This window comes from Pholcus phalangioides, unplaced genomic scaffold (assembly GCF_987345545.1).
Source record: "Pholcus phalangioides strain wild (caught in Gottingen) unplaced genomic scaffold, Ppha-v1.0 ptg000011l_1, whole genome shotgun sequence".
Taxonomy (NCBI): domain Eukaryota; kingdom Metazoa; phylum Arthropoda; class Arachnida; order Araneae; family Pholcidae; genus Pholcus; species Pholcus phalangioides.
The window spans coordinates 46797675-47086032 of NW_028301604.1; the positions used below are offsets into that span (position 1 = coordinate 46797675).

The window sequence follows — 288358 nt, forward strand, 5'->3', positions numbered from 1 at the left end:
GCTTGCTTGGAAACCTATTTTACAGAGCGTTTCTTAGATGTCCTCTACCGGCGTCGTTGGTTCGAGACCTCTGAAAATGATCACGATCTTTTCAGCTTGCTCTTTTCTTGGTGAGGCTATTTCACCTTTCAGCACGTCCTCTGCTGTCTTTAAGTCATCTACTGTGCTGAAGGTGATCTTTATGCGTTGCCCTACGAGCGTTGCTTGGAAGCTGTCGGTGCATCTGTCCGTCAGTCAAGGTTCTACTAGCTGAAGCCATTTCCCTTTTGCTGCTACCTGAAGCGTGAGCTCGTTATTTCCTCTTTGGTCAACAGGTGCTACCATCTCTGGAATTTCTTGGGTACCTGGAAGTAAAAGAGTGGGTCTCCGTTGGCTGGATATCCATCGGAGTTTCCGCCACCATTTCGTTATGGTGTGCGGTTCTCTTCGGGGTATGCGACAAGGTAACATTGTTTTTGGTCGTCATCCGAGTCCCAGGTTTCGGCGATAATAGTCTCCTTCCATATGTAGGGGGATTTTCATTCGATGCGAAATCGGGCTTCTTTTCGGCTCAGCTTGGCTAGGCGATGTTGATGGCTTGTCAATATCATTGCCTTCATCCCTATTTTACAGAGCGTTTCTTAGATGTCCTCTACCGGCGTCGTTGGTTCGAGACCTCTGAAAATGATCACGATCTTTTCAGCTTGCTCTTTTCTTGGTGAGGCTATTTCACCTTTCAGCACGTCCTCTGCTGTCTTTAAGTCATCTACTGTGCTGAAGGTGATCTTTATGCGTTGCCCTACGAGCGTTGCTTGGAAGCTGTCGGTGCATCTGTCCGTCAGTCAAGGTTCTACTAGCTGAAGCCATTTCCCTTTTGCTGCTACCTGAAGCGTGAGCTCGTTATTTCCTCTTTGGTCAACAGGTGCTACCATCTCTGGAATTTCTTGGGTACCTGGAAGTAAAAGAGTGGGTCTCCGTTGGCTGGATATCCATCGGAGTTTCCGCCACCATTTCGTTATGGTGTGCGGTTCTCTTCGGGGTATGCGACAAGGTAACATTGTTTTTGGTCGTCATCCGAGTCCCAGGTTTCGGCGATAATAGTCTCCTTCCATATGTAGGGGGATTTTCATTCGATGCGAAATCGGGCTTCTTTTCGGCTCAGCTTGGCTAGGCGATGTTGATGGCTTGTCAATATCATTGCCTTCATCGCTTCCCCTGCTGGGGGCTTGCTTCGTTATCTCCATGCCTGAGTCAGCTTGCCTGCGTACCTGAAAAGAAATGAAAATTCTCCTACGATGTGCGGAGCTCAGGAGCACACGTCTGTCCCTACGGTGTCTGGGGCTCATCGTCAATTGGCCAAAAAAGAATAAGGTTTTCGCAGCCATCATTTCTTCATTTGAGCTGAGCTGAATGGACAGATTTGTGTTGATCCCATGAATTCGTTCCACTCTACCGACCTTACAGAAATGTCACGTTATGACCTAAAAGCAAATTGTGTCTGTATAATGTGTGTGATGAAAATGTGTGTACAGTGTAAGTGTATAGAACAAACCGGGAAAATATAAGACAGAAATTATGTCATACAGTCATGAGCACACCATGCAATACAAGTCTGCGCAAAAAATTAAGTAGGGACCAGACCCAAATTAAAATTTCAAGTTAAAAACACAGAAGATCCAATCAATTTTCCACAGAATTTCATAAAAATTTACTATTTCTGCCAAGTGAAGGTTTTCCGAATTTTGCATCTTTCCATATTGCGATTCTGATCATTTTCTAACACATTCCAAGTATGTATTCATCTGTAAGTCACTTCTTATTTCTGTATTTCTCATAAACCAACGTGCCCCGGCAATTCTTCTCTCTTATTTTCAAAAATTTGCATTTGCTTAATGTTAACCTTTTTAGAAAAAGTCCAAACAGGAGCCGCATACGTTAGTTTAGGTCTAATGACTGAATTGTATAGGATGATTTTATTTTGCAGGGTCAATCTACTTCCGGGTAAATAAATTCTATTTAAGTAACACAGGGTCTTTGTAGATTGGGCCTTTGCATATTCAACATGAGCCCGAAAGTTTAATTTTTTGTCGATAATTAGTCCCAGATATTTTGTCTGCAATTTTGGCTACAGTTGGGCGTGGTCTATTTTTAATTGATAATTTGGACCCTCAGGGGGGGGGGGTTTCTTCTGTGTATCCATTGACGATAGGACATCACCCACTCTCACCTTGAAGTATCTATCCCTCAAATAACTATTGAAAAATATTAAAATGGGTTTTCATTCAAAATTTATATAAGCTTCTAAATCAGGGTGTCATGCGAACACCTGTCAAACACCTTACAGTAGTCAAGGAACAGCCCACAGACGTATTCCTTATTATTTATGGCCTCCATCATAAAGTCTACCGTTCTCAATAACTAAGTCACACACGAGTGCTCACCTCTAAACCCGTGCTGCTCTGGGCGTATCAGACCGTTGACATCCAAATATGTGGTTAGTCTTTCAACAATAATCCTCTCAAAGAGTTTACTCAAATTACCAAGTATTGAAATAGGTCGATAGCTTTGGGGCAGCGTTGCGTCAGAATTCTGTTTGTGTATTGTCGTGATGACAGATGTCTTCCAGATTTTGGGGAAATAGTTTAACCTTATTAAATAACTAAAAATATTCGCAATTGATTTAATAATATTGGGTGGAAGATTTTTAAGCGACTGATTTGTTATCCTGTCCTCGCCTGGGGTTTTCTTAACCTTCAGCTTCCTTATACAATCATCTATCTCTTCGACATCGGTTAAATTCAGGTCAGTGGTTTCCTTCAAACATGGGGGGGAGGGGGGGGTGTTGTTTCTGAAATAATTCTCTATAACACTTTGTATATATTGCACCAGGCCCCTACTCTGCCTCCCGTTCGGAGAGAATTGCCTCTCATAATTTTCAGAAAAGACCTCCGACATCTCCCCCTGATCAAAAACCAGTTCACCAGTTGGGCCACCAATTGAGGCCAGCCCTCAATTTGGTGGCACCTATACTCCTCGGTTTACAAATATTTAGAGTCTTCCAAATTGTTCCATCACCAATATTTACCTCGCTCATAAAAACCCCGAAACGCTCATTCACGTACGCAGTGGTTTCCTCTCTTATATCCCCTCCAATTTTTTCATGACTCTTCTGCCCTGTGGGTCTCTGAATCGCTGCCATTTTTTACGAATCTTATTTTTTAATCTTATCTTTTTTAAAAGTTGAGCTTACAGCCCATATTGATTGCCACTCATTTTAATTTGAGTAATAGCACCTTCCTTAGGATTTTTTATTTTTTCGGTTATTTCACCAATACTTCTCTCAATATAATCCACCGTAGGACTCAATAATTTCACATTCGGCGAGGGATTCAGTAAATTTTTCCCAATTAGTTCTCTTCACAAAGGGGACTGACATTTACAAGAAAATCCACCACTATCAAAAGAGGATTATGATCCGAATCTATTGCCGGGGGCGTATCCAAGGCAAGTGATGAGTAGAAGTTTTTTGAGACAGCAAAGTCCAACACATCCGGGAGGTACAATGAACTCGCAGGAAAATGCGCTGATTCCGAGGGTGCATGAATATTTAGCCCATTTTCCATACAATATCTATATAGGCGTCTGCCCCCAGACGAGAATTCCATGCTGTATGCTTCAAGTTCCAATCACCCACTACCAGGGTCGGATCAGTATTATCAAATATCGCGTCCATAAGCAGGTAATCCAAGTTATTACGGGGTGGTTTGTATATGGATATCAAATTAATCCTTCTGTTATTGATTTTAATAGCCACTCTCACAACTTCAGTGGTAGTTGAGTGACGCAGTTCCAACTCCACATGTGGCAAATTACTTCTCACGAGGGCCATAACCCCTCCTCCCCTATTGGGACTCCGGTCTCTACGCGTACAACGATACCCATTACATCTTATTTTATCACTCGGGATGAGCCATGTTTCTTGTATTAGTGCAGTCAATATTATAATCATGCAAGTTCTGTTTAAATTCATTTAAACTGGGCTTCAAACTCAGCGTTCCAGGACAATATTCTCAAGGGGCTTAAGAGGCTGTAGTTGTTCACCATGTGGTTACTAATCCTGAGGCTGTATCAAGATCTCCAAAAGCCCCGTCAGCAGGGTGTTTATTTTTATGATGTCACCGGTAGGCTGGATTTTTTCCATTATATTACGGGATGCCTGCCCAAGGGTATTCAGATCATCCTGCACCGTAGATGCCGTCCTTACATTTCCATCGTCAGACTTACCCCTGCCCCGTAAACATTCGTCCCCCCCAGACTCCTCTTCACCAAGCAGGCCTTTTACCGAACAACTGTTTTCCGGGTCATCCTGTCCATCCCTTAACTGTATTTCCTCCTGTAGCTCAGTATCTCCACAAATTTTATCAACCAAGTCTGTTACCACATTTTTTATCTCATTACATTTATCCAGCTCAGCTTCAAAGTTTTCTTCCCTTAGGGATTCCTCCCTGAACAAGGGGTGCCGCCTCTTTCTCAGGCCCTCAGCCTCTAGAAACGGTGTGTACGCAGCCACATTGCTGACGCCTCTATCAGTATTCCTGCCCTCGATCCTTTCCACCGTTACGCAGGGCTCGTCTCCCAAAACTGTTACCTCCTCCGCAAAAGACAGTCCCGGTGAGAACTCACTTCGTACAGCCGCAATCAGCGAGGGAATAAATACTTTTGTATCTTTTGCCTTTCTCCTCTTTTCTAGCCTCACAGGGCAAGCTCCATACGTCCCTGTATGTGTTTTCTCCCCGCACAAAAAACATTTCCTGCAACCATCATTTCCTTTATTTGGACATACACGGGTACTATGCTGTTGAACGCAAAACTCACAATTAGGTCTATCGTAGAACATACGATACATGACCCGTTCTAAGGCAGTTCCTACATTGCAATTCATTTTTGTTACCCCCGTACCCCTCTACTCCCACCAATTCGGTGATATTAAACAACCCCTTGTTCTCCATAGTAAATTCTACCAAAAACAAAGGTAGCGTTTTCCCTGTTCTATAATTTTTCATATTTGAGACTCGCACCACCTCAAAGCCCTGACCCAACAAATCTTCAGCTATCTCATCAGTTTTCACATTGTGTGGCAGACCCCTAATTACCATTTTCAAATGCTTCTCCGTTTTAAGCTGGAATGTATAAAATTTAAATTCCTTGCATTTAGCGGTTATAAATCTATAGTCATTTTCCGAGAATACTTTTACTGAGACCGTTTTTTCCGTAGATTAAACTTCAGGAGTGAATTCACACTTTGTCTTCATAACCCCATAGTTCCTCAGCCAGTTGTCACCCCAGTCAGACAACACTGTTGGGGGCATGTTAAATTTCCTCTTTTTCCTTTGCACTAGTGTAAACTCCTCATTTGCCTCTTCCCCAGCACGCGTCGACTCTCCATCACCAGGCCCATCCACAATGGCCGTACTTGTGCTCGCACCTACATTAACACCCATCTCCGGTTTTTTAATGTTTACGTCAATTTTTATTTTTCCCCCAGTTTCCACTTCACTCTCATTTGAGCTTTCACCCTCCGTATTTATTGCAAAGGCCAGAGTAGCACTACCACTCCCAGCTGCCTTAATTACCTTTTCACTGTTTACATTTTCGCTAACCCTACTTCCTAAGGGGGCGTTTCCCTTGTTTACTCTTTTTCCTTTGACATTTTTACCGCCACTGCCCTCGCTTTTACTATTTTTTCTCTTACGGGGTCTCAACCTTCTTTATATCGCCACCCTTTGCAGCTTCGGCTTTGTTTACCTTTTTAATCGCTCGAAAAGTACCTGCCAGACTATGGCGACACGGATTTTTGTCGACATATTCAAAAAATACACAGGTTGCCGTGAAGACCTCCGGAATGCAATCGCACTAATCCTCCTTCTCTGCAGTAATATACTTGTCATATACCGTTAATAAAACATTAAAATTTTCGGCTATCGGACAATCCGCACCCTCAGCAGATATTTCTCTTAGTTGCTTGTCATAGTATCCCCCCAACCATGACAAAAGCTTAAGCTCAAACTTGTGGGTGTCCGCAGCTGTTTTAAAATCCCTTCCAAAAATTTCATTTGTATTTCCCTTCAAAACAATAAAATCAGAATCTCTCCCCAAACTCGCGTAGAAAATAGGGCAGAAAAACACTCCCTCGACCAGGTCCAGAGATCCGAGGAGCCGCAATGCCGAAAGAATAAAACGCCAGAACCCCAAACCTGAAATAATATATGCGATATTCGGCGGCTGAAAGGCCCGCTCAAGCATGAACCTTCCCGAAGACGACTTCTCCAAGCTCTCGTCCAAGACCGTCCAGCAGCTTGAGATTATTCTAGTAATATACTGCTAGAAAAACGACGGAGTGAACCCTTAGCTCCAGGAGGGGGCAGACGTAAACTTTACTACCGACTCGCTAGCACCAACAGCCCGTAAACAGCAGCCACAAAGCGTTGACCTTCTTCCCCAAATGAATTTCCAGACCAGAATTTCTCCGTATGAGTTAGTTCTCAGACATACACTGTTGTTTTTTGATTGGTCAGTTGATCCTATGGCTGGCAGCGAATTGAAAACAGTTCTTATGCTGGGAGAACCTGATTGGCCGAGAGATGTGGTGTTATCTGATTTTCTGTTGTCGTCATTCTGTTGATGGATCTTGAAGGGGAACGTTCTCGTTCTTCTGAGAGCTCGTCTAGTCAAATTGGAAGCAATATAATCAATTGAAGGAAAATGACATGGACAAGATGAATTCAATGAATGTTGTGGTTCATATGGTTTACCTTGTATCGCATAATATCGCATTGTTCCTGTTAGGCCTAATCCACGTGGTTGCCTTGCGGTTGGTTTTGATGGCGTTTTTGCTGTAGCTGGTGTTGAAGGACTTCTAGCGGACACTCAGGATAAGGGTAAGTCCCTTTTTGCATCCGCCGCAGTTTTTCTAGGGTATTGTGCAATGAACAATAGTTTAAATTCTAGTGGTAGATCGTCTAGCGAGGATAGTAGTGTTGATGATGCTGCTGAAAATGCTGTGTTAGGTGGGAATAGTAAAGTACCGGAAATCACAGGGGGAGCGAGAAATGACATTGATGATTTGAATAGTGATTCGATTGAGAGCGTCAAAGAAATTAAAGATAATGGACTACTGATGGAACAGGTTAAATGTCTATACCATGATTTTTTATGTAAGCAGAGGAAGCAACAGCTTAATGATGGTATTGTGAATTTTTTGAGGGCGCTTCCTGAATCACATGCTAGAGACGCCCCTGGATATTTTGCCCTAACCATTTCGCAAAAATGTGAAAAAAATAGGGGTTCAGATATTTAATGAAATTTTTGAGGGTTTTGATTTGGATGTTCATGGGAAAAAAATGAATGAAATAAAAAAAGGTCTGTATCTGGAACCAGAGGGGCTTGGATGTGTGGCGAGATATTCAAGAGTATAAAACTGAAAGTAACACAATTAAAAGATTGCGGTTTAGTAATTCACTCCACACAAGTTTAAAAAAAGTTTTTTCAGTTGACAACAGGAAGGTGGAGATGCTGCCTCAGACAGGAAGGGACCTCCGCCCTCAGAACTGGAAAATGCTAAAAATAGTGAGGGTAAAGACAAGTGCTCAGCGAGTATAGAGGTAGAGAGTCCTACGGAGAATGACTTTAACATACAGGGTGAAGAAAAAATGTCTAATAAGGATACTACGGAGGCGGAAACGATCAATGAAGCTCCTGTAAGGAGGGGATGGTTCCCGCCGTTGATTATAACCGATTATGGTATATGGAGTGTATTGGCGAGAAAACTAAATGCGATTTGTAAAGAAAAATTTAGGGCAAGAGCTGTGTCGCAGGGGGAGAGCGTGATATGCCGAAACATAGTGGACTTTGTGGCAGTTAAGAATTTTTTGATGAATGAGGGCATCAAATTCAGCACATATCCAGCTAAAAATGAAAGAAATTTGAAAGTGGTTATTAAGAGGCTTGAGAAAAATATCAGAAGGGAAGATTTGGAAGAAGCCTTGGGTGGCCTAGGTTTTGAGATAATCAAATTGTAACAGATGTACACTGCGAGGATAAATGAGGGGGATAAAGTTAAGTCTTCCTTACCCCTATGGCTTGTTGAGCTACCGCGAACCCCTAAGAGTAGGGACATTTTTGATATTAAATGGTTGAATTTCCTTAGTATACGCCCTGGAGAGGGAGAGTTCCCCAATGTTTTCGGTGCCAATCCTGGTTTCACACATAAACTTTTTTCTACCGGGACCCCCGGTGTGTCAAATATGCGGGGCCCCACAACTCATCTGATTTTGATACTCAGAGAGGGGTGGACCTAGCCAAGTGTGCGAACTGTGGTGGACCCCCTTACCGCAAACTTTGGAGAGTGTCCCAGGGCCTCTGGGTCAAACAAGTTACAAGATAGAAAAGTACACGTGAAAAATGATGAGAGGAGAAATGTACCCCACCTGAGCCCTGTGGTTCGGGTTGCGGACCTTGAAGTAGAGAAACTAAATTCTGAGAAGGGATTTGATCGTTTGGTTTTCGAAAATAGTAAATATAAGAAATCAAAGAAAGATAATAGATACTAATTATGCTGAAGCAGTTATAGGAATAAAGAAAAATGACCTGGAGCGAGATATGGGCGTCCTGAGCCGTCGGGGGAAAAGACTCCATACTGAAGTGGGAGTAAGGGAACTTATATAGTAGGGAAGTTCAGAGAAACTTTCCGAAGTAAATGATGATGAAATCCTCTTTCCAATCAGGGAAGTCTTCCAGTTAATGGTTGTCACCCTCATGGAAATTCAAAAGGCTAAGACAAAAATTGAAAAAGAAAAAATTTTCGTTGAATCCTTCCTAACGACAGCACAAGAAATTTTTTATAGAATTTTAAAGGCTGGATAACTTTTTAATTGTAAATAGTATGAAATAGTTGCAATGGACTAAAGTTTTTAACGGTTTTTTTTTTTAATTTATTGGACTAAGGCTTTTGCCGTGATTTTATTGGCCCTGGGGTTCTTTCTTGAGGAGTGAGTTGGTTGAATTGAGATTCTTAGGTATTTTAGACTATATTGGATTTTACATTTTTGAATGAATCAAGTTAAATGCCCATTGCCGTGCTCTGGTGTCAACGGTGGATGCAGTTGGACAATATTATATGATGAAAGCACATACTAATGTGCTAGAAGTGGTCAAAAAGACTCATGCGGATTACCTGAGTGTTCGCAAAAAGTATACCTCCAAAAATTTTTATTTTCGCGCCCAGTATGTGACGAGTTTTTTCCTAACCCAGTCAAAATTTTTCTTTCCTGCCGCAGAAGACATACACTACATGAACACACACACAGGAACAGTCTTGTCTTTTCTTCTTCGTAGGCCCAAAAGGGCAGCCTTTAAGTTGGCTGTTTACCCCGACGGGGCAAGGTACCAACGAAAACTTTAAATTCTGGTCTGGTCTGGACTTGTAGAACTTAAAACTCTTGAAATTGTTAACTATGGGTACTGTAGCTATAATGCAGATTTTATATTTCTGGATGACATTCTGGATTGCTCCTTACTGCTAGAGCACAAACATTGCGCTTTGATCGGGCAGAAAAGCATGGACTACGCTCACATCATTTTTTTTACAAAGCCACATTTTTCCAGGGTTAAAAATTTATGACGGCACATCGAAAACGTCCAATTTTATTTGCTGTATACGTTTTTGAAACGCCGGTACCATGCATTAGCCAAATTTCACAAATTTCATTTTTTTTGCATCTCTGGACCTCGTGGCATTTTTTCTACAGATGTGGTGGTTGTAAAGAGGAAATATTGTTATTGATTTGTTATCCAGTGACGTAAAAAAAGATTTGCATAAAGTAACGCAGTACTACACTACTGTAAAATGGTGGAAAAACGAAAATGTCTTATATATCTCTGTCCTAATTTCTTACTGGAGAGAGAGTACTCACAAAAATATTAAAATATCAAGAACCATTTCTCGGATGTCCATGTAATTTTACTCACAATCGTAAACAGCATGATCAATACATGTACTTAAGTTTCATTATTTTGTGCGTGGAGATATTATATATTTTTCCGTGAATATTCGTGGCGTCTCATAATTATGTCTCGCACTGTATGTATTAAAATCGCTATCGACTGGCTATACATGGCTAAATCATCAATAAAAACCAGCCATATGAACTTTGGATTTAATTTCGTTAAAGATATTATTGTTTATGAAATTATATTGAATTGCATAATGTTAATTCTGTGTGTGTGATGAAATGATTAGTGACGTTTTCATTGAAGCTGTGAATTGTGAAAAGTTATCATGACTGAAAAATTTGTAACTATAATTGTGCATCGATGTGAGATGTTTTTATGTTTTCCTCGCAGAAAGGGAATGTAAGCATTGAGTCTTACGTCGGCATTACAATACAAAAGTTTTATAAAAGTACTTTTATAAAACTTGAAAAATGCAACCAATGAGCGTATCGGTTACATTGGAGCAAATGTAACCAATAGGCTTATTGGTTATTTTCTCAAGTTTTGCAAAAGATCATTTACCAAACTTTTATAGTGTAATCCTGACCTTAAAAACATTTGTTTGTTCGATAAGCCAGATTGGCGATCATTGGTTGTTTTTGATATTGCGTCGGGATATGCAAATTTCTCGCAAGAATGATTATATATATATATATATATATATATATATATATATATACACACACACACACACACACACACACACACACAGGGTGATTCAGAAAAGATAAGATAAACTTTAAGAGGTGATATTACACACCAATACAAACAATTGTAATTAAAGAGTTCATGGCATTCCTGTTGAAATTTATTGAGGGGCGCGGTAGCCCAGGTCGATAAAATACTGGCCTCAAGTACCAAAGGATGTTTAGAGGTGTCGCGAGTTCGATACCCGGTTCATCCTTGTCGGAAACTTTCCTGACACAGCGGTACAACAGAAACGGTGACATGACCACAGAAAAAGATTGCTATCGCAGGGAGTCCCACATCGAGGGGTTAGCGCACACACCTCTCGATTAGTATTAAAAAAAAGCTGCCTTCGGAATTGGAAATAAATTGCAGATCCCGGTCTAATTAGCCTCAGTGTGCAGAAAATGACTGTGGTGCGACAAAAATGGTCAAATGAAATTTATCGGGAGAACAAGAACACCATGTATGCAAATGTAACCGAGGGAAAAAGAAACCGTATGGAAATCTGCGTCACAGTGAATAAAAGGCGCGGACGTCAGCCCTGTGAAGTTATTCCAGCGTGAAATCGTTCTAACAGTTGTAACGTATGGAATAATGGCGCACTTTAGTAATACTGAAAAAGCAGATGTTCACCGTAACGCTCACCGTACATTCGTGCTGTCTCTGTGGCACTTCCGTTTGCAGCTCTGTAAATGAAATGCATGTCTGCTTTTTCAGTAATACTAAAGTGCGCCATTTCCCGTACGTTACAATTGTTAGAACGATTGCACGCTAGAATAACTTCACAGGGCTGGCGTCCGCTCCTTTTATTCACTGTGACGCAGATTTGCATACGGTTTCTTTTCTTCCCTATTGTTACTTCCTGCTTGTTACATTTGCATGCATGGTGTTCTTTTTCTCCCGATAAATTTCAACAGGAATGCCGTTTTAACGTTTGCGGCTTGGCCGTTTCGAAACGCGCTAGCGCGTTTGTTTTTCATGTTAAACCATGCATTCTTTGATAACAATTGTTTATATTGGTGTCTACTATCACCTCTTAAAGTTTTTGCCATCTTTTCTGAATCACCCTGTGTGTATATATATATATATATATTCTCTGTAATTATTGTAGTCCTGTAACTTTGTATATATTTTTCTCATGCTTCTTTGAGCTTATAATCTGAAGCTCTGTATATATTTTTTCAAATATTGTTTTTTTTAACATTTTTTATTGTCTTTTTTCGTTCAACATGTTTTTTGATATGGTAGGCGTTGGGGAACAAGGGTTGGCATTTTTAACGCAATTAGGCATAGCCACCCTTCAGAAACGCCTACACTTTTCGAACCATGCATGGGGTTCCCCCTGATGACGACCCAGTGCATAGGTTCTATTTTACTCTCATATAAAATTCAATTTTTTTTCCTTTTTCTTAAAATAATTCTTTTTTTGTATGTATATATATATATATATATATATATATGCGATGTTTCATCGTTTGTTGTGGGTTTCGCCGGGATCACACTATAAAAGTTTTATGAAAGATCTTTTATAAAACTTGAAGATTAAGTTTTTGAACAAAAATGCAACCAATAAGCGCATTGGTTATATTGGAGCGAATGCAACCAATAAACTTATGACACAACAAGCAACCAATAACCTTATTGGTTGCTTTTTTCAAGGTTTGTGAAATACCTTTTATCAAACTTTTATAGTGTAATCTCAGCCTGAAATGGATGTATATGTTATTCTGTGTGGTGCTCAAACCTGTTTCATTAAATATATTTTTATGTCAAATGACAACCTAAAGTTATTGGCCAGTTCCCCCCCCCCCCCGATCCCAACAAGAATCTAAGTTATATGTTAGAAGAGATATTTGAATTAAAAAATTGGCTACAAATGATGGAAAGAACTTGAAAAGAACAGAAAATGAGGGAATGCGTGCTCATATGAAACATAAGAACACGCTTTTCCCTAATGTATGCAGTTATTACCCTCATTTTTAGTGACTGGAATTCAAAAATACTGTATCTCGGCTGATATTGCACTTAGAAACATGGATTTTTTTCGTTGGAATCAGGATGTTCACCATGTTCCATCGCAATTTTCGTTCCTCTTGATGCCTACTAACAACCCTCTGAGTTTGTCGGTCCATTAACAGAACACCCTGTATGCTATTGGCGTTAAATAATATACTAAATGTGAAGTAATAGAAATGGATAAAAAAAAAGAGAAAGAAATATATTTTCTAGTTCATTTTCATACATCATACAACCTTTTCTTCGACTGTGTTTGGTGCCCACATTGCTGGCATCAGATTGTTTGCTAGCAAATCGTTCTATTTACCCACACACATATCTACGTGGTAGAGTGATGTCTCTGTATCAAGCTGTAATCCTCCGATAAATTTCAGCCCCTGACATGCTCTTTCACAAAAGAAATCGTATCACTGCTTTCTGTTTCTCATTTGCATACCACTAGTGTAGCGGCCATGTTTACAGTGACACAGAAACACGAAAAAATTATGTCATAAACATAACTTTTCGATAACTTGACCACAGTACTATCCACTCTAAGCATGCATGCACAGAAAGCTGTGTAATAATGTTATGACAAAAGAACGAATAAAAAATTTTGACTTTCCTACGAATACTAGACTCAATATTTTGACTCAATAGGAAAGAGAAGTACTGTGAAGATACACTTGATGTGCTAGAAGCAGAAGAAAGCGTATATTTTAATATACATATGTCATATTATCTGAATATAAGTAATATTATCCCGAACGTTGAGAAGAACACTTCATGGTAACCTATAGCTTATTGTTTTGCTATTGGGACTATTAGGAATAACAGCAAATATTGACTTATTTGTTAACTCATACTTACCGGTACTATATCTTGTAAATAAAGCATTGATCTAGATATGGTATGGGTGTTTTCTTCATCTTGCAGGTTTATTTCTGCATATGTAACTCTTACGTGATACAACCCCTGGCATGAAAATATTTGATAATGCGGACGGGGAAACTGAAATTATGAAAATAAACTTTTACCACGAAGTGAAATTATTAGAATAATATTTTTTTAGACCCACGAAAACAATATGCTAAAATTAGACAGATATAAGTGCAATTGAATCCAAAATACGGACAGAAACAGAAATGTCGCGTTTAAAAAACTGATAACCAGTTCGCTTGGAATAAAGAAATCCAATATGCAAACGAAACGATTTGCTGGAAAATTTTTGTGAGTAATAACATACATAAAGAAGATATCTTGCTACTAGTTTATCGTTTTTGCACTGAAAAAATTTAACTAAATACTTGTATGGCTAAACGTTAAAAAATTAGTAATGATGTTAAACAGAGCACTAAAGAAAGTTTAGAAAATTAAGGAAAATAGAAGTGTAGATTGAGAGAGAGATGAATATTCGCCAGGAAAATCGTGCCAAACTTGATACGTGTATATTCAAAGGGTGAATCAAAATGAGGATGATCCATGTGTGTGGGTGTGTGTGTTATACAAATTCCTATGCTTTTTGTGCACTTTTTCATTACAAATATTAATTATAAAATAAAAACCAAAGCCATAACAGGTACATTGCAGTGGCGGATTACCGCACAGGCGCATGAGGCGCGCGCCTGGGGCCTCGGCAGAGCGGGGGGCCTCCAAATAGTTGTGTGCTTCATCCTACATGTGAATTTACATGCGCATCAACAAATCTCTTGAACTAAGTACAGTATCTGCTCTCCCTTTTTTTTTCAACCGCAATTTTTTTTTATTTTTTATTTTTGTTATTTTTTGTATACTGTACGTATGAGTTATGGAAGAAAAACGGGAACTGAAAGAAAAGAACAATTTACAAGACGCAGCTCTCAAGGGCCAGTTCTTCCCCGACAAAGAAAGAAGAGACATTGTAAAGCGATCATTCAGGGAGGGTCATTTTCAAACAGTATTTCCCTAAGGGCACAAGCAGGAGGAGGGATGAGAACAGCAGGTCCTAATGTCTGTCCGAAATGAAAATTGTAGTGAAGGCATAAACAGATGTCTCATTCCACAGTATTAAATGCTTTTATGGGCGCCGATAATACGACAGCTTTGGTGTAAGCTTTTGTATACAGTATAATGGATGGCAAGATGGCTATCGGCAAGCGGCGACATCGACAGGAAGAGACAGTCGTACTAATTAAAATGAATGTAGTAGAGCTCTTATTGTGATTTTGTCTCCCACTTGTTTGAATGAAATACTATAAGCTGGTTCAAACAACATATACATTTGCAATCTATGACTGGAACCATACGACCATATGACAAAAGAAAAGTGGGGTTTGAAATGAATGCTGAATGACATGCATTCTGAATCACGTGATTTTTCTGTTGCTCTTTTAACACTCCCTCCCCGGCTGAAAAAAATCAAGGGGGTTTCTTTTCCTTCTTTCTAAAGAAAAGAGCTACATTTTTGGATTGGTCAAGGAGGCTTGGGTAGACAACATCTTTGTGTCAGACCGAAAAGTGTTTATTGTTAATGTAATTGTAATGTGTGTTATTGTAATGAAAAAAATTTTCATGCCGATCCTCAAGATTTCCTTTAGGATTTAGATTGCAGAATCTCCAAAAATAACGGTAAGCAAAACTAAAAATATATAAATTATCTGATAAATTTTTATTTGAGCATTTCAATTCAACTACAGTAGTCTCTCGAGAATTCGGTCGTGCTCTAATCCAGCACGTCCATTAGTCCAGGATATTTAGGTGGTGTGGTGTCACTTTTCTCCTGATGCCCTAACCCCCTTAACACGTTCTAATATTTCTTAATTGCTGATCAAGTCCTGACTATGTCTTTGCACGAAATTTCATATATTATTTCAATGGGTTTCTTCAAAGTTAATCCAGCAATTTTGGTAAAATCTGGCACAACGTGGTGTAATACGTACCGGATTAGCGAGAGTCTACTGCAGGGGTCTTCAACCTTTGAGGCATAGCAGGCCATATTGAAACATTTTATAAAGTACGCGGGCCACAATGTTATACAGTGGCATTTTTCGTTATTAAACGAAACGGGGGGGGGGCATAATATAGAAGATTTTTATTCACTCTGAATACAAATAATGCAAAGGCAAAGGCCACAACAGGCAGAGTGCCCAACGAGGTGGCTGAAAGAGAAAATAATAATAATCAATATAATAATAGTAAAAATAAAATAGAATAAACAAATAAAAATAATAATTACTAAAAAATTTTTTTTAAATAATTTCTTTCATTGACAATAATTTTAATTCATTCTGAAATAATTTCTTCCATTAAAAATATAATTCTTATATTTACTCCGATATAATTTCTTCCCTCTATTGAAGAAATGTTTTTCTATTAAATATTATCAGTATCTTTATATCAAATCAAATATATTATATTTGAGATATTATCAAATCTTTATTAATCAGTAATATTAAATTACTAAAACTATGACGGATCTCCATTTTTGCCGTGTGGCTGAAGGCACCAGGACGGACATCTTAGATTACTAAAAATATGATGCAGAATTTTACTGTGATTTTTTTTTTTTTAATGGGAGTGTGATTATTTTTCATCTAGTACCAGAGAATATCCTTATATTTCCTTATCTTATTTTTGTGTTTATGGTTTTGGTGATGCAAAAATAAAAAAAAAAGTTATGATTTTTCATAATATTGTTCATTTTAGTGAACCATCTCGTTCTTATTAGGGCCAAAAGGGTGCAGTGGTGGATAAACGCAAATTTGTGGGTGGGGGCGGTGGTTGTGACCATGTGTTCAATTTTTCAGGACGGTTCTGATTTCTTTTGGAAAAAATTCTGAATTTTCCCCTTTTTTTAAGCAAATTTATTTTCTTGGTTTGTTATTCAGTCAAAAACGTAGAAAACATTTTTCTTTCCATTTAATTTTTCTGATCTCGGGGGGGGGGGGGGGTGACAGCCCCTACCTTTAATCCGTCCCTGATAGGGGGGCCTCCAGATCAGGTTGCGCCTGGGGCCTCCCAAAATCATGATCCGCCACTGGTACATTGCAAATCATGGCTGACTGACTGAGGTATGCATTTTCTCAGGGCGTACCGAGTATATTAACTCCCATGAGCTTCCCTGTTTTACTCTACTCTACTCCGTACGAGCTGGATAAAGAAGATTAGAAATTGTTTGTATGTGATAATTGGGTGTGTCAGTGTACGTGTTTAGGATGTGTGTGAATAAAAGATATTAAAAAATATATATACAGCCTGAGCTGTACTCAGAGAGTCAGTATAAATTAAAGCAATTAAGGAAATATGAATTTGATAAGTTGCGGCTTACTTATCATAGAAAAAATTGGAACTTGGGGAGCTCGGCTAGATCCGAAGGAGGTCGAAAAATCTCTACTGGGTGTTATAATCTACAGGAAAACCACAGACGATGTTATTACCCACATAGAAACCTGGGAACTCTATGTATTTAGGTTCTTCGGGATAAAACCCCTTAGACTGACTGTATTGTCTAAGGAAAAACCCGGTTATATATATGGTTATCATATTTATTACCGATGTATCAAATTTTCAAGACCCCAGAGTAAACTCACTGCATTTTATTGGCTAGGCCAATGATTCTCATATTTGATTACAGAAACTAACTATCAATTATCTGAGCTAATAACTGACAAATATATTTTCGGTAAGGTCTCGCAAAATTTTCGGAGAAAGTGGGACTATAAAAGATCGCAAGTAAACCGAAGTTTACCTACGATGAACGCTGGTAAAATCAATGAAGATGCCGGAACGAGCCCGTTAATAATTTTAGTCTCGTTAGTTGGCGAATAAAAGGGAAATAAAAGTCCGTGGGACTTTTGTAGATTGTTTGTCTAAACTACGGATTTTACATTGTAATTTAAAGTTTAAAATTGATCCCCTAAAAAAATTCTCTGTGTCGCAGGCTAATTGTAAATAGTAACTGTAAATCACTTCCTTTAGTCACACGTATAATATCGAAATGATGTAATGATGTTGAATATTCTTGAAAATACACTGCTGGCCACCGTAAATGCAACACCCTGAAGGAAGCATGCAAATAATATGAAATTTACAACATGCATTAGCGGAGGTGAGATATGCAAATGATTAGAATTTCAGCGCAGACGCACATCACGCGCGCCTGTGGCGCCACTTCAAAGCGCTATTTAAGGCTTGGAGATTTCGACGATTTGAAGTACGGCAATTGTGTTTTTCTTGTGGTTTTTTCAAAAAAACGATCAATTATGCCTCGTAGAAAACAGCGATCATCTTTTGATCAAGTATCCGAGTTCGACAGAGGAAGGATAGTGGCCTACCGAGATCGACAGAGGAAGGATAGTGGCCTACCGAGATTGTGGATTATCTTTCAGGGAAATCGGTAGTCGTGTTGGACGAAACCAAACAACTGTAATGCGGATATGTGATCGTTGGATGCAGGAGGGTACGACGGACCGACGTGTTCGATCGCATCCACCTCAGTGCACCACTTCACGTGATGACAGGCGTATTGTGCGTATGGCAGTGACGGATCGCTCAGCCACATCACGAACCATAGCACAGCACATTCAGTCTGTACCGCATCATCCAGTGTCTGCGCGTACCATTCGACGCCGTTTACAGCAGAGTGGTCTGTCCGCAAGACGTCCATTGCTTCGTCTACCCTTGACGCAGAACCACAGACGTCTTCGCCGCCAATGGTGCGATGAAAGAAGGATGTGGACGGCACAATGGAATGAAATTGTCTTTACTGACGAGTTACGCTTCTGTCTGCAACACCACGATGGTCGGATTCGAGTCTGGAGACACCGTGGAGAGAGGATGCTGAACAGCTGCGTTATGCACCGCCACACTGGTGCTGCACCGGGTATTATGGTATGGGGCGGTATTGGATATCACTCTCGCACTCCTCTAGTACGCATTGCCGGTACTTTAAAAAGCCAGCGCTACATCTCCGAGGTGTTGGAGCCAGTTGTCCTTCCTTACCTTCAGGGCTTGCCCACAGCCATATTTCAACAGGATAATGCGCGACCACGCGTGGCACGCATTGTCCAAAGGTTCTTCGTCAATCGCCAGATTGAATTGCTTCCCAGGCCAGCTCGCTCTCCGGATCTTTCGCCGATAGAAAACATGTGGTCCATGGTTGCTCAACGATTGACCCAAATTACATCCCCAGCTGCCACACCAGATCAACTTTGGCAATGCGTGGAAGCTGCTTGGTCTGCTGTACCCCAAGAACACATCCAAAGTCTCTTTGAATCAATGCCGAGGCGTGTGGCAGCAGTGATCTCCAACAATGGCGGCTACTCTGGCTACTGATTTTGGCAGGAACCACACTTCACAGAAGTCTATAAATTTAATCATTTGATGCTTGGTCAACATGTTATCTACAAAATAAATATTGTTGCGATATCTCTTGTCTTTCTTGGTGTTGCAATTTGGGTGGCCAGCAGTGTAATTTCTAATGGAACTAGGGTGCAAAAATTGTACGCCTCAATAGCTTCGTGCCTGTAAAAGGTAGAATCTGTCATTTTTTAGTTCATCACTAGGATTTAGTACTTTTAAGTTATGCAATGTGTTTTAAGGAATACTTATAACCGACTGACATCATGCCAAACGAAAGAACACAGCTTTCTGCCAACTTGACGCCATTCATATCAAAAAATAGCTTCATGAATGAACCCATAATACACTGGTATTATCGATTGTTCATGATCTAAAACTAAAACATTTCTTTCTTTCAGATATATGCCGTATTTTCATGTGTAAAAGGAACCCCTTTTTGCCAAAAATTGGGTACCAAAAATCTGCAGGAGGGCGTGGTTGGCGCCGTATACATGGATATTAAAAAAATCCTTGATTGAAACTTTTTTCCAAATTTTGAGCCCCAAAAATCGGGGGGGGGGGGTTCTTTAAACCCGAGGGTTCCTTATGCACCTTAAAATATGGTATTACTTATCGCATACTGTATTTTTAATTTTAGAAAAAATATATAAATTTGAAATAGGATAACTCTTTCTGAATCACCCTTTACAGGAAAGTAAACCAGTCACTCATCCATGAAAATAATGGAATCGGAAGCAGTCCAAGCGTGAATAATTTTATCATCTAAGGGTATGAACATATTGCGTCCGTTTCCGATTTTGGAAACCTGCGTCGTCTCCGATTGGTTAAAAACTCGAATTTTTTTTCAACTTTTAAAAGCGGACGACTAATATTAACTAGCTTGTGTTAGTTAAAATAGAAATAGCGAATAGAGGAAATATTTAAAATTATTATTTTCAGATATATTTAAAATTGATAGTTTGGAGTATTCAAATTTGTTATTTTTGGATTTAACTATTTAGAACTGTAGGTCAGGCGCCGATAGCAGGCGACAGTAACGGATATACTAGTACAGCAAACAAATAATTGAATAACAGGAACGCAAATAAGAATGGTTGTCTATGGATGGTAGACTGTTTCTTGAGGGTTTAAAGTAAGTGGCGTCATGTCGATGGAAGAAGCTTTGTCCAAGCGGTGGGAACATAGTCCCAATTAAAAAGAAATACAATCACAGACCGATGTAAATAGATGGGGCAATCGCCATTCATTAGGGAATCTTTTAGTTACCGTCACGAAGCATCTGGTCGGTTGTACTTCAGGGGTGCCCTAGGCAATAGGGATCGCCCGAGGAGTGTTTTCTTGGAGAAAGAGCGGGGAATCGAAGAAAATAAAGGGGGACCAACGAATGAATAGACGATTAGGGGTTAAAAGCGGACGAGACATATGCGGACATGTCGGAAATCGGGACATATGCGGACATTTTATGTTTACCAATAATTTAACACTTATTGGCGAATGATTCTGGCGATTTTTCGAGCTACATTTTCTAAATGTGTTTAATGGGGGGGGGGGGGGAATAAGTTCTTGGAAAGTTTGAAGAAGAATCAATATATGTCGGCTGCCGACCCCATGGGAGATTGTACTATGAAGAAGAATAAATTGACTGAGAGCTGGGAGGATTAGAGTCAATTGTCGCCTTGTTTTCTTCTGCGAAACGTCGTTTTCTAACATTGCTGTCCGTAACTCCAAATACGACTCAGCCAGCCCATGGATAAAAAAGTAATTTTAAAACTTTGAGAAGGTTTAAATCAAAGGACTTTTAAGAAGTTTTGCAATAATCTCTGCCTCAGAATTAACAATCGCTGACTTCTGCAAACATAATTTAATACACTAATACACTACATTCCTCATAATTTTTATTCATGAAGCTTGGCAAAAAGTGACTTACACAGGGGCGCCGTTATCAGACACGGGGCCATCTCAAAAATTTCGAGGCATCAAAAATGTTTAGGACACCCTTAGCCCCGATTTTATATATTTTGTGGGGGGGGGGGGGGAGATCATCAGCTATTATTTCAGAATATGTAGGAATGCTGAGAAATATCCTAACAAAAAATTTTAAATACACAATAAAATGTAAATAAAACAAATTAATAATTCAGTACTTAAAGGTAATTTTAAAGTAATGAGAGGAAACAATATTCCAGAAACTGATGAAAATTTTAGAATTGAGGAATTAAAAATAACTGTAAGAAATGGATCCAACAATAATGAAAATTCAGAATTAATTAGAAAAATAATAACAGAATTGATTTTTTTAGAATGAACGGAAGAAAAAATTCTAGAATTGATGAAAATTCGGAATTAATGCGAGAAATAATTTAAGAATTGATGGAAGCCTCCAATAAGTTACCGTGAGTGCGGGGCCCGGTGCAACCGCACCTGCCGCACACCTCTAAGGGCGGCTCTAGACTTACAGAACCATGAATTCCGTTTGGGACGCATTATAACCAGATTGCTTTTCAGGCAGAAATTTCGAGTGCTTTGACACGTAGACTGCTCAACACTAATTTTATTGCCAAAAACTTTTTAGTGATTTCAGGGTAATTTTGAGTGCTGATTCTGTGTGTGAATCTGGCATTATTTTTTTTTCAACCCTCTAACTTTTAACATAAAGTGAAAACTAAATTTCAGTAGTACTGCATAAGCAGCACACAAATCGCATTTAAATCTGCGAGCACAGTTTACATCACTAGAAAGCTTGAATCAATGGAATAAATCAATTTAATCATGAAAAGTAATCAATACATAAATTGCAAGATAAGTCAATACTGATGATACTTAGGGCGGACTTGGACAAGTGTGAAGGTTGGCCGCAACCGGGGCGTTAAATGTTAGGGGGCCGCAAAAACGTGATGAAAGAAAATACTTTGATTGCATTTTAATTTAAAAACTTCGTTTTCAACAAAGCGAATGCATTTAAACCTCGCTACAACGATACTCAATATAACGGTAAATTACTCTACAACGATATTTTTTCAAGCCTTGTTTGAAAATGCCTACACTCTAATGTTAAACTGTTACCTCTCGACATAACGATATATAATCCCTACATAATCTACAACGACATTTTTTCTTGGTCTGCAGAGTCGTTTTATCGAGGTTTCGCTGTAGCTTAAAATTTTGTCTAAAACCTTTGAAATTCAGACATCGAACCCTATTCCTCTTGCCTAGGGTTTTCACAGAACCCCTTCCTCCAAGTCAAGTAAAGGATGGAGGTGGATCTAGTGCTCCGGACGATGGGTTGCTAAATTCTTCTTTTAAAATTTAAAAAATTACACAAGGCATACATAATGCATACTTGCCCGGCCGAAAGAGTATGAAGTTGAGGTCCTGGGTAGGTAATCGGTTCAATTTCCCCGACAGCTCTCCAACCTTTAAATGTCTGGAAGCAGCGGGCAATATCGTTTAAATTTATTGTCGAATAATTTTTTTCTCTGTGACCATGAAATAGTAGTTTGATGTTCATTCTGCCTATGTAAACCTGGCGTGCTCCAGGGTGTTCATAGTTACTCAGGGATTAGGAAACTCCGTTTTCGAGGGCCACAAAATGCTTAAGCCCGTCCTTGATAATAAAATAATGCGTATTTATAAATCAATAAATGCACATCTTTAAAAACACTCCATTCAATTATCAGATTTCAATATGCAAGCAATGCACGTCACACGAAATTTGTGGTACATTTATGTTCAGACTAAAAGTAAAACAATATATGTATGTATAATATACATTATACATATCGTGTATACATTTATATATCGTATAATATATGGAATGAAAATAAGGGAATATATTTAGGATATCAGAATAGATCAATGCAGTAATGATATGCTCTATAATGTTGCATTTTGTCCACTAAAATGAACACAAAATGATATTAAATTAATTCAAGGAGAAGCACTTGCATGATTTTCTGTTATGGGTTTTGAATGTCTTTCATAGGAGGCTTCGGTAGAGTAATCAGCCATCATACGTGAGGCTCGAGCTTGCCTTGATACTTCTGTTCCATTACTTTCATATCTTGATGAAACCGCCTCTCTTGTCATTAAAATGACTCAGATTGTCTGTGAAATTGGACCAAGTAACTAAGAAGAAAATGCGCCTTTGTGCTCATATATTAACAGCCTATTTCTCAAACGTTTGAAAATTTTTAAATTCAAATTACAAATTAATCGTATTTTACTGCAATTCTCCATCGTTCTCTGCTTTGTAATCATTCAAAAAATTCTCAACAACCGATACGAAACATGATCAAACTGAAGATTGACCGGATTGAACGGATATTGATTAATATCCGTCAAAAACGCTGAAAATTTCGAATCTTTAAGAAACTTATGAATTTGAGAACCATCAAAAATCCATGCTCACAGCTGTCTGATGATGTGATATACGTAAATTTTGCGCATAAAATTTCGAAATTTCGCAAAAATAAAATTTTCTAAATCGGAGATTTTGCATTTATTCGCAAAAATGAACAAAACTAACGATACATTTTTCCTTCAGGTTTCATTTTGAAGCGAAGTAATAAAGTACTTAATTAGAAGCTAATATTTCAGTAGGCTCTCCATATCTCCTTCGTTAATAGTACTTCCCTCTGTGAGTAGTAACGGCGTTGTAGGTACATAATACAGTCGACTCTCGGTTTACGAAGTTAATTCGTTCCTGAGGTGGGTTGGCAAACCGAAACACATTTGCCCATAGGAATTAATGTAAAAATAGATTCATTCGTGTGATAACGAGTGAATAACTTGAAACTTATAATAATCATACTGACGCTAAAAACACTTTTTTTCCAGAGAAAATCCAGACTTTACGAGAAAACGGGCATAAATGCTATACATGGGCAGAGCTGTACCCATGTCTAGTCTGATTAATTTCATCTATTAATCTCAATGTCAAAGCTCTCGAAATTTCTGCCTGCAAAGCAATCTGGCTACAATGCGTTCCAAACCGAATTCATGGTTTTATAAGTCACTTGCTGCCAAACTTCATCAATAAGTTCTATGAGCAATGTGGGACATTAAAATGATGTTTCTAGAAATCAGGTAGTAGTAATTATATATGTATCAGAGGTTATTGCAAAACGTGTTTCAAAAATTTCTTTGATGATAACCGTCCCAAAATTTGAAATGACAAGCTGATCTATGAGCTGGATAAAAGGAGTCGAATTCGGAGGAATGCATTTGAAAAAATCGAAATGCGGCCGTAGACACTTCAATTTCTCCATTATCATTTCGAATTGAGTCAAATATTTTCCTGCTTGCGTGTTCGTAAACCGAATCAATTTTTGTTGTTGGTAAACCGAATTTACGCAAACCGAGACGTTCGTAAACCGAAGGTTGACTGTGTCAGCATTCTTGCTATTAGCGGGACTACGAAGACTGAATTACTGCCTTTGCAAAGTAGGTAGTAGAATTTCATTATATTTAACATGCGCATGGCCAACAACAGAAGTATTTTAGATGACTACTGAAAGTAGTATGATTCTATTTATCAATGACTTCATACCATGCCATAACGTTGCAAAAAATATTATCTTGGAGAAGCTTTCCAAAGTACAAAATTTGGGTGCAAAGTTGATGTAAGTGTTGTCACGGCGTCAGATAGGCCCAGCATAAAACCACTGTATATGCTGCAGAGTTTAATTTGTCGCGTCGAATATCGTGTAAAATAAATGTATTTAAACTCTTCTGCTGCTGTCAAACTTTTTTCCGTCTTTTCGAAAAAAATGGCTCTGACTTTTGCGTTCATGAGAAAATTAACTTTATGCGCAAAACGTGCGCGAATGGATATATAGTAGTTTGGTCCTTCTATAAATAGTCAATAACATCCATAATTTTCGGACAGAACTCAGAAACGGAAGGCAACTGAACTCTTAATTCACGAGTTAGAATTCAAAAGCATTTTGCTCTGCAAAATCACGACCTATTTTCGCTTAACATTGTAAATCTTCGAAATTTTGAGGAAAAATTATAAAAATCAAAATTTTCGTATATATTCATCTACATCGGCTAATTTCCCTTTTATCGCATTTATTCCGTAAATATGAAAATTACGCTTCCTTAATGATGCTATGAATGCAATAATATTGAGAATAAGTTACGAAAATAAATGAAAAAACACAAAAGTAAAAATCTGCCGCAAAAAATAGTGATTAAAGACTGCATTGGAATGTTGAGAATATGTACTATCTCAAAACTAGAGTCATTTCGTCAAAACCAACACCAGTTTTGGAATCAGCAGCCCACTAAAACCTAAAACCTTTACCCTAAAACCGTTGAAGTTTCTTTGGTAAACCGATTTTTTTTTGTCTTGAGCAGTGTTATAGAGGATATTTTAACACTTCTAACGAAATTAGACATTCCCTGTCTCTGCCCCAGTCTGACTTTCTCTCTCTCTCTCTGAGGGAATTCGTTTTTAGTTTATTCAAAGTTCTTTATGACTTTTTTTCAAAAACGTTATAAGCGGGATCCGAATTGGACAAAAACCGAGACTGTCATGTAAAACCAACAGATCTATCCACCCTATTTTGTAGGTTAACTATCATTCTCCTTCGACAAAGAAAAAGTTTACCCCCCCCCCCCCGCACTCATGAGAAAATCTTCCGTACACTACTGAATGTAATTCGCTGCACACACAATGTACTTAGAGTTCCCGTTTGAACTAGACTGGGACAGAAGGAGTCTTCTCCTGAACTGGGGTCTTCCGTGTACCTATAATAATTAGCTAAAATTTTTCGCAAGCATCTTATAGTTAATTTACTGTGCCATCAAACAAAAAATATAGCATTCATATATCTGCAAACCATGTCAGTCTCCCTTATAAAGATGTCATGGATCTTCGCAGTCCTAATCTGTAACGAATTAAGTTATTGAATTAATAACAAAGGGGGAGGGGGTTGAATTAATAAAAGGGATTAATAACAGGGGAAATTATGTCTGAATAGGCAGGTCCAAAGAAGAGAAACTAGAAAAATAATTGTTCTAATGTAATTATTATACAGTATGTCATCAAATGGAAGTAAGTTCCTTATCGCCGTTAACTGCTCATGTTTCTAATGCCGCTACACAAGTAGAACGCGGATGGGGCTCCAGCTTTGTGAACCAGGATATAAACGTAGTATTTTCTTAACATTTTTTATTATATTTACCTTTAAATCAATATAGCCCCCCCCCCCCCACTCTCGAAAGTCGTTTTCTATCGTTTTTCGCATAATCCGAGTCGGTGCTGTGGGTTCTGAGCACCCATGGTAATTTTTGGCATGCATCCGACACCTGCAGAATCGATCAGAAAGCAAATTTATTTGTTTAAAACAAAGATGAGTACCTACTGGTTCAAAACACTTCCGAAACTCTTGATCTTAGTCCTTGGTAATTTGAGGTAGTCTCGGTGCCATTCACCCCAGATTTTCGATCAGTGACCCCAGTAATTTTTCTCGAACGATTGAATATAAGCAAAGGGTGTCCGGCCTCCTCCTCCGGTCCACATTCCTCTGGAGCATTTGAAATAAATTTCTTAGTAAATGTAGTTATTCGTGCTCTTTACCCATTTTCAGACAAGTGTAACTAATGATTGTTCATCAATAAGAGCTGCAATGTGGATCAAGTTATCAAGCATAATCAAGAACAATAAAAAATCCTGGACCACAAAACGGGTAAGTTTATTTAAACGTGGGACGTATGGTCACGCTTATTTTTTTCTTCAATAAGGTGGAAGCTAGCATGAATTAGTTCCACTAACTGAAGTTGTACCTAGACCAGATACGTATTGAGCTCCCGAATGAGACAAAGAACATCTAGAGAGGAAAAATAAGAAAATAAGTCGTAAATTTTATGATACATTACTATATAGTTGGGAGTAAATAATGGCTGAGACATTTTCTTGATTAAAGACGTAAAACTGGTAACGAGTGTTGAAAAGGAAATTGATTCCATAAGTAATATTGAAATACAACACATCATCGTTAAATTTGATTGTCATTATCTTGGCAATAAAAAATCTTTCAATATTTATTTAAATAATAAATTGTATAACTAAAATTCAATGTCAATCATTTGAAATTACAAATAATTTTATTTTCAATTAAAAACACCAATTTTATTTATGATTGTGTTGAATTTTAAGAAAATACATATTCGGCCGCCGAGTATTCGGTTATTCGCTCAAATCACTATTCGTCCCATCCTTAATAAGACTAATATAATTTCAATTCTGAATCAATTAAGCATGAAGATCGCATGTATCTAATTGATATCTATCATTTCGATTCATTATGCTCAACTCAAAGATTTTTTAATAGACCACCTATTATATGCAAATGCATAAATATTATATAATACAGTGAATCCCGCTTATAACGTTTTCCAAAAAACTGTCATGGAAAACGTTGTAAGCGAGAACCGCTTTAAATGGGAAATCTTAATGAGAATTACAGTCGATTCTGCTTATATAGTTTTCCTGCTTAGTACGACTTATTCTGGTGTTTCCAACTCACTAATTCGCTCTAAGATTTTCCATTTAAAACATTTCCCCGCTTACAATGTTTTTGTGACAAGTTTTTTGAAAAAAAGGTTATAAGCGAGATCCACTGTACTTTGAGTTGAGACCACAGAAATAAGTCGTACTAAGCGGGAACGTTAAAAACGGGATTGACTGTAATCGGAATAAGTGTGTGTGTGCACAGTTTTAGATCACTTCATTAGAATAAAATCTTTTTTTAATGTTTCTGTCGAACTAGTTCACATGTTTTCTATATTATTATATTTCTATCCACGAGTGACATCTGTGAGTTGCCGTGATTTTTATTGATAAAATTTAGTTCAGTTGATGTAGTTATTTTTCTTTTCCCACAATATATCTTGTATGTACGATCAATCGATATCGTTTATGTATATGATCGTATAAGTGCTCATTAATTTATGTATGATTTTACTAATTTTCCCTCTTATGAAACAATCAACTTCCTTTGATTTGACAATGCCGTAGTCCACGCACTGTGCTGACAATACTCAGGCGAGATTAGTTGTAGAGACCCTTCCTAGGATAGAAATCCCTCGGGATAAGGACTTATGATCACCTCCGCGCCGAGCCCGGTAATAATATTGACAATAGTTCTACTGAAGCTATATATTATTATAGTGTTGGTTATGTCGGCGTTTTTTTTTTACGTGTAGCAATCCATCACTTGTCAGTGGTTCAAAGAGGACGGCTTTTTTTTTAACTTGTTCTGGCGACTGGTAGACGACTAACGTCTTTGATTGTTTAAATTTCATCAAAAGTTTCTCTGCACGTCTTTATAATGTCCATCAAAGAGAAAATCGCCACTTAGCAGCTTGGTGGAAAAATTAGGGATAAACCGCCAACATCGCCGGCTCGGCAAAATTTGTCCGATTTTGACCCGGCTTCTTGTTGTATCCATTTTGTCGCCATTTAACAGGTTGGAGAAACAAATGGGAGATACAGCGCCAACATCGAGGGCGCGGCAAAATTTGTCCGATTTTGACCCTATTTCCATGTTGTCCGCATATGTCCCGTCCGATTTTGACTCGCTACCGAATAGACAAATTTCAAGATTGAGAATAGATGACGGCCATTTAAGTAAAAGTAGAATCCCTTTATTTAGGGGGTGCAATTAAAGTATAACACAGGATCTAAAATGCCGAGTGTAATAGTCATGGAAAGCTTCAATGTAGGTTAAAGGTTAGGCCATGGCCGTTGGGGTTCTCGGGGTCCTGAAGGGAGAGTCGCTTGGACAAAGAAATTAGGGATGGATCGGCAGTGGCCAATCTTATGAATAAACCTTCAAGAAACGAATAGAAACTTAGAGATGATGGGTAAAATATCAAATAAAATTTAATGGGCGGAGTTTTCCAAGTGACGGGGGACGTCCGAAATGAAATCTTAAAGGGATGAGAAAATCTGGATACGGGGAATTGGAGTTAGAGAGAAATGCAGTAACGAACTAGACTGAAAAAGAGATGACTGGTGAAGACGAGAGTTGAAATCTAGGGGAATCGGTTTCCTGGCTGCGATGAGTGCTAAGGGACTAAAGACTGGAGAAGGGTCTCTCTGCAACTTGGTGAGTGATGCATGGAGGATTATATTCTCTCTCCCATATGTGACATATAGTGTAGGTACTTGTAATTAATTGTTTTGGGGGCGAACTGAGGTGTAATGGAAAATCACGGGTCATATAATGTTCAGGGCCAAGAGGTGGCCAACCGAAGATTTTGTTAAGTATTTGTGAATGAAGTTGTATTAATTTCTTTAAATAAGAATGGTAATATGAGAAATACAAATTGCATTAATTCAATTAACTACAGTGTAAATAAACTAATTAACTTCCAGCATCTCGTGTATGACTACTTTGTGTAAACTTTGCCTGGGTTATATTTTTTTTAACACAACGCAATGGACACCTGCGAACGGTATTCGCTTACGTACTTACGAGAACGGTCTCAAACCCGAACGGGCTGACACTAACGGGAAATTTTTTTTGATGTTTCCGATTCCGGCAATTGGTAGCGATAGGGCCAATCGGAATAAGGATACGCTCCGTTCATTTACATAGCTTGTCGGCGATTTACGCAAACCAGCTATGAAAAGCAGAAAATTTCCCGGAAAGAAATTTTCTTTTCAGTTAAAGATTCCGTGCGTATTTGAACTAGATTGTGAGCGATAGAAATACTGATTTATTGATTAAAAATAAAATGATATTTGGCAATCTTCTTTTGAAAACTCAAACTTGGTACTCTGGTAAATTTAAAATTTGTAATTTGGTAAATTTGAAAATATTAAGAGAATCGTTCAACATATCAGTTTGTAGTTAGAAAATTTGACGATTTTCACCACATATGGTTTTTTTTTGTTTAGTTAAAGAGAACAAAATATTTTTAATAGTTATAAAATATTTATACCAGGGCCTATATTTAATTTTTCCAAAGGCGGTGAAACGCCGCCAAAGGTAAATAATATCAAACCCCAACCCTACGGTTGACATGCATCCATTTTGTGATCTGAAGGGATTTTTAATCCTCCAAATCAATCTAACAGATTGATTATTAATTATAAATATTATTTAACGAATAAAAAAAGTGTTTATAATAACTTCATTATTATTTATTTAACTGAACCTCTTCCCGGGGCAAGTTTACTGATCCCACAGTAGATGGGAAAAATAATATAATCAATATATTCGAGATCTCTCTCTCTCCCTCCTTCATACTTTATGGAGGAGTGACTAACAGATGGTCCATGGGCCCCCGACAAGGTAAAATAAATTATCAAATTAAAATTAATAATTTAAAAGGTGTTGAATCAAATTTGTGATCATTATTTGAGCTATTCCCGTTCAACAGCGAAAAACTACTTACATTTATTTATTGTTCGTGACGAAAATAGTTTACTATGTTATCACCAAACCCCGGATGTTGTTGCTCTAAAAAAATCTTGAAAAATGACTAAAAAAATGCCAAAAATATTGAAAAAAAAATGCCATCAAAATAATAAAACAAAGTTCTGTTGAAAATCCGAGTATGTTCGATATGTCGAAAGAAAGTTTTGACAGCATCAAAATCATTTGCAAATTTTTTTCTCGAGTTTTTTTTTCTCTCTCGTTTACATTTCATCATAAATAACATTTTTTTTAATAAACGAGTTATAATTCATGAATTGGTTAGGAACACTGGCACCCTTCCCGCGCGAGTAAACCACGCCCACTACCTGATTCGGAAATACGCGTGCACTATAATTACACCTCAACTCATAAGTGAAACGTGGATTATTCGAATCAAAGTGAGCAGCAACATGCTTGTCAAATTCCAGGTCCAGTGGTGTATATGGTAACGCGCTTGCCCGGTTTGCAAGAGGACCTAGGTTCAAATTCTGGCGGAGACCACATGACTTTTCTTTTCGAGTTCACTTCGGCTAAATATCCAGAAAAATATCCGATTCCTTGATAAGTTGGACTAAGAAAAAGCTGTCGTAATCTCTACCATCCCAACATGGGGGCGATTTCTGAAGATAAGGGGAGGCCACTAATGTCTCTACTTCAATGACAACAGTGCATAAAAAAGGAAGACTATGCCGTGTCTCCAGTGGTGCCTGTGTTAGCGCGCTTTCCTTGTTTGCAGTCTCCTGGCGGAGACCAGAAGATTATCCGAGTTCACCTCGGCGTAATATCCAGAAAAATGTCTATATCAATGTGTTGATTTTGACAGCTTATGAGCTCTATTGGAAGTTTTCCCTTGGGATGCAAACCTCCACAAACTATCGCTGATATACCTTTAAATTCGCATTCCCAAAATATACCTCTGTCATGGCATAATTCATGTCAGTAGTGTTTAAAATAATCGAGTTCACCTAAATTGAATTTCTTCTCATTAGAGAAAACGCCATCATCCCACTAGGCATCAAAATATCCACGCTGTTTGGATAATTCAACACGCTTTTGCCCGTGATGTTTCATAAGGAGAAGTACTCAGGTCATTTTAACATACCGGACATTTGAATTTTTTAACATACTTTTCGCACTTCGACTTACAAGGCAAGTTGTATTACTTATGAATGTATTACTCCCCATATGAGATTTAACTCCAGATTTGTGAATAATCGTTTTTTAAGACAAATATTTAGAGGAAGAGGAGAGGCCTTCCTGTGCAAGCTTTCAGTCCATAATTCTCTATTTCGCCACGAGCAGGCCTGGAAGAGATCTCGGCACGATAAGTCCAGCGGCAGCGTTCTGACGTTCATTCAGTCCGTAATTCTCGAGCTCATTCATGAAACTTTGTAAACAATAATTCTTCTTCAGAATCTATCTTCAATTCTTTTTATTCTTCTCGCAATTCCGTGACTAGAAGTCCCGGTTTCTCCGAAAGCAAGTATTTTGCCATTTCAGTATCTGACAAATATGATGTCCTTGGCATCTTCACGCTCTCGGCCGTTACGCCAACATGAGTAAAATACAAATTCCTTTCCCCAACGTTGAAAAAAAGCGTATCCATAATCCAAGCCAGGGCAATCTTACAAGAAAAAAGTCCCAAGGTGTCATCCTTTAAAATTATGAAAATAATTAAGCACATGCATCTCACCTAGAAACACATAAAAACAAAAAAAATCAGCGGCGGAATGCAATTAAAGCCACAAAAAATTATTAAAATAACAGCTGGCTACTTATCGCCACTCACACTTTTCTTGCGGTATCTATAAAAAAACTTCTTTTCACATTCTTTTTCTTCCTCCCCTCCACAGGTGCTCTCTTCTAGAAACTATTTAACTCTCTTTCTTCCCTCTTTTTTTGTCTGTGCTATACTTGATCATGTGAATGAAGTCATTCTAAGGGTTACGGGATTTTTAAATTCATGCTTGGCCTCTATTGGCGTTCCAAATATGTATTAATTTACAATTTTTTTTGAGTGACCCACACTAATTTCGCCGGTTTTTTTTATATAATTTGTGCATTTTTAAATGAAATACAATCAGTGGTAATTTTTTTTTAATTTTTTGAACACGTCACCCTGGGACCCTTTTTTATAAGCCTCGAAAAAGCGGAAGAATGGGGGGGGGGGCGATATATATAATAACACCAATCAACTCGTAAGTGAAACGGGGGTTGTGCGAACCAAAATGAGTGAACTTGAAATTGCCATCGTTAAAAATTATGCTCCATTCATTATCCCATGCTGCAATCCTTTTCAAGGTGGTCTACAGCAACTCCTATTGCTTTGATTCCCGATTCTCCCCATTATTTTCACATCATCTGTGAATTTACTAACAATCCCATCGATACCCTAATTGAGCTTATCGATAAAATGTGAAAAAAGAGTTGTACCGCTGATACTTCCTTGAGGGACTCCACTTGTGACACCTTCCAATCAGAAAACTCCCCTTTTACCATGACTCGTTGTGCATCTCTCAAACATGATTCTATCCAATTCAACAAGTTTACCCCGATCCCAATCACATGTAAAAACGCTTCACGAGTTTATCATGTTGGACCCGATCAAATGCACAACTTTCTTAACCTGCAGAGAGAGAATGATTCTTTATTTTCTCTTTCTTACAGTGAAACGCATTTTTCCCCCTAGCAAAAATTCACCAAAATTGGAAGATTCGCGATATATCAAGGAAAGAGAGGGAAAGAGATTATTCTAGTTAGATTTTTTTTTTCAAATATATTCTTGGTTTCAGAACAGTTTTTCGAGACGGTTTATTAAATGAAGATGGAGGGAGATACGTATATGAGGTGATATTCGTCATTACAGTATGTAGTGATTTTCGGCTAAAGAACGAGTATTTGTTCTCATTTGTTCCTAGTTCTAAAACAAGCGTCGTGGTTTTATCCCCCTTTTAAACGAGAGGTTTTAAAATTAAAACAAAAGGTCAGTATAATTTAATATATTTATTACGATTCCGGATATACAGAGTGTTCTGTCAATGGACCGACAAACTCAGAGGGTTGTTAGTGGGCATCAAGAGGAACAAAAATTGCAATGGAACATGGTGTCGCAAACCACGTTGATAGGGTGAAAATCGCGAAAAACGCATGCAGGCTCTGAGTCCAGAGGAGACGAAAGGTGAATGCCAGTTGATCGCTGAATGCGTTCGCTCACCATATCTGACGTAAGCAGCGTCAGCGAAGTCGTTTATGCGACGCCTGTACACACACCGTTGGATCTCATAGCGCGGATTGTAATCGCTGCGGCAGACATCAAAAGCATACCTGGTAACTTCAAGCGCGTCCGGGAATTGTTTTTACGTCATTGTAGACTGTGCAATGACATCAGCGGCCGCCACTTCCAACACCTCTTGTGATAATTAATCAAATAAATCTTTTTGTAGTATCATTATATGTTTTGTCGTTCCAGCGTGACGTTGAAACATGCATGATCTGTTTTTCAACCACCTTTTCAACGTGGTTTGCAACACCATGTTTCTTGAGGCCCAAGAGAAAAGGGGCCTCACAAAAATGAAATCTGGTTGAAAATTCCGAGAATTTGCCTGGTAGGGCCTCAGAAAGATCACTTGGCCCGGGGGCCCCATGATGCTCTTAAACGGCGCTGGTTCCATTGCAAATTTTGTTCCTTTTGATGTCTACTAACAACCCTATTAGTTTTTTCGGTCCATTAACAGAACTCCTTGTATAAAAGGGATTATTTATATACCTTTGCAGTTCTAACCAAGGCCGCAACTAAGGGAAAGCCAGAGGGTCTGATGCACCGGACCAGAGGGGGGGGGGCACAAATTTCGCCTAACCTCTTCCTCAACACAAGGGGAACCAAAACGCATGCTTGCCCCGGCTGACTAAGCATCTGATTGCGATCCTGGGTATAACTGACATAGGAGTCGAGGGTGCTATGAATTTGTGAATAACTACCGTATTTTACAGCACCATGCCGAGAATATCTGGAAGGGATTTATAAATTGAATTTTTGCATGAAATATTAAAAGATAAGCACCCCAGTTCTAAAACTGGAATTACACTATAAATTTTTGATACAAGATCTTTCACAAAACTTTAAAAAAGCAACCTATAAGCTTATTGGTTACATTCGCTTGAATGTGGTGTGAGCGACGCGGCTCTTAGGGGCGTCACCAGCATTTGGTATATCAAATAAAAAAAATAGAAATTAATTCTCAAGCGTAATACCTTATCGAAAAAAGAGCTATTGGGTATTATATAATGAACAGATAATATATGATGTCAAATAAACTGCTAGCGAACTATATAATGCCGGATTATCGTACGCGTATACTTGTATCTGGTCTATGAGCTCACTCCATATTTGCCACAATCTAGACCAGTGTTTCTCAACCGCCGGGCCGCGACATCATTCATACCGGGTCGTGACTGATCTGCCGTTTCCTCCCCCCCCCCCCATTCAGGTTCCGTTAATCATGTGTTTGACCGGGCGTTCCACTTGCAAAACAAAATGAAACCGGGCCGCGGACTTCCAAAGGTTGAGAACCACTGATCTAGACAACACATAAAAATATTAGGATTAGCGTATCCCCTCCCCATCCCACAATATTTTTGATCCCTTCCAATAACGTCACGCCTTTGCATATGCATCATTTCAAATTTGATAACGCACTAGTCAGTTTTAAATCCCCTCTCTACGAAATTATTCTAATGTACGACCGCTCAAGCTAAGACACGCATAGAAAAAAAGGAAAAGAAGATTTCGAGTGAAAAAAAAACGCGTTTTTTTATCTACTCTTTGGCAAAAAATTCTCAAAATGGTGTTTGTGTTTCTTCCGACGTAATATTACGTCATTAACACTGAACAAGTTAACGTTTAGCCACATTAAATTTTAGTTATTTTAGTCAAAAAAACCACTTGATGGCTAACAGCTGGTACTAGAATATCCTTTTCATGCATGTCTATCACAAAAATTTTTTACACGGAAAAAAGAAATAAAAAAATAACAAATCATTTATACGAATGCTAATGAAGTTTCTTGATACTAGGAAGAGAAAGGAGGGAGAACTCGAATAAGTATTTCTTCTATCTGCCCGGAGCTAAGATATTTCGTTCCTGTAGGTAAAAAGTAAAAACTTGGAGCCATAACGGCCCTGTTAACTTTTTTCCAGGGGTTGCATGACTGAAGTTCAATGACAATTTTGTTTTCTTTGCTGTTTGTAAAATTGTGTTAATGAGGATATAAGTCTTTATGTGTACTCTTTTAATGGTGTTATACTGATTTCTGGATGACTTCAATAAATATCGACAAAACTCATACAGAAAATCCACTGGTGTGTTACTTGTTTCAAACTTCAGTGATAACAGTTTCTATATTTTGATGCTCATTTATGTGAGTAGATCAAATCTTTCAACATGATTTTAGTGTCATATTTTCCCTCTGCTCGTAACTTTATTTTCGTAGCACATGTTAATTCTGTAGTTTCTGCATTATTTCGGAGCTGATCTGTTTTTCGTGTGTTATAGGCTTAAAAAAAAAGTTTCAAAAAGATCAGATTTATATTTTGCAGCTGTACATTTCGAACATACAGATTCAGACACATTTGCATTGAAAAACCAGAAATTCTTAAAAAAGCTAAGCAGTTATTTTCTATAAATTCCTACTAATTACTAAATACCTTCACAACATCACATCTGGCTAGCAACATGAGACTAACAAATGGCTTTGATAGTATCAAAAATCAGTTCAAAGGATAGAACGGGTAAAGACAGTTTCTTCTACAAGTCTAGATTCACCAACTTTGAACGTAAGGGTGTGAACATACTGTGTCCGTATTTCAGATCCTGGAAACTCGCGTCGTCTCCGATTGGTTACACACCAGAATTTCAAGTTAAAAAAAGGTGAAATTCGGGTACGATGATGATGTCAATTCATATATACATACATGCATTAGATCAGTCGATTCCACCTTTGATGCTGGGGGGGGGGGGGGCCGTATCTCTGCTCATGAAATACGGACGCACTATGTTCACACCCTAAGAAATTATGAGTGATGTTTCAAATTTGAAGAGGCCGAGCATCTTGAATTGATTTCCGCGTTACTGTCAGCGCCACCTTGACGCCTTTACTTCTGTGGCGGTAGAAAGAAGGGGGGTCAATGATGTTGACAAATATATTGAAACTTTGCCCCCGATATTTCGCCTCCGACATTTCGTCCCCGACATCTCGCCCCTGGCACGTTTCGTCCCCAGTACATTTAGCCCCCGGAAATTTCGCCCTGACCTTTCGCCTGCCCTGACCATATCAGTGACCCAGTGAGTGACCATATGAGTGACTCAGTAAGTAATCAAGTAAATCGGAAATTTATCTCTGATATTTCGCCAGCCCTTATCGTACGCGTGACTCTCTGAGTGAACATATGAATGATGGTACAAGTGACCAAGTGAGTGACCACATGAGTGATCAAGTGAGTTGGACATTTACTCGTGACATTTTGCTTCCCCTGATCGCATGAGTGACCAAGTGAATGAATACATGAGTGATCGAGTGAATTGAAAATTTATCCCCGGACATTTCACCTGCCCTAACCATATGAGTGACCCAGTGAGTGATCATATGAGTTACTCAGTGAGTAATCAAGTGAATCGGAAATTGACCCCCCTGTCATTTTGCCTACTTTGACCGTACGCGTGACCGTATGAGTGAATATATGAATGATAGTGTGAGTCGTAAATTTGGGAAAAATATTTTACGCTTAAACTGAAAATTCTAAATTCTTAGAATCCATTAAAGTGTGAGTAACTTGGTCACTCAGTGCTACGTAACCACCTATAAAAAGGGAGGGGATGAGGAGGATCATCTTTGCAGACACTCCACCCTCGCACTTTGCCAATCACTCAATCGCTCACTTTGTCAATCACTCAGTCGCTCACTGAGTCAATCATACGGTCATTCACTTTATCAATCTTTCGGTCACTCATGCAGTCATTCACTTGGTCACACATTCACTTATGCGTTCCATCACTCAGTAACTCCCTTGATCACTCACTTGAACACTCGTACCGTCACTCACCTGGTCACATATACAGTCACTCACTTGGTCACTCATGCAGTTAACCACTCGGTCACTCATGCGGTCAGTCACTCAGTCTCCCTTGATCACTGATATGCTCAATCACTCAGTCACTCGCAAATTTATTCAAGCATTCACTCTGTCTTTCATTCCGTCAGCCACTCGGTCACTCATACGCTCAATCATTCACTGGGAAACTTACACCAGTATTTAATTAGCCCCTCACTTGGTCACTCATTCGGTCAGTCACTTATTCACTCAAACGTTCCATCGCTCAATTCCTCCCTTTGTCACTGACACGGTCAATCCCACTATCACTCACTTCATCACTCAAACAGTTAATCACTTGGTCGCTCATGCGGTCATTCATTTGCTCACTCATACGGCCATTCGGTCAGTCACATGGTCACTCATACGGTCATTCACTCACAAAGTTAGCACACTAGTTGATACGGTCACTCACGTGGTGAGTCATTCTGCCACTCGCTCAGTCATTTGTACGGTCACTAACGCACTCCTACAGTTCATTTCACACTCACTTGGTCACTCATACGGTCACTCGATCATTCACACGGTCACTCATACAGTCAATCACTCATATGGTCACTCATACAGTCAATCACTCATATGGTCACTCATACAGTCAATCACTCATATGGTCACTCATACAGTCAATCACTCATATGGTCACTCATACAGTCAATCACTCATATGGTCACTCATACAGTCAATCACTCATATGGTCACTCATACAGTCAATCACTCATATGGTCACTCATACAGTCAATCACTCATATGGTCACAGTAGGGTGATTTTAGCGGTTTTGGTGCACAATAGGACTGCGCATTTGCTGCGCATCAAACAATAGGGCTCCCCACTTGCTGCGCATCAAACAATAGGGCTCCCCACTTGCTGCGCATCAAACAAATGGGTGCTTCGCACTTGTTGAGGCTCGCTAGATGGCGCTTCCTATGACGTCATTCCTAAATTATCGTTCTTGCCTATGATGTCATTCCCAAATTATCGTTTTTCAGGGGGGTCATTCCTAAATTAAACTTTATTTCCCAAGTGATGATTTTTTTCAGGGAACATTCCTAAATTAAACTTTTGAATTCATTTTCTGACTTAGAAAAAATTTGCTCCTAAATTAAACTTTATTTCCTGACTTGTTTTTTTTTTTTTGGAGGGATGCTCCTAAATTTTTTTTTTCCATCCCAAGTGATGAGATTATTTCAAAGAGGGGTCATTCCTAAATTAAACTTTATTTTCTGACTTTGTTATTTTTTGGAGGGATGCATTTTCTAACTTAATTTTTTTCTATCCCAAGATTTTCCCATAACGTCACTTCGAAGATATCACCAAAGAGAAGGATCTTTCCCAAATTATCGTTTAATTTCAGACTTTTTTTTTTTTTTCTAACTTGGGGATCTTTCCTACATTAAACTTTATTTTCTGATGATTTTTTCATTCCTAAATTAAACTTTATTTTCTAAACTAAACAAAGATGAATCGTTTCATTAATTTTAAAATAAAATTTTTTTCAAGTCACAAATAAACTTTTGTATGTCCAAGCTGAAAAGTAAAAATAAACCAAAGGAGCAATAAAATACAAAGTCATTTTATATGATTTTCATTTATTTCAAATAAATTTCTTCTATCTTAGATTTCAAAACATCAAAATCAATCGCATTAAAACATTTTTCCGCTACATCGTAATTTTCCGCCAGAGTTTTAGCGACTTCGCGAAAGTCAATCAGGGTTAAAGCATGATCAAAATATTTATAAAACATTAAATTATCATTCAACTGCAGACATTCATGACCCAACTGATTAGCATATCCCATGGAACACCCATGGCAGTCAACAATTTTTTCGATGCTAGCAAAAAGTTTTTCACTCACCAATTTAGCCAAAATGTCGGTGATATCCATAGAACTCGTTCCTTTAGTTTGGTTTTCGCGCACACACACTTTCAGATAGTCCAAGCAGAGCGTTTTCTGCACGAGCTCACTGATCACGGTATGAAGTGGTTTATCATCCTCGCTCCAGAAGAGTGCCTCGATTGCCTGGAAAGTCATTTTGAGGGGGTTTTCGGAGCACTTGAAAATTTTGTTGTCCCCGCGATGTAGAGTTTGAATTAGCACATCATCACCGCTGTAGTCCACGATCAGGTTCTCCGACACTAGGAAAGTTCTATCAACGCGTTGCAGCATAGTACGACGAGAGAATTCGGTTCTCAAACATTCCCACACGTACGGCGAAAGAGTCACTCCATTTTTAGCTGGGTGCATGAGTCCATCGCGTTCGAAAAATTCTCGAATATGTACGCGCACTTCACCACTGAAGATCACGACGCTGACGAAAAAGTTCTCCTTCACGTGAAAGATGTTGGGAGGCGGCGCTTCCTTATTGAATCCACTGCTGCGAGATCTCTTAGCCGATGGTGGTTGAGTGTTCGGTGATGGGCGCTTGTTACTCGAAACCATTTTCCGGAACGTCAGGCTGAGTCGGACGTCTTTTACTTTTGGGTCTTTAGGTATCGCGTGACGCCACAGCTGGTTGGTTGGAGGTAGCATCGTCAGCAGGCTGTTGTGTTCCAGGATTCGGTCCACGGATTGGTGCCCCCGTCGAGAGAACACGAGCTTTCTTTCAGCGCCCAGGGAGAGGCAAGCGATGGGGTAATCTTTGACGAGCTGTGATTCGTCATCGGAATGCGGGGAGATGCTCTTGGTTCCATCAGAGTATCGGTTGACGACAACAAAGTTGTAGTCATGGCCTGAGATGCTCTCGACCACGGCTTTCAAATCCAAGAGGAGAGGTGTCCACGGTTGGGCCTGGAGGGTCATTCCGGAAAAGGTGTAGTGTAGGCCAGCGTCACCATACCCAGCATGCTGTCTGGGCATCGGATAAGTCTTGTCGCCAAACTTGAAGACGCATTCCTCTGCTGGACGGTACACGATTTCAGATTCGAGCTGGTGTAGTATCGCAACGGAAGTATCCAGTACGTTCCGAGCGTATTCATAGCGGAGGCTTTCCATCTGTCTAAATGAAAACAACGCATACAGTCTCTCTCCGCAACTCTCAAGATGAAAAAAAAAAAAATTGCGAAATATATATTTTAACAGAAGTTTTTTTTTTTTTTTAAGTTTTTTAAATTTTTATTATTATTATTATTTTACAAAATTAAATTTTTATGCATCTAACCATTCAGCGCATGCTACGACCTTGCTTCTTGCGCAATGCCCTTTTTGCAGAGGGTGAAACCCGCAAGAAGTCAAGGATTTTGGGAAGTTTAAGACTTTCACTGTCTCCAGGTTGAATCGTTGCTCTAGAAATTTTTTTTTTTGCCTGCAGTTCACATAAATGCAACTATATCTGTTATTAACAGTGGTGAGATGAATTTTCATTAAATTATAATCGAAAAGCCCTTCCCCCCATCTAATATTAAGAAGATTTCTGCTAACCCAGAGCATTTGTGGGAAATCTTCTTCGGATAGCTCCTTGCTAGAGAATGGCGGCTTGTAGAGAGAGTGATATACTCTCCCTGTGCTTAAATCAAAGCAAGCCATTTCCTTAACAACATATATCCCACTTTTAAGCAAGAATCCCTCAAAATCTAACGCGCAAGAAGCCATAGAAAAAAAAAATCTTACCAAGTTGCGGAGAGAGAAGTGTATCCAAGCGAGCGAGAGAACTAAGTTAAGGAATTGTGTCTGTCCCGCAGTTTATATACTGCAGTTGCAGTTGATAAGCATAAGTATAGGAATATACTGTGAATCTCAAAGTGCACCCAGTAGCATCACTATCTCATTCACGTGAATCACTAATACAATATATTCATGTGAGCATGCATCACTGATACAGTACCAATATCTAATGATACACTATCCAATGTTACATGAATCACTGATAATGATGTGAGTAGCATCACTATCTCATTCACGTGAATCACTGATACAATATATTCATGTGAGCATGCATCACTGATACAGTACCAATATCTAACGATACACTATCCAATGTTACATAAATCACTGATAATGATATTGACGTGAGTATGCATCACTCGCGTTGCTTCGATTATTCTGCACGCGACACTGATAACTATATGAGTACTGTCTGCCCGAGTAATGACGCATAGCACACGAGACTCGTTATCGCTTCCTAACCCTTTATCTCATTAAAAGTATCATCTTCTTTGCAGATCCTCTCACTTCGTTTTTGAGTTTTGTCCAGACAGCATCAAGTTTTTTAGCTTTCGCTTCGTACGTTCGCGCAATGGCTAGTTTTATCGATTTCGGTATAAGTAAAGAAGAATTAGTTAGATTGTTGGAAAATGACGATAATTTCGTCAATGAATGTCTCAACGAGGATTTAGTTAGTGATCGCGATATAAAATTAATGATTGAGGATGAGGAGAATTTCATCCAGCAATGCCTGAAGCGTCCTGCGCCAGTAGAAGCTGGACCAAGTGGATATGCTCCGTCAGAGAAGAAGAAGAAAGAGGTTAGTTGTTTTTTTAAATTATCGCGCGTTAAATTTTATTCCAAATTAATTTTCAGGAGTAAATTTTATTTCGAGTTGAATTTATTTCATGTAAGGTATTTAAACTCATTTATTTAATGGTAGAGCTGCGAAACATCTGGGAATTTCATTACAAGTTAAATTTTATTTCGAGTTAAATTTAATTTCAAATCAAATTTATTTATGTCGCGAGTTAAATTTTCATTCATCGAAAAAAAAATTATTCAGTTGTATTTCATGTCGCGAAACAATTTCTCAGGCGTAAATTTATTTCAAGTTAAATTTATTTCATGTAAGGTATTTAAACTTTATTTAATGGTAGAGCTGCGAAACATCTGGGAATTTCATTACAAGTTAAATTTTATTCCGAGTTAAATTTAATTTCAAATCAAATTTATTTATGTCGCGAGTTAAATTTTCATTCATCGAAAAAAAAATTATTCAGTTGTATTTCATGTCGCGAAACAATTTCTCAGGCGTAAATTTATTTCAAGTTAAATTTATTTCATGTAAGGTATTTAAACTTTATTTAATGGTAGAGCTGCGAAACATCTGGGAATTTCATGTCGCGAAACAATTTCAAAACGACACAAGAATTCAAATAGAAATTTTTTTATTCAATTGTACATCAGCAGACTCGTGAATCAATTTATACATTTGCGCACTGGTGAGATTAACGGCTTTCGTAGTGGGCGCATTTCCGCTAAAATAGCGTATATCGTAGGTTTTATTACAATACGTGAGAAAAATATTTCCTCCCAGCGGAAGAGAGGAATTACATCTTTCAAAGTCCATTTGATTTTTATATGTTGTTGCTATAAGAGTAAATAATATAACAATCAGTATCGTGAATATGGCGAACATTCTCTTGTGTCTTATCAGTTCTCCATTACTCTCCAATTCGTAGGACCAGCAGCTCGGTAAATCGAATGACGGTACATCCGTTTTCCATGCGATACCCTGCTTTCTATTGTTTTGATCGTAGATCACGGCTTCCACTGTTGTTGGCATTTCAAAGCTCTAACCAAATATGTTTCAAAAATGGGTTTTTTATATAATCTCTCGGAGCTCCGGTTTCTTCTAGCGCTTTCAGGAAAATTTCTTGACCCACCACGGGTGATTTTCTCCGACCGACCACACTTGATATCAAATCGCGAATGTCGCTTCCTTTGACGAGCCTGCTCTTATAAACGATCGAGCCGTTAGAATTAATTTTTAATATGTTCGGATGCTTATTTATATGCGTGATAATTTTTTCTGAGTGCCCTCTTTGCGATTTCGGGACAGAAATCAGAGCTATTGGTAATTCGTCAACTTTCTTCTCTTCTTGAATTTTCGGTGGATTATTCTCGGCTACGTTGATTCTCTTGTTCAGCAGATTCTGATAGAGTTTAATTTTTATAGCTTCGGGCTCCTTGCTTCGCAGTATTTTCAACATCTCGTTGTCCAACTCAGAAAGCTGCTCTTTTGTGGTCACATGACGCGATAACAATTGTTCTGGAACCAGAGCGAATTTCTGTGCGTGCTCCATTATCTCGTGAACAAAGTGGCGAGGGTTTGTATAGCGGCAGGGATTAACTGGAACAAGAAACCTCCTTTCTGAATCAGCACGCGCTTTTTCTCGTATAGCGGCGTCTTTTTGCAGGCGAGTTTGCGAAGTGTATTTCTGTGCCTTTTCAGTTTATTTTTCTGTTTTGAGGATAACGGTATGACACCCTTCAAAATATTGAGTGAGCACTCGCAGACTGTCTTTAATGCTGATTTCGGTAATTTCTTCAACAAATCCTTACGTTTATTCCTCGGACAGGCAGAGAGTAGACGAAGCACTTGTTGCTTCTCCAATGCCATACTTTAAAATAACGATGTTTTTATTCCAACCATATGCTATATGCTATAGCCTTCTTCAGCGCGCAGTGCTTTATCATGTTTTCGTGGAGAAAACAGTTCGCGCTCACTTCTGGCAAGTCCACAATGTTGGGGCAGAGAATCGCATCTAGATTATAAACTTTTAACCCGTACTGCTGCAGTAGCATCCGACACTTGTCGTGGCCTTTCGTATACAATACGACTTTTGATAATCGCTGCAAATGTTGCTCCAGCATTTCAAAAGGTACATCACCCGCCGACCACGATATTTCGTGTATGTTGTTGGTGACGTAGAGACATTGGTGTCTATCTCTAGGAGATAATTCCGAAAACTTTTTGGGCGGTTTATATACATAGTGAAAATTTTCTCTCGAATGCATGAAACACCACGCCAACTCCTTGATTATGAATGTTCTATCCGACAGCTGGAAACCCTCGACCTCTATCACAGCCGTCATGTTCGAAAATGGAAAGTTTCATTTCCTGGGTTTATAGATATATTGCGTCTGCCCAGGTAACACGTTAGTGCGCAGGCGCATTTCCTCCTCCGTCTCGGGTCGTAAATCAACCATTAAATACGAATACGGTTTTTTCGTGCTATCCTCGAACACCTCGTTGAAAAATTTGATTTTATTGGGAAACAGCTGACGTCCCAGGTGGGTCACCTGACTGACATCTCTTCTATTTTTGAATAGAAACATATATTGCGCGTTCAGAGAAACGTTTCTCATTTCCCGCCCCTGGTGAAACACGTTCTGCACTATGAAAATCACGGTCAATTTTCTGTGGTGACTGTACTTTGTGAAAAGGTTTGCTAATTTTTTCTCGCCCGATAGCTCGTTCATGAGGTCATCTAAAATCACCAAGCTGTCTTCTTCCACGCTTTCGAAATTGCTTCCCTCTCGAAATTCCACGTGGTCCTCCATGTCTTCGAACAAAGTCTGATATTCGCCGTAAAACCATATAACTCGTTTCGGACGAGGCTCTCGAAACATTTCGTTTCTGTGTTTTAATAGTTCTCTGAGAAAATATGTTTTTCCCGAACCGGTGGGTCCGGCAATGAGCACGGTGCTCGGATGTGTCAGCTTGAAAGGTTCCATAGTAAATGACAAATGAATGAATTTTTTTTCTCTTTTATTTAACAGAAAAATTTTTCTTTACAAAGCTTGCTACGCGCATATCGTTTTGCATATTAAAACGCGATACAATATTATTCATACTTTTGCCGATACATCGAGAATAGATAAAAAAAATCACATAGTGACCGCACACGGTTGTCTTATCTGATTGTAACATGACGTCATTATAGTCGACGCGCGAGTAGCGTCGTAGAAATCTGTTTATGTGTCCCTTCTTGAAATAGGTGGGCGGGTTCCCGTAAGAGTCAAAGAAATCAGCTCTCGCTTCGTTTTCGATGTAAATAGCCAACCAATGCGTTCCGGGTTCGTTCTCTCTGTCCGTGTTCACAACCAGTGCAGCGGGATAAGCGATCACATTTTCGGGTAAATTGTCACTCGCAAAAACACCTAGGAAAGCCTTTCGAGTGTGGGGGTGTGTCGAGAGGGCGTGCTCTATCTGTTTAGTGTTCATCCCGCAAAGTCACACAAGACGCTTCTGGACTTTGTTATTTCCACCAGCGATTCGAATTCGGCGAATATGATAACCGACACGGTCTTGATCAAGGCTGAGGAGAACTTGAGTTCCACTCGCAGATTGCCCTGCTTTTGTAGGTGCACGTGTCCGCAGTCGCTCATGTCGGGTATCAGGTTGAAGGCGAAGAGGCAGTAACCGCCGGCTTCATATTCTTCTCTGCTCACGTCACATCCTTTATCTTCTCCGGGCCTTCCGGTGCCCACGAAGAGTGTGTTGTAGGCTCTGATGACGTGTCTGTTCCTAAAGTCTGGTTGTAGCGACGTGTGGGGGACGGGTCTTCCATCGATAGAAACAGAAACAAAGTTGACGTTGTTGTGCTTGAAGTCGAAGGGGTTCAAATTGAACGTTCCGTTGAATGCTTCCGTGTCCACCATGCCCATAACCAATCTCTTGGGCATGACCCCGAGAAATACGTTATCTTGCACGAAACTCATGCTTCCCATGGATATCGAATAAACCTTGCATATCACGCGGTTAATGCAATATTTGGCTGTTGTTTTCTCGAGCGCCATGGCATGCGCTACAGCCACAGCAGGATTCATTCTTACTTTACGCACAAAAATACTCGCTTGCTCGATAACCACGTCGCAACCCTGAGCAGCAGTGATCAGAAAGAACTCGGGTTTCGAGCGAACCAGTCTCATCTTCAAGTCCACCAGAGAGAGCATCAGCTTCGGTTGATAGAATATGTCGACGTGAGGCACGCCCATCATTTCAAAAGAATTTTCCGCGAGTTTAGCTCTTTTCTTGGCCCCCTCGTTCTTGGTTAGGTCAGACATGTGACCTGCAGTGTCCTTGTAGTAGCCCTCGGCTGTCAGGGGTCCTTTCTTTGCATCCGATCCGTAGTTAAGCAGCGTTTCCAGGTAAGCTCGATACGGATAAGTGTGTGATGAGTTTGTGAGCGTTCTTCCATTCAACGTGACGTCAATCTGAGAGAAAAGGGTATGCAAGAAATTATTCGCCGTCGATACGGCTTCGGCGGTTTCTGGTTTTGTCACCTTTACTCTGACATACAGCTGAGTGGCAGAAAGGTCTATGTATTCTTCGGCACTACCGGCCACGTGAAATTCGATGGGGGCCCCCGAATCACGCACTTGAGATATCGGATGGTACTGGACCCATTCGGCTGATTCTATAGAGGTTTCCGTGGGTGGCACCGTGAACAGATCGGCTTCGCTTTTCAAACACTCATGAGAATTTTCGTGGATTAAAGCCATCGCTGAATATATCGGATGTCGACAGCTTTCTAGCTCTCTTCTTACTGACGGTTTTCTTGACGAGTCTCTTCCTTTTATTCTTTCCTCCGAGCATGGATTTGATTTTATTGGCCCCCTTATCCGTGAGAGACCTTCCGGCTTCCTTGGCACGATCGCGAGCTGCGATCTTTGCGTCTTTTCCTTGAACGATGTCGTTGGCGAAATCCACACCAGAGCGCAACAGTTGAGAACCGACTGCCTTGGCACCGCGTTTCAACAGGGGCACGGCCGATCTGAAGAGAGAGCTGAATATAGATCCGAGGCCATAACCTCTTTGCAGAGCGCTACCCTGATAATATCCGAGTCCGTTTCCAGCCTGAGCGAGATAATAATCGTTGATGCTGTGGGCACAGCTCCGGTACGGTTTATAATGCATGTCGCAGTCTAAAGTGTAGTTTCACTATCACCTTTCCACGTTGAAATGTGAAAAACTTGCCCATGTGCGTCCTTAAATACATGTGAACGATGTCGAAACTCTTTCTGGCCAGCGGCACGTAATGGGCGCGTTCGAAAGACACGCTGACGATATCCCCGTCCTGACCGCTAGTTTTCACGATTCTCAGTAGCGGGGCGTAGGTGTTACCCACGACCTGAGGTTCGACCAGGTTGCAGTACACGTACAAGAGATGAAAGTCTAATTTAGGATCGGCTGTGAAAGGACCCTCGACTATGGTCGGACCCTCTATCAGGCCGGGTTCGAAACCCAGGTTTTCGGCTATACCGTGTCTGAGACTGAGCTTGGTGTCTTTCTTGAGGTTCACCTTAACTTTTTTCGTGATTTTATTGTACGTCACACCAATCTTGTCTTGAAAATTTTGAGTGGATATGGCTTTGATCAGTTCGGGGGTCGTCTCGTAGAAACCCGGGGCTATGCGACCGGTCTTCATTATCTTGTTTCCGACATCGAATTCGAAAGTGTTTGTCTCTTGAGTGATGTTGTGGAATGAATGGGGATAAATTATCTCCGACAGTGCGACTTCCATCTCGGATTCGAATTCCAGGGTGTTTGGAAGTTTAACCACGAAACTCGAGAGCGTGTTGTCGGGAAAAAAGTCTCTGGAAGCATCGCTGGGTAGAGTGAGATAGAAAGAAGCCATCTCTGAAATGACAGATGCGCGCACTGTTTCCGGGTTTTTATAGGACCACCCACGCGTTGAATTTTTTCGGATACCCCCGAAATTTCACGAGGTATTGAATAATTCCTTTTCTTCTCCTCTTCTTTAAAACTTTTTCAATCGGAAATTTTTCTCCCATCTTTACACCTACCATCTCTTCAGCGTAGAATGTGCCCTTGATTTCTTCCCCCATCAGGTCCTCGAGCTTGTAAACGGGAATTTCCCTTTTCACGCACTCGGTCACCACGAATATCTCTTCGGTGAAATTAGAATCGTACCCCCTCTCGAAGGTGTGTTTTGATCTTGTGATGCGCACGTGATCACCCACTTTAAACTTGCAATCTTGTTTCTTGGGTGTATCCCCATAGAGATTGTTCCACACCTCCGGCTCGTTTCCGGGGTTCACGTCCACGGGCCTCATTTTTATAGACCTGTGATACCTGTGATTGTAACTCCACACGAGGTCTTCGATCATGTCGATGTAGCGATACGTGTTCTTGGCAGTGAAGTACTTGTACATCCAGTTTCTGAGAGACCTGTTCCATCTTTCCACCACGCTGGCCTTTATCTGTTCGTTCTCCGTAGTGAAAAACTTTACACCTTGACGCTTGAGGTAGCGCTGGACTGGTGACGCTATAAATTCGCGCCCCTTATCGCTCTGTAGCGCCACTGGTTGACGTTGTTGAAAGATGCTTTCTAAAGCTTTGGCCACGCTGTCACCGGTTTTCCTTTTGAGAGGCACGACGAAACCGTACTTGGAAAAGACGTCGATGCACGTTAAAAGATAGTTGTAACCATCGTTGTGAATTGCTAGATTACGCATGTCCACCAAGTCGATTTGAAATTGACTGTTTAGACCGGCCACTATTGTTTTGTTGCGGGGAAACACTTTTTTAATGGATCTGTGTAACGTGTACGCTCTCTCGCCAGCCAACCAATCTCTGATTTCTTTTTTCTTTGATGACTTGAGCACGCGCTTGAGGGCGGATACGCCACCGAAACTAGCGGGAAGACGTGGGTTTCTATACCTCTCATCCATTGCTTGTGTTAGACTTACGTGTCCTACATTCCCTTTTTATTTGTTTTTCAGGAGCGACACCTATGCGAGACGTGCGGCAAGGAGTTTTCCTTGCGTAGGAATCTGAATCAGCACAGGCTAACGCATGGCGAGCGTCGCCACAAGTGTTTGGTGTGCGATGCAGCGTTTCACCGCAAGAGCGATTTGATGCGCCACCAGCGTGCCATGGGGCATGGTGCGCCACCCCAGCATGGTGTGCCCCCACAGTGGGCACAAGGAGCACCACCACAGAGGCCATCACCGAGCCATCACCGAGCAGGACCACCCCAGCATGATGCGTCCCCACAGTGGGCGCAAGGAGGAGCACCACCACAGCGGCCATCACCGAGCCATGGGGCACAGCAGCAGCTTGGAGCACCCCAAGGAGGAGCACAGCTAGGAGGAGGAGGGCAAGTCAGGCGCGCACTCGACATGTTGTCGACGCACGAATTGATCCCCACCCCAGACACCGAAATGGATATGACCACCTTCCTCGACAGCGTGAGAGAGGAGTTGACGCGGCTGTTGAGGGAGGACATGACCACCCACAGATCCCTTAAATGGAACATCGTCGCGACTGCTGTTTTTTCCAGGAAAGGAAGTGACGGCGAGGACGAGTTCTGCAACGGGTATCTTCGAAGTAAAATGCTCACCACTTTAACCGCCGACCAGATAGAAGAGCACCTACAAATAGCCTTCGTAAAGGTAAAGCAGGCGACAGAGGATTTTGAAGGCAGCGGAAGTGGTTGGGTGCTCGAGCGCGTGCTCTTGCTTGAGCTAAACACGGCGCAATACCAACCACTAGCGGCCGCCACTTATATTCCGCTGCCAAAGGGGGTAGCCAGCAGAAGAGCAGTGGTAAATGTAAAGAACGATGATGAGAAATGCTTTCTCTGGTGTGTGTTGGCTGCCCTACACCCGGTGAAGCAAAACCCCGAAAGGGTGTTCAACTATATTCAGTATGAGAATGAATTGAATACCAGTGAATTAGTATACCCGGTGACACTTAAACAAATCCCACGGTTCGAAGCTGCGAATTCAGTGCGCATTAACGTCTTTGGGTTGGAGGGGGGAGAAGTCTTTCCTCTCAGGATTAGTGAGGTGGTGTCTGGTACACCAATCAACCTCTTGTTCATCAGCAACGAGACAACGTCGCACTACTGCCTCATCCAAAACATGTCTCGTTTGCTTTCCTACACGACCAAGTATGAAGGTGCATCCCACTTTTGCAATTATTGCTTGCAACGCTTCTCCTCCCTCGAGCAGCTGAATGCGCACGAACCACTTTGCCAGACACACGGTCTGCAACGAGTGACGTATCCCGGTGTAGACGACAACGTGATGTTCTTCAAGAACAACCATTACCAGCTGCACGTTCCATACGTCATATATGCGGACTTTGAGGCGATCTTGGAGAAGGTGGACAGCTGTAAGCCGAACCCGTCTCTCTCTAGCACAACCCAGAAGAGCCTTCACCGCCCCTGTGGATTCGCGTATACGGTCGTGGGGCCCGATGGTGTATACGTGAAAGAGCCCACAGTGTACAGGGGTGAAGATTGCGTGGACGTCTTCTTCCGGTGTCTCGTCGAAGAAGAACGAGTGGTTATGGGCAAGCTCGACAACCCGGTGCCTCTGCAGATGACAGCTGAAGATGAAGAGAGATTCGGGAATGCGACCACTTGTATGGTGTGCGACCGCCCACTCGGTGACGACAGGGTTCGTGACCACTGTCACATCACCGGTGGTTTTAGAGCGGCGCTGCATCAGAAGTGCAATCTCCAGCTCAGGTTAAGACGTCACATCCCGGTTATATTTCACAATTTACAAAACTACGACGCTCATTTCCTGATGCAAGGACTTTCCCGGTACCCCGATCGCAGGATCCAGGTGATCGGGAGGAATATGGAGAAATTTATCTCCTTTTCTCTCGGTCGCCTGCGATTCCTGGATTCCAACCAGTTCTTGGCGGCGTCGTTGGATTCACTCGTGCAAGCGATGAACCCCGGTGACTTCAACAACATGAAGAAATGTTTTGGAGCTACGAGTCATCTTCTTCAACGTAAAGGATGTTATCCGTACGAGTACGTTGACTCGTTTGAGAAGTTCGAAGATCCGGTGCTGCCCCCACGAGAGGCCTTTTACACCTCTCTGGGGGATCAACATATAACCAGTGACGAGTATACATATGCGCATACCGTTTGGAGAGAATTCCGGTGTTCCAACCTCGGTGATTACCACAACCTCTACGTGAAGACTGACGTGCTGCTTCTCGGGGATGTGTTCGAGAGTTTTAGAAAACTCTGCGAAGAAAACTACAAGATCGACCCGGTGCATACGTTCACATCCCCGGGATTGGCCTGGAACGCATGTCTGCGAATGACCGGTGTCAAGCTCGAATTGATCAACGATCCGGACATGCATCTCTTCATGGAGAAAGGTATCCGAGGTGGGGTCTCAGTGATCTCCAAGCGGTATGCGCGAGCCAACAACCCGTTAATACCCGGTTATAACCCCAGTGAACCTACATCATATATCATGTACTATGATGTGAACAACTTATACGGAAAGTGTATGATGGAGCCCCTCCCGGTGAGAGACTTTAGATGGTTGTCCCCCAGTGAACTTGAGAGCATCGATTTTCTCAACATCGATGACAACGCCGTCAAGGGGTATATTTTAGAAGTGGACATGGAATACCCGGTGAAGTTGCACGACGAGCACAATTGTTTCCCCTTGGCGGCAGAAAACATTGAAATTACTGGTGACATGCTCTCTCCATTCATCAGAAGACCCGGTGATAAACCATCCAAAAAGCTCTCACCAAATCTGATGAACAAAACTTCCTACGTCATCCATTACCGGTGCCTGAAGTTATACACGTCGCTGGGGATGAAGCTGACGGGTGTTCGGCGTGCAGTCGAATTCACACAAGAGCCTTGGATACGCCCGTACATAGCGTTCAACACCGAAAAGAGGAAAAATGCCCGGTGCGAATTCGAAAAGGACTTCTATAAGCTCCTCAATAACGCTGTGTACGGGAAATCGCTAGAAAATTTGAGGAAGCACGTCGACATCCGTCTCGCCAACAATCAGAAGAGCTTGAGGAAGCTAATATCATCCCCGGCATTCGAATGCTTCAGGATAATCACCGGTGAGTTAGCCGTCATCAAGATGTTGAAGACGAAAATCCATCTGGACAGGCCCATATATACCGGTGTCACGATTTTGGACCTGTCCAAACACTTGATGGCGGACTTCCATTATAATTTTATGAAGAAAAAGTACGGACCCGGTGTGGAAGTTTTGTTCACAGACACAGATTCATTCCTCTACGAGATAAAAACCGGTGACATTTACAAAGACATGAGGGAGGAGCTCCACAGATTCGACACGTCAAACTATCCCGGTGATCATCCTCTGTTTAGCCTGCAGAATAAAAAAGTGGTGGGCGTCATGAAGGACGAGAACGGCGGCGAACCCGTTGTGGAATTCGTCGGATTAAGATCAAAAATGTACAGCATGGTCACAGCAGTCGCGGAGAAAAAGACCGCCAAAGGGGTCGTTCGTGCGGTTGTTAAAAAACAACTAAAACATCAAGATTATCTGGCTTGCCTCCGCAACAACTCCTCGATCAAAAACACCATGCTAAAAATCTCCTCCAGTAACCACAAACTTCAAACGGTCGCCCTCCGCAAAACGTCGCTGTGCCCTCGCGACGATAAACGCTATATTCTCGGTGATGGCATTAAAACATATGCGTATGGCCACTATGCCATTCGATGAACAGTGCTACATGGACACTGATGTACATATTTTTTCCCATTTATTTTAACATATTTTTCCATTTATTTTGTATATATTTTTTTCCATTTATTTTGTATATATATTTTTTCCATTTATTCTTGTATATATATTTTTTCTCATTTATTTTGTGTATCATTAAAATTTAATTTTCTTTATCATCAATGCTTCTGTCATTAATTGAGTTACGTGTGATTTTTTTTTTTTCAGCTTGAGTATGATGAAAAGTCAATAACATTTCTTTTTGAGGGAATTTTATTTTACAGCTTGATATGTGAAAAAAAAAGTTTAATTTAGGAATGAAAAAAAAAAATCATTAGAAAAATAACTAAGTCAGTAAAAAAACAATAATTTGTGGAAGAAAAGATTAATTTAGGAATGACCCCTCTTTGAAATAATCTCATCACTTGGGATGGAAAAAAAAAATTTAGGAGCATCCCTCCAAAAAAAAAAAAAACAAGTCAGGAAATAAAGTTTAATTTAGGAGCAAATTTTTTCTAAGTCAGAAAATGAATTCAAAAGTTTAATTTAGGAATGTTCCCTGAAAAAAATCATCACTTGGGAAATAAAGTTTAATTTAGGAATGACCCCCCTGAAAAACGATAATTTGGGAATGACGTCATAGGCAAGAACGATAATTTAGGAATGACGTCATAGGAAGCGCCATCTAGCGAGCCTCAACAAGTGCGAAGCACCCATTTGTTTGATGCGCAGCAAGTGGGGAGCCCTATTGTTTGATGCGCAGCAAGTGGGGAGCCCTATTGTTTGATGCGCAGCAAATGCGCAGTCCTATTGTGCACCAAAACCGCTAAAATCACCCTACTGGTCACTCATACAGTCAATCACTCATACGGTCACTCATACGTTCAGGGTAGGTGAAATGTCACGTGTGAATTTTTCGGGGGCCAAACGCACCAGGGGCAAAATGTACCGGGGCGAAATTTCCGGGGGCCAAATGTAACGGGGACGAAACGTTCCAGGGGCGAGATGTCGGGGGCGAAAGTTCCGGATCCCATCGAGAACATACGAGCGAGCTCTGCTGGCCGTGTCAGCCACACGGTTTCATGTATAACTGTCTGGCTCAATTATACAGGACATTCGGCTCTCTGGGCCGAAACATGCTCTTTAGTAATAATACACTGGATCCCCACAGTACTCCCCTCTGAGACCGTAAGCCGGTAGGCTGGAGGAAAAGGAAATCTTACAATTCGACCAGAACGAGTTGTCACAGTTCGTGGAGGATCAGTTTTTGTTGTGTCCGATGTGGAACAGTCTGTCTCTCTTGTAAATTCTTCTGGAGTAGCGAGGACGAAGGCCGGCTTGAGACGGTCGATTGACACGGTTTGAGATTTGCCATTGACGTCCAAGGTGTAGAACTTGTGAGTTCGTGCGAGAATCTTGAAGGGTCCGTTGTATGGTGCCTGAAGCGGTCGTCGAACTCCATCCACTCGGACGAAGACGTGGGTAGCTGTCGGCAAAGTCTTATGGACGAAGATGTCGTGCTGACCATGATGACTCGCCGGAACAGGTTTCAGGTTTTGCATGCGCTCTCGGAGATGAACCAAGAATTGGTCAGCTCGTGGGGAGATCCTGCAAGAGTAAAAATACTCACCTGGCAAACGCAGTGTCTCACCATAGACAAGTTCTGCGGGACTAGCACCAACATCTTCTTTGAGGCTGCAACGGATTCCTAGCAAGACGGATGGCAATGCTTTCGTCCAGCTGTTGGACTGGAGACACATGATGGAAGCTTTTAGTTGTCTATGGAATCTCTCGACCATCCCGTTAGCAGCTGGATGGTATGCCGTGGTTCTTGTTCTCCCTGTACCCAGTAGACGAGTGAAAGAATGGAACAGCGCAGATTCGAATTGTGCACCACGGTCAGTAGTAACAACCTCTGGGACACCAAACCTTGAAATCCATCCTGCAAAGAAAACTTCAGAAACAGATTCAGCAGTTTGATTAACCATAGGAAACACTTCGGGCCACTGAGTAAATCTGTCAACGCATGTGAGACAGTACGTGTAGCCTTGCGAAGGTGGTAGAGGGCCAACGATGTCAATATGGACGTGATTAAAGCGAGATTTGGGTAATGCGAACTGCCCAAGTGGTGACTTGACATGTCTGCTGACCTTGCTCTTTTGGCAGGTAATGCAACATTTAGCAAAATGCGTGCAGTCTTTTTCTAGAGATGGCCATATGAATCTGCTTTTTACCAGCTTTGCTGTAGCACGTCCACTTGGATGTGACAGCGAGTGCATAGAGTCAAAAACTGCTTTTCGTAAGCTTTCAGGTACAAGAGGTCGAATAGCGCCTGTTGAGACGTCACATTGCAGATCGGGACCATCGGAAGAAACAGAAAATGGTTTCAAGTCCAATCCGGAATTGTTAAGCTTACAGGAATGCAAACTTTCATCGTCCTATGCCATGAGTTGATAGTCAATATGGGCTGGCAGTTCTATGCCTCCATACGTGAAAAAGCATCGGCGATAGGATTTTGCCCACCAGGAACATGCTGTATGTTGGTAGAAAACTGCGATATGAATTCGTGTTGTCGTAACTGCCTGGGAGAACACTTGTCTGTCTTCTGGCAGAAGGCATAGGTGAGAGGCTTATGGTCACAAAGAATGGTGAACTGCCTACCCTTCAAGAAATGACGGAAGTGCCGAATAGCAGAATAAATTCCCAGTAACTCGCGGTCGTAGACACTGTAGTTCTTTTCCGTTGCAGTGAGCTTGCGGGAAAAGAAAGCAATGGGCTCAACTGTAGTTAAATGTTTTTGATTCAGAACGGCTCCGAGACTTGTGTCTGAGGCGTCGGTCATGAGAACCAATTCAGCGTCTTGTTTAGGATAAGCCAACATGGCAGCATTAGCGATCATGTCCTTGCAAGTCTGGAAAGCTTTCTCAGTTGCGGGGGTCCAGGCAATAAGGGTTTTGTCTTTCTTCTTTTCACTTTTCACCAGGTCATGGAGTGCAGCTTGGTTTTCGGCTGCTTTGTCCAGGAACCTATGGTAAAAATTTATGAGAGCTAAGAAGCGTCTCAAATCATACACAGTGGTAGGCTTCGGGTACTCGTCGATAGCACTGACCTTTTCGGGTAATGGCGATATACCCCTCGAAGATATGAGGTACCCAAGGAAGGGCAATTCGGTTTGGCCAAATACACATTTCTTGACATTGAGGACAACGCGATATTTATTGAGACGTTCAAAAATTTTACGTAGGTCCTTCAGATGCGTGGTTTCGTCTTCACTAGCCACTAAAATGTCGTCGAGGTATACATAGCAATTGAGACCACGAACGACTTCGTCAATGAATCGCTGGAACGACTGGTCTGCGTTTCTCAAACCGAAAGTCATGCGAGTGTATTCAAAAAGTCCTATCGGAGTTATGACAGCTGTTTTTTGTATATCTTTCTCATTAACTGGAATTTGGTTGTAAGCTCTCACGAGATCTAATTTGGAGAAAAAAATTTTACCATTCAACTCCATGCCAAAATCTTGGATGTGTGGCAGTGGGTATCGGTCGGGATTGTAACGGCGTTGAGCCTACGAAAGTCTCCACAGACACGCCAGGATCCATCTTTCTTCGGAACGAGATGAATGGGACTCGCCCAAGGACTTGAGGACGGGCGAACTATACCCTGAGCCAAGAGCATCTGAAATTCTTGTCGTACCGCGTCCAACTTCTCTGGGCTAAGACGTCTGGCTTTTGAAGCTACGGGTGGACCATCAGTGAGAATACAGTGTGTTGTTGAATGATCAATAGGAACTTGATTGAGAGCAGTCTGCGTAATGTTTGGAAATTCGGACAGTAGCTGATGGTACTGGGAAGCAAGGGCGTAGCGAGAGGGGGGACTTGGGGGTCTGGTCCCCCCCCCCTCCGAAATGTAAGAAAATGACCGAAAAAAGGGAAAAAGATGGCCAAATCCATTGTTCTGTCACTTTGGTCCCCCCCCCCCCCTGAACGAAATTTCTGGCTACGCCCCTGCTGGGAAGTACCAAAAATGGTATTCAAACCAGGAGGCTGACCGGGCAAAACATTACCTCGTTCGTTAAGAGATGTCAATTGATCAATGAGTCGACGGTTCTTGATATCAACCAATAACTCAAATCGCTGCATAAAGTCAGCTCCCAAGATAGGGCCGGAGACATTGGCGATGATAAATGACCAAGGAAAGTCTCTGCGTAAACCCAAGTCGAGCACTAAATGTTTATTGCCATATGTTTTAATAGCGGTTCCATTGGCAGCGTATAAAATGAAGTTTTCGTCCACAACTGGTTTGCGATCACCTATGTGACTCACGGGGAAGACGGAACATGCCGCGCCTGAATCGATCAGAAAACGCAACCCAGTGTTGCGATATGGAATGAATAAGCGGCAGTTGAGTCGGCTAACATCAGATGCCGCTAGTTCTGATGAGCTCGCGCGTTTCCCGAAAAATTACAGGGGCTGATGCATTTGCGAACTTTCTCGGCGAAACGCCTGTGATACCAACAAAGATTTTCGGAGGAAACACGATTTTTAGAATGATTTCTAGTTCTCGAATTCGAACGATTTCGGCTCTGGAAATGTCTTGTCGGGGGAACGCCCTCGCGACAAAAGCTCAATTTGCTCGCTGAGAGCTTCTAATTTTTTTTTCAAAAGTTTGAGTGATCGTGTCAGTAGAGGTAGCCGTGATAACCGGCGAAATGTCGGTAACTTCGGCGATTTTGTCTGCGACCAAGGCCAACTCTGTCAGTTGATCTTTGCTGACTGATAATATTTGTTGCATGTTTACTGGGAGTCGTTGTAAAAACAATGATCTCAACACATCGTCAGAGACATGGTCTTGTGCTAAATCTTTCATCTGTCGCAACAGCTGAGAAGGTTTCTTATCACCTAATAAGGGGGTGCACGAAATGCGACTCTAGCAGTTGAGATTGAGGCGTAATCGCTGTGGTTGAAGTTTCGGTTGGCATGACGAAAAATAAACTTAGCGGCGGCCAACAATAAGAAAAAAGCAACTCACCCCTTAAAACGGTAAGCTTAAGCGTTGAAATCTCCCAGCGAAGTGTCGTTCACCCGGTAAATGTATAGGCGTGAAGAATCAGCATCGGTGATAATCAGGCAGCACCATAGTCAGGAATGAATATCGTCGACCATGCGATGTTGAGTTATCGTGAAGGCAGCGATGTTACAGGATTTTTGGTCACCAATGTGGCGGTAGAAAGAAAGGGGTCGATGATGTTGACAAATATATTGAAATCTCTCCGCGAACATAATAAAATATTTATTTGCACAATTAATACGATGAAGACAAAAAAAGGGTAATGGTAATCGAGAACATACGAGCGAGCTCTGCTGGCCGTGTCAGCCACACGGTTTCATGTATAACACTGTCTGGCTCAATTATACAGGACATTCGGCTCTCTGGGCCGAAACATGCTCTTTAGTAATAATACACTGGATCCCCACACTTCTTTACTCGTTATTATACAGGGTGAACGTGATATGTTCTGCTAAACGGAACGGGGTGATAGACGAGCCCAAGTGGAACATGAAACACCCCACCTATCTGGAACCGTTTTCCAGTTGTGGTGGATAATCCATTATAGGATAAAAAATGCCATTATAGGAGGTCGAGCGACGGAAATTTCGGCAAGCAAAGTGAGTAAAAAATTCTAAACTTTTCCGTATCATTATTATTATTTGGTGCTATTCTTGCATTTACACGTGAAAACAGTTAATCTGCTTCTTCTTAATTTTTTTTATTTTTTTTTGATTGGCTTAAAAAATTTTATTTAACATTATACGTTGCTTTCATAATACTGTTTGGATTTTTTTGTAAATAAATTTCAGCTCAGGGAAGGGAAATATTGCAGAAAAATATTACTACGTTTTTTGAAATTTTTAGTGTCACTTACGGCACATCAATGAAGAGTAAGTGACACGCTGATAGAAAATAATTATTTTTTCTAAATTTTAAAACACTTTCTAATCAAAAAAAAAAAAAAAAAAAATGATTTCAAAAACCTCACTTTAATTTCTGAAAGTATCGGCAGTGGTTTTTTTTAGTTCTATAATTATTACTAATTTAACTGTGCAATTACGTTACACGTAAAAAAAGATTTTTCTCAGTGAGATTGGCGAAAATCGGCCGTACTTTACCAAGGTCGCGCATCGATACATTGGTTAAGAGGCTTTCGTCCCCATAGCAACGAGTGATGCGGTTCCCTCATAGCTTCCCCTTCACTGTAAATTTAACCTGAAACGGACTATAGGTCGGATTCACCCTGTATTACTTGAATTTCATTCGGCTATCTGCCGGATGAATTGAATACTGAAGGGATTCCAAAATTCAACAGTTACATGATTCTTCAAGGAAGAAGGCGGAACAGTCAGTGAATTGGACCATTTTGTTTCCGATATTTCATTAGTTAAATATATACACTTTTTATACCTAAATATTTCATTGTAAAGTGAAAAACATTGGTTCTGTGAAAAAAGATGCTTTAGCTGGCTCCTCTGGAGGGAGCTTTTTCTCCTAAAACACTTCATTTTTCAACTTTTAGTGGAGATACCATAAACCACTTCCCCGACAAAAAAAGACGCTCTTCGTTCTCAAAGAACGAACGCTGAGCCCAGCCTGTGAACCTAAGATGAGTATTGTTTTCAGTGAGTATGTAATGAATGGTGGCATGAGAATTGCTGCAGTTATAAAGGTATGTGCACATTCTTTTCGTTTTATTGTCAAATCTTTATTCACTATTTTTTTTAAATAAAATTTGTAACTCATTTGTACATGATGATATTTTCATATCTTTTACACATATATTCTTAATTCAATAAAATATGTTTTATAAAATTTTCAAGATTTCATATCTTCAAGTTTAGTTTTTACAATTAGTTAAGTCCACATGTGGGGTGCGTACTCTTTTATTCTTGTTTCCCCGAATGTTCTGGCTATTATTTTCCAGAACCATGCACTAGCACTATCTTAATCTATGTATATATAAAATGGCTGCCTTGTGATTGACTCACTGACTGATTCATCATCACCGAGCAGAAACCGCTGAATTTATAAATATAAAATTCGGTCAGTAGTTTTATTTCATGATGTAAAGACTCCCCTAAGAAAGGGTTTTTCGAAATTTGACCCCTTGGTCCTAGAGGGGGGGGGGGGTTCAAAGGTAAAAAAATCAAAGAAATCACGCCACGCCGAAACCGCTGAAGCTAGGAATATAAAATTTGATCAGTAGTTCCATTTCATGATGCAAAGACTAACTAAAAAGGGAGTTTTTGTACATTCCACCCCCTAAAGGGCTCATGGGGGGGGGGGTGTACAGGTAATACAAGCCCCTTTTACAAGAGCAATATTGCGATAGCATTGGGAGTGCTAGTACCCGCTTGACAACTTTTTTCCCTCGTAAGGAAAGAAATGGAGAGCAGAAATTGGGAAAAATTCTTGAATCGAGTTTGAAACCCGCTTTCAATTTCCCATTTAAACGGGGCTATAGAGAAATCCCGCATAGCCGAAACCACTAAAGCTATAAATATGAAATTTGGTCATTATTTTTATTTTGCAATGTTGGAACTCACTAAGAGATTATTCAAAATTGAACCCGCTAAGGGGGGTTCAAAGGTTATATGGTGCAATCATCGCTGAGCCGAAATCACTGAAGCTATAAATATGAAATTTAGTCAGTAGTATTATTTTATGATATAAAGAATCACTAAGGAGAGAATTTTCAAATTTCATCCTGTAAAGAGGTCATAAGGTGGTTCAAAGGTATATGGGACAATCATGACCGATCAGAAACCGCTGAAGCAATAAATATGAATTTGGTCAATATTATATTTTATAATATAGATACACCCCACACTAAGACAGGATTTCTGAAAATTCAACCCCCAAAGCCCATAAGATGTTCAATAGTTATAGGGGGGATCATCGGCGGAATATTTTCAGATTAACAAAACCATGCGAGCGAAGCCGTGCGTAACAGCTAGTCTCATATAATTTGAATTATAATTCAATTTTCAAGGCTGCCTGTGGACGACCTGAAACCAATCCTTTCGGGACATTTCTGGTCTACAGACCGTAGGTTAAGAAACGCTAATTTAATTGGTGATATGCGATAGGCAGCGATGGGACGTCTCAGAGCGAACCTTTAAGTCAACCGTTATATTATTAGTTGCCAGTGAATCACTATCAAAATGCAAAGACACTATCTCGAAGACTCGTGAGAGGAAATCCAAGAGTGACATATATTCGCAATGATCATTACTTGTGTTTTTAAGCGCGACGATCGCACACAGCTTGGTTAGGGACTTCCAGCGCCGACAAAAACAAGCGACATCAAGCTGAGTTATTTCTCGACGATCCCATGAGGTTCACCTGTATGCGAGACAACCAATAGTTGGCATCTCACTGGCGTCCTTACACTATAGAGCAAGCTTGAACTGGTCTTGACAGGGCCACAACTAAATGCTCAGTCAACTGGGCTAAGAAGGCATTTTCGCACCTCTTGTAATGTTAACCGCTTCACGTTTAAGCTTTTGGCGATAAATTTCAATGATCTGTATTAGACGTATAGATGATAAATTTGGTAGCCTTGTTCCACGTCTAAAAAGTTAGAAAGGGAAAGAAGGAAAAAAAATAAATAAGGGTGGGGAGCAACAATATTATTATTACACACAGAGATATATTGGATAAGAGAGTATTAGTACAGTGCCTTGCTGTTTTCCCCATCAACTACAAACTTGTTTTGTAGTATTCTTTCTCACTTCTATGTACATTATATGTATAATAAAAGTTAGTTCTGAGGAAGATACATTATATGTGTGCGTGTGGAGGGGGAATGCCATGAAGAGGTAAAAGCTGAGGAGAACCACCATATCGTTATCCCAGTTGCTCATTATCAGTTTATCATTATCTCGTTGAGAAATCACGATGGTGGTAGGAGAACGGGGGAATTGCACACAACTTTGTTTCATATGGTTACAATAAACCTTCGTTCGTCATGAGGGAAAAAAGAGGTTGAAGAAGGTCAGCTAAATTGAATTTATTCCACTGGCATTTGGACGCAATATTACGTTCCTGGTCGTAAAGGGGTTGAAGGTGAGGTTAACCACTGAACAGTTTTTCGGGAACATCGTTCGGGTGCTGCGAAAGGGTACTGATTTGCCCATACACTTATTTTTCAATTATTAAGGGCAACTTATTTTTCTTCACCAATACACTGATTTCAGCGAGCGGCTTTTTCACATTTTTTAGTTTGCAGTGTTTCTAATACAGGGTGAAAAAAGGCCGCGTAGAAACTTTAAAAATTCATAAAAACCGGAAAAATAACCGAAATAAAAAACGTTTTGCAGGGTTAGCATCGCTAGGTCACAGGAATTTTTTAAGACAGGAAAAAAATAACTCGAAAAACAGCCGATAGGTGGCGCTGACGTACACAAGCCAAAGAAAAGATACGCAAATAACGAACAGAATGCATCCAAATCGTTTATTGCAGCAGTATGTATTCCACATGACCACCACCACAGGGGATAATGCATTGCAGGCGAGACACAAATCCAGCAACGGCAGAGTGCAGCAGGTCCACATACACAGTTGAAAACGGTGAATTGGTTGTGGATTAGGAGCACAAGTTCTTATAACCGTCCCATTTACATATTTCCACCGAAGTCGCGCGTACCAGCGCCACCTATCGGCTGTTTTTTTCCTGTAATAAAAAAATTCTCGTGACCTAGCGATGCTAACCCTGCAAACCGTTTTTTATTTCGGTTATTTTTCCGGTTTTTATGAACTTTTAAATTTTCTACGGACTTTTTTGCCCACCCTGTAGACAGCTCTAGCAGTCCGGTAAAGATTGAAGTGCAAACATATGGTTTTTTATTGCAAACATGGTTTTTATTGCTCTTATTGGGTTGCTTTGATACTGGGTATATTTAGTGGGTATCTTTGATATATAGTTTAGATATGTATTCGATATCAATATATTTTATAAACATTTTTTTTTCAGCCATCTCGTTGGGCGTTTCGTCTGTTGTGGCATTTGTGTTTGTATAAAACAAATGTACGCCGGTTTCACACAATGTCAGGTTTTACTGATTTTCGTTTACGCAGGAAAAAACAAATTTTATTTGCACTTGTTCAGTGTTGCGAATGACATTTCTCTACAATTTTTCAAGAATGAGTGACCAAGGGGCTCATAATAGAATATTATCCGGTGGCGGATCCGCACGGTGCATTTCCGCGTAGGGGAGATTTTGGACATATTTCCTCACAATCAAGCCTCTTCTTATAAATATATATCTTCTTTTTTCCCCCTACTTTCATTTATTGCCTTCCGGAAATGGTTGGATAGGGGCTGTATCCACATTACATTGGTAATTTACTTCAACTATTTTTTTTTATCATTCGAATGTCGAATTTTTTTGGGATATTTCACTCCAAACTATTCTTTACATACAAATGTTACGGGAAAGTTGCAAAAGTTGCGATTATGCATAATCACTGATCGCCTCGGTGAATTCAATGAATTTTAAGTTGTTTATCACTTTCACCAGCGATTATTCATAATTCCTAATTGAAGTCTGTATATTTGATAAATGTAAAAAAAAATTATCATTTCTGTTGTCTTCATTTAATCTGTTTAGTTTGCCATACGTCCACGACACGCCATTTTGCCATAAAAATTAAATTAAAATAAGTGTCGAAAGATTTTTTTCACACACAATTATGTACAAATAAAACCAGCGCATTACCGCTCGAATGCATAATTTTTGGTAAATTCAAGAAATTCATTGACGATTTATTGTATTTACCAATACGACCTTACGAACTGTGGATATACATAATCACCAATAAATGTGATGACGTCTTGGCATACGAACATTATCTGTTACATCTTATCTTACCAAAATGGTTATGCATAATAAATAAAAATTTTCATTTACAAAAAGGTCTCTCCGCGTTCCGTAAAGTTTTGGACACCATACCTACAGAGAGACATGGACTTGGTTGATGGGGGTGCAGAGAAGTGCTACGCGTGCTCTTGTTGGCACACAAGGCTTGAGCTATGAAGAAAGGCATGATTTCATGAATATGTTTACATCGGAGAAACGCAGGTGTCGGGGGTATATAATCGAAGTGTTTATAAAATTTTCATTGGGATGAATAGGATGGACCTTGAGTTATTAATACACCGTCAATCAATTGCTTCGACGAAGGGACACAATATCGTTTAGTAGGGAAAAATTTTAGGTTGTGGTGTTGCAAGGAGTTTTTCTCTAATAAGGTTGTCAATGAAATGGAATTGCTTACATGCGAGAGTTGTGAATTCTAACACAATTTGATACGTTTAAAAAGAAGTACGATAGACATGTAGTGGGATAAATCGAGAAGCTATTCATACTTAGATAAGAGAACCATAATCTTTTTATGGGCAGTGTATTATATGTTATTAAATTTTTTTTGGTGATATGCTTTTATATTGGGTATTTTGGTTATATTTGACATCCCCATATTTATCATGACTATAATTTTTGCAGCCACCTCTTCGGGAAAATTTGCCTGTCGTGGCCTTTGTATATAATTACCGAAATTTCACTTTCACCTTAACCTGTGCAGGAATATTTGATATAATACTTATACGTTTCTACATGTGTGTGTTAAATATTATGCTTTGTTTGATCCAGCCCACACGATGTCCCAGTCGTTGGCAGGAGAGAGGCCACATGAAAAACAAATCTTCCTAAAATAGCTTGTCCAACTGGACATCAGCCATGTTGAATGCACATTTTAGCACATTAGGATTAACTCGTAAAATAAATCCCTTAAATAAAAACACTTTTTTTCCTTCAAATGAACAGTTTTGTCGCTCCATCCATTTAATCTGGAATAAATCGTTTGAAGGTTACGTCCTAAAATTTAACACCCTTATTTATTTAGCGTATAGCATGAATTTGAATCCTCAACATAAATATTATAATTGAAAATAGTGTGAAATGCAAAATTTTTAATTTCTCGCCTGAAAAAACCTTGCTTTAAATTTTTTCGAAAGCACATTTACATGATGCAGGAGAAAAAGCAGAGCTCCAAATAAGAAATAATGATTAAATAATGACCGTAAATTTGCCTGCAAAATATTTCGTTTATTAATTCGAAAATTATTCTGTGCTATAATGAGAAAGCATAAAGAATATTTCGGTTGAAGAGAAACATGATTAATAAAATCTAATTAGCTATGAAGTATTGTAATCATTTTTTCCTTGAATATTTTTTTATTTCCCGGTTATAGATGTTAAAACGCATACTAAAATTCTGTTGTAAAAGTTTACTCCAATTTTTCAATGTAAGCTAGGGACTTTTTTGATATCTTTCGTGCTCGACTCATGTAGAAGTCACTGTATTTAGATTCCTCTTTCATACCTAGTATCAGCATTCTGATCTTTAGATTTGGTTTACTCAATTTGGAATTGAATCTGTTATGCCATCCTTCTAAGGCGTTGTTTGTGTGTTCTGTGTTTTCTTTTATTACAATTCCAAATATTGATTTTCAACACCAAATTTTCGAACCACTCTTTTACAAAGTAGTCATAAAATTCTTGCAATTTTGGGTGTTGAGGAGAGTTTTCCTGGATATAGCCTCACACACCCGTCATCTACATCTTCTAATGGTAGATGTGCTAATGCTGCACACATACGCACATGTAATAACATACTTCAAATAATAACATACTACATGTAATAACACATACTTCATCATTGCTCTTGTTATCATTTACCAACCCTAATTGACGTACGTGCCGCCATAGACATTGGTTGAAATGGAAATTGCATCCGAAAATTTTGGTTAATGGGAAGAGTCTGTCTAGAGCTTTTATTGATGCAATTTCAAATTCTACATCACTGACTGAGGATTTCCCCCCATCTGGCCCCTTTTAAAACAGTAAATAGCTTTGCATAAGTATTTTCTTTTTTTTTTCAAGCAAAGCAAAAACTATAGGCACTATTATGACTTCATCATTCCTACTTATGTCTGCATAAATGTATACAACTGATAACACTGCTTACTACAACTTTTAAAAGTCCCATCTGCGAAAAATTTCTTGAAGATTTTAAGACCATTTCGGCCTTTCTAACTAGCAAATACTATAAATCTACAGCAAACGTGATGGTGACAAGCGTGCAATAATGACTGTACAGCAACCATCTACATTATTTTTCACGCGAGCGTCATGATGCTCGCCGAAGCTCAAGAGTTCTCGATCCTTGGTGCGACATCGTGTTCGACTACCGAACCGTTCAAGTTTCGTTAATGGATGTATTTCAAATTTTTGTAGATATATCCTATATATTGTAGACTGAAATACAGTAGACTCTCGTTAATCCGACATATATCAGACCGGAGCGTTCCGGATTACCGAAATCGCCCGAATACTGGAAGTTAATTGAAGAAGTTAAATAATGTAAAATTTTTTGCGAAGACATGCAGTGACATGATTTCCTCATCTGTGCGCGAAGAAACCACACCTAAAAACACCGGATTGCTGGACCAGCTGGACTAGCGCACCGCCGGAGTCTGTTATAAAAATTTTGCAAGCAAAGCAAAACCCCTAAAATATCAGTGAAATTTTCAGTTTCAGAGGTACATGTACAGATTAATATAGTAAATGTTTTTCAGATTTAGAAATGTTTGAAGTTTTCTGCCATACAATAGAACTCATCTCGATTTGAAGAGAATTGTGTTCATGTGTCAAATTTGAAAGCAATGCTATGGATATTGCCGTAAGCGGATACAGGCTCTTCTGCCTATTGAAGAATTAATTTCATGTGTACACTGCGTAGAAAAAGTTCGTAAGATATTTTACTGCACCTACTGTGCAAGCCTCAGAAAAAAGCGTTGTGATTTGGAGTTTTTTCTGTTGTTCTGATCTAGAGTAAAAAATAGTGAATGTACATCTTAGCATATACAATAATGATGTATTCACCATTAAAGGTTGTTTTCTTATATATTTGCTATATTTGTTTAAAATTATGAGAAATTAGTTGAAAAACAACGAGTGAAAGATGATTTCACTGGCACAATTGCATGAGGATACAACCCCCTTATAACTTCAGTCTATTTATGGTAGGGAAGAAAAGAAGGAAGAGACAGAGGAAGAAAAGCAGAGAAAGAGAAAGACGAGAAGATCCTTTAGTTTTCGCAAGTGCTGAAATGGTCTGTGCGGAATCGGTCCAAATTCCCTATGTGCGGAAATGGACCGTTCGGAACTGTCGATACGTCTTGATATTGATACTTTTCAGTTCAGTTAGTTATTCGGAAAAAAGCCAGCTTTAAGTAAAAATGCCATTTTTTTCGCTGTAATTAAAAAAAATTGCATAAATTAATAAATTTAATACTCTTACCAGTTTCGACTGCTGATTTGAATACAAAATAGTTTATCAAAAATGTATTTATTTCTGAGCACAATATGGCTGAAAAAAGAAACTGTTTGGTGGCTAAAAGATTAAACTTGCGCCTCCCCTCCCGCAGTGCCGTCTTAACGCATGGGCCCACCCGTGCACGGCCCGGGGCCTCAAGAAAAGAGGGGCCTCACAAAAATGAGATCCTGTTGAAATTTTCTAGAATTTACCAGGTAGGGCCTCAGAAAAACCACTTGGCCCGGGGGCCCATGATGCTCTTAAGACTGCTCTGCCCTTCGGTCCAGCGCCCGGTGCATCAGACCCGCATGCTCCCCCACTAGTTGCGGCCCTGGGTCTCGAGATCCCCTTTTTTTAGACCCCACAGCAATAGGAATGGGCATTACACGGATCATTCTTGGTTTGGTCTACACCAGTGTTTCCCAAACTTATTCAGCCCATCGTCCCCGGAAGTGAAGTTAAAAATCCACACACAAAAATTGAAAGATGTAGTGACGAATTTTCTATTTTTTTGCATCAATGTTTTCCTGCAACAGGGTGGTATAAGGAGGGTTAAAAATTAAAAAAAAAAATTATAGTAAAGTTTTAAAATATTACTATAAACGTAAACAAAATATTGCAAACATAAAAAATTAAATTTGTGAATTATAATTTTATAATTCACATGTGCGTATGTGGCGGTCTAAAATGGGGTTTAAAGCCCTAGCAGATAAGAATTTTGAAAAAAATGACCATTTTAACGTGGTCAGTAGCCTTAAAGAAATTTCTCATTCATAGTAACCATAAAATTTTCCAACTTGGCGATGACCTGGAATTACGGCTCTTGTTTCGGACTTTGGCGAAGAATCACTGGCCAATGTCCGAAATTTGGACATTGGCCGGGTCGATCGGCCAATTTCGGACTACATACATTCGCTACACATTCCAGAAGCCTACTCTCGCAGATTTCAACACATTCCCCAGAATCCAGCTTCCCCCTGGGACCGGTTTCGCCGATGACTAGATTATTATTGGAGCTACGGACCTCCACAAAGGTGCGGCCGGTATCAGTGTTCTGGTTCACACACGCACACGCAGGCAACACCTCCTATAACTACAGCTATAGATGGCGTTGTTTCAGGGCCCCGAGACGATTCTCACCTTTTTTTCCCTTATAAATTCAATACAGCAGCGGCCCGCCACAGAGCCTAGCCTCGGTGTCCTGCAGCAGGATTTGGGTGGGAAGAAGCATAATTTTAGCACACTGTTCATTCAACTACGGCCATGATCTTTTTGTATGCAATTTTTTATGAATAATGGCATTTATCGTCATCGCGTATGCAGTGGTTGTCACCCGCTGCTCCCTTTACCCTAGCTTCTAGTCAGGAAAAGTATAGTAGTTAGTAGCTGTAGTGCATTTATAAAAGAACCGATACGAACAGACGTAAACATCAGTGGTCAATAGCTTCTCACGACGCTTCTAGGAGTCGCGACGCTCACTTTGAGGAACTGCCGTAATTTTGTAATGAATTCGTGCAATTGCCAAAATATGAATTACAGACTAGCAGTATTGAATTTTCGTGCTAAAAAGTCGCATATTAAAAGTGTTTGTTAAGCTGGTATTACACTATAAAAGTTTTCTAAAAATCCTTTTATAAAACTTGAAAAATTCAACCAATAAGATTATCGGTTGCATTTGCTCCAATGTAACTTATGAGCTTTATTGGTTGGATTTTTCGATTTTTATAAAAGGGATTTTATCAAACTTTTATAAAATTTGACAGAAATCTTTTATAAATTTTATATTCAAATTTATTTATAAAGGAAAGGGACCACATTACACTATAAAAGATCTATATAAAATTGTTTTTGAAAAATTTTTCGTCAGTCTTCATTAGTGTTGTGCTGTTTCTGGTGGTAGTTCTGGTGCTCGTCTTTAGTTTTATATCGGAAATTTTAATTTCTGAATCAATTCCGCTGAAATTCATGACCAAATTGCACAATTTTTTTTATATACACTCATTGCCATAAAAATTTGCGCACCCAGAAAAAGTCGTCAAAATGAAACGAAATTTTACACATGTAAGTACTACTTTGATATAAGTAAGTGATTAGAAAATCCAAGAAAAAGGATCATTTATTGCAGAAAAAAGTACAGATGAACAGAAGTTTTAGTACTCTGTTGGACCCCCCTCTAGCGCGAATGCACGATGCGATACGAGCGGGCATTGAGGCACACAAGTTCCGTATGATGTCCTGAGACATCTCGTTCCACAGTTGCTGTAAATGCGTCTCTAGTTCGACCAACCTCGTAGGGTGTCCAACTTGCTGTCCCAAATGATCCCAGATATGCTCGATTGGTGACAAATCTAGGGATAGAGCAGGCCAGGGAAGGGTGGTAATGTGGCGCAGGCAGTCTTGTGACATCCTTGCTGTGTGTGGACTAGCATTGTCTTGTTGAAAAATGGCTCCTGGGAGCCCTGCCATGAGTGGTAACACATGTGGCTGAAGGATGTTATGGACGTACATTATGCCATGGATCAATATTAGGGGTGACCGTGTATCGTAAGCAATGGCACCCCCTACCATGACACCAGCTGTGGGAGCGGTGTGTCGCTGTTAAGCGAAGGCAGGATTGAAGCGTTCACCACGGGGCCTCCACACACGAACACGATTGTCATCACTGCTTAAGTCGAATCTCGATTCGTCGCTGAAGACGACCTGGTTCCATTTCGTTGCAGTCCAATCCCGTCGTGCTCGACACCACTTCAAACGGAGGCGTTGGTGGGTGGGTGTCATTGGCAGCACACGTAATGGGCGCCGCGATACCAGATGCTCTTCAGCCAGGCGCCTTGCGATGGTTCGGGAAGACACAGGGGCGCGTAGTGAAGCTGCTGCCTGTGTCTGGATAGCGGCCAATGAGGCAGTTGGCTCTACGCATGCGTTTCGGATGATGTGACGGTCTTCTCGACGACTGGTCTGTCGAGGGCGTCCTGAACCTGGTCGCCGTGTAAATGACGTCTCTTCTGTCCACTGGTCCCAACACCTCCTCACAGTAAAATCAGAACGGCCTAGTTGACGAGCTACTCGCCGAGCTGACCACCCAGCTTCTTCCCCTATCGAACTCTGACAACTGCTCATATGGTCTTCGACGGCGGCGTAACGGCATGTCTACCTCAGCATTTCCTTTGCAAACGATTAAATACACTCCAGCAAGCTCTGCTTACCTGTTTTATACTCCAAGGAGAACGAAGTTCAACGCCCTCTAGTGGCATTACGCAATGCGCAATCACGCTGCATTTCTAATCATTTGCATATCTGCCCGACATGTACCTTCAGGCCAACTTTCGTTTCGATCCCTTAATTATTTCTTGGTGCGCAAATTTTTATGGCAATGAGTGTATATGATAACTGGTTACTCAAATAACTTAAATAACACATTTGAGAAGTTTCAGAAAATTGGATATTAATTTAGCATGCTTTCCCTTGTAATTAATATAAATTTAAAATTGGTAAATTTTTAATTAATATAATTTAATTAACTTAATTTTATTAAAATAATTAGTGATTATGAAATTGGTAAACCTCCTGTATAACGCGAGAAAAAAATTAAAGAAAAAATATTTTTTTTTATTTATTTCTGTTCATGTTCATGAGAAAAAAAATTCCAGATGGAGAATGAAGACAAAATTTCCAAAAAATTAATTTTTGACAAACCATAAAAAATTACATTTCTTTTTGCAAACAAAATTTAAAAAAATACTATGACACTCATTGAACCTTTCAAGTTCAAAAAATATTAATGTCATACAAAAATTTGAATAAAAATTAATTAAAAACATTTTTTAAACAAAACGTGGTGCAAATGTAACGTCAGTCAAAAATGGGCCTGTCAAAAACATGCTAATATGCTTAGTGAATTACTGATGTTTCCGGTTTTGGTGAAAACAGAGTCCATATGTTCAGGGTCAGGGCATGACCACCTAGATAACCGGCCTCTGCACACGTGATCAGGAATGCTGTGACGTCAGCAAGAGTAGTGCTATCGTTCCTCCATGACCCTACTCAGCGAAGCACGATTGAACGCGTTTCTTTGTTCTTCATCTCTGCTTCGCACGTGTTTTTATAATTTTATTTTAACTCTCAGTTTTTTCGAATTTGTATTTTTATATATTTCTCGTGCCATTCACGATAGTTGTGCCGAATTATAAATTAAATTGAAGGAATGATCCAAAAGTCGCCGTGCTCAGATGCCGAGAAATAACATGCCATCGAAAGGTTTTCAAAATTACAGAACGTTCTTGTATTATTTATTGAAATTTTCTTGAATTTTTCTGGTTATAAGAGCATTAGTCCACTAGTTTTATGATAATGTTGAAGGCTATTCCATGTCGAAATTTAATCATGAAGTGCAAATCGCTGATTTTTTTGATATATCAATATGGTATATATTTTTTTTCCGCATCAACAAACTTCGATACAAATGAAAGTTTAACTTTTTTTTTTCTGTTGCTGTTTTGTTAATCTAACTCCAATAATTAAAAACTGATCATTGTTCAAAATTGAACAGATGAGGTACAGTATTTGTGTTTAGATCATATCACTTAATTTTTTGTCCATTTGAACAATTTTTCTTATTTTATCTTTTCATAATTTTAAAAAGTTAACATTAGTTCAATTTCTTACTGGCAATGAACTCGATGAAAATTAGGCATGCATTAATAACGTAGAATTGTTCACCTTGGGAATTTTTTTTCCTTTCTTAATTTCTAATTTTTTTTAAAGAACTTAATCATTATGAAAATTTGTCATATACTTTCAACATTGTGAATATTATGAAACAGTTTTACTTTTTTTATGCTTAGATATTTTCAAAAATATTTTTTAGAAAACTTATTGTCTCAAGATGTACCTACAAGTAGGAAATCTTTTGATAGTAGAGAGAAAAAAAATTGTAATCATAAAATAAAATTGTATCAAATTTTATTTTTTTAAAATTGATTGATTTAATGCCATAAATTTTTATAAGGGCTCTTCTCTCTCATCTTACAGGTATGTAAACCACATTTCAAGCCAGATTCTCAACAAGCTATTATGAACCCTGAGGAAGCGTTCCTGATTTCATTATCTGCTCAGCACCAAACACGGTCATGACAACATTATCTATCCTCCATCAACCAATTCAACAAGCTTCCTGATCGGCAAATCTATGGATACAGTAAGGTCTCGAGAAACTGTCTCAATGATGTACCACGGTCGAATCACTTCAACCATCGGTGATGCCTTTCAAAGATCAAGTGTAATACTCTGACAGTTTGCTCGAATTTTACTGCCAATTTGCCAGAGATAGTTGTGTAGTCACGCTGTAAAGACTTCCAAGAGCCTTTAGAAGCAGACTTAAGATAATTGGGTTTCTCTTGTTACTCTGTATGTAATAATTACAACAATTATTACAGGGTAGGAGTATGTTCATGATTGCTAGGTTGCCAGGGAGTTGCCCTTTCATATCCATCGAGTCAGGTCACAAATTTTTTTACTATGGTCAATTCAGATGGTTCTTCCATGTGTTTTTGTACACTGGGACTCTCGCGTTTCGCTGTTCCACACTTCAAAACAAGCCAGAGAGAAAAAGAATATGAAACCGGTAGGAGTTTGAAATGTGTATATGCAATTTATTGATTGAAAGGGAAATTTTTCTATCAGAAAGATGTGAAAAACATTTATGGATAACACCATGAGGTCATGTATGTATATGAGTACATATGTTTTATTACTGATGCATTCTCAAATAATTTCTATAAAAAAAATGACATGATGAATTTGAAACAGAAAGGAAAAAATGCCAAGTGAAAGGTAATAGAAAAATGCAAAAACTTTCTAAATATTCGAAGAGGTGACCAACGATGAAGGTAAACAATAAGGAAAAGCCATGCATTTCTAATGTTTTATGAAAATTTTCAGATTTTGAGTGAGGAACTCAGTTTCAGAGTGAGAAAAAAAATCATGACCCTCCCTAAAAATCTAGAAAAAAAATCAATGCTTTCGCTTGAATCATAGCTTTGCCTTTATCGTTGGTTTCTTTTCAATTATGCCTATCAGGCAAAGGATTATTACTTGTTCATACTTTCCAAGTAGGGTTTTTTTTTAATATGGTGCAGATATAATTCGGAACAGTCTGTTATGACAAAAATGATTTAAAAAAATAATCGTTAAATGCAAACATGTCTTCATATAACATTACTGTGATTTGGAAAGGAGACATCAACCTCCAATTTTATTCACTAACTTGTTTTTTTGTATCGCAACATGAGTATTTTAAAGCGTTAAATTTAGTACAGTGCAACTTTGATAACTCGCCGTTTATTATTTATATGGTTGCCACAATATTCGATTCATTGGGGAAAATATTGCAATTTGATACATGAGAACCATATCCCACTTAAGTCGACTACGATTTAAACGGTAGCGAGTCAAAATCGGACGGGACATATGCGGACAACATGGAAATAGGGTCAAAATCGGACAAATTTTGCCGCGCCCTCGATGTTGGCACTGTATCTCCCATTTGTTTCTCCAACCTGTTAAATGGCGACAAAATGGATACAACAAGAAGCCGGGTCAAAATCGGACAAATTTTGCCGAGCCGGCGATGTTGGCGGTTTATCCCTAATTTTTTCACCAAGCTGCTAAGTAGCGATTTTCTCTTTGATGGACATTATAAAGACATGCAGAGAAACTTTTGATGAAATTTGAACAATGAAAGACGTGAGTCGTCTACCAGTCGCCAGAACAAGTTAAAAAAATACCCGTCCTCTTTGAACCACTGACAAGTGATGGATTGCTACACGTAAAAAAAAAGCGCCGACATACCTAACACTACAATAATATATAGCTTCAGTAGAACTATTGTCATTATTATTACCGAGCTCGGCGCGGAGGTGATCATAAGTCCTTATCCCGAGGGATTTCTATCCTAGGAAGGGTCTCTACAACTAATCTCGCCTGAGTATTGTCAGCACAGTGCGTGGACTACGGCATTGTCAAACCAAAGGAAGTTGATTGTTTCATAAGAGGGAAAATTATTAAAATCATACATAAATTAATGAGCACTTATACGATCATATACATAAACGATATCGATTGATCGTACATGCAAGATATATCGTGGGAAAAGAAAAATAACTACATCAACTGAACTAAATTTAATCAATAAAAATCACGGCAACTCAGATGTCACACGTGGATAGAAATATGATAATATAGAAAACATGTGAACTAGTTCGACAGAAACATTAAAAAAAGATTTTATTCTAATGAAGTGATCTAAAACTGTGTACACACACACACACTTATTCCGATTACAGTCAATCCCGTTTTTAACGTTCCCGCTTAGTACGACTTATTTCTGTGGTCTCAACTCTAAATACAGTGGATCCCGCTTATAAACTTTTTTTTCAAAAAACCTGTCGCAAAAACATTGTAAGCGGGGAAATGTTTTAAATGGAAAATCTTAGAGCGAATTAGTGAGTTGGAAACACCAGAATAAGTCGTACTAAGCGGGAAAACTATGTAAGCAGAATCGACTGTAATTCTCATTAAGATTTCCCATTTAAAGCGGTTCTCGCTTACAACGTTTTCCATGACAGTTTTTTGGAAAACGTTATAAGCGGGATCCACTGTATTATATAATATTTATGCATTTGCATATAATAGGTGGTCTACTAAAAAATCTTTGAGTTGAGCATAATGAATCGAAATGATAGATATCAAGTAGATACATGCGATCTTCATGCTTAATTGATTCAGAATTGAAATTCTATTACTGTCTTATTAAGGATGGGACGAATAGTGATTTTGAGCGAATAACCGAATACTCGGCGGCCGAGTATGTATTTTCTTAAAATTCAACACAATCATAAATAAAATTGGGGTTTTTAATTGAAAATAAAATTATTTGTAATTTCAAATGATTGACATTGAATTTTAGTTATACTATTTATTATTTAAATAAATATTGAAAGATTTTTTATTGCCAAGATAATGACAATCAAATTTAACGATGATGTGTTGTATTTCAATATTACTTATGGAATCAATTTCCTTTTCAACACGCGTTACCAGTTTTACGTCTTTAATCAAGAAAATGTCTCAGCCACTATTTACTCCCAACTATATATTTATTTGTACAATATTGTTGGCCCTTGGGCCTATACAAGAGGATGCGATTGAGAATGACAAAGATAATGTTTGATATTGGATAAAAAACTAGTGATAGAGGGAGATTCAACAATAGAGCATGGGAGTTTGTTCCATTCACCAATGGTATGAGGAAAGAAGCTGTATTTAAAGCAGTCAGTGGAAGCAGAAATTGATTTTATTATAAGGGAATGGTCGAGTCTTCTAGAGATGTAGGATGGTTTGGCCAAGACACCAGAAGTATCTATGTTGTACTGACCATGGAAAATTTTATAAAGCCATGTTAATCGAGAAAGTAAAAATATAGTAATGTATCATAAAATTTACGACTTATTTTCTTATTTTTCCTCTCTAGATGTTCTTTGTCTCATTCAGGAGCTCAATACGTATCTGGTCTAGGTACAACCTTCAGTTAATGGAACTTGCGTAATTCATGCTAGCTTCCACCTTATTGAAGAAAAAATAAGTGTGATCATACGTCCCACGTTTAAATAAACTTACCCGTTTTGTGGTCCAGGATTTTTTATTGTTCTTGATTATGCTTGATAACTTGATCCACATTGCAGCTCTTATTGATGAACAATCATTAGTTACACTTGTCCGAAAATGGGTAAAGAGCACGAATAACTACATTTACTAAGAAATTTATTTCAAATGCTCCAGAGGAATGTGGACCGGTGGAGGACGGACACCCTTTGCTTATATTCAATCGTTTGAGAAAAATTACTGGGGTCACTGGTCGAAAATCTGGGGTGAATGGCACCGAGACTACCTCAAATTACCAAGGACTAAGATCAGGAGCTTCGGAAGTGTTTTGAACCAGTAGGTACTCATCTTTGTTTTAAACAAATAAATTTGCTTTCTGATCGATTCTGCAGGTGTCGGATGCATGCCAAAAATTACCATGGGTGCTCAGAACCCACAGCACCGACTCGGATTATCCGAAAAACGATAGAAAACGACTTTCGAGAGTGGGGGGGGGGGGCTATATTGATTTAAAGGTAAATATAATAAAAAATGTTAAGAAAATACTACGTTTATATCCTGGTTCACAAAGCTGGAGCCCCCCCCCCCCATCCGCGTTCTACTTGTGTAGCGGCATTTGAAACATGAGCAGTTAACGGCGATAAGGAACTTACTTCCATTTGATGACATACTGTATAATAATTACATTAAAACAATTATTTTTCTAGTTTCTCTTCTTTGGACCTGCCTATTCAGACACAATCTCCCCTGTTATTAATCCCTTTTATTAATTCAACTCCCCCTTTGTTATTAATTCAATAACTTAATTCGTTACAGATTAGGACTGCGAAGATCCATGACATCTTTATAAGGGAGACTGACATGGTTTGCAGATATATGAATGCTATATTTTTTGTTTGATGGCACAGTAAATTAACTATAAAGATGCTTGCGAAAAATTTTAGCTAATTATTATAGGTACACGGAAGACCCCAGTTCAGGAGAAGACTCCTTCTGTCCCAGTCTAGTTCAAACGGGAACTCTAAGTACATTGTGTGTGCAACGAATTACATTCAGTAGTGTACGGAAGATTTTCTCATGAGTGCGGGGGGGGGGGGGGGTAAACTTTTTCTTCGTCGAAGGAGAATGATAGTTAACCTACAAAATAGGGTGGATAGACCTGTTGGTTTTACATGACAGTCTCGGTTTTTGTCCAATTCGGATCCCGCTTATAACGTTTTTGAAAAATAGTCATAAAGAACTTTGAATAAACTAAAAACGAATTCCCTCAGAGAGAGAGAAAGTCAGACTGGGGCAGAGACAGGGAATGTCTAATTTAACACTACTCAAGACAAAAAAAAAATCGGTTTACCAAAGAAACTTCAACGGTTTTAGGGTAAAGGTTTTAAGTTTTAGTGGGCTGCTGATTCCAAAACTGGTGTTGGTTTTGGCGAAATGACTCTAGTTTTGAGATAGTACAGATTCTCAACATTCCAATGCAGTCTGTAATCACTATTTTTTGCGGCAGATTTTTACTTTTGTGTTTTTTCATTTATTTTCGTAACTTATTCTCACTATTATTGCATTCATAGCATCATTAAGGAAGCAAAATCTTCATATTTACGGAATAAATGCGATAAAAGTGAAATTAGCCGATGTAGATGAATAAATACGAAAATTTTGATTTTTATAACTTTTACTCAAAATTTCCAAGATTTACAATGTTAAGCGAAAATAGGTCGTGATTTTGCAGAGCAAAATGCTTTTGAATTCTAACTCGTGAATTAAGAGTTCAGTTGCCTTCCGTTTCTGAGTTCTGTCCGAAAATTATGGATGTTATTGACTATTTATAGAAGGACCAAACTATATATCCATTCGCGCACGTTTTGCGCATCAAGTTAATTTTCTCATGAACGCAGAGCCATTTTTTTCGAAAAGACAGAAAAAAATTTGACAGCAGCAGAAGAGTTTAAATACATTTATTTTTTACACGATATTCGACGCGACAAATTAAATTCTGCAGCATATACAGTGGTTTTATGCTGGGCCTATCTGACGCCGTGACAACACTTACATCAACTTTGCACCCAAATTTTGTACTTTGGAAAGCTTCTCCAAGATAATATTTTTTGCAACGTTATGGCATGGTATGAAGTCATTGATAAATAGAATCATACTACTGTCAGTAGTCATCTAAAATACTTCTGTTGATGACCATGCACATGAAATTCTACTACATAATTTGCAAAGGCAGTTATTCAAAGTCTTCGTAGTCCCGCTAATAGCAAGAATGCTGACACAGTCAACCTTCGGTTTACGAACGTCTCGGTTTGCGTATAATTCGGTTTACCAACAACAAAAATTGATTCGGTTTACGAACACGCAAGCAGGAAAATATTTGACTAAATTCGAAATGATAATGGAGAAATTGAAGTGTCTACGGCCCCATTTCGATTTTTTTAAATGCATTCCTCCGAATTCGACACCTTTTATACAGCTCATAGATCAGCTTGTCATTTCAAATTTTGGGACGGTTATCATCAAAGAAATTTTTGAAACACGTTTTGCAATAACCTCTGATACATATATAATTACTACTATCTGATTTCTAGAAACATCATTTTAATGTCCCACATTGCTCATAGAACTTATTGATGAAGTTTGGCAGCAAGTGACTTATAAAACCATGAATTCGGTTTGGAACGCATTGTAGCCAGATTGCTTTGCAGGCACAAATTTCGAGAGCTTTGACATTGAGATTAATAGATGAAATTAATCAGACTAGACATGGGTACAGCTTTGCCCATGTATAGCATATATGCCCGTTTTCTCGTAAAGTCTGGATTTTCTCTGGAAAAAAGTGTTTTTAGTGTCGGTATGATTATTATAGGTTTCGAGTTATTCACTTGAGCGTGAAAAAGTGTAAAAATTGACACTGTAGGAATCTTCGGGGTCTTAGAAACGAATGAATCTATTTTTACATTAATTCCTATGGGCAAATGTGTTTCGGTTTGCCAACCTACCTCAGGAACGAATTAACTTCGTAAAGCGAGAGTCGACTGTATTATGTACCTACAACGCCGTTACTACTCACAGAGGTAAGTACTATTAAAGAAGGAGATATGGAGAGACTACTGAAATATTAGCTTCTAATTAAGTACTTTATTACTTCGCTACAAAATGAAACCTGAAGGAAAAATGTATCGTTAGTTTTGCTCATTTTTGCGAATAAATGCAAAATCTCCAATTTAGAAAATTTTATTTTTGCGAAATTTCGAAATTTTATGCGCAAAATTTACGTAAGTTGACGGGCTTAAGCATTTTGTGGCCCTCGAAAACGGAGTTTCCTAATCCCTGAGTAACCATGAACACCCTGGAGCACGCCAGGTTTACATAGGCAGAATGAACATCAAACTACTATTTCATGGTCACAGAGAAAAAAATTATTCGACAATAAATTTAAACGATATTGCCCGCTGCTTCCAGACATTTAAAGGTTTGAGAGCTGTCGGAGAAATCGAACCGATTACCTATCCAGGACCTCAACTTCATACTCTTTCAGCCGGGCGAGTATGTCTGCCTCGTGTAATTTTTTAAATTTTAAAAGAAGAATTTAGCAACCCATCGTCCGGAGCACTAGATCCACCTCCATCCTTTACTTGACTTGGAGGAAGGGGTTTTGTGAAAACCTTAGGCAAGAGGAATAGGGTTCGATGTCTGAATTTTAAAGGTTTTAGACAAAATTTTAAGCTACAGCGAAACCTGGATACAACGACTCTGCAGACCAAGAAAAAATGTCGTTGTAGATTATGTAGGGATTATATATCGTTAAGTCGAGAGGTAACAGTTTATCATTAGAGTATAGGCATTTTCAAACAAGGCTTGAAAAAATATCGTTGTAGAGTAATTTATCGTCATATTGAGTATCGTTGTAGCGAGGTTTAAATGCATTCGCTTTGTTGAAAACGAAGTTTTTAAGTTAAAATGCAAATCAAAGTATTTTCATTCATCACGTTTTTGCGGCTCTAACATTTAACGCCCGGTTGCGGCCAACCTTCACACTTGCACAAGTCCGGCCCGTCAGTATTGACTTATCTTCCGATTTATGTATTGATTACTTTTCATGATTAAATTGATTCATTCCATTGATTCAAGCTTTCTAGTGATGTAAACTCCACTCGCAGATTTAAATGCGATTTGTGTGCTGCTTATGTAGTACTACTGAAATTTAGTTTTCACTTTATGTTAAAAATTAGAGCGTTTGAAAAAAAATAATGCCAGATTCACACACGGAATGAGCACTCAAAATTACCCTGAAATCACTAAAAAGTTTTTAGCAATGAAATTAGTGTCGAGCAGTCTACGTGTCAAAGCACTCGAAATTTCTGCCTGAAAAGCAATCGCTACAATGCGTCCCAAACGGAATTCATGGTTCTGTAAGTCTAAAGCCGCCCTTAGAGGTGAGCGGCAGGTGCGGTTGCACCGGGCCCCGCACTCACGGTAACTTATTGGAGGCTTACAACAATTCTTAAATTATTTCTTGCATTAATTCCGAATTTTCATCAATTCTAGAATTTTTTCTTCCGTTCATTCTAAAAAAAATCAATTCTGTTATTATTTTTCTAATTAATTCTGAATTTTTATTGGTGTTGGATCCATTTCTTACAGTTATTTTTAATTCCTCAATTCTAAAATTTTCATCAGTTTCTGGAATTGTTTCCTCTCACTAATTTGAAACTACCTTTAAGTACTGAATTATCATTTATTTTTATTATTTACATTTCATTGCGTATTTAAAATTTTTTGTTAGGTTATTTCTCAGCATTCCTGCATATTCTGAAATAACAGCTGATGATGATTCCCCCCACAAAATATATAAAATCGGGGCTAAGGGTGTCCTAAACATTTTTGATGCCTCGAAATTTTTGAGATGGCCCCGTGTCTGATAACGGCGTCCCTGTGTAAGCCACTTGCTGCAAAGCTTCATGGATAAAAATTATGAGGAATGTAGTGTATTAGTTTATTAAATTATGTTTGCAGAAGTCAGCGATTGTTAATTCTGAGACAGAGATTATTGCAAAACACCTTCTTAAAAGTCCTTTGATTTAAACCTTCTCTCAAAGTTTTAAAACTACTTTTTTATCCATGGGCTGGATAAGAGTCGTATTTGAAGGTACGGACGGCAATGTTAGAAAACGACGTTTCTCAGACGAAAACAAGGCGACAATTGACTCTAATCCTCCCAGCTCTCAGTCAATTTATTCTTCTTCATAGTACAATCTCCCATGGGGTCGGCAGCCGACATATATTGATTCTTCTTCAAATTTTCCAAGAACTTATTCCCCCCCCCCCCATTAAACACATTTAGAAAATGTAGCTCGAAAAATCGCCAGAATCATTCGCCAATAAGTGTTAAATTATTGGTAAACATAAAATGTCCGATTTTGACCCGATCGCGACCAGAGAACGTACCTTAAAATTCGCCAGAATTATTCGCCAGAATTACTCGCCAGTAACGTTTGATTATTGGTAAACATAAAATGTCCGCATATGTCCCGATTTCCGACATGTCCGCATATGTCTCGTCCGCTTTTAACCCCTAATCATTTAAACTGCATTACCATAACTTGTACTCAGAAATCACCCATGCGTTGATCAGTTCAAAAAATTTTGCGTCATTACTCTCGTATGTGGAAAATTGTATTTTTCATTGTTTTTGCTATTTGTTTATTAATATTCGTCAAATTCTCTCCACTCCTTTCAGTAGGGTTATTTCTCTGTTTGGAACCTGAAAACTCAACCCGTTTGATATGACAGCCACAGGTGTGAATGATTTTTGAGTGTGAGAGAAGACACGAGAAAGCTAAATTGATATGTTTTAAATGAGGGGAGGAAATTTATCTGTTTGGTCAATTGCAACGCTCATTCACAAATAACATCTTCCAACAATTAAAATATATGCTCCTTCCACCTAAAATTTGAGATTATTCCCAATACAAAAACTTTTCGTAGGAAATTGCAGATATGAACATTTTTTTATGAATTTGTGAATGATGTCTAGAATTAGGTGTGTGTGTTCAACAATATTACATACATAAAAAAATTTTAAAAATTGAAGCAAAATGAAATAAAATTCGCTAACTTGACATCTGCTTAAGTCAACATAATTATTTTTCAATAGTCTTTGGGTTTCGAGTTATCGGGGTTCCATACTGTCTTACTTGGTACACGCCACAGATGATCACAAAAAATATATTTATTTTTGACTGTACTGTTTACTCATAACCACCAACTTACATTAAAATCAAATTTGCGTATTTTTGAAATCAAAATATATTTGAAATTACTGAAAATCATTGAAAAATCAAATTATTGAAATCATTTAGCAAATGTGTATTTTTCAATTTATTACATGTGTGGACAGATTTGTTTTTCCTACATCAATGAAAGGATGTTATATTCATGTGAAATAAAGTCAATATTTTTCGAAACATGTAAATAAACTTTTCCAATTTGACATTATTATGGTGTTTTTTATTGTTATCAAATAATATTTAGGAGTAAAAAAGATACAAGGCTTTTTTTTTCTCATTCATCAGTTCAAAAATCAGAAGTTTCAAGATATTTCTGCAAAGGTTTAATTTTAGGAACACTCGATTTTTTAAAAAAAAAAGTCTCATATTTATAGAAATACTACTGTACAGAATGATTGGGTTTTTTCTTTTTCAAATAGAAAAAAAATTAAGGAATTAAGATGACTCTCTCTCTCTACAATGAGAGAGATCTATGAAATCATTGTTTAATTTTAAAAAAAGTGAATAGTGCAGTGCATAACTAATGGGAAAGGGCAAAAGAATTTTTTTAAATGGGTCATTAATGTGTGTATATAGTTCAAAAAAAATATCGATGTCTTTTAAGAAAATTTCCCGACTGGTTACGTGATTCAAATTCTTCAGGGAGAAAAAAACTTCAAAAAATATCGTCGCCGTATCTGATCAGATCGTTAGGCTTAAGGAGGTGGAGGTTTAGCACTACTTCCAGTGACGTCACAATGCTACGCAAAGGCCGGTTATATAGGAGGTCGTGGTTAGGGGCCCCATTTATCGGGCCGAGGAGCGAAGCGACGTCCGAGCCCGGGCGAAGCCGTTTGCTGGCCTTAAGCCGGGTTTTTCTAGAAGCAGATTTCTACAGTGCGTGCAGCGTGAAAACTGTGATTGGTCAAAAAAAACCTGAATTTCAAGTTTTTAACCAATCAGCATTTTCAGGCTGCATACGGCGCAGAAATTCTACTCTTAGGAAAACCCGCCGAACGAGTTCAGCCTACAGGTGTATACTACTAATAAACAAGGGCGTAGCCAGGGGGGGGGGGACTTGGGGGTCTGGTCCCCCCCCCCCCGAAATGTGAGAAAATGACCGAAAAAAGGGAAAAAGATGGCCAAATCCATTGTTCTGTCACTTTGGTCCCCCCCCCGAAATGAAAGTGGTCCCCCCCCCGAACGAAATTTCTGGCTACGCCCCTGCTAATAAAGTAGTCGGAAACGTGGTTTTTTTTTGCGTGTATATTGCTAATCTAATATAGATTCGATATATGGCTATATATCGCACGGTTGGCGATGAAAAAAATGGATTTGGCCTGTTTACATCATCAAATCAAGCTTGGTTGAAATATATACATGTTAGTGTGTATATATATATATATATATTGCCACCATATAATTTTTCCATTTATTTTTTTATTGAGTAGTTCGACATAAAGGAATTTTTTTGTAGCACTTCATTAATAACGCCGCACAGTTCTATTACATTCTGTTGTGTACTTCTCGATATTCCATTTTTTGCCTATTATGCTTCAGTTTTTCACGCCAGTGCGTGACATATTTAAAGCTTAGTAATTCTCAACATTAGACTTGAGTAACAACATAACAATGACATATATACACAAATAGAATCTAATGATGAAAATAATCGTGTCGAGCTCTTAATTACATCTTGCCAACCACATTTCGGGTCTTTGATACAGCAGTATGTACATTCACTTGATGCTATGCCAAATCCCCTTTCAGTACAACTGTCTTGACAATCTGTGTCACAAGTTCTCTGAATCTGTACTAAAACACCATTTATTCTGGTCACAGCAGCCTAAAAGGATTGAAAATCCTATTATATACCTTTCATTGACATGTACAGTGTAAACTGGGCAGTATAAAATAGTAGTCATAAGTCAAATGAAGTCATAAAGTTACGTCTTAAAGAAAATATATTAAATTCATTTGCAGCATAGAGAGGCATTAAATTATTGTTATTGAAAATATCGGTTGGGCTCAAAGAGAATTATTTTACGGGGAGCCTCAAACACAATATTCCCATAGGTTATTGTGGAAATGACGGAAAATTGGGAAGCTCGGGCAACACCCTCAACAGCAGAAAGTCTCAGCACGAAGCTTTGACGTCACTGAAGTCGTCCATTTCTCCTGTAACTATTGGATATAGCAGTCCGACGTATGCGAAATCTTTACCTTTTTTTCGGTACATCTAATGATGACTGTACGTGAAATGGACTACTTCAGTGACGTCACGAGCTTCGCACGGAGGCTTTCTGCTATAGAAGGTGTTAGCTCAAGCTCATGAGCCAGATACCAGTAACGCAAGCTTCTCCCCAGAATCCATCGTCGGCAGAGCCTAATCAGTTTGATGTTCGTCTAGTGAACGTTGCTTGGCTCAAGGCGAAATATTTTGTGGCAGCCGTACCCATGGATGGGAAATCCCAGCAAGCCAACCAAGGACAACGCATAGCGTGCGCATGTAAACATCTTTAGAAGCAATTAAAGGGGCCATGCCATGTCGTCTGTTATCATATTTATAATAATATAATAATAATAATTTTATATGCTTATGGGGCCAGATCAATGCAAGGATGGCATACAAAAAATAAAATAAACAAGTAATAAATTACAAATTATTAGAATACCAGTCGTAGGACATATAACACGCACGCACATACACTTCAATTTAGAAAATTCAGGAACTTCACAATATCGATAAAAAAATAAAATAGTTTTTCAATTTGATATTCAGAGAGGTGCGAAATTTTAAAAATTAGGTTTTGTCTGGTTGGATTGCGGAAAATACACGATTTTAACAAGACAGCTCTCTGCAAATTAAACAATAGGTATTCAAAAATAATATGTCAAAGGAATGATTAAAGTTATAGTTACAGTTAGGGCAGTTCTCGCCAGGACAAAGTATGACACATCCGCTTGGAACACGTAAAAACCATTATCCGTCCTAATTTGAAAAATCAAGCGTTTCCAGGATATGGGTATATTAAAAAACAGATAATTTTCTGGTGTAATACTGAAAAATGTTTCATTGTAGTGAGCGTATCTAGTTGATCTCAAAATTGACGAAGATCGTTTTGAATTGTTAGGTCTATGTATCTTGTAATAATGGTAGGAAAGTATTTCCTGAGCGCCGCCGGCGCGACCTGTAGATCCCAAACGAACGGGAGTCCAATTGTATATAGCAAATTCAAAATATCGAAAGCCCAGTTGCGGCCATTATGCAGTGGAGGGCGTTTTAAAAGGGCATTGTAACAGATCTTGGGGAGTCGGTTACCTGGGAGCATTAAAATTTTGTACCAGAAAAAGAGGGTATTTTTTAGAAGAGAAATTGATATTGGACGTCTGGTTGATTCAAGTCTGAGAATATAGCCGGGGCAATATCTGGACGTTGCGAATAATTTACGGAGAAACAAATCTTGCACTTTTTCAATGTATGACCAGTGATCCAGTGACCACATTGGTGCAGCATAATTTATAACAGACCTTGACAAAGAATCAAATAGTCTTAATGCCACAGGAACAGATGAGTTGTGTGACTTGCCGAGTATTTGAATAACTCCACCCTCAGCCACCATAGCTTTGGCCACAACACGATTAGTATTTCTCCGGAGAGAACCCGAGCATGAAAAAATAACACCTAAATAGTTATATTCTTTCACAATTTCTAAATTTTCGCCTGTTATCATATTTATAAAATATACTGAAATTATTCTTCTATGTATCATATAAAATGCCCACCATAGAGTGAGTCATCTCAATTCACACCTTGTAGGTGAGTACAGAAAGTTCGTTTGCATTGGTTATTTCTGGTCAAAAAGTTAATCATAGGTTTATTGGGTTTAGTTCACTCGCTCAACTGGATAAGATGAAAAATATGAAAAAAAACATGATATTCTGTTGAGGAATATGTACAACAAGGTACCCAAAATGTGGTGAAAACGACAGCTAGACGCATTTCAGAACTATATGAAGTTCCTCCTTCTGTAGCATAGAAAAAAGGATAAAAATCTCCTGTAACAGAGGTTGCTCGCTTTGCACACTTTCGGAATAACTGGTCATGTGAGGAGGAGGAGGGGGAAGGAAAAATGGCATAGCCAATCTCAGAAGAGAGCGTGATAGTGATGATAAAGAAAAAAAATTATTGTGGTATGGAGACCCGTAGAAACTGTTGCCAGGTTTTAGAGAAAAGTGGTGTGCTTGTTAAGTTGGAGTTTGGAGATTTTTGAGACGTGGTACGATTCGTAAAAATCTAAGTCAAAAGGTGAAAGGTGTGGGACATTTTTGAACGATTTTCGCTGATGAAAAGTCAAATTTATGGTCCAAGGGCCAGCAATGTTGGTCAATGGACGGAACGGTTAAAATCTTTGTTGATTACATACATAACATGATGCTCTTTTAAACGGTAACTAAGAGCAGGACTATATAATAAAGGAGGTTATATGACGCGTCGAAGTCGATACCAGCTGACGTAGATGGACCGCTACTTTTGATCCATTTGTTGCGCGTTTTTCTGGCACAACTGTTGGTTGGCACCAATATATTTCCTGGCGAAGTTTAACAACAGATATCCTTAATTCTACTTGAAATCGGGAACTGCAATTAGTGTAATGGTAAGAGGTTCTATTAACCTCTCCAATGTTTCTGACGTAATATTATGTCGGGAGTTTAATGGAAGAAAGAGAGAGAAATACACCATTTTTTTTCACTGCTATTGTTACGCCATGTGTGCGCCTAACAAAGCAACCCTACAACTTCTCGTTTGAGAGATTAAAAATACGTTTTTTTTCCACTCAAACATTTTTTTCCCGCTCGTCTTTGTCTGAGGGGATGTACTTTTAAATAAATTCGTGGAAAAAAAAGACACTTTTTTATACGCACATTTTCTGTTCTCAGAAATCATATGAAGTACAATGAAGTGCTATACAAAATCAAATATAATTTGCTATTTTCTTAAATAATATTGTGTGATGACAATAACTGTTGATCATTTTTGACGTAATGTTACGGTTCCTTGACTTACCTACTTTCATTCGGATCAGCTCAATTGATTAGAAGTTCAGGGACACTGCAAAAAAATCAAATCATGTAAATGTTTGAATTCGTCGTATTATTTAATATTTCGTCCGGCGTTCAGAGCTTCTTCCCCCCCCCCCCCAGAGTTGGGTTAAAGCCGCAGCAGCGCATGACTCCGAGCTTTCACAAGCTCTGCACTTGCGGAAAAGAAATGCTCACCAGCACTATGGTACTCCTTGAAGCACCAAGAGTGATCAATGCACGTGTCCGATTTCGTGCACGCGAGCACTTGATCAACGCTTCGATTGAACACCCTGTAAAAATTGCATTCAATGATGTTCAATTAATGCAGATTTCAGGTATATGAATGTCAAAGTTGTCGTAAGTTGTGCTCTTCGTGTGATGATGGGTATATGCAGTGCTCGCCACTCGAGAAAGGTTGAAGATCCCTGATCTATGACAATGATTATCCAAATCAATAGTGGCCCACGTTATATTACACAAGATCTCTCGCTAAAATATCCCCTCCCACCTGGGCACTGAGAACTTATTTTATTACGAAGGGAAATACTATGTATTTCAGCTTAATTTCACCCCCCCCCCCCAAAAAAAAAAGTCATATTCCTATCGGGGAAAGGGGTCCCGCGTCTGATCTATGCCGCTACGCATAGCGCAAGAATTTGAAAGCTCTTATCAAAACCAATTAATCAAAATGAATCTACACTTTTCGATAAAAAAATCGCATAAATGGTACATAAATATTCAGCCTTTGAAGGTAAATATCAGCATCAGGTCTTGATTACATGTTCCTACTAAGAGTATATTATTCTTGTTTTTGATTTATGCGTGCTTACAAAAAACTGATGTTTCATGCCACTTTCAAGCTCGGCAGAAAACGAAATTCACCAAATATTTACTCATCGATATCCCCCAGTCTCAGTGTACTGCATCTACACATCGTCTATTGTTGTGTTATCTTAAACTTTTCATTGTTATATATTTATCTTTACACACAAATAGCATCATATGATGCGACATTTGATATAGAATACACTACAGGTGCATTCTTATCCCAGATTTCGTTAACAGTAAATGTGAGTGATTTCAATGTTCCTGCATATTTTGAAAGTACAGTTGAACCCCGTTATAGCACCCCCTGTTATAGTGCCAACCCCGCTTGCCGCCAGAAATTTTCAGTGAACCACAGAGTAAGAATAATATAGAGCGCGCGCGAGGGGTTACAATGTGAAGCAAAGATCCGGAGTCACGTGACTCCGGTCAAAAGGCTGGTCAGGGAATCTCGCTTTCAATGCTTTCGTTATGGCTATTCGTATGACGATCTACACGCGCTGTCTTATTTTTGATTAGAATGGCCAACACTTGCGCAGCTTTCGGATGTTCTGAATGGTTTAGGAAAGGGAGACCAGTATCCTTTCACAAGGGAATACTTTTTTGCTCATTCCCCTTCTTATAAATTAAAAATTGGTATATTAAATTGACGATTCAATGGATTTCTGACGTATTTGCAGTTTTTAACGATTCCATTTTGGATTTAATTCAATTAAAGTTCCAAGTTTTGGTAAAATTCAAATGTCATGAGCCGTTATTAAATGTTTTAATAGAATTTTTGGTAATAAATGATTGAAGTAATGAGTTTTATTAACTTTTAACTGAAATATACGTCTCCGCAAGATTTGGCGAGCTAGTGAGTTTATTCGAGTTTCGCTCAACTTGAAGAAAATATGCTTTTCAGAATGAGGAATTTATGGCAAATATTTTATTTAAATAGAATGTAATGAAAACTCACCCTCTAGACAATGGCAGTTTTGCATAAAAATGTACAACTACCTCTAAAAATAGTATTTTTACCTCTCTTCACGCTTGAGATAAAACTATTACAGAAAATAAATTTTTTTATTGATTAATTTGTGTTTGCGTTGTATGTGTGAAATTGCCCTCAAACAAGAAAAATCAATTAATTAATTGATTAATTAATATTCAGTCAATATCTTTATTAGGACCGTCTGAGTTGAGATCGGAAGTCACTATGTGTACCTCAGATGTTAACTTGAAGAAAGAATCATTCTAAAAACTACTTAATGCCTAAAAAAAATGAAGATTCACATATGTATACTTCTGGAGCGAAAAGGTTACACATATGTCACATGTAACATACATTTACGTACTCTAAATTATTACATATATACGCTACACGAAATTTCATTTCTTATAATTTAGAAAAGTACTGACGATGTGGTTTTGCAATTTTCTTGAAAAATTCATTTTATTCCTGAAATATTATTATAATATAATATTACATTTTTGTGTGATAAGGTTATAAAAAGTTTTTCAAGAATGTTGGAAATGAAACTTTTACTTATTATTTAAATATTTCATGACTGAATATGGTATGAGTGTGAATGTGTTACATTACATAACATAATATGATGCATTATAATTATATACTCAAAATAAATGTATGATTAGAGTAATTTTAATGTTCTTGGAAGATAGTTTTTATGTTTTAATAACCCCTAGTTGAAATAAATTTTTGAAATTAAAAGTGACAAAGTGAATGAGAAGAGAATATTTAAAAACATAAATGAAATAGGTTATATAATAAGATTTAAAAACTCAAAAGTCTTAAATTATTAGGAATTATTCCTTTTGGAAAATCAAAAAATTTCGTTTTTCAATATTTGTTTATATTATATAGAATTGATTTTTTTTTTCGAATCCCTCATTCCCTAAATATTTCAAAAAAGAATGAATGAAATTCATTGAACAAATGAAGGAAAGTTTTCATCAACTCGATCGAGTCAAATTTCGTTACAACAACATCCTAGCATTAACACGAAATCACTATGTTCTGCGAAAACGAGCCAAATGTAATAGCGCAGAACCTGTTCTTTCCCCGACAATACTGTTCATCTTTTCTTCAAGTTCGAAAAGTTTTATGAATAGCGTGCGCGGTCTATTTATATCTTCAGTCTATGCAGTGAACAGATCTTCCATGTTGGGATTATAATGTAAAAAACATAGGGATTATAATGTAATGTAGAACTAAAATAATTTCAGAGCTAAGTGTAAAATATGTGTCTCTTAAGTTTTATATCAAGAAATATTCAAGTAATATTGTACAGTTTTTAAAACTTTATGAATTTCCTGTTCTTAAAATTGAATGAGTGTAAAATAGTTTATATTTTATTTATAGAATAACACTAATAACAGACAGAGATACAGTATTTCATTACAAACGTGTGAATTTATGTAATGAAGCCTCTCCAAAACGCTATTCCAACCATAATCCGATATAACGCCAAAATTCTTTGGGACGGGTCACCACCCGTATTACAACGGGCTCGACTGTATTAGGTTAAAAAAATTTCTATTTGTATTTTTCCATATAAATGAATAAATTTCGATTACTTTGTTAATGTATTGGAAACAGTTAAAAAAAAAAGGTAAGATATCAACTATACTACATAAATTTTTCACATAAAACAACTTAAAATATTCAAGTGATGATTATATTATTGATGGGAGTAGTAGTAGTCTCCCATAATCCTTTGCGCCGCGAAGCCTTGTTTTTATAGTAGAATTTCTGCGCCTTGTGCAGCGTGAAAACGCTAATTGGTAAAAAAAAACCTTTAATTTCAGGTTTTTAACCAATCAGCATCTTCACGCCTCCACTCAAACCTGTTTTTGTACGGTGGATAGGGACCGCATAAAAAAAGTCTCACAAAACAAATGAAGGGGTGCTGGCCTTCGAGGTGAGAGGATGTATTCTTCGATGCTCCAATCTTCAACGGCGTTAGTATCATAACGCGTTGGCTTCTACGGGCTTCTACGGACTTCCATCTTTCTACGGTGTTGGGTGCGACCTGTTTCATTGAAGCTGCTGATTCGTCTACAGTACATCTGCAGTGCGGAAAAACGGTCAACTGTGATCCTGAGTGTTCATCGCTCTCAAAATTGTGATATATGTGTTTATTCCCCCCCCCCCCCAGTGCAAAGTCTGCCCCTTTTTTCTCCCCTTTGTGAAATTTTTGTGAACTTCAAGTTTTCTTCATGGGTTTTTTCTTGGATACTTTTTACAGGTAAGTTCTGTTCATTTTAGTGAGTGCTCATGGGGTTTATTTGTCCTTTTGCAAATCCTGATAATATTTTGGTGGTAAAAAAATTATGTTCACTTGTGGAGGAGTTCCATGAATCCCCTGATCAGGGCGAAAGATTTGAAAAGCTTGTATTTCAATGGCTAAAAGATAGATATGAGGAAGGGAACTCCCTTACTAGAAATGATGATTGTGACACAGCTAGGAGGTTAGAGTCTGTCTTCTCTGTGTATGTGCAACTGCTTGAATCCCCCTCGGAAGAGGAAGAAAAGTTGCATGAAATGGTGTTAAAGACGGCTCAATCCTTTTTTGAGGATTTAAATGTTAGAACATGTATACATAGCAGCAAACTCAGATTCAAAACTGTAATTCCCAAAGTCAGTGAAACCCCCCCCCCCTTCTGTGGAACCTGTTGCTAAGAAAAAGAAAAAGAGGGACAAAAAAAAGATCAGGATGAAGGAAAATCGTTCAAAAGAAGCGAGTAATGGGGATTTAGACAAGGCGCCTCAAATTGGTGAAGCTCTAAGCACAAAGAGTGAAATTACTAGGGGAAAAGGTAAGATTTGTGTAAATAAGTTTAACAAAAAATTAGAGTATGACTCATTGACAACTTCTGGGTCAAGCAGTGATACATGTGATACATGTTCCACTAGTTCATGTAGTACCAGTAGTTCTACTTATGAAACTTCAGGGGAAATGTCCTCTAATAATAACAATACTACCTTGGATTCGTTTGTTCTCAGTGACTCTTCCTTACCCAAGTTGGATATACAAAATAGCACTTTGTATATTTCTGGGGATGGTGCTGTTGGGGATATCACTGTATCCCCTATTGAAAGAAACTCCGGGATAGATGCGGCTGCATTATTGGCAGAAAACAACTCAGATGATTCTGGTGCAAATGACCATGGTCAAATACTTGCTTTACATACGGATGTGAGTGACAACATGGAAAATGTAGTTAATAGATCCAAATCAGATACACATTCGGGGGGTGAGACGAATCAAGAAAAATATAATGGGAATGACCCTCAGGTTGAAATTGCAGATAGTGCTGATGGCTTTGCAACAGTTATTTGCAATAAAAAAGAGAAAAATAAGAAAGCGGTTTTGGAATCAAATGCCAATGGATGTACACAGGAAAGGCAAATTAGTGAAGATCTAACTAACTCAGAGAATAATGAGGACGGTTTTGTAACGGTTACAAGAAATAAAAAGAAGGGAAATATTCCCCCATTAATATTGACGGACTGGGGAAATAATTGGCTAAGTGACTTTAGTGAAATCAAGGCATTGTGCGAGTTTCCCCCACAGCAAAAACCTACGGGAGATAAAATGACTTTTCAGGTTTTCTCAGAAAAGGACCATAGAGTGGTGACAAAGATTTTCAATGAAAAGAAGTTTAAGTACCATACCTACCAGATCAGGGGTGACCGTACTATAAAATTTGTCATAAGAGGTCTACCGGCCAATATAAAAACACAAGAAATTATTGAGGATCTGGAGAAACAGAATATCCAGACGGTAAAAGTGTCAAACATGAAAAACTACTCTAGTGGTAGAGTTCTACCTCTATTTTTAGTAGAAGTAGCTATTAGCTTCAAAAACTTTGCAAACATTACTCATATAGGTGACATACCCATTAGTATTGAAAGGTACAGGGGAAATCAAATTCCCCTACAATGTAGAAACTGTATGATGATTGGTCACAGCTCTTATTTTTGTAAAAATATGCCGATCTGTTCCTTTTGTTCAGGGAACCATGAAACCAGGAGTTGTGTGGTAAAGGGTGATAAAAATTTCTTGAAGTGTCACTTTTGTGGTGGTCCGCATACTGCTCGATATCCTGGTTGTCGATCTAGACCGGGTTTTGTGACTAAAAATACCCGCACTTTTCTGCCTTTGCTACCCACTACATGTAAACCCCCGTGACAGAAGATTTTCCATCATTAGTTGGAAATAATGAGGATGAGTTCAATATTGGAAGGTCCTCGCTTTTTGTGAGGTCCTCAAAAGGACTTTTAAACACTGATATTGATACTCAAAAACCCTCACGTGAAGATCTTGAAAAGGAGATGGCTGACCTCAAACAGAGGCAGGATAAACTGCACAATACTACTTATGCAGGTACCCATCCACTTGGTCGTGAAAAAATCATAAAACTCTAGAAGAGTTACAAATGGACTTACAAAATATGATTCATAGAGACGTCATGCATGATGTGATTACTCATACAGTTGAAATCGACATGAGTGGCATTGACACTTCTCATGAAGAGTCACTTGATGGTTTAGAGGAAGGTAAAATATCAAACCCCATAAAAGACTCTGGAACTGTAAACTGCACAGCAGTTTTGTCTACAATGAAAGAACAAAATGTAGTCATTGAAAAGTGTTTTCAAACAGATAACAATACACTTATTAAGAGTTTCGATAAATTACTTAAATCAGCTAGTATTGACCCTGACAAAGTACAGCTGATTATTGAAACTTTGATTCAGATTCTGGAAATTCCTAACAATTACACAACTAATTAACGCCCCCCCCCCCAGGCCAATTTGCTTAATGGCCTGGAATTCTGGTAGTCTGAGTGGCTCAAAAGAACTTTTTAAACAAACACTCTATGACTATCAAGTGGATATAGCACTTATCAGTGAAACCTGGCTCCTTCCGAGCAATAAATGGCTATCAGTGTTTTAGAAATGATCGAATTCACAATCGTGGAGGTGGTGTTGCATTATTTGTGAGAAATCATATCCCTTGTCAACAGTTCCCCTTGCCAAATTCTCATAACACAGAGGCTATTGCAGCTACAATTTTCATAAACAGAGTCAAAATGAGATTCTGTGCTATATATAAACCACCTAACAATCTTGTGGATCTTGAACTTTTAAGAGAAATATTTAACACTTCTATCCCAGTTATGGCAATTGGTGATTGGAATTGTAAATCATCGCTGTTTTACTCCAGGACTACAAACAGGCAGGGCAGAATCCTGAGGAAATTTTGTTTGGACAATTTTCTGGATATCATCTCATCACCTGAACCAACGCACCATCCTCCACAAAATATTGGACAGCCTGATGTAATAGATTTCGGTATTGCAAAAAATTTTCTTCATGACATACAAATGCATGTAAAACCTATTCTTTACTCAACACATAATCCACTTTTTGTCTCTATTGACTTTTTAATCCCTAGGAAAAAACAAATTTTGAAACAAGTTGATTGGGTAAAATATACTGAAATACTTGATAATTTACCTACATTAGAATTAAATGATCCTAGTGCCCAAGACATTGATCAGGCAGTAGAACATATAACTACACTTATTAAGAACACAATTAATGAAGTTTCCTCTGAAAAAAATGTAAGTAATAAAAACTTTGGTCTCCCTAAGGAAATTCTCGATAAGATACAATATAAAAACAGGGTTAGGAAGAGGTGGCAAACCTTTAGAGGGAACATAGACAAGATTATATTAAACAAACTTCAAAGGGAAATCAAAAAGGAGGTGGCGGCACATGTGAACGAAAGATTTTCAGATTTTATAAGCAATGTAACGGCAGAAAATGGGCAATTATGGCGTGCATGGAGACTGTGCAAACCTAAGACCACTAGAATAAACAAACTAAAAAATAGCTTAGGAGAACTTGTCTTTACAGATCAAGAAATTGCTGATTCCTTTGCTGAAGGATATGAAAGGTAATTTACACGAAATTCAAATCAACCTGCAGCTACAGCACTCAGAATCAGACGTAGGGTTGCTCAGTATCTACATCACTATGGCAGCTGTACCAACTCTCATATGGAACTTACTTCCACAAATGAGATACGTGAAACAATAAACAAATTAAATGTCAAAAAAGCATCTGGAATGGATGGTGTCAGCAATAAAGCGCTCAAATGTCTTCCAGCAAACACTTTAAACTCTGTAAACAATATTTTTAATGCTGCTATTCAGAATAATTATTTCCCTACACCTTGGAAAAAATCTATCATAAAAGCTATTCATAAGCCAAATACTGATCCTTTAATTGCTCAAAACTTCAGGCCTATCAGCCTATTGAGTAATTTTAGTAAGGTGTTTGAACGTATCATTGTCTCAAGACTCACACAATTTTTGCAAGTAAACAATATTATTAGGCCGGAACAGCATGGGTTCAGGGCAGAGCATTCATGTGTAACGCAACTCATCAGAGTCACAGAATTTATTACAGATGCTTTTAACCATTTTGACTTCGTGGCTTCTGCATTTTTGGATATTTCTAAGGCTTTCGATCGCTGCGATCATGCCACTTTGCTTTCTAAAATGATTGATCTTGACTTCCCACCACATTTCATTATCTTCTTCTATAATTATCTTTTGGGAAGAACTTTCCAAGTGAAAATTCAGGATAAATTATCTGCTGTTAAGCCAATTCAGGCCTCGGTCCCACAAGGTAGTGTGTTGGGACCGCAGCTATTTTTACTTTATATAAACGATATACCTGGTCCACAAAATGGAACTATTGCTCTGTTTGCAGATGATTGTGCTATTTTGTGTAGCAGTAGGGATGCTACACAAGCTCTAAATAATTTACAAGAGACCATTGACTATGTTGAATCATGGTGTGATAAATCAGCTATCAAACTCAACTATGAGAAATGTAAATTCGTTTGGTTTACTAGAAGACGAATACTTCCCAGACAGCCTCTCCTAATTGGAGACAGTGTACTGAGACCTGTTTCACAGGTAAAATACTTGGGATGCCTACTAAACAAAAATCTTTCCTTCACACCTCACATTGAATATGTTAAAAATAAAACAAATAGAGTATCAGGGATGCTAAATAAAATCACTTTCCCTCAGGCAAAACTTACACTGAAAAATAAAATAATTCTTTTTAAAACCATTATAGACCTACAATGCTATATGCTTCACCTGCATGGTCACATGCATGTAAAATGAACATCAAAAATTTACAGACGGTGCAGAACAAATTCCTCAGGAGATACACCAGAGCACCATGGTACATTAGAGGTATAAACATCAGGAATGATTTAAAAATCCCCCACATATTTGACTACATAAAGAAAATAAATGGAGAACAATACGATAGGATGAGAGAGTCGGAGCATCAGCATTTGAGAGACGTTGTGGATTACGATGCTCACTTATTGGGAAAATATAGAAGACCACAACAAATTCTACATCTAGATTGGAATCGTCTATAACCACTCTTGGAATATTGTGAAATTTGTAAAATCTTGTTTTGAAGGTAAATTACTCAATTGTCTTTTTGTGTACATATTTATTTTTTATTTTTGATGAGCACTTACTGAGCAGAACTGTGTAAAGTGTCTTATTTCATTTTCTTGTATATTGTTATCACGCATTTGTACTTTATATTGATCCTGAAAAATGAACGAGGTTTTTGCGCTGCGATACCCATGCAGTGTTTTTTATTTGTCCTCTTTTCCACTCTGAACTTTTAGAATTTGTTTGTCGATGCAAAAATGTGACCTGCTGATGAATCTGGTTTTGGTTGTGGTGGCATTTTTTCCTGACTTAATTTTGAATAGTCTGACGCACACTATTTTTTCTTTTTCTTCAAAATTTTTTCCTTTTCCCTCTTCATAGACCTTCTTGGTCAGTTCGTATGCCGACAGTCGTCCCCAAAACGGATGGGAATCGGCTCCAAATTCAATTCTGGTCTGGTCTGGAAAAAGTCTCACAAATCAAAAATCAAATCACGCCGCCAGACACCCATGGTGACGGTCACGCAAACCGTTTGCTCCCCATGCTAGCACAACCCTAGCTTTACGGGCCGTACTCAGTCGGACCTTTGTAAATTTTTCTACCCCCATCTTTAGCAGTTCTTAACTTTTTCGCGTTATAGCCCACTCAAACGATATGGATATTATCCCAGTTTGTTTCTTTCACGATATAGTTTCAAAATCAGACAACTTTGGTTGGCACAAACTGGTGGAGGAATTCAAATCGCAGAAGACCATAGCAGAATATGTCCAGTCAATGCAAAATTTCTTCGAAAGCATCGGAGACGACTATAGCTATCTACTAAAAGCTAACAACACGTCATCCAAAGCGTGTAACAAGGGCCTAACCTTTCAGAACGCCTTCATTGACTTCGGGAAAATCAAGGAAACAGCGGAGCCAAAAGAGATCAAACGACTACAGTATCTCACGGAAGGAGGTATAAAATATCTCATCAACTTCCCAAGCTCGTGTTTCTACGATGAGTACCCTGGACTGGCAAAGATGAAAAGAGACGAAATCAGGAGAAACCTGGAAATCCTTGGGACAAAAAAGCTGTCATTCACCACGAACAGCGAAAGCCAAAACACCACTGGCCCAAATAACCCTGCTGGATTCGTAACACTTGACGAAACTTATTCATCCAGAACTGAACCGGGAAATTCAATCCCCAGGACTTCTCCAGGAAAATTAGACTCCGAAATTGGTCAAGAATTAATCCCAACGGTCGTATTCACAAATTCAACTTCAGGAAAAGACCCAGAATCCACTGCGACAGGCAGCGTTCCCTCAAATGAAACGGCGAAAAAGGACCAATCAAAAAGCGTCCCAGTGCAAGCCACCACGCCTCCCATGGTGAGTGACAGCCAGCCGATACCGACGGAGGAAACGCTTTGCCTAGCCGTATGCGCTTCGGGCAACGACCGATGGTTTCAGATCGCGGATCCCCTTCGCGAAATTTGTGAAGAGAATTTTTCAGTGAAACTAGAAGGCGAATCCTACAAGATTAAGTTTAACAGCAAAACGGATTACGACCTAGCCGTGAATTTTCTTCGCAAACAACAAGTCGAAATTGTGCATTTCTCCAACCGTAATAACGAGAACTTTAGTGTCGTGCTAAAAGGCCTTAGCACTCATACGCCGACAAAATACATTCAAGCCGAACTCGAAAAACTCGGATACAACGTCGTTGGCATCTCCCAGCTTAAATCAAGGAGAAAATCGGCGCGAGGTAAGAAAATTCCGCTCTGGAAAATTACTCTCCCCCGTGACCATTCGTCCCGCCAAATCACCGATCTCAAAGTGCTGAAATACATCTTAGTAAGTTTCGCACCCTTTAGACGAAACCCAAATCGGCCAAACCCCAGAAGGTGCACCCGATGTCAGCGCTGGACTCACCGAGCGGACGCCTGCACGTTCGAGGAAAGGTGCATCAAATGTACGGGGCAACATAATGGTCAGCCGTGCCCGAAAGTTCGCGGAAAAGATCAGCCATTCTGCGTAAATTGCAATTCAGAAGGACACCCAGCGAGTTTTAAAAAATGCAGTGCATTTTTAGCCGAACTCCGGAAATTAAAATCGGGAAACACAAGCCCGGAAAAACTGAACACCACCCGTTCAACAAACCGTTCGTCACCACAGAACGCAAAGCCAACGGCAAAAAGCACCGACTTCATTCCCAGGAGCGTCCTGAATAAAGACAGCAGTACTGGTGTAAAATCAACCCCGCGGAAAAGAATATCAACTCCTTCGATAAATCAACCGGACTTTGAAAAATCGAGCCAAACAACACCGGCGAAAAACGACAAGACCAACGTGAAAAGTGGGCCCAGTGAAAACTTAAGTCCAGTCTCTACGGACTTCCGCTCACCCACCCGATCTACGGACTTGCTAAAAAACTTAGATCCGAATTTCCCGAAGCCCATAGTCGAAAGCAGCCCAGTCACCGAGAAGCAGTCAGGAGATGCCGCACCCTCGCCGGCACCATCAGCGATCAGCCGCGCTGAACTTTCTGGACCGTCAACGGATGACTCGGCAGAATGCTCGAATTCGACCTATTACGTCTTCGAATTCGCGAAAATATGCTTCGAGGACATTTTAAAATTGAAAACAAAAAAAGAGAGGCAAGCTGTCTTTGAGAGATTTCTCGCGGAAGCAGGAAATATTCTAGAAAAAAAAGATTAGGCCTCCTTCTGAATTTCTCGTAAATTCACTATTTAATCGGATAATTCTTGATCGTTTTTCTTTTTCCTTTCCCCATCTTTTTTCTGTCCATAAAACCAAAAAATCGTTCTTCAAAAAAACTTTAAAATTTTTTCGTGACTTCAAAAAAAAAAAAAAAAAAATCGTGTTCGTCAGTTTCTTCTCTTAATCGTTGCTTCTATATATATTTTTTTCCCAGCTTTCATGCATAACCGTACTAATACTTTCTCTTTTTTTTCATCATTGCCTTCTAACATTTATTTTTGTGTATGAAATATGTATCTTACAGGTTCCAGCCAATAGGGAACTGAGTTAGCGTTTCAACCAATGAGAGACGCCAAGGACGACATCAAAGCGTCGCCCGACCGGGCTTCTTCACAAGCGAAGCTAATAATAATAATACTAATAACGTAAGGCAGTGGTGGCATTTTACCGACGCTAAATTTTTAATTTCAAAATTAATAATCGACAGACCATTTAGTGACCATTGATTTTTGAAAAGAGGATTTATTCCCAAATTTTCCCTTCGCTTACATGCACTTTCACAACTACACATACATTACTCACTTGTCCTTCTCTTCACCGGGGGTCCGCAAGGGGCCCCAGCCTTTATGTTGGGTAATGGCCCGCTTTAAGGGCCAGTCACCATCGTGAAATTTTGAGTCTGGTCTGGTCTGGAAAAAGTCTCACGTAGAAAATAACTCAAAATCTTAAGAAATTGTTTTTTTAAACGAAATCAAGACACGAGGCTGGGCAGCTACTTGGAATCTCGCCAAACCGTTTGGAATCTGATTTAGAAAATACACATGCGAACATTTTTAAATATTTCATTTACATATGTACTTATTTTACGCATACAAAACTGTTCAAAATGTATAACCATTATCCTTCGTAGTCTGACAATACGCGAATTTTCTTGTGGTAAACTGGTTCAAAATCACTTTCGTCACTTGAAGATACTACCTCGCACCATAGGCGTAAAGTTATTGAAAATGATGGGGGGGGGGGGGGCTCAGGTCCTATACAACAAAACCTCATTTATACGACGCGCCGTATAAACGAGGTTTCAATCATGCCGCCGAAACAGCGGGTCAAAGCGTCGTATAAATGCAAAAATCGTATAACTGAACCCTTATTGAAAATGAAACCCCTCCCCTTCCGTAAAAATACCCCTACAGAAATCTCGAAATCAAAAACTATGTAAAACTTGTAATTTAAAATCATATTTCATAAAATTAAAATCAAGAAAAATTTTATTACAAAAAAATTACTTAAAACACCGTGCTAAGATTGACATGCATTACTGTTTCTTAAATCCCAAACACTCTTATGATGTTTTTGATCAGTTTTGAATAAAGATTTGAAAATAGGCAGTTCGTTCGAAATTACCCAGTTTTGATAAAGATTTAAAATAAAAAAAATGTGTTTTGTTGTTCGGTTTCTATATAAAAGCAAAAAGTCAACAAAGCATTGAGCTCAGCTCTTTTGAAAAAAATCAGTTTTTTCAGAAAGAACGTTAAATGCGGGTAAAAGGGTTTTTCCGCATTTAACGCTGTTCTTCCCAAAGTTTCCTCCGAGTTTTGAATTTGAATATCTCTGTGAATATTGCACTAAGAAAACATGGAATTTGTTTTTGGCATCAGGAGAGACAGGGCAACAACTTTCTAATTGGAAGTTATAGGACAGGGGATAGTACAAAAATTCAGATTATTTATTTTGTGACACACTGTATTTTAACTCTCAAAACTGGTACAGGGTAATAAAACGCCTTTCGAGCATTTTTCGAATTAGAATCGTTCCTCTACGATGGATGGTTGATGAGATGAAGGCCGTATTAGCACTTACAGGACACCCTGTATATAGATAATACTGAATTCTGATGTTACTTACAATAACTATGAATTCTTTCGAAAATACTAAAGTAAATAGAAATGAAACACCTTTTAAGTGAGACACTAAAAGGTTACTAGGGAAACAACGTAACTATACCCAAAATGAGAAGCGAACAACAGCTAGACGCGTATGAAGGTCCTTCTTTCAGTAGCAAAGAAAAATTAAAAGATAAACACTCCTTATAGCGGGAGTTACACGCTGTTCAAGACAGAGTCGAAAAATGATGTTTATCCTAAATATTTATATTTTTCTTTGCAACTGAAGGAACTTTATACAGTTCCAAAACGCGTCTAGCTGTTGTTCGCTTCTCATTTTGGGTATAGTTATCGTTGCTTCCCTAGTATATTACTACAATAAAATAAATTTTCGACAATTATTTACAATGATACTTAATTCTAATGTTTCTTATACAATCCCCAAAGTAGAATATGCCGAAATCTGCGACGTACGCGCAGAAGAATTAGTACTACTGCAGAACAATCTAGAAGAGTTTTAAGAAAAATGTAGAAAATTTTAGCAGGGCCGCAACTAGTGGAGAGCAGTGGGGTCTAGTAGCGCTGGACTAGAGGGTGCGCCAATTTCACCCTTTAATCTCTCCTTCAACATTAAAAAGGGGGCGTAAAAGTGCCTGTGCTTGTCCCGGCCGACAATGCATCTAGTTGCGGCCCTGTATGAAACTGTCATTCATAAATTTAAGTTTGAAAAAATTCCGCAGCAAGACCTTAAGTGCAGTGTTTTTCTGTCGGATTTTAGCAACACCTTTCAAAGTTGAGAAATACCTCAGGTATGCGTGATCATATATTGGCGCGTTAGCCCAGGTCGATAAGATACTCGCCTGAAGCACCAAAGGATGTTTAGAGTGTGGCGAGTTCGATACCCGGTTAGTCCTTATCAGAAATTTTTCCTGACACAGGGGTACAACAAAAATGGTGACAAGACAGCAGAAAAAATTGCTACCATAGGGAGTCCCCCATCGAGGGGTTAGCGCACCAACCTCTCGATTAGTATAAAAAACAAGCCTGCTGTTCAAAATCGGCAATAAATTGTACGCTCCGGTCTAAATTAGCCCTCGTGTGCAGAAAATGACCGTGGTGCGACAAAAATTATCAAATGATATTCTGTTTTGAACATTGTCCTGTAACTCAGTGGTTCTCCGCATTTTGTTACCAGCGGCCCAGTCTTGCCCAATTCATGGTTCATTTGCTGCTCCCAAGAATAGTTTGGTAGAAACTTTTACTTATAAAAAAACCACTTCAAAAAATAAAAAAATAAGCATACAAATCAATATCTCCAGCTTGTCGCGACGCCCCTGACCAAGGAAAGACTGGAGGGGGAGGGGGAGGGGAACAGAGGGGACAACTGCCTCGAGCGGCAAAATTTAAGGGGTTGAAAATTTCAGGTGGAAACAAAGAACACTATTTAAACATTATCGAATTTTAAAATGGTGGGGGCAGCAAAAATCCTAGTTACAGCCTTGCCCCTGACTATGGCCCCCACAAGGGGTGGGTTCACAAGGCTCCAGCCCTGGGGCCCGGGACGATTTTTTACCTTTTTTGTTTTTTCACGTTGTAAATTCATCATAAAGGAGGCCCGTGAAAATCTGATCGGGGGCCCGCATAAAATCCTGGCCTGGGGGTTCGGCTCCAGGATGTGGGGGCCATGCCCTTGACAAAATAGATACGCCCCAGGAGCCACGGCGCACACTTTGAGGAAACACTGCCGTAATTCATAGTTATTGTTCCACTCGTTTTCATCTCAGCAGAATATAGTTTAGGGGGAGGGTAAGACAAAAATTGATGGAAGAAATTCACGTAAAAAAAAATTCACTCTCTTAAAAGCACTCTTAAAAGCACTTGAAAATGATTATAATGTTTTCAAGGACTGCTACGATTTTTTAAGGACTTTTAAAGACTTGAAAATGAACTTTTTCCCAAGGATTTTCTAGGGGGATACGAACTCTGTCCCTATACGCCAAAGCTTGACAAATCCCAGACTCCAGGCCATCATGGCGACTAGAAAATCGATATTGGCACAAAACATTCTCTGCATGTGATTGCTAGATTGGAAAATCACAGGATGACAAAAAGAATTTCCTATTTCACTGCAGTGTGCCTTTCGACATGAGAAGGAGGTTGGTAACACTCCACTGTTTCCCAAACTTTTTGTTCCATCCCCACCTTCTGAAAATTTTTTTCTCTCATCGCCCCCCAAGGGTCGCTATTGATCACTTTGGGAAACACTGATCTAACTGATCATTATTATATTCATAATAATAACTTCAATAATAATATTCTGTTCCCATTCTTCTAATCACCATCACCGAATAAATATTACCCCAACTACTTGAGTTGTCTGAGCAATAATTTCATGCTCGGCTCTCTTTTCATAGTTCCATAGTTTCACCTTCCGTAGTTTTGTAATTTTTGAACTCCGGATAATCCACCCTCGGATAATCGAGGTCCTACTGTACTTTGGATTTCGATAACAATTCTTGTTTCAAACAATGTTTGTCATAAAAGCTTTTGGCCTCAAGAATATCTGTGTAAGCCTTTAACGTATTCGCGAAATGCCCCCAAAATTAGAGAAACTGTTAATGAACTATGGTACTTACCAAGAAATACTGTCTGATACAAGTTGAGCCTTGATGAAGGATACAATGACCGGCCTAAGCATAGATGGCGGCAGCCCCGTTTCCAGAAATTTCGTTTGGAGGGGGACCAAAGTGGTAGAACAATATATGGATAGGTCATCTTTCCCCTCTATTTCAGACATTTTCTCCCATTTCGGGAGGGGGACCCCCCTCCCCCGCTACGTCCTTGGAGGACGGTATCTATGACAAAATTTGAAGAAAGTTCTCGCGCCCCTCCTCAGGGAAACATTTCCAATACATCTGGCTGCCCATTCCTATGCGTGTTTGTGTTCTTCACACAAATTGGCGCATGGGTTTTTTTTTCTCGGAATTATTAGCCTATATAGGTAGCGAGTCAAAATCAGACGCGACATATGCGGACAACATGGAAATAGGGTCAAAATCGGACAAATTTTGCCGCGCCCTCAATGTTGGCACTGTATCTCCCATTTGTTTCTCCAACCTGTTAAATGGCGACAAAATGGATACAACAAGAAACCGGGTCAAAATCGGACAAATTTTGCCGAGCCAGCGATGTTGGCGGTTTATCCCTAATTTTTCCACCAAGCTGCTAAGTGGCGATTTTCTCTTTGATGGACATTATAAAGACATGCAGAAAACTTTTGATGAAATTTGAACAATGAAAGACGTGAGTCGTCTACCAGTCGCCAGAACAAGTTTAAAAAAAACCCGTCCTCTTTGAACCACTGACAAGTGATGGATTGCTACACGTAAAAAAAAAACGCCGACATAACCAACACTATAATAATAAATATATAGCTTCAGTAGAACTATTGTCATTATTATTACCGGGCTCGGCGCGGAGGTGATCATAAGTCCTTATCCCGAGGGATTTCTATCCTAGGAAGGGTCTCTACAACTAATCTCGCCTGAGTATTGTCAGCACAGTGCGTGGACTACGGCATTGTCAAACCAAAGGAAGTTGATTGTTTCATAAGAGGGAAAATTATTAAAATCATACATAAATTAATGAGCACTTATACGATCATATACATAAACGATATCGATTGATCGTACATGCAAGATATATCGTGGGAAAAGAAAAATAACTACATCAACTGAACTAAATTTAATCAATAAAAATCACGGCAACTCAGATGTCACACGTGGATAGAAATATGATAATATAGAAAACATGTGAACTAGTTCGACAGAAACATTAAAAAAAGATTTTATTCTAATGAAGTGATCTAAAACTGTGTACACACACACACACTTATTCCGATTACAGTCAATCCCGTTTTTAACGTTCCCGCTTAGTACGACTTATTTCTGTGGTCTCAACTCTAAGTACAGTGGATCCCGCTTATAACATTTTTTTCAAAAACCTGTCACAAAAACATTGTAGGCGGGGAAATGCTTTAAATGGAAAATCTAAGAGCGAATTAGCGAGTTGTAAACACCAGAATAAGTCGTACTAAGCGGGAAAACTATATAAGCGGGATCGACTGTAATTGTCATTAAGATTTCCCATTTAAAGCAGTTCTCGCTTACAACGTTTTCCATGACAGTTTTGTGGAAAACGTTATAAGCGGGATCCACTGTATTATTTAATATTTATGCATTTGCATATAATAGGTGGTCTACTAAAAAATCTTTGAGTTGAGCATAATGAATCGAAATGATAGATATCAAGTAGATACATGCGATCTTCATGCTTAATTGATTCAGAATTGAAATTCTATTACTGTCTTATTAAGGATGGGACGAATAGTGATTTGTTGGTTTACCAACAACAAAAATTGATTCGGTTTACGAACACGCAAGCAGGAAAATATTTGACTAAATTCGAAATGATAATGGAGAAATTGAAGTGTCTACGGCCGCATTTCGATTTTTTCAAATGCATTCCTCCGAATTCGACACCTTTTATCCAGCTCATAGATCAGCTTGTCATTTCAAATTTTGGGACGGTTTACATCAAAGAAATTTTTGAAACACGTTTTGCAATAACCTCTGACACATATATAATTACTACTATCTGATTTCTAGAAACATTTTAATGTCCCACATTGCTCGTAGAGCTTATTGATGAAGTTTGGCAGCAAGTGACTTATAAAACCAAATCATGAATTCGGTTTGGAACGCATTGTAGCCAGATTGCTTTGCAGGCAGAAATTTCGAGAGCTTTGACACTGAGATTAATAGATGAAATTAATTAGACTAGACATGGGTACGGCTCTGCCCTGGTATAGCATACATGCCCGTTTTCTCGTAAAGTCTGGATTTTCTCTGGAAAAAAGTGTTTTTAGTGTCAGTATGATTATTTCAATAGGTTTCGAGTTATTCACTTGAGCGTGAGAAAGTGTAAAAATTTACACTTTTCGAGGTCTTAGAAACGAATGAATTTATTTTTACATTATTTCCTATGGGCAAATGTGTTTCGGTTTGCCAACCTACCTCAGAAACGAATTAACTTCGTAAACCGAGGATCGAATTGTATTATGTACCTACAACGCCGTTACTATTCACAGAGGGAAGTACTATCAAAGAAGGAGATATGGAGAGACTACTGAAATATTAGCTTTTAATTAAGTATTTTATTACTTCGCTTCAAAATGAAACCTGAAAGAAAAATATATCGTAGTTTTGTTCATTTTTGCGAATAAATGTAAAATCTCTAATTTAGAAAATTTTATTTTTGCGAAATTTCGAAATTTTATGAGCAAAATTTACGTATAAATCATCAGACATTCGTTCTTTGTCATGATCTTGAGCTGATGAACCTCTCACTGGGACAACAAAGAAAATATTTTCAGAGAGCCAGCGGTTCTCATAGACGAAATACATCTCCCAACACTTCATATAAATCTCGGCATAGTGAAACAATTCGATAAAGGTACTCAATAAATAAAGTGGCGAGTGCTTCCAATTAATTTGTAAAACGTTTCCTGGACTGAACAATGAAAAGCTGTGAGCAGGGATTTTCGATGGTTCTCAAATTCATAAATTTCTTAAAGATTCGAAATTTTCATCATTTTTGACGGATATTAAATCTTCAGTTTGATCATGTTAAGTATCGGTTGTTGAGAATTTTTTGAATGATTACAAAGCAGAGAACGATGAAGAATTGCAGTAAAATACGATTAATTTGTAATTTGAATTTAAAAATTTTCAAACGTTTGAAAAATAGACTGTTAATATGAGCACAAAGGCGCATTTTCTTCTTAGTTACTTGGTCCAATTTCACAGACAATCTGAGTCATTTTAATGACGAGAGAGGCGGTTTCATCAAGATATGAAAGTAATGGAACAGAAGTATCAAGGCAAGCTCGAGCCTCGCGTATGATGGCTGATTACTCTACCGAAGCCTCCTATGAAAGACATTCAAAACCCATAACAGAAAATCATAAAAGTGCTTCTCCTTGAATTAATTTAATATCATTTTGTGTTCATGTTAGTGGACAAAATGCAACATTATAGAGCATATCATTACTGCATTGATCTATTCTGATATCCTAAATATATTCCCTTATTTTCATTCAATATATTATACGATATATAAATGTATACACGATATGTATAATGTATATTATACATATATATTGTTTTACTTTTATTCTGAACATAAATGTACCACAAATTTCGTGTGACGTGCATTGCCTGCATATTGAAATCTGATAATTGAATGGAGTGTTTTTAAAGATGTGCATTTATTGATTTATAAATACGCATTATTTTATTATCAAGGACGGGCTTAAGCATTTTGTGGCCCTCGAAAACGGAGTTTCCTAATCCCTGAGTAACCATGAACACCCTGGAGCACGCCAGGTTTACATAGGCAGAATGAACATCAAACTACTATTTCATGGTAATAGAAAAAAATTATTCGACAATAAATTTAAACGATATTGCCCGCTGCTTCCAGACATTTAAAGGTTTGAGAGCTGTCGGAGAAATCGAACCGATTACCTATCCAGGACCTCAACTTCATACTCTTTCAGCCGGGCGAGTATGTCTGCCTCGTGTAATTTTTTAAATTTTAAAAGAAGAATTTAGCAACCCATCGTCCGGAGCACTAGATCCACCTCCATCCTTTACTTGACTTGGAGGAAGGGGTTTTGTGAAAACCTTAGGCAAGAGGAATAGGGTTCGATGTCTGAATTTTAAAGGTTTTAGACAAAATTTTAAGCTACAGCGAAACCTGGATACAACGACTCTGCAGACCAAGAAAAAATGTCGTTGTAGATTATGTAGGGATTATATATCGTTAAGTCGAGAGGTAACAGTTTATCATTAGAGTATAGGCATTTTCAAACAAGGCTTGAAAAAATATCGTTGTAGAGTAATTTATCGTCATATTGAGTATCGTTGTAGCGAGGTTTAAATGCATTCGCTTTGTTGAAAACGAAGTTTTTAAGTTAAAATGCAAATCAAAGTATTTTCATTCATCACGTTTTTGCGGCTCTAACATTTAACGCCCGGTTGCGGCCAACCTTCACACTTGCACAAGTCCGGCCCGTCAGTATTGACTTATCTTCCGATTTATGTATTGATTACTTTTCATGATTAAATTGATTCATTCCATTGATTCAAGCTTTCTAGTGATGTAAACTCCACTCGCAGATTTAAATGCGATTTGTGTGCTGCTTATGTAGTACTACTGAAATTTAGTTTTCACTTTATGTTAAAAATTAGAGCGTTTGAAAAAAAATAATGCCAGATTCACACACGGAATGAGCACTCAAAATTACCCTGAAATCACTAAAAAGTTTTTAGCAATGAAATTAGTGTCGAGCAGTCTACGTGTCAAAGCACTCGAAATTTCTGCCTGAAAAGCAATCACTACAATGCGTCCCAAACGGAATTCATGGTTCTGTAAGTCTAAAGCCGCCCTTAGAGGTGTGCGGCAGGTGCGGTTGCACCGGGCCCCGCACTCACGGTAACTTATTGGAGGCTTACAACAATTCTTAAATTATTTCTTGCATTAATTCCGATTTTTCATCAATTCTAGAATTTTTTCTTCCTTTCATTCTAAAAAAAATCAATTCTGTTATTATTTTTCTAATTAATTCTGAATTTTCATTGGTGTTGGATCCATTTCTTACAGTTATTTTTAATTCCTCAATTCTAAAATTTTCATCAGTTTCTGGAATATTGTTTCCTCTCATTACTTTAAAATTACCTTTAAGTACTGAATTATCATTAATTTTTTTTATTTACATTTTATTGCGTATTTAAAATTTTTTGTTAGGATATTTCTCAGCATTCCTGCATATTCTGAAATAATAGCTGATGATCCCCCCTCCCTACAAAATATATAAAATCGGGGCTAAGGGTGTCCTAAACATTTTTGATGCCTCGAAATTTTTGAGATGGCCCCGTGTCTGATAACGGCGTCCCTGTGTAAGCCACTTGCTGCAAAGCTTCATGGATAAAAATTATGAGGAATGTAGTGTATTAGTGTATTAAATTACGTTTGCAGAAGTCAGCGATTGTTAATTCTGAGACAGAGATTATTGCAAAACACCTTCTTAAAAGTCCTTTGATTTAAACCTTCTCTCAAAGTTTTAAAACTACTTTTTTATCCATGGGCTGGATAAGAGTCGTATTTGAAGGTACGGACGGCAATGTCAGAAAACGACGTTTCTCAGACGAAAACAAGGCGACAATTGACTCTAATCCTCCCAGCTCTCAGTCAATTTATTCTTCTTCATAGTACAATCTCCCATGGGGTCGGCAGCCGACATATATTGATTCTTCTTCAAATTTTCCAAGAATTTATTCCCCCCCCCCATTAAACACATTTAGAAAATGTAGTTCGAAAAATCGCCAGAATCATTCGCCAATAAGTGTTAAATTATTGGTAAACATAAAATGTCCGATTTTGACCCGATCGCGACCAGAGAACGTACCTTAAAATTCGCCAGAATTACTCGCCAGTAACGTTTGATTATTGGTAAACATAAAATGTCCGCATATGTCACGATTTCCGACATGTCCGCATATGTCTCGTCCGCTTTTCACCCCTAACCCATAAATCCGTAGATGAAAATTTCGGTTACTTTAAGACAAAATGATATCGCATAATCCGCATTTGCAAGTTCCATTTATCAATGATGAAATATTAACAGCAGAAAGACGGGACGGGGTTTTTTTTGACCCGGCACGCTATTTAAGCTTACATATCTCTGCTAAGAATAAACCGAACCACCTAGAATTTCTGGACTTTTCCTGAATTAGCATGTTCTTATTATATATCAAAGCTTTCTTTCGTTGTCTTTTTTAACAACGAAGCTACGAGCGGATATACCTAGAAAGACCGAAAGGGGTCATAGTGACCCTTCCTTATATTCTAGCACATTATACGGTAAATACTACTATCGTCGTCACAATTGATTTCTAAGTAGGTTATAATCCTTCGGAAAGTCTTTTTTGCATTTGACCTTGTGTGTGACCTTTCTTTTCCTCTCATTTTTATCTGCAAGTGTCGTCAGCAGGTGTGCCATTTTTGGTTTTTGTCAAGCATTCTTGCCATATTATCCGTTAAATTGTTTATTCTGGGACGTAGAAAATTTGAGTGCATGTGATCTTTTCAAACAGTTAGTTTAGAACATAGTTTCCCAAACTTTTTGTTCCATCGCCCCCTTTTTCAGATAAATTTTTCCCTCTTCCCCCCCCCCCACAACTCAAGCGAACCCATAGGATCCTCTGTTATACCCGTGGCTTCTATCGCCCCCTTGGCCCTTTCTATCGCCCACCAGGAGGCGATATTGCCCACTTTGGGAAATATTGGTTTAAAATGACGAGAAAACGTATATTTACTGAAGAAATACTCCAGGAGATGCAAAGATTAGATGAGAGAAACTCTGGAAGCAGTTACGATGAAAGTGCAGAAGAGCATAGATCTACCCTATGTCGAACTGTAGTGAAGAAAGTAGCGGTTCTGATGACGAAGATTTAAATCAATATAAAATTATTTCTCGGGCGCGGTAGCCCAGGTCGATAAGATACTCGCCTAAAGTACCAAAGGATGTTTAGATTTGCATTTGTTTTTTCTTTTTGCCGCTGTGGTGGTCGAGTGGTTATAGTGACGGACTCGCGATGCGAGGATCCGGGTTCGAACCCCACAGTGGTGGTCGGCTGAAGTTGGTTTTCTGTGGTTCCCAACATCAAGGCGCAAATGCGAGCCGATCTCCCCGTTAAAAAGTTTCGCCACAGAGAGCAACAGTCCTACAACGATAAATCATTCAATCATAACACTTCACTCATAGTTAGAAAAACTGGTGGCAGATGGCAGCACTTCACATAACAAGCATTACAGTGAAACAACAAAACTTCACGTCAGGTTTCACTACACGTACACGCACATTCCCGCATATACCGATTCGTTGGGGGGTTCCGCGGGGGGAGGGGTGTGGGCGGGGTGCATGTGTGGTGTAGTAGTAGTAGGTAGGGCCTCCAAAAAATGGCTCGGGGATCCATGATGTTCTTAACTCAGCCACCTCGTTGGGCAATTTGCCTGTTGTGGCGTTGTATTTGTATTAGAGGTGTCGCGAGTTCGATACCCGGTTCGTCTTTGTCAGAAAACTTTCCTGACACAGGGGTACAACAGACACGGCGACTTGACCGCAGAAAAAATTGCTACCGCAGGAAGTCCCCCATTGAGGAGTTAGTGCACCAACTTCCCGATGAGCATAGAAACAAGCTTGCCGTTCGGAATCGGCAATAAATTGTAGGTCCCGGTCTAATTAGATCTCGTGTGCAGAAAATGACCGTGGTGTGACTCATTATAACTCGTTGAAGCCACAGAAATGATCTAAGAAACTGCAGCAGATGGGAGCATACCGAAAATCATAGAACCTTTCTCAACTTTAGGATGTCGAGGATCGCAAAATATATTGAGAGAAAATCAAGGCCCCACATTTTATGCGTTCAAAAAACATAAATGAAAGTGTTCTGGGTTCGTGACGCCTTATTTTCTGCGACAAAATGATTCGACATATACAGAAGCTGAAGCCCATCGTCGTCTGAATGGAACTTCTTGGTCAGTTTCTTTGCTTGAACTGGATGCAACGATATCCATTATGTATGCAAGAGGTGTAACAAGCTACTCGCTAACTTGTTACATTAATTTGTAGTTAAATTTTAATGAAGCCTTTTAGAATATAATTTTATTTACGACGCCAGACAGTCTGGGAACTGGGTTGGACTTTTATTCAGATATCGTGTATAGAAATAGGTGAGGCACCTATATGCACAGGTGTTACCTCCAACGCTTTTTGCAGATTCTCAGAATTGACCCTGCCCTTTGGGCAGTGGTACCTTGAGAAGGAGTGGCAGAGGGATTTATCATTGGTATGTAGACATCGGGGCAGCAGCGAGATTCCAGTAAGGGATTCTAGGGGTCTAGGTCAATTTGTCGCGCTCAACTTGTCGCAGCGTCAATTCGTCGTGCTACAAACTCGTCGCGGTACAAATTTGTCGCAGGCTCATTTCGTCGCGTTACAAATTTGTCGCAGGCTCATTTCGTCGCGGTACAAATTTGTCGCAGGCTTATTTCGTCGCAGTACAAATTTGTCGCAGGCTCATTTCATCGCGGTACAAATTTGTCGCAAACTCATTTCATCGCGACAAATTTGAATTGGTTTAAAATTCATATGTTTGTTGTGATCTTATAAATAGGGTAGGTGCTTTAGGCGTAAAAAATGGAACTAATTTTTTTTCTCATTTATTGGAAATGTTCCCCCTGCCCATATATTTTTAATAAATGCAGGAAAGTATTCATTGAATTCATTAAATTTTTAAAATTTAATTTTTACCATATAAGCCGTATCTCTGTCGGGATTTCCATTTCTCGCAGTGAGGGATGTTGAAGAGCTCACCCAAATAAAAAATTGAGATCAAATAAATTTTTAAATTTTAATTTCCACCGTATAAGCCGCATTTCCCACTTTTTGTCGGGATTTGAGTCCCTGAGTACGGGTTTGAGTCCTTTATAAACGGAATGAATGGCGATTTTCAGCCCCCCCCCCCACCTCCTCAATGTTTCCTTCATGTCGGCACCTTTGACTGGCCAAGCATGCCGGAAGTGTTTGGTACTTGTGGGTTCTTGTCTTGATCTTGAAGTAGGAAATTTTGATTTCTGAATCATTTCTCTGGGTGCTCATACCCATTCCATAAAGTACCCTGGGCACCAACAGCACCTCTGTCTCTGACACCACTACAAATGTCAATCGATTTTTGATTTCTTTTCAACTCTAAAGAACAACTCTCGAGTGAAAAGAATGAAATCATACTTTTAATTAGATCATTATTCTTCATGTACATGACACTCGAAATTAAAATTACAACATCAATTACATTTAAAAATTTAACTGGATATAAAAGTTTAATTATATTTGAAAATTCGGTTATAAAAATTTGAAATGTTAAATAATTGATTTTTGTTGAAATTTCAATATCATGTGGAAAAATTTCAGTTTGTATGATATTCCCCAAATTACAGTGAGCCTATCTTTAACGGTAAATTTCTATCTGCCCCATTACAGTATCTCCATAAGAACCTGAAATATTTAATTAATTAATAATTCAATTAAATTAATATTTAATTTTCACCGTATAAGCCGCACTTCCCGCTTTTGTTGAGATTTCTACTTCTCACAACGAAGGGAGTTGGGCGCAGTTCAAGGATGGAAATGTACAGTGCTTATGAATGACGATTCGATGAAGTTTTTGTAATGCCCACAGGATGAGCACCGACAAAGGCAATGTAATCACCAATAAGAAAGATGACTATGGGTCAGTCGCATAGATACAATATAACCATTAATCTTATGTTTATAATCAGTCGCATATCTTTGGCTGGCTTGTTTGAATATTTTCACATAATTTTCATTAGCGTCTAAGCTTTTGATACAAGGCTGGTGTTCTTGGTCTACGGCTTCAGTTAACGATTAGTAAAAATTTCTTCTTACAATACAAGTGAATGAACATTAACAGACAATGTAAGATTATTATATTCAGAGGTATATTTCCTAGGTGGGGAGGGGGTATGCGGGCTTTATCCCAAAATGACAAGTTCAAGTGAAAGGGCGTGGCCAAAATTAAGTAATTGGTGATCAAGAACATGAATTAGAAAGGAAGAAGGCAGGCAAGGTTTGAATAGCCCACAGGTGGGAAAACTATAAATCTGCCTCTGATTATAGCCTACATTTATTAAGATAAGTTTAATTTTAAAAACAATTTGTATCGTACATATAAACACTCCACAATATCTAAACCTTTATTTATTTTCAGTGCTTTGAGTATCATTTTATTTACACTTATATACGTGAATATCGCAGTAAAAACCCGATGATGATTTATAGAATAATACGTGATGGTATTATGAACTACCATAATTTTTTTTAAGATAAGTAGAAGATTTCAATTTATTGCAATTTAAATTGAATTCAAACAATTTAATTTTAAAAAGTACTACATTATTTTTTGTCATCCGTATAACCTGTATCTCTCTTTAAGATACAACAAAAAACTCAAATAAAGACAATTTATAATAGTCTAATTCATTTTGAATTGCATTAAAAGTTTTTATAATTTCGGAACATGAATTATGGGGGGGGGAAAAACTTTTAAACACACACGTAAACCAACATATCATTTCCACGTTCGGTTTTGCAATATTCCATGTTTATGCCAACAGAAATATGTAGACCAAGCACACCAATCTTGTACCAAAAGCTTAGACGCTAAAGAAAACTTTGTGAAAATATTCAAACAAGCCAGCCAAAGATATGCGACTGATTATAAACATAAGATTAATGGTTATATTGTATCTATGCGACTGACCCATAATCATCTTTCTTATTGGTGATTACATTGCCTTTGTCGGTGCTCATCCTGTGGGCATTACAAAAACTTCATCGAATCGTCATTCATAAGCACTGTACATTTCCATCCTTGAACTGCGCCCAACTCCCTTCGTTGTGAGAAGTAGAAATCTCAACAAAAGCGGGAAGTGCGGCTTATACGGTGAAAATTAAATATTAATTTAATTGAATTATTAATTAATTAAATATTTCAGGTTCTTATGGAGATACTGTAATGCATAGCTGCCAACTTTTGAAAATGAAAATTCGGGAGATTTTCGCGCAAACCCGTATTTTATGCTAAAACTACTCCCTAATAAATACAATAGGGATTTTTCCAAATAAAATAGGGATTTTCCAAACATAAAAGTTAAAGCGTAGGGAATAAAATCCCTACTGAAGTCAAATTAAAATAAGCATTTCACACACATGGAAGTTAAACCCTTGGGAATAAAATTCCTACTCAAAAAACAAGTGAAATTGGAGGTAAAAACTTCAATGATGTAATAATCAATATTGTGTTCAATCAGAAACGCTGTGAACAAACGTTCTGCGCGAATGACTCCAAAATCATCGGAAGATGAAGGAAAACACCGTCAATTTTTGAAGAACACTGACTTTTTGTGACACTTGCTTGATGTTTTTTTTCACTTCACGAGTGATGATGGCAGTCTTTCCATGACCGATGTTTATGTCCGTAACACAACTTGTACAAAAAGGAAAAGTCGGCCCTCTTCTGGAACGTTTGATGAAAGGAAATTCATCGGAATAAGTATCTTTAAAATTGATTAAATATGTTTTTGCTTATCATTATTCATGCTTTGTTATATCGCACGTACGTAACTTAAACAAAAGAAATTTTGACCACATGCGCGTCACTAGAATCTTCAATTATTATCCAGGACTATTGGCTGCTAAGCCATTTCCCTGCACGATAAGACAAACAACTTTCTTGTTACCATCAGAGGGTTTGTAAAACTTCCTTAAAAAGGGAATTTCCCCATTTACGACGTGTGACGTCATTTCGAAAGGGAAAAAAAAAGAGGCTTCATGCCCCACAAGAAATTCCTTAGGGATTGTTTTCATAAGCGGGGATTTTTTTTTAATGAAGTAGGAAATTTTTAGGGACAATTAGGGATTTTTGTGATTTTCATAAAAATTCGGGAGATTTAAGAACTTTTCGGGAGGTCGAGCGATGAAGCTAAAATTCGGGAGATTCCCGAAAAATTCGGGAGACTTGGCAGCTATGCTGTAATGGTATATGTTGGTGAATCTTGAAGGGGGGGGGGAGGCGAGAGAAACTCGCGAGCCCATGGGGCAGATAGAAATTTACCGTTAAAGATAGGCTCACTGTAATTTGGGGAATATCCGAAATTTTTCCACATGATATTGAAATTTTATCACAGCAAAAATCAATTATTTAACATTTCAAATTTTTATAGCCGAATTTTCAAATATAATTAAACTTTTATATCCAGTTAAATTTTTAAATGTAATTGATATTGCAATTTTAATTTCGATGACCTTTCTGCATTGACAAAAATTAATTATTTTCAGTTAACTGCGTGTACACTTTTGTTCATGTTTTTATTTCACGTGTAAGACAAAAACCTACATACAAGCTCGCGTGGAATATGTACAGTGAAGAATCGACGGTTCGACGAATTGATTCTGCGCTGTAATATATAAATTGACGTCACGACGAATTGACATGGCGGAAAACTTGTACAGCTACGAATTGGAGCTGCGACAAATTTGTACCGCGACGAATTGACACTGCGACAAATTTGTATTCCGATGAATTGACACTGCGACAAATTTGTATCACGACGAATTGGAGCTGCGACAAATTTGTATTGCGAAGAATTGATACTGCGACAAATTTGTATTGCGCCGAATTGGCACTGCGACAAACTTGTACCGCGACGAATTGGCACTGCGACGAATTTGTACCACGACAAATTGAGGCGCGACGAGTTGAGCGCGACAAGTTGAGTGCGACAAATTGACCGGCTACGGGATTCTAGTCTGGGACCCAAAGGGGAGGGGGTGTGACGTTTAGGAGACGGAACCAATGAGAGGGAAACAGGAGGAAGAAGGACGAGAGAAGGTGGTTGAAAGCAGAGTTGCCAGATTGGCGGTTTTCCCGCCAAATTGGGCTGGTTTGAAAACGGTTAGGCTGGAAATTTTTGGCTTTGGCGGGTGGCGGTTTTTTGGGCGGATTTTCCAAAATTGTGTTCATGGCGAATTTCTCCCTATTTTTCTTTGCTTGCGAGCAAAGCAGTTTTTCTGTTTCACTTCAGTCCCCACCTCATATTGTGTTTTCTTCCTGACAAGGCAGAAGGGATGGAGGGGAGGCATCTCACCCAACTATGGAAAGCCAGAAATTTCTACCACAATGCCTTTGCCACCCAATAGTTGAAGGGACCGTTGTCCTAGGCTCTAGATAGTGGTTTTCAACCTTTATGACACCGCGGCCGGTCGGTTATCATATATCCAATGTAGTATAAGGGAAGTAGTATGTTGTATATCCAATGACTATAAGAGAAATTATAGCCACTACAATAGGGCAGTCGCCTTAAGGGAAATGGGAGACTTCAGTGACGTCACGAGCTTCGAACGGAGGCCTTCTGCTATAGAAGGTGTTGCTCTGACCCGACGGTTGGGAAACACGGTATCTAGACCACAGAAGCCTGTGAAAGAAACCGTAGCCTCAACAAGCGTGGAGCTGACAGGGCTCAAGCCCAGGAACCAGTTCTGTCTTAATGCATGGGCCCACCAGGGCATGGCCCGGGGGCCTCAAGAGAAGAGGGGCCTAAGAAAAACGAGAGGTGGTTGTATTTTTCGGGGATTTTCCATGTAGGGAATCAGAAAAATCACTTGGCTCTCGCGGCCAGGATGCTCTTAAAACGAACCCAGAAAAGTAGACAAGAAGAGAACCCTCTTCTTAAATTTTTTGTTTACTAGACCGTGAAAAATCTGGTCTGGGATTTAAAGCCCATACCTAATTTTTAAAATCATTGTACCGAATTTCGTAGGTACCTATGCACAATTTGAGGCAGTGTCGTCTTGACGCATTGGCCAACCCGGGCTGTCACGGAGGCTTTGAATGAAGAGTGGCGGGGGATCATGAGATATGGTTAAGATTTGCGAGATTAAGCATGGGAATTGGGAAGTAGGCATTTGCAGTCTGGATAGAGGGCTGAGCAAAATCAATTTGCCCGGGGTCCCATGATGCTTTTAAGACGTCCTCCACTCCAGGCATCTCTGGGCCGTTTTTCCAGGAGAGACAATGTGTAGCCCTGACTATGGCCCCCACATCCTAGAGCAGGGCCCCTAGGCTGAGATCTTTTGCGGCCCCCCCCCGAACCCACTTTCACGGGCCCCTTTATGGTGAATTTATAGCGTGAAAAAGCAAAAAAAAAAATGGTGAAAACCGTCCCGGTCCCCAGGGCTGGAGCCTTGTCAGCCCACCCCTTGTGGGGGCCATGGCCCTGACTTTCGCAACTTTTCAAAGAAATCAATTTATTCGGTGAAAAAAACCCCCATATTTTTACGGAAAATGGGGGGGGGGGGGAGTTGGACTATAACAAGAAAAGCTATAAACCACACCTTTGCAGACTAGAATATCGTCAAACTGTAGCTCGCATGTTGCTTCATAGATGACAGCACAAGTTCAAATATATTGGGCTATTTTTTGGCTACTTTTGAAGAGGATTTTGGCTGGAAATTTTTTAAGGACCTGGCAACTCTGGTTGAAAGAGACAGAACGAACTAGTCTTGATGAGAGGTGGTTGTCCGGGGTTTTTGGAGGAAAGTATAAGGAGCGGAAGATGACGAAAGTCTGGGGTAAGTCTTGACCTATTGCTTTCTCCATTCCTCTCTCGCTCAAGGAGTAGTAGCATAAAACATATGTACTGATTTATAAGTATGTAATTTAAATACATCCTCATATATACATTATTTGTTATAGCTGTAAATAAATAATAATTTACTCCGACCTGAGGACAAGGGTTGAATAATTGAGTGGTATTAATTGGTATCTCGAGTATCAGCCCCAGACGCTGAGAGCAGCTCTGGGACAGAGGTGCAAAAAACTTCCTACTGAATTCATTGTGGTCGTCTAGATTTGGGGTCCCCTATTTTTTCCCCAAACAATGACAAGACATCGTTTCAAAGAAATTTTGAAATTCATGCGATTCGATCTGAAATCTGAAACGTCTGAAATATTAAAAACTGACCAATTTTCTCTTGCATGTTCACTATGGATTTCATTCATAGAATACAGTGCGACTTGTTACAAACCAGGGCCCAATCTAACTGTGGACGAACAACTTCTACCCTCAAAAGCAAGATGTCCATTTACACAGTATATCCCAAGTAAGCCAGATAAATTTGGGATAAAATTCTGGCTTCTTGCCTGCGTTGATTCCAAATATATTCTGAATGGACAGAAAATCAGTTTCGATTACACTGGGGCACATAACACCAGACCAGCAAATCAACTTGTCTATGAACATGTAATTCGATTAGTCGAACCTTATGTAGGAGAACGTCGAAACAAAACAACAGATGCTTATTTTATATCACTGAGATTATGTGCATTTTTGAAAAGGACAAGCTTGGTTGGGACCCTTCAAAAAGACCGTCGTGAGGTACCTCCAACTGCAAAAACAAGAACACAGGATCAATACTCGTCGATAGTATTCAAAACTGGAACTGATATAACGCTGACATCTTATCAGAGAAAAAAGATCAAAAATGTTCTAGTTCTGACTTCACTTCATACTCATGTAACTATCAACAAAAACGTGAAAAAGACCCCAGAAAGAGTTGCCTACAATAACGAAATTAAATAAGTAGTTGACATCGTCGATCAAATAGTGCGCTTATACAACAATAAGAATGAAAGTCGTCGCTGGCCAATGCATGATTTCGGAAAAAATTACGAACCTCAACAGATCCTTTTTCATGAGAGCGAAAGGGGAAACGTTTCCGGGAAAAAATGACGAAAATTCTGTGAAATTTTAAAGCGACGAAATTGTAATATTTTATACCGCCCCTCAACAGATCCTTTTTCACGAGAGAGAAAGGGGAAACGTTTCCGGGTAAAAATGACGAAAATTCTGTGAAATTTTAATGCGAGGAAATTGTAATATTTAATACCGCCCCTCAACAGATCCTTTTTCACGAGAGCGAAAGGGGAAACGTTTCTGGGAAAAAATGACGAAAATTCTGTGAAATTTTAATGCGACGAAATTTTAACATTTTATACCGCCCCTCAACAGATCCTTTTTCACGAGAGCGAAAGGGGAAACGTTGCTCGGAAAAAATGACGAAAATTCTGTGAAATTTTAATGCGACGAAATTGTAATATTTTATACCGCCCATCAACAGATCCTTTTTCACGAGAGAGAAAGGGGAAACGTTTCCGGGTAAAAATGACGAAAATTCTGTGAAATTTTAATGCGAGGAAATTGTAATATTTAATACCGCCCCTCAACAGATCCTTTTTCACGAGAGCGAAAGGGGAAACGTTTCCGGGAAAAAATGACGAAAATTCTGTGAAATTTTAATGCGACGAAATTGTAATATTTTATACCGCCCCTCAACAGATCCTTTTCCACGAGAGAGAAAGGGGAAACGTTTCTGGGAAAAAATGACGAAAATTCTGTGAAATTTTAAAGCGAGGAAATTGTAATATTTTATACCGCCCCTCAACAGATCCTTTTTCACGAGAGCGAAAGGGGAAACGTTTCTGGGAAAAAATGACGAAAATTCTGTGAAATTTTAATTTGATGAAATTGTAATATTTTATACCGCCCCTCAACAGATCCTTTTCCACGAGCGCGAAATGAAAACGTTTCCGGGAAAAAATGACGAAAATTCTGTGAAATTTTAATTCGATGAAATTGTAATATTTTATACCGCCCCTCAACAGACCCTTTTTCACGAGAGCGAAAGGGAAACGTTTCTGGGAAAAAATGACGAAAATTCTGTGAAATTTTAATGCGACGAAATTGTAATATTTTATACCGCCCCTCAACAGATCCTTTTTCACGAGAGCGAAAGGGGAAACGTTGCTCGGAAAAAATGACAAAAATTCTGTGAAATTTTAATGCGACGAAATTGTAATATTTAATACCTTCCTCGACAGATCCTTTTTCACGAGAGCGAAAGGGGAAACGTTTCTGGGAAAAAATGACGAAAATTCTGTGTAATTTTAATGCGACGAAATTGTAATATTTAATACCGCCCCTCAACAGATCCTTTTCCACGAGCGCGAAATGAAAACGTTCCCGGGAAAAAATGACGAAAATTCTGTGAAATTTTAATTCGATGAAATTGTAATATTTTATACCGCCCCTCAACAGATCCTTTTTCACGAGAGCGAAAGGGGAAACGTTGCTCGGAAAAAATGACAAAAATTCTGTGAAATTTTAATGCGACGAAATTGTAATATTTTATACCGCCCCTCAACAGATCCTTTTTCACGAGAGCGAAAGGGGAAACGTTTCTGGGAAAAAATGACGAAAATTCTGTGAAATTTTAATGCGACGAAATTGTAATATTTAATACCTTCCTCGACAGATCCTTTTTCACGAGAGCGAAAGGGGAAACGTTTCTGGGAAAAAATGACGAAAATTCTGTGTAATTTTAATGCGACGAAATTGTAATATTTAATACCGCCCCTCAACAGATCCTTTTCCACGAGCGCGAAATGAAAACGTTCCCGGGAAAAAATGACGAAAATTCTGTGAAATTTTAATTCGATGAAATTGTAATATTTTATACCGCCCCGCTACAGGTCCTTTTTCACGAGAGCGAAAGGGAAACGTTTCCGGGAAAAAATGACGAAAATTCTGTGAAATTTTAATGCGACGAAATTTTAATATTTTATACCGCCCCTCAACATATCCTTTTTCACGAGAGCAAAAGGGGAAACGTTTCTGGGAAAAAATGACGAAAATTCTGTGAAATTTTAATGCGACGAAATTGCAATATTTAATACCGCCCCTCAACAGATCCTTTTTCACGAGAGCGAAAGGGGAAACGTTTCTGGGAAAAAATGACGAAAATTCTGTGAAATTTTAATTCGATGAAATTGTAATATTTTATACCGCCCCTCAACAGATCCTTTTCCACGAGCGCGAAATGAAAACGTTCCCGGGAAAAAATGACGAAAATTCTGTGAAATTTTAATTCGATGAAATTGTAATATTTTACACCGCCCCGCTACAGATCTTTTTTCACGAGAGCGAAAGGGAAACGTTTCCGGGAAAAAATGACGAAAATTCTGTGAAATTTTAATTCGATGAAATTGTAATATTTTATTTCGCCCCTGAACAGATCCTTTTTCACGAGAGCGAAAGGGAAACGTTTCCGGGAAAAAATGACGAAAATTCTGTGAAATTTTAATGCGACGAAATTGTAATATTTTATACCGCCCCTCAACAGATCCTTTTTCACGAGAGCGAAAGGGGAAACGTTTCTGGGAAAAAATGACGAAAATTCTGTGAAATTTTAATTCCATGAAATTGTAATATTTTATACCGCCCCTCAACAGATCCTTTTCCACGAGCGCAAATTAAAACTTTTCCGGGAAAAAATGACGAAAATTCTGTGAAATTTTAATTCGATGAAATTGTAATATTTTATACCGCCCCTGAACAGATCCTTTTTCACGAGAGCGAAAGCGAAACGTTTCCGGGAAAAAATGACGAAAATTCTGTGAAATTTTAATGCGAGGAAATTGTAATATTTTATACCGCCCCTCAACATATCCTTTTTCACGAGAGCAAAAGGGGAAACGTTTCTGGGAAAAAATGACGAAAATTCTGTGAAATTTTAATTCGATGAAATTGTAATATTTTATACCGCCCCTCAACAGATCCTTTTCCACGAGCGCGAAATGAAAACGTTCCCGGGAAAAAATGACGAAAATTCTGTGAAATTTTAATTCGATGAAATTGTAATATTTTATACCGCCCCTCAACAGACCCTTTTTCACGAGAGCGAAAGGGAAACGTTTCTGGGAAAAAATGACGAAAATTCTGTGAAATTTTAATGCGACGAAATTGTAATATTTTATACCGCCCCTCAACAGATCCTTTTTCACGAGAGCGAAAGGGGAAACGTTGCTCGGAAAAAATGACAAAAATTCTGTGAAATTTTAATGCGACGAAATTGTAATATTTAATACCTTCCTCGACAGATCCTTTTTCACGAGAGCGAAAGGGGAAACGTTTCTGGGAAAAAATGACGAAAATTCTGTGTAATTTTAATGCGACGAAATTGTAATATTTAATACCGCCCCTCAACAGATCCTTTTCCACGAGCGCGAAATGAAAACGTTCCCGGGAAAAAATGACGAAAATTCTGTGAAATTTTAATTCGATGAAATTGTAATATTTTATACCGCCCCTCAACAGATCCTTTTTCACGAGAGCGAAAGGGGAAACGTTGCTCGGAAAAAATGACAAAAATTCTGTGAAATTTTAATGCGACGAAATTGTAATATTTTATACCGCCCCTCAACAGATCCTTTTTCACGAGAGCGAAAGGGGAAACGTTTCTGGGAAAAAATGACGAAAATTCTGTGAAATTTTAATGCGACGAAATTGTAATATTTAATACCTTCCTCGACAGATCCTTTTTCACGAGAGCGAAAGGGGAAACGTTTCTGGGAAAAAATGACGAAAATTCTGTGTAATTTTAATGCGACGAAATTGTAATATTTAATACCGCCCCTCAACAGATCCTTTTCCACGAGCGCGAAATGAAAACGTTCCCGGGAAAAAATGACGAAAATTCTGTGAAATTTTAATTCGATGAAATTGTAATATTTTATACCGCCCCGCTACAGGTCCTTTTTCACGAGAGCGAAAGGGAAACGTTTCCGGGAAAAAATGACGAAAATTCTGTGAAATTTTAATGCGACGAAATTTTAATATTTTATACCGCCCCTCAACATATCCTTTTTCACGAGAGCAAAAGGGGAAACGTTTCTGGGAAAAAATGACGAAAATTCTGTGAAATTTTAATGCGACGAAATTGCAATATTTAATACCGCCCCTCAACAGATCCTTTTTCACGAGAGCGAAAGGGGAAACGTTTCTGGGAAAAAATGACGAAAATTCTGTGAAATTTTAATTCGATGAAATTGTAATATTTTATACCGCCCCTCAACAGATCCTTTTCCACGAGCGCGAAATGAAAACGTTCCCGGGAAAAAATGACGAAAATTCTGTGAAATTTTAATTCGATGAAATTGTAATATTTTACACCGCCCCGCTACAGATCTTTTTTCACGAGAGCGAAAGGGAAACGTTTCCGGGAAAAAATGACGAAAATTCTGTGAAATTTTAATTCGATGAAATTGTAATATTTTATTTCGCCCCTGAACAGATCCTTTTTCACGAGAGCGAAAGGGAAACGTTTCCGGGAAAAAATGACGAAAATTCTGTGAAATTTTAATGCGACGAAATTGTAATATTTTATACCGCCCCTCAACAGATCCTTTTTCACGAGAGCGAAAGGGGAAACGTTTCTGGGAAAAAATGACGAAAATTCTGTGAAATTTTAATTCCATGAAATTGTAATATTTTATACCGCCCCTCAACAGATCCTTTTCCACGAGCGCAAATTAAAACTTTTCCGGGAAAAAATGACGAAAATTCTGTGAAATTTTAATTCGATGAAATTGTAATATTTTATACCGCCCCTGAACAGATCCTTTTTCACGAGAGCGAAAGCGAAACGTTTCCGGGAAAAAATGACGAAAATTCTGTGAAATTTTAATGCGAGGAAATTGTAATATTTTATACCGCCCCTCAACATATCCTTTTTCACGAGAGCAAAAGGGGAAACGTTTCTGGGAAAAAATGACGAAAATTCTGTGAAATTTTAATTCGATGAAATTGTAATATTTTATACCGCCCCTCAACAGATCCTTTTCCACGAGCGCGAAATGAAAACGTTCCCGGGAAAAAATGACGAAAATTCTGTGAAATTTTAATTCGATGAAATTGTAATATTTTATACCGCCCCTCAACAGATCCTTTTTCACGAGAGCGAAAGGGGAAACGTTGCTCGGAAAAAATGACAAAAATTCTGTGAAATTTTAATGCGACGAAATTGTAATATTTTATACCGCCCCTCAACAGATCCTTTTTCACGAGAGCGAAAGGGGAAACGTTTCTGGGAAAAAATGACGAAAATTCTGTGAAATTTTAATGCGACGAAATTGTAATATTTAATACCTTCCTCGACAGATCCTTTTTCACGACAGCGAAAGGGGAAACGTTTCTGGGAAAAAATGACGAAAATTCTGTGTAATTTTAATGCGACGAAATTGTAATATTTAATACCGCCCCTCAACAGATCCTTTTCCACGAGCGCGAAATGAAAACGTTCCCGGGAAAAAATGACGAAAATTCTGTGAAATTTTAATTCGATGAAATTGTAATATTTTATACCGCCCCGCTACAGGTCCTTTTTCACGAGAGCGAAAGGGAAACGTTTCCGGGAAAAAATGACGAAAATTCTGTGAAATTTTAATGCGACGAAATTTTAATATTTTATACCGCCCCTCAACATATCCTTTTTCACGAGAGCAAAAGGGGAAACGTTTCTGGGAAAAAATGACGAAAATTCTGTGCAATTTTAATGCGACGAAATTGCAATATTTAATACCGCCCCTCAACAGATCCTTTTTCACGAGAGCGAAAGGGGAAACGTTTCTGGGAAAAAATGACGAAAATTCTGTGAAATTTTAATTCGATGAAATTGTAATATTTTATACCGCCCCTCAACAGATCCTTTTCCACGAGCGCGAAATGAAAACGTTCCCGGGAAAAAATGACGAAAATTCTGTGAAATTTTAATTCGATGAAATTGTAATATTTTACACCGCCCCGCTACAGATCTTTTTTCACGAGAGCGAAAGGGAAACGTTTCCGGGAAAAAATGACGAAAATTCTGTGAAATTTTAATTCGATGAAATTGTAATATTTTATTTCGCCCCTGAACAGATCCTTTTTCACGAGAGCGAAAGGGAAACGTTTCCGGGAAAAAATGACGAAAATTCTGTGAAATTTTAATGCGACGAAATTGTAATATTTTATACCGACCCTCAACAGATCCTTTTTCACGAGAGCGAAAGGGGAAACGTTTCTGGGAAAAAATGACGAAAATTCTGTGAAATTTTAATTCCATGAAATTGTAATATTTTATACCGCCCCTCAACAGATCCTTTTCCACGAGCGCAAATTAAAACTTTTCCGGGAAAAAATGACGAAAATTCTGTGAAATTTTAATTCGATGAAATTGTAATATTTTATACCGCCCCTGAACAGATCCTTTTTCACGAGAGCGAAAGCGAAACGTTTCCGGGAAAAAATGACGAAAATTCTGTGAAATTTTAATGCGAGGAAATTGTAATATTTTATACCGCCCCTCAACATATCCTTTTTCACGAGAGCAAAAGGGGAAACGTTTCTGGGAAAAAATGACGAAAATTCTGTGAAATTTTAATTCGATGAAATTGTAATATTTTATACCGCCCCTCAACAGATCCTTTTCCACGAGCGCGAAATGAAAACGTTTCCGGGAAAAAATGACGAAAATTCTGTGAAATTTTAATGCGACGAAATTGTAATATTTTATACCGCCCCTCAACAGATCCTTTTTCACGAGAGCAAAAGGGGAAACGTTTCTGGGAAAAAATGACGAAAATTCTGTGAAATTTTAATTCGATGAAATTGTAATATTTTATACCGTCCCTCAACAGACCCTTTTTCACGAGCGCAAATTAAAACTTTTCCGGGAAAAAATGACGAAAATTCTGTGAAATTTGATGAAATTGTAATATTTTATACCGCCCCTGAACAGATCCTTTTTCACGAGAGCGAAAGCGAAACGTTTCCGGGAAAAAATGACGAAAATTCTGTGAAATTTTAATGCGAGGAAATTGTAATATTTTATACCGCCCCTCAACATATCCTTTTTCACGAGAGCAAAAGGGGAAACGTTTCTGGGAAAAAATGACGAAAATTCTGTGAAATTTTAATTCGATGAAATTGTAATATTTTATACCGCCCCTCAACAGATCCTTTTCCACGAGCGCGAAATGAAAACGTTTCCGGGAAAAAATGACGAAAATTCTGTGAAATTTTAATTCGATGAAATTGTAATATTTTATACCGCCCCTCAACAGATCCTTTTCCACGAGCGCGAAATGAAAACGTTCCCGGGAAAAAATGACGAAAATTCTGTGAAATTTTAATTCGATGAAATTGTAATATTTTACACCGCCCCGCTACAGATCTTTTTTCACGAGAGCGAAAGGGAAACGTTTCCGGGAAAAAATGACGAAAATTCTGTGAAATTTTAATTCGATGAAATTGTAATATTTTATACCGCCCCGCTACAGGTCCTTTTTCACGAGAGCGAAAGGGAAACGTTTCCGGGAAAAAATGACGAAAATTCTGTGAAATTTTAATGCGACGAAATTTTAATATTTTATACCGCCCCTCAACATATCCTTTTTCACGAGAGCAAAAGGGGAAACGTTTCTGGGAAAAAATGACGAAAATTCTGTGAAATTTTAATGCGACGAAATTGCAATATTTAATACCGCCCCTCAACAGATCCTTTTTCACGAGAGCGAAAGGGGAAACGTTTCTGGGAAAAAATGACGAAAATTCTGTGAAATTTTAATTCGATGAAATTGTAATATTTTATACCGCCCCTCAACAGATCCTTTTCCACGAGCGCGAAATGAAAACGTTCCCGGGAAAAAATGACGAAAATTCTGTGAAATTTTAATTCGATGAAATTGTAATATTTTACACCGCCCCGCTACAGATCTTTTTTCACGAGAGCGAAAGGGAAACGTTTCCGGGAAAAAATGACGAAAATTCTGTGAAATTTTAATTCGATGAAATTGTAATATTTTATTTCGCCCCTGAACAGATCCTTTTTCACGAGAGCGAAAGGGAAACGTTTCCGGGAAAAAATGACGAAAATTCTGTGAAATTTTAATGCGACGAAATTGTAATATTTTATACCGCCCCTCAACAGATCCTTTTCCACGAGCGCGAAATGAAAACGTTTCCGGGAAAAAATGACGAAAATTCTGTGAAATTTTAATGCGACGAAATTGTAATATTTTATACCGCCCCTCAACAGATCCTTTTTCACGAGAGCAAAAGGGGAAACGTTTCTGGGAAAAAATGACGAAAATTCTGTGAAATTTTAATTCGATGAAATTGTAATATTTTATACCGTCCCTCAACAGACCCTTTTTCACGAGCGCAAATTAAAACTTTTCCGGGAAAAAATGACGAAAATTCTGTGAAATTTGATGAAATTGTAATATTTTATACCGCCCCTGAACAGATCCTTTTTCACGAGAGCGAAAGCGAAACGTTTCCGGGAAAAAATGACGAAAATTCTGTGAAATTTTAATGCGAGGAAATTGTAATATTTTATACCGCCCCTCAACAGATCCTTTTCCACGAGCGCGAAATGAAAACGTTTCCGGGAAAAAATGACGAAAATTCTGTGAAATTTTAATTCGATGAAATTGTAATATTTTATACCGCCCCTCAACAGATCCTTTTCCACGAGCGCGAAATGAAAACGTTCCCGGGAAAAAATGACGAAAATTCTGTGAAATTTTAATTCGATGAAATTGTAATATTTTACACCGCCCCGCTACAGATCTTTTTTCACGAGAGCGAAAGGGAAACGTTTCCGGGAAAAAATGACGAAAATTCTGTGAAATTTTAATTCGATGAAATTGTAATATTTTATACCGCCCCGCTACAGGTCCTTTTTCACGAGAGCGAAAGGGAAACGTTTCCGGGAAAAAATGACGAAAATTCTGTGAAATTTTAATGCGACGAAATTTTAATATTTTATACCGCCCCTCAACATATCCTTTTTCACGAGAGCAAAAGGGGAAACGTTTCTGGGAAAAAATGACGAAAATTCTGTGAAATTTTAATGCGACGAAATTGCAATATTTAATACCGCCCCTCAACAGATCCTTTTTCACGAGAGCGAAAGGGGAAACGTTTCTGGGAAAAAATGACGAAAATTCTGTGAAATTTTAATTCGATGAAATTGTAATATTTTATACCGCCCCTCAACAGATCCTTTTCCACGAGCGCGAAATGAAAACGTTCCCGGGAAAAAATGACGAAAATTCTGTGAAATTTTAATTCGATGAAATTGTAATATTTTACACCGCCCCGCTACAGATCTTTTTTCACGAGAGCGAAAGGGAAACGTTTCCGGGAAAAAATGACGAAAATTCTGTGAAATTTTAATTCGATGAAATTGTAATATTTTATTTCGCCCCTGAACAGATCCTTTTTCACGAGAGCGAAAGGGAAACGTTTCCGGGAAAAAATGACGAAAATTCTGTGAAATTTTAATGCGACGAAATTGTAATATTTTATACCGCCCCTCAACAGATCCTTTTCCACGAGCGCGAAATGAAAACGTTTCCGGGAAAAAATGACAAAAATTTTGTGAAATTTTAATGGGACGAAATTGTAATATTTTATACCGCCCCTCAACAGATCCTTTTTCACTAGAGCGAAAGGGAAACGTTTCTGGGAAAAAATGACGAAAATTCTGCGAAATTTTAATTTTATGTAATATTTTATACCGCCCTAAAAGAGATTTGTTGGAAGAAGATATTTCATACTTTGCGTGGATTGTGCTTAGGCAAAGTATAGAATACAGGGTTGGGTTTTTGACGTCAAAACAAGTGTCAAAAACTGGTTTAAACTGTCAAAAACTGGTTTAAACTGTCAAAAACTGGTTTAAACTGTCAAAAACTGGTTTAAACTGTCAAAAACTGGTTTAAACCGTCAAAAACCTAAATGAATGCTTTGGGATGTTTCGAATAGAATAGGTATATAACTTAATGATGAGGCACTTTGATATTACAATGTTTCATTTTCAAACACTAATTTATTAAAATTGAAACAAAATATTAATTATAATTTGCGATTTTGAATTTGAGGTACAAAATGTCTAGAATAGATATATAATTAATAGTATGGTTCATTTTTACTACGTAGCATCCGATAACATGTAAGTAATTTTGCGCTTTTTTCTACACGTAAACTTCTAAGTTTTGAATGGACAAATCCAAAGTTAGAAAATACTCTTTCAATGGAGGCTGAGCTGGCGGGACTGGACAGCAAAAGCATTGCTAGTTTTATGAAAGTTCAGATGCAGGCTCAGCTGAAAAAGCATTACATTTAGAAAGTCCTTTCCACCAAATCACAGGGTTTGTCATTCTTCCTGCTGCACTGAAATAAGAAGGTGGAAAAGGAGTTTCTTCCGCTTCATATGAAATTAGCAATGGCAGACAACCGTTAATTTTCTCTGTTGCCCATGTGCGAGCCAAATCACTTTGCACATCAGTCAGTCCTTCACCTTTATATTTTGGGTGCAAATTATATGCCAAATAATGAAATGGTCTCAGAATCTGGTTCATCCTGTTTTGTATCTTTTCAATGTGAGGCTGAAGAGCACTTTCTTTGAGAAGGCTTAGCCAAACACGGCATGAGTCAGCTATTGTAGCTGTATCTATTTGAAGAATATCCAATGCAACACTTATTGGCTTGAGTTGGAATGAAAGATCTTTACACTGTTTGTGTAAATTATAATTGTTGATTAAAATAACAATTCCTTTGTCAAGGTCATTTTCGTGATCTTCTAATATTTTCTGAAAAAAATGGCCTATTGTGTAAAAATGTTTCAAGACAAGTAAGTGTACTCTTCCATCGAGTATCACCAGGTAATTGGGGTTTTATTGACCCCATATGTTCATTAAGCCATCCCGAAGGCAAATGATGGTTTCTAAAGTATTTTTGTATTTTAACCACCTGTTTGAGCACATCTTCAGGTGTTAGATCTTGTCCGAGTAAGTTGAGCCAATGAGAAGAGCACCCATATTCTATTAAATTTTGGTCAATCTCATTAAGCAAAAGTTGCCTGGCTTTCTCCATTACTTTCGCATTATCAGTTACAATTGCCTTTACTTCACAAGAATATTTATCGTGGGCCAAACGTATGGAATTGTCAATTATTTGCTTGTGGTAATCTGCATTTTTCATAATAGCACCACACTCAACAGCTTCAAGAAAATAGGATTTACCTTCAGAATGTATACATGTAGCTATGGCTGGATCGTTATGAATATTGCTCCATCCATCTTCAATTAAAGTTACAGCTTTTCCACTGAGATTGTCTTTTGCAGTTTTCTCAACCTCTCTTGTAACTTCATCAAGCAATGACTGAGCCAAAGTTTTTCTACTTGGGGTATTATAACCAGATCGCAAAGCAGAAACTAGATCTTTGAAACTTGAATGTTCAACAACACTGAATGGGATATTATTGGCATAAAAAAACATTGCCACTAATAAATCATTTTTTTTAGTTGTAGCAGAATTAGATTTCACAATGAAGTCATCAATTTTTTGCTTCTTTTTTTGAGTGAAAATTTCGGGTTCTGTTGATTCCAACAAAATAATAGGCTGTGAAGCAGTGGACTCTGTAGATATTGATGTAGTTGCTTTTTGTACATCAGGTATTTGTTCAACATCATTGCCCCTTCCAATACACTGAGCTATATGGCTCTTCATCCTGTCCACACGATTACATCGCATAACTCCACAATTAATGCATTTTGCATATATCTTTCCATTTTTCTCTACTTTATCAAAATTTTGCCAGGCTATATGCTGTGGCCTTCCACCACGATTCATTATGTTTTAAACTAATAATAGACTAAATATTTATGATTTCTTAGAAATTGGTTTCACTAAACATAAAAAATATCAAATGAAATTTCTGAAATTGGTTTCCATATTAATCCTCACTACTTTACAATTCAAACAATAAATAGCAAAGTTGGACTTTTCTCTAGTACACTGGTCTTTGTCCTCTAAGGGGCAGCTGGTGTCTTTATTGGATTATAAGACCATCTGCCCCTAGCATGATAATGCAGTCACTACTGTTGCTGCTTCTTGGTGAAGGAAAAAGAAAAACAAAACCCTGTGAGATAATATACCACTACATTTAGATCTGTGATGCAATCCCCATTCATGAATTTTCTAAAAATAGAACGTCAGAATGCATAGCCCAAGGTTAAAAAATGTGGTAAGAATTAGCCATTTCGATATTGTAATATAACTTAAGTAACTAAGATACTTTATATAAAAAATATGTATATTCAGGCTACTTTTATAAGGTCTTTTCGAAGGGAAAAAAACACTTATCATTTAAAAATATACCACCAAATGTAACCCAAGAATAGAAACTGTGGTAACAATGAAAAATTTTGACTAGTAATGAACTAATTAATTTTTCAGGGGAAAAATTATTTTAGGATAATTTAGTATTTTGATTGCTGGATATATATATTCTAATGTTATGTACAATAAGAATATTGTTTTAAATATCTGGGATTGTCTAGATAATATAAATAACAGAAATCAACATTATATATAGCAAGCATGAAAGAACTTTTTAAACATGTATCTGTTGTAAAAAAAAAAAAGTAGAGCAGATGTTGATATGCAAATATATATATATTCATATATAAATAAACAGTTGAAGAAATTTTAGAAGGTTGAAACTATCTTGAATACATTACATATCCTTCCGTAGTTTTATGCTATGCTCTACTCAAATTCTATATTTTACAAGTATATATACATGTATATAATTGTCCAAAATAATTATGTAGGGGGGGGGGAAAGATTATTTTAAAATCACACATTATGTATTGCAGCATAGTCACTTTAAGCATTACATACAATCAATGTGCGTATTTTCAATGGGAATTTATATGTTTAAAAGCAGTATTTGAGGTTTTCGACAGTTTTTGACAGAGGTTTTTGACGGAGGGTTTTTGACGTGACAGTTGAAACCGCGGTTTAAACCGTCAAAAACTGACATGCGTCAAAAACCTGCCAACCCTGATAGAATAAAACCGGTATTTCATACTTTGCCTGAAACGACCAGTCATTGTATAGAATGCCCAGACATTCTATACAATGCCTGGATTTCATAATTTGCCGGTAACATGTACATTCGCAAGGATTTATCGTCTTGTTCGCACGTCTTTCTCCGCGTGGACAACATCCGTCGCTCTCTAACGCCTCCCTATTCAGGACCGTATGAGGTAATGGAACGCGACAACAAGAAGTTCGTTATCAAGATAAGTGGTAAACCTGTGACAGTGTCAATCGACAGAGTGAAACCCGCTTACGTTATTGACGAGAATATTCGACCACCGACTCTGCCTAGTCCCTCAATGGTTGTGCCCAAAACAACTGACACCAATATCGTAAAACCCAAAAACACCGTGACAAGATCAGGAAGAAAAGTTCATTTTCATGAAAGACTCACTTACTACTACTAAGATTTAGTGAATATGTTTTGTATGCTTTCAATTTTTCAACTCATTCATTATACCTATTTTTTGCATTCAGTATACATATTTTTGCATTCGTTAATCATATATCTGTATTCGTATTTTTTTTTCTCTGCTAATTAAGGCATTTTACATTTATTATTGATTTGCAAATTCATTCTCAAATGCTACGAATATCATTATGTATAGCATTTCATGCACAGATTATGTTTATACCGCATATCTCATACATTATTTGCGCTGTACCATATGTATTGTTTTTATATAATGTTTCTCTTATCGCGACTAAGTCGCTGGGGGGATACTCTGTTGTATATCCCGCCAAGCCGCCGATGTTTGGCAAGATTTGATCTCGCTTGGCGAGAAACACACTTCCGCTGGCAGTAACCGCGGAATGAACACGCAATAACAACCGCCCTGAATTTTGTTAAGTTTATAAATTACATAGTAATAAATATTTTATTTAACTGGCATAACCATGATTTTTCTCAACTCCTCCATCACTCACCAACAGGATAAGTGGAATGATATGTAGCAGCTAATATCGTTCATCAACCCTATATAAATATTGATGATTAAGTTTCATTTTGTGGTCAACTCACAGATCCGGTGTTGATGAACCGGACAACTTGTTTTGCGGTCTCATTAAGTTTGGCCTTAACCAAGTTCGACTATACCTCGTTAATTGTGCGAAAAATAAGTTTTAGTCATAATGTCTTTTGAGTCTATTGAAGTATATATTGAATATTTACATTTTCATATACTTACTTTGCAGTGAGTAGAGGTTTCACTACAATCTGTACACTTGTCTTTTACACTTGGGAACAGACACGAATCATTAGCTGAGAAACGTTTCAAACGAAAATCCACGCTGCATGTAAAGCATCGCACTCTGTCTGAAATTCATTAAAAAAAATATATATATAACCTCCGAACATATCATGGCTAATTCCTAAACCATGATCTAACGTGTTAAATACAATTCTTAGGTGTATCGTTTGCATTTACACGTCGGACACATATTTCTAAAATTTAAGAATGGTTCAGATGATATTTTTTTAGCTTAAAAAGACGTTAAATAAAAAAAGGGAACTTCGTTAAGATTTTTAACGTGACCTTTTCAAACAAAGTAACACTCAAATTATAGAATAAAAGAAGGTCATTCGCGATTAATTGAAATGTCACGCAATGTGAGTTGAAGGCCACCACTACACACTATTTTCACGTGACGTGGGCAAGTCACGTCAGTGACATGGCGCATTCTGATTCGTCGGAATTTTGTTAATTCGTTGTGAATCGTTGAAATGATATTCCGACCTCACAGATATCTTGAGTCCTCCTTCTACCCAGAGCCATATACCTCATTAATTCTAATAACAAAGCATACACATTAGCTCTTTTGCATGCTCGATGTAATTCTGTTTTGCCACCGTTTCAACCATCACTGACCTTTCTGTAGGAGGCGGTGCAATACGGACTTTTGGGATTACTTTTGTACCTGTCAGATGCTAATTTCCCTACGCAATCAACACTTTGATATCTCTCTCTCTCTCTCTCACTTCTCTAATTTAATCAGTTTTTGAATACCCAGTCAGGCCAGTTTGCGATTTTAATAAATGTGTAAAAATTCTCATTTGTGTAACGTACTCGTGTAAAGTAGAGTGCACCACAAAAGTTTAGACCCTGGTTGGGATCGCATAGTATCTGAAAGCTACTAATTGGAAAATCACAAATTAATTACCACTTATTAGAGTGAGCATGTTCTTTATTTTCAAAGTAATAAAATTAGAATATACACTTTATAGACAACATAATGACAAAATAAACAAAAATAGCATATAAACAATCGACGCAAAAAAGATAAATTTTCAGCAAAATAAAAATTATCTAAAATCTGGTCGGATGTCCCTTTTTCTTAATAAGTAAGTTAAATGCAGGTTTCCATCGAAGAAATTAATTGTTGCATTATCTGCGGCTCAACATTATGCCAATAATTATAAATGGAAGCTCCAAGATCTTTTATAGACGAATACAATCGATTACTTTCATAAACCTCTCGACAAAATTCCACAAAGATTCTCAAAAGGTTTCAGACCAGAGCCACATACTGCCCGGTCAAAAACTTCGATATTATACGCATTAAACTAGGTTTTTGCACGACCTGCTGCGTGCAGGATTTGCCTACGACTACGACCTGCCTGCATTATATTGCTGAAACTCCCACTGGAAACCAGCTAGAGGTTCACCATATAGCAATATATCATACTCTAATGCAGGGGTTCTCAACCGTTTCTGACTGGCGGAGCCCTTTTCAGTGTATAATTTCTATGGCGGAGCCCTATTTAACTCAAGGAGCCCTTTTTAGTATATTATTTATATGGCGGTACACACCCTTTAGGCCCCCTTTTTTTTTGTTTGTTTATCAAATTTACCGATTATTTTGTTATCCTCGAGTGGCCCTGGCTAAGGGCTCCGCGAAGCACCGGTTGAGAATTGCTGCTCTAATGTATTACTGAAGATTTTTTCGACCTCTAAAGATAGGCGTAAACTTTTAAAAATATTGGGGGGGGGGGGGGCTCAGGCTGAATTCAGTGAAACCTCGTTTACACGACACGTCGTATAAATGCTAAAACCGTAAAACTAGAATTTTTTTTCGAAAATGAAACCCCACCCTCCCTTCCACAGACGTTTTCCAAAGAATTTTTTTTTTAAAATTCAATGGCTTTGATTCAAAATGATGCTTATTAATTATAAAATTATGCTATTATGTACAAAATGGAGAATCATTCGAAAAATAAATTACTAAAAATACAGTACTCAAACTGTGTCATAACTGTTACGATATAAAAGTGAAGCTTTTATAATGGCTGGTTATGCCAAAAGCATGAAGAGCAGTGGCGTAGCCAGGGGGGAGCAGAGGGAGCGATTGCTCCCCCAATCGAAATTTTGCCTACATTGGCGCCTATTTTTCTAAATGAGTAAGGAAAAAAAATCTACATTTATATTTGTGCGCTTTTTGCAGTTTCACAGTGATTGGGTTTGTACTAACCCTTAAGAGAAGAAGGAAAAAAAAGTGGAGGTTTTTTCATTACCATTTTTGACAATTGCTCTCAAGTTCTTCATCTGGACGCATGTTCAGATCAGCTTCTGTTCCCCACCTTTATTAAAGGGCAGAATCTTGCCCGCTTCTAGCTCTAACTTTTTTCTCTTGCCATTGGTCGTTCCCGGTAGAGCTCCTAGAAATACCTTCATAGGTATGAGGATATGGCGTTCACGAAATGCTCATTCTGTTCTGAAGGGCCACCAAGAGCATTGACTAAGGCACCTTTTGAAGAAATTAGGCCTGGGGACCTATTGTGAACAGACCACTGAACCTATGAAGTAATGGCTAGGATTCAAGCTCCAAGAAGTATCGCCGTTTCTTTGGGCGCTTTAGGTAGAGCTTGAGCTCCTAGAAATACAATTTTATGTATGGGGGACTTAGCTGGATTCATAACGCCTAGAAATGCCACGTTATCTGCAGTTGCCTTGGCAAGAGCTACTAGCTTGTGTATAAGGTAGTGTCAGAGACTAAGAAAAGGTGGAAAACCGCTATGAGCTTTTGAGCCCTAAAAAAACCAAGATTTTGGGGCACAAAAAAAGGGGTTCTGGAAGAGTTTTTCAATAGCGCTCTGATATGTAGAGAATGGGAGAGGAAATTATAGTCTTCTATATTTGTACGGCAATATATATTGTACTATATTATACGGTGATAGTGCATAGTTTTTGTTAAAATGTGACTTTCTCAGAAACATTGTTTTTTTCATGGCGTAGTTTCTCTTTTCTATGAATCACTGTTTGTTTCATCATTATGCATATTCGGCAATGTGCCGAATCGGAGAAATTATTCCCTGGAAAAAGTTATGGCCGGTGTGTTTGTTAACTCATGACACGTATATCTCCCCTCCAATTAATCCCAGTATTTCTTAAATTTTTGGCACTCGTGCCCCCCCACTCCCCGCGACTTCGTCATCATTTATCCGTGACTACCCAGAATAGCCTGACGCAGGGGTGTTTTTCCATCCGAGGTGACCCTTTCCCTATTCAATGCTTATCTGCGAGCTCCGCATGCTCCCTACAGCTGTTACAAAAAATATTTTCGAAAAACCTTTTTCAGGGTTACCGCTCCGTGGGGCTTGACGAAGATTGGAGGCGCACCAGGGTGTCGTGGGCACAGTTTGAGAATCCCCTGGTCTAATGTAAAAAAAACTCACTACAAAGAACTGAATAAGCACGCATCAATACATCAACGCGTTGGGATGTCTCTCAAAAAGGATGTCTCTAAAAAAGGAACCTTTTTGAGCCACGAGCTCACACACTGTGAATCCGTTGAATATTTCCGAAATAAAATAATAAAAATGCACTATCATAGCTGCCAAGTCTTCCGAATTTTCCGGGAATCTCCCGAATTTTAGCTTCATCCCTCGACCTCCCGAAAAATGTTTAAATCTCCCGAATTTTTACGAAAATCACAAAAAATCCCTAATTGTCCCTAAAAATTCCCTACTTCATTAAAAAAAAAAAATCCCCTCTTATGAAAACCCATCCCTAAGGAATTTCTTGTGGGGGCATAAAGTCTTTTGTCTCTGTTTTTTTTTCCCCTTTCGAAATGACGTCACATGTAAATGGGGAAATTCCCTTTTTAATAAAGTTTTACAAACCCTCTGATGGTAACAAGAAAGTTATTTGTCTTATCGTGCAGGGAAATGGCTTAGCAGCCAATAGTCCTGGATAATAATTGAAGATTATAGTGACGCGCATGTGGTCAAAATTTCTTTTGTTGAAGTTACGTACGTGCGATATAACAAAACATGAATACTGATAAGCAAAAAAATATTGAATCAATTTTAAAGATACTTATTCCCCGATGAATTTCCTTTCATCAAACGTTCCAGAAAAGGGTCGACTTTTCCTTTTTGTACTACACTCATGTCCATAAATTAAGTATAATGCCAGCTCCGGCAAATAAAGGTTCAGAAACAAAACGAACGTTACTTATTCATAAAGCCCATTTATTAAACAAAAGATAAAGAACAAAAACGATGGTGTATGTATGATACCATTCATAAAAACTACGATTTTTGCTCCCTGGAGCAATTGTAAAAATATCTCCTTTACAAAAACTTACTATTACATGGTTGGTATGATGGTTAATACATTGTATGTCTCCCATGCGATGAAATACAGTCCGTACAACGCCTAGGCATGCTGAGTATCAAATTATCGATCTGATCTTGGGGAAGATCACTCCACTCAGCAAGCAATGCTCTCCGAAGTTCTGGTACACATGTAGGAGGTGGTTGACGGGCTGCAACTCGTCGGCCAAGCATGTCCCACACATGCTCTATCGGATTCAAGTCAGGTGAGAATGCTGGCCATTCCATGCGGGTTATATCCTGAGATTCAAGGCATTCGTTTACGATGTTTGCTCGGTGAGGACGGGCGTTGTCATCCATAAACACAAATTCTGCGCCCATGGCACCCCTAAACAAACGTACATGTTGTTCCAGAATGATGTCCCGATAAATTTGGGCTTTCATGGTTCCGGTTTAAACATGTAGATCTGTTCTGGAACCCAGTATAATTCAACCCCAAACGAGCAATGCTGCACCACCGTAACGGTGTCGTTCAATGATGTTAGTAGTGTACGCGGCGCTTGACCACGATAATGCCAATTTCCGCCGCTAGATGGCGCCACCGGAAATGTTCCCGATTTTCCGCGCGTTTTTGACCGACTTCCTTTTTTAGCCGAATTTATGCCCAGACAATGGAAGAAGCGCATCGGTTGCTATTGTCAACCCCTCTTCCATTCTCTGGGCATCCATCTTTGTTAGGAATAGTACAATCTTTGCGATAAGGTAGACACATGGCAGATTCCCACACACTTTTTGTTCAAGACCTCTCAGTGTTTCATCCTCTTTAAAATTTGTAATATTTTTTTCTAAAATTTTTTATTATTATCATTTTCAATGTTTTTTTTTAAATCATTTTTATCATTTTCAATGATTTCTTTTATTTTAAAGTATAATTGTTTTACTGAATAAACGCCTTTCTATAATATTTTTGCTTGATGTAATTTATCTTCCACTATATTGATGACATATGCCGTCTTTTCACCTAAATTTGTACCCGTTCTGAACGACATTCTTGGATTACAAACCCATTGCTTGGTCAAGATTGTGTCGTAATATAGGACATCAAAGTTCTCGAAGTTAAGAGTGAACGCCCAAATTTTGTTGACCTAATCGTCTTTTTCAACAGGCTGGTATGGGTAATAAATTTTTTTATCAGGCGTATACGTTCAAAGTGAATTTAAAGTGATAAATTTTGTCTAAATCAAAGTATTACTCTCAGCATTAACGCTCATATGGGTGAGAAATATTGAGTATTTAATGTGGTATGGGGGTTTCGTGATCTCGTTGATGTTCAACAATTCGATATGAGAGTTATCAAGTACCGATGTAATTTTGCTGAGACTCGTAAAATTCATGAAAAAACACGAAGAAATATACAGAGATAATAATTTATAACATTAAAGCTGGAGTATCTTCGCGGCAATATGAAACAATAGAAAGATAGCAGGAAGAAACTTCGACGAATAATCTTTTCATCGAAAATACAAGTTTTATCGGAAAATAATTCTTTGAAACGTCGCGAATGATGAGTCCAAGGAAAAGTTTGAATGATCATACGAAGAGTAAAATAATCAAATTCATATTTTATTAGCTCACGGTAATTAAAGTATTTTCTGTTAAAAAAGTTGATGAAAATGATACAGCTGTGTCTTTTTTTTAATCAAAAATCGGTAATTTGAAAAGGGGAAAAATCACGAAATCAAAGAAAATATGTCAAAAGGAATTAATGCATTGAAATAATAAAAGAGGTTTATCAAGTCTCATCATATTGAACATCATTCGAAAATTACGTGAATACTTTATCCATTTGAACAATTCAGTTTTGAAAAACCATCATTCATCTCATCCATACACCATAAACCAAACATCTCTGTATTTGTTTCGTCTATCCATCTTTGATATTGCAATTTTGGGGGGGGGGGGGAGAACAAATCAACTAGTTGACTAGCTCAAAGTTTAGGTTGAATCCTTTGAAAGCACTGTGAAAATCTATGAAAAACTAAAAGAACGACTTGTATCCCATTTTGTTGAATTTGTGAAAATAATCTAAGAAGAATAACTTATATATATAAAAAACCCAATTCGTTTCATAGTGTGATATCCGGAGTACTTTACGACAACAGCTGAAAAAATCATTTCTTTTCGTTAAATCTTGGAGTTTTATGTGAACGTAAAATTGTCGTGTTTCACTTGCATTTTTCATCATAAATTAAGAATTTTCCCTTATATATTGTGTTTGTATGTGTTTTTTCTGTGTTTATTTTTTATTTGACATCAGTAATTTTGTCTTGTGTTTTTTTATATTTTTTTGTTAATTTTGTAAATATTTTATTTATCCCTTAATAACAATGTAATTTTTTTAATCGTCGGTACAGGCATTTTTCTCTAGATGGTATATATGTTTCTCATAATTCATTTTTTTCTGTATATATAAAAAAAATAAATTTAATTTCATTTGAAATAGAATATGTTAAAATTAGTAAAAGATAGTAAATTGAATGGGAGAAAACAGCTAAGAATTCGTTCATCTCGAGAAATCGAATATGTCGGAATTAAAGATTGGAAACCAAAAACTGTTTTTGGAAAGCATTCACTGTGAGAACTTTTATGAAAGAAACAATGGATTCACACTGAATAGTTAGGGAGGAATAATATGTTCAGTTGGTCATTCTAAGCGTGCCCTTTGAAAGTAATAAGTGTCACTCACGTAGGTCACGATATAACATGCGATTTAGAAACAGTAAAAAAGGACTTTCATTTTGAAGTCTTGTTGGCTAAAAATTACTTGTGGATTATTTTTTTTTAAATCATTTTTATGAGTTTTAACATTTTTTCATGTTATTTATCCCTTTTTCTTATAAAAGTATTATTATTTTATTGAATACACACATGCTTCTGAGAAAATCGGTGCGAGAAAGAATAAAAGTTAAAATGTCGTGTCCACTCTTTAGTTGACACCCATCATATCGGATACCGTAGTTTATTTTTAGCCTTTTCTTATTCTCATCACTATTCGAAAAAACATGCCTCTCGTGGTAACAATGTCTGCTAAGGAACATAAAATTCATGAAAAAAAACTCGAATAAACATACAGATATAATATTTTATGGTACGTAAGCCGAAGTAACCTCCCGGATTGATAAACATTAGAAATATTTTCAGCAGAAATGCAAGAAACATTGATATTTCATAAAACGGCAGGAAATGAATATTTTCTTAAGTTATGAAAATTTTATTCATTGAGACATGTCAGAGACACGGTTTTCACACCCAATTCAACGTAAATACAGTTTAACACTAGAAAAATCACGTCGATTTTTCATAACGAAGCATATTAATTGCTGAAATCCCGCTGGCATTTGTCACTTCCAGTGGAGATCGTGATAAGTACAGAGTTATGCAAGACGTGCCAAAGGATAGCACTGTGAAGGCCCAGAGAAATATTTTTAGCCGTGAAGAGACAGGGAAAGCCTTGATCGGGATCATCGTTGTGTCCGTGATTATGATTATCACTTTATCTAGCCTTGCATTGAATGTGTACGACGACCCTGGCTTCAAATTTAGAGGAAACTGTTCTCGTTCCCAACCTCTTGGTGATGGTGTTTTTTTCACGAAATGTAATACAATTTATGACATTCGTGTTTTTGTCAATAACACACCGACGATAAAAGGAATTAATTTAAATTCCAGACAAATGTATAAACTTATCGAGCATGCAATCGATATCTTGATATGAATAAATAATCGAACTGAATAAACTTGTAGTCTGTCTCATTTTTTGAACTACGCGAGAAATTTATTCACATGACATTTTAATTTAAAAAAAATATGTATATATATATTATTTAAGAAATGTAAAATCTTCAAACGACAAAATAAACAATTTTAAGTAAATAAAAATCGAATGATTACATATATAATACAAATAAAATAACAAAGATAATGAAAAAATGATATATAGATGAATAGTAACGATAAAAACATAAAGAAAATAAAATGTTGACACAAAGATAATAAAAATCAAATAGATAAACGATGAAACATTAAAAAATAAAATTTTGAATGATTGAAAAATAAACGAAATGAAAATAATATGATGACACTAAGATAATAAAAATCAAATAGATAAAATAAAGAAAAATTAAATTTTTTGAATAAAAGTTTGAATAATTAATAAAAGTAAAATATAAAATAAGTTGGAAAGGCTTGAATTTGAAAAAAATATCAATGGAAATAAAGTGAACTAAAACGAGTGAAATAAATAATTTTTAAGTGTTTGAAGTGAATAAAAAATAAAAGCATGAATAAAGTGTTATAATGAAAAACTAAAAGTAGGTTTAAATTTAAAAAATAATATCAATGAAAATAACAAAGATAGTGAAAAAACGATATAGATGAAATAATAACGATAAAAAATAAAGAAATGAAAATAAAATGTTCACACAAAGATAATAAAATCAAATAGATAAAATAAAGAAAAAATTAAATTTTCGAATATAAGTTTGAATAATTAAATAGAGAATAAGTTGGATAAAGTAAAATAAAGTGAAATAAATAAATTTTTAAGTGTTTGAAGTGAATAAAGATAAAAAATAAAAGTGATAAAATAAAACCCATGAATAAAGTGATATAATGAAAAACTAAAAATAGGTTTAAATTTAAAAAATGATATCAATGAAAATAAAATGTTCACACAAAGATAATAATAAAATCAAATAGATAATAACGATGAAACATTAAAAAATAAAATTTTGAATGATTAAAAAATAAACGAAATGAAAAAGATAATAAAATAAAGAAAATATTAAAATTTTTGAATAAAAGTTTGAATAATTAAATATAGAATAAGTTGGATAAAGTGAAATAAATAAATTTTTAAGTGTTTGAAGTGAATAAAATAAAAGCCATGAATAAAGTGACATAATGAAAAACTAAAATAGAAATAAAATAATAAAGTGCGGGAAGACACAATATCTCTCTTATTTATGTGGTATAAGAAGTGATGTCTAAAGAATAAGCTTTTTAAGGGTGTAGTTACAAATCTCGTTTCGTTATGGAAGGAAATATAGAAATGTTGACAATGAAAACTTGTGGTTTTTTTTGTGTGCATATTTTTGGTATCTAATCTCTTAAAGATCCAAAGACGATGGGTAAAAATAATAACGCTTGGAAAGTGAGCGTTTTTTTTGGATCATGTTTGATCAACTTGGATATTTTTTTTATAAAAAGGCTCTTCTCGAAGCAGCATAATTTGAACACTAGTGGTTAATTAGCATCATCATCAACCACAAACGAACTATATCTTTTCAAACTTGAGATTTGAAAACAGCTAGAGAAAAATCTTGGTTAGTTTGGTGCCAAAATTGACATTTTCACCGTAATTTGGCGACTTAATTTTTTCTCTTTTAAATTCATTTCTAATACAGCTTCATGTCCAAAGAGAAAATCGCGACGACATTTCATAAATTTTTTTATATAACGACATAGTGAATAATTTTCACGGAAGTTAAATATCGGTAGTGTTGCCATCTAGTATCGTCATCAACGTGGGTGACGTGATCGACCATCTTGAGAAAATTTTTAAAAATGTATTTTAAAAAAAATGGTTCGTGGAAAATAATTGAAAAACAGTAGATATGGTTCACAATATGCGCCCTTTTCACCAATAACTTCGTGGACGATCGTCGATCATGGGCACATTAAAATTAGGAGCAACGTTTTTTAATACACTTCCTTAAACGTTCTACGTTTTATTATTTTTATATACTTATTTCATAAGGCGTTCGCCTAGCAAGTGTATTTGGTTCAGTGGTTAGCACACTAGCCTGGAGCACGAAATAGTTTATCGGTTGTCATGGGTTCGAATCCCGAAAGGGCACTGAAATAGTTTTTTTCCAAATAAATAAGACCAACCGCCATTTTGAAAATAAATACGGTCCGCAGGTATTCTGGTTCGAGAGTTGCGAGATCCAGCGAAAATATATCGGACAGGTAATCTGGTGCTATAAATTCGGCTAAAAAAGGAAGTTGGTCAAAAACGCGCGAAAAAGCGGGAACGTTTCCGGTAGCGCCATCTAGCGGCGGAAATTGGCATTATCGCGGTCAAGCGCCGCGTACACTACTGATGTTGTCTTGGTGGTAACGGGTACCTGGCGTTCCCCATATGAAAGTCCGACGTGAATCAGACAGCAAGCTAAACCTGGACTCGTCGGAAAACATCACACAAGCCCACTGTGACGATGTCCACATTGCATGTTCTCTACTCCAGGCTAATCGCTGCCGACAGTGAGTTGCCGTGAGCGGAACACATCTGACAGGCCTGCGAGCATATAGACCAATATCTCCGAAACAACTGTACACGGTTTGCCTTGAAACTGTGGTACCCGTGGCTGCAGATAGCTGACGAGACAGGTCGGATGCTGTGCTCCGTCTGCTTCTTTTGGCAGTTACTGCCAAATAATGGTCTTCATTCGGCGTTGTAACTCGGGAGCGACCTGTACTGTAACGTCTACTGACATTTCCGTTATCTTGGAATCGTTGTCAAAGCCTAGAGATGACACTTTGGGCAATTCCAAGTTTCTCGGATACTTCCATCTGAGTACGCCCACATTCCAGGAGGCCGATAATTCTACAGGTCTGGACACACATATCCGCACCGTGCCAGGACCGTAGCTCGGGCGTCAGTTGGCCGTGGCTCGGCTCGTTCCTCTTCAGACCACACCTTTCCGTGTGTTGCCCGTGTCGCTGCCGTATGCTGACTACGAAGCTGTGTCGATTGCTTCAAGTCTTTAACGCAGCCGGTTCGGTGTAATCAAAATGTTCAGTAAATTAATTAACAAGAGTGATTTGGATATAATAACCCTAGCGTAAATTAACAATAATTAATTGTTCTAAACATTTCTGTAAATAATCTATACATGTATATAATTTTTTTATTTTGGATTGATCTCCGATAGATTTTTTGTATGTGACAAACCCGCAAAAAAGGATAGGATCTATTTAATGCAGCTGAAAATAAAAAGACGGCCATTTGCTTAGTTTGACTATATGCATTCTTGTTTATAGTTTGGAGAGAGGAGATTATTTACGGAGTGATAAAAGGGGAGAGAGAAAAAAAGAGTCATATAGAAATTAAAACAATCTGTGGGGGAGAACGGTACTCTCTTCCTCACCTACACACTCGTTTTTATTCGGAGTCAACGGCCATCATAAATATAATCATCTGTAGGGGCAGGTGGTGTCAAATTCCGATAACACCTCGGAGAAGTGTATCTCAGCTCAGTAGGAGCATATTGTACGAAAGAGCGAGCATATCTTTTACTCTGTGTGTGTGTGTGTGTGTTCGCGGAATCTTCTAAACTGAAAATTGGCTGCTCTGCAGATGGCAAATGGATATTAAAATCAATAACAATTGGGGTGTTTAGTTTGCCGGGGCTTGATTCAATGATAAAGCCTCACCAGTATTCGATAGTAATTTAAAGCACTCATTGCCAAAGGCCCAGTCGCTGAAACACCTTTGTCAGATATTTAGCACAAAGGTGCTCGACTTTTTGGAAGGTGTGGGCCACTTCATTGTTTTGAAATATTTCGCGGGCTTCTTAAGTTATCCAGAAATGAGTCTCGATCATCCAAAATTATCTAAAAAGAAGTGGCACGTGCCGCTTAAGTGATCTGCAAGCGTGCCGCGGGCCACTCGAGAGATCTGGAAATGTGCCACTAACCACTCAAATAGGATAATCTGCAAATGTATCACGATCCACTTAAGTGAACTGGAGGTGTGCCATTAGTCGCTCAAGTGATTTTGAAATGTGCTTGAGACCACTCGAGAGCCTTGTTTTGTTTTTTGTTGTCACGGGCCACATCAAATGCTTCCGAGGGCCGCATTTGGAGCACAGGACATGGGTTAAGCATTTATGGCTTAACATGTTGCATCTGATGTGAGTACCAAATTTAAAATGTGTCCTATATTTTCCCATAAGAAAAACCCCAAAAATTTTCGAACCGTTTTCTATTTATATATATAATTTATGTTAAAACCAAAACAATGATTCATTTATAGAGCATCGGAAATTAAACCCAGTTAGTTTTCCAAGTTTACATTATTATTTTAACAAAAATCTCCCCGGCAAAATTTCGTTATATGCTATGTGAAACATAATTTTAAACTTTGTTTTCCCATCAAAGTTGTGAAAATGTTTATCCATATGTTTTCTACATATTACGCTAGTACCACCGAAGCAAGGCCAGGTTCGTCTAAACAATTTCGGGGCACGAAAAATGTTTAGGACACCCCCTCTCTTTAACAAGATTTCATATATTTTGTGGGAAGAGGGAATCGGCATACTGAATATACACGAACGCTAAGAAATACCCCCATACAAAAAAAAAAAATAACTCTACAAATGTGAATTAACACAAAAATTAAGGAAAACTTTAGAATCGATGGATTAAAAATAATTGAAAGAAATTATTTCAGTACCAATGAAAATTCAGAATTAATGAAAGAAATTATTTCAGTACCAATGAAAATTCAGAATTAATGAAAGAAATAATTTCGGAATAGATTAAAATTTAGAATTAACGGAAGAAATAATTCCAGAACTATTGAAAATTCAGAATTAATAAAAGTAATAATGCAGAAATTGATTAAAATCAAGAAATAAATGGAATTAATAATTCAGCAATTGATGAAAATTGAGAAGCGACATAAAATAAATGAGCGCTCTCTCTCTCTCTCCCGAGCCCGCACCGTCACCGTAAAAATATAAAATAAACTAGTTGGTGACGGTGCGGACGCGGTGCGGTGACGATGCTCGGCTATGGTGCAGATATGTGTGAACGGCTGCATTGCTTAGCAAAGAATTATTCTTTGACCGTGTGGTGGCCTACACTCGGCCGACGCACGTGTCGGGCACGGTGCGGATATGTGTGTCCAGACCTTACCACGTAAAAAATCATCCACATGCGTCCTCTGTGTCATAACTATTCGCTTATGGCACCGAGCGCCTTACAGAACTCTTATGAACAATTTTACTTCTTTGCCACCATTCCTTATATACCCCCCTCTTACTCTCTCGTCATTGTGACGTACTATCGGCATCATCTGGTCGCTTCCTGAAATTTGCATATCATTCTTGCAGATGTGTGTGATAATTCTACAGGTGAAATTTTTACTTTAGATTTCGATTTCCGTGTGATTCTGAATTATCCTTAATTTATGGACATGAGTGTAGTTGTGTTACGGGCATAAACATCGGTCATGGAAAGACTGCCATCATCATTCATGTGAAATGAAAAAAAAAACATCAAGCAAGTGTCACAAAAAGAGAGAGAGAGAGAGAGAGTCGAGTATTCTTCAAAAATTGACGGTTTTTTTTTCCCTTCATCTTCCGATGATTTTGGGGTCATTCGCGCAGAACGTTTGTGCACAGCGTTTCTGATTGAACACAATATATTTTTTTTTTAGATCACCATTTTGAAGTTTTGGCCACCAATTTCACTTGTTTTTTGCGCAGGGATTTTATTCCTAAGGTTTCTTCCCCGTGTGTAAAATCCCTATTTTATTTGACTTCAATTTTTGACTAGGGATTTTATTCCCTACGTTTTAACTTTGTGTGAAAAATCCGTATTTTATTTGGAAAAATCCCTTTTGTATTTATTAACATAACATAATTTATTTGTCCCCAGTCAATTACGATAATACTATACAAATTAGAATTTAAAGGGAGTGGTTTTAGCATAAAATACGGGTTCGCGCGAAAATCTCCCGAATTTTCATTTTCAAAAGTTGGCAGCTATGCACTATATATACTCATCGCTTTTTAAAGCAGAATTCCGGGCGTTATTTGTTTCTTTATTTCCCACAACAAGACATTGGTGGTCGTCTTACGAGCATCAAAGGGACTTTTCTAAGGCCCTCTACCTGTTTAGAAATTCCCGCCCAACAGCTCACTCTCGAAAATTTTAACTGGATGTCATCTTCATGAAGTCCCTTTTGCACTTGAGGCACCTGGACCGGGGCCTGGAATTGTGCATGTATTGCGAGGAAAGTTTAAAAGTAACCGAAGATACATACGTATACTATTTAAGAAAAACAAAAAGTGCCACGAAACGTTGAGTCTACTCTTAAAAGATTATCTAGTGTTTTTCAATTAGCACTTAACCGAGGGCTTAATACTTTCTAATATGAACTATGGTGTCGTGAGGTTTGCCAGCACTTACCCGAATGCCCTCTGGTCAAATTACGAGGGGAAAAATCCAAGAATTTATTAGTCCAGAGGATTCTCAAAAACTGTGCGTCACCAATCTTTGTCGGGGGTACCGCGGAGCATCTCGAAGGTTTTTCAAAGAAATTCTTTGTTTAACTGCTCTGGGGAGCCGCGTGCAAACATTGATTAAAGCAACGGGGCGCCGCGGATGGAAAAAGTTTGAAAACCCCTGCGCTAGTCTCTGTACCATTCACCACTCTACATATTTCCATTCTTCTCTGATTTGTTATGAAACACATCGCAGGAATTTATTTCACTAGAAATGAATATACATATACTATGCACAATGACTTTTTAGGTTTTTCAACTTCGAGAGAGAACTCCTCTTTAAATAGTATCTCCAAAGGAAGCTGGTAGATAATAAAACATTAAAAAAAATATTTCAATCGATTCATACACCTGCCACTTTCACTTCGATTCGGAAGATGAGCAGTGGCATTGCAAACACGCCTCTGAGATACTTAAATAGATTACGGACACATACGACAATTTCTGGCGCACACTAATTCGTTTGAAGCAAATCGTTCCTAAACCTTTTTGGATTTAGGCCACCCTCTGCTTGTGCGTCTGCAATCTAGTAGTATGTGATAACCACTGCAATCGTATGGACATCATAATGGATTCATCCCAGTTTGAACCGCACTAGTGGCACAGTGGCGGTTGATTGAAGCGAGTCCTTTTTCCAATTTCTAGTTTCTAGGTACGAATGCTAACCGATCTTTGGAAAGCCTTCCCGCAGAAAGCTGGCAGGCAGGCTTTCACCGTGGTATTTGCATAACACGAAACTTGTAAGTCTTGTCTTCCATATTAGAAGTAAAACTGGCATCTACCAGTTTTACTTCTAATATGGAAGACAGATGGCAAAACTTCTCGAACTGAAACCATACATAGCTATGACATCATATATACGTTATGGTCACGCAGAATATAAGAAAGAACTTTCCGGCATGCATTAATTTGTTAGAAATTCCATAAGTCTTGGAAGTACATGCACGATTGAGTAGAAGTAGTGTACATGTGATACACACGTGCTTACGATAAGAGTGTAACATGATAAAAGCGATTAAATGGAAGCATGAAGATTTCTCTGTACTTTCATATCTTGGAATAAATCTAGAGGAAGAGAAAATATATATTTTTCCTTTTTATTTTATTCTTCTATCATTTTTTATATTTTAATCTAAATTTTTTCAAACTACCTTTTAGGGTGACTTCCAAGCATGGGTGACTTCCCAGTTTTTGATGTTTGCATTTGTATATATAAGTATTGTTTGTTATAACACAAAACATAAAATGGAATTTAAAATTAATTAAAAAATTAAAACACATTAATCAATTGAAAGGTATTTAATTTAATTTGAAAAATAACATCAACTGAAAACAAAATAAATTTGATTTTTTGAATCAAATCTTCATTTATTCAATTATTCATTGGGAAATGTAAAGTTCTTTTCACTAATGCATAATTTTAAGTTTGCGCCTTAATTACACATTAAGCACGTATAAAAACATGGCGCCTTTCACAATTTCGCTGCCCCACTGACCAAAAGCTGCCTACGCCACTGATGAAGAGTATTGTAGTTGACCTCTTGGCAACATGTTAAGTGGAATGGTCCCCGTAAATAAAACTAATGATGAAGGACGTGCGTTTCCTTGTGTGATTAGTGTCTTTCACTTATAATCGATGTATTTAGTCCACCCATCCCGTTGTTTCGCAACACGTTATCAGCACGAAGGCTCCTGGATAAACGTTTCATCGATAAGTGGGAAGTAGATAACTTAAATTTAGTTTCACAAAGGATCGAAAAAAATTCTACACGTGCACAGCTAAGCGTAATAGAGATGGAGGAATTGAAGATTCCAAAATTCAATGGGGATAATTACAACGCGTGGAGTACATGGACGTGCGTCGCACTGGTGCAGAAAGGCTGCTGGGATGCCATAAAACCCGGATACGGGCCAGAACTGAGCGAGGATGAGAGGAAAACAAATGAAAGGGCTCTCAGCATAAATATTAATATTTTAAATTTTTAAATTATTGGTTTATTTTATTAGTTAATTCTGATGGGCTAAAATGTGCATTCTACATGACTGATGTCTACTTGGACGACAAGCTATTTTAGGAAGCCTTTTATTTTCATGTCCTGCAAACGACTGAGGCATCGTCTGGGCTGGATCAAACAAAGCATAATATATAACACACACATGTAGCACAACGCATTACATTTAATATTTGTACACAGGTTATGGTGAACGTGAAAAATGTGGTGATTATGTATAAGCATTTTGGTAAGTTTAATAGATTTTGTTTATATACCAAGACTTCACGACATTTATCGGTGATTATGTATTGTCGTAAGGTCGTATTGGTAAATATGATAAATTGAATTTACCGAAAGTTATGCATTCGATCTGTAATGTTGGTTTTATTTGTACATAATTATGTGTGTGAAGAAAATCTTTCAACACTTAATTTAATTGTTATGGAAAAATACATATCGCGGACGTATCGCAAAGTAATAAACAGGTTAAATGAAGAGAGCAGGAGTGATAATGTTTCTTATATTTATCAAATATACCGCCTTCAATTAGGAATTAGAGATAACCACCGGTAAAAGTGATAAACACATTAAAATTCATCGAATTTTCCGAGGCGATCAGTGACTATGCATAATCACTAATTCACTAATTTTCCCGTAACATTTGTGGTTAAAAAATAGTTTGGAGGGAAATATTCAAAAATAATTCGACATTCTCTAGTGACAAAAAATAGTTAAACTTTAAAAATGTGATGTGGATACAGTCCCTATACAACTCCTATCCACTCCAGGAAGGAAATAAAAAAAAAGTAGCGGTAGAGAAAGATTTTTTTTTAAGCAAGGGCTTTTGATTGTGCGGAAATGTAACGTGCGGATCTGTCGCCAAACCCTTTTAAGCACTCCCGAAGGTAAAAAGCCACCATTCGCCTCGCTCTATGAATTCCTGAAAAGCTTGCACACTATCTAAAAAACGGTTTACAAAACCGGATTGTGCTTAAAATGGACACCCCCCCCCCCCGACTGAATTTCATTGTCATCTTCCCGCCATTTCTTGTATTCAACACTCCCTCCTGTGATTTTCTTCCTGTTGTGGAAATTCTCGGTGGACCTCAAACGCGATGTCCGAGGGCACCATGGCCCTCGAAATTATTATAACGGATATTAACGGATAATAACGGATATTGTGTTAGCAACTTACCAGCTTTTTTTTTCCGAAACCAAACGTTTCTATACGAAGAAAGAAAAATCGCTTTGCAGACTACATACTGAACACGTGCATTCAATTAACAATAACTGGATCCGTCGGTCTTTTCTTTACTCAGTGAAAAGGGAGCCGCTGATAAAAGCATACAATGAGTGAATATCAGTGCTTCAAGTCCCTCGCTATTTTTTTGAGTAGATATACAGTATACAGTACTTGCCACATGAGGAAAAAACTAGTTTCTACTGCTGCACAGCCATATACTTTTTTCAAAGAACTTTCCATGGCGTGTGTGTGTGGCAAATTTTACTCATCTCTGTTTGATGACCAGTTGCATATAGGGAATGCGACCGTTGATAATTAATAGTGATCACAAATTTGCAGTATTGGAATGATGATGAAACATCATTATTCTGAGCAAAAAAGGACAATTACATAATATTTGTTGCCTCAAAGAATTTCGTAGTGAGACATTGATGAAGTAGAATCTACTTCATCAATAACTGGAGGGGGGGGGGGGATTTGGCCCACTAGCCTTTCTATTTGCCCCACCAGTGAAGATAAAAAATGACCACTGGTGGGCAAAGCCCTTTTCTTGTTTTCTTGAAGCAGCCTCAGCTTCAAACGAATATGAAGGGAGTCAAAGAAAAAACTTGCACAAAAAAGATTCCTTCATTTGTGAGATCGACGTTTTAGGACTGATCTTTTTTTTTCAAAAAGGAGAAGGCACTAAAACCTAAAACCTTTACCCTAAAACCGTTGAAGTTTCTTTGGTAAACCGATTTTTTTTTTGTCTTGAGTAGTGTTAAATTAGACATTCCCTGTCTCTGCCCCAGTCTGACTTTCTCTCTCTCTGAGGGAATTCGTTTTTAGTTTATTCAAAGTTCTTTATGACTATTTTTCAAAAACGTTATAAGCGGGATCCGAATTGGACAAAAACCGAGACTGTCATGTAAAACCAACAGGTCTATCCACCCTATTTTGTAGGTTAACTATCATTCTCCTTCGACGAAGAAAAAGTTTACCCCCCCCCCCCCCGCACTCATGACAAAATCTTCCGTACACTACTGAATGTAATTCGTTGCACACACAATGTACTTAGAGTTCCCGTTTGAACTAGACTGGGACAGAAGGAGTCTTCTCCTGAACTGGGGTCTTCCGTGTACCTATAATAATTAGCTAAAATTTTTCGCAAGCATCTTTATAGTTAATTTACTGTGCCATCAAACAAAAAATATAGTATTCATATATCTGCAAACCATGTCAGTCTCCCTTATAAAAATGTCATGGATCTTCACAGTCCTAATCTGTAACGAATTAAGTTATTGAATTAATAACAAAGGGGGAGTAGAATTAATAAAAGAAATTAATAACAGGGGAGATTGTGTCTGAATAGGCAGGTCCAAAGAAGAGAAACTAGAAAAATTATTGTTTTAATGTAATTATTATACAGTATGTCATCAAATGGAAGTAAGTTCCTTATCGCCGTTAACTGTTCATGTTTCAAATGCCGCTACACAAGTAGAACGCGGATGGGGGGGCTCCAGCTTTGTGAACCAGGATATAAACGTAGTATTTTCTTAACATTTTTTATTATATTTACCTTTAAATCAATATAGCCCCCCCCCCCACTCTCGAAAGTCGTTTTCTATCGTTTTTCGGATAATCCGAGTCGGTGCTGTGGGTTCTGAGCACCCATGGTAATTTTTGCATGCATCCGACACCTGCAGAATCGATCAGAAAGCAAATTTATTTGTTTAAAACAAAGATGAGTACCTACTGGTTCGAAACACTTCCGAAACTCTTGATCTTAGTCCTTGGTAATTTGAGGTAGTCTCGGTGCCATTCACCCCCAGATTTTCGACCAGTGACCCCAGTAATTTTTCTCGAACGATTGAATATAAGCAAAGAGTGTCCGTCCTCCTCCTCCGGAGCATTTGAAATAAATTTCTTAGTAAATGTAGTTATTCGTGCTCTTTACCCATTTTCGGACAAGTGTAACTAATTATTGTTCATCAATAAGAGCTGCAATGTGGATCAAGTTATCAAGCATAATCAAGAACAATAAAAAATCCTGGACCACAAAACGGGTAAGTTTATTTAAACGTGGGACGTATGGTCCGTAAGTAATATTGAAATACAACACATCATCGTTAAATTTGATTGTCATTATCTTGGCAATAAAAAATCTTTCAATATTTATTTAAATAATAAATAGTATAACTAAAATTCAATGTCAATCATTTGAAATTACAAATAATTTTATTTTCAATTAAAAACCCCAATTTTATTTATGATTGTGTTGAATTTTAAGAAAATACATATTCGGCCGCCGAGTATTCGGTTATTCGCTCAAATCACTATTCGTCCCATCCTTAATAAGACAGTAATAGAATTTCAATTCTGAATCAATTAAGCATGAAGATCGCATGTATCTACTTGATATCTATCATTTCGATTCATTATGCTCAACTCGAAGATTTTTTAATAGACCACCTATTATATGCAAATGCATAAATATTATATAATACAGTGGATCCCGCTTATAACGTTTTCCAAAAAACTGTCATGGAAAACGTTGTAAGCGAGAACCGCTTTAAATGGGAAATCTTAATGAGAATTACAGTCGATCCTGCTTATATAGTTTTCCCGCTTAGTACGACTTATTCTGGTGTTTCCAACTCACTAATTCGCTCTAAGATTTTCCATTTAAAACATTTCCCCGCTTACAATGTTTTTGTGACAGGCTTTTTGAAAAAAAAGGTTATAAGCGGGATCCACTGTATTTAGAGTTGAGACCACAGAAATAAGTCGTACTAAGCGGGAACGTTAAAAACGGGATTGACTGTAATCGGAATAAGTGTGTGTGTGTGTACACAGTTTTAGATCACTTCATTAGAATAAAATCTTTTTTTAATGTTTCTGTCGAACTAGTTCACATGTTTTCTATATTATCATATTTCTATCCACGTGTGACATCTGAGTTGCCGTGATTTTTATTGATTAAATTTAGTTCAGTTGATGTAGTTATTTTTCTTTTCCCACGATATATCTTGCATGTACGATCAATCGATATCGTTTATGTATATGATCGTATAAGTGCTCATTAATTTATGTATGATTTTAATAATTTTCCCTCTTATGAAACAATCAACTTCCTTTGGTTTGACAATGCCGTAGTCCACGCACTGTGCTGATAATACTCAGGCGAGATTAGTTGTAGAGACCCTTCCTATGATAGAAATCCCTGGGGATAAGGACTTATGATCACCTCCGCGCCGATCCCAGTAATAATAATGACAATAGTTCTACTGAAGCTATATATTATTATAGTGTTGGTTATGTCGGCGTTTTTTTTTTTTTTCGTGTAGCAATCCATCACTTGTCAGTGGTTCAAAGAGGACGGGTTTTTTTTAAACTTGTTCTGGCGACTGGTAGACGACTCACGTCTTTCATTGTTCAAATTTCATCAAAAGTTTCTCTGCATGTCTTTATAATGTCCATCAAAGAGAAAATCGCCACTTAGCAGCTTGGTGGAAAAATTAGGGATAAACCGCCAACATCGCCGGCTCGGCAAAATTCGTCCGATTTTGACCAGGTTTCTTGTTGTATCCATTTTGTCGCCATTTAACAGGTTGGAGAAACAAATGGGAGATACAGCGCCAACATTGAGGGCGCGGCAAAATTTGTCCGATTTTGACCCTATTTCCATGTTGTCCGCATATGTCCCGTCCGATTTTGACTCGCTACCGTTTCAGGATGTGGGGACCATATAAATACTTACCAAAAAGTTACCTTTTATTGCCGTTCCTGTGCAATTCTTTTTGTCTCATAGATAGATAAATTATTAAATTAATGAATTATGAAATAATCACAAATTTGCACTGTTGGAATAACGAAACCATGGCCTCCACGAGGGTCGGATTGAGAGGCTCCAGCCTGGCGACAGACAATTTTTAATTATTTTTTTGTTTAATTTAAATGCTTTTTGAAAGTTAAACTCGGAATTTTTCTGGAAGAAATTCCTTGCGCTCCTTTTCTGCCCCTTCCAAAGGTCAATTCGAGTGTGGGGGTGTTTAATCCCCCACTCTTTGGCAGACATTAATACATTTTTTTTGCAAGTTATTTTTGGAACTAAAAAAACACTTTTGGGAATTAAAAAAAAAATAAGACGAACCTAACAAAATAATAACACAAATAATAAGTTGAATTGAAAAGTTTTTGAGAGATCAACTTCACAAAATGTCTGGTCTTGTAAACGCTAAAATTAGAGGCGAGAGATTGACGAGATATTTTGTTACTTCCGCTTAAACGGCGTGTATTTCATTAATTGAATAATTTATCTATTAATACTATTAAAAATTACTATTACAAAATATTATACAAAAAATTATACAAAATTATACAAAATATTATACAAAAAATACTATTACAAAATTGTATTCAAAATTTATTGATTACAGTCATAGGCGTACGCAGAATTTACTTTTGGGGGTGTTTCAGATTTTTTTTCTTCTGAGGTGGGGGTTTACTTTTTCCCCTGCGAAATAACACTATAATCTTGGCTCAAGGGGGGTTAGAACCCCCCCCTCCCTTGCGTACGCCAATGATTACAGTTTATAAAATGCATGCTTCTATAGTGATAAAAATTTCTTAGACATGTCAAATTCAGTACAGAAATGTGATGTCCTTCAACCTTATTCTACTTCCGGGATCCCGGGAAATGAGTTCAGATTCCAGAGAAATTCCCGGTTGAATTCTAGGTGCAGGATCGCGGGAAAAATGGATCACAGGAGAGAAAACCTAGTGGGGACTTGTGGGATCCACCTTTCCCAGCCATATAAGAAAATTACCGATATATACGAGCAGGGCCGCAATTAGGGGGTAGGGGGGTGCAGGCGGGTCTGGTGTCCTTGGCGCTGTACTAGAGGGGGCGCAAATTTCACTCTTTAATCTCTCCTTCAACATTATGAGGGGGCGCCAAAATACTTGGTTGCCTCGGCTGACCAAGCATCTAGGTGCGGCCCTGTGTACGGGATGAAAGTTGATTCTATTCTGTCGCTTTGGTCGTCCCCTCACGAAAGGAATTTCTGGCTACGGCACCTGATAGTACGTGGCATAAGTGTGATATATTTTTTTTTCTTGTCAGGTTCTAAATCCTTAATTTTAGGTTTTCATTTTTTTTCCTTTATTTATAAATGATTTTTTTTTTATGCCCATTTTAAAATTTTTTCTTGCCTATTTTACTTTAATCATAAAATTTTATAGGTTTAAAAAATTACTATCCTTTTGAAGCCTTACATTTTAATTTCTTAAACGAATGAACAAATTTTCTGAACAATTCGAAAGAGCTTATCAGAGCCATTGGCAGAAGTTCTTTCGGAGGAGGTTTGAAGCGACAGAACAACAGATTTTTTTCTTTGCCTTTTTCTAATATGTTGGGGGCGAAACCAGACCTCCCAGTTCCCCTCTCGCCACGGTCTTGCAGCTACTGTCCGTGATTGTCTTTTGCCGATGGCTATCCATGCACATAAAAGCATGCACCCAAACCCCAATTGTTAACAAGTATCTTCCGTAGCCGGTCAATTTGTCGCACTAAACTTGTCGCGCTCAACTCGTCGCAGTGCCAATTCGTCGCGGTACAAGTTTGTCGCAGTGCCAATTCGTCGCGGTACAAGTTTGTCGCAGTGCCAATTCGTCGCGGTACAAGTTTGTCGCAGTGCCAATTCGTCGCGGTACAAGTTTGTCGCAGTGCCAATTCTTCGCGGTACAAGTTTGTCGCAGTGCCAATTCGTCGCGGTACAAGTTTGTCGCAGTGTCAATTCGTCGCGGTACAAATTTGTCGCAGCTCCAATTCGTCGCGATACAAATTGGTCGCAGCTCCAATTCGTAGCTGTACAAGTTTTCCGCCGTGTCAATTCGTCGTGACGTCAATTTATATATTACAGCGCAGAATCAATTCGTCGAACCGTCGATTCTTCACTGTACATGTTCCACGCGAGCTTGTATGTAGGTTTTTGTCTTACACGTCAAATAAAAACATGAACAAAAGTGTACACGCAGTTAACTGAAAATAATTAATTTTTGTCAATGCAGAAAGGTCATCGAAATGAAAATTACAATATCAATTACATTTAAAAATTTAACTGCATATAAAAGTTTAATTATATTTGAAAATTCGGTTAGAAAAATTTAAAATGTTAAATAATTGATTTTTGCTGTGATAAAACATGTGGAAAAATTTCGGTTTGTATGATATTCCCCAAATTACAGTGAGCCTATCTTTAACGGTAAATTTCTATCTGCCCCATGGGCTCGAGAGTTTCTCCCGCCCCCCCCCCCTTCAAGAGTCACCAACATTTACCATTACAGTATCTCCATAAGAACCTGAAATATTTAATTAATTAATAATTCAATTAAATTAATATATAATTTTCACCGCATAAGCCGCACTTCCCGCTTTTGTTGGGATTTCTATTTCTCACAGAGAAGGGAGTTGGGCGCAGATCAAGGATGGAAATGTACAGTGCTTATGAATGACGATTCGATGAAGTTTTCATAATGCCCACAGAATGAGCACCGACAAAGGCAATGTAATCACCAATAAGAAAGATGACTATGGGTCAGTCGCATAGATACAATATAACCATTAATGTTATGTTTATAATCAGTCGCATATCTTTGGCTGGCTTGTTTGAATATTTTCACATAGTTTTCATTAGCGTCTAAGCTTTTGATACAAGGTTGGTGTGCTTGGTCTACATATTTCTGTTGGCATAAACACGGAATATTGCAAAACCGATATGTTGGTTTACGTGTGTGTTTAAAAGTTTTGTCCCCCATAATTTATGTTCCGAAATTATAAAAACTTTTAATGCAATTCAAAATGAATTAGACTATTATAAATTTTCTTTATTTGAGTTTTTTGTTGTATCTTAAAGAGAGATACAGGTTATACGGATGACAAAAAATAATGTAGTACTTTTTAAAATTAAATTGTTTGAATTCAATTTAAATTGCAATAAATTGAAATCTTCTATGTATCTTAAAAAAAAAATTATGGTAGTTCAAAATACCATCACGTATTATTCTATAAATCATCATCGGGTTTTTACTGCGATATTCACGTATATAAGTGTAAATAAAATGATACTCTCAAAGCACTGAAAATAAATAAAGGTTTAGATATTGTGGAGTGTTTATATGTACGATACGAATTGTTTTTAAAATTAAAATTATCCTAATAAATGTAGGCTATAATCAGAGGCGGATTTATAGTTTTCCCACCTGTGGGCTATTCAAACCTTGCCTTCCTTCTTCCTTTCTAATTCATGTTCTTGATCACCAGTTACTTAATTTTGGTCATGCCCTTTCACTTGAAATTGTCATCTTGGGATAAAGCCCGCATATCCCCTCCCCACCTAGGAAATATACCTCTGAATATAATAATCTTACATTGTCTGTTAATGTTAATTCACTTGTATTGTAAGAAGAAATTTTTACTAATCGTTGACTGGAGCCGTAGACCAAGCACACCAGCCTTGTATCAAAAGCTTAGACGCTAATGAAAACTATGTGAAAATATTCAAACAAGCCAGCCAAAGATATGCGACTGATTATAAACATAACATTAATGGTTATATTGTATCTATGCGACTGACCCATAGTCATCTTTCTTATTAGTGATTACATTGCCTTTGTCGGTGCTCATCCTGTGGGCATTATGAAAACTTCATCGAATTGTCATTCATAAGCACTGTACATTTCCATCCTTGATCTGCGCCCAACTCCCTTCGCTGTGAGAAATCCCAACAAAAGCGGGAAGTGCGGCTTATACGGTGAAAATTAAATATTAATTTAATTGAATTATTAATTAATTAAATATTTCATGTTCTTATGGAGATACTGTAATGGGGCAGATAGAAATTTACCGTTAAAGATAGGCTCACTGTAATTTGGGGAATATCATACAAACCGAAATTTTTCCACATGATATTGGAATTTTATCACAGCAAAAATCAATTATTTAACATTTCAAATTTTTCTAACCGAATTTTCAAATATAATTAAACTTTTATATGCAGTTAAATTTTTAAATGTAATTGATATTGTAACTTTAATTTCGAGTGTCATGTACATGAAGTTACATACAATGATATAATTAAAAGTCTGATTTCATTCTTTTCACTCGAGAGTTGTTACTTTAGAGTTGAAAAAAAATCAAAAATCGATTGACATTTGCAGTGGTGTCAGAGACAGAGATGCTGTTGGTGCCCAGGGTACTTTATGGAATGGGTATGAGCACCCAGAGAAATGATTCAGAAATCAAAATTTCCTACTTCAAGATCAAGACAAGAACCCACAAGTTCCAAACACTTCCGGCATGCTTGGCCAGTCAAAGGTGCCGACATGAAGGAAACATTGAGGAGGTGGGGGGGGGGGGTGAAAATCGCCATTCATTCCGTTTATAAGGGACTCAAATCCCGACAAAAAGTGGGAAATGCGGCCTATACGGTGGAAATTAAAATTTAAAAATTTAATGACTTCAATGAATACTTTCCTTCATTTGTTAAAAATTAAAACAGATGGGAGGAGGAACATTTCCAATAAATGAGAAAAAAAATTAGTTCCATTTTTTACGCCTAAAGCACCTACCCTATTTATAAGATCACAACAAACATATGAATTTTAAAGCAATTCAAATTTGTCGCGACGAAATAAAGCCTGCGACAAATTTGTACCGCGACGAGTTTGTAGCACGACGAATTGACGCCGCGACAAATTGACTGCGACGAATTGTCACGCGACAGTTGAGTTGAGCGCGACGAATTGACCTAGACCCGTATCTTTCTTGCACAGCAGGTGACACACCCGCCCCTAGGTCGGCGTCTGAACTCAGTAATTTTATTGCAATGCCTTTTTTACAAAGTAAAAAGAGTGCCGCTGATCAGTATGGGATTGGTGATTGTTGCTCATATATCCTGCCTATTTCTTGGTGACTGTATAGTAAAAAAAACCTACATTGCTGCTGTTGTTGAAAACATGTTCCTTTATTTTGTTTGGACTTTCCCTACCCAGTAGAATACATTATTTGTAACATGAAAGCACAGAGCTGAAAGAAAAATTTACAATTTTTTTTCTCAAAGAAATTTCATATCGGCATTTATCAACAAGCAGGTCGCACCTCATATAAGTTCACTTTTATATAAACAAGTTTTATCAGAACTTCCCTTTTTTTTATGACGAACTTCGTGTTAGCTATCGTCTGCAAACTGACCATATTTTTATCAAATTTGTGCAATACTGAAGGTAACCAGATTGTACATTACATTGCCCTGGGGCAGATGCATACGAAGGAATTGGGTTGGTGAAGGGGCTTCTCCCAAGCTGATAAAAAAATTTGGAAAAATTGAAATATCATCGTAATTAAAATATCGAAAGAAATACTTTTTATATGCTATTTGACAGAGTTCATATTTCTTTTTTAGAGGGTTTTTGGCCGTAATCCTCCACGCTGGCCAGATATTCATATATGCTATTTAAACCACTTTAAGTTATGACACCTTAAGTTAATTTAAATGTCTTTTGAAGGTTATGTTTGGTCATCCGGGGCAAGTGCGCATTTTGGCGCCCCCTTGTAATGTTGAAGGAGAGCTTCGAGGGCCAAATCTGGTCATGCGTTGAAGACCCCTGGCTCAAGCCTTCCATATTACGTATAGCCAAGACCTCCTGTAAGCCTCGGATCTTCAACGCATGGCCAGATTTGGTCCTCGAAGCTTTTCGTCGTGGCCCGCCGTTATGTTTCCTCATGTTATTTCTCAAAATGTTATGGCTGTGGTCGGCTGAAGTTGGTTTTCTGTGGTTCCCAACTTCAAGGCGCAAATGCGAGCCGATCTCCCCGTTAAAAAGTCTCGCCACAGAGAGCAACAGTCCTACAACGATAAATCATTCAATCATAACACTTCACTCATAGTTAGATAAACTGGTGGCAGATGGCAGCACTACACATAACAAGCATTACAGAGAAACAAAAACTTCACGTCAGGTTTCACTACACGTACACGCACATTCCCGCATGTACCGATTCGTTGAGGTTTCCGGGGGGGGTGCATGTGTGGTGTAGCAGTAGTAGGTAGGTCCTCCAAAAAATGGCTCGGGGATCCATGATGTTCTTAAGTCAGCCACCTCGTTGGGCAATTTGTCTGTTGTGGCGTTGTATTTGTATTTGTATTGTATATGTTATCAATTCTGTTATTTATTATTATTACCTATTATTTTTTTATTATTTCTTATTTTATTATTATGCATTTTTGTATCTTTTTATCAGTACTAAATTCAGTCAACTTAAATTTTATTTCTAAGCGACGGAAAAGACGTCGTTAAGCTTTTTGGAGAGAAAAAAAAAAAACCACGCTTTTTTTTTATTTCAGAGAGTGTCTTCTTGCATATAATAGTAATTTATAAAATTAGCTTCCAAAATTCTTTGTCAAAAAATTTCTGTTCAAAATAATCTGAATCCCAGGCACTAGATCACCATGGCGACTAAGAAATTGTCTTTGACGCCTAATATTTTTATGTATGATAACTGATAACTATATTGAAGTCTGAGGACAGTACAGAATTATCGGAAATTACGTCGACTTGTCTGCCAGCATGAAAGGGGTCCTGAACAAGTCAGAATACACATTTTTGGACGGATTTTGTGGGGAAAAAATCTTGGCGCCTATAATATTTTGTTGGCACGTGAATTTTTTTTTTTTTGATTTGTCAAGCCCTGTTCATGTATATGTATACACTCATGTATTTGAGCGTATGTATAACATTAATAGACCTACATATACTGTACGCAGGCTCAGGGACGTGCGCAGAACCAAACTTTGTGGGAGAGACTGGGGTATCTCTCCCAGAAAAAATTTGAATCGCTAACCTTTAAAAAGAATTTAAAACAAACCGAAATAGAAAGAAAATGCATATAAATGCTATATGCAACTTCTGTCGATATTTTATATAATTTATTAAAAAAATACTCTAAATTTTTGGTCATCTTGAGGCAGACATCCATAGATTTACCATATTTTACTGAGGCGAAAATCTTTTTCCACAAAAGTAGGTTAAATTACCCGTCATCGCTGAAATCAAATACAGATTGAGGATAAAAAACGGGACATTCTAGTTCAAAAAGGGACGTATGGTCAATAGGAAATATGTGTTATGACACCCCACTCCCAAACCCCCACCCCCTGTACTGAGTAATGTCCCATAAACTTTGAGCAACACCAATCATTTTTGACTCCCGGCGTCCCTGCCTTCTCTTCAATCTCCCCTTGGCGGTCCGTAAGAATATGGCCAGGCTTCGCCTTTACCCTTTTATACTTTATACTAACAAAGGTATATTGCACAAATTTAACCCTGACGAACCTTGTCAGTATTGCAATCAACCAAATAGCTACAATGATCTTTTTCACCTGCTTAAGGAATGCACATTCTTTGCCCTTCAAAGACATACTCATATCTCTAAATACCTTCGCCATATCTACTCCCGATCAAACTTTTATCTAATTTTTAGCAACCCCTCTCCTTCTATGTGTATACATTTTTTTTTGATTTATCGAGGATATATCAAAAATTGTATTTCTCTTGGGGCAGTAGTTTTGACACCCTCCCCCTTTCTGTTTTCGTTTGCTCCCCATCTCTGCCCATGCGCCCAGGTATATATAACATTTTACTTATTTATTTTATTTTTCAATCTATTTATCTGGATTCGAGACTATATTATGCATGTATATTTTTTTGTGTTTAAACCTTATGCATTTGTTTCTGTTTTGTGTATGTATCTCCAATAATCCAATTAATATTTGTACTTGCCATCCACTGGTGTATTGATAGGCACGATTGTGCAAATCATTAAAAGTTCAGTTCAGTTCAGTATGCATTCAAGGCATTGTTATGCATTTATTTTTCTATTTATTATGAAAATGACAGTTTGAACTCAAATTTTGGTTTAACAATCGTTTTTAGGGTTGGTAAGTTTTTTCCATAGCAGGAAAAACTAGAGTAAAAAAGTCCTGATAAAAATAGGTTTTTGCCATGCATAAAACAAATCGATACTTCCCACATTTATATATTCATGTCTAGGATCATTAAAAAAATCAATGCAAAAGGATTGTATATTGTTATAACGACCATGATCATCCCGGACGGGTCCTTCTATAATTTATTTATTGCGTAAAAAATCCAAAAAATGATGAGAATTGCCCTGCCTCAGGACTAGGGTGTGGGGACTTTTCCTAGGTCATTGTAATGGAATGATCGCTATATTGTGGGTTGGGTCATTATAACGAGCACCAACTGTATCTCTATTTATTTGTGTATGTATTTTCCATCAGATTATAAAATTGATTGTTGTAATGATTTCTATGTCTCATTTACATATAATACATATTGAGTCAAAATTGTTTTTTCCATGAAACCAATTTTTGCCAGTTTTGCCCTCGTTTTTACCAGTTTTCGCCACTGTCCCGGCGAAAATACCTCTTTCATCCTTCTTTCAGCCCCTTTTGGACAATATTTTCCTCTCGTCTTATCGGGCCTCTTAACCTCATCCAATAGAGAGAGAGCTAGACACTTTGCACTAATTGAACTGAATTTAATAAAAACTAAATGAATATAATGAACAAAAATTTTATAGATAAAATCGATCTCTGGAACTTTGGGCCAGGCATGGTTCCAGAAGGTGGGCAACCATCCCTTCCCCAGAACCGAATTGTATCGGAAAAATAGGTCTGTGCAAAACTGGGCGATGCAGCGAACTTACAAGCTAAACCGATCTTCCCGACTCATCACCCTGAGTCCACGCCTACCCTGGGTTAAAGTTCAGTAAGCTTCATTTTTGGGGGGGGGATTATGCATGACCGTCTCAACATCGGGCAAAGTGATGTTTTGGGGTCCGATACTTAGTTGGGAATTACAGCTCACTTATATTTACATGCTCACATTTAAAAACCATAGTACCCCAGATCTCATTGTGTACGGATCTCACTACTAACGGATATGAAACCCCGGGTCATGCTCACATATGCCCATAGGTTAAGATGGGGCTGTGTTGCATTTTGAAAATAGTCACATTTTCCCTCCCCCATATTTTACTTGAAAGATTTAATTCTTCAGAGCTATCTGTGGCCACTTTTACCACTCGTCATGGGCAGAGGCACTAACGTGAAGAAACGATTGAGAGGGTGGGGGGTTGAAAGTTGCTGGTCGTCCCGTATATACGAGACTCAATCTCGTATGCAAAAGGGGGGGGGGCAGCAGCAGCCCCTTAACAATATCTATTGTTGGTGGGTCCTCAAATGACCTCAGCCACTTGTTTCCCTAATGAAAATAAATATTTTGTCAAACGTGTTTTTATTCTGGAAATTATCTTATCCCCCACCCCCAGAGGATCGTAACCCATACTTTGAACCCCTGATACACTGTATTCGTAGTTTCTAATGCTTTCTTGGTAAGTGTCACTGTTCTCCCCCCGACAAGGCGCAATACCATCCATCGTATGGAGTATATACGCAGTTCTATACATTTATAACATTCCGGGAGCATATGTAAACGTTATAAACTTGCAATATATGGACAAAATTTAACAAACCTACCAAAATGGTTTGTGATTATGCATATTTAGCGGATTTATCATATTTATCGTAACATATACATAGAACAGGGATGTGCATAAATAGAGAGCAATGGTTGAGAGTGGGGCCGCAACTAAATACTTTGTAAGCTGGGAAAAACACGCATTTTGGCACTTCCGTCGTGTATTGTAAAAAAGAGTAGTTAAAGGGTAAATTTCGTGCCCTCTCAAGTCTAGTGACCAAAACGCTAGATCCGCTTGTACCCCCTTAATTGTGACACAGGTTGAGGGAGAACAAATTAAAATAGTATAATAATCACTTCTTTTTAACAATTACAACTTCCCCGTTCGGCAAAATGTTATCAAAAAGGATTTTTCTCTATATATCTAATAATATCCACAAAGAAAGAAGTAAACGAAAAACTAAGATTGTTTAGAGCATCGGTTCTCAACCGGAGCTATTAGGGCTCCGTGTGAACTCCCAAGGGGCTCCGCGGCAGCTCGAGAAAAATACAAAAACCAGTAAATTCGGAAAAAATAATTATAAGTATTTTTGAATAATATTAAATCAGTAACTTTGATGAATGAATGAAAAATAGGCCTAGGGCTCGCTCCTTCTCAGAAATTATATACCAGAAAGGGCTCCGCGAGTCAAAAAAGGTTAAGAACCGCTGGTTTAGAATACCGTTACCGTATTATCAACAGCTTGAGAATTTTTTTACTCCCATTTTATTGATTTTTTTTTCATTCGTTGAAAAAAAGTAGTTTCACAACTCTGCAACGTGACCACAAGTCACTACTGGTACTGCAGTTTGTTATAACTTATTTAACACACCAATTCTAGGCGATTATGTAAACATATAAGCTCTCTTGATAATATAAATCTCACCATACACACAACGGGTGTATTATTATTATTTCAAAATTATTTCGGGCTTTTTGAAATAAAACACATAATATCATTTCTCAGGATCAAAGAATGGTAGCTCTGACTCTAGAATAATGCCACCATCCGAACGATATCAAAAAAAGCGATCTGCAGATTTTGTAGACTGTGCTTCCAAATGCCGAAAAATTCATCTTTTTTCGAAAATAATCAGATCTACGTCATCAGAAAAAAATCTACCGAAGCAATCAACCAACACGGTTGTTTCAATTGTATCGACCCCTGTTACTTCTAGTTGTCTTCAAACTGTATCGCAGGAGCTGCAAAAATCAGATAGAGATGAGTGGTGCCGAGGAATGAAACTAGATCTGAGATGGCTACTAAGAAACAATACATGTTTGACCGAATTGAAAAAAACGTGAAATAAACGAAATCGTATTTACGTTGTGTGTAACATATGCCACTAATACGAGTATATAGCCAAAAAACACTCTCGAAATGGTATGGTACCCATAGCTGAAGGAATTCGAGCGGATTCTAAAGAAAAATTGAAACTGAGGTAGTTGAACGCATCTTAAGTCAGAGATCCACAAGAAAGTCACAGAACATCATGAACTGGAGAGAGAATGGAAGAAAGGTTCCACAAAACATCCATGGAGATGAAACATTCGGCAGAAGTATTAGGATTTCTTATTAAGCTCGCTTTTGATGCTTATTCAGGTAGTTTACTAGTACGGTTTTTCTCTCTGATCAGGCCACGCACCCTCTTGTTTTTACCTGTTTAATGTATTTTTTGCGTACCTTCATGTACATATTTTTTTGCAAATAGTTATATTCTCCTTTTCTGCATATAAAATTTCACCTTGCTTCATTTTGTACATGCAATAACTTTCTACTTCGCATGTTTTTTTAAATATTGTTTTGAATCAATGCCAGCACAATGTGTCATTATCCCCATTGGGCATAATTTTTGATTGCAGCACGCCCTGTGAACTTCTGTTAGATTTCTTACTACGATTTTTTCAAGTTTTACATCTCCGCCAAGGGCGTATGAGGGGGGAGACGGTTCAGTCAAAAAATGACTGAAAAAAAGGAAAAAGATGGTTCTACCACTTTGGTCCACCACCCCCCCCCCCGAAATGAAAGCGGTCCCCACCCCGAACGAAATTTCTAGCTACGCCCCTGATCTCCGCCCTCCCTGTTTTGCACATGTTATCCAATGTTTGCTCCATTTTCTTCTCAGTATATCATATCATTAATATTCAAGTCAATGGGACTTATAACTCAACTGGCCACACTCCTTGTGGCATGGAGCTTATATAGCCGTGGTGACTGAATCTAGTTTTTGTTCGGTTCTACTTGCTACCGCGATGGTGAATGATGAAAATAGTTTTTTTCCCCCCTTGGATCTCAGTATGAAATAAATGTAATAATTTTGATTAATTAATAATATTAATAGAGTATTCATTTAAAAAATTGAATCATTAGTAAAATTTACAGTTATAATTAATTAATGAGTTTAATAATTAATAACCTATTAATCAATAACTTATTAATTAATAACTTATTAATTAATAATCCATTAATTAATAACTTATTGATTAATAAGTTTATTATTAAATTTGAAATTTTCGCCTGCTATATCATTTGTACGAACACATTGGAACTTATTCCGCTTCGAGTGCCCTTTTTTCCTAGTGCCCCACCAGTCCAAATTTCTTATAAAATGGCCTGGTTCTCGATCCTTGGTGCGCGCGTTCAAGTTCCGCTAATGGATGTATTTCGAATTTTTGCAGATATTCCCTATGTATCCGGTATATTGTGGATTAAAATGCAGTAGACTCTCGCTAATCCGGCGCATATCAAACCGGAGTGTGCCGGATTACCAAAATCGCCCGAATACTGGAAGTTAATTAAAAAAGTCCATTTAAATAATATAAATTTCCTTACAAAGATAATGCAGTGACATTATTTCCTCATCTGTGCACGAAGAAACCACGCCTAAAAACGCCGGATTACTGAACCGGATGGACTAGCGCATCGCCAGAGTCTAATATAAGAATTTTGCAAATAAATCAAACCCCTAAAATATGAGTGAAATTTTCAGTTTCAGAGGTACATGTACGGATTAATATAGTAAATGTTTTTCAGATTTAGAAATGTTTGAAGTTTTCTGCCATACAATAGAACTCATCTCGATTTGAAGAGAAATGTGTCCATCTGTCAAATTTGAAAACATGTTATGGATATTGCCGTAGGGGCCTACACACGTTCAGTTATGCCTGCACAGTTATACCTGTACAGGCATAACTGAACGGTTCGATGCATCCACACCATTCAGTTATACCTGTGCAGGCGAAGCTTCTGGAACCGGTTCTAGGCAATCTGTGGGGATATTTTCGTTCTTCGATCTCTGTCTTCGCGGTCTTTTGATCAGTTCGGATTTTTTCATAGTCTATAAAGTTCGGAATTTACTAGTATGATTTCCACAGATGATGCTTTGGGTGTAGTTAATGGTGTTGGTTATGGCACTGAAAGTTATTAACTCAAAAAGAAAGAAGAAAAAAACGGGTAAAGATTGGTTAAAAAAAAGGCAACAATATTCGCACGTTAAATTATTACAGGAATTGAGATTTGCACCAAAAGATTGTGTTAGCGAATACCACCTGCTCTTTAGATGTAGGTGCGTAGCAGAAAGACACCTGCCATGTAGCGGTACTATCATTTTAGTATCATTCGATGTTGAAGTGTGAGACCGGACGCATGCAAGAAAATGCGCTCCCGATGGGTCTCTGATGTATCATATAATTTAATCATTTAATTAAATCTCTCATATTAACGATTCTGTCTCTCCATCAAGAAACGTCTCATTCGTTTAGTCTATAATTCAGAAGTGGGATGACATAGACATAGATATATAGTGATAACGATGATGCTATGCATATCCCACGTGCGTTGATGTTTATGAACTAGAGCCCACAATCGGCAGCTTGCGAAGTTTGTCTTCTCGACGACGAAACAAAAAAAAAAGTTTCTTTCTTTTTCTACTGGTGATTGCCGATGACGTCCGCTGGTTGCTGTTTCCGATGTCACCCGAGGATATCCGAAGTGTACCGAGGATTGCCGAAGTATACTAATCGCTGTTGAAGTTAAAGATTCCGTGGATCTCCGATGTTACCGAAGATATCGATGTCTCCCGACGATTGCCGATGTCACCCGAGGATTCCCGAAGTAGTCTAATGGCTGTTGAGTTAAAGATTCAACGATATTTCTGATGTTTCAGTGATTCTACGACCTATCCTTGCTGGTGGAAATATGATGTGATGATTTAGTGCGCGATATTAGTATATGCAGTGCGAGATATTAGTGCGTGTATGATGTATATTATTCTGCGACGTTTCCGATGTGTCGAGGTGATGTGATAGTGGTACGACGGTTACCAGAGCAGACCGGAGTAAGCACCAAAACACAAGCAAAGTACCGAGGTCCAATGGTGGTTGCTGGAATACTGCCATCAGACACATATAAGATCACTGATTTTCGTCAAAGTGGTCAAGGGCGAGGAAGACGACAAAATTATACAACAACAGCCCATGCATCTCAGATGAAACTATTCCATCTTGTTGACGATGAAGATCAAGTTATTGACTCAGAGCTCAATGACGATGATGGTGAAGTGAAACAAATCAACGATAATCATGTATCAAATGCATGTACACCGAGAGAGGAATATTGCGATCCTGACAATGATTCAAACAGAGTGAACCGTCCTAAAAGGGCGAGAAAATTGCCATCATATTTGAAAGACTATGAACTATAAGAGAACTGTCATTATTTTCTGACTTCAATTCATATTATGTGTGTTTGTTTATTTTAGTACTTTGTTATATTTTGACATTTATATTGTGTATCGTATTTTATAGTTTCCATAATTTATTTTCGCAATTAGTGTATTTGTTGATATACTCCAGAAAAATTGTGCTGTGCAAAATAATGTATCATGTGAACGAGGACGTTCTTGTAGCAGGGTGGCCGAATGTTAGCGAATACCACCTGCTCTTTAGATGTAGGTGCGTAGCAGAAAGACACCTGCCATGTAGCGGTACTATCATTTTAGTATCATTCGATGTTGAAGTGTGAGACCGGACGCATGCAAGAAAATGCGCTCCCGATGGGTCTCTGATGTATCATATAATTTAATCATTTAATTAAATCTCTCATATTAACGATTCTGTCTCTCCATCAAGAAACGTCTCATTCGTTTAGTCTATAATTGGCATAATTTTCTCAGAATGGATCAAGATACCTACTCAAAGCTTCTTTTTTTTCAATTCCTTTCGGAAATTGCTTCGCAAACTGTTTATTTTTTTTAACAACACTGTCTCTGTTCGCTAGAGGATCTATTTCTCTCATTTTCCACACCAATCTCTCATAACTATCATCTTTCTTAATTTTGTTATGGCAATCTTTAGTTTTCACCTGCCACAAGCATTTCTTATTCCTATACATTTCAATGAATTCTTCCAAACATTCGCGCTGCCCGTTTCGAAGATCGCTCGTCATTATAAACCTCGAGTCGTGAAAACTAAACTAAACTGAACTCTGAACTAAACTCTGGTGGAGTGTTGAAATCGTTGTTTCCCAAAGTAGGACTATTCAGGCTATGAATGGACACAAGGAGGTGATGGGGGGGACGAGAGGAAAACATCAGTTTTCGAAAACTCAGACCATTTTACCAAGGAAGCCTTTGTAAATATGGGCCTTGGGCAAAAAAAACAAAAACAAAAAAAAAACTAATATTGCACACAGAAATTCGTACTTGTTTCATCAGAGCTAAAGTGTTTTTTTCTCCCTTTGAATGTGCGCTGTACATTCCAGATGTATTGTAACTGTAAATTGATCGGTAAAGCCTACTGTCACAGATCTCCACACCATCTGGGGTCCTGCATCCCCGGGGGCTGGTTTTACTGGTGTATCGACAGTTCCGCACGGTGCATTTCCGTGCATGGGGAATTTGGGGACGATTCCGCACAGCCCATTCCCGCACTTGCGAAAACAAAGGTCCTTCTTGTCTCTCTTTTTCTTTTTTTATTCCTGTCTCTTCCTCTTTTCTCCCCCTACCATAAATGGCCTGAAGTTATAAGAGGGGTTGTATCCTCATGAAATTGTGCCACGGAAATAATCTTTGACTCGCGCTTTTTCAACTAATTTCTCATAATTTAAATATATAAATAAAAGAAAACAACCTTTAATAGGTGGATACATCATTATTGTATATATTCACTTTATTTTTTACCGTAGATCAGAACAACAGAAAAAACTCCAAATCACAACGTTTCCTTCTGAGGCTTGCACAGTAGGCGCAGTAAAATATCTTACCTTTTTTTTCCTAAGCAATGTACTACATGAAATTGATTCTTCAATAAATTCAATAGGCAAAAGGGTGTAGGTGAATAATCGCCCCCCCCCTTGTTCACTATATAATCCCCCCCTTTTCCGTTCTTTATTGCCTTACCGCAATATCCATAGCATGTTTTCAAATTTGACACATGGACACATTTCTCTTCAAATCGAGATGAGCTCTATTTGTACCTCTAAAACTGAAAATTTCACTGATATTTAAGGGGTTTTGATTTGTTTGCAAAATTTTTACAATAGACTCCAGCGGTGTGCTAGTCCAGCCGGTCCAGTAATCCGGCGTTTTTACGAGTGGTTTCTTCGTGCACAGATGAGGAAATCATGTCACTGCATGTCTTTGCAAAGAATTTTATATTATTTAAATGGATTTTTTCAATTAACTTTCGGTATTCGGGTGATTTCGGTAATCCGGCACACTCCGGTTTGATATGTGTCGGATTAGCAAGAGTACTGTATTTCAATCCACAATATACAGTATATATCTGCAAAAGTTCGAAATATATCCATTAACGAAACTTGAAAGGTTCGATAGTCGAAGACGTTGCCGCGTCACAAAGGATCGAGAACTCTTGAGCACCATGACACTCGCGTGCAAAAGATTGTAGATGGCTGCTGTACAGACAGTGTCGCACGCTTGTCACCATCACGTTTGTTGTAGATTTATAGTATTCGCTAGTGACAAAGGCCGAATGGTCTTTAAAGCTTCAAGAACTTTTTCGCAGATGGGACTTTTAAAAATTGTTGTAAGCAGTTTTATCAGTTGTATACGATTCATGCAGACATGAGTAGGAATGATGAAGAAGTTACAATAGTTCCTATAGTTTTTGCTTTGCTTGAAAAAAAAAACCCGGAGGATTCTTATGCAAAGCTATTTACTGTTTTAAAAGAAGCCAGATGGAATCCTCAGTCAGTGACTGTAGATTTTGAAATTGCATCAATTAAGGCTCTAGAAAGACTCTTCCCACTAACCAAAATTTCCGGATGCAATTTCCATTTCAACCAATGTCTATGGCGGCACGTACAGTCCTTAGGGTTCGTAAATTATTACAAGAGCAATGATGAAGTAAGATCACATGTGCGTATGTGTGCAGCATTAGCACATCTACCATTGGAAGATGTAGATAACGGGTGCCTATCCATCCAGGAAAACTCTCCTACAAACCCGAAATTGCAAGAATTTTATGATTACTTTGTAAAAGAGTGGTTCGAAAATTTGGTGTTGAACACAATATTTGGAATTGTAATAAAAGAAAACACAGAACAAACAACGCCTTAGAAGGATGGCATAAGAGATTCAATTCCATTATGAGTAAACCAAATCCAAAGATCAGAATGATGATTCTGGGTATGAAAGAGGAATCTAAATACAGTGACTTCTACATGAGTCGAGCAAAAGTGGATTTAGAGGGCAAAAAAGATGCGCAAGGTACGCTAAACTGGACAGACGTATTTCATCACATTCTGCTTAATTATGCAAGCACGAAAGATATCAAAAAATGTTTGGAGTCTCTAGCTTATATTGCAAAATTGGAGTAAACTTTTGCAACAGAAGTTTAGTATGTATTTTAACATGTATAACCGGGAAATAAAAAAAATATTCAAAGAAAAAATGATCGCAATACTTCATAGCTAATTAGATTTTATTAACCATGTTTCTCTTTTTCAACCGAAATATTCTTCATGCTTTTTCATTATAGCACAGAATTATTTTTGAATTAATAAATGAAATTTATTGTATATATAAATTTTTTTTCTTAATTGTAAAATAATTATAAAAATAAAAATTATTTTTATTTCCATAATAAAAAAACACACTATTTATATATATTGTGTTTTTTTTCTTTCTTAATAAACTATATTTTCTACATAAAAAAAATATTTTGCAGGCAAATTCACGCGCGTGCGCGCGGTTATTATTTAATAATTATTTCTCATTTGGAGCTCCGCTTTTTTTTCCTGCATCATGTAAATGTGCTTTTGAAAAATTTTAAAACAAGGTTTTTTCAGACAAGAAAGTAAAAATTTTGCATTTCACACTATTTTCAATTATAATATTTATGTTGAGGATTCAAATTAATTTTACACGCTAAATCAATAAGTGTGATAAATTTTAGGACGTACACCTCCGAACGATTTTTTCCGGAGGAAATGGGCGGAGGGACAAAACTTCATTTGAAGAAAGAAAAGGGTTTAAATATTTTGTAAACAATGATGATTCTTTATCAGCATGAATATTCAGATTTCAAATCGGTAAATTATTGATTTATTTTATGAGTTAATTAATCCTGATGTCCTAAAATGTATATTCAACATTACTGATGTCCAGTTAGACGAAAAACTATTTTAGGAAGATTTGCTCTCTCTCTCCTGCCAACGACTGAGGCATCGTGTGGGCTGGATCAAAGAAAGCATAATAATTAACACACACGTGTACAACGTATTATATCTAATATTCATACACAGGTTACGGTAAAAGTGAAAAATTCGGTAATTATATAAACATACAAAGGCCACGACAGGCAAATTGCCCGAAGAGATGGCTGAAAACATTATGCCCATAAAAAATATGGATGTCAAATATAACTAAAATACCTAATATAAAAGCATATGTTACCAAAAAAAAAATTAAAAATACTGTATATAATACACTGCCCACATAAAAAGAATATGGTTGTCTTATTTAAGTATGAATAGCTTCTCGATCTATCCCACTATGTCTATCGTACTTCCTTTGTGTTAGAATTCACAACCCCGGAGGTAAGCTATTTCATTGACAGCCCTACTAGAGAAAAACTCCCTGTGTCACCACACAATCTGGAATTTTTCCTTAATAAACGATATTGCGTCCCTCTTGTCGAAGCAGTTGATTGACGGTGTATTAATAACTCAAAATCCATCCTATCCATCCCAATGAAAATTTTATATAAACACTTTGATTGCATACTCCCACCAACTGCGTTTCTCCAACGTAAACACATTCAAGAAATTAAGTTTTTTTTTCATAGCTCAAGCCTTGTGTGCCAACAAGGGCACGCACAGCACTTCTCTGCACGCCATCAACCAAGTCTATGTCTCTCTGTAGGTATAGTGTCCAAAACCCTACGGCATACTCCAGTGCACGACGAAATAAGACTCAGAAAAGCGGAAGAATGACTCTAGGAGAACGCGAAGAGACCTTTTTATAAATGCAAATTTTGATCCATTATGCTTAACCATTTTGGTTAGTTTAATAGATTCTGTTCATATACCAAGACTTCATCACATTTATCGGTGATTATGCATGTTCTCCAGTTCGTAAGGTCGTATTGGTAAATACAATAAATCGTCAACGAATTAATTGAATTTACCAAAAATTATGCATTCGATCGGGAATGCTGGTTTTATTTGTACGTAATTATGTGTGTGAAGAAAATCTGTCGACATTTATTTTAATTTAATTTTTATGGAAAAATACGTGTCGTGGACGTATCGCAAACTAATAAACAGGTTGAATGAAAACAAGAGAAATGATAATTTTTTTTTACATTTATCAAATATACAGACTTCAATTAGGAATTATGAATAATTGCCGGTAAAATGATAAACACATTAAAATTCATTCAATTTACCGAGGCTATCAGTGATTATGCATAATCACAACTTTAGCAACTTCCCGTAACATTTATGGGTAAAAAATAGTTTGGAGTGAAACATTCCAAAAAAATTCGACAAAATCGAGTGATAAAAAAAAATAGTTGAAGTAAATTACACTAATGTAATGTGGATACAGCCCCTATACAACTCCTGTCTACTTCAGGAAAGCAATAAAAGAAAGTAGGGGTTAGAAAGAAAAAAAAAAGAAGATACTTGGGAAGGGGCTTGATTGTGCGGAAATGTATACAAAATCTCCCCTATGCGGAAATGCACCGTGCGGATCTGCCGCCAGACCGGTTTTACTAATGAATATTGTCATTATTCGAGCCATTTCCCCCCAACCCCCACAAAGATGGGATTGGGATCAGGATTCTGGTTTCAGAGCCCGAGATGATTCCAATCATTCTTTTTTCCCACGTTAAAAAATTCACTATAGTGGCGGCTCGGCAAAGAGAATAGCCTCTGTGCCCTGCGGCAGGATGTGGGTGGGATTAACTGACTCGTATAAACACCTGCTTGATTTCTAAAGGAAGTACATGTGAAAGAATACTAAAATAATCTGATGTCACGGGGCTCCTAAAATCTCCAAGAACCCTGGTTAGAAACCTCTTCTCTAAATAATCAATGAACAATTAATAGTTATAGCACATTATTTTAATATAGAGTTTGTGTGTTTCGGTGCATAATTTCGGGCAAATTTATTGAAAAGAGTGATTTCAGAAACAAAATTGCGAATTTTAACAATGGTCGAAATATTTCTAAAATTTTATTTCGATTTTTTTATTCGATATGAAATTGCAAGAAAATATCGTGAAAATTACGCCATTAGAAAAATTTCTTCTAATTAAATGGAATCCCTCTCCAAAACAAGTTATTCAGTTGTTCTATTACATTATCAGTGAAAAAAGAAGAGGGAAGAAAGAGAGAGAGGGGCGAATATAAGAAAGCGGGGGAAAAAAACTGCGCAGTTATACCTGATGGCCCATACAAACGCTCAGTTATACCTGCGCAGGCATAACTGCACAGTTATACCGAATCGAAAAACCATTCCCTTCAGGTCGCCTGCGCAGGTATAACTGAGCGTGTGTAGGGCTCTTAAGGGGATACTGGCTCTTCGAATGGGAAAGGGAGGGGTGTATAGTTAACCCGGGGGGGGGCGAATTATTCACCTCCACCCTTCTGCCTATTGAAGAATTAATTTCATGCAGTACACTGCGTAGAAAAAAAAAGGTGTAAGATAATTTTTTTTACTGCACCTACTGTGTAAGCCTTAGAAGGAAGTGTTTTTTCTCTTCTGATTTAGGGTAAAAAATAAAGTGAATATATATTTTAGCATATACAATGATGATGTTACATCCATTAAATGTTGTTTTCTTACATATGTTATATTTGTTTAAAATTATGAAAAATTTGTTGAAAAAGCACGAGTCAAAGATGATTTCAGGGGCACAATTTCATGAGGATACAGCCCCTTTATAAATTCAGTCCATTTATGGTAGGGAAGAAAAGGAGGAAGAGACAGGAAGAAAAACAGAAAAAGAAAGAGAAGAAAAAATTCCATTTCCTTTGTTTTCGCAAATGCGGAAATGCACCGTGCGGAACTGTCGATACACCCTGTCAACAGTCTTTCGGTCGATATGTATATACACACAATTGTTGTTTTAGATTTGAACAGCAGTCGATGGTCCAATGCCACTTCATAAAAAACGGGGAGAAATAACAATCGTTTTACATTCCTATCTTCTGACTCGACAGACACAGCTGTGTCCAGCTTCCTATAGTACTGCAGATGTTATCTTTCCATTTCCTAAAACATGGTTATAAAAATCACTCTGGTTCCCGAACTTTTTTTTTTGGTTCGCGGTGCCCTCTGTGTATCCAAATGTTTTCCACTGTGCCTCAAATCGTAATACATAAGCCTACCTTACAGTTGCAGGCAGCTAAATCGATTAAGTTCATACAATGATTCGTATTTCCAAATAATATATCCAGTCAAGTGGTTACGACGGCATTTGCCGTCGCTGCGATATGGTGCCATATTAAATGGTGTTGTTGCCTACGACGGAATTTGCCGTCGTGCAGACTTTTTTTGGTTTTTTCCACCAGTCAAGTGGTTGCGACGGCAATTGCCGTCGCTGCCATACGTAATGATGGAGCCTACGACGGCATTTGCCGACGCACAGACTTTTTGGTCTTTTTCACAGATATGACGAAATAATTTGTCATACATGTACAGCTATCTGTACAGCCAATCTTCTAATTTATTATCTCATCACTAGACGGAGTTGAACAATTATATTTCAAGGTCTGAGATTATTATTACTATTATCTTTGTCATGTTTTGCAAAGCTGCATCCCCGTCGCTTTTTTTTTTCGATTTCCGATTCCCTTGCGAAGATGCATCTGTTTTATTACTCATATATCTTTTAGCAAAGGTTCAACTAATATGGTTCCACATAAATCCATCAACAGCATTTCTTCTAGTCCCAGGACATTATGACCCCCCCCCACTTTTGGGGTGTCATATTACGTCTCATTCGAGCTATAAAAAAACATGCTATAAAAAATATTTTAATGTTTCAAACTTCCAAGAAAAGGAAAAAAAAAGGGAAAAAGCGCGCGAGCATCTTCAAAAAAAAGTGGGCATTGCGAGTAACGCTCGGAGAAATTAATTGGACAGTTGACTGTGGATATAACGTAGTGGAAAAATGTGTTAATAAACTGCCACACTATTAAATTAATAAATTTATTTGGTGAGACGTATTATCGCTCTCCACCTAGTACCTTACCAAGGTGCAAAATAATGCTGTGAAGCATATCTTAGGGACAACGATACCAATGGAATAAAGCAATGCATATTTTGCACCTCAAACTTTTTTTCTTGGTTTCAAAAACAGAATTGGGGGTGGGGGTCATGATTGTGGAATCTGGTTTACAAAGCTGTTTAAAAAAAATCAAATTGAATTTTCAATCAATTGAATCTTTGAATTTTCAACACAAGTTCCTCATTAGTTTACTGAAAGGGAAAAGATGTCTTCTTAGAGTCCCGTTGTGGTCACACCTTACCAAGGCCTCCTAGATAGAGATACTAGGAGCCTACTATCTCCTAGTCACTGGTCTAGGAACCTCATAGGAGGTTTTACCGTTACTCACCCCGTACCGTATACAACATCCATGAAACTCCGAAAAGATGTTCAGTTGTGTATGTATGGTTTTTTTTTTTATTTGGGTCCTTGGAGAAACAACTCCACGTATTCCACAGAGTATGTCACGAATATATGTATGGTTTGTTGCAATTTTGAAGTCCACACACATACGTTGCACTCAGGGGCGGCTCGAGACAAAACCTCTGCCCGAGCGGGACCTATTTTTGTGCCTCTGACCTCCCCCAATTAAAAAAAAAGTTTTGTTTGAATCGCTTCGTTTTGATGAATTCAAAGGGACAGCGATATTTTAGACAAGATATCACAAAAACATTCAAGACTGATAGACAAAAAGAAAACTACAAAACAAACAACTATTTGACCCAAAGGGATATAATCCTTCCATGGGTCAAAAACAGTAACACGAATGGGACAATCTTCGCGGCAACCTTGAGAGAGAAAGTGTACAGAAACAACAATACTCAATAATATTACACAATAATATTCAATATCAAAATGAACTTTTTTTTTTAAGAATATTACTTAAATGTTTAAATGTTACCCCTCTCTCTCAAATTATAGTGATTAGTTAATTATCAAATAAAATGAACTGTTCAATATTCGTTATTTCAAATACTCAATTTATTATAGCTCTTTTAAACATATTAAGTGAAAACTATTGTCTATTAATAGGTGTCGTGCCCTGAGCGACCAAATTCGTCCCCATTCTTTACTTGGATAAATCCTTCCTTTTGTGATATCTTGGTGAATAGAGTAATCTTCGGATTAGATTTCCTTTCTTCCTTTGTATTGAAACATCCCTCATTTTACCAATATAGGTGGAACTATAGGAATACAGCAGATATCGTTTATACGACCTTCTTGAATAACTCCTTTATGGGATTTTCACATTTATACGACGCATAGTGGGGTATTTTACCCGAAAACCTGGCCAAAATTATTTTTACATTTTCAGTGCACTATTTTGAGCTGAAATGTCGACTAATTTATCATTAAAATACTAAAAGAAATAATTTTGCGGGATAAATATGAACATATGGCATTATATTTGGACATAAATTATATAATTCTCCCAATGATGAGGGAAATTCGTCAATAAAGAAGAAAAAATCCTATCGATGTAAATAATTGATGTAAAATTGTTATAAAATGCTAATAATAAAGTCGGGGGGGGGGGAAGGAGAAGAGAGGTAGTCATATTTAATTTATTTTTTATTTTAATAAAAAATAAATATTTTCCTCTCTACACAAAATTATCTCTTAAAATTTTGGAGAGAAGTGAAATTGCTCTTGAAAATTATTTTTTATGATAACACTGGTCACAATTCCTCCCTGTAGATTTTAATGTTAAAATTTTTCATTTATACGACAAATAACTTCAATTATGTCGACTCTGACTGAAACGCCAACATGAGCGGAGATTCCTTGAGCTACGTTAATAATTTAGCGTAGTTTGATTCCTCAACTTCGTGAGGAAAAATAAAAAATTAAAAAAATTAAAGCGTGTGAAGCACTACTAAAAAATTCGAGTAGGCTTTCGTGGACGCATCCGCAAATTTGCACGTAAAAGAATCTATTTTAAGTCTTGATTATGTGCAAACATTATTCCCCATGTGACGGTCAATACCGGCCGTATTCGTGAATATAGGTGGCGCGCCAGAGATTCGCTCTTGTGCCTTGTAGCGATTGCATTCACTTCACTCATTGTTTGAATCCATCTCAACAATGTGAATTTAAAATTTTTACTGAAATTGTGAATGAAGGTATAACTTTACTAATTTATAAAATATTTTGATAATTATGGATATAATTATTAAATTCTGATCTCGTGTATTTTCCATATTATACATTTTTTCGGTTAATTAGAGTTAAATTCGCTGCAATTTCTAGTATCCCGTCATTGCTCACCCTTCGTTAATTTTTCAGAAATTTTAAAAGAGTTGGTAATTTTGCCAACATCTTCAGTGATGTCCCGTATTTTTCTTTATAAAAATTTCTAATTTTCCGTATTTTTCTAACGAAATATGGTCACCATGCCATAATGAACGATGTTTTTCCTGAAATAACTTTTTTTTACATTGATTTGTAGTAGCTCAAAATGTCATTTGATCATTTTTGTCGCACCACGGTCATTTTCTGCACACGAGGGCTAATTAGACCAGGACCTACAATTTATTGCCAATTCCGAACGACGGACTCTTTTTTCATACTTGCCGAATGGTTGCTGCGCTAACCAATCGATGTGGGACTCTGTGGTAGCAATTTTTTTCGGTGGTCATGTTGCTATTTCTGTAGTACCCTGTGTCAGGAAAGTTTCTGACAAGCGAACTTGTGACACCTCAAAACATTAGTTATAAACCGCTACTGTCCGAAAACAGGACGTTTGGCCACCTCCCCTCTTTTTATAAATCTGTAACAAAAAACTTCTATTTTGCACTGGATGATGCGAGCGTTTAAAATGCGGCCAATTCAGTCAGGTATCTGATATTTAATACTTATTCACACCAAAAATTAAATTCAGTTGGCACTCTGCGAACGTGCTCGGCATTGTTCACGAGCTTCCACAAAATTGAAATGTAGGAATGGGGGGGAGGGGTTCCTTTTTCAAATGAGAACTGTTTCTGTTATTTTTTCCTTGAAATAAAAAAAAAAATCAATAATGACGCTCACATAGGTAAAAATTGAATAATTTGAATTGAATGTACATGTTACGATTGGTTTGGTATACTGTCATATTTATGTTCAGTTGTTACGTTTTCATAAAACTGTAACGACTGTTAATTGTAATGAATTTTTTCTATGTTACGTTATTGAATGGTCTGTAGCGAAAGTGTTTGTGAAACACTGAATTTGTCATCGTCTCATCGAAATCGTCAAATATAATCATTTTTTTATACTACCGCAACTGTCTTTGGAGTCTAGTAAGAAAACAGCTTGTCAAACGATGTGATGGGCTGAATTTTTTTATTGTGCGAAAACCCTAAGTTATGAAAATAATATCTGAAGAAGTTAGCGGCAACCTTTTCTGATCTCTAAGTACCCTAACGTGACACGCGACACACCATTGGAAACTACTGTCTTAATTGATATTTCAGCAATACTTCGGTATAATGCCCCCCCCCCCTCGGGGCCGAATAAAAATCACTTCATCAGCGGGGTAACATGATAACGAATAAAATTTTTTACAAATTGTACTAGCGGGTCCAAAAAAAACTGACGCTATAGGCGGGATCACATATGGTTATACTGAAGTCTTACTGTATAATGTTACTCTCAAGATGTTTCATATCACTCTAAAATACACACAGCGGCTCCCTTTTTAAAAACGCTGTTCATGTAGGCTATTTATTATCAATTGCAAATCAGTTTTCGTCTCGATGAACTAAATTATTTCATCCGATTTGAACGGTATAAAAAAATATAAGAACGATTTTAAATAACCTGAAAAAAAGATTTTTTGCCTCCATCACATACTAAACTAAATGTTACATAATATCTGTAGTAGATGGATTACAAAAATAGAATAGCAATTCAATTATAATGCCACGACATGAGGGATGGCCCCTTGTTGTGGAAGTGAACAATAGAAAAGGATTTGGTCCTACAGGCCACGATTTTTCCTTGGTCGCACAGGGCACGTATAACCCTATTAATAAAATTAAACTCATTGCATAACCTTGGAGCAAGAAAGCATAAAGATTTTTCATAAATTGTTTTTCTTGGTAATGGTATATGATATAGATTTTCTGTTCGCATAGTACTTCTTTGTGTAATTGCTCTGTTGGGATACCAGTCAGGATTTTTATACATGAACAGCAATACTTCATATAAATAAAGTTGACGTACGTTAAAATGAATTAGTGATGCATCACATTGCGAGAAACTATTGTTTGTTGCACAAACTATTGTGCAGAATATCTCGTAAAAAAAAATCATATAAACGGCTTAAAGATAGAATAGAATTTTTGTATGTTCCTCCCCAGACAGTTATACCCTGCATATAATACTTTTCTCAAACTGTTGTATGAAATAATGCATTTTAGTTTAAACATCAAACTCATAATTGCTCTAAGTTTTTTTTCAATTAAAGTAGTATGATCTTTCCATTTCAAGTTGGGCGAGATAACTAATCCAAGATATTTATAATTTATTACTCTTTCATACATGTCATAACATATGTCAATTTTTTTTTGCCCTTTTACCTTGGACTTAACACTACTAGAGCAGGCACAAATAAGTTTTCCTAATTTTTTTTTCGTGTTCCCACTTCGAATATGACGCCCATCTAAAAGTGGGCATAAATAATTTTCTGTAATTTCTTTCGCCATTTTACGTCGGATTTGGCACTAATATTAGAAGGGGGCAGAAATAATTTCCCCTAACTTTTTTCGCCTTTTCCACCTAAGACTTGGCGCCCCTCTTACAACGGGCACAAATAATTTTTCCTAATTTTTTTCTGCCTTTTCACATTGGTGCCCCCGATTACGACGGACCAGTGATCGGGGTGCCAAAGTGCATAGGAGAGAGCACATTTTTGTTTCTCCTCGTGTGAAAGGTAGAAACGAGGCCCAAGTGCAGGATCCCTATTTAAAATGGTCAGCAAATCATAGGTTTTAATTCGTTAATTTTTCTTTTTTGAATATTTTTTTATTTTTTTTTTTGAAATACTCTACTGTGTTAGTGATTCGATTCTGCCATAGGTTAAAGATATATTAGACGGCTTACGCTATTCATAAAACTTGTCGAACGTGAAGAAAAGATAAGCGGTATTGTCGGGGAAAAAAACATGTTCTGCGCTATTACATTTGGCACGTTTTCGCAGAAACTAGCGAACCTAAAAAAATAGTTATTAATATTTTTGAATAATAAAAATTCAGAAACTTTGATGAATAAATAAAAAATAGGCGTCCGGGGCGCCGCCATAGAAATTACATACCGGAAAGGGCTCCGTGGGTCAAAAAAGGTTGAGAAGCGCTGCAATAAACCCATTAATCCTCAAAAGACTACAAGTCCTGATATATGTTTTTAATGACTTCTTGTATCAAACCGTTGTTTCGAATATTATTACATAATATTATTATATTATAATATTATTGCATAAAGATTTAAATAATTATACTTCAATCAAGATAGATAGACTACAGAATTAGTTAGACACTGAACAAAAATACATGCCTATAATCCGCAGAAGCTAATTTCGATACTTTCTAAACAAAATATCACCGTTAATGAGATGAAGTTATCCATACACCTCGATGACACAACCGTAATTTTTTTATTGCCAGCGTATCATTATGAAAATGATTGTTATTAGCGATAAATATATACGTTGTCGTTAATCACAAATTATCAGAGTGGATCCACATTATTTATGACATCCCAGAATTATAGATTCCTCCTATATACAGGGCTGTCTTAAGAGCATCATGGGCCCCAGGGCCGAATGATTTTTCTGAGGCCCTACCTACCAGGCAAATTCTCGAAAATCTCAACCACAGCTCTCTTTTGTGAAGCCTTTTTTATCTTCAGGTCTCCCGGGCAGTGCCGTCTTAAGGCATGGGCCCACCCGGGCGCAGCCCGGGGGCCTCAAGAGGAAAGGGGCCTCACAAAAATGACATCTGGTTGAAATTTTAAAGAATTTGCCTGGTAGGGCCTCAGAAAATATCACTTGGCCCGGGGTCCTATGATGCTCTTAAGACGGCCCTGCTCCCGGGCCGTGCCCTGGTGGGCCCCATGCCTTAAGACGGCACTGCTTTTATCCGGCATGTTCTATGCATAACCAATTTCAATGAACGTACGGATGCTGCAATAAACTGGTTTCGAGCTGTAAGAAATACAGAGATATGTATTGTGTGTGTGAGATGTTCATTATTTGTATCAGAAAAAAATCTCGTGTCTCTTTCATAACACACGGCATTCCAATTCAAATCCACGGAAATAACAGATATTCAGTACAATAAAATAAAAGAGAAAAAAAACAGAAACCCCGTATTTCGACAATGTTAGTAAGCGATGAGCAATCATCACGGTGTTTATCCGTTTTCCTAAAAAACGGGATCTCAAACATTTTCCACCCGCGCCGCCCATTTCTCTTATGAAGAGCCATTGGCGTACGCAAAGGGGGGGATTTGGGGTTCTAACCCTCCCCCCTTAAGTCAAGATTATAGTGTTATTTTGCCGGAAAAAACGTAAACCCCCCAGAAGGAAAAACAAATCAACCCCCCCCCCGATAAAATTCTGCGTACGTCTATGTGAAGAGCAGTTTTTTTTGAAAAATCTTTGTCAAGACCACTGCGAAGCTGCACCCCTGACAAAGGTTGGCGCGCACAGTTTGAGAACCCCTGGGGGTGAACTATCTCTGCGGTCCTTAGCCGAAAAAAAGTAGTTAAGCCCCGATTTGTCCTTAGATGGCCAGTAGTTCGACTTTTCGGTACTATCTCTAAGCTAAGGACTTTTTTTAGCAGTTACTTAGGACCGCTGCTAAGGACTGCCTAGCACCAGTCTTAAAGCAGCAAGAAAAGTAGTTCACGGCGGCCATCTTGGAAAAGAGAAAATTTCGTCTCTGGCCGCGAGTTCTCGCTGTGATATTTAGTGATGAAATATGCTGGTTTTTTTTCGAATTAAACAATTTTTTACGATAAGAATGACAGACATAACTGAGATTATATCTTCGATGTCATCAAAGTTGAAGTGATTCATCGTTATATCCTGCAAAACCAGATGTTGACATCGGCGATCGAAGCCACGACGAAGTGCTAGCATGTTCATTACTGAGGTAAGAATTATTTTATTGCTATCGAACTATATAAGAAGAGTGTTTAGAAATATTCTTAATATTTTTTTGCTCGGTAAATGCGTTATTTAAAAATATAAATGGGCAATGTCACGCAATCAATAGGGCAGTGGATCCCACTTGGTAATGCTGAAAAATATCAAATAGCCCATGTATACTTTGGATTGTATTGAAAATATTTACATGGCAAATGAAACATAAATCTGCAATTACGATAATATCAGATTGAAATTTTACATTCTATGTTTTTTGCCGTATTATTTTTTTTCAATGAAAAATTATGTCTAAATAAATTGAGCATGTGTGTAAATAAATAATTTGAATATTGTTGGCACAATAAAAATTGCGCTTGGATGACTATGCTATGAATAATCGCCTATAAATAAGGAAATTGAAAATTTGTGTTTTAGATCAACCTCCCTTCAATGCACAAAGTAACTAATAAGCTACAATTCATTGATAATAAATTACAGCACCTAAATGACAAAAAATTTAATTATTTTTTTGTGATGAGTAATGGTGAAATTGAAATAAAGCATGGTAAAAATTGGCAATAATGTTAAATATTAATTTTTGTAAAACTTGTGCACTAAAGGATTAAAATATAGATTTGATATTTTGAACTGTTCAAATGAACAATATTGTAGTACTTAGTGGAAGTTAAATTTTGAGAAAAAAATCATGTGCCACTTCCTGAAAAATTGCACTCTGTAACTCGCTCTGAGATGAGGAATATTTAATAAGGAATCATTATATTGTTTTGTTGATATGAAAAATGAAATTCGTACAATGGGACTAAAAAACAAAGTTGGAATTTCAGGCACAGTTTTTATTGAGGTATATACATTATAACTAGAGGAAGCAGATTAGTGTTCGAAACGTATTACTACTTCAGTATTTGGGTTATGGCCTTGCTGTGTGTGTTCAAATTTAATTTTTTGTCAAAAATTGTTTTTGATTTTGTGTGTATGGGTAAACACAGAAAACAAATTTCCATGTCGAATATTTAAGAACTTTAAAATATAACATTTTGAGATGTTATGGAAGTGAAACTTTTAACAAGCATTTATTTTTTAACAATGTTGTTAGTAAACAGCTGAGAGATTATATATATATTAGTGTATATACATTTGTGAGACTTTTCTAACTCTGAAAAATTTTGTTTCCCAGGAACTTGGCTGTAGGTAGCTACGAAGTTATGTGAAGGTTTTCAAGGTTGCCAAACAATTCTCCTAGAGCAAACAAAGGTAATTTTAATTCTTTGTATTTGACTTTGAGCAACAGTTTCCATTATTATTTTCATGTAAAATGAAATATTTCCATGCATGATTTAATGACATAAATTTTAACAATCATCATTTTCACTGATTTTATTTGTGGAACAAATAAAATACCCTAGTGGAACAAATACAGTCAAACCCGATTTAACACCACCATCCCACCCACAGAATTTTGACGTTGTATCAGATCATAATCATAATAGCGTTTCGGAGAGGCTGTATTACATAAATTCACATGTTTATTAAGAAATGTTGTATTTGTCTTATTTATATTGCACCATGAATAAAATAACCTATTTATACACATTCAATTTTAAGTTGAGAAAATTCATAACAATTGTAAACTGTACAATCACTTGAATATTTCTCAATATAAAACTCAACAGAAACATACTTCCCTCTGAAATTATTGTAATTTCAGCAACACATTTTATATGTGCAAAAACAAAATAAGCAAGGGGGAAAGGTGGCATTGTTTTTAGTCCATACCATATTGGTTTCTCTCGAGAAATATCTTGCTATGAGTAATTATCTTTATAATAATTTTTTCAGATACTATTGAAAGAACAACTGTTTTTGACATAATTGAATTGAGGAAATTAAGATAGACGATTTCTTAATGGCTACCTATACCACTCAAAATTTGACCAGTGCAAGTAAAAACATGTACTGTTGAAAAACTTGTCTTGGCTATATAAATGAGAGGGAGGACATTAAAAAAAAACTTTTAGAAGCTTTACTAACTGAAAAGCAATATTAATTCTTTGAAAAACGTGTTATATTTACTGATGAACAAATTTTGTGAATGGAAATATTAAAACAATATACTTGACAACAAATAATATCATACTTTTTAACTAGTGAGACCATACAACACTGCAAAATTTCTATGTTAATTTAAATACGGGTTCCCCGATCCACAAGAGGTTGCTAAGGATGTGTTTTAGAGCAAAGCTGAAAGAATAGAGTGAAAATATATAGTAAGCTGCGTGCCAATAGGTTTTTGCACTTCATCTGTCTGACCAAAATTTTAGGGTAGAAACATGGCTCGAAAAATTGAAAAAGGCGAAATTTTTTGGCAGCCAAGCATATTTTTAGAAGAAATAATCCGAAGTAAAAAAAAATTATATTCAACTTTTTCAGCACTTAGTGATGATCTTCACATGTTGGAAGATTCAGACATAAACTCCAAATATTTTATGATCTGCATAGAAAATTTTAGGTGTCAGTATGAATTTTTGTTTTGCAATGTTGGCTCTTAAGATTTGCCAAGCCCTAGGTAAATACATCTAGACATGAACATCTATGTGGAACGCCAGGCCTCCCTTGCAAAACACAGTTTATACATTTTGGATCCTACTGTGATAAAATGGTGGCGAGTCGACTCAATGTCGACTAAGTGCTATTGTGCACGAATTATCTCTACTTATACAACTAAAGGCTGTGTTATAATTTGAAATAAAATACACAGTACATTTAAATATTGATAAGCATAATAAAAGTGTTTTTTTTTCTTCCTCTTTTTAATTTCAGGTAAATCAACATTTGAAGATGCAGATGAAAATTTATGAATCTTAGAAAATTATATTCTTGAAAGATGCAATTTCTAAGAAAAGTACAACCAATAAATTGTGATTATGATAACTCTCTATGAACATATGTTTGAAATAAAATGTTTTTGTATGACAAATCATATGTGCAAGTTGTTATTTAATTCATGTTTCTATTAATCAATTTCAATCAATCATTCATCTTCTAATCAACTCAAATGAAATATATTGTCAAAATGAAAGTTATCAAGTGAAATTATTTGTTGGAAGCTAAATATGAAACAGATAAATTGATGAAAGATCTTTAATATAGACGTATATATATTTTAAATATTGAAGTATTCACTTCCATTAACAGGTAAGTGCTCATTCATAGAAAATCGTGTTCTGATATTTTTTAATACCGAGGAGAAACCTATAGTTTAAAATATAGAACTACAATACGCAGCAAGGCAGTTAATTCTTTTAATTATAAATTATCAATAATTTAATATTTTAGTTGCTCCGAAAATAATTTGCCATTCATTGTTTCAATGAATTTAAAAGTAATAAAAATGGATAATAAAAAATCATTTTTAACAAATTGGTCTTAAAAAAAAGTGGCACTCAATATTAAAAATAGTATTCAGCTGGGGCCTCAAGTAGGGCCCCCGAGGCGAATAGGTGGCCCAAAAATCTACAATTATTTTGCATAATAACCCTTTCAAGAAGAGCCCCCCCCCCCAAAGTCTGCCCCGGAAAGGCACACTACGACCATAGGCTCAACTAGTGCCGGTAACCTTAATTTAAAATTTTGTTGCAAGAATTTTCTTTTTTTCAAATTTTGATTTCATCAGTATGCGACCCGCTTATATGCAGCTGGGGTCCCAGATACTCGCTTTTTCAAGTATCCAAAAGTGGGATCCATGAGCTCGGACAAGAAAAATACCGAATCTTATTCTAAAAAAAGTCGCAAGATGAAAAATGCAACGTCTCATACGTTTACAAAATAATTAAACTAGCCAGCGATATTAGAGTAAAAAAAATTGCAAAGCACGGGTGACAAAAATGTGTGGCGAGTCCCTCGGAAAAAAAAGTTTGTTTACAATCAGTTGTAAACATGAAATCGCTGCCACCACCCAATGCGGAAAAACGATTGTTAAATAATTAGTAGTAGTTGTAGGCTTCAAACGGCATCCCGATTGGTTAGCGATCTGTTACTCTCGAAACCAAAAATTTTCTCTCCCTCTAACTACTGTTTCACGTCACGTGACCTTAAGGACTGGTAGTTCATAGTACCTCTTAACTACTAGTAGTTGAAGCGGTCCTTAGCTGCAGTCCTCCGACCGGTAGTTCATTAGGACTAGTAGTTACTAAGGACTGCAGAGATAGTTCACCCCCTGCTTGCTAATCCATCAACGTGTTGACAAATCCGGGGCCGTCATTCGAGGAGGGGAGGGGCTTTTGAAAATACACTAAAAATGGCATATATATATACTAGGGGGCTCTGCCCCCCTGTCACCTTTGGCAACCAACCCCCCCCCCCTTTTCTCATCGCAACATATCTTGTTTATTTCGTCCCACTTCATCAGCGTACTATGGAAAGGGACATGTGAAAGCACCAGCTTACTGAAGAAGCGAATTTTATAATAGAAAACAACAAAAAACAAATGTGATTCATCAAGTACCCCCAGAAAACTTGTGCATGGGGGTCCCCAGACTCCAATTCGTTGAATTTTAGTGGGGCCCAGACTGGATTTATCTCGGGCTACCGATGTGTTGCAAATTTTACATTGTTAAACAACAAAAATCAATGAGATTCATCAAGGGACACTCAAAATGAAACCTGTCAACATTTCCATGGGGCCCGCGACCTGGAGACTTGTCGGACATCTCCCCGGTGAGGGGCCACGGAAATTTTAAATTTTTATCAATTTTACAACGAATGAAATCCAGGGCCCCCAACCAATTACCTGGGACACCAATTCGCATACTTTTAGTGGGGCCCCCAGATTGGCTTTATCTTGGGCTTTCGTTGTTGCAAATTCTAAAACGTTAAATAACAGAAAAGAATGAGATTCATCCAGGGCCCCCAAAATGAAACTGTCCCCTGACTCGGAGCTTGTCATACATCCCCCCTGTGAGTGCCACGGCAAATGTTCATTTGTATACATTTTACCAACGAATAAATTCCAGCCCCCCCCCCAATTACCCGTGACCGAATTCGCAAATTTTATGGGGTCCCCAGACTGGATATAGCTTGAGCTTCCGCTATCGCAAATTTTTCAATGTTAAAGCAGCAAGAAAACAACAAGATCCATCAAGGGCCCTGGAAATCAAACCTTTTAACTTCCCCATTAAGGTATATGTGCAATCCCCCCGGGTACCCCGATCCTGTGTGTTGGAAGCACTGGTGTTATGTGTACACTCATGTTCATAAATTAAGGATAATGCCAGCTCCGGCAAATAAAGGTTCAGAAAAAAAACAAACGTTACTTATTCATAAAGCCCATTTATTAAACAAAAGATAAAGAACAAAAACGATGGTGTACGTATGATACCATTCATAAAAACTACGATTTTTGCTCCCTGGAGCAATTGTAAAAAATATTTCCTTTACAAAAACTTACTATTACATGGTTGGTATGATGGTTAATACATTTTATGTCTCCCATGCGATGAAATACAGTCCGTACAACGCCTAGGCATGCTGAGTATCAAATTATCGATCTGATATTAGGGAAGATCACTCCACTCAGCAAGCAATGTTCTCGAAGTTCCGGTACACATGTAGGAGGTGGTTGACGGGCTGCAACTCGTCGGCCAAGCATGTCCCTAGTTGCAGCACTGTTCGTTCGTCAGAAGGAAGTTCTCTTGCACGTAGTGCAGTTTTCCATGCAAAAAGCGCAATGGGATGGGCGGAAATTTGCGAAATATCTATCTCGTTAGTCCCAGTAAAATTTTGAAAAATATTCACGTCTAAAAAAATGACGGGGGGGGGGGGAACTAATCCGTAAAATGCTACCACAACAATCGTCAAACTTTTAAATTAGGATAGACTGGGTTAAGCACAAAAAATGGGAATCGAAAAGAAGAGAGAGCGCCAAAAGTGAAAAAAAAAATCCGAAGCACTCCCTCCAAACCAAATGGGTGTGATGATGATCCCCCCCCCACCCCCAGAAGGTTTTTTTTTTTCCAAGAGAGAGAGAGGAGAAAAAAAAAGGGGAGAAAACTGACCAATCCCCAAATAGCGTCTGATTTTACCTCGCGATGAAAACAAACCGGCTTGAAAGAGTCGCGTACCTCTTGAGCCGCCTCTTTCTCCTCCTCGTCTCGCTGCCCGAGTATGTGAGGCGAAGAACAAAACAGTACATTTGTTTTCGCCGCACTCTCCGCTCGCGCTGCCGATCGTCATTGCGCCAAATCGCGACAAAATATTTCATTTGGCGAATAAATAAAAGATCGAGTTCCCCAAATCGCGAGTGTCTATTCGGCCTCTTGATGGTCATCTGTGCATGACGCAATTGCAAAAATTCGGAAGTGAAATTTTTGTTGGCCAATCGCGAACAATGTCAGCTACTTTCGGTACGGTTCCAGAGGAGGGTGGGGGGTTGACAGGGACGATCAACCTCATCTAGAACAGTCTTTCTCAACCGCCGGGCCACGGCCCAGTACCGGGCCTGATATCATTCATACCGGGCCGCGTGTGCTTAGCCGTTTCATTTTTCCTCATTCATTTTCCATTGGGCGTGTGTTTGACCGGGCCTTCAACTCACAAAAATGAATAAAACCGGGCCGCGGGCTTGAAAAGGTTGAGAACCACTGATCTAGAAGCGTTACTAGTTGAGCACACCTCCAAGAGCATACATGCAAAAAACAACCTGTTGTCTGAATCCTTTACTCGATGATAATCCTTCTTTCAGCAGAGATACCGCCGACGCGCCATCGTGCGTCAAATACCCGGAATTTCGGGAAAGGATGCATAAAAATTTTGTTCACGCTTCCCGTGGGGCGTGTACTTTCCGAGTTTTAAGGAAACAAAAAAATACGAATGAGGCTGACGAAATATCAAGTTTCGTCCCGGAATGAGAGTGGCTAGTATACCGAATTTACCAATTTCTGAGGGTTTTTCTCCTGCGGGTTATATATCGGAAATTACAGTACGTTCGCGGCTACCCACCCACGTCAGAGACAGCGTATTTACCGCGTAAATTCGCTTCGTTTTCACGAGATTGCAAATGCGATTTTTTGAAGAATCGCCCTTTCGAATCGTAATACAATTTTTCCGAGATCCTTGGAGAAAAAGAAAAGAAATCTGTATAAACTCTATCATAAATATCCAGTCATCAAGCACAAGCCGCTATGCGGTCGTGAGTTTCACGTCACGAAAATCCGGGTTTCGGACCCGCTAATGCGCAGACTAAATACGATTTTGTGAAGTTTTCCAACTTTCAGTTGGCTATCCTTAAAAAAATTCCGTTGCCACGACGCAGAAGCGTGACTTACACGGGGTGCCGCTCTGGGAGGGGCGCCAAATCCAAGACGAAAGAGCGAAAAAAAAATTTTGATAGAAAAAAAGGGGGGAGGGAATGTTTGTCGACTCTGGAGGGTCGCAAAGTCCGAGATAAAAGTGCGCCAAAGATTATTATTTTTTAGGAATTACAGGGCTAATACAAATCTGACATAGGTCCCATATTAAGGTGTGAAATATGTGGAAATTAAATGGTGGTAGACCACAGTTGTGGACCATCGGGGGGAAGAAAATCATTCCAGCTGGGAATTGCTCAAAAAGGATTTATATGAATCAGAAGATGATCATTAGAGTCATTTGCTTTAAATTTATTATTGGAGCTAAGGTTTTCAAATCAAATCAAATTTATTCATTTCCAACGTACAGAGATTTAGATTTGTTAAAAAAAACATATCATCCAGAGGCTGAATGAATGAACGCCAGGGTCTCTGCCACCGGACTTATCCCGTTGCCGAGATCTCTTCCAGCCCAGCTTCGTGGCAGAGCCTGGAACAAAGTGAGTGTGTACACCTAACAGTCTGAGTGTGTAGCTAGTGTTGTGTATGATATTTCAGTGCTGTCATGTATACTTCAAATTATGAATGAAGTGTAATGATTGAATATTTGTAACGTTGTAGGCCTTTTGCTCTCTTTGGCGAGACTTTTTAACGGGGAGATCGGCTCGCATTCGCGCCTTGAAGTTGGGAACCACAGAAAACCAACTTCAGCCGACCACCATTGTGGGGTTCGAACCAGGATCCTCGCATCGCGAGATCATCCAGAGGCTGTGATGCCTGTACGGATGATTGAAAATTTACATGATAATTAATGAACAAAATATATAAAACATACGACATGAACAGAAACATAAAACAAAAAAAAGAGACAGATATACAACATAAAAGAGACAAAATTATCACTGTCAAATAAAAAAATATGTAAAGATAAAAAATCAAGAACGAAAAAACATATTTTTTTAATTAAAAAAATATACATAATTAAACTGGCAAAGCTAAAGTGAATAAATTTTATTTTGCTCCTCCTAAAGGTCAAAATAAGAGTCGTGTCCGCGAGTAATGCCGCGTGTGTGGGTATATTTTGTATTTCTAGTGGTAGTGAATTATATAATTTCGAAGCTAAATAATTAATTAACTAAATACAAAAAATTTCTTTCCTAAAAATAGGAATACGGTAAACCATATTCTATATTCTAAACCATCGTTTTATGGTCATATAACGATAAACTATAACCATAACTATAACCATATTCTAAACCATCGTTTATATATTCTAGGAATCTCGGTGTAGATCGTCATACGAACAGCCATAAGGAAAGCATTGCCAGCGAGATTACCTGACCAGCCTTTTGACCGGAGTCACTTGACTCTCACATTGTAACCCCTCGCGCTCTCTCTATACTACTCATGGGCGGAAATACGGGAGGGGGGGGGGGGTTCGAGGGGCATTGCCCCCCCCCAGCGTCAAAGGTGGAGTCGACTGATCTAATGTATATATGAATTGACATCATCATCGTGCCCCCCCCCCAGACTTCCAAGTCTATCTCCGCCTATGATACTAGTATTACAAATACAAATACAAATTCAACGCCACAACAGGCAAAATCCCCAACGAGGGGGCTGATAAAAAGATGCCCATAAAAATATGGATGTCATATGTTTCAAAAATACAGCAACCCAATTCAAAATGCAATTAACACAAATTATAAACAATATATACACATGATAAAATATTATACAATGCCCATAAAGAATACTTATGGTTGTCTTATTCTAAGAATGGATAGCTTCTCGATTTACCCCAACATGTTTATCGTATTTCTTTTTAAACGTGTCAATTGTGTTACAATTTACTACCTCCGGGGGTAAGCTATTCCATTTATTAACAACCCTATTAGAGAAAAATTCCCTGCGACACTATAACCCCGCATTGTCCCTCACCAATCGATACTGGTGTCCCCTTGTAAAAGCAGTCGATTGGCGGTGTACAAAAAGTTCATGGTCCATCCCATTGAAAATCCTGAACACTTCGATCATATCTCCTCGACACCTGCGTTCATCCAATGTAAACATATTCAAAAAATGAAGTCTCTCTTCATAACTCAAGCCCTGTGTGCCAATAAGGACACGCGTAGCTCTTCTCTGCACCCCCTCAACCAAGTCCATGTCCCTCTGTAGGCATGGTCTCCAAAACCTTACAGCATACTCCAGTCCAGGACGAGCTAAGCCTCGAAAAAGCGGAAGAATGACTTTAGGAGAACGCGAAGAGACCTTTTTGAAAATGAGACCAAGCATTCTATTCGCTTTTTTGACAACCGCTGAACAATGTCACAAATTGACACCGAGTTCCAACGCAGAACAACAAGAAACCTAGGCCGATTATTGTAAGATTTCAAAGTGAAAGATCAAAAACCATCTGGATCCAGCAAGCGAGAGGACAGAACACGTTAACAGCTGACCAAATCAATCCTAATTTTAAAGACAACAGAATTTATGTCAATGAACATTTAACAATAGAAAACAAGAAGCTTTTTTTTATGGTAAGACAATTTAAAAATGCAAACAACTACAAATTTGCATGGGTTAAAGAAGGTAAAATTTTCCTCCGAAAAGATGAAAAGTCAAAAATATTGCGAATAACAGAACAAGAGCAATTACACAAACTAGACACAAACATAAATGGAAACTGATATTGATCAAATATCTGCACTAAACCAAAAACCATTGGAGGATATTGAAGAGGTTCAACATTTTTTCAAAAGACCCGCTAACACAGATAAAACACTAACATTTTTAATACTTAATATACAAAGCTTAAGAGCAAATTTTGACAACTTTACAGCATTTTTAAAGTCCTTGAATGTATCAATAGATATTATTTGTCTAAATGAAATATGGATAGAAACAGACGAATTGATTAATTATTATATTTCAGATAATATAAATGACTATTACAGTTACGCAAACTGTAGAACCTATAATAGGTCAGGAGGAGTTATAATGTATATAAACAAGTCAATTAGATCAATACAAAAAAAAAGCTATAAATTCCAAACAGCAGAAGAACTTTGCATATTTCTCCCTGATTATGAGCTAGAAATATTTCAAATCTACAGATCTCATTGTTATACCATATCACAATTTAATGATGAATTGGAGTTTTACATGTTAAATTCGAAAAGTAATACATTAATAGTGGGAGACATAAATATTAATCTTTATGGAGAAGACATAGAAACATCAAAATATCTTGATATAATGGCATTAAATGGATTTCATCCATTACATGAAAACGTAACTAGAGAAGGAAATGGAACTAAAACATGTATTGACCATGCTTTCTATAGAACCAAACAAACAACCACACAAGAATTCACTGTTTACAAAACACAAGTCACTGACCATTACCCAATTATAGGTTACATCAATTTTTTGGAAAGGAATATAAAAATCAACAGAACAAATGAACAAATAACGATAATAAATTATGAAAAATTTGAAAAATTCATTTCAAATTTGAATTTAACGACTATTATTGAAGAGAGTAATACTCAAAATAAATACAAGCGGTTCATGGATGTGATAACATTAAACTCGAACTTATGGTCTAAAACAGTTAAAAAAAATCCAAAAAAATCCAAGAAAAAATGGATCACCAAGGAAATTATAGATAGAATAAATTACAAAGAAAAGTTGTACAAAAAATACAAAAAATATCCAAATATAGTATCCTTTGAAATAGAATACAAGAACTATGACAAAGAATTAAAAAAACTCATAAAAACCACAAAACTGAAGTACATTAAGAACAATTTCAACACTTGTGAAAGTAATAAAAGGCTGCAATGGAAATGTATAAATGAAACCATTTTGAACAAAAATATAAACAACAAATTACCAGAATTCCAATGTGCTTCAGATATGGCTGAAAGATTCAATGTCGATTTCATAAACAGAAATTTGGAGGATGTAGAAGAAAATGAACATTATTTTTGCACAGCACAAACAAATAATAATAATGGAAGTAATTCTATGTTTTATTTTGAAACCACTGATGCAATAATAAATGATGTGATTAAAGAAATGAAAGAAAACAAATCAAGTGGGTACGATAAAATTACCCCTAAAATGATTAAAATTATTTCAACATACCATTTAGACGTAGTAAGAAATCTCATAAATTCATCAATATCAAATGGACTTTTTTATCCGGAACTCAAATATTCCTTGGTACATCCAATTTACAAAAAAGGAGATGCAACCGATTTAATAAATTACAGACCAATTTCTATTCTACCTGTTTTTTCAAAAGTTATGGAAAAATGTATGAAAAAACAACTTCTAAATTTCTTAAATCATCAAAAATTTTTTGCCACCAACCAATACGGATTCCAAAAGAAAAAAAATACAGAAATGGCTATAATTGATTTATGTAATCGTTTAAACAATGGATATAACTTAAACAAATACTCAATAACCGTATTCCTAGATCTTAAACGAGCCTTTGATTACGTTGACCTTAATATCCTAACTAAGAAACTTTACTCAGCTGGCATCCGTGGTACTATATTGAAATGGTTTGAAACATATTATTACAATAGACAACAAGCAGTTAAAATAAATGAAAAAATTAGTACATTCTTGGAAGTAAAAAAAGGCGTACCTCAGGGATCAGTTCTGGGACCTGTACTTTTCCTCATATATATAAACGAATTTTGTAAACTAGAACTAAATGGAAACTTAATATCTTTTGCCGATGATACAGTACTGTATGTAGAAGAGATGGAAATGGAAAATTTATTAAAAAAAGTAGAAGAAGACCTTTTCAAAATAAATAGTTGGCTAAGTAAAAACAAACTGCAAATAAATATTCAAAAAACTAAATATTTTTGCTTAAAGACAAAAAACATAAATAATTTTAATAATATACATATAAAAATTCATAACCATTCCCCTACTCATAGCATATCATACTGTAACTGCCAAGAAATAAACAGAGTTTTCGACTACAATTATTTGGGCATAATAATACAGGACGACCTAAAATGGAATTTGCATTGTGGAAAAATAACTAAAAGAATTCGAACTTTTGCAGCGGTATTGTATAGACTTAAAAATGCAATAGATGAAAAATTTTTTAAAGATATATTTTATGCATGGATATATTCAATTGTAACGTATGGAATCTGTGCCTGGGGTGGTGCATATTATACTAACATAAATAAATTAGATAATATATATAATAAAATCAGATTCACAATAAAAACTAATCCCACTAACCAAAACAAAACTGAGTGCCATGCATTATCCATAAGACAAAACTATATATACAGAATAATAAAATTTGTTATAGCAAATGAAGAATGGTTAATAAAGAATCGAAACAGATCTTCAAGTAGATTAAGTATGGAATATCAAGTGCCAAAAACAAATAAAACTCTATTCAAAAAAAGTTTTAGTTACACTGCTCCAAAGGTATTAAATAAATACCAAACTGCTAATTATACTAATAAAAGATTGAATTATAATATTTTTGATTTTGCAAAGAGCATTGTGTTTGAAACAATAATACAATAGAAATATTTACTAATACCTATACGTTTATTTTATTTTTACAATACGTGTTTAATTTTTGTGCATAGAGATATCTAACATAAATATCTATATTTTCAACAATTTTCATGAACACTAATCACAATTTGAAGAGATAATACTACGAACAAGATGTATTTTTAGTTTTAATTTTAAATATTTTCAACATATTTTTTTGATGTTTTAAAAATCCAATTATTGTGCGTGCACACGATCATAAATTACTAATGTTTTTTTTTTTGTTGTTTTTTTGTTTATGATAATAGAACAATAATGAAAGTTGCTTGAAAAATAGAAATATAATATTACAAATTATTCGACCTTCTGGAAGGACAAGTAGTCCCTTGAGGGTCACAGAGTGGGTGTTTATGTATGTCCATTTGTCCATTTTTGTTTATTTATTATGTATTTTGTTTTGTCATCTGTCTTTCTTGTGTATTTTGTAACGTGTTCTGTTTTGTCCAATTAATTAAAAAAAAAAAAAAAAAAAAATGTTCAGAAAACTTAAGTCGCTCGTCAATGAGAATTCCCAAATCGGTGACTCTAGTTGCATCCGGGATAGTGACCGTGATAGTATTATTACTCTATGGATTCTGCGTTTTCAATACAAAGTAATACAAATCGGGGAAAAATACCTTGACTTTCTATAATACTCCCCAAAACACAAGATAACACTCTTGCTCTCGTTAGCAGAAAAATTGGGTGACCGAGGAAGATCCCTGCATTCTTTTTATTTTCACAGCACAACAAAAGAGAAAGAAGGCCGTCTTCACCCAAAATTTCCTGCAGGGGTAAACGAAAAAAAAAAGAGCTCAAGTGTGTGTGATTTTATCTGATCAAAATGGCTATGTACGGTGCGTATATAGGTGCACTGCCCATCGATTTTTTTCTTTTCGAAAAATAACCATAATATTATATACACTCAAACCTTCAATTTTTTTCTCATCTCTGTCATTTTTCATGCATATTTTATATAGTTATTTTTTTAAATACGTACCTTAAAGATATTTTTCAAGTAATTTATATCTAACGTGTTTCGGTGCCCTTTATCACTTGGCGCCCTGTGCAATTGCACCGGTTGCACCACCCTAAGACCGGCCCAGGGCCCAACCAGCACCTCCTAGATATAGAAGGCCTCCGCACGGGTTGCCATAAACGTCATTCAGACTACCTACAAAGTTTGCCACATTTTGAAACAGCATCCTATTTCGTTTCTTCTTATTTTGCCGCAGAATCTCCCTGTTTGGCTCACAAATACCGCACGGTGATTGGATGTAGAGCATAGAAATCGCCAAATTCTGAGCCCGACCATTTCTTTTCCGCACAACGATGATACTGGCACGAGCAGGGAATTTTTCCCCTGAGTATTCTGAGGGAAAATGGACTACTTTTACTGATGTCACAAGCAGCGTGCATGGGCCTTCTATCTCTAGGAGGTGCTGGTCCAACCCTTCTGAGCTTATATCCTATGGAACAGAGTCACGTCTGGTCTTAAGCTATCTACGGTTCGGCGGCTGCGGTTGATCTTATCAGCAACCGCGGAATTTCGTGTCGAGCACATACTACTGTCAGCAACAGGGTTTTTTTTTCAATGACACGTGACATCTCGGGATTGGCTAAATTATTTTGTGTCAAACTGAAATGGCTACGGTTAGCGTGCAAATTCGTTTCATAAATTGGATTATAAAATAGAAATATATTATAATAATAATTTTCAAGCAATTATATATGAAATTATTTAATTTTTTGTTGCAATATTTGCCGTTTGAAACTATTTCGGAGTTAAAGAAAGACCTACAAGTTAACTTATTTTAGACCGTTCTTACAATTCGCGACCAAATCGCAAATTTTTTTTATATATGATGACTGGCTACTTAAATAATATATTTTCGAAGCTTCAAAAGATTGGACATCAATTTAGTATTTTTTCTTTGTAATTCAAATAAATTTACAATTAATTAAATTTCTAATTAATATAAATTAATCATCTTAGTTTAATCAAAATAATTAATAATTATAATTTTGGGCAACCCCGTGTACCATGTGACAAAAAAATTAAGGGAAAAATTATATATATATATATTCTCCTATTTTTAAAAAAATTATTTCTGTTCATGGTTAGGGAAAAAAAATTTAGATAGAAAATCGCTGAATAAAATTTCCGAAAATTTCATTTTTGAAAAAATCTGCCTTTTCACGTTATGATTTCAAGTTCTTGAATTTGCTACCCTCTAAACTTAGTATCCTGGGCACTCTGAACCCATGAACATACGGCACTACCGCCACATGTACAGGAGGGGTATACAAATTTTATCCTTTCACCTCTCCTGCAATATTGCAGGAGGTGCGCCAAAATGCATGTTTGCTCCGGCTGACCAAGCATGTAGTTGCGGCCCTGTACGTCACTGTCTGTATGTTGTAAGGTATGCACAGGGTCGCAGTTTGATAATTTGTTAGCTGGGGCAAGCGTCCCCGTGTAATGTAGAAGTAGCGGTTAAAGGATGAATTCCCCCTCCAGTCTAGCTCCAGCGACAATAGACCCGTTCTCCTTAGTTGTAGCCCTGTGTGTGTAAATAAATGAGAAACTGCTTGAAAAAAAACATCGGGAGGTGTGAAATGTCTCAGTGCACTCTTCGATATTATCCGCATACAACGTTTGTCGAGACAATTTCTTTCATTGTGAAAACAACACATACACAGGCACATTCACATATGATACAACAATAAATACAAAAAAAACCAGTATAAATCAGTTTCCCAACATTTTTGTCCCATTGCCCCTTTCTTCAGACATTTTTTTCTCTCATCGCCCTCTACGCAATCTAACCAATAGGATCCTATGTTATACCCGTAGCTTCTACCGCCCCTTGTAACTTTCCATTGCCCCCAAGGGGGCGTTAACGTCCACGTTGAGAATCATTGGTGTAAATGAAAGTGAAACACAATTTAGCTCCTAGGGACATATTTTCTCTTGAGTGCATAGGGGAGAGCGGGGTAATGTCGAGCACTTAAGGGAAATCTCTAATTACTCAATTCCATAGAATTTGGTTTTTTGTAAGAGCTTACGCTGTTCGCAATTGCCCCGTGGGTCGGGGCAATACCGAACGGGGTCAGCCAAGTAAGGAATGTTTTATTCAAAATAAAATTGCCCCGTGGGTCGGGGCGATACCGAACGGGGTCAGCCAAGTAAGGAATGTAGCTTCCGTTACGCAGTTTTTATGAAATTAATTAATTTAATTACACTTAAATGGCATAATCAACTCTAGAATCAATTGTTACTGTGAAAATATACAACTAAATTGAACATAAAAAGTTAGCAATATTATAATCGATATAAATTTCATGTTCTAAAAATTTAAGTAACATTTGCATCTATGTTCTCATAAAATAGCAAAAATAACATCAACAATAGAGTTTGAACTGGCTTAGAACCTAACGCTGCCTACAGAAATCACCAAATAAAATTTTCTGCAGTCTCTGCACCACTGCACTTTGATTACATCTACCGAACAAAGTGTTCGAAATTACCCCAAACGACACCTCGTGGCAATTTCTCAATCTAACCTGGAAATGTACACAGCAATCAAACTGTCTTCCTACTTTATAAATAGCTGAAGAAACGTAGAATATAAATGATACCAAGCTCACTACTCTAAACGCGAACGTATTTTACTTATCTCTTATCCAAATTATCACCAATTTACCAAAAAAATCCCGGTTTTTACACACCACACGCAATAACACAGCTAGAAAGACATTCGACCACTTAATGAGTTCATGGTGGACGCCGTCAGGCTGCAACACTAATCAGGCCCCTCTAGATTCAAACAGTGCCCGAGAACAACGGTGTTCGGAATTTTCCCAGCTGTTCGTATATACATTATAACCCCGCTCTCCCCTACTTATATTTTTAATGAATGTTTCAAAAATATGATATGGAATTTGGAAATATAAAAATTTCTTCCTTGGTTAGATGTCTATTTTTACGTCTGATCATTTTTTATGAATTTATTACAAATGGTTGGCCCCTGGTAATTTATACTTTTTTAGATGAGGTAGTTATTGGTTTTTTTAGCCGCTATGAAGCTCCCTTGTTAGGACCCACGTCCTCTCACTTGCCGGGTGAGCGTACTAGACCACAAAGCCAACGAATTCTCTTTGCTTAGAGCTTGTGTGTGTTGAATGGGGCCGTACATGGACAGCCAGATCTAACTCAGGCCAAAGTTCAAAATTTCTGACATTGCCATCAGATGTCAATTTATCCGAAAATGATGTCACTCTCTGCTACGAAAGTTTTGACAGCAGTCCATGTTAGGTCCGACCGTCCATGTACGGTCCGGTTCAGTGTACACGAGCTCCAAGGAAAGATTTAGATGATCGTTGCCTTTGTAGTTTAGTGTGTTCGACCGTAAAGTGGAAGGACGTGGGTTCGATTCCACGTAAGAGCAGATGAATTTTTCTCTTTCCTAAATATATCTTCGCATCAGCCAGCTGTTAAAAAAAAAAAAAAACCTTCGTATGGATAGAGAAGTGTGACATCATCCTCGGAAAAAACTAAACTCTCACGACGGTCCCGGGTGGCGGAGAAGCTCGAGCTGCCTCTGGGAGGGGGACAGTGCTAATAAGATAATGCCTCACATGAGGACTTTCAAAATATCTATAGTAAAGCAAGCACACTTTGAAAGAGCTTCAAAACTTTCCGCAGAGTAGATAAGGCCCCTTTCACACGGAGCGGATGCGGATGCGGGTCCGGAAGAAGTTTTAACAATTAGAATATACTGCGCCTTTCAGACGAGCCGAAAAATCTCCGCATCTAGGAAATGTTCATGCGGGTCCGGACGTCGTCTGCATGTGTCAAAACCTAAGTGCGGGCTCCGCATCCGCACATAGAAGTTTTGACAATAGGTTTAAGGTCTGGACACACATATCCGCACCGTGCCCGACACGTGCGTCGGCCGAGTGTAGGTCATCACACGGTCAAAGAATAATTCTTTGCTAAGCAATGCAGCCGTTCACACATATCCGCACCGAAGCCGAGCACCGTCACCGCACCGCGTCCGCACCGTCACCAACTAGTTTATTTTATATTTTTACGGTGACGGTGCGGTCTCGGGAGAGAGAGAGAGAGCGCAGATTTTTTTTATAAAAGAGGAGAGCGCTCATTTATTTTATGTCGCTTCTCAATTTTCATCAATTGCTGAATTATTAATTCCATTTATTTCTTGATTTTAATCAATTTCTGCATTATTACTTTTATTAATTCTGAATTTTCAATAGTTCTGGAATTATTTCTTCCGTTAATTCTAAATTTTAATCTATTCCGAAATTATTTCTTTCATTAATTCTGAATTTTCATTGGTACTGAAATAATTTCTTTCAATTATTTTTAATCCATCGATTCTAAAGTTTTCCTTAATTTTTGTGTTAATTCACATTTGTGTAGTTATTATTTTTTTTTTGTATGGGGGGGGGTATTTCTTAGCGTTCGTGTATATTCAGTATGCCGATTCCCTCTTCCCACAAAATATATGAAATCTTGTTAAAGAGGGGGGGGGGGGTTGTCCTAAACATTTTTCGTGGCCCGAAATTGTTTAGACGCACCTGGCCTCGCTTCTGTGGTACTAGCGTAATATGTAGAAAACATATGGATAAACATTTTCACAACTTTGATGGGAAAACAAAGTTTAAAATAGAGTTCACATAGCTAGTTTTACATAGCATATAACGAAATTTTGTCGGGGAGATTTTTGTTAAAGTAATAATGTAAACTTGGAAAACTAACTGGGTTTAATTTCCGATGCTCTATAAATGAATTATTGTTTTGGTTTTAACATAAATTATATATATAAATAGAAAACGGTTCGAAAATTTTTGGGGTTTTTCTTATGGGAAAATATAGGAGACATTTTAAATTTGGTACTCACATCAGATGCAACATGTTAAGCCATAAATGCTTAACCCATGTCCTGTGCTCCAAATGCGGCCCTCGGAAGCATTTGATGTGGCCCGTGACAACAAAAAACAAAACAAGGCTCTCGAGTGGTCTCAAGCACATTTCAAAATCACTTGAGCGACTAACGGCACACCTCCAGTTCACTTAAGTGGATCGTGATACATTTGCAGATTATCCTATTTGAGTGGTTAGTGGCACATTTCCAGATCTCTCGAGTGGCCCGCGGCACGCTTGCAGATCACTTAAGCGGCACGTGCCGCTTCTTTTTAGATAATTTTGGAGGATCGAGACTCATTTCTGGATAACTTAAGAAGCCCGCGAAATATTTCAAAACAATGTGTGAAACACACCTTCCAAAAAGTCGAGCACCTTTGTGCTAAATATCTGACAAAGGTGTTTCAGCGACTGGGACTTTAGCAATGAGTGCTTTAAATTACTATCGAATACTGGTGAGGCTTTATCATTGAATCAAGCCCCGGCAAACTAAACACCCCAATTGTTATTGATTTTAATATCCATTTGCCATCTGCAGAGCAGCCAATTTTCAGTTTAGAAGATTCCGCGAACACACACACACACACAGAGTAAAAGATATGCTCGCTCTTTCGTACAATATGCTCCTGCTGAGCTGAGATACACTTCTCCGAGGTGTTATCGGAATTTGACACCACCTGCCCCTACAGATGATTATATTTATGATGGCCGTTGACTCTGAATAAAAAAAAAACGAGTGTGTAGGTGAGGAAGAGAGTACCGTTCTCCCCCACAGATTGTTTTAATTTCTATATGACTCTTTTTTTCTCTCTCCCCTTTTATCACTCCGTAAATAATCTCCTCTCTCCAAACTATAAACAAGAATGCATATAGTCAAACTAAGCAAATGGCCGTCTTTTTATTTTCAGCTGCATTAAATAGATCCTATCCTTTTTTGCGGGTTTGTCACATACAAAAAATCTATCGGAGATCAATCAAAAATAAAAAATTTATATACATGTATAGATTATTTACAGAAATGTTTAGAACAATTAATTATTGTTAATTTACGCTAGGGTTATTATATCCAAATCACTCTTGTTAATTAATTTACTGAACATTTTGATTACACCGAACCGGCTGCGTTAAAGACTTGAAGCAATCGACACAGCTTCGTAGTCAGCATACGGCAGCGACACGGGCAACACACGGAAAGGTGTGGTCTGAAGAGGAACGAGCCGAGCCGCGGCCAACTGACGCCCGAGCTACGGTCCTGGCACGGTGCGGATATGTGTGTCCAGACCTTTATTCGGAGCTATTCAGACGATGCGGATGCGAAGCGAATTCGTCCGCATCTTTGGCTACTTTTTGAAGGTGATTTTTCACGGAATTTTTTTAATTATTTGCCATAAATACCCTTAAAAACACCATATGATGGTCCCTGCTCATTAATATAATGTACCTACATATATCTATCCCTCCGTTTCCTTCTGAGATGGAGATATAGCAACTTCAACTGCCTTTTGTCCATATTTCACAATTTTATACAATAAAACCTGTCAACAACGGCCACTGACGGGACCAAAACTATAAGCCGTTCTGTTCATTACGAATATTTAATTGACTACATACTTTAATACCTTTTAAATTTAATTTAAAAATTTTAATTTTTTTCTTTTTAAATTTTTAAAATTATTTAAAAAATATAAATATCTGAAATATTATTTTAAATATTTGTTATTTTTTTAATTTTTTAACTTAATTTTTTTAAAATTAAAAAAAAATACTTTTATTAAACAACGTTATCCACATACGGTGTTCACTCAGGGCCGGATTAAGACGTTTGAAGACCCTAGCACTTGAATATTTTTGGTGGTTCCCCCGATACCTACGAGTATATTTTACTCGATATTCAGTCTATAAACTTAAAAAAATGAAATTTTATATTTCAGAAGTGACTAATCTAAGGATGGGATTTCACTCTAAAAGGTTTATGAAAGTTATTTTATAAAACTTGAAAAATGCAACCAATAAACACATCTGTTACATTCGAGAGAACTTAACTGATCCGCCTATTGGTTGCATTTTTCAAGTTTTATAAACGAACTTTTATAGTGTAATCCCGGCCTAAGACAGAATTGTGATGTGAATATTTCTAAGCACAGGCATTTTGAAAGTCTCTACCCCTTCCCTTTTTTACTACTTGCAAATTCTTTGATATCTCCTGAATTTTTTTTTCTTTTTTTTGGAACATCGAATGTTTTGGATGTTTTTGGAGAAAATTTTTCTTCCATATTTTTCCGAAAAGACGGATTTTTTTTCCAAAATATTTTGAAAATATTTGAAGACATTTTCTCCCATCGACTACTTGTGAGGATCGGAATGAAGACATATTTATTCCCATCTTTATTCTATGTGGCTCTAGATTAAACCACCAAAGAATGCCTCTAGGCACTGAATCAGGGGTGAAGGAGAAAAATAATTACAAAAATTGCGAAAAAAACAGTTTTTATGCACGAATTTCGAACTAGAGATGCGGGCGATTCATCCGCATCTTCAGTGCTCGTTTGAAAGGGTATGCGGACCCGCGTCCGCATCCGCTCCGTGTGAAAGGGGCCTAACCCAATTGTCAAAACTTCTGTGTGCGGATGCGGAGCCCACACTTAGGTTTTGACACATGCGGACGACGTCCGGACCCGCATGAACATTTCCTAGGTGCGGGGAAATTTCGGCTCTTCTGAAAAGCTCAGTATATTCCAATTGTTAAATCTTCTTCCGGATCCGCATTCGCTCCGTGTGAAAGGGGCCTAAGATCACCAGTAAATTGCGGCAAGGGGAATTACAGAATGTATGTACATCACAAATATCCCAGTTGAGCAACATTAAAAGCAGTTTAATTTAAATGAACTATTTTCCGCGGTATTCATCTGAATTATAGTACTCGCGGACACCCGGGAGTTGACAGGTTGAAAAACTCAGCAGTATAAGATGTACGGGGAGTGGTTGTCTAGGTTGATAAGATAGAGCGCTCGAGTGGCATGGTGGTAAGATGCTCGTCTACCACCGTGACGGTTGTCGTCAGGTCCCAAGTTCGATTCAGGGGAAGAGTGTAGATAAGAAGGATCGATTTTTATGACCTAAAAACCTTGAAAATATGACCTTGAAATTTAAAAATATGACCTTCCCAATATTTCATCTCTTCTTTTTTATTATTACTTCTTACCGTATTAAAATTTAAAAAAAATAAACAAAAAAAATCAGTTTTAATTAAAATCGTATTTTAATTTAAATTCTATCACCAGTTTCAAATGAAAACCACTCCTACCTTATGCACAATAATTGTTCTTCAAAATGTTCTAGAATCGCACTGAATTTTAGGAGATGCAGTTTCAAGTATTTAAAAATAATTTCTATTGTTTAATTTTTTCTACACACACACAAAATAGTTGAGGAAACTACGTTGCTAAGGTTTTTCTTTTTTTAAAACTCGGTAAAAATTACCAGATGGAGCAATATTTGAAAAAAAACGCTTGTCGTAAAGTAGACGTATAGTTTCTGCAAGCTCGTTGATTATTTCTCAAGCGGAATTACAATTTGCTGCACATTAAATCAGTTTTTGATGGTACTTTTAACATATTAAACAAAATAAAATGCAGTGGTATCATCGGTCTTTCTTCTTTCAAATCGAGCGCAACCCCTTTCTACCTCATTGGGCGATTTGTTACCATTGTATCCGCTTTCAGATGTGAGTTGTGCCGGTTTACGAAAAATTCACCGACAACAATTCACCGCCAGGAAAATTCACCGACCAACAATTCACCGGCTGAAAATTCACCGACAACAGTTCGAGGCGAGTCAGTAAGCGAGGGAGTGAGCGATTGAGTTAGTCAGTGAGAGAGGGAGTGAATGAATGAGTTACTGAGTGTTGTTCAATAAGCGAGTAAGTCAGTCCGTTAGTGAGTGAGCTACTCGGTGGATGAGTGATCTAGTGAGTGAGTGACCTGGTGAGTAAGTGTGTGAGTGAATGACCTGGTGAGTAAGTGTGTGAGTGAATGACCTGGTGAGTAAGTGTGTGAGTGAATGATCTAGTGAGTGATCCCAACGATATGGATGAAAGTTTTAATAATGACTTTATTAGAAGAAATTTAGATGATACCGAAGAAATTACAAATTGATGTTTGCACAATACAAGAGAGTATATACAATATATTATTCCATTAACTCTACGTTTCACTCAGAAACTTCTAATGAAACGTTAAAAGGAATAAAAAATAAAAGAATTAAAAGATGATAAAGTAAGTGGATACACGATGAATTAACCCCCTGAAATGCTTACAATCATCTCTTGTTATCACTTTGATGTTATAGAAAACATTGTTGATCATCAGTAACCAATGGAATTTTTTTATGATGAACTAGCTGTTACCCGCGACTTCACTTATGTGGCTGCAATATCGAATTTACTCAGCGATGATCCCCTCCATACCACTTAAACACCTCATGATCCCCATGAGTGATGAACTTTCAGAAATCCCGTTGTAGTGTGCGTATCTCCATCTATACATATAAAACTGATTTTCTATGTCTGTGTGTGTGTCTATGTTCTCTATACAAATCTACAATTTTAGATCGATCGTCATCAAATTTTGCATATATACCAAATGGGGCCCGACTTGAACGGTAGCTTACATTAAAATTTCATCAGAGCAGGGCGAATGCCTGAAATGGGCAAAACAACTGTCGAGCAACAATGGTTCCTGGGCCTTCGGAACGTTTACTTTGGTTACTGTGGTTCCCTAGCAATGCGTTTCAGACGTGAATATGCCTTCACAATGGTTTGTCACTTCTTTAACGCTGCCAGTATATATTTACAATAGTTTATGTCTTTATAATTGTTTGCCATTGAGGGTCAGGCAAAGGATGATCCCCATAGAAATCAGTGTTAAAATTGCCGATTTTACTGTAGAAATGCGGGAATTTAGTGGGGTTTCCTGCCACATCAATAATTTTAAAAATTGTATTGAATTCTTGATTTTTGAAACATATTGAGTTCGCTTAGAGATAAGAAGCCCACAAAATTAAATATGAAGTAATTAGCCGGACCTATTTTTGAGTTGGATATCCATGCAATAACATTGATTTCAACTTTTTATTTATATCCTCTCAAGCATGAAAATTAATGTCTCCGTATTGTTTTTAATGTTCAACTGCATAAATTCATATAGTGTAGGATGTTTTAAAATTAATTATGGGCCCGTAAAGTACATCGAAGAAATTCCACAGCTTTAACTAAGCATTTTTAGAAGCTGAAATAGGCAGATGGATAACTTGAAGTTCAAGGGGGGTAGGGGGGGGGGAGAATCGAAATACCTAGCTCCCCTTAAAAAAGAAGAAATATTCATTTCTACGTTTCTTTAAATCTAGATTTGTTTCTTTCATGAGTAGCGCAGGGAGTCGCCATAATGGTTAACTTAAACACGGTTTGTATGTTCCTCAAAGAAAGCTGGAGATATCACGTGATACAAAAAGCCTCGTTGAAGAAAACCCGTTCAGCGCCGGGTATTATACAGGGTGGTAACTATCGACCGCCCAATAATTACACACGTGATTCCTTGTGAAAAACTAATACGGAAAAGTGTTTTCCGTTTTTTGATCTGACCCATAATTAATGAGTTATAACGCTTTGAAAATTGATGACTTCACTTAAAAATCCGACCAAATTCACCAAATGTATAACTTGACGTTTTAGACAATGCTAAAAATGTATTAATCCTGCTATACAGGAAACGAAAGAGATATAAAAACTAGTTTTTTTCCCTCGCACTTTTCAGGAAAGAGAAAACATTTTTTTAACAAGTCAGAACAGGTTGTTTGCAGAGGTTATAGATAAGCGTTAGTTGTTTTGTCTTATTCTCCAGAAAGTACTGCGTCTAATTATTTATTGTTATAATTTCTAATTTGATGGCATTCATCATACATGAATATTGTTACTTGCGCCTTATATTAGGTGAGTGCCACGGATCAGCCTTGCAAGAAGCAAGGTTATACAGTCAACGGTATCCAACGCGAAAGCACCCAGACCATAAAGTTATTTTGTGACTGGACCGCCGATTGCACGAGTCAGGGTTTGTATTACCGCAACCAAACGTAGACGCTGGGCCAGTATCGTCCGGAAGAACTCCGGCTTTCGAAGATAACGTTGTCGTCGGTTGAATCGGATCCAACGACCAGGAGTCGAGCGATCACACGAAAATAAAATTCAAGTCACGTAACGGTCTTAAACGTTTTGCACGATGAGTTTATGCATCCGTATCATTACGACGGGTACGAGTACAAGAACTTTCATCAGATGTTTATCCGCGAAGGTAAGAATTCTGTCAATGGCTGCTTCAACACCATTCCAATGACAGCACTTTCCTAAATAGGATTCTATGGACTGACGAAGCAACATTTACTCGTGAAGGTGTCTTTAACAGCCATATATCAGGGATTTTTCAAATCCCTATGCAACACGTCCAAATGCTCATCAGGTTCGTTGGGGAATTGAAGTTTGGTGCGGCATTATAAACAACAATCTTCTGCGACCATATCTGCTTCCACAACGTCTGATTGCTGAAAACTACCTCGTTGACCTTCCCTTGGCTATCCTGCGAAATCTTTGGCTGCAGCATGATGGGGCACCGGCCCATCACGCATCGAATGTCCGTGAGTGGTTAAATCAAGAATACCCAAATCGGTGGATTGGCCGCGGTGGCCCAATACAGTGGCCTGCTAGATCCCCTGATCTAAACCATTTAGATATTTCTATGGGGCCATCTTAAAGCACTTGTGTATAGGCATACGCTTGACTCGCAAGAAGACCTCGTAGCCGTCTTGCATGTGGCAGTGACACCGTCCATGCTAGAGCGGGTTCAGCTCTCCATCCCACGCAGTGCTTCTGCATGTTTCTCAATGAACGGAGCACATTTTGAGCACTTACTAATGTAAGATGCAATCTTCCTTTTAGCCACTGTGGTGGTTGAGTGATCATAGTGACGGACTCGCATCTCGAGGTCCCGGGTTCAAACCCCACCGTCGCCACAGTGGTGGTCGGCTGTACTTAGTTTTCTGTGGTTCCCAACTTCGAGGTGCGAATGCGAGCCGATCTCCCGTTAAAAAGTCTCGCAAAAGATAGCAACAGGCCTCAAATGGTACAAATATTCAATCATTACACTTCACTCACAATTTAAAATATAGATGACAGCATTGAAACGTCAGACACAACGCTACGTACTCAATCAGACTGTCAGTCACACACACTCACGTTCCCGGCAGAACTCACTCGGTAGTAAATTGGCCATAGCGATAGATCGAAGTTTTGTTCGGTTTGAGAGAAAGAAACTTCCTCTTACCAAACTGACCTTAAAAAATGTTGAGAGTGATGAAATGATTCTTCAAAGTTGTTTTTTCGAATAAGACTGGCTCTAATAACTACCATAAATCTAAATGTTTGAGAATTAAACATTGTGATTAAAATATCAAAATTTTAGGCCTGAAAATAAAACATTTTTATGTTTATAAGGGAATTTTAATGGTTTTGGGGTATATTAGGGCGGCTGATTTCAAAACTGCTGATGGTTTCGGTACAGTATCAATATTTCAATGTAGTCTGCAGCCACTAATTTTTACGGAGAAATTTTTCTTTTCAATTTTTATTCACTTTCCTATTTTATTCAACACATTATCACATTTATATCGTTACCAGACATCAGTGATCTTTATGTATTGATATTAAGTTTAGTGGGCGCGGTAGCCCAGGTCGATAAGATACTCGCCTTAAAGTACCAAAGGATGTGTCGCGAGTTCGATACCCGGTTTGTTCTCGGCAGAAACTTTCCTGACGCAGGGGTACAACAGAAACGGCGACATGACCACAGAAAAAGATTGCTACCGCAGTTAGTTCTGAATTCGAGGGGTTAGCGCACCAACCTCTCGATGAGTATAAAAAAAGGCTGCCGTTCGGAATCGTCAATAAATTGCCCGGTCTAATTAACTCTCGTATGCAGAAAATGACCGTGGTGTGACAAAAATGATCAAATGATGATTAAGTTTATAAATGATTCACACACACACACATACATATAGTACAGTTCCAATTTGATTTGCATGCTGGCCTGAGCGGATCGAGAGCTCGCTGTTGGGAGAGGGGGATTTAAAAATAAAATAATGTTATCTTATGATATAAAAAATATAAATAAAATGAACCAGTCACTGTGAATAGGGTGACCATACCTCCTTCATTTTGTTCCGTATTTTCCGGAATAGTCTCGTTATTTCTTTTATTTCTCCGTCCCGAATTTTTTTTTTTAAATGTAGTGGTTTTTCCTATTTTTTAGTCAGTTTTTTCTTGAATTTGTTATTTAATCATAAACTTGTTAATACAGGTTGTAGTGACCGGGTGATAAGGAGCACTCGACAAAAATGTATGCAGGAAAACACAACGGGGGTTTTAATCCATTAATGTGAACTTATTAATACATTAGAAACTAATCACAATGCAGTTAAACGTACAGGCACGCGAACACACATGAGCATCACCGCGGAAGACAATGAAAAACAAGCAAGCAGAGCGCCCGCTACGGGGTTGCACAGGATATATATAGACATACAAAAATTCCAGTGGCACCACCTAAGGTTTATAAACACAAATATGCAACACAGGTCATTTTCAACGGATTAATTGAATGCAATATTATCATAGAAGTTCCGAAAATTTCATGAATTATCGCATTTTGCTTCCCCCTCCCCCAATAGATACGCGTTTTGCTTATGGTATTACCATCGAAATTCAACTTTCATTCACTCAAAAACTAGAGCCGATCTGGTAAAACCAATGTCAGATTCAAAATCAGTGCTCCAAAAACACCCTAAAATCACTGAAATATCCCTGAGAAAAAGAATCAGAGTTGAATAGTGTGAATCAACAGAAGAATTCGAAACACCAAAAATTATTTTGAATACGTCAATTCGTAACGTAATAAGTTTGATTAAAAGTTTCTGATTGAATCGTTATTATTTTACTGTTTCGACTAAGGCACACCTTCGTCAAGCTACCATTTTTACATCCCTCGTTGAAGCTTTTTACAAGCAACAGTTACGATGAAAGTTCAAAAAAACCAAAAAAAAAAAAACTTCCGTTTTATTTATCAACACTGTTATCTGATTAAAACAACGACGTAAAATAATGATCGCGCAGTAAACACGTACGCACTGGATACACCTTCCTCAGAAAATTAGACTCAATAGTGAAGGTAAAAAAATTACACATTTTGGCAAAAAAGTATTGATTTGGTTAAAAATTTTTCAAAGAGATCTCATTTGGCTAACATGGTACAAATCCCCCGATAAATTTGCCAACATAGAAGACGAAGCTAACACGTAAGCGATGCTTAATAGCAAGGTTATAGTATCACACTACATGGAGAGAAAAAGTGTGAATCGTGAAGGAAGAAGGCCGAACTTGGCTTCTAATGGGTTTGAATATTTTAGCTCATTTTTAACACTAGAACCGCGGCACTTTCGGTATACCTAGAACCGCGGACTGGGTCAAATTGACCCAAACTTTGAAAAAACAGTGTTTCATAGCGAAAACAGGATATTTGTTTTTAGTTTCTGGGTTTCTCCCTACTCTTAATCATTGTTGCTTAATTGCGTATTCATAATGGAAAATTATATTTGTTTATGAATATAAAATGGGCTTCAAAATTAGCTAAAAAAATTATGTAATTCAGTAAAACTAAGATTTAGTATACATTATTTACTTTATTCAGTCCAAAAAAGATTTTTCAGTAATCCCATAATGTGACAAAGATGTAAAATAAGCGTGTCAAATTGAGCATGAAAATGTCTATAATATAATTCTGTCATATAAGTATTGATTTCTTACTGATAGTGGAATTTATGATGAGCAGTTGAGCAATTTTTTTTTTCAATAGTCTTTCACATTCATCGCATGTTGAAGGTGCACAAACCATGCAAAAATTAACAGTTTCGTTTTCACATTTTTATGTTACCTGACATATCAGACTCGTTTATTATTTTTTTTCGTTAATTTTTATTTATTACTATTGTTATTATTATTTTGATCGCTCACGAACAGATACATGATCAAGAGCGCACAAACGTTTCCTTTTGCGCAAGGGCAACACTTATGATGAACACAGCTCTTCAATAAGATTTTAGAGGAACTGCTTTCAAAAAATGGTTCTGGCCTGTACTGCTCTATACAAAATACAGGAATATTTTTATAGTGAGATCCAGGATGTTATAGAAAACGTCTATGATGCCGAATATTTTCTGGTCATTTGATCGCTACAACTACGATCGTTACACTTTGTTGAATGGTAGTGTGAAATGGTTTCTGTATGTGCGTGTGAGGAAGCATTTTGGGGCTAACTACTTCCAATATCGACGGCCAGATGAAGCGCGCTGAGTAATGAAAAACTTATATCGCGTTCTTTCCTTGATAAATTGCCATTGTGGCATCATTGTTCCATACAACTGTTGTTTCACTATCTTTATTTTGTGAGATAATATTGCTCTTGGATTTCGTCTCATCGTCTCTACTAAGCTCGTATTTCTTGGCTTTTAGCATTTGAGCCAGCTTCAGTGTAGTGAAAAGAGGTGTCGGATGAGGCATTTCTGCCCTTGTTCTCAAATGGCTTGATCAGTTGCATCACTATGTGCTCTAAAAGAGAAATCGTTGGACGCTGATACTTTCCAAGGTTTCGAAATCCGTGCAAAACATATTTGGTGCAAGCGAGAAGCTTACTCTTTTTCTGTGACATCGTTTGCCTACAGAAATTTCAACTACACGTTTTTTCTAGAGATAAGCTTTTACTCTCCCAAAATCTTCATTGAGTCCCGTCAGAATTCCAGGTATTCAAGTTTACAAAGGAAAAAAATATTTAGCTCTACTTGTGCCATTACCCCATTGAAAAAAAATAATCTGCTCTGACAATGAATTGGCATTGACCTTGAAAGACCTTTATCCTTCACTATCTTCATTTACAAAAAATTTTAGAAAGGGTAACCACTTCCAAGAAAATTCTACACCCTTTTTTTCCTATAGATAGTACGTTGGGTCAAAATGACCCAAACCGCGGTTCTAGGTATAAGTGCTTATAACTGTGAAACACGAAATGTGAAGATAATAAAATTTTCGTGAATTAATATTCATATAATATCATGAAAAGTCACGAAATTTTATTAACATCTGCGTGTAAGTTTTTGAGATAAATGAGAACGAAGTTTGATTTGGGTCAAATTGACCCACTCCGCGGTTCTAGTGTTAAGAAGTGACAACACGCTGCTGGCGGAGAAATGCACTTTGGTTCGGTGTTTGGCATATAACTGACCATTAGAAAAATGACACGTCACAAACTTTTGAAAGCTTATAACTCAATATTCGTCCTATCGAAAAACGGAAAACACTTTTCGATATTAGTTTTTCACAAGGAATCACGTGTGTAATTATTGGGCGGTCGATAGTTACCACTCTGTATATAAAATAACATGTCCTGACTGATTCATCATCGCCAAGCCAAAACCGCTGAAGCTATAAATATCAAATTTTGTGAATAGTTTTGTTTCACGACGTGAAGACTCACAAAGAAAGGATTTTTTCATATCCGACCCCTAACGGTGGTCATACGTTGAAATCACGCCGAGCCGAAACCGCTGAAGCTAGAAATATGACATTAGGTCAATATTGTAATTTTGTAGACAATATAATATAGAACAATCGGATTTTTTAATAATTTATGAAACTACTAGGTTAAAAACTAACTAACCAATTAACTCACTCCCTCACTCACTTGGTCACTCGCTCAATCACTTACTCACTGGGTCACTCACTCAATCACATACTCACTAGGTCACTCCATACTCACTACGTCACTCACATACTCACTAGGTCACTCCATACTCACTACGTCACTCACATACTCACTAGGTCACTCCATACTCACTACGTCACTTAAATACTCACTAGGTCACTCCATACTCACTACGTCACTTAAATACTCACTAGGTCACTCCATACTCACTACGTCACTCACATGCTCACTACGTCCCTCACATACTCAATACGTCACTCACTCGCACACGGACTCATTAGCTCCCTCACTAACGGACTGACGTACTCGATTATTGACAACTCAGTAACTCATTCACTCACTCCCTCTCACTGACTCAGTAACTAAATCGCACATTCCCTCGCTAACTGACTCGCATCGAACTGTTGTCGTTGAATTGTTAGTCGGTGAATTTTCCTAGCGGTGAATTTTCTGGACACGAGTTGTACCGCATATGTGTACAACTCGTGTTGTACACATATGTTCTATATGTAACTGATAGATGATGTACTTAACCGTCTCCGTGCGCATAGGCGTATGCAGAATTTTCTAGAGGGGGGGGGGGTTCAGATTTTTTCCCTTCTGGGGGGGGGGTTTCGTTTTTTCCTGCAAAATAACACTTTAATCTTGGCTCGTCCCTTGCGTACGCCAATGTCCGTGTGTATCTAGTGTTGTGCGTGAGGTTGGTGCTGCCATCTGTATTTCGAATTATGAGTGAAGTGTGATGTTTGAATATTTGTACAGTTGTAGACAGAGCCGCCACAAGGGGGGGGGGGGTGTCTGGTGCCCTGTGCGTGGACTAGAAAGAGCACCAAGTTTGCTTTGTTCGTTCAAAAGTACGAGGAAGAGGTGCCAAAATGGGTGTCTACTTGCTTCCTGCGACAGTGTCAATTATTGTGATTGGTTTTGGTCATGGTTGTAAGACTTTTTATGAGGCTTTTCAAAAGGGACATCGACTCAAATTTGTATCTGAAGCTGGAGAACGACAGAAAAAACCAACTTCAGCCAACCACCACTACGCTACTACTGGAATTGGAACTCGGGTCCTTATGATACGAATCGCTCATGATGCCCATTTGACAGCACACGCCACCATTCGTGCAGAAAATATTCTGCCCAAAGTCCTGGGAAAATTTCCGTAACTTTTTTTCACTCTGAACACTTAAGTTTAGGCAGCGAAAGAATTAAGTCTTCCCTTCCTGACAAAAATTCCTATGTTTAGGCATCATTGAAAATGCATTAACGGGAAGATTTCGAGTATCCAAGTATATGACATCTTTCGCAAGTGCTTGGCGTGTCATTTACAAAACATAGCAAAAGGATCCTCCGAGAAAAAAAGTGGCTGCTGGGAAGGAAAAATTTTTTTCTCGAAAAAAAAAATTATCTTTCACTACATCCAAGTAAAAAAGTGTGTGTATACTATATTTCTGAAGAAAATGCCTACAGAGAGATGACCAAAAGAAACTATTGCTTCAGAATTCATAAAATATGACCAATACCTCGAAAATGCTCAAAATATGATGTCCTAATAATAAGATATTTTCCTTAACGCGCTAGAGGCGACCACAGATAGACATTTGCAACCTAACTCGTTGACGGGTAAATTGCTTATAGCGATATGGCCGGAGTTGGTGTGTGGGGTGAAGTAGGTTGATAAGATACTCACCTACTTTGTCATTGGGCGTTCAAATGTGTCGTGAGTTCGTTCTAGTCAGAATTTTTCCTGACGAAGAGGTACAACCTCTCGGCGAGAAAAAAAAAGTTAAAAGCTGCCGTTCGGATCCGGCAATAAACTATACCCTCTTCAGAAGCGACTCGCTGCAGTGTTGAGCATGTTGAACATTGTCAGAGTGCGCATGCGCGTGATTGGCGCGTGTTCCTCTGTTGACTGTTGGTTGGCGCCAACATATTTCCTCTGGAGCCTTTTATTAATAGATATATTTAATTCTACTATTAACCTACGTCGTCCGTAATTTGTGCAGTGGTTAGTCCATGGAACACACGTGGTGAAGGTTGTGGGTTCGATTCCCTCTCAAATCCAACTGAGACATTTTATTTTTTTCCTCATTACCATCTTCGTTTCTTGATCTTAAATTTCTATTATTAAATTTATATTATTTTCCGATTTAATCCAAATGCGGTTCAGCTGCATCAAGTTGATAATAATGACGGCCCAATGAGGCTAGGCCCTGCTATCATTTATGTATCAGGCATTGGGAGCCGATCCATTCCTTTGTTATTGGTTCATAATGAAAATAAATTCATTAGGAAACCGAAACATAAAATTTTGCGTTGCGGCAAGCCGCTGTATTTATTTTGCATGTCGGTATCATTATTATATTACAGTCATACCTCGTTAGTGCGTCACCCGGTTAACACGTCACTCCGCTTACCGGGTCACTTTTTGTAAGTCAAAATTGCCCTCATGCAGGAATTGGCACAGCTATGGCTTACTCTGCTTAACGAGTCACTCCGCTTACTAAGTCATATTTTTGCTCTCCCAAGAGTGACTCATTAACGAGGTTTGACTGTATATATCATTATTATTATATTATATATCATTATTATTATGATCATTATATTATATTAATATTAAATTATATATCATTTTAATATCATCACGTGAGTCGTCTTAACGCATGGTCCACCCGGGCACCTCAAGAGAAGAGAGAGGCCTCACAAAAATGAGATCTGGTTGAAATTTTCGAAAAAATGCCAGGTAGGGCCTCAGAAAAATCACTTGGCCCGGGAGCCCACGATGCTCTTATTACGGTTTTATATTATAGACGTCATGACAAAATAAAAGCGAAATCGTTACTGAACCCTGGTCTTCGGCGATAAGTTGCCAAACGTAACAGCCGGAGACACACTTTACTCGAAGAAATCACCTCGTCTCGTATCACGCATGCGCTTTCTGACAATGTTCAACCTGCTCAACACTGCAACACGAGACACTCGTCCCTCTTCACGCTCCTTTACTTTTAATGGATTTTAATGATTTTAAATGGTTTTTCAATGATTCTGTTTTCAAGTTAAGACTTGAGGTGTGCGCAAAGGTACCTAACTCAAATGTTGCTAGTAAAGATATCGACCTAAGTTATTTAATTAATTAATTTTTCCAAAAAATATTTTAAAAGGCGTTTTGACACAATAAATATAATCGAAATTTTTTTTTCGATGGTTAGTTTTGGCTCAAATTTGAAGAGGATACGTCCGGGGCCTTCGTGATTTTTCCCTTCTATATGAAGGGAAAGAAGGGAAAAATCACGAAGCCTCCCCCCCCCCCCGATACGTCCCAGTCTAATTAGCTCTTGTGTGCAGAAGAGTGACCGTGGAGAGAAATATCGACAAGTAGAATTTTACGTTATGCTGACACGAATTGGACGTATGTAATACTGTGTAGTGCATAGGGAGATATTTTAGGGATCGAAATGAAAATATGTCTTTGCAACCCTGCCATATGTCCGGCATGTCACACATTTGGGAATCATCACCATAAACTAACAAGAGGAAAGACCGATTGTTTGTCTTACACAGAGTGTCACTTTGTTTGAAGCCGAACCTTAAAGATAAACTTTTTAGAGAACAACTTGTTCTTTTTATTTCAGGGAAGGTTGTGTCATTTCAACCAAAAACGAATATATTACTAAAACTTCCCTACAAGCATTTGATTCGCGTTAAGCCAGTTAGTCTCGAGTGCTGCCGAGCGTTAGCTAGTGTCCCAGTAGTGCAGTGGTAAGATGCTTGTCTACCTCCATGAACACTGTCCACAGGTTCGATCTCGATGAAGAACATGAAATGGCACCTTCATTTACTACCCAACTTGATCTGTAGTAGATTGCTGTATGGCGGAATGATCGGAGTTGGTGAGCGGTAAAGTAGTAGTTAGTCTTCACAGAGGTTCGACTGTATATAAATATTTATTGGCTTTGTTATACCAAAAATAGTAGTTTAATCGTCATTGTCTTAGTTACTTGTCGTAGCTAATTGTTTAAAATATTGTATCTTTATTACTTTCACATAGTCATTACGAATTTTATATTGATAAAATGCATATATATATATATATATATATATTGTAAATAAAGTGAATAGCGAATCTACTTAAAAGTAAAAAAATATGAGTTTACCTGCTGTGCTCTCATGCATCTCAAAAAAGCAAATGATCACTGTCAGAATCCAGAAAGCTGGTTTCAAAGAAATGATATACATCGCTAGCAAACGCATCTTGATTATTAGAAAGTTTTTTTTTCGGTATTTTCTAAAATAAACTTTCAACACTGCTGGATATTATGAACATTTCAATCTTCTTCAACAAGAGTGTAAGCAGCCATTATATATTTCTTAATGTTCACTGCAAAATGTGGCCTGGCATTCATGTACCTGAATTTTACAGATGATGTTTGATGACTCTTCGAAAGGCAGTTTCATTCCTTCACTGAGTTCATCATATAAAAAAAGAAAAAATATTTTTTTTTATCAACAATTACATAGTCCATATCATGGTAAATGTTCAGTAATCAGATGAAATCTGGAATAATGTATATGCCCAGTCTAAATATTTATTGAATTCAATAACCTATTTTCTGCGCTCGCGAAAAAAAAGTTCTACTACGGAGTGCTTCTCACACAGATCTGTTGCGCTGTAGAATAGGGTGTGGTCATTTCCAGATGAAGCGGTAGAGGCTCATAATGTTTTCATATTGATCCAGTTCATTACATATTCTTGTTGGCTACAATGCCAAATAACGGGGTAGGGAAAGAAGAAAGCCTTATGATTTTGAATAAAAAAACCACATTATTCAGAAAAATTAGTAATGCGCTGAAATGGCAAAAAAAAAACAACCGCAATTATAACTTTCGACAAATTTTCTAACCCATTTACTTAATGTGGGCAAATTTACAAGAGTTTACCCTCAGAAAATGTTTATTGAATTGCGAAGCACTCAAGAAATGATGAACTCGGAAAATTTGTTGATCCTAAGAGTACAAACATAATGCACGCTGGTTTCCGATTCTGCATGTCGGAGCCGTTGCTGTTTGGTTAAAAACATGAATTTTAGGTTTTTTACCTAATACGTAACGGCGTCGACTCGCAGAATCGGAAACCAGCCTGCACTACGTTAGTACCCTAAGAAAGGTATTATTTCTTGGACTGAGTATTTAAGATACACTCATATCCAGAAGTTCAGCAGAATTGCTGTTCACGTTGATGTCTCAGGAAATCTGCATCAGAAAGGAAGGAAACGCGGTATGTTGGTGTAATAGGGTTATAGAAGAAGAATGAAATGCAAAATAATGATAACAATGACATTAATATCGCAAAAAAAGCATTGCAAGTAAAAGTTTCACAATACGAGGGCCACCTTTAGTGAAGCGATTAGGGTGTAAAAGCGGACGGTGCAGATGCGGACATGTCGGAGATCGGGGCAAAATTGGACATTTTATGTTTACCAATTGTGATCGGTTTGAAAGAAAGAAAGAAACTTTACCAATAATTAAACGATCATCGATGAGTAATTTTGGCGATTTTCAAGCTACGTTCTCTGATCACGGAAACAGTCACATAAAAAAAACGGGTCAAAATTGGACATTTTACGTTTATTATTAATTACAATTATTGGCGAGTTGTGCTGGTGATTTTTTTGAGCTACATTTTCTACAGTTGCTGAAAAGGGGGAAAATTTGTTTCTGAAATGTTTCAAGAAGAATTTAGGTATGTCGGCTGCTGGAACCCCATAGGAGATTGTACTATGAAGAAGAATAAATTGATTGAGAGATTGGAGGATTAATAAATTGTCACCTTGTCTTCTGAGAACGTCTCTTTCAGACATTATCGTAATTCAATGAAGGAGCTATGGCAAAGACTTCTCTTTTCTTTGCAGAAGAAAAAGAAAACATACGTACTATAATACAGTAGGACCTCTCAAAAACGGATTCCTCGGAACCTAGGTGATTTTGGATTAGGGAAGCTTCCGGATTATGGATCAATTTTTATTTATTCCCTAATTTTTCATATTTAATAAGCAGTAATATACTTCTTTGAATACTTTAATATTTCCCTTTGAAAAAAAATTAATAAAGCAATGTACATGCGTATAGTAACATATAATTTAATTAAAACCATAATTTTTAATTCAAATATCGTTACTAGTTATCCATAGAAAAATCTTTGTTCTTTAAACATTTTTTGTAGTCACTGTTCGAGTCCAAAAACAAACTGAAAAAGTAACATTTTTTTTTTTGTTTCTAAAGATTGTGTAAACGGTAGATTTTTCCATTTCTGTACACATTATCAGTACTAGTGCTCCGCGTTCTAGCTTTTTCAGAGATTCAACTTTCTGACGTATACATAAAGCATCGTTTGTCAAAGAGAATTTCTTTTGATCAAATCTGACGTTCTGACCATTCACATTTATTGAGACGGACAATTGTCATCATTGTTTCCCAGTAGTCCGAAAAATCGCAGTGGACACCAACTATAACCGGTACGAAAAAGAAATAAAATGGCTAATGTATTAGGAAAGTGCAGAAACACAGAATTCGGATAAAGAAAAAACATCCAAAGTCTCCGGGTGAAAAAAAAATCGACCAAGAATGTCCGGATTTGGGAGGTCCTGCTGTACATTTCTGTATGAACAAGGTAAAGGACACTATGTCTACTTTCGTCTAGTGCAGACTTTCCCAAACTTATCCAGCCCATCGCCCCCTTTTCAAAAACAAAATTTCTCATCGCCCCCCTGCAAGGGATGTTATAAAACCAACATAAAAACTTTGAAAGATGCAGTGACGAATTTTCGATTTTTTTCCCCACAACAGGGTAGTATAGAAAGGGTTAAAAATTCCAAAATAATTACAATACAAAAATGACAGTGAAATTTCAACAAATTACAGTAAACTTCATTACAAAACATAAAAAAATTAAATTTGTCAATTATAAAATTATAAACATGCTAGGAGGTAAAAAGCCCCCTGACGCCTTCGGCGTCCAACCCCCCCCCCCTCCCACAACTCCTTCAATGGACCTAACTACTCGTCACATCATCTTTAATTATAAAGCAAAATATTCCTCAGGCACTGCAAAATGGTCATTCAATTGCCAGTTTCCTATTCTGATTTTGATAAGCAATGCACTGCTATCATAAATACAGCATAATACTCGATGCACCACAATACATACTTGACGATAGGAAATCCGAACAATAAGTAATGCACCACTATATACAGTGCATCACAATAAGGAATGCACCACTATATGTGGTGTATCACAACACGCAAAGCACCACCATCGACAATAAAGAACAATACTCCATCCACCACAATATATGCAGTGCACCACAATAAGAAATACAGCACAAAACGCAATGCCCCACCATCGGCAATGCAGCACAATAAGCAATGCACCACTATATGCACCACTATGCAATGCACCACTATATGCACCACTATGCAATGCACCACTATGCAATGCACCACTATATGCACCACGCAATATGCACCATCATCAGCAATACAGCAAAATAAGTAGGGCATCATGATAAGGAATGCACCACAGTACGCAATACAGTACAATACGAGACGCATCGCAATAGGCAAAGTACCATATTATGTAATGCACCACAATACACCGTAAGCACTGCATTACAATAAGCAATACAGCACAATATGCAATGCACCACAGTACGCAATGTGTCGCATTAAGCAAAGCACAATAATACACAATGCGTTGCAATAAGCAATACAGCACAATAATACACAATGCGTTGCAATAACCAATACAGCACAATATGCAATGCACCACAGTACGCAATGTGTCGCATTAAGCAAAGCACAATAATACACAATGCGTTGCAATAAGCAATACAGCACGCGATACACTACAATATGGAATGCACCACTATTTGTATTACGCCGCAATAAACAATACACTTCCAATACGGAATAAGCACTCATTAAAATAAGCAATTAAGCAATACAGCACGCGATGCAGTAGAATACGCAATGCATTACAATCAGTAACTCACCACTACTTGCAGTGCACCACAATAAGAGTACAATATGCAATACGTGAGGTATTACATTAAGTGAAGCACAACAATACGCAATAATCACTGCATTACAGTAAGCAATACAACACGTTATGCAATACGATACGTAATGTATAACATTACGCAACCAGCAAAATCAGCAATGCACTGCAATCAGCGAAGCATCACAATAAGCGATTCACCACAATACGCAATACAGCATGCAATGTACTACAATACGAGATGCATAACAATACACAATGCACCACAATCAGCGATGCATCACAATACGCAATACCGCACACAATACGCAGTACCGCACACAATACGCAGTACCGCGCACAATACGCAATACATACTGAATTGATGCATAACAATATGCAATGCACGCCAATAAGCAATGCAGCTGAATAAGCCGTAGGCACGACATTATAATACACAATACGGCACGCGTTGCAATAAGCAATACAACACGCGATGCACTACAATTTGGAATGCACCACTATATTTGCAGTACGCCGCAATAAGCAATACACCCCAATACGCAATAAGCACTCACACCAAATAAGCAATACAGCACGCGATGGCAATTCCCTCCGTCAATTTCCCCATGACGGTATCTGTCCAATGTCCAGCCCTGGGTACCCGGACCCTGTGTGTTGGGAAAACTGATGATGAACTGGTGATGTGTTACGTAAAATCCTGAAGAGTGGTAAAACCAAGTCGAGTTGGTAAAAGACCGAAAAACGCTTGAAAACGTATATATTTCGGACTTTTACCAAGTACTTTGGTAAAAGCTGACATTTAGCAACTTTCATGAAAATTAGTAAAAATGCGATTTCTCTAATTTTCATAAATTTGTCATCTATTAATAACAACGATCCTCATGCTAATTAAAATCTTAATTAATTAACTAATTAGTCATTCAAATTCCTGAAAATTAGTCTAATTGCAAATTTTCTAATTTTCATAAATTTGAAAAGATTTTATAGCTAGATATGGGGGGTTTACTAGTTGCAATCTGTAAAACCGTGGTGGCTATGGTTCGATATGTTCGCGTGATATAAATTAGAGCTTGTCTTTGAATCACGTCCATCTTTTCCTGAAACCGAGCAGAGGTGAAAGAAAACTAGACGTGAGCCCCAAGGGCAATCTGTCGATACAGTACAGTTCTGTAGAGCATCGGTTCTCAACCGATGCTCTGCGGAGCCCTTGGGGGTCCTTGTGCACTCCCCAGGGGCTCCGCGTCCACTTGAGGAAATTATTAAAAAAAAGCCAGTAAAATTTAAAAAATAGTTATAAATATTTTTAAATAGTAAAAATAAAACAGTAACTTTGATGAATAATTAAAAAATGGGCCTACGGGGCTCCGCCATAGAACTTTTTAACTAAAAAAGGCTCCGCGAGTCAAAAAAGGTTGAGAACCACTGCTGTAGAGGGTGTTCTTCAGATTACGATGGTATCCCCACCCTGACCCAATAATCGTCTGAAATGAGTAAGTAATGTGTGTGCTAAAACAATTAGCTTGTTGGCGAACCATATTCCTGAAATTTTGAGACCTTTTTCGGCAAACTTAATTCGTTCCCCGTTAGTTTTCATAGTGGGACTCTTTCTCCTCTTGTTTTGCCAGAGAAATGATGATTTGGATGGTTCCACTTGCAGATCATTTTGTTGTAACCATTCAGAGATCTGTGTCAACCCAGCGTTGGCAGAGGCTGTAATTTCAGTGGGTTCCTTAGCAGACACAAGAGAAGAAAGTCATCGGCAGAGGCTTATGCTGTGACTCCCGGGGCCCACTAGAGTCGAATGTAGTAATCCCAAAAGCGGATCCACTACATGAGCCCTGGGGGTAACCTCGAACCAACGTCTTGGATGCTGGTGCAGTAGTTATGTTAAGAGTGATGGCGTGTCCCGAGAAAATGTCCTCTAAAATTTTTCTTAGCGGAAGAGGAATAGACAGCCTTCGAGGGTTATTAGCCATTACCTCAGGACGCACACAATTGAAAGCTCTCTTAATGTCGAGGGAGATAACGGCTGTGAGAGAGTGGATGTTCCTTCTCCCCAATTCTCAATTTGCTCTATTAGATGATGAAGGGCATCATCTGTTGAGCGACCCATACGGAAACCAAATTGAAGAGGATGAAGGAGGCCGTTCCGCTCAACATGGTAGGAGAATTTTTGTATAAGAAGTTTTTCGAGCACCTTTCCCAAATTGGAAGTCAGCGTAATGGGACGAATCGAGTTGGTCACGCCAAGCCCCTCTTGGAAAGAACCATCTTTCCAGGTTTGAATGCCGGGAGGGGAAAGTACAGAGTTGTAAGCACACACACTGAAGAGAAGTGACTGAAGAAATTTTCGAAATATTTAATATTGGCACATACAATGGCTTGTACTATGCGATTGGTGAGATTGTCTGGCCCTGCTGCTTTTTTCGGGCTGAGTCCATCTACAAGGTGATTCGAAAATGATGGGGAAAACTTTAAGAGAAGTGATAGTTCACACCAATACAAACAATTGTCATCAAAGAATGCATGGTCTAACACGAAACGAAAACGACGGCCGCTCCGCAAACGTTAAAACAGCATTCCTGTTGAAATTTATCGGGAGAAAAAGAACACCATGCATATGCAAAATGTAACCTGGGGAAGAAGAAGAAACCGTACGCAAATCTGCGTCACAGTGAATAAAAGGTGCGGGTGCCAGCCTTGTGAATTTATGCCAGCGTACAACCGTTCTAACAGTTGTAACGTACGGGATAATGGCACACTTTAGTAATACTGAGTCCGCGCCTTTTATTCACTGTGGCGCAAATTTGCATACAGTTTCTTCTTCCCCAGGTTACATTTTGCATATGCATGGTGTTCTTTTTCTCCCGATAAATTTCAACAGGAATGCCGTTTTAACGTTTGCGGAGCGGCCGTTTCGAAACGCGCTAGCGCGTTTTCGTTTCGTGTTAGACCATGCATTATCTGATGACAATTGTTTGTATTGGTGTGAACTATCACTTCTTAAAGTTTTCCTATCTTTTCTGAATCACCCTGTATTATTCGTAAGACCTCATGTTCCTCAAATGGTGGCTATGCAAGAGGACTGTTCAGATGGTCGTTTTGGATCGGTATTGATGTACACACCTCTAGAAAAACGAAAAACGCTTGCCAGATGTTTCTCTGTTATATCTTTTGGTGTGGTGCTGGACTGCTCTGGAAGTTGCATCTGCGTTCGTCTGAGCCGAAATACTGCCTTATAGAGCATACCATATGCCGTAGCAGCTTGCGTGCAGAGCCTATTCCAGGAGTTGGATTTGGTTTGCATTACAGCTCGTTTGAAAAGTGCTGGAGCCCTTCGAAAGGAGGCCATAGTATCATAGATATCCTGTCCAGTCAGTCCTCTTCATACAGTTTAGTTTTCTCTCAATGAGCCGTTCTCGCCTTTTTTCGTCGTTTGAACTCCTCCATTCCCCATTTGGTACCCTTAGGGTGCGAGTGGGTTGTTTTTTACAACCTAAGATAGTCTTGCAGTTAATGCTTATTACTTTCACCAGTCTTGTGGCATGCTGCTGTAGCTGGTTTTGATCGGTAATCTGTATCAGCTCCTCCTGAAATCTCTGAAGTACCGCATGCATACTCCCTTGAAAACGAGTTAATCTTCTTTGTGTGGTGTGAAACTTTAATGTTGATAGAGAGTAAAGCGAGTCCTTTCTAATATTGAGACAGATCTGAATACACTTGTGCGTGCTCGCTTTTTAACCGAGCACAACTCAGGTCTATCGCCATGGGCAATTTACTACCTAGTGAGTTGTGCCGGAAGCCAATCGTCGCCAAATTTTGCACATATACCAAACAGGACCAGGATTGAGACGTAGGCTACTTTAAATGTTCGTCAGAGCTGGGCAAATGCCCGAAATGGGCAAAAATCGTCGGGAAAGTCCCAACAGTCACTTTTTGAATGTTTACGCTCACTTATACTCATTCATTCATTCAAACCGAACACAACTCCGGTCTACTCACTTATACTAACCACTCGTTCATTTTTTCTTTCACGTGTTCGTCGGAGGCTTTAGTCAAGGAGCTTTCAGCACATGGCCCACTGGCCACATGTGGCCTTCGAAGCTTTTTGCTGTGGCCCGCCGACGAAAAATCTTACATATTACACAATTTATGGAAATCCTTGGAAAAAAAAACCCTTGATGAAGGAGAGAGGGTATTCGAGAGTATTCATTCCCAGAGAATTTTCCAGCTGTGATCAGTTTTTATTTTTTATATTGTTCGTTATGGAAAAATTAGATTCGCACGAATGTGAAGTTGAGAACGAAAGAAGTATTGTGCTTGTTTGGTATTATTTCAAATCCTTAGACAAGTTATCATAATGGACGCAGTTATCGATGAAATCCAAAAATCTTGTTATATCTTTGAGTGGTTTGCCAAATAAAAACTGAGACATCTTTGCAAACTCTTTTACTGAATGCTAAAAAGTTATGAGAAAATGATGACAAATATGTGAGATGAATTTTCTTATAGTTGTTATTATCATAATTTATGAGTTAAAATACAGTAATTTCAATCATTGACTTCAATAAAAACTAAAATTAAAGTTGGCTTTATTGAGAATACGTGAAAAAACCGGAACATTTTTACGAAAAAGTCGGCATGGCCAAAATTACGTGAAAATACGGGAATGTTCCCGGAAATACAGGACGTATGGTCACTCTACGCATACCTCTCAGTTTCGCTGCAAAAATGTCCCAAACAGAATTCAAGTCCACCCATTTGAGATTGGCATATTCCAGGAGGGAAAGAGGAGATTAAATCTTAAGACAGCTAGTTTTTTCCTGTCTTAAAATAATTCCCGTGACCTAGCGATGCTAACCCTGCAAACCGTTTTTTATTTCGGTTATTTTTCTGGTTTTTATGAATTTTTAATGTTTCTACGGATTTTTTGCCCACCCTGTACATATACTGTACATAGAAGTGAGAAAGAGAACAAACAAAACAAGTTTGGGGTCATTCAAGTATTACGTCAGTTAGTCAGCATCGATGGGAGAGGGGGTTTCCGACTTGCTGACTTTTGATGACAAGGGGGGAGGGGGTTTGGATGATGCTTACGTCATCAACCCCCCTTTATGAAGATATGAAATATTCTTAATGGCAACTTATTCGGTGTGCCAAAAACGAAAAAAAAACCTTTCGATACATTTCTACCTATTGATAAGTCCCCTACAGAGCCACTTTAATGATCTGTAAATGTTTCACGGATCCTTCAAGTGCTCCGGAAATGTTTCCGGTCCGCTTAAGTGCTCTGGAAAAGTGACACGTGTCACTAAATGTTCCACGGATCGTTTAACCCTTCAATCGTCGAAGACGTGTTGACGCGTCATGAAAATTCCTTCGAAAACGGGCAAGGACGTGTTGACGCGACCAAAAAATTCTCTCGAAAACGGGCGAGGACGCGTCAACGCGTCCTGGTCAGGCCAGTGCTTTCCCGTAGTTGCTTTGTCTGAGACTTGTCACCCATGCTGTTTGATGAGCTCCTCCCTCTGCATTCAGTAATGCTGATCTCATTGTAGGATGCTCTTCACTGGCACATAATTCACTGGCACACAGCAAGCAGACATGAATAAAGGACAATGTGTTCTCTATTATGTACTATAATAGAGAACACACATAAGAACTTGAATAGCGAAATCTCTGTGCGGGTGTGTGTGGTTATAACTGTGCGTTTAAGAAAACTCGTCTTTTTTTCTTAATATTCCCAAAGAACTTCGGAAACATCGTAATATAATTGATTGCACTTGTTAAATACAGCAATAGTTCTGACAAGTTCAAAATTTTAAACTTTTAAAATGAACTTTCTTTAGAAATTAAATATCAAGATTTCTTTCTCTAAAAATTATCATTTCTCGAATAATTGTAATAATATTTTTTGTAATACTTCTTTGATAATATTTCTTAAATGATTCTTGAGAGTTCGAGAATCATTCAAGAATTGAATAAGTAGGTTAATTCAGTCAAGGCTGCAGCCATAAATTCGGCCAGCCCGACAACATCCATTTTGGCACACCTCTGGTCCGTCACACCTTACTTGTTTCATCTTCCCCCCAGGTCCGTAATTAGCATTTCTTTCCGGGAGGTGCACTATGATGATCAATTAGCAAACAAAATATTTTTTGCATTTACGTTGTGGGAAAAAATATATTTTCTTTTTCATTTTTTAACCTTAAAAACAGTCTCCCTTTTCAACCCCCCCCCCTCCCGCCCGTTTTACCGGGTGTGTTGAATATTATGACTTTTTAACAGAAAAATGGCTGGTATCATAAACCCCTTGAGATTTAATTTCTAAATCACTGCAAATTTTTCATCTTTATATACTGTAGCCTCCCAGAAATCGATGTAATTTCATTACATATGGTGTTCTGATCGAATAAAACAACTCTTTCTTGATTTTTATTTAACATATTCTACTGTCTCAGCATTAATACCGTGATTAAGTTTGAATATATCAGAACATGCAACTTTTCATAGAAGATCACGCAACTCGTGGTAGCGTAAGTTGGGGTATTACTGTATCAAAATAATTATAGGATTTACAATTGCATTATAATTTATAATATTATGATGAGGTAATAAATATAACGGAGGGGAATGTTGCAGCTTGTTATAAAAAATATAATAATAGTAATGTGTGTTCTCTCTCAAGAAGGAAGTTCAAAGACGGCCCCGGTCGCCCCAGCCTAGTTACCCGCCTACACAATAAGTTATCTTAGCGTAAACCGCACCTTTTTAATTTGTTATTAATTTGATATTTATTCTTTGGAAGTGCAGTCTTTGTGTGACGTCATTTTATACACGATAGGATAATGGAGTTCAAGGAAATCCTTGATTAAAAGAAGTTTCTAAAACAACCATGTATAATTTTTCACGATTTCCACAGTAGTTTCATATTTTGTGGTGGAAATCCGTAGAAACTACGTAAATTCCATAGTAGTTGGCAAGTATACTTATAATTAAGGCTAGGATTTTCAGGACATGAAAACTGATAAAAAATGCTCTATAAAAAATGACTATGCCCCGAAAGACCGAAAATTTGCCTTATGAAATAAAAATTGATACAAAAATTTACCTTTTCTATTTACAGTAACATTAATTTTAGCAAAATAATATGAGAATGAGGAATATTGAGATGCAATCAATTAATATTACACAACACTGTATATCAAACGACGTTTCATGTACAGTGCTGAAAGAAAATTTCGGATTCCAAGAATAATAGGATAATTGGAATTCTTTTTAAATTGGATAAGGTTTTTTACATCCGTATTTGTATGTGACTAGCCGTTTATTGAGAGAGAAAGAAAAAGAAAATGTCAGATAGGTGTGTACCTCTGTAGTAGATAAACTCTTTCACAAAAACCTTTGTAAATAACACCCCCCCCCCCAAGTACATACTGAATTCTTCTATTCATTGACTTATCCATAAGTGTCTATACAACATGTATTGAAAAAGTAAATGGAATTTTCTTATCAGTTGGTATGAGAGCTGTGTGTTTGTTGTCAGCAGCGAAGAGTAAAAACATTCTTTCATTATTATTTTATATATATATATATATATATATAATTAAAACAAATAAAATAAGCAGGATTCTAAATATTTTGTGCTTCGCGGATCCTTTGTGCCAATAAAGTAAAGGTGACGATGCAATACCGTGAATGATATACAGAGGCCACCAGAACAGTATAAGGTCAATGGCGGGTCTTAGGGCAGTGTGACCTGTGCAATGGCACAGGGCACCAAATAATAAGAGGTGTCGAAACAAGTTGCAATATTTGATGTACATCAAATATTTCAACACTGTACATTAGGGGCCGTTCAAGTATTACGTCATCATCGATGGGGGGGGGGGTTCCGATTTGCTGACTTTTGATGGCAAGGGGGGAGGGGGGGTTTGGATAATGCTTACGTCATCCACCACCTTTTATGAAAATATGAAATATTTTTAATGCCATCTTACTCGGTGCCCAAAAACGAGAAAAACCTTTCGATAGTTTGTGGGCAATTGAAGTAACATCCCTCCTATTGATAAGTGCCCTACAGAGCCACTTCAGTGATCTCTAAATGTTTCGCGGATCCAAGTGATCTGGAAATGTGTCCGGGCCGCTTAAGTGCTATGGAAATGTGTTCGAGCCGCTTAAGTGCTCTGGAACTGTGCCACGCATCACTTAAATAATCTGAGAATGTGCCGCGGGTAATTTGAGTGATGTAGAACCGCACTGGGAGTCACTTAAATGCTCTAAATCTACGTCACATGTCATTCAAGGGATCTCTAAATGTGTCACGGGTCGCTTAAGTGTTCTGAAAATATGCCACGGGCTGCTTAAATGTTCTGAAAATTGTACCACGGAACACTTAAGCGATCTGTAAATGTGCCGTTTAGTTCATTTTTACAAAATTAGGTTTGAAGAGGGCAGGCCGCATCAAGTAACCCCCAGGGTTATATTTGGTCCGCCGGCCAAGGAACTTTATGTGATTCATCATTATATGACTTAGAGGGTGGGTCGCGATGAATTTATTAAAGATAAATTTTTAGTTCATAGCCTTCAAATAACATTGAAATTAACAGAAATTGATTATAATAACATATAAAGGTATTTTCTTCCGAAATTTCAATTAAAAAATTTTTTTTTTTGCATTAAAAAAATAAATTTTTGATCGTGGAAAAGGGGCACGAGAGAACCCCCCCCTCCCCTCGTGTACGTCTCTGATCCCAGAAATATGCGTTAGGATTCAGAGGAGCAGAGCTGATGACAAAATTTTGCTGACAGGGGGGGGGGGGTCAGCGTTTTGCTTACTTTTGCTGACAAGGGGGGTAGGGGGTCAAAAATGGCTAAAAATTTGCTTACGTAATACTTGAACGGCCCCCTTAGAGAGAGAGAGAGTAAAAAATAACTTTCTTTGGTATTTAAAAAAAATTACCATATAAAATAATGTATACATGTAAAATGACCGAGAGATGGAGAAAAAAATTGAAAGTTTGAATATATACAGTTGATTTTTAGAAAAAGGATCTATAAGCAGTACACCTATATACATGTTACTGCCAAATCCCGAATCGCGACCGATTTGAGACGGGGCCGGCCACTTCATGAATGGGCCAAGAGTTTTGGCCAAAATCCGTCTGAATTTCAGAAATGATTCGGGCTTAGACCGGCTATTTCACAAAGTGGCTGGAAATCCCTGGCCAATGCTTGATGTGCTGATGTCAGGAACAGGAAATCGTTGAGATCGATATTCACAATTGATCTTGAACATCCATGGAACATTTTGCCCAATTCATATAGTCGATACGTAATTTTCGATTTGATCTTCAATTTAATTTTAAATACAGTACAGAGTATATACTACTATATTGGTTTTTATTCCTATTTTACCCGTCAACAGAACTGCAAATTATTTCTTTCATTTAATTTTTGTTCGTCCGAAAAATTATTTTCTTATTCATTTTTGGTCGGGCCACATATTATATCTCCCATTTTTGTTTTCTTTTAGCAAACACAGTATAAAATCGAACTGAGAAAAACGAGACGATACATTTTTAATTGGGTTGCTTTATTTTTGAAATAGATGACATCCATATTTGTTATGGGCATCTTTTTCTCAGCCACCTCGCTGGGCATTTTGCCTGTTGTGGTGTTGTATTTGTATATTCTCACTAATAGACATGTATTGTCCTCATTTACGAACGTACTTTTGATAAGAAAAGAAATATCTTCCCACTATTTTTTTTCAAACTATTCACCAATACGTACTCATTTCTATGCTCGCGTCCCCCCTTCCCCTAAATACTTTCATCCGTATTGAACCAACACTCCCAAAATAACCAACCCACCCTCTTCTTTGGGAGTGTTGAATGAGCTCTTGATTCTTGAGTCCTGATAACAGGTAACTTTTGACAATGGCAACGATAATCCGACACTGTTTTTTTTTTCAAGACGATCGATACATGCCTTTTAGCGTGAATTCTTCACGTATCTAAACTTTGAACCAAAAATGGGTGAATGGTAATCCCAGCATTGTTCTGTACTAAAGATATTTTGCTCCACAGGTGGAAACGTATATTGGTTTTCTTTGTTAATTTCGGTAATATGCATGGAAACATCAGATTCGTTTCTTGATTCATTTTCCACCAAATCCTTTCTATTCATTGAATATTAATTCAGTTGGCTCCCATACATCAAGATGTGTTTTGTGTGTCTTTCTTCTAGAACGTTTTCACCGAGTCACAATTTTTTTTTCGATGGCTAACGAATGTATGCCTGGACGAACAATTCGTTGTCAGGGCAGATAAGCGAGATGACTACCTCTCGTGGGCACGACCTCCCCCGCCCCCAATCCCACACACACAAGCAATGGATGCGTACTCATATAGCATTCTCCGAAGGTTCATCGCGACTCATAGCGGCATAGTGGCGAGCTCAAGATATTGATTTGTGTGCTTATTTACGCACTTTGAGGTGGTTCTTCAAAAATCAAAGTACTGTATCAACTAAATTAGTGATGAAATTTTTTTTGTCACTCGCAATTCCCTTGCCCTACTCATGGTTCATCGGTGGCTCCCCGGGATATTTTAGTAGGTAATGTGCATTCATAACAGAATCACTTCGAAGCATTAATAGGGTGATATTTATCGATACTTCCATCTTGTCGCGACACACACTTTGAGGAGCACTGCCACAAAGGCCTTTGCATATCATATATAATATTGATTTTTTTGTTCGTGTGTATGGATTTGAATTTTTCCATACAAATGAAAAATATATATATGTTTCATTTCATTATCGAAAATAATGATTTGAATGGGAAAAATAATCATTTACTACATATTATAATCTTGATTTAAACTTCAGTAAAATGTATTGTAATTTCTTGTAAATATTCAATTCTCTAGAAAGATGACCAGAAAGAAAAAAAAGTTTTCGTATAAACACCGCAACCGACACACAAAAGCTTCGTATCAGCCTACTGAGATAGAAAAATTGAATAATACTCAATTATGAAGAATCAACTTAACTTCTGAATGCATCCCCCCCCCCATCCTGAAGCAGGGCCCTAAGCACGATCGCCTTAAGGGCATCGTAAGCCCTCTACGTGTTTACTTTCGAAAACTTTAACCTGATTTTATTTTTGCCCTCCTCCCGTCTGCACTCCAGGCCACTGGGCCGTGACTGGTTGGGCTCGTGGTTTAAGACAGCATGCCCTGCGCTCGGGGCCCCTTTCAAAGTGAATTTATGGCATGGAAAAAAATGATGAGAATCATAAGGGACCCCAAGGTTGGACACTAATCCATATTCTGGGGTGTAAAAATTTTCATAAAAGTTCATTAGAATCATCGAAGCTATAGTACTTAAAAAAATTGTCAAATAGGCCGTGAGACCTAGAATTGGCCGCTGATTGGAGCTAAAAATTGACTGTAAAATTTAAATGTGACACCTCTCTATTATGGAAAATTATAGCTATTGTTTATACATTTTTGTATACGAATTCGTATCAGATGTATCCATAGTGATACGTCATTTAATTATTTTTAATCGAATGTATGTGAATATCAAAATATAGCAGTTTTTGATATTGCTGTAATTTTTATAATCACTATAAATGGGAATCATTTTGTGTGAAGTCAAAGAAACAGATGGAAAGAAGAATTTTCAATGAAGGAAAACTTATTCCCTCAATTTCATGGATCTTTTCCACTCAGTAAGGCTATTATCGTCAACTTACAAAAGACCTATTCATACCTCTGGCCTTATTGTTGCGGTGGGAGGAATCCTATCAGTGAAAATCCGGCACCCTACTGTTGACAACTGGGGGAAGGCATCGTCTTACCTCAAGAGGCCCTGCCGTTTTTCAAAGGATTTTGGTAAAATCGTGTGCCCGATTCAGAAGATTTTCTTTGAATATGCGTAACGGTCGAAGGGTTAATTGTTCTGTAGTGTGTCACGGGTTACTTAGGTGATCTTTGAGGCCTACTTCAGTGATCTGAAAATGTGCACGGGCCACTTAAATGCTCTGGACTTGTGCCATGAGTCATTTACGCGATTTGTAAATGTGCCGCTTAGTTCATTTTTACAAAATTAGATTTGATGGGGGGCAAGCCACATCAGATAACCTTCAGGGCCACATTTAGTTAGTTTACGAGTCGAGGGTTTGCCATATATAGCTTAAAGGGTGGATCGCAATGAATTTTTAAAAAAAAAATTTTGAGTTCTTATCCTCCAAATAGCACTGAAATTAACATAAATCGATTATTAGTAACATATAAAGGTATTTCTTTTCGAAATTTTAATTCTTTTTTAAAATATTTTTTGCATTAAATTTTTTTTTTTCGTAATGGGAAGGGGAGGTGCACGAGCTCCCTATGCGCATCTCCCGCTTACGTTTCTGATCCCACCAATATGCGTTAGGAGGTAGGGGCAGTGATGACGAAATTTTGCTGATAAGGGGGGGGGGGTTGCTGACAAAAATTGTTAGAGTTTTGCAGACTTTTGCTGACAAGGGGGGAGAGGGGGTCAAAAATGGCTAAAAATTTGTTTACGTAATACTTGAACGGCCCTTTAGTAGGTGAGGGCGAAAAAACAAGGCACTGTACTAATATACTCTCTTATCGAATATATCTCTGTATTGTTCTTTCCCCACCCTTATTTTTTCCTTACTCTCCCTATCTTCCTTTTTTAAACGTGGAACAAGGCTACCACATTTATCGTGTATATGTATAACACAGATCACTCGAATTTACCTCCAACAGCTTGAATGCAAAGTGGCTACAGTTTTTTCTTCTAAATTCCACTTTTCCTATCCAGTCCCTGGATAAGCAGTTCATTTGAAACTTTGAGAAGATTTACACAGATCCGGATCTTGAATGCTGCGGACTACGCAGCCGCAGAAGGCGTCAAATGAAGGGGGCTAATTTTTTATGGCGTCAACTGAAGGAGGGCGATTTTTTTATCACCAAAATATTATTCGCTTACACTTGAAGAATGTCCAGAACAGGGCCTGAGTTTACATCAAAAAACTTTTTCAGAGATGTTTTTTTCAATAATCTCTGACACAGAATTATCACTCGCTAATTTCTCTGCAAACATAATTTAATATACTACACTACTCATAATTGTTATCGATAAAGCTTAGCAGCTGTACATAAGCAGCACACAAATCGCATTTAAATTCGACCAAGTAAAACTAAGAAGGAAATGTAATTTTGTGCTCATGCAGGCTATTTTTCAAAATTTTGAAAATTTTAAGATTGAATTACAAATTAATCGCAATTCTTCGTGTGTAGTTCTCTTTTTCTATATATATATATATATATATATATATATATATATATATATATATATATATATATACCTGCCGCCTTTGGCGGCCAACCCCCCCCCCCCACTTCTCTTCACAACATAACTTGTTTATTTCGTCCCACTTCATCAGCGTGCTATGGAAAGAGACGTGTGAAAGCACCAGCTTACTGAAGAAGGGAATTTTAATAAAAATAATGATAAAGCAACAAAAAACAAATGAGATTCATCAAGCACCCCCAGAAACTGGAGCCCCAGATTCAATTCGCTGAATTTTAGTGGGGCCCACACTGGATATATCTCGGGCTACCGATGTGTTGCAAATTTTACAATGTTAAACAACAAAAATCAATGAGATACATCCAGGGGCCCCTAATTAGAACCTATCGACATTCTCATGGAGCACTGACCTGGAAGCTTGTCGGACACACCCCTGTAAGGGGCCACGAAAATTTTTCATTTTTTTTTCAATTTTGCAACGAATAAAATCCAGGGCCCCACATCCAGTAGCGGGAACACAATACGCAGATTTTTAGTGGGGAATCCAGACTGGATTTATCTCGGTCTTCCGCTGTTGCAAATTGTATGATGTTAAAAAACAAAAAGAATCAGATTCATCCAGAGCCCCAAAATGAAACCTGTAAACATGGGGCCCCCGACTTGGTAGCTTGTCGGTCATCCTTCACTGCGAGTGCCATGAAAAATTTTCATATGTATTCGTTTTACCAATGAATAAAAGCTAGGGCCCCCAATCAGTTGCCCGTTGTATTCGCATACTTTTAGTGGGGCCCCAGACTGTCTTTATCTTGGGCATCCGCTGTTGCAAATTCTGCAACAGAAAATAATGAGATTCATCCAGGGCCCCCAAAATGAAACCTGTAAACATGGGGCCCCCCACTTGGCGACTTGGAAGCTTGTCAGTCTATCCCGCTGCGAGGGCCATGAAACATTTTCATTTGTATTCGTTTTACCAACGAATAAAATCCAGGACCACCCACGCAACTACCCGTGACCGCATTCGCAAATTTTTCAACGTTAAAGCAGCAAGAAAACAATGAGATCCATCAAGGGCCCCTGGAAATGAAAACTTTTAACTTTCCCATGAAGGTATACGTACAATCCCCCCCGGGTACCCCGACCCTGTGTGTTGGGAGCACTATTGTTATATGTATATTATACATATACATACCTCTTGGCATGACCCCCCCCCCCCCACAAGGGCAGGGCTGACAGGACCAGAACGATTCTTATCACTTTTTGATTTTTCACGCTATAAATCAACCACAGAGAGGCCCTGAAAAACTGGTTTGGGGGCTCGCCATCTAAATTCCAGCCTAAGGACCCTGCTGTAGGATATGGGAGCCTCTCGGTACATGCACATAACATGGTTCCGATGGGTCGAATGGGTCCCAATATGTGCTAGAGTTAAATGAATACTTGACCCAAAATCGTAACCGACTTCCGTAACACAAAAACGTAACAGATTTCCGTCACTCAAAAACTTCACCCACTTCCGTCACTCGGTTGCTTAGCAACAGGCCCTTTTCGAGTTTGTGATTTTATATTATAGACTAGATATTTTTTGTAGTTATCCAAAAAAGTTTCAATAACCGATATGAAACATGACCAAACTGACCCTTTATTGTACGGGTTTGTTATAATCCACCGAATAGGGATCTAAACTACATCGCCAAACTTCATAATGAAATTCCGTACATGTGTAAGCATAGGCGGGTTGTCATATTAGGGAGATTTCAATTACCCTGGTATCGATTGGGAGAACCTTTTAGCTTAAGATGGTGCTCGACAATTTTTTGTATCAGCATGTATCAGAAGCCACTAGGGGTACTGCTACTTTGGATTTAGTTCTCACTACTGTAGTTCCGAGAATTTTGTTGAATATGTTTCTGGTGGAGGACGAGTTTTCTTCCGGCGATCATCGTGTCGTTAGTTTTCTCTGTAGCCTTTATTCGGGAAGGTTGATAACAAAATAATGGTTTCTTGTGTCTTCGAAGAACTAACTTTGATGTCTTGAGAGAAAGATTAGCGGAAGTTTTCAAAGAGACCGGTTGGAATCAGTTGGTGTGTTAAGTCGACGGGAAGAATTCAGTATGAAGCTATCCTCTGTTTTGCACAACGTCATACCCTTTGTTCACAAAAAGCATGTTTGTACATCGCGCCCTCTATGGTTCACATAGAGCGTGCACAATCTTTATCTTGAAAAGAAGGCTTAAGTTTTCTGAACATTGTTCAGCGGTGATCAAAAAATCGAATAGAATGCTCGGTTTCATTTTTAAAAAGGTCTTTCCGTGCTCTCCTAAAGTCATTCTTTTCTTTTCGAAGCTTAGTTCGTCCTAGACTGGAGTATGTTGTGAGGTTTTAGAGATCATACCCATAAAAAGTGGGACATAGACTTGGTTGAAGGGGTGCAGAGAAGAGCTACGTGTGTGTGTGTGTGTGTGTGTACACGGGGCTTGAGTTTGTGGCGACAGCGTCCACCACTGGATAGCACTGTCCGCGTGATAGGGAAAAGAACGCGCCTGCCCGATGGAGGAACTGGACTTGCGTTTTTCGGCTCAAACTAGACAGTCACGCGGTCCGCTCGTTCTTGTAGGTTCTGTAAATTTAATTGTATAATAAATGTTAATTATCTATGAATTGTGAAGGAAGTGTGTGCCTTCAACCACCACATTCCTACCACAAGTTATGAAGAAAGACTTAATTTTTTAAATATGTTTACATTAGATGAACGTTGGTGTCGGGGAATATGATCGAAGTGTTCAAAATTTTCAACGGGATGGATAGGATTCACTATGAATTATTAATACGCCGTCAATCGACTGCTTTGACAAGGGGACACCAGTGTTGATTGGTAAGGGACAATTCTATGTTATGGTGTCTTAGGGAATTTTTCTGTGATAGGGTTGTTAATAAATGGAATAGTTTACCCCCAGGGGTAGTAAATTCTAACACAATTGACACGTTTAAAAAGAAATATGATAAACATGTTGGGACAAATTGAAAAGCTATCTATACTTAGAATAAGACAACCATAAATATTTTTGTGGGTTTTGTATAATATTTTATCACGTATATATATTGTTTTCAGTTTTTATAATTGATTTTTAATTGGGTTGCTGTAATTTAGAAATATATGACATCCATATTTGTTATGGGCATCTTTTTCCCGGCCACCTCGTTGGGAATTTTACCTGTTGTGGCCTTGTATTAGCATTTGTATTTAAAGATTCAGTATCAGTCAAAAATGCTGAAAATTTCAAATTTTTAATAAATTTATGAATTTGAGGACCATCAACCTGAAGACCATCCCTGCTCACATCTTTTCATTTTTCAATCCAGAAAACGTTTTGCAAATGTACAGGCATCCCTCTCTTTACGCCAGGCAAATTCAACTTGTTGCTCGCGAACTCCAGTGCTCCCTGAATTATCCAGAACCTTAGAGAAGAAATAAGGGTAGAGAGAGGGGAAACCCCCCCCCCTATTTTTTCTCCGCAAACATTGTGTCACGTGACTGACGTCCTTCCCTGTGCTGGTAAATTTCATTCTACGGCCACTTTCTATGGTAAGCAGGACGATGTGTGTGAATTAGTTTGAAATCTTCATGAAAAATGGTAACTGCGTGTTGTGCTTACGGCTGTTCCGAAAAACAAGTCAAAGGAGGACTCTTCACTTTTCACAGATGTGTATTATTAAATATTTTGAATGTTTTTGAATAAATATAAGGTATTAAAGCTCACGCGTGTGAAGAAAGTTCATCAAAGCGCGTGTTTTCTAGAGTGATACGTCTTAAGATCTTGCATATTTTTCAACAATATTTGTCCAAACTTGGACTTTAAGGCTATTAATAATTAATCGAATAACTACTCATTTTTGAAGTTATATCTGAAATTATAGTCCGTTTCAGGTTAACTTTGCAGTGAAGAGGAAGCTACGAGGAAACCGCATCACTCGTTGCTATGACAACGAAAGCCTCTTATCTAATGTATCGATGCGCAGTCTCGGTAAGATATGGCTGATTCTCGCCAATCTCGAAGAAAAAAATATTTTTTTCGTATAACGTATATAACGTGTTTTTCGTATAACGTAATAACGTGTATAACGTGTTTTTCGTATAACGTAATAACGTGTATAACGTGTTTTTCGTATAACGTAATAACGTGTATAACGTGTTTTTCGTATAACGTAATAACGTGTATAACGTGTTTTTCGTATAACGTAATAACGTGTATAACGTGTTTTTCGTATAACGTAGTAACGTGTATAACGTGTTTTTCGTATAACGTAATAACGTGTATAACGTGTTTTTCGTATAACGTAGTAACGTGTATAACGTGTTTTTCGTATAACGTAATAACGTGTATAACGTGTTTTTCGTATAACGTGTATAACGTGTTTTTCGTATAACGTGTATAACGTGTTTTTCGTATAACGTAAAATTTTTTTTTTTCAAAAACCGCACTTTAATTTCTGAAAGTATCGACGATGGTTTTTTTTTTTTTATTAGCTAATTGTTACTGACTGCAATTTTTTCTACAATCAGTACATTGTAGAAAAAATTGCAGTCAGTTAGTAACAATTAGCTAATGAAAAAAAAAAAAAGAAAAACCATCGTCGATACTTTCAGAAATTAAAGTGCGGTTTTTGAAAAAAAATTTTTTTTTTTTTTTATTGAAAAGTATCTTAGTAACTTCTATTAACCCGGCTTTCACGTTTGAATTTGGGAATAGCCCCAAATAATAATAATAAAAATGATAAGGCAAAATTTAAAATTCTTTTACTCACTTTTCTTGCCGCAATTTCCGTCGCTCACCCACCCGAACGCATATACGTCGATGCCACTTGTTATCACTACAGTTTTAGTCATTTTTTACGGATTCCCATTCTATGGAATCCTCACTTGAAGTTGTAGAGCTATCGGATTCTCTATTACTTATTAATTGTTGTTGCCCCAACATGTGTTCCATCAGGCCATCTGCAATCCAAAATTCCTCTTCTTTTCAATAACGTGCTTTATGCATTATTGCCAAAAAGAACGGAGAACATTTTAGCGCGTCTATCTCTGGTGAAAAGAAAGATACAACTGTCACGGAAGGAAAAAATACACTGCATTGTGGCTCTCTCTCTCTTGCTTATTTATATTTATCTGGAGAGACAGCCTCTGTGTGTGTGTGCAAAAGAGACATTACTTATGTCAACACCCTCCGCTATCGGCTATTGGAATTCAGAAACCACCCCTATCCTAGGAACACGGCAAGAAATTGATAATTTTAAAAAAAAGGGGGGGGGGGTGCCTGGAACCGTAACCTACACCCATAAAGAGAGCCTCTCACAACGGTATCGGCGCTGTCGTGAAAGAGGGACACTTCCTGTAATCTATGAGTGAATATCTGAATTCGTTGGAGGCTATTTTCGGGAGAAAAAAAAACCCGATTGAATATTCGTCTGGGTGTGTAGGCCTATGACTACATGCAAAAGTGTATTGGAAAATTCAACAAAATGACGATATAATATATATATATATAATTATACAAAAAAAAAAGCACGACAGTGATATTGGCGGGGAAAATTTCTTGGAAATCGCGCCAAAGTGTTCTTGAGCTCGCCATGGGTTTTTGATAATGGTAACCAATATTTTTTCTAATTTAAAAATTTTTAACAAATATACATTGGTTCAAAACGGTATTTTTTCAGTATCTTTTTCGAAATCATAAAAAAATTTGAAATATTCTATATAAATGATCAACAGAAACCTCCGATGTATGGGAACTATATTTTGCGGATAAGGAATACACTCTCTACCTTTCTCTTCACTACAAAGTTAACCTGAAACAAATAGTTGCAATTTGATTCTTTTATTTGAATGCTATCCGAGTATGCTTACATGTTTCTCTTGGCGACCGCATTTTTTCGCCAAATGAGATGCGTGTTTTGATGACTGAAACAGCCAAATTTTTGTATGAAATTAACATCTTTGGAAATTAAAAGGTCTAATGAGTGCCACAGAATTTTTAAACATTTGTTTACAAAGAAATCTAATTTTTTATGACGTTTTAGAAATTAAATTTTTGGAAATTTATCCTAATTTTCGATCTGGAATTTTTTTTCCATGAACCGAAATAATTTTTTTAAAAAACAGAAGAAATTCTTTTTTTCGTAAATTTCTTTTGCCACGTGAAACATGAGATTTCCAAAAATCGTCATTACTAACTATTTTAATTTAATTGAGTTAATTTATACTGATTAAAAAAGATAATTTGAAATTTACACTAACCACTAAGAAAAACATGCTAAATTAATATCCAATTTTTTTTAAGTTCACAAATATACTACCAGTTATCATATTTAAAAATGAATATATATATAAAATAAATTAGGGGACTGATTTAATTGACTGATCTAATGTATATGCATATATATGAAATCATGCCCCTCCCCCCAGCCTTTCAAGACTATCTCCGCCAATGATAAAGCGTTGATATAACTTTCCCAGAAGTTTATAACAATTTATAAAAAAAATGCAAGTTGAATTTAACATGAGAAAGGTATAGACAATGGTTTGGTTTTCTTCAAAATGATTAAATATTGCACCTAACAGCAAAAGGAACTTTTTTTTAAGTGAACTAATTATTTGAACTTATGAATAAATCCCAATGAATTTAGGTAATGTGAATGAATTAAATCGCTACTTTTGACTGATTCTAGTGAGTGTGGTTGTTTTCTTTCCTGAAGAGCCTGCTATGATAAGCTGATAAGTCTTTTTACTGAAATAGTCGAGGCTGCCAAGCAGCCAGGGACGACTCAAGTTTACCTGCTACCCGGCTGCAAACCTCATGTGGCACCCCTAAAGACGACTCCAGTGAGAGATTCACAGGGCTCTCCAGCCGAGGGGGCCTCCAAATGAACCTAAATTTTTTTTTTGTAGAAAGAAAAATCGTTCACTAAGCAAAATGTGCTTACGTCCCGCTTTTTAAGAAACTATCCCGGTTTTAAAGCGACTTTTCTGCTTTTTGGCTCAAAATATTTCACCAGCCCAATTATATCAAACAACCTAATCCATAAAACATCATAAAGAATAATATAATAAATTGCATCAAATAAATTATTCTTATCGACACCCCAACGCCCCTCGCCGCAAGAAATGCAAATCTCGAAAGAAAGCGTGAAGTGCGGCTTATACGGTGAAATTAAATTTTTCAATTCGACCCTGTTGGGATTATGAACGAAACCACCTACCAACACCGTCTTTAGTAGAAAGCCTCCGCGCGAAGCTCATGACGTCACTGAAGTCTTCCATTTCACCTATAGTCATTGGATGTGCTGCAAAAAAAAGCTTCGCGTGGAGGCTTTCTGCTATAGAAGGTGTTTGCTCGCCAGACAGCTGTCGATCTGCATTTATGAGAATTAAAGCCGCCCTTAAAGGTGTGGGACAAGTCTCACCGGGCCCTGCGTTTTGGGGACCCGCTTTTACTGTAGTAATAGTTTCTTTCATAAATTCTGGAAATCTTCATTTTCATTTAGAAAGAAATAATTCTGAATTTCCACCACATCTAGAATTGTTTTTTTAAATAATTTCTGAATTTTCATGAATTCTGAAATTACGATGGAAGCTCGATATAACGATATTCTGCGGACCTGGGGAAAATATCGCTGTAGAGGGATAATTAAAATATCGAGAGGCAACAGTTTAACATTCGAATACAGACATTTCTGAGAAAGACATAAAGAAATATCGTTGTAAAGGGATTTATCGTTGCATCGAGTAACACTGTAGCGAGGTTTCACTACATTTCTAATATTCTATATTTTCACCAATTCTGAAGGAAAAAAAATCTCCTTGCATTTATTTTGAATTTTCCTGATTTTCATTTTCTGAATTTTCGATTCCTCGCTCTCACAGAAGAAAAAATCGGGGCTAAGGGGCCCAGCTATTATTTTCGCGACGGGCCCCATGCATGTAAAGGCGGCCCTGTATGGGATGCATGCACATTCTTATCGAACACTTTACTGCAACGATTAATATAAACAAATGCAAATACAACGCCACAACAGGCAAAATGCCCAAAGAGGTGACTGAGAAGTCATTTCTTCCTCTTCCTCATCAAAGTCATCCTTATATTTAGTCATCCTATACTTATTGATAATCCTCGACAATGCCGAAAATGCCAGAAATATACCCATGCAATGAAGCATTGTTGAAGTTCTGCCGCTATTGTTGTATGTGGAAAATGTTCAGAAAACTATCCCACCGAAACTTGTGTTTCTCAAAAATTGAAATGTAGTAATTGCTGCATGGAAGAGCACGCAGCGAGTGATAGGTCATGTGATTTCTTTAAACAGAAACAAAAAATTTTGGATTTTAAGTGTGTCAATCACAAAGCATTACCCAATGCACGTAAGATTTTTGAAAATCGAAAAAATTCTCAAAGCGCGAAATTATCATCGATACAGCAAAGCAGCATTCCAAATACGTCAAATTGGATCACCAAAGCTGAGATCACAGACATGTTTACCAAGTTGCGTGACGATTTGGGTTTGAATAACAAGAATTCTCCGATCACAAATAACTTTTGTTCATTTATAACAAAAAGTGAATTTAATGAATTGTTTGAATCATTGAAGTTGGAAATCGCTACAAACATGAAAGCGATGATTGAATCGTGCGTGGACGAAATTCGGAACTTACAAGATAATGTCACTCCACCAAGGAAAAAATCAAATAAGTATGGAGCTACAATTTCCCCTACTTCCTCGACCCAGAATATTGTTGGTTCAAAGAACTTGAATAACACTGTCTATAGTATGGAGGTGGGTCTCAAAGTGAAAAGTAAGTGGACAAAAACTGTACAATTTATTTATATATTCATTGTAATGAGTCAATTTGTTAATATATTGCAATGGAATGCTCAAAGCATTCGTAACAAAAAAGATTCAATATTACGATTTATTCGTGAATATGAAATTATTTGTATACAGGAAACGTTTCTGTCAATATCCGAGAGGCGGGGTGGTGTACTGATTGGTGTTCGAAGTAATTTTTCATCTCAAATAATTTTCAAATGTAACTATCCAGGAGTGGAAATTCTTATTGTGCAGGTTTTTTTCCGTCAGAAGAGTATTACAATAGCTAACGTTTATTTTTCAAATCATGATAATTTCTTGAATATTCTCGATCTAATCGAAAGCATAATTTCTCCTCCTTTCTTAATAATTTCTGATTCCAATGCATCTCATCCAGGATGGGGATCTAGTCGTGTAGATACTCCTGGACGACTACTTTATAATTGGTTCATAAAACAGAAAATGCTTTTAATCAGACCTTTAAGTCCAACTCACTTTACCTCTTTGTCTTGCAATACTATTGATCTCTGTTTCAGTAGTGAGTGCCTTTATCAGTATATTTCATGGATAAGTGGAGATTCACTATATGGTAGTGATCATCTACCTATCCGATTAATGATGAAAATCCCCGGCCAAAAAATCTCATTGAAAAGAAACATCACAAACTGGCAAAATTTCCGCAATGAATTAAGTAACTTTGATCAGTCGATTCCGTTTTCTAATTATATTGCTAAAACCTATCAACAGAATACTTGCAACAGTGAAGTGCCACGTTTCAAATATAATCATTATTTTGATCAACATTTGCGTAAACTTCTCACTGATAAAAAACGAGCATTTCGTAGATACCTGACATGCCCGTGTCCTAATTGTTGGATAAGTTATAAGAAATCAAATGCGATTTTTCGAAAAAATCAGAAACAGAAAAAACTTGAATATGAGGCAAACCAAATTTTCAAGTTTTCTTCATATCCGAAAATTTACACAATACTCCGTCGTCTTAAAATTATTCAATCTAAAATATATGAGAACAGTCATTTAACATTCAATGTTAATGGTATGAGCGTTACAGAGCCAGAACGGCAGTGCGAAGAACTGAAAAATTCACTTTTTAAAACTCCATTACAAAGAAATTTTCTCAACCATGCAAGTACAGTTAACGAATTTTCGGATTGCGTAAATGCACCTATCACATATACTGAGCTGTGTTGGGCGATTCAACACTCACCCAGTAATTCACCGGGACCAGATCATATTCCCGCTACAGCATACAAACAAATATCCTATGAAGGTATTCAGAATCTTTGTCGTGAATTTAATATTATTTGGGATACCGGTCAAATTCCAATCGATTGGAAAAAGGGTAAAATTATTTTTCTTTTGAAACCCAACAAAGACCCAAAATTTGCTACATCTTATCGACCCCTAACATTAACTAATAGTTGCATGAAGATTTTTGAACGTATTATCATTCGATGACTTAATTGGATTTCTATACAATACAAGATTTTTCCTAAAAACTTATATGCATTCAAACCAAAAAGTGGAACTTTGTCTCTAACTTGCGATTTGAAATATCTTATTCAAAAAACTTTTCAAAGTGGGGAAATCGGTATACTGGTTTCACTTGATTTGAAAGGCGCTTACGATTCTCTGATTCATTCGGCACTAATATTCAAACTTCGGTAGATGGGTTTTGATGGAAACTTTATTCGTTGGATGGAGAATTTCTTAGCTGAACGTATGAATTATATTAGCTGGAGAAACTATGTATCCAGCCCATTTCTCTTTCCCAGAGGCATACCTCAAGGATGCGTTATTTCACCGTGGTGTTTTAAAATTTATGTCGCGGGTATTATATCCATCATAAATGATATAGGTATTTTTATTTATGCTGACGATATATATTTATATTGCAGTGGTAGTGATACATCTTCATTGATTCGAAAATTACATAGGAACTTTGACAAAATTTTGAATTGGGGTAGATTATGGGGTTTTGATTTTTCCACAGAAAAATGTGCTTTTACACTTTTCACGCGACGCCGTAACATTGAAATTCCTAGTATCATTTTTAATGGCTCTAGGCTTTCATACATTGCCGATATGAAGATTTTAGGAGTATTTCTTGATATAAATGTCTTGGAAAACACATATAGATTCCCTCACAAAACGTGGATCCAAACTTATCAAGATCTTGAAACTTATAGCTGGAAGATTACGTGTAGCTCCGAGTCTTAAACTCCTTGCTATGTGCTCTAATATTATTAAAGGTTTTTTTGAGTTATAGTATTTTTTTTATGGCATACTGCATCACAAACTCAATTGAAAAAATGTGCAGCATTATATCACTCTGCGTTTTGCATTGCAACAGAACTACCTATATCAACTCCTATAACTCTCCTACTTAGTATATGTGGACAACCCCCTTTTAATCTTTTTGTTTTACGCTCCGTTGGTCGATTGTTTTTGAAGGCTAGAGTGTCTAGTTATGGCACTGATTTTTCTAATAATTCAGTTATTTCACCGATGTCATCTGAAATTACCGATTTTATAATTAATAATCACCTTTCTACTCCGTTACAAACACTGACATTTTCAACTCCTCCTTGGAGTAACTCCAATATCAGGTTTCATATTGATGATCTTCCCTTTCAAGAAAGTATTTACGATCATATGATTCCAATATTATTTAATCAACATATGACAGCATACTGGTCCTCTAATGTTATCATAGCTACAGATGCATCCAAAACTCAACATACGTCGGTGGGAATCTATTGCCCCAATAATAATTCATGTATACAAGCTTTAGTTCGCGATTACTCCTCCGTTTTACTGCAGAGTGTCTTGCTATTGCATATGCAGCTTCCAAACTCATCTGTGAGAGACGTAATTACGTTATTTTTACCGATAGCAAAGCATCACTTTTTGCTTTGAAAAATGTAAATCCCCGTTCCCATTCTGTAACATTATTGACACATTCCTGTCTTGCACATGCAAAAAACATTGCAAATTCAATCACTTTGGTGTGGACTCCTGGCCATAAGAATATTTTATATAACGAGATTGCCGATAAAGTAGCACGACTTGCGACAAGAAATAATAACTTAAACTTTCCTTCTTTCACTTTTATGGAAGATATTCTTAATTGTTCTGAAAATTGTTTTAAAAACAACGTTGATCAGCATTTTACTTGTCAAAACGAATATATCTACGCTATCGACTTTTTCAACTGTGCTAAATTATACTCACGATTTTTTCACAGTCGAAAATATGAAACACTTTTTTATCGTTTACTTACAAACAGAGCACCCACCAAAGATTATTTACATAGAATAAATCAGATTTCATCTCCGATCTGTGACCATTGTTCAGACCCTGAGACTTCACTGCATTTCATGTTCATTTGTAAACATTGGATTGAACAACGCCGTCAATTTGCTATTAGCCTCTCGATTCCCAATGTCAATCGTTTCTTGGATGAATGTATTAAAGGCGAATGCTGAGATGAATTTGTTCATGCTTTTGAAAAATATCTTTATGCACGTAACAGATTTTAATTTGCATTTAATTTTGATTTTTTCTGTTTCTGTATTTACATCAGATGTGAAATGAGATATTTTTTAGGTTATGTATACCGCAGTTATTTATTTTTTTAGAATTTGAGAAGCATTTTTGAATGGAAAAGAAAATTCGTAGTTCTTGTTTATGAGGGTTTTTTTTTATCTCTCTCTTTGGAATTTTATATTTTGTTTTCTCTATGTGTATTTTGGTTAGAATTTCCAAGACTTTTCCCCATCCCGATCATGTAAGGTTTGTGCAAATTCTACCATCTTTAATGTAAATTTCGCATTCATGTATTCACATTACGTATATGTACTCACATATTTACATGTATATTACATAGTGTAAATTTTTGTTTTAAAGCGGTCCTAAGGCCCTTGTAGGTATAAAGGACGTAAAATAAAATGTCAAATGCCAGTTTTTCCGTTTGGAGCAGTATTTCTTCCTTCCCTCTCAAATACTACCAACAATTCCCCACCTGACGCAACAGATATGTGCTTGCTGCATGTAGATGTTTGTGACGTGGTTTTTATAACAAATTTGTATCGTACGAATTTATTCCATATTTGTCATTTACAATAACAAAATTTTGTTACACTTTTGATACATAAAGTTGTGAAAATAATAGGTTATCCCTAAAATGTATGATTCCTTCAGTAGTACCATTTTCAAGGATGTATGTAAAGTGGCTGATTGACTGTGAAACAGTTGACTGCTATACAAAAACAGTAGTGTAGAAGACAAAGGGCGAGAGTACTTTTCCTCAGCAGTTGCGTACAAGCCGTGGGTCTTGGATGCTCGTTCTAAGCAGTGGTGTAAGATCTGTCTCTGTAAGTGTTCGTTCCCAACAGCGATATCCCAGCCGATTCATCTGTGGGCGCTTGCCCTCAGCATTGACATCGGTGCTTGTCTGTAGCAGTAACAAAGAACCCGGGGTTCATTGTGTGCTTCATCAGTTACGTCTTAGTCTGGGGCTGTGGATGTTCGTTCTAGGTAGTTGTGTTTTGTCCCGGGGCTCTATGAGCTCGTTCTTAGCAGGGGCTCAAGTGCCGGAGCTGAGGATTTCGTACTTAGCTGCTGCGTCGGTGTTGGCGCTGTGGGTGATCATTCTCAGTAGTGGCTAATGGTACAAAATATCTCTAATGTGAAAAACAAGTCTTATTATGTGAGTCTGGAGATAAATTGGTGACACTATAAAAAACTGGTTGACACCGGTATCGGTGACATTGCTATAAAGTTGTGTAGTAAGATTTATATTAGGGAACAGTGTTTTCCCAAAAAATATAATTTTTAAGAGTAATTTCACTCCTCTCCAAAATTTTAATGGGTATTTTTGTGAAAAAAGGGGTATTTTTCATTAGTAAGGAATAAATCTATTTGAAAAATTACCTACAATTTGAAGTATTTTCACTCCTGAACAAAATTTGGAGGAATAAAATTGAACTTTGATGCGTAAATCACGCATCTAGATTGAAGCAATTCTTCACCAGTGGCGGGGAGCCAGGAGCTGTGAATGCTTGACATAAGTAGTGGTGTAGGGCCTGAGAGCTGAGGGTTCTCGTACTCACTAGTGGCATATGATCCTTGGGGCTGTGGGTGCTCATCCTCATCAGTGGCGTGGGAGCCTGAGGCTGTGAGTGCTCGTAGTCAACTGTCGTCCGAACCCCCTATAATTAATGCATGAATCTAAATATCGGACATCAAGCTCAAGTTGTGCTCCCACAAGTCTAAAACACTTCCGACGCGTCTACATCCTCGGTTTTGTCAATATTTACCAGAATGAAACTGAAATATTACTGAAAGTGTTCTCAGTTGTTAAATTTCCAAATAAGCAGCATTCTGGTTAGATATTTGAATATATCTCATTTGAACATAAGAAGTTTACGAGAAAATTTTGATCAATTACTAGTATATTTAAATAGATTGGGCCTTTCATTTGACCTGATATTATTATCAGAAATTTGGGTAAAAGATGATGCAATAGACCTTTATAATATTCCTCGTAACTAGTTTTTGCCAATGTCGTACCCAAAATAGACCAGAAAGTGTTATAGCGACCATAAAAGACCATTTGAATGCATTTTGAAAATTGAAAATTAATATATGACTATATACCGCAGAAACATTATATTTATATCATGATCATTTTGATGTTTGTTTAATTCTCTTATACGGATCTTTTGATTTCACTGCCTTTGAATTTTTCAATGAATTTCGATCAAGTAAATACTATAAAATATAAAAATGACATATATTGGGGTGATAATTATAGACATACTTAAATATATAAGTAATGAAACAGATGAAACACAGGTCTAATGGCTGAATATGGTTTTCGTCATATATAGATATATCCACTCATTTATATGCATGTCTTGATTATTTTTTTGTCAGAAATTGTAAATCTGATTGTAATTTCATTACTGCGATAACTGAAAACAAAATTACTGATCACTGGCCATTAATCATAAAATGTAAATTTCCCGATAATACTGAACACTTGGATAGCAATGATACACATTTAAAACATTACATACATACATGTACAACGCCACAACAGGCAAATTGCCCAACGAGGTGGCTGACTTAAGAACATCATGGATCCCCGAGCCATTTTTTTTGGAGGCCCTACCTACTACTGCTACACCACTCATGCACCCCGCCCACACCCCCCCCCCCCCTGCGGAACCCCGTAACGAATCGGTACATGCGGAATGTGCGTGTACGTGTAGTGAAACCTGACGTGAAGTTTTTTGTTTCTCTGTAATGCTTGTTATGTGTAGTGCTGCCATCTGCCACCAGTTTTTCTAACTATGAGTGAAGTGTTATGATTGAATGATTTATCGTTGTAGGACTGTTGCTCTCTGTGGCGAGACTTTTTAACGGGGAGATCGGCTCGCATTTGCGCCTTGAAGTTGGGAACCACAGAAAACCAACTTCAGCCGACCACTAAATAATTGAGTATTACAAATTTGACGATGTATTAGAACTTATAAATTAGATGAAAATTTATATAATAAACAAGATGTAAATTTTCTGTATGAGAATTTTCTTGATATTATTTTCAAACATAGAAAATTTTGTGAATAGCAATCATCAAGGAATAACACTAAAAAGCTCAAAGAGAATGGTGGACCAAGGATCACAACTGAAATTAAAAAAATAATCATAAGGAAAAATTTTACAAAAAGCATAAACAAAACCTTTCAAATAACTATTACGAATTAGCTTATAAAACTTACACCAAAATGTTGAAATATAAAATCAAAAAAACTAAACAAGATTACTATCATACTAAATTTATCCTCTGTGGTATAAATTCCAAAAAACTGTTGGAAATTGCAAATTCTATTGTTAATAAAAAAAAACTCAGAAATTTGTTATTCCAACAAATAGAGATGATACTCATAGCCTTGTAGACGATTTAAAAATTTTTTTTAATAAATGTTTGTAGTTACCATAATTTCACAATGGCTCCCGAACAACAAATATATACCCAATCAACATAATTCTATGAATATAATTCCCGTTTAAGAATCTACAGTTGAACGAATAATATTTGGTTTGATCATTTGATCATTTTTGTCGCACCACGGTCATTTTCTGCACACGAGGGCTAATTAGACCGGGACCTACAATTTATTGCCGATTCCGAACGGCAGGCTTGTTTTTTATACTCGTCGAGAGGTTGGTGCGCTAACCCCTCGATGGGGGACTCCCTGCGGTAGCAATTTTTTGCTGCGGTCAAGTCGCCGTTTTTTTGTTGTACCCCTGTGTCAGGAAAGTTTTCTGACAAGGACGAACCGGGTATCGAACTCGCGACACCTCTAAACATCCTTTGGTACTTTAGGCGAGTATCTTATCGACCTGGGCTACCGCGCCCATATTTGGTTTGAATAACAACAAAAAAAAGCAGTTGGATATGACGGTATTTCTACCAAAATGCTTAAAATTGTTTGCAAATATCATGCTCGTTTTATTACATATCTTATCAATAGCTATCTTACACAGAAGGTGTTTTTATAGAAAAACTTAAAATGCTTTTGTTATATCCCTGTTTATAAAAATGAAAACGAAAATGAATTAAATAATTATCGCCCGATATCAATTCTTCTAATAATGTCTAAATGTGTTGAAAGCGTGATTAAAACAAAAATAATGGATTTCTTAAGTACAAAAATTCGTACTTTTCGGACTCTCAGTATGGTCTTTTACGAAATAAAAATACGAAAATAGCTATTTTAAAACTAATGGAAAATATCCATAAAAATATGAACGAAGATAATAAAACACTGACCATATTCTTAGATTTAAAAAAAGCTTTCAATAGCGTCGATCACAAAATTCTTCTGAAAAGAATTGATTGTGCTGGTTTGAGAGGCGCTGTGTATAATTGGTAAAAAATTTATATAGTAAACAGAATACAAGCAGTGAAAATTTGGAGTATGGTTAGCGGTTTTAAATATATAAAGGGGTGTTCATATAGGGTGTTCCTCGAGCATTAGTTCTTGGCCCCATATTGTTTTTAATTTTTGTTAATGATTTAAAGTATCTTCAACAAAATGGTCATTTAATCAGTTCTACGCTGATCACACTGCCATAACCATAGCTGCAGAAAATTATGATGTTCTGAAAAACCATGCAGAAGCAAATCTGTGTAAAATAAATATCTGGCTAAATAGTAATAAACTAGTCTCTTGCATCTTAATAAAACTACATATATCAACTTTCACCTATGTAATGACAGCAGAGAACAATTGCAATTACAGTGTCACAAATCAGTCTGTTCTTCTCATCATTGTGTATGACTCACTACCTCTGAGGTTGATGAAATGAAATGCCTGGGGATAACGTTAAATAGAAATGTTAAATGGAAATCTCACGCTATTACAATCAGTAATAAAATAAAATATATCAATATTACAATATTAGATTTTATCATCTGAAAAACAATTTTTCAAGTGAATTTCTCCATACGCTTTATTTCACATGGGTTTTCTTTATTTTACAATATGGTGGTGACTACAGGCCTAATTTGTAACTTATAACGAATAATTTAAGGAAAACCATCAATATAATATCTAGTCAATATTCTTATTCTTCAAATACTGATTACAATTTTGATTATAGATTTGACATACATAAACTTCATTTATATCAAATTTTACTGTTTTTACAGAAAAACCCAACATGGTTCACATTGCGACACACTTTCATAAAAACAAGACAATATGGAATTCAATATGCGATCATAAAACCTAAAGACACTCATTTAGAAACAATTTTTATATTTAGCACCAAGATCTTAAAACACATTAAGTAATGATATAAAATTGGAAAGAAACAAAGCGCTTCAAAAAATTGCTTATAGATTATATTAACTAATTATGATTCAATAGCTGCAATTATGACTAAAATTCAAAATACTAAAGAAATACCAATATATGCCAAGTGTTTAACCAAGTTGGTTTTGTCTCTTATGTTTCTATGCTTCACTTCTATGTAAAAAAAATAAGAGAAAGAAACACCACCAGGATAAAAATAATAACCGTACCTTTTACTGTACCTAGTGTTTGATGAATTTGCATTATTTATGTATATTTATAATGACGAGTATCATGGGGGGTATTTTGAAGTAATTTTTATTACTGTTCCACTTGGTGGCCATACCTTAGTGAAGGAAAAAACTTGATATTCCATACTACCCGACTATTCTATAATACCCGCAATTCCTAAAAATGTTGTGTCATAATTTTCTTGTACTTCTCAAATTTTTCTCCCATTAACCTTGTTGGGCAATTTTCTTGTTGGGGGTTGAACAGCTTCTCACTTCCAAAAGGCCGTGTACGTTAAACGAAATCCGTAGCACCCGATAAAAAGATCCGTAAAGCCCGATAACCAGCTGTCTGTAGGAGGTGGGTAGAAAAAAGAAGGCCAGAACTATATTCGCAAAAGTCGTTTACGTGACAAATATAATGATTGGGTAGATTAGTTTCTTAATTACACTTTGAACATTTTTGAAGAATTGATCATTCTTTAACAGACCTATGGATCGTCAACCAATTAGGGACGCTCTCATTATGAAAAGATAATATTCGAAAGTTTCCATATTAAAATTCTACAAAATAAAAACTGAAAAGAAATACTAGTTATTCGTCAGTCTATTGTAAGAAATGCCTACAACAAATTTAAACATTTTCATTTCTTCCTGGTGAGTCTCATTTTTTCTTCATCAGTTCCAACCTTCCACAATCGGCATTTTCTTTACAGCATGTTGTACATTCTTTTATACGAACACCAAAGCCTTTTTCGGTGCAGAGTTCATCACAATCAAGTGAACAACTTCTTTGTAATAAAACCAAAACTCCTCCAACTCTTGTTATAACAACCTACAAAATAGAACATCACAATAACCTACTAAAAAAACAAGCAAAAAAGAAAATATATTTCCTGTTCTTCATAAAAGTTCGCTTAGACGAAAAAAGAGGATAAACCAATTATATTCAATATCTGCTAAATAAAACAACTACTCAACACCCCCTTCCCCCCCACGTTGTGCAGATTGAGTGACTTCAAATAGCAATATACAGAGAAATCGGGTTTTCTTCAAGTTCATTTCAAGAAGTTTGTTTTTGACTGTTGCTGAGGCATCTCCATCTCTGTCGTTTTCGTGGGAAGATACTCTCTTGTATTGTGCAAGAGCAGTTTGTAATTTCTTCTGTATCATCTAAATTTCTTCTAATAAACTCATTATTAAAACTTTCAGCCACACATCTTTAGGATCTTGAAAATCGGCGGGATTGCCGATTCACGTGTTCTCCACCCGTGCCCCCGCTGACTAGAAGCAAACAGACAGAGGTAACTGTCCAGCCGATCGAAGTGAACAAGACGCCAAGAGATCTCGACAACAGCATCACAGGGCTAGCACTACACGATACCGGAAATTTTAGTGAACAATTATTCTGTGTGTTAGTTTTTTTTTAATTAATCAATGTAGAAGTACTTCGGGTCCCAGAATATATCTACTGTAGGTTAGTGTTTATATTATATATATATATTGCTTATATCGCTTTGCCAAAAATTTAACGTTTTGATGCCATTTCGATAGGGGTCATTATTTGATTCGATTTTTATTTTTAATCCTCTCTTTCTTGCTACGTATATATACTTTTTATTTATTCATTTCTTGCTATTTTTCGTCTCTACGTTTTTCTGTATTTTTCCTAGCGCCATTTTTCTTCGTTAAGATATCCCTCCGTCAGGTAGATAGCTAGTATTTAGTTCTTCGCTGCAATTTTTATTCGAGGTTTTCCTCTCGCCCTCCTAGTTGGATAGCCATCCTGTAGTTCTTCCATGTAATCATGTAATATATATATACAGTATACATATATATATATAGTGTACTTAGATTAGAGTGCATTATGATCACAGGAGGTCTACCCAGCTTCCCTTCAATTGCCCTCGAAACTGCTTTCAATCTACCACCTTTAAGATGGTATCTTCAAGGAGAAGCTTGTAAGACTATGTAGGGCTTGAAAGAAACGGTACTTGTGCAACCGACTATATTTAATATGGGACGCAAACCTTATTTTAAAAACCATTTTGACAGCTGTCTACTCGGTAAAGTAAAAATTTCTTCTCTACTAATGTCAAAAGAGACTCCTGTTCCAAAATAAAAATATTTACTAAAAATTACACTGTCCACATACTTGGGAGAAACGAAATTGCTGACATAATTGATAACATCTCGACAGGAGCTATCGAATGCTACACTGATGGCTCCAGGATAACCAAAACTGGGGCTGGAGCAATCTTCCGCATCTCTGGAGTGGATCATGACGACCAGGGGCGTCGGAAGTATTTTCAACCCGTGGGTGCTCACACCGGTGTACGGTGGGTCCCCCCCCCCTTCTCTGAAGGATATAAAAAATTGAAAATGTATTTGTAAAAAAAACATTTTGATTTTTTTCCTGTTTATATTTTTGTAGAAACACTGTATAACAGCTGTTCTCAACCAGTGCTCCACGGAGCCCTTATGATTCCACGTGCACTTCTCGGGAGCTCGCGGTTGCACCAGGGCAATAAAATGAATCAGTGAATCTGATAAATAGAAAGAGGCTTGTGTGCGGTGCTCCGTCATGGAAATAATGTACTAAAAAGAGCTCGCGTCACAAAAAAGTTGAGAGTCGCTGCTGTATATTTTGGGCAGGGTGAGCCAAAAAAAAATTTTCATCCATCCGAAACTTTGGTTCAGCGTCCCTTTGGCGCATCAGTAAAGCGACTCCGAAAATTCGCAAATGTTTTCTCAGCTAGATAAAATGTATAGTTTTATCGTATATATTTGTTTTCCGTATATTTATATTTCGAATATTTGTCGCGCCACTGTCATTTTCTGCACACGAGGGCTAATTAGACTGGGACCTACAATTTATTGGCGATTCCGAATGGCAGCCTTTTTTTATACTCACCGAGAGGCTGGTGCACTAACCCCTCGGTGTGGGACTTCCCCAGTGGAAATCTTTTTCTGTGGTCATGTGGTCGTTTCTGTTGTTCCCCCTGTGTCAGAAATGTTTCTGACAAGGACGAATTGGGTATCGCACTCGTGACGCCTTATATGGTAATTTAGGGAAGTTACCCAATGTAACAGAAATTAGTTTTCTCCGAGAATCATCAGTCCAATATAATTTTACAGATAGAGTTTCACAGTCGAAACATGTTTTTCTTTTAAAAATACGAAAGAGATCTGGGAGATTAGCCTAGGCAAGTTTCCTTTCTTTCTCTTTTTGGTTTTTTACTTAGTCATTTTCGAGTGGGCTGGTTCAAATGGTGATTGTTATGCTTGGAAGGCAACGGCGCGCAGGTTTTGTTTGGTATGCTGGTAAGTTCCGCCCAAGGGCGTAGGCAGGGAGGGGGACCGGTCCCCCTGGCCCCCTCCCCCGAAATGTTTGCGACTTTTTCCTACAGTTTTAAATGTTCTTTTCAACTGTTTTTTTTTAAATCGATTGGAGACTACGTATACCAGAAAGAAAGACTTTCTTTATTTTCGAAGCAAAGTATATGCATGGAAGTCACCAGTTTCGGACAATAAAAAAAAACGCGCCGGCTAGCTGTCGCCACAACTGTACTTATCATCAGATCGTGACGCAAACAAACAAACCAAAAAGCGTATTTTCAAGCACTGATTGAACAGTAGGCTCCTTGAAATTTAGGCCTTTTTAGTCCCTACCCTAGGGACAGAGGCAATGTATTTTGGCATGTATCACAAAGCCCGCACCCTATTCAAAGAAGAAACTCTCTTCCTCCCCCCCCCCCCCCCTCTTGGGGGAATACCATTTCAAGATACCGCTTTAGCAAGACAGGCCATCATCAATGCCGATCGCTTTGTTGGAACGACAAGTGTTGGATCTGCAGAACATAGACCATTTGTAGAGTAAAATGGTGGAAGGAAGTTGCAAATTAAACTCACGACTATAGTAGTGGACTTCAACACCATGCTCGCGGGTGCCACCAGTTGCTTGCTAACAATAGTATGAATAATATAGCCGTCTTTGATTATGAAGATTTGCGTCCGCCACTACGAAGAAACACACTCGTGCCCCTAGGCAGCTAGAGAGGGGGATCAATAGTGCACCGTGTATCTTAACAATACCCGGCTTTTTCCTTTTTTATCCTTAAAATTTTGTTCTCGTCAAGGAGGGAGAAGGAGGATAAAAAAAAGTCCAGTGTCCAGCAATAATTGGAACCATATGACAAAAGGTAGCGAGTCAAAATCGGACGGGACATATGCGGACAACATGGAAATAGGGTCAAAATCGGACAAATTTTGCCGCGCCCTCGATGTTGGCGCTGTATCTGCCATTTGTTTCTCCAACCTGTTAAATGGCGACAAAATGGATACAACAAGAAACCGGGTCAAAATCGGACAAATTTTGCCGAGCCGGCGATATTGGCGGTTTATCCCTAATTTTTCCACCAAGCTGCTAAGTGGCGATTTTCTCTTTGATGGACATTATAAAGACATGCAGAAAACTTTTGATGAAATTTGAACAATGAAAGACGTGAGTCGTCTACCAGTCTCCAGAACAAGTTTAAAAAAAACCCGTCCTCTTTGAACCACTGACAAGTGATGGATTGCTACACGTAAAAAAAAAACGCCGACATAACCAACACTATAATAATAAATATATAGCTTCAGTAGAACTATTGTCATTATTATTACCGGGCTCGGCGCGGAGGTGATCATAAGTCCTTATCCCGAGGGATTTCTATCCTAGGAAGGGTCTCTACAACTAATCTCGCCTGAGTATTGTCAGCACAGTGCGTGGACTACGGCATTGTCAAACCAAAGGAAGTTGATTGTTTCATAAGAGGGAAAATTAGTAAAATCATACATAAATTAATGAGCACTTATACGATCATATACATAAACGATATCGATTGATCGTACATGCAAGATATATCGTGGGAAAAGAAAAATAACTACATCAACTGAACTAAATTTAATCAATAAAAATCACGGCAACTCAGATGTCACACGTGGATAGAAATATGATAATATAGAAAACATGTGAACTAGTTCGACAGAAACATTAAAAAAAGATTTTATTCTAATGAAGTGATCTAAAACTGTGTACACACACACACACTTATTCCGATTACAGTCAATCCCGTTTTTAACGTTCCCGCTTAGTACGACTTATTTCTGTGGTCTCAACTCTAAGTACAGTGGATCCCGCTTATAACATTTTTTTCAAAAAACCCGTCACAAAAACATTGTAAGCTGGGAAATGCTTTAAATGGAAAATCTTAGAGAGAATTAGTGAGTTGGAAATACCAGAATAAGTCGTACTAAGTGGGAAAACGATATAAGCAGGATCGACTGTAATTCTCATTAAGATTTCCCATTTAAAGCGGTTCTCGCTTACAACGTTTTCCATGACAGTTTTTTGGAAAACGTTATAAGCGGGATCCACTACATTATTTAATATTTATGCATTTGCATATAATAGGGAGTCTATTAAAAAATCTTTGAGTTGAGCATAATGAATCGAAATGATAGATATCAATTAGATACATGCGATCTTCATGCTTAATTGATTCAGAATTGAAATTCTATTACTGTCTTATTAAGGATGGGACGAATAGTGATTTGAGCGAATAACCGAATACTCGGCGGCCGAATATGTATTTTCTTAAAATTCAACACAATCATAAATAAAATTGGTGTTTTTAATTGAAAATAAAATTATTTGTTAATTCAAATGATTGACATTGAATTTTAGTTATACTATACGTCCCACGTTTAAATAAACTTACCCGTTTTGTGGTCCAGGATTTTTTTATTGTTCTTGATTATGCTTGATAACTTGATCCACATTGCAGCTCTTATTGATGAACCATCATTAGTTACACTTGTCCGAAAATGGGTAAAGAGCACGAATAACTACATTTACTAAGAAATTTATTTCAAATGCTCCAGAGCAGTATGGACTGGAGGAGGAGGCCGGACACCCTTTGCTTATATTCAATCGTTCGAGAAAAATTACTGGGGTCACTGGTCGAAAATCTGGGGTGAATGGCACCGAGACTACATCAAATTACCAAGGACTGAGATCAGGAGTTTCTGAAGTGTTTCGAACCAATAGGTACTCATCTTTGTTTTAAACAAACAAATTTGCTTTCTGATCGATTCTGCAGGTGTCGGATGCATGCCAAAAATTACCATGGGTGCTCAGAACCCACAGCACTGACTCGGATTACCGAAAAACGATAGTAAACGACTCTCGAGAGGGGGGGGGGGGCTACATTGATTTAAAGGTAAATATAATAAAAAATGTTAAGAAAATACTACGGTCACAAAGCTGGAGCCCCATCCGCGTTCTACTTGTGTAGCGGCATTTGAAACATGAGCAGTTAACGGCTATAAGGAACTTACTTCCATTTGATGACATACTGTATAATAATTACATTAAAACAATAATTTTTCTAGTTTCTCTTCTTTGGACCTGCCTATTCAGACACAATCTCCCCTGCTTTGTTATTAATTCAATAACTTAATTCGTTACAGATTAGGACTGCGAAGACCCATGACATCTTTATAAGGGAGACTGACATGGTTTGCAGATGCAGATATATGAATGCTATAGTTTTTGTTTGATTGCACAGTAAATTAACTATAAAGATGCTTGTGAAAAATTTTAGCTATTCATTATAGGTACACCGAAGATCCCAGTTCAGGAGAAGACTCCTTCTGTCCCAGTCTAGTTCAAACGGTAACTGTAAGTACATTGTGTGTGCAGTGAGTTCCATTCAGTAGTGTACGGAAGATTTTCTCATGAGTGCGGGGGGGGGGGGGTAAACTTTTTCTTCGTCGAAGGAGAATGATAGTTAACCCACAAAATAGGGTGGATAGATCTGTTGGTTTTACATGACACTCTCGGTTTTTGTCCAATTCGGATCCCGCTTATAGCGTTTTTGAAAAAAAGTCATAAAGAACTTTGAATAAACTAAAAACGCGCGAATTCCCTCAGAGAGAGAGAAAGTCAGACTGGGGCAGAGACAGGGAATGTCTAATTTAACACTACTCAAGACAAAAAAAATCGATTTACCAAAGAAACTTCAACGGTTTTAGGGTAAAGGTTTTAGGTTTTAGTGGGCTGCTGATTCCAAAACTGGTGTTGGTTTTGACGAAATGACTCTAGTTTTGAGATAGTACATATTCTCAACATTCCAATGCAGTCTGTAATCACTATTTTTTGCGGCAGATTTTTACTTTTGTGTTTTTTTATTTATTTTCCTAACTTATTCTCAATATTATTGCATTCATATCATCATTAAGGAAGCGTAATTTTCATATTTACGGAATAAATGCGATAAAAGTGAAATTAGCCGATGTAGATGAATAAATACGAAAATTTTGAATTTTATAACTTTTCCTCAAAATTTCGAAGATTTACAATTTTAAGCAAAAATAGGTTGTGATTTTGCTGAGCAAAATGCTTTTGAATTCTAACTCGTGAATTAAGAGTTCAGTTGCCTTCCGTTTCTGAGTTCTCTCCGAAAATTATGGATGTTATTGACTATTTATAGAAGGACCAAACTACTATATATCCATTCGCGCAAGTTTTGCGCATCAAGTTAATTTTCTCATGAACGCAAGTCAGCCATTTTTTCGGAAAAGACAGAAAAAAGTTTGACAGCAGCAGAAGAGTTTAAATACATTTATTTTTTACACGATATTCGACGCAACAAATTAACCTCTGCAGCATATACAGTGGTTTTGTGCTGGGCCTATCTGACGCCGTGACAACACTTACATCAACTTTGCACCCAAATTTTGTACTTTGGAAAGCTTCTCCAAGATAATATTTTTTGCAACGTTATGGCATGGTATGAAGTCATTGATAAATAGAATCATACTACTTTCAGTAATCATCTAAAAGACTTCTGTTGATGGCCATGCACATGAAATTCTACTACATAATTTGCAAAGGCAGTTATTCAAAGTCTTCGTAGTCCCGCTAATAGCAAGAATGCTGACACAGTCAACCTTCGGTTTACGAACATCTCGGTTTGCGTATAATTCGGTTTACCAACAACAAAAATTGATTCGGTTTACGAACACGCAAGCAGGAAAATATTTGACTAAATTCGAAATGATAATGGAGAAATTGTAGTGTCTACGGCCGCATTTCGATTTTTTCAAATACATTCCTCCGAATTCGACTCCTTTTATCCAGCTCATAGATCAGCTTGTCATTTCAAATTTTGGGACGGTTATCATCAAAGAAATTTTTGAAACACGTTTTGCAATAACCTCTGATACATATATAATTTATACTATCTGATTTCTAGAAACATCATTTTAATGTCCCACATTGCTCATAGAACTTATTGATGAAGTTTGGCAGCAAGTGACTTATAAAACCATGAATTCGGTTTGAAACGCATTGTAGCCAGATTGCTTTGCAGGCAGAAATTTCGAGAGCTTTGACACTGAGATTAATAGGGGAAATTAATCAGACAAGACATGGGTACAGCTCTGCCCATGTATAGCATATATGCCCGTTTTCTCGAAAAGTCTGGATTTTCTCTGGAAAAAAGTGTTTTTAGTGTCAGTATGATTATTTCAATAGCTTTCGAGTTATTCACTTTTTTGAGCGTGAAAAAGTGTAAAAATTGACACTGTAGGAATCTTCGGGGTCTTAGAAGCGAATGAATCTATTTTTACATTAATTCCTATGGGCAAATGTGTTTCGGTTTGCCAACCTACCTCAGGAACGAATTAACTTCGTAAATGAAATTAGGATCGAATGTATTATGTACCTACAACGCCGTTACTACTCACAGAGGGAAGTACTATTAAAGAAGGAGATATGGAGAGACTACTGAAATATTAGCTTTTAATTAAGTACTTTATTACTTCGCTTCAAAATGAAACCTGAAGGAAAAATGTATCGTTAGTTTTGTTCTTTTTTGCGAATAAATGCAAAATCTCCGATTTAGAAAATTTTATTGTTGCGAAATTTCGAAATTTTATGCGCAAAATTTACGTATATCACATCATCAGACATTCGTTATTTGTCATGATCTTGAGCTGATGAACCTCTTACTGGGACAACAAAGAAAATATTTTTAGAGAGCCAGCGGTTCATAGACAAAATACATCTCCCAACACTTCATATAAATCTCGGCATAGTGAAACAATTCGATAAAGGTACTCAATAAATAAAGTGGTGAGTGCTTCCAATTAATTTGTAAAACGTTTCCTGGACTGAACAATGAAAAGCTGTGAGCAGGGATTTTTGATGGTTCTCAAATTCATAAATTTCTTAAAGATTCGAAATTTTCATCATTTTTGACGGATATTAAATCTTCAGTTTGATCATGTTAAGTATCGGTTGTTGAGAATTTTTTGAATGATTACAAAGCAGAGAACGATGAAGAATTGCAGTAAAATACGATTAATTTGTAATTTGAATTTAAAAATTTTCAAACGTTTGAAAAATAGACTGTTAATATGAGCACAAAGGCGCATTTTCTTAGTTACTTGGTTCAATTTCACAGACAATCTGAGTCATTTTAATGACGAGAGGCGGTTTCATCAAGATATGAAAGTAATGGAACAGAAGTATCAAGGCAAGCTCGAGCCTCGCGTATGATGGCTGATTACTCTACCGAAGCCTCCTATGAAAGACATTCAAAACCCATAACAGAAAATCATGCAAGTGCTTCTCCTTGAATTAATTTAATATCATTTTGTGTTCATGTTAGTGGACAAAATGCAACATTATAGAGCATATCATTACTGCATTGATCTATTCTGATATCCTAAATATATTCCCTTATTTTCATTCCATATATTATACGATATATAAATGTATACACGATATGTATAATGTATATTATACATATATTGTTTTACTTTTATTCTGAACATAAATGTACCACAAATTTCGTGTGGCGTGCATTGCCTGCATATTGAAATCTGATAATTGAGTGGAGTGTTTTTAAAGATGTGCATTTATTAAATTACAAATACGCATTATTTTATTATCAAGGACGGGCTTAAGCATTTTGTGGCCCTCGAAAACGGAGTTTCCTAATCCCTGAGTAACCATGAACACCCTGGAGCACGCCAGGTTTACATAGGCAGAATGAACATCAAACTACTATTTCATGGTAATAGAAAAAAATTATTCGACAATAAATTTAAACGATATTGCACGCTGCTCCCAGACATTTAAAGGTTGGAGAGCTGTCGGGGCCATTGAATCGATTACCTACCCAGGACCTCAACTTCATACTCTTTCAGCCGGGCAAGTATGCATTATGTATGCCTTGTGTAATTTTTTAAATTTTAAAAGAAGAATTTAGCAACCCATCGTCCGGAGCACTAGATCCACCTCCATCCTTTACTTGACTTGGAGGAAGGGGTTCTGTGAAAACCCTAGGCAAGAGGAATAGGGTTCGATGTCTGAATTTTAAAGGTTTTAGACAAAATTTTAAGCTACAGCGAAACCTCGATAAAACGACTCTGCAGACCAAGAAAAAATGTCGTTGTAGATTATGTAGGGATTATATATCGTTATGTCGAGAGGTAACAGTTTAACATTAGAGTATAGGCATTCTCAAACAAGGCTTGAAAAAATATCGTTATAGAGTAATTTATCGTTATATTGAGTATCGTTGTAGCGAGGTTTAAATGCATTCGCTTTGTTGAAAACGAAGTTTTTAAATTAAAATGCAATCAAAGTATTTTCTTTCATCACGTTTTTGCGGCTCCTAACATTTAACGCCCCGGTTGCGGCCAACCTTCACACTTACCCAAGTCCCGCCCTAAGTATCATCAGTATTGACTTATATTCCGATTTATGTATTGATTTTCATAATTAAATTGATTTACTCCATTGATTCAATCTCTCTAGTGATGTAAACTCCGCTCGCAGATTTAAATGCGATTTGTGTGCTGCTTATGCAGTACTACTGAAATTTAGTTTTCACTTTATATTAAAAATTAGAGCGTTTGAAAAAAAAATGCCAGATTCACACACAGAATCAGCACTCAAAATTACCCTGAAATCACTAAGACATTTTTGGCAATAAAATTAGTGTTGAACAGTCTACGTGTCAAAGCACTCGAAATTTCTGCCTGAAAAGCAATCTGGCTACAATGCGTTCCAAACGGAATTCATGGTTCTGTAAGTCTAGAGCCACCCTTAGAGGTGTGCGGTAGGTGCGGTTGCACCGGGCCCCGCACTCACGGTAACTTATTGGAGGCTTCCATCAATTCTTAAGTTATTTCTCGCATTAATTCCGAATTTTCATCAATTCTAGAATTTTTTCTTCCGTTCATTTTCTAATTTTCTCTATTTTTCTAATTAATTCTGAATTTTCATTGGTGTTGGATCCATTTTTAGTTATTTTTAATTCTGAAATTTTCATCAGTTTCTGGAATATTGTTTCCTCTCATTACTTTGAAACTACCTTTAAGTACTGAATTATCATTAATTTTTTTTATTTAAATTTTATTGCGTATTTAAAATTTTTTGTTAGGATATTTCTCAGCATTCCTGCATATTCTGAAATAATAGCTGATGGGGGGATCCCTCCCCCCCCCCCACAAAATATATAAAATCGGGGCTAAGGGTGTCCTAAACATTTTTGATGCCTCGAAATTTTTGAGATGGCTCCGTGTCTGATAACGGCGTCCCTGTGTAAGTCACTTTTTGCAAAGCTTCATGAATAAAAATTATGAGGAATGTAGTGTATTAGTGTATTAGTGTTATTGTTTGCAGAAGTCAGCGATTGTTAATTCTGAGGCAGAGATTATCGCAAAACACCTTCTTAAAAGTCCTTTGATTTAAACCTTCTCAAAGTTTTAAAATTTAATCCTTGGGCTGGCTAAGAGTCGTATTTGGAGGTACGGACGGCAATGTTAGAAAACGACGTTTCTCAGAAGAAAACAAGGCGACAATTGGCTCTAATCCTCCCAGCTCTCAGTCAATTTATTCTTCTTCATAGTACAATCTCCCATGGGGTCGGCAGCCGACATATATTGATTCTTCTTCAAACTTTCCAAGAACTTATTTCCCCCCCCCCCCATTCAACACATTTAGAAAATGTAGCTCGAAAAATCGCCAGAATCATTCGCCAATAAGTGTTAAATTATCGGTTAACATAAAATGTCTGATTTTGACCCGATCGCGACCAGAGAACGTACCTTAAAAATCGCCAGAATTACTCGCCAGTAACGTTTGATTATTGATAAACATAAAATGTCCGCATATGTCACGATTTCCGACATGTCCGCATATGTCACGATTTCCGACATGTCCGCATATGTCTCGTCCGCTTTTAACCCCTAATCATGACAAAATGCGCATGAAAAGAACAGGGTGGGCGAATGAATGTTGCGTGTAGAATCACGTATTTTTTCATCCTGTCCTATCAGAATTCGAAGCTCTTCGGTTCATAGTTACCGTAGTATTATAGTAATTTGAGTTTCTTTAGCAGACCGTCTCTGTCAGTTCGATTCTCTCGCTATTTATCAATTTAACGTTTTTCCTTGATTTTCTCCTTGATTTTTCAAATGGATATAACTAAGTATTTTAAAAAACCACGGCTTGATTCTGATGGTGCATCAGCACAGAGCAATGATGCGCTGGTTTTGAATGAAGCGATTCCTACAAACGAAAGGAAAAATGAGCCTGAAATTTCACCTGTTGTAGCTGCCGAGGCTTCCGCTGAATGGGACATTGGACACTATATCGATTCATCATTAAATGATTTTTCACGCGAAAAATTACTGCTGAATTGTTGGAATCCACCTGAAAATTACTCATTTCCACCACAACAGGTTGACAAAAGAAAATTAAAGTTTCAATACTCTTGGCTCAAACAATTTAAGTGGTTAGCTTATTCGAAACATCTTCAAGGAGCATTTTGTAAACTGTGTGTTGTGTTTTCCCATGAAAATTGTGGCAAAAGCGACTTTGTGCCCTGGTTAAAAAGCCCTATTCGAGGTGGAAGGACGCTCGAGAGGATTTTTTAAATCATAACAAAACTCGCTACCACCAAGCATCTAGCGAATATGCAGACAGCTTTTTAAGAGTCGCTGAAGGCCAACAAGACAATGTCGCAAATCAACTCAGCATTAAAAGAAGCAAACAGAATTTAAATATAAGAGAAACAGTAAAATCTATCATCAAAACCGTGATCTTATGCGGTCGTCAACAAATTGCCCTCCGAGGAAAATGTGACTCTGGAAACGTTACACAAGAAACAGATGTGAATGATGGAAATTTTCGATCCCTTTTGCGTTTCCGTGTGGATGCTGGTGATACTGTTTTAATGAAACATCTGGAACATGAGCCAAGGAATTCCCAGTATATCAGTCCCATGATCCAGAACGAGATAATAGAGCTCTGTGCCAAATTCCTTCAAGAATAGTACGGAAAATAAATTCGTCGCAGTATTTTTCGGTTTTGTGTGATGAAACCACTGACATTTCTGGAACAGAACAACTGAGTCTATGTGCGCGATATTTTGCTAAAGAGGGAAAAAAATACGAGAAGGCTTTCTCCTTTTTGCGCCTGCCACGGATGTTACGGGCCATGGTCTTTCACGTTTGATTCTACAGAATCTGCAATGTCTAGGCATAAACTGCGATTATCTGGTTGGACAAGGGTGCGATGATGCTGCAGCTATGAGCGGTTATTTACATGGAGCCCAAGCCTTCATTAAAAAAGAATATCCCCTAGCATTGTATGTCCATTGTGGAGCACATTGCCTGAATCTAGCGTTAAGCAATTCCTGTACGATTCCAGCGATACGAAATTGCATAGGCACAGTGCAATCAGTTGGAACATATTTTCGATCTTCTCCAAACAACAACGAAGTTTTAAAGGGAAACATTAAGGAACTAATTCCTGCTTCGAAACAAAAAACTTTGATATCGATGTGTGAAACTCGTTGGATTTGTAAACATGACGCTTTATTACGATTCCGGGAGATGTACGTTGCAATCGTTCTCTCACTATAAAGTTTGCAAGAATTGAAAAACCTGAATCCGCTCAAAATGCCCATCAATTGTTATGCGCTGTCACCAATGGTCAGTTTGTGATTGCTCTTTGCATACTTGATCTCATCTTCTCCTGGACCCTGCCCATGGCCCCCACATGGGGGGGGGGGGCTGACAGGGCTCCAGCCCTGGGGCCCGGGAGTCAGGGGGGGCCCGTGGAAAGATCTTTTTGATTTTTCTTTCAGATATGTCCCATAGGAAAATAGACAGGACTCTTTAATATCAATTTGTACTAGTATGGACTACATACCTTAGATCTGAATGAATTTTTTTTAACTATACACATGTACAAGTAAACGAAAAAAAAAAACCCGGAAACGAAGAAAAGAACATTGTACAAGGCCGCCCCCCCCCCCCCCGGCTCTCATGGCAGTCGTTCTCCTAGGAAGAAAGAAAAGACATTGTGATGGTCATGGCTACTGAGACGTCAAGGACACCAGCATTTTATGTGTGGCTATAGCCACTAGAATAATCCTTATCTAGTCGTCGAGCGTGTGTAGGGACCTACAGGGCTACCGCGCGACCCCTGCTGTTTCAGTTCATCTCGGCCATAATGTCTCGATAGAATGAAAATTGTAGTAAACAGACGTCGTATTCCACAGTGAAATTGCCTCTGGGTACCGATAAAGCACATGACCCCCCTCCCCCCCCCAACATCCTGGAACAGGGGCCCGTAGGCTGCGCTCTTCAGTGGACCCCCCTCTATAGTGAAGTAATAGTGTGGAAAAATGACAATAATGGTACAGGCCCAGGCCTGAAGCTCAGCCAGCCCCACTCTCATGGGCTGGTTACGATACTGAGACAGCTTTGCTGCAAGCTTTTGTATACAGTGGATCCCGCATTACTTTTTCCTCCTTGGGTCCTGCGACTCTCTGGTGCCAACTCTTATTACTGATACTCATTGAGATTTCTCGTTTAAAGCGTTTTCCCGCAAAAAGTATTGTACGAAATGACTGTAATGACATGTGTACTGAATCACGTGATTTCGCTCACGGTCCCTCTAGTAACCCCCTCCCTCTCCCAGTCCGAACAAATCAAGGGGTTTTTTCCTTGCTTCTGAAAAAAAAGGCTACATTCCGCATCGTTTTTTTTTTATTCGCTGTACTGTCTTGAGGACACATCTCCCCTCAAAACTTCTATTCACAGACATATTGTGACACAGAAAAATATTTACGGTTCGCGTCTGCAAAAATATAGTTGTTCGAAATCTTTCAGTAAAATACTTGAACGAGTTTGCGTACATAAAGGATTAATTTTTTCCCCAAGTGGATGAATCCCACGGTTCTAGCCCAAAAGAATGGTAAGCAAAATTTGAATTTTTGTTAAATTTTTATTTTGAGCATTAAGAGTTAACTGTAATAAATCTATGTCAGAAGAGTTTGGCCTTACATCGAAGCCAGTTGCGATGTTTGTTGAATTGTGTTTCATAAAGTTTAAAAACGATTATTTTTAATAGGACATATCTACAAATTACAGAGTAACCTCGTTCATATGTCACTCAGTTATACAACTTTCATGTTTATACGACGTTTAACTTGGGTAGCAATTGGTAACAATACATTTGGAACAACAATACAACAAATACATTTTAATGTTAAAATATTTCATTCATTTATTTAACATAAAACCTCAATTATTCGACGTTTTCACTTCGACTAAAACTCGGAAACTTTCGAAAAAAGAAAAACGTAATTTATATCCATCAAATGCGCACAAAATTTTTGTATGCTGTGAAAAAGCGTTGCTGCAACAGTTCTAGCATATTGTCACCGCAAAAGACATAAATTTTAGGGTGATTGCTGACCGCTAAACCAGTTGAATATGTTCGTTTCAACTTTTTGAAACGATTATAAAGTAAAACAACCAAAGAGCAAGCTCCTGATTGAAAATCATCTACTGCCAAAAAAAAAGTCCAAGATGGGGAAATTTTTGCAAGTCGAGAAGATTTTGTTGTGATTTTGTACTCAATGTCGTGTCCTAAAGGTAATGTTGTGCCAAATTTTATTTCTTTAAATGATTTGAAATGTGATTTAATTTCCTCTCAAGTATGAAATATTTTTTTAGAACAGAATTGGAATGCAATTAAACACACAAAATTTTATAACATTTTATATGTATGTGGGGGGGGGGGGGATAATTTTTTAGAAAGACTGTTATATTCACTTCGACTTATACATAAAACGTTTTGACTCGGCCTCTTGAACGTCGTATAAACGACTGTAACAGAATTGTAAAGTTGCTCAGTTGAATAGATGAAGTGAACATAAATATTTGCATTATTTCAGTTCTCACAATTTTTCAGGCCGGCGCTTTAACCGAGGCCAATGAAAATAGTTTTCAGCATTATTACTTTAACTCTTTAATTCACTAAATTTATTTATTCTTTTTGCACGCCTGTAGCGAATCGCCTGGCATAACGAAATCGCTTCGTTTTATCAAAAAAATCATTGCATGGAATAACTTCACGTTAGAGCAGGGCGTCTCAAACTTTTTCCACCTGAGGCGCCCTTTCCCCCTATTCAATGCTTTTCCGCGAGCTCCACCGGCTCTCCAGAGCTGTTTAACAAAGAATATTTTCGAAAACCTCACACCATGACAAAGGTTGGAGGCGCACAGTTTGAGAACCCGTGCGTTATAGGAATAATCTTTGATGTTCTAAATTTAAGTTAAATGTTTGGATAGAAATATTGTTTTTTGTAAAACACGTTTCAAACTGGTTCGTAGAGATTCTACAGTAGTTTCATTTGGTGTAGTATGAGTATACTTGCTTGCTTCGGTGAACAACGAAACTATAGAGATGCGGTGGATATCTTATCTGAGAGAAACTAAGGATAAATTTGATACTGTGCATATATATCTAGGGGGCCCGCGAAAAATCCTGGCCTGGGGGCCATGACCCTGCCTCTGTCTAAAACTGTGCAGGCTGTGAACTGTGATTTGGTATCAGCACTGGAGCACGTCGATCTGATTTTGACCACACTGAACCAACTAAGGGATAACGCGGCAGAAAAGTTCAGTGCAGTACTCCGGAAGAACACTTCCGAATAAACTTGTTCCTACCTTTTGTCGACCATGCACAAATGCAGATAACAGATCGATTCAATACTCACAAATCATTGGTAGTCGCAATGCAAATATTTCTCCCTCGTCACATCAATTCAAATTGTGGAAAACAACTCACCCCATGCAAAGAATGTTATGATAGTGTCCTTCCAGAAACTAGAACACTCGATGCCGAGTGTTCTGTATGGCGGAATAAATGGATTAAAACTAACGAAAATTTGAGACCGGGAAACGCAATGGAAGCCCTTTTACAATGCGACGCAAATCTTTATCCTAATATCCATACGTTGCTGCAAATTCTTTCTGTATTGCCGATGTCTACAGCTACTCCAGAGAGGACATTTTCTACTCTTAGACGACTAAAAACCTATTTGAGAAATACCACTGGTGAAAATAGAATTACCGGCTTAGCCCTTTTAGCCATACATCGTGACATTGATTTGAGCCCAAAAGAGAACCTTGACAGATTCATCAAAAGCTCAAGACGCGCAAATTTCTGAGGTAAGAAATTACTGAACTTCTTGATTTTTTTAAATAAGATTTGTCACCATGAGCTTCGTTTCTGTCAGCTTGATAAATCGTAATTTGTCTTCCAATACCTGAATTACGATAGGTTATTCCACAAAAAATTGGAAAAAAATATACAGTACATAACCGGTATACAGTATACTTATAACTTGTTATTGACAGATAACAATGCTCAAGGTTATGTATTTGAAGTTAGAAAAAAATTAATGTAATTACCACAATACGGTTCGCATAATTGATCGCAGCTTGCAAGAAACTTTCTAGACAAAAAAAAAGATATTTTCGTAATAATCAGGGAAGTATTCAGCGATCGACTTCTAAAGAGGATACAAAAATTTTCTAATGGAGAAATTTTGAGCATTACAAACGTTCAAAAAGCATTTAAATTACAGAAAAACCTTGTTTCAAAAGCTTAGACGCTAATGAAAACTATGTGGAAATATTCAAACAAGCCAGCCAAAGATATGCGACTGATTATAAACATAACATTAATGGTTATATTGTATCTATGCGACTGACCCATAGTCATCTTTCTTATTGGTGATTACATTGCTTTTGTCGGTGCTCATCCTGTGGGCATTATGAAAACTTCATCGAATCGTCATTCATAAGCACTGTACATTTCTACCCTTGATCTGCGCCCAACTCCCTTCGCTGTGAGAAATAGAAATCCCAACAAAAGCGAGAAGTGCGGCTTATACGGTGAAAATTAAATATTAATTTAATTGAATTATTAATTAATTAAATATTTCAGGTTTTTATAGAGATACTGTAATGGGGCAGATAGAAATTTACCGTTAAAGATAGGCTCACTGTAATTTGGGGAATATCATACAAACCGAAATTTTTCCACATGATATTGAAATTTTATCACAGCAAAAATCAATTATTTAACATTTCAAATTTTTCTAACCGAATTTACAAATATAATTAAACTTTTATATGCAGTTAAATTTTTAAATGTAATTGATATTGCAATTTTAATTTCGAGTGTCATGTACATGAAGTTACATACAATGATATAATTAAAAGTCTGATTTCATTCTTTTCACTCGAGAGTTGTTACATTAGAGTTGAAAAAAAATCAAAAATCGATTGACATTTTCAGTGGTGTCAGAGACAGAGATGCTGTTGGTGCCCAGGGTACTTTATGGAATTGGTATGAGCACCCAGAGAAATGATTCAGAAATCAAAATTTCCTACTTCAAGATCAAGACAAGAACCCACAAGTTCCAAACACTTCCGGCATCCTTGGCCAGTCAAAGGTGGCGACACGAAGGAAACATTGAGGAGGTGGGGGGAGGGGGCTGAAAATCGCCATTCATTCCGTTTATAAAGGACTCAAACCCGTACTCAGGGACTCAAATCCCGACAAAAAGTGGGAAATGCGGCTTATACGGTGGAAATTAAAATTTAAAAATTTATTTGATCTCAATTTTTTATTTGGGTGAGCTCTTCAACATCCTTCACTGCGAGAAATGGAAATCCCGACAGAAATGCGGCTTATATGGTAAAAATTAAATTTTAAAAATTTAATGACTTCAATGAATACTTTCCTTTATTTGTTGAAAATTAAAACAGATGGGAGGGGGAACATTTCCAATAAATGAGAAATAAAATTAGTTCCATTTTTTACGCCAAAGCAACTACCCTATTTATAAGATTACAACAAACATATGAATTTTAAAGCAATTCAAATTTGTCGCGATGAAATGAGCTTGCGACAAATTTGTACCGCGACGAAATGAGCCTGCGACAAATTTGTACCGCGACGAGTTTGTAGCACGACGAATTGACGCTGCGACAAATTGACTGCGACGAATTGTCCTGTGACAAGTTGAGCGCGACGAATTGACCTAGACCCGTCGTATCGTATACGATGCATCGTCTCACGTCAACGGACATCCATCTCTGAATGATGCTCTTAAGACAGGTCCAAATCTACTACCCGAGACACTGTAGACTTTGCTACGTTTTCGAATGTTCCGAATTGCTTTCACCACTGATGGATGTCAAGCATTCTTGCAGCTTGGCCTACAAGAACAAGACAGAGATGTAACCAGATTTCTTTGGTTTCGCACAGTGGCTGATCATGATAATAAATCGGTGCCTTGAACAAATTGTCAGGGGGGACAACGGCCCCCCTGACCCCCCCCCCCCCAATGACGGGCCTACAAAGCATCCATTCATTTCAGAACGTGCTTCCGGTGCTGTATTATACAGTATCTCCGGTCTACTCACTAAGGCACTACGATAGTGCAATTGATTTGCAGCAAAAGTCGCATAGCTCCACTGAAGAAGACCACTCTTCCTCGACTTGAACCACTCGCTGCTCTTGTTGGTGCTCGTTTACTCAACTATTTTTGTGCAGCAACCGATCTCAATGCAATGCACGTGAAGCCGCTTTATGGTCCGACTCAACAGTTACCCTGGGATGGATCCGAGATGATCCGAACAAATTGAAAACGCTTGTATGTGTGCAACAGCGTCACAGAAATTTGACGTCACAATGAATCAACGCAATGGTGACATTGCCCTGGCGAATCGAATCCCGCGGATTACGTTTCTAGAGGTTGTTCTGCCACTACACTTCGCAATTTGAGCACCTGGTAGCATGGACCTACGTGGCTCGCTGAAACACAGTGTTCGTGGCCTTCCAATATTAGTGTTGAGCAACCTTCGACAGAAATTTGTCAGACTGTGAAAAGTTCAATGATGGTATCTACGTCTCCTCCAGTGATTGACATATCTCGTTTCGGTTCTTACGCGAAACTTATTCGGATTACTTCGTAGGTGAAACGATTCGTATACAACTGTTGCACGTCTTGCAAACTTCAGGGCGAATTAATAGAACTCGAAAACGCGAAATGTTATTCGATTCGTCAAGTTCAAATATTTTTTTCCGTCTGACTATGATGCTCTCCGACATAGTAAACAACTTCCAAAAGACTCGAAAATTGGACAATTCCATCCATTTCTTAGTGACAATCTGATACGAGTTGGTGGCCGCTTGCAGTTCGCATCACTTCCAGCTGCTGCGAAGCATCCTTTGGTACTCGATGGTTCACAACCATTTGTCAAATTGCTCATTCGTCACGTACATATTCGTCTCTATAATCTGAGCACGAGAGTAGTACTATCAGAACTGCGAAATGATTACTGGATTCTTCAAGGCCGGCAGGTTATTAAAAGTATCCTACGCCAGTGTCTTCCCTGTAAAATTTTTAGAAACACACCACCGGCTGAAATTGAAGCACCACTTTTTTTGGATAGAGTCACACAGTCAAAACGATTCAGTGTCGTGGAGATAGACTTTGCTGGCCCAATATTCGTAGAAGCTCTGCCTCAGTGAAAGTGTATATCTTGTTATTTACATGTACTGTCACTTGAGCGATTCATCTCGAGCTTGTCACGGATTGCTCTACAGATAAATTTTTGCTGGCATTTTCACGTTTTGTTGCTCGTCGAGGTGTTCCCAACACAGTATATTCGGACAATGCGCAGACTTTTCACGCCGCAAATCGTGAGCTTTCCGCCCGTTGGGGTTTCATGACTTCACCTTCTGCTCACCTGTACTACGCCTCCCACGGAATCACTTGGAACTCATAGCCCCTGGAGCGGCTTGGTGGGGAGGATTGTGGGAACGCATGATTGGTGTCGTCAAACGTTGTTTACGGAAAACATTAGGTCGCGCATCTCTCGATGACGAATAACTGACGACTACGTTGGCTGGAATCGAAGCCGCAGTCAACAGTCGACCATTGACAGCTGATACCTAGTTAGATGACAGCTTCAAAGAACCCCTCACGCCTGCCTACTTCCTGGTAGGACAACTAACAACCCTTCCTTCTCACGAAAAAGTTGCTGTTGCAAATGACCTTAAGAAATCGTGGTCACTGCAGCAAGATTCACTGAATAACTTTTAGAGCCGATGGAGAAAAGAATGCCTACTAGAGCTGAAGACATTCCACCAAGTGAAAAATAAAGACCAAGGTCTTCAGCTACGAGTTGGATCACTATCCTCCTCCTACAGGAACATGCAAGACCTCGACACGTGTGGACAAAGACACGCGTATCATCTCTCGTCAATGGTCGTGACGGCAATATTCGCTCGTGCATTCTACGTACAGCCAATGGAACTGAAATTCGACGACCAATTCAGTTGGCATTCCTCTGAAGGTTGACCAGGGTGGGGAGGATGTTGGGAATTGTACGAGTTTACGTATGTAATCCCTCTTGCCACCTCCAGATGGCGTAATTTGTCTGTTCCATGACTCTTTTCGCTTGTGTCTTCTTTTGTCTTATATGTATCAGTACGTTCTGTTCGTCCGACGCCGACGAATGTCTCGCTTTTATATTACGTAAATAAAATCTTTTTCTTCTACGACATATGCTCTCCCAATGTAAAGCTATTTCGGCCCCTACAAGCCTTTTGCGACCACTCTTTTTAGACCACTCACCTTTTCAATCTTCAATTTAATTTTTTTTTTTAGTTATTCAATAAAATGGGGATTATTCTTATGCATTTGTCTTCAGGTATCATCACAAGAAAAAATCAATGAAATTTTTCAGGGTCCGGTGATATTGATGGCCACAATTCTTTTGAAATAAGGCGGTCATAAAAAAAATGTGTGCAGTAATCCGTGAACGTGCAGATTTTCGGTGCACCAAATTCTAACATTTGAACTAATCTGGATTTTTCATCTCCAGAACAACTCTAACACGACAGGGTTCAACTCCATTTCTTCAGTTTTTTGTTGTTGTTGTTTTTTTTTTGTTTTTTTCCCTTTAGTTCACGCATTCTATGCTGGCTCAGTAGAGATGGACGCCCACTTCGTCTGCAACTTCGTCCTGCGGTCTTCAACATTTCCAGTTTCTCGAAAATGAAACACCAATTGAAAGAATGCTGTCTTATTGCGCACAGAAACATTTTTTTAATTCACTTTTAAACGCCTCAATAATGGCTTCAAACAAATTAGTTGAAAAATATTGTTCAGCCATAAAAATGCTTTGCTTCTGGAAAAAAACCATTTTGATTATACAACAAAAAAGAGCCACGGAGACTATCAGTGCACATGGAAAATAAAAAAAAAGACTTTTCATCTCGAACAGTATAGTGCTGTTATGTATGAAAAACTTCACATTTACAATCAGTATAATTTGAGAAATTAATATTTTTATAACGGGTTGCGTTACTTTTTTTTTGGATCACCATTCCCATTGGCCCGATCGCTACCGATTGCCGGAATCGGAAATAACAAGAAATGTTTTTCGTATAGTGTAATATTTAGTAAAAGAACTTTGTAAATTTTTTATAACCATGTGATGTCGGTCCTTTATGATAAGTGGAATTTGAAAATGTTTGTTGTAAATTTTCATTTTCCAGGTCACGAGGTTAAATGAAATGTCAAATTGGTTAATTTTTATAGATTTTGACTTTTGGGAATGTGTAATTTAGTAAAAATTTCTGTAAATTTGTTACACCAAGGTTATATTGGTTCTTTAGGGCAAGAGGAAGTTTAAAATGTTTGGTATAAATTTTTAATTTCTCATTTTCCAGGTCACAAGGTAAAAAGAAATAAAAAAAATTGTTAATTTTTAAAGTTTTTGACAAAGTTTACTTTCTACCCAACCAATATTTTAAAAATTTTGATAACACAAGACATAATATTTTCCTGGAAGGCAGGCATATAAAAAGAGCTGTGAATGCTCATGCTGTTACACTGGAAGTTTTATTTGGCCTCTTGATGGAAGAATTCGGTGATATAACGGAAGAAAGTCTACACTTCAGGAAGCAGTGAAACAAGTTCAATGTTCGTTTCCAGTGCAAGATTCACAAATTATCCAATTTTCTCATAAAAATGTAATTAGTAAACTTGAAGATTGCGAATTCAGTAAGTATTTGGACGTCTTTTGCCAAATCAGATCTGAAAAGTCTCCAACTCTTAAATCCACCGAAATTAGCCGATCAAAAAATCATCATCCATCTCGAGCGTCTTATTTGTTTCAAAAACAGACCTGTACTGCAAAATAAACTTATAGGCAGCGAAGACAAAAATACAACGTATGATGGGCAAATGATAAATTTGAAAATACACCGAGATATGTATGTTTCAGCACTCACACACGGGTGCTGTTTTCAAGGTGAAAAACAAAGATGTTCTATATCAGCGGCTATCAACCGGTGCTCCGTGGAGTAAATGAATGAATATAGATCTGATAAAAAAATAAATTTAGAAAAAGATGTGCCTACGGGGCTCCGCCGTATAAATAATAAAGTAAAAGGAGCTCCGCGAGTAAAAAAGGTTGAGAACCGCTGTTCTATACCAGCCATAAACGTAGTCAGAAGGAGATATCGTTTGGGGGGGGGGATTTAGAGCTGAATTTTTACTGGAAATTAAGCATATACCGGCATGCGTATACCATATTTACTGTGAATGATGCATAATCAGTATGAGAGAGTTTGATAAATGTAAGAATTTTTCAAACTTACCGAGATGATTGTGATTATGCATAATTGCCTGTTATTATGCATAATTGCCCGTTACTGTGCATAGTTACCAAATTATCATATTTACCGCAACATGTACATATAAAAACAAGTATTATATAAATTAGTTATAATTATTAAGATGATGACTTAGATGAGCACAATGAACACTGGCTGTCACCACCGATTTCCCGATAGTATACATTTGACAATAATTGCCAATAATTTAATTTCCATAAAATGGACATAGGGCGAGCTACAAAGCCCTACTGACGGTTTTTCCCTAATATTTACATCAAACTCTTTCCACGGATCAGGATCCATTCTCATCGTTATCTCTAGGGCCGCAGCTGGGGGGGGGGGGCAGCAGATGGGTCAGATGCCCGGGTGGCAGACCAGAGGGGCGCAAATTTCACCCTTTAACCTCTCCTTCAACATTACAAGGGGGTGCCTTGTGGCGTTGAAGGAGAGCTTGCCCCTGCTGACCAAGCATCTGGTTCTGGCTCTGTTATCTCTTATCTACATTAATTATCTCAAGCTTTGTGTTTCATTTGAAGTCATTTTGAAACACCACCCAATTCCAGGAATTGCATTTTTAAGCCTTTCTCCCTATCACCGACTTCTTGTTGCGACAATTTTTTTTACCTAAAAATATATGCTATACACGCAGATTTATGATTCTGTTCACCAAAAGCTACGTAACTTCATCACTTCGTTAAACTTATGTAGACTTTTAACCCTTTAAGCGGCACAGCAGAAATCACTAAACCCTTTTAAAATTGCCATGATTTAGGCTTTCTTCCAATTTTCAGTAGGTGCAAATAAAGAGTTTTTGAGATAAGTGTTCCATTAAGAAATCAACTTCAATGCTAAATGCTAAAATTAGAGGGGGTTAAGGAGGCGAGACGTCTCGTCAATGCCGCTTAAAGGGTTAAGATTTTGATTAGCAGACTTTCACAGAACCTGGCTATCAGTTTCTTCTGTATAGAATCAGGAGATGGGGGCAACAGTTTTCCTTACTTTTAGTTACTTTATATGATTCAAAATGGCTTACCTTGCAAAATTTGCTGTTACCACTACAATGAGCTAAATCTGAGTGGTCCTTTGGAAAAAGACACGTGTCATTAATGGAAAACTTGTCTGATCGGAGATCCACTGAACACGTAAAGCACCTCACATCTAAAGTGAAATAAAAAAATTGAGTGTTATACATATTTTATTACTGATTCAAAATGTTAGTCGATAGAACCAGAAATTCCAGTTACAAAATTTTTCAAATGTGACGTGTGATTTCTTAAAATGATTAATGCGCGTTGGGCTGCTTTAAGGCGCCTTGAAAGGAGGGCAGACTTATCATCCTCCATCTTTGAACGAAAAACTGGTTAGTCACTCCAAGTGACGTCTAATCGTTACAAAAAGAGTGAGATAGGAAACAGCGATTGGCTATCCCAATAATACTAACGTCACACTTTTGCTCAAAGGTAGCAGATGAGTCAGTCTGGCGTTTGAAGGAGCTCTGCTCAGGGGCAGAGATTGACCTTTTGCTCTGCAAGATTGACCTTTCGGCTTGAAAAGGTTTGGGAGGGCACAAACTTTTTTTCTTCCCGAGAAATTTGGAGTTACCACCCTTCAAAAATCATTTTAAATATTATATTAACAGAAATTGGTTAAAATACAATATAAAAAATATTTCTTTTCGATATTTTTATTTTTTCACAGAAATTTAAAAAGAAATTCTCATTTTTGGTCGGCTTGTGGAGGGAGGGCGCGAGCCCCCTGTGTCTCTCCGTTATCATTACCGCCGGCACTTAAATTTCGCTTTGTTGTCCTTTGCACATTTTTATTCTGAAATGAAAGAACCCTTAAACGTACCTAATTCAGCATCAAAATCCTCGCTGTACTTACCATTCAATAGCTCCCAAAGGCTTAAACCATGAGAAACTCAAAATATTTGTGCTTTTAGATTTTGAATTTAGATGCTGTAATCTTACTTTCTCGTTTCCAAACAAAACTACAAAAATACATTAATTTAGAAGTGAAATTAAATTTCATTTTAAATATCGCACAATTTCACAAAAGTACAGGGCATCCATAATTAAAAGACCCTATTTTAAAGTAGAATACAGGCGAAAACAAGAGTCATCAGAAAATTGTGAAATTTTGTGGAGCACTTCATGAAGTGATGGGAATTTGTTTCAGGGGGAAAAATTAGTTGCGCATGTCACCACCAGAGGGCGTTTTATTAATAAATTACACATTTAAGTAAATGTTTAAAATTTCAACGATTGTTAAAAAACTTTACAATTGTTATTGCAACAAAACATGTTCCACATAATTTTCAGATTCCATGTGAAATCGCAAGATGGCATGTTCACAAATGACCGAAGTGCGTGTGTGGGAAATGTTTAGCACGTGGCGTGAAATGCTGCCTTTAAGATCAGGTAAAGTTCTTGGATTGTCACGACTTACCAGACGTTTCGAATGCCCTCAAAGCCAAATTCGCATGGATTAAGGTCCGGGGATCAGGGAGATTATAGATTAAGGAAGTGCCAGCTGATGACACGTTCTTCTGTAAAATGCGTTTGAAGAACATTCTTAACACACACTGCAATGTGTAGAGGAGCTCCGTCTTGCATAGAGATTGTGTCTGCAAGCCAGTGACGTGCTTGCAGAGAACAATTTCGTTCTGTAACTAATGCATATCGCTTCCCGGTGACAAACATGCCACTGGACCTGTAGAACGTAGCTCGTAGTAGAAGTAAGAACCGAGAATAAGTGATGCAGTAAATCCATACCATACCGTCACTTTTGGTGAATGCAACGGAACCTCTAAGATAGCGTGTGGATTTTCTGGTTCCCAAATTCGGCAGTTGTGAGTATTGACTGCACCATACAAGTGAAAATGCGCTTCATCTGTCCAGAGGATATTCCAAGGCCATTCTGAGTCGACCACAACGCGAGCTAGAAACTGCAGGAGTCGAGCGTCATAATCATGTAGAAGCAACCTCTGCACAAGGGAAAGTTTGTACGGAGGATATCCGCATGATCTTATGGACAGTTGAACGTGGCCTATTCAACGCCTGTTCTACATGCCTGACCCACACATACCACGAGAATTTGAAGCTCTGTCCTCTTCCACCTGAAGCGAAACCTCCTGTACTGCGTCTATAGAAAGAGATTTTCTTCCTCTTCCAGGACGAACAGCCAACGATCCTGTGGTTTCAAATTTCGTTATCATACTCCGAAGGTTTTAACATTTATTGGACGTTTTCGAATCCTCTTCCAAGTAGTTATTTCCGTAGAGTAGTTACTGCGAAATTGCTGTTTTGGGAAAACAATTAGACCAGGAAAGCGCGATCTGGTAAACTTATTGTCATTGTGAGCAGCAAACGCACTGAGAAATAAGATCTCCGCGAATGTTTCAAGATTTTATAACAGCTGCTGCGTGACATCACATAAATTTACATTTTTACAACAGGTATTCAAAGTGAAACGCCCTCTGGTGGTGACATGTACAACTAATTTTTCCCCGAAACAAATTTCTATCACTTCATGAAGTCCTCCCCGAAATTTCACACGTTTCTCATGTTTGGTTTCACCTGTAGGCTACTTTAAAATAGGGTCTTTTAATTATGAAATGTCTAATCCTAGGTTTCAGTGACAAACAAGGTTTTAAAAGTTGCTTTAAAAATTATAGAATAATGAAATACAATATCAGCCTTCGTCTTTAATGCATGGCTGTTTAATACAAACCTCGATACTTTCTCCGAAAAAACCAGAAAACTTAACAATAGAATTATAATATTCATTTAATCCGCTTGTACGCGTAGGAGGTGTTTCACACCCCACCCGAATATATATCGCGGATTTTCTAACTTTCCTATTTTTGAAATAACTCAGTGTACTGCTTCTAAGGTCATCTTATACTAGGGCAGAGATCTTCAGCCTTTTCCTACTCCCAAGCACTGCTTGTACCCATCGTCAAAAGAAGAGCACCCTAACGTCAAGTTTGGGATACGAATACATGAAATCAGAGTGATTTCAGTCCTTGAATGCAATTTGTACAAGGTGTTTGATTGTAAAGTTGATCAAATGCTCGCGTGCACGAAATTGGACACAAGCATCGAGCACTCTGGGTGCTTCAGGGAGCACTCTGGGTGCTCGCGAGTAGCGGGTTGAAGATGCCTGCACTAGGGGTGTTTAACACCCTCTTGAGCGTCTTGGTGCAACTTGACTTGCATAAAAACCTCTCTATTTCAGTTACAGAAATAAGGTCAAACGCTTACAAAAATGTTTGAAGACGTTTCTACGGATGAAAAATCAATAAATGAGTCAGATTGGTATAAGTTCTATGAGCTTCTGACGATTTTCTGATATTCTGAAAAAAAATCTTGCGAAGATGCCATGGATATTGCAGATGAAATGGGCGTTCCATATTCTGCTAAAATTTCGAATATATGGTCTACTTTAATATATTTTGCATTTCTCACCATCACTGCAATCAATGCAAGGGTGTTATTGTTATCTACGAAAGAACTCATAAATATATTCAAGAAAAGAAAGCTCTGTCATCATACAAAAAGGCCCTTGCCTAGGGATCTTCAACCCATGGCCCATCGTCGATATTTTGGTGGCCCACCAAAACATTTCGATCGATTGAGGCAATACCATTCAAAAATACGGTAAAACAAAGATTTCGGCAAAAAAAGTCACCCAGCTTCATATAGACTTATAACAAGGACAGGCTGATCAGTGTATAGTTTTTAACTTCTTAATAAGGCTTAAACGCAAAGGAAACCCGCATCCCATACACTTCTTCACCATAAATAACTTCGAGTACATCCCATCCTCCTTGAGTGGGAGAAAGCAGAAATGAACGGAATTTCCATGGTATCGTATTTCTCGGGTGCATGGTTGGCAAAGGAGCAGGTGGATATAAACATCTTGATTGGTTGGGAGAAGGATTTGTACAATATTGGTACAGTCGGGGCATGTCTTAGCCCAAGTGGCGCCCTGTGCAAAGCTTGAGATGGCTCCGTCCCGCCTTTATCTAGGGTGATGCGTCGGCAGGGGCAATTTATTGTTTATTGCTAGTCACTAATGTTCCCTAAAATATGGAACTGATTTATTTTCCCATATTATCTGATTCTTGGGAAGGGGAAGGTCTCTCCATCACCCCCTCCACAGGACCAGAACTGGAGGAGGGCAGAGGGAACAACTGCCCCGGCCGGCAAAATTTAGGGGTGGCAGTTTTGGGTGGGAACAAAGAACACCATTATAAAATTATCACATTTTAAAGTTGTTTTGGCAGTGAAATAAAGTTTGCCCGAGTGGCAAAAATCCTAGTTACGGCCCTGCCTTTTGGACTTGCACTGCACTTACCCTCCTCTTTTTTTCATAGTGACTAAATTAGAGAAGTAATAATTATTTGGATATTTTCTCCAAATTAGAGAAATTGGCTAAATTAGTAAAGTTACCTAAAGCTTTTTTATTCTCAGAGGTTTAATTCAATCAATCAATCAGCAACAACCATTTTCTATCCACTGCTGGATGAAGGTCTCCTCTAAATTTTCCCATTCTGCTCTGTCTGATGCTTTAGCCATCCAGTTGACTCCAGCCACTTTCCTGATCTCGTCAGTCCATGTTGCGTGGGGACGCCTTCTCGGACGTTTAACACCACGGGGGTACCAATCTGAAATACTTGTGGTCCATCTGTTGTCCTGTCTTCTTGCAATATGTCCAGCCCATTTCCATTTCAAAAGTTTAATTCTTTCCATGATATGTACCTTTGTGTGGTCCCAATGCCGTCTTAACGCATGGGCCCACCCGGGCACGGCCCGGGGGCCTCACGAGAAGAGGCGCCTCAGAAAAATTAGAAGTAGTTTATGCTCTTAAGACGGCCCTGTGTTGTCCCTTATCCAAGTGATTCATTTTCTGTCTCTCCTTGTGATGCCTTGCATACATCTTCCCATACTCCTTTGCGTTGTCTGTAGCCTTTGTATTGTCTTGCTTGTGAGTGTCCATGTTTCAGCTCCATAACTCAGTGCTGGTAGCACACACTGGTTAAACACTTTTCTTTTCGGATATATTGGCGGCGTGTGACTCTTCAGAATTACACACTTTTTGCCAAATTCCTCCATCCATTCCTGATCCTTCTGTTTATTTCATTAATGATTCCATTATCCATGGTAATTTCTTGTCCCAGGTATACTTAGCTTTCTACTTCTTCTATCTCTGTGTTGTTGAGCAAGATTGTCCTCTTCAACGCAAAAGGGTTGAACATAACTTTAGCCTTGTAGGGTTCGTTTTCAATGAATAATTGCCACACACAATCATAAGCACTCTCTGCCACTTTTATATATAATATTTGGTTTAATCATACTTTTTCACAATAAACATGATACTATTAACACGTCCTCCTCGCTTACAGCGAGCCTTTGAAATTACCTCCTGAGTCCACAGGAGCCACTCTCTAACTAACCCAAAACACACCAAGCTTCTTTCCTCTTCGTCGAGGGCCTTTCTCCCCCACCCACGCTTTCTAATCCCATCATGCTACTTCCCGATGGGGGAAAACCTTACATTACCCCCTTCCTAAGTGTGAAATATGCATAACATATTTTACAAGACAATCTGATTACATACATTGATACGGCTAATAGAAGCTAGGATATGATCAAATAACACGATTCTGATAGCAATGAATACATATTTACATAATTTGCAATAAAATGCCAGTAAACATTAATGTTCATTATTTCAGTTCACACAGTTCATTCTGTTCGTAAACGTGATATCACGTCTGCGCTTACGTTGTCCGTCCCTGGCGTGTCCGCTTCCAGGTGTTGTGATGATGGTCGGACAGTATGAGTTTTTGTTCTGCCCCTACTGACGGAGTAATAGAAGCTCTGTCTGAGACTTCGTTCTTTCCTCTCAACTGGCAAGCCTCACATGCACACACAAAATTCCTTCGTATCCTTGACAATCCCCTCCCAATAAAATGAGTACCAGATTCTGTCATTTGTTTCTTAGCACTCTTGTATATGCCCCTCAAAAGGAGTTTTACGGGCCCTTAGCAAAAAAACTTTTTTTTTCCTTTTGGTAAGACCAACCCCTTTGTTGAAGAGCACAGCCTGCCGTATCCTCACTTACCCTTCGCTGCTGACTCCCATTCGGCAACCAGAGGGTCGCTTCTTCGAAATTCTTCTTGTGGGGTGAGGGTGTGCTCTGTTTATGTTTTTTCCTCTCATCCACTCCATCTCTCCCACCCTGCTTTGCCTGCATTTCGTTGTTCGTCATATCCTTCTTGTTCACAGCTGCGATCTCTTGGGCCTTCACTTCTTCTTTGAGTAAGTTGATAATTTGTGGATATAATATGGCCTCCTCACTTATGTGGGGTGTAATAGCGCACAAGATAGCTCTGTGGTGGACTACACTTGTTTTGTCCGTTACGGGAATGGCCAGATTGATGTGTCTCAAACCTGCCAAAATAGGCTTTCCGAATGCAGGTTTCAAATATGTCTTTGCTTTAGACTCTGTCTTGTGACGAGGGACCAAATCTTCTCTTAAGACAGAAATTTGGCAACCTGAATCAATCAATGCATTCACAATTTTTCCCTCAATGCTAACTTTCATTCTCTTCAATGCGGTGATAGATTGGATATATCCGGAATCCTGTCTGATATCGTCACTGATACCGATTCCTGTTACTGAAAACGCTTCTGTATCTTGTGGTACACTTTCCGTTTCTATCTGGTTGACTCTAGTATCCAAATTACCTGCTCTTCTATTACTCATGCTGACTCTGTTCTTATTTTCAGGACAGTTTCTTTTTACATGGAATCTTGACGAACAAATGAAACAGCCTTCCTCTCGGAGTGGCTTCCGATCAGAATATTTCTTTCCATGGTCACGATCACGACAATATTTATTCTGTTGGTTTTCATTATATCTTTTGTCAGAAAACTTTGTCTCATTTCCTGAATATGAATCACTGTTATTCGTTGCACTCATGTAATTATCGACTTCTTTCGCAAGTTTGACTGCATCTAACCAACTGTCGGTTTCTTTCAACTGTATATGAGTTCTGATGTTTGGAGATAAGCTTTCTTTAATTTTATCAACGATGACCAATTGTTTCAGATCCTCAAACGTGCTAACTTCCCTCGACTTGAGGTACAAATCTACAGCCGTTTCCATCCTAACTGCATATTGACTACACGTTTCCTCTGCTTTCCTTTTCATCGTATCTAGATTCTTTTTATGTTCAATAGGAGTGATTTGAAATTCCTTCAAAATCATTTGTTTGATTCTGTTGTAATCATCAAAATCGGGTTCTGCCTGCCTCGTATTTATGCATACAGCCTTCCCCTTCAAGGTACATAGTATAATTTTCCCGTGGTATTCCTCCGGGACCTCATACAACTTGAACATAGTTTCTGCTTGATGAAAGAAAAAAGGCCAATCCTCTATGTTTTCCGTCACCTCTGGCATTACACCTTTCATTAAATTCAAATACCCAATAAAATCATTATTGCAACGTGTTCCAGGTTTCTCATTATGTTTTATTCTCTCTACCTCTAATTCGTGATTTCTTGCTTCTCGCTCTGTTCTTTAATCGATAATACTATTTAGTAATTCTTTCACAAATTCTGGTTCATAATGAGGGCTTTTCACAATTAGCTCTTTCAAATCCACAACCTTTGCGTCTTTGGGGACTTCCACCCGTAACTCGTCTGCTAAAACCAGCAGGTCCTCTTTTCGTCCCCTGGCAAAGACGGCCATTTTTA

At 37.7% G+C, this 288358-nt stretch overlaps 4 protein-coding genes across 4 annotated transcripts in view; 1 reads left to right on the plus strand and 3 right to left on the minus strand.

Annotated features, from left to right (window-relative positions):
- Window positions 1–38653: 38653 nt before the first annotated feature.
- On the minus strand, window positions 38654–41899 carry LOC149080490 (uncharacterized). The gene is made up of 2 exons (XM_089239589.1): window positions 41241–41899; window positions 38654–40629 (listed from the first exon to the last, which is right to left on the minus strand). Exon 2 carries the CDS (start codon window positions 40623–40625, stop codon window positions 39222–39224), a length of 1404 nt encoding a protein of 467 aa, XP_089095715.1. The 5' UTR covers window positions 40626–40629; window positions 41241–41899; the 3' UTR covers window positions 38654–39221.
- LOC149080491 (uncharacterized) lies at window positions 41813–53020 on the plus strand. The gene is made up of 2 exons (XM_089239588.1): window positions 41813–42093; window positions 49092–53020. The coding sequence occupies exons 1-2, from the start codon at window positions 41866–41868 to the stop codon at window positions 52839–52841; spliced, it is 3978 nt and encodes a 1325-aa protein (XP_089095714.1). The 5' UTR covers window positions 41813–41865; the 3' UTR covers window positions 52842–53020.
- A 30631-nt stretch (window positions 53021–83651) lies between these two features.
- On the minus strand, window positions 83652–220765 carry LOC149080492 (uncharacterized). Its single transcript, XM_089238660.1, has 3 exons — window positions 220244–220765; window positions 133934–134061; window positions 83652–84056 (listed from the first exon to the last, which is right to left on the minus strand). The coding sequence occupies exons 1-3, from the start codon at window positions 220338–220340 to the stop codon at window positions 83796–83798; spliced, it is 486 nt and encodes a 161-aa protein (XP_089094786.1). The 5' UTR covers window positions 220341–220765; the 3' UTR covers window positions 83652–83795.
- A 34417-nt stretch (window positions 220766–255182) lies between these two features.
- Window positions 255183–288358, minus strand: part of LOC149080493 (uncharacterized) — an 88859-nt gene continuing 55683 nt past the window's right edge. Inside the window, exons 2-3 of the mRNA XM_089238661.1 lie at window positions 280624–280748; window positions 255183–256295 (exon numbers count right to left, since the gene is read on the minus strand). Coding sequence (XP_089094787.1) covers window positions 256125–256295; window positions 280624–280748 — 296 coding nt within the window. The 3' untranslated portion in view covers window positions 255183–256124. The remainder of the gene's footprint in view (window positions 256296–280623; window positions 280749–288358) is intronic.

Coding starts and splice junctions, on each gene's coding strand:
- LOC149080490 (XM_089239589.1), bottom strand. CDS start 40,625: ATGGAAAGCCTCCGCTATGAATACGCTCGGAACGTACTGGATACTTCC.
- LOC149080492 (XM_089238660.1), bottom strand. CDS start 220,340: ATGCGTTTGCTAGCGATGTATATCATTTCTTTGAAACCAGCTTTCTGG. Junction 134,062..220,243: donor GATGCATGAGAGCACAGCAG/GTAAACTCATAT, acceptor AATGAATTTCAG/ACAGAGTGCGATGCTTTACA. Junction 84,057..133,933: donor AAACCTCTACTCACTGCAAA/GTAAGTATATGA, acceptor CAATCCTTTTAG/GCTGCTGTGACCAGAATAAA.
- LOC149080491 (XM_089239588.1), top strand. CDS start 41,866: ATGGCTAGTTTTATCGATTTCGGTATAAGTAAAGAAGAATTAGTTAGA. Junction 42,094..49,091: donor CAGAGAAGAAGAAGAAAGAG/GTTAGTTGTTTT, acceptor TTTGTTTTTCAG/GAGCGACACCTATGCGAGAC.